Raw genomic sequence first — 240,256 nt, forward strand, 5'->3', positions numbered from 1 at the left:
GCTGGTAACTGTGCAGGGGCGGGTCTAGCAAAGTGTTGCCAGGGGTCCATGTAGGGCATTAAAAGGGAAAGGGGGGGACAAGGAAATACTTTCTTATTCTCATTTAAAATGTCTCACTTTTAAAAAAGATTGATACATATATACCATCAGAACAGTGTACATCACTGTCACAACAGTGTTTGTTTTCATTCAAAGGCTTTATGATTTTTCCTATAATGGTGGGCCGGTCTCTAGTCAAAATGCCCGGGCCAATTTTTTGTCCCAGTCCAGCTCTGTATGCAGCTCATCTGCAGTCTGGTGTTACCTACATCTTCCTATTCAGAAGGCAGAATTTCCAAGTTCTGAGTACAATCGAAAGCACCACGACTGCAGTTTTTGTGTTGGATGTAAAAAGCAGGCTAGGATAGAATCAGGTGTGGGATTTCTCTCGTGGAAATGTGCACATTATTTTTTCCTTTCTATTGGTAGGTGGCACAGTGCACTTGTGGCAAGTAAGCAAGCTAGAAGACTGGCAATCTTGCTGGGTATCCAGTTACGGAAGCAACACATTAACAAGAGAATTCTGAGTAAAACCAAAGTTACTTTCCCTAGTAACTAGTTACTCTGAAAGTAACGAGTAACTTGAAGTAACTGAGTTACTTTTGATAGAAGTAACTAGTAATGTAACTAAGTTACTAATTTAAAGTAACTTACCCAACACTGCAAACAAGGATGCAGTGGACTCAAGAGCAGACTCAATTGCTCGAACTATGTACAATTTATTGAAAGGAAAAAGAACTTAAACAAGACTAGGTCTAACAGAAATCATTCGCAGGAGCTGAGGGAGGCCCGAGGGCAGAGAAACAGACGTTGAACACAAGGAGAACACGGGCGGGAACTTCTGCAAACACAGGAGAAGGGTTTAACTGAATGGGAAACAATTAAAGGGCAGAGGTGAGTGGTACTAGTGGAGAGTCTTGTGCTTACTTGAAAACACGGGCTAAGGGGTTGCCGTGGGAGCGTCCCAGGGATGGTTGAGAGTGTGGGGAAGCTGGTCCAGGTTCCAAGGTGTCCAGGGAAGTTGTAGTACGGGCTGGAGGGCAGGCTGAGGAGAAGGTGAGTGGGTGGTCCTAGGGTTCTAGGCAGACTGGAGAACAGGATGGAAACAGAACCAGCGCTGCTGATAACGGGTGATGAACGGGTGGTAGCAGGACGAACTGGCGAGGAGTGGCAGGCAGTGCCGGCTTAAAAACCCTCTAGATGGAGCCCCGGAAATTGGAAGCAGGTGATGAGCTGTCCAACTCCACCCCAGGGGACGGACAACAGGAACCTGGACCACACCCGACCAGACACTCCCACAGCATATGACACTCTCTAGCTCTGCTTTAAACAGTGTAATGTGTCTGTGCAAATGTAAGTCCAAAATTCCCTTTTCATTATCTTGGTTTAGTTCTCCATCATGCCCTTAAAGGCAAATGGAATAAAATCATCATTTTACTGAGCTCCCCCTTAAGGTGGTCTTCTTTAGCAGCACTGCAACGTTTCCAGTCATTGTTATTTATATGTGATTCATGAAAGTCCAGTTCTGACCACTTGCATTTGGGAGTCCATGATCCATGCCGGACCCCCTCTGCTGTGACAAACAGACAATGCCACCCTTCAAATCGCTGGGGTGAGCAAAGATTGTATTTGTGCGGCTTTTCAGCGTCAGCTTTTTTTTCTCTAAATGTACTTCGTCAGAAGCCTCATGGGGGAGATTTTGTGCAAACCACACTGTCACAGGCATTCATGTGCTTACACTAATGACCCAGTGCAATTTAACACTGCTGTTTGATCCATGGGTTGAAGCTACAGTTATGTTCCCCTAATGAAAGTTGGGTGAGTTTTATATTTGCTTGCTTTACTTATTCTCTGAGGAAGTTTGAGGTCCGTGCAAATGGTCAAAAAAGGAGTTTCAGTGACCCTGCTGGCCATCACAATATGCCTGATAGGCTGAGTCTTTATTGTTTCTGTTGTATCTGCTCCCTCTTCAGCACATTTTGAGCATTTTAAGGACATTTCCTATCACTGTTACACAGATGACATTCAGTTGTTTATCTCTTTTAAGTCCCAAGAGGTCACACATCCATGCATACTGTAGGTGCTTAGACTCAGTTAAAAAGTGGATGGCTGATAATATTCTCCAGTTTAATGAAAAGAAAAGAAAAGTCCTTGTTTGTGTCTCCAAAAGATTTCTGTCTGAGATCATAGAAAATCAAGGTCCCCTTGTCATGTTTTGGTAAATCTTCCATCAGCAACCTTGGAGTGACTCTTGATGCTGCTCTCACTTTAGATGCTCACATTAAACCTCTGGTTCACTCTTACTTTTATCACATAAGAAATATTGCCAAGTTGAGTTCCTCTGTGTCACACACCGACTTGGAGATTGTTATTCATGCCCCATCATGTCTGGATTACTGTAATTCATTGTTCACTTGTCTTAACAAAACCCCACTGGAATGTCTGCAGGTTGTTCAGAACTTCAATAATTCAGCGAGTAAATGGTAAAAAGGTAAATGGCCTGTATTTGTATAGCGCTTTACTTAGTCCCTAAGGACCCCAACGCGCTTTACACTACATTCAGTCATCCACCCATTCACACACACATTCACACACTGGTGATGGCAAGCTACATTGTAGCCACAGCTGCTAATCCAGCAGTAGCTAATCCAGTTTCACCGGCTCCCCATCAAGATCACTTTAAGATTCTGGTTTTGACTTTGAGAGCTCTGCATGGACAAGCACCAGCATACATCAGTGATCTTTTACATCCATACAGCCTGAGCAGGACCCTGAGGTCACATGATCAAGGCCTGCTGGCTGTGCATCATTCAAGGCTGAAAACTAAAGGACACTGAGCTTTAAAACTGGAAGAGTTCCAGGATTTCACAGGAGCATTACCCTGATGTGGGCATCAGCAAAATTCAAATCAGGTATGTTTCTTTTGATTTTTTTTAATGGAGAAGATGAGGAACTTAATGATTGAACCTTTTATATTTACTCCACTACAGTATGCTGACTAGCCATTTGCTGACTTTGTTTGTATTTGTTGTTGTTGTAAAGATTGTGTGAAGCAGATCAGAGCTTTTGTTCCCCAAACAGGTGAAAGTGATGCTGAACACAAACAGGAAAACTTGCAGACCATTAAACCAAAACAATGAGGCGAACGATACTAAAACAGAGGTAAAATGCAGTGTTAGGTACTATTTCTCTAATTAGATATATTACGCATAACATAACTCGGACTTTAACGTAGTATGATGTGTCTCTACATAGAAAGGACCCACATGGCTTGTAGTATAAAGTGTTTTCAGTGACACTAGTGCCACCCTGCATCTCAGTGTGGGCAGAGGTTGGTGTAAAGACATAAAAATGTTGGTATCTCTGATATAGTTTTGATTCTTGATTGCAATGGGTGACCAAACCCTAGAGGAACAACTGACACATGCTGACCCAAACAGATCTCAAACCTAGGAATGGTTTTAGCTCACTGAGTCCACCTGAAAGGGGCAATGCTCGTTTGACCCACTTGTAACAGAAAGGAAACACTGACAGATGCAGATTTAAAGCGAGAGAGTTAATGCACTGGGAAAACCAGCTGACATCTTCTCAGGTGACGGCTACAAGAAATGTGAATCAGCCTCAGCCACCTGATTTCTAAGAAAATTTAGCTTTGCCAGTGTTTCTTATTAATGTTATCCATCTCCAGTATTTAGGTTGTCACATTAACACATCATACATATTGACTTGTCACAGCAACAAAAGCAGAGCAGGTGGCCTGAGGAAAGGTGACACCAACATTAGCTGCTATTAGTGGTCACACCAGATCTAGTGAAAAAAACTGCATTAAAAAAAAGCAGAAAATGCCTTGTTAATTATCTTCTGGTGCATTATCCTTTCTTTTTAGAGAGGTTTATATGAAAATTATATAAGAAAAATTTGCAAAAATTAAAAACCATGAATTGCTTTATTTTCGATTTTTTTTTAACTGTACACAGGTGTGGAACCACTAAGTGGATTTACCTGACCAAGGATCTGCTTTATTGCCTAGATAAAGTTTCCATTTGCAGTGAAAAACATTAATTTTTTTAAAAAGTTGAGGGGAAAAAACCCAAAATGACCAAATTTACATTAGCATGCCACATTACTGTTCATTATTTATTTGTAAACTTAATGAAACATGAAAGTTTCTTAATCCTGAAGCACATTCACACCAGCGTTCCTGCTGGCTGCATTCAGCATTGATAATCCTGGCACTCCCTGCAGGTCCGTGTATTAAAATGCACCGCTGATGTTTGCCTTTGTGGAAAGGCCTTTATTATTAAAGTGCCCTCACCTGCTAACACATTACAGCCCGTAAACAACATGAATGATGTGCTGAGCACTGCAGCCTAACACACATTTATTAAATTACACTTTTCAGCCACACATCAGCTTTCTCCTTTGATTCATTTCCATTAATGAGTTTGCTGATGTAGACTGGCATGCTGTAATGAAAAGGTAAAGACAAGCAAGCAGGAGAGCCATAAATAAGTCTCAGAGCATGAGGAATAATGACAGGAGTTTAATGTCCAATTAGATTAAAAGGCTCTCTGACACAAAAGCGGGATGCTGAGTGCACTGCTCAATGAGCCTGTGAGCGACATTGATTAACGCTAAACGGATCTATTACTCTCATCCATGGACCTGATCAACAGCTCTACCTGGCACTTCTCTAACACTATAAATGTGTGTACAGTTGTACCTGCAGCTTCGTCTTCTGCTACCTCTTCTTCCTTTGGCTGCTTCCTTTAGGGGTCGCCACAGTAGACTGTCTGCCTCCATACGGGCCTTGTATGGATTATCCTGATCCACGTGTTTGATTTAGTAAATATTTTATTCGAGATACACTTAGTGAGACAATTCTCCTTATTTATCCTGTTTCAGGACAACCAAGATGACAAGCTTCCTGTAATCTTGTAGCTGGGTTGTATACTTGTACCCATATATTTCTGCAGGAAAAGTTTTCTACCTATCAGTTGGGCAGATGAACTGGCAACTAATATAAAAAGAATTGTTTGTGCATTTTTCCAAAGACATGCGGGGGATTTTTTTCCCTTAATAATTCTGATGCTTGCAAAAGCAAGGTGGTTTTGGCGTCTATTTCTGCAGATATAAGAGGCAAGAGAGTTTTCTTCTTGTGAAGCCGAGCAGAGGCCTGATAACATTCCACTTTATTCTAGCTGAAAAAACATGATAGTCTGTCTATCATCATATTTGTTTTCAGACACTTGTCAGTCTCAGCTTGCATCTTCTGTTTGAGCTGAACATGAGAGAGAGGGTTGCAGAGGTGTTAAATCTGCTTTGCTGCAGGGGAAGAAAACTACCTTGTAGTTGTGGCTCCTCATTATTCTGCCAGCAGAGCTTTGCTCTGTTGAGGAGAGATAGATGGAAAGATGACAGATGCCCTCCTGTGGAGGAGTATGTCAGCACCTTTGACATAAAACACAGTCTGCATTAACATACACAGTTACCATTGTGTGATGTGCACTGCACCACGGAGATCAAAAAGGCAATATTATATAACAAAAGGCATTGTACGCGTCTAACGTTTGAGGTTTCTCTCTAGGATCTCTACAGTATTTATTATAGGTCAGAAACCATGTGTGAGTCATTAATAATATACTTGAGAGAATGTTAGATGCCTGCTGCCTGACTTTACTTTTTTATTACAATGCAAATGCGCTCTAAATCTTTTTAGAATGACATAATCATCATTGTTCTAAGGTTGATTTTCTAATAAATACAACATGTGTCATGTCCCATTTCCACAATTCATGCATTGTGGGATTATTTTTCCCCCTGCCTACTGTTACACTAAACAGCAAGGAAGAAAAATTGCACTATGCTTGTGCCAAATTCAAAAAAACGAGGACTCGAAATAGAGAAGCAAAGTGATTCACAATGGGACGAACCACGCTGTGATGATAGAAAATTACAAGGAATAATATGAAGTCACTACAATGCAGACTTGCTGTTAGAGATTTTTCAGGCAACAAAACAAAACCATTTTATAAAATCACTGATTATAATTTCTAGCTCCTTGTTTTGTGTTTTGTTGGCTCGCAGCATCATTTGCAAGACTGTATTAACATTGCAATTTACAATATCATTTGTAACCATCAAATGTTTGGCATTCTGAGATGTTTTTTTCCAGTAATTGGTGGTCATATGTAAAAGGAAATATCTTCCTATTCAAATCAACATCATTAAGTGTGTTGCAGCACAGTGACAAAAAATGGTTGTTATCCGTGGAGGTTGGGAGACACTGACCCTAGTCTTCTCGGCAAGCATCTCATCAGTGATATTCCAGGTAAGTCAGAAATTCTTGTTACGTGGTTTGTAACTGTGAAAATCCATTTCACATTAAAAATGTATACAGAGTAGGCACGAACAAACCACCTCTCCGAGATAATTTATAATAAACACAGCCTGTATTCAAATTCAGATCATGTGCACTCATTTGCATATGTTATTGGTTAATTACAACATGCCAGTCACATAATGTTTTCATTACATATTTGTATCTGAAATTGCTGCTGCCACATTTTAGACTCAGAAGCCTGAAGTCATATTTGCATCAAACAGCACTGAAGAAACTTTTGTTTGGGGACAAAAATGCATTTTGTCTGGTGGTCCGTAGCACAGATAGTCTATCACACCTTTCTCCATTATTTGTGAACCAATCTAATGTCTTCATTTTTTTTTTAAATGCCCCAAGAATGTGTCTAAATAATTTTTCCTTTATAATGGCCAGCTTTGTCTTATTCCATTACACACTGCACAGCAGATAGGATTATGTCTCAGCCCAAAAGGATCCCTGTGCCTCCCCACCTCTGCCTGCAATATATTTAAGCACAGTAACATCCATTAGATTGCCGGGACCCTGAGTTTTCTAGCTGAACATTGTAGTGTAATCACATGGTCTCGTGACTCATTTCACCAGTGGTATTAATGTTGTGCCCCGTCGCTCTAGTTGCTGCAATAACTAGGGCAACTGAGACAAAGTAATCCATTTGTAACTAACAGCTACACAGTCCTAAAATATAAAAGTCTTATAAATAGCTTTGTCTAGTAAATACCTGGGTTATATTTTCACCTCCATCAGTTCTTCAGAAGGGACAATTTAGAGCTGGGAGACACAATCTCTCATCCTGGTCTACCCCGGGGTCTCATCTCAGTAGGACATGCCCTAGAAATCTCACCAAGGAGGTTTTCTAGAGGCGTCCAAGTCAAATGCCCTAACTACATCAAATGGCTCCTTTTGATGGAGAGGAGCTGTGACTTCTCCTCCTCACCCTATTTCTAAGTCTGAGCTCAGACACCTTTTGGAGGAAGTTCATTTCTGTCACTTGTATCTATAATGTTGTTCTTTTAGTCATTAGCCACAGTTCCTGGCCATAGGTAAGGGTGGGAACATAAATAAATCACTGCCTTCGCCTTAACACTCTGCTTCTTCTCCAGCACAGCAGATGGCCCAGCATCCATATCACTGCACATCCTGCACCAACTTGTCTGTCAATCTTTTGCTCCACTTTCCCCCCCACATGTGAACAAGGCCTGAAGATATTGAAACTCCTCCACCCACCTGGAGTAGGTGGGTGGAGGATACACGGTATCAGTTGTTTTGGGGTTTTTGTTACTTTCTCAGTGTCCTCTTTCCTGGTAATGGGACAAGTCATCCCCCTCCTCCCCAGACTCTGTGGAGATCATAAATGTATTCCCTCCAACCCCTGACTATATCCCCAGCTGAGGTCAGCAACACTTCATTGTCACTGCATATACTATTCGGCAGAACACTGCTTCCCCCTCCTGAGTCATCAGACACTTTGCCAGAGTCATTTCAATGCCAGTAGAAAGTCTTTCTCCATGGTCTAGTGTTTTTGCATCAGCCATTGCCAAAGCCACACTCCACTTGGCCCGACTCTGTCAACTGTCTCCACAGTCTCACAAGCTAACCAAGTTTGAATTAATATTCGACCTCAGGCTCCCTTCACCTCTGGTGTCCACTCTGTGGTTCAGGGCGTGCTGACCATCTGCAGATCTGCGCAGCAACCCCAGCAGTACATCTGCAAAACTCAACGAACCAAATTTCACTCAAAATGCTTTTGAAATGATAGTAGTTGAAGATTTTTCAGACCACATTACACCCAAGCCCTAGGGCCCTTTCCATAGGTTGAACACAGACCCGTGTAGTGCTGTCCTTAGGGGATAAGACCAGCAAATAATCAACCATGAGCCCCTCCAGGCTTTGCTCTCAGCCTCTCATGGGCAAGGTGATGTGCTCTGTTAATTTTCTCTTTATAGGGGTCTCGTGGCCCCGCACCTAGAAGTAATTTGCCTTGGAAGACCCTACCAGGGGGGAACTGCCCCTAACGTCATAGTCACTGGGATCACTTGGACACAGAAACCCTTCAACCACAGTAACATGGTAATTGGTGGAGGAGCACAGAGGGGTTTTTCAGGTCTTATTCTGAACATTCCTGATTTCTGTAGCCCCAAAAAACAGGTTGATAAATTCAGTAAAAGCTATTTATTAATGAGGAGAAAAAACAAGCTAAAATATTCCTGGCTTCAGAGGTTTGTGATAATTATACATCTTCTTGTATGTCTTACCTGGACATCAAATGTTGGAATGTCTTTAAAAAATGCCAAAAAAAAAAATCATGAAATTTTAATGAATATAATTTGTGTTCTTCCTTATCCTATTAGTTTTGTTCATCTGAGAAAGCAACAAAACACTGCGGTTTAATGAGTTCTTAATACTTTGAAAACATTTTGCAAGGCCATGCTTTTCACCTTCTGAAGACTAAATATTGAGCTTTTTTTTTTTTTTTTTTAAATCCCTTCCCTACCGTCTGCTCAAGGGGTGCAGAAAATAGTGCACTATTAGCACTGGTGGAGCAGAAAACCATTCAGCTGCACTTTTTCCACATAGGTTTGAATCAATTTGTTTTCTCACTCTTCATAAGTGCCTCACCTAGCCAATGTTATTGCTTAATTTATTTCTTGGCAGTGGATAAAGTCACATACACACCCACACGTTTCTATATCTGGAGCTTCCTTTCCACCTCTTCATAGCATTCAAACTTCATATCACCAAGACAACGCCACTGCATAGTTGTGTGTATCTAGTTATGTGCACATAGTGTACTCAGAGAAGTTTCTTTCACTTTCTTCAGTTTTTCTTCTGCTTTTGTTTTTGCAAGAATGTAAATCTCTGACTTAAGAAATATACAACTGAAGTAAGAGTTATATCTTGCACGTTATTGGCGTGTATCGAGTCACAACACAATGTTTTTGCTGGTGGTATATTCCACTTAGAGCATCGTTGCAGAGAAGACGTAACATCCATCAAGTCTTACCTCAGCAGCGGAAGAGAAGTGGCTTTGTGAAGCAGTAAAATTACAAGTTACATTGTTCTAATATCAGAAAAACTTAATTAACTAGGTGAGCCTTAGGGGATCATTCAAAATGCCTCCCCAAGCAACAGCAGAGAGCACGAATGACCCCAAGCTACGACAGACCTGCTTACTGATACAGAAAATGTGATTGCTTTTCATATTCGAGTGAATTTTCAACATTTCCCATTTTACCTCGGGATACTCAGACTCCAAACGCATCAGAATAGGTACGGTGCAGCACGAAGGGGCCGCACGCATGGGCGTTATTAGCTAAATGAATTTTAATAAATAACACCCGAGACATAATGAAACATAAGACAATATGAAAGATGAGATTAAATGCTTGTTGAAATATGTGAGACAGATAATGGGATACGGCGGTGAAACAGATGAGTTTAAGGAGGTGCGTAATACTGCGTGTTCAATTTATATGTAAATCAAACCTCCTAATAGAATGACCTCAACCAGGTGCCAGAGGATAGGAAAACGATCCCACCCAAAAGCATTTCTGAATTTTGAAATCTCGTGAGCTTCCACTGGAACACGGTGTCAACCTGGTGCTACAATAACCCATTAGAGAGTAGGCTGATTAGATGATTTATTTTTGTTACCACACCGCACCTACAACAATCTGCACGACACATATCAGTGACAGTCTCTGCTGGGTGTACGTGTACAGGTACTTTCAGCGGGAAGCAGGTTGCTCTCTACACCTATATATGTGTATGTGTAAGGTGAATGGATATGTGACAGACATACCACCACTCTCTCCAAGTGATCTCTGTCACCTTTTTGTCCTGTGCTCATCTCAAACACAGATCATATATGTCTGTCATACCGACCCTCTTTGTTAAGGAGACGGGAGAGGATAATCAGGAGAGGACAAATGATGTGCTGCAAATCCCCTGCTGCGTGACATTTGACCGTGCATGCACTGTAGACAAGCTAGCCTGTCCTCAGACGCTGCATAGCTACAGCCTAAAATGAAAATTAGATCTGAAATTATCAGAAAAAATAGTATGCATATCTCAGCAATTTATTTAAATTAAGAGTTCTTTTAAATTATTTTATTGTGGGTGTTTTCTGTGAAGTCATTATAGTATCTCTGTCTATCAGTCACTAATGGCATGGAGCAGTGGGAGGCCAGGACACCTGCGTCTGCTGCCTGATAATGAATATGATGAAGATGGATAATACTTTACCCTGTCTGAAACCACGCTCTCAGCTAGGGAGTGATTACTCTAGTAATTGGGATCCGTGGTGGCTGCCACTGGAGATGCTTGTGATGAGGCTGTCTCAACTGCAATGTAGATAACATTTACATTATTAAAACCCAGAGACACAACACCACAAATCAGCGCTAACAACCTCAAAATCAGATTTGTGAACTTTCAATGTAGATTTATATGTATAGTATAAGAAATTCTTCCTAGAGTGAGCTTTCGGGGACTCGGTTAAGATATGTTCACATCAGGTTCAAAAAGCTTCAGAATTGATGGGCTCAGTGAAGCAAAAGAACCTAACTGATTCTGACATGCTTCACCTGGGATTTCTCTAAACTTCTCACACAGGAATCCTCTGCCACACCTGTCTGGACACAAGTGCATGCTAAAAACAACACTGATATGCTAGTCATATAAAACAGACTGGAACAAAACAAAATACTTTTTTGGCCATTTGTATTAGTTGTGCTAGTCAGACAGATTGTACACGATAAACAGATATAGCCTCAATTTGATCAATTATGGGTTTGTGAAGTCTCATTTTGAGGCTCAAATCATTAGCTAATGCATCGTCAGCTAATGCTAGCAAGCCTGTTTAGCAAGCTATACACTACTAACTGGTGCAAAGTAACCTTTGAGTAAAATACAGTATTACACTCTAACAAACTAGTATAGATCTAATGGGCAGGCCCTTTTCTGTGACTCAAATTAACCGTGGTGAGCCTTTGCAGACATATAACAGTTACAGCCACCTTTGACAGCACACCTGTCACTCACAGTGGCAATACTACTAATAATGCAAAACTTTAACTCCTGATCAAATTTGAATGGGTGAAAATCACCCCCTGTACAAATTTCATGTAGGGAGGAGTTACAGATGCTAGACTCAAAGTATGTTTATTTCTGCATTGCATTTTATATTTTAAAATGTACCTTGTGAATAAGGGAGTCGTCGAAATTAGCTTTTTTTTTTTTAACTGCAGCTTTGGCTAACTTTTGGGGTTAGCCTCAGGTAGCCATTTGAGGAACTGCTATTAGTGCACTGCGTCATTGGCTTCATTTTATTCTTTGTTGTCTCAGAGTATGAGCTTCTAGTTCATCTAAGAAACCCAGAGACACAACAACACAAATCAGTGTTGACCAGTTTGTGACCTTTCATTGTGTATTTGTGTGACCGCTCCACCTTAGTTTACCACAGTGAACATTCAGCTACATTAGAGCTCCATGGGTATTCTGTTATTTCTGGGGTAAAAAAAGAGAGAGAGAGATTTATGAAGATCCCAGAGTGGTCATTACCAACTGGCACCACTTTTTTTTCCATTCTAGTGCAGTTTCCCATAATTCCCAAGAGACACTGGGTGCCCTCTAGGAAGTGTCCAAGTGCATAGTGGGTGCCGAGACTAAAGAGGGGGGTGCTGTTAATGACCATCTGCTCAGAGAGCAACCTTTTTAATGAAGACGGATGTTGGGAGGATCTGACCAGGGGGCTACAGGCAGGGGTCTAATGACACATCCTTCTATGTCTGGACCTTCTAGGTTGTCTTACATGACCTGACAGCCCTCACAATCGCACTTGTACCAAAGACTTCAAACAAGCTTCCTGAAACTGCAAGTACTCACACACACTTACAAGCTTGCACTGTGTCACTTAATGGTGAATGGTGAGGACACACATCTTAAGCAGTTTAAAACTATAGTAAACTTAGACCCTATAAAGCATACATGATGAAAAAAACAACTGCTATTCAAAGCTTTTCAAAAGTAAAATGTGAGTAGAAATGCATGCTTGTATCTTGTTGTATGCTTAATTTTCATGCTGAGAAGATCAGAGGGGTCACTACAAATGTGCCCACATGAAGAGGCTCTAGGTCTGGTGCACAAAAGTATTACAAGTAAAAAGAAAGCATTAGGCTTTGTGAATGAGCCACATCATGTAATGGTTGACTAACACAGATTTAATTGGATTTCTGTTACTTAAATTAAATTCCTTTTCGCTTTTGATCCACATCTTCTGTTGCCTGATCTTCTTTTCACTCTTTGTGTTTGTATTGAAGCCTTGGGAAATGTTTCTGTTGATTGGGCAGTGTCAGAGTGAACCCTGTGATTGTGCTCGAAAGCTCAGGCCTCTTCGTCCTAGATGTGATTCCAGAGCTTCGGTGGTAATAACATCCAAAAAGGAAGGAGAGAGCTTATAGCACCAACACCCTTAGGCTTCACCCTGAATGTACGCTCAAATTAAAAACAAGCCCATGGCCTTAACAGCACTTCTAAACATGGGGGCTGATGTGTCAGCAGTCTTTTATTAGAGTCATCCTGTTCAGAAACACAGCAGGGAGGGAGGGAAAAAGATGGAGCCCGGCGGAGAAAACATGGAGGCCTACATTCCCTGCTGTCCTTTATTTTATTTCATCAGTCATCACTTTTCTGTAAAGATTATTAGACTAGTCAACTAAGATTGATGGATGGAGATGAAAGATGCTCAGAAGCCCATCTCTTTCACACTCATCTTCATCTGGGTGCTGGTTCTGACAGCAGAGGAGCAGAGGAGGAGATGGATGGATGGGTCTTATCTTCCTACTGTACTTCATGTGCAGCAAAAGGTGCTGCTGCTCTTAAGAGCACACTATTAATAGTTCTTTTTGTTGTTTAGACATCTAACAAAACATTAATTTAACACTTTTGGCTATATAACAACATAAATAATGCAAATTTTTATGGGAAACTTTTAACGCAGTCTCGGTTATGAATACTGTACTCAAGATTTAATATCCTGAGAGAAAGCATGTGAGGTGCCGCAGGCTAATAGGAGCCGTTATAATGAGGGATGATACCAATAAATTGATATCTCCTACACTCGCTACTGTACACCCTTCTGCTGCAGTTAAAAGGATTGACTCAGTCTTCACTAACCTTGTATTTGACTTGAACTGTCATTAGCGAATCAAAAGTAGATTAATTAATCGCGGGTCCACTGGGGTGTACATTACCTTAAGTGACTATTGTAATATAACTTAAAGAGAAATCACCCATGATTTCTCATCTTGACACCAGAATGAATGCTTTGCTACTTCCAGGAGTGCTGATGCTGTCATCAAGAGGCAGAAAATGGATTCTGTAAGTGGTGGAGAGTCTATTACTGCATTAATTCTGCAACAAATGGGAGCTCTTCAGAAATGGTCAACACTTAAATCTCATCAGACCTTTTTTTCATTGTATTGCATTAAGTCCCCTTTCCTTATTCTCCTCCTAACACTTTCTTAAAACCTCCAGAAAATGTCATGTTTGACACAAGGTGCTCTAACCTGTAAATATCATCCATTATGTGCATATGTCAGAGCACTTGTTGACTGCTCCAAGTGGCAGCATTTGGTGCTGAAAAGAACAGTAAGTGCATATCTCTGTTGTTTCTCTGCCTCTGGCTCAGGTGTTTTGCCATCCTGTTACACAATGACTTTTTGTAAACACACTGTGACTTGCTCACTCGAGAGAAGAATAAGCCAAATCGGTGCTCAAAGCAAACAAGATCCCTGAAAGACGGGTATATTTGATATAATTATGCAAAGAAGCAGCAGTCTCTTTCTTTGTGACCTTCGTAAACATCATTCTTTGTCCTTTGTTGCATGCCCTTTTTTCCCCCATATTCTTCTTACTGCATCTGAGAATCTGTGGAGCTATCATCACAACAAGATTTGATCCACTCATTAGTGTACTAACAGTATCCCCTGCTGGCAAAAGAGGGAACACATACACAGCGACCTGTTCTGCACTCACTGTTGTTATTGAAAAGATGGAAATAAAATGTTTGTGAAGGCATCGTGATGTGAAAAATATGTAAAGTGGTCGAGTAAAAGGCAACACTGTGATGAATACATGCAGGGCCTAGTTTGCTTTTACAGATTGAAGTGCAGCAATTAGATATTTTCCCTTTAGAGACCCTGAAGTTAGGCAGGCTACTCGAGTGATCAGCCTCATTCATCAACATCATCAACCAGTTCATAATCAGCTGCTTTCCTGGTGCAAACTTAAAAGTTTTGATGCATGCAGTTTAATTAAAATGAAAAAACTAAGAACAAAACAAAGACCAAGCAACATAGCCGCCTAATTGCTTTATTTGGATAATACAGTGAAAAGCTGATAAGACATAAGGAATTAATGGCTCTTATACAACCCACCATTCTGATCGATGGATTCACAGCAGTGATTATGAGTGACTGTCGACTCCAACTATTCAAGCAGCACTCAGTCTGTGTGCTGTATTTGCTCTTGCATTTTCAGTAAGTCCATGCTGTCTGTCTGACAATAAGTTCATCATTACTACAGATTGCGAATCAGACACCCCCCCCCCCCCCCCCCACCTCTTAATTTATCTTCCCCTAAAGGGGGGGGGGGGGGGGGGGCAGCCACCTGCCCTCCTTCTATAAACATTCTGGTTTCCATGACAGCCTGGAGCAGGATCCACAGAGCAAACACTGCAGCAGCCAGCAGAAAAGAGCCCAACAATGTGGAGGACTGGAGAAGGAGAAGGAAGAGAAGGAAAGCGTAAGAGGGCGGGTGGGTGTGTGTTTGTGGGGGGGGCAAGCAGGTACAGCAGGTCCATGCAACACAAAGCAACGTACAAATTATGACTTGTGCTGAATGGCAACCAAGCAAAGGATTTGTAGAGTCAAACTTATAATTAAATCAATATAATTAAATTAATTAAATCTGGAGAGGTCCGTCAGGAGAAACGAACGAATTTCTGCAATTTGGATTGAGCAAAGTATGAGTTGCAGTAATTGCACTGGAAAAGATTTTTGATTGAATTTTCCTCCTTCCCGGAGCAAACTTAAAAGATTTTTTCAGATCCTCGGCGTAAGCGTGCAATAAAAACATAAATAAATCACCTTTAAAAAGAAAAAAAGTAGGCCACTGAGCTGGCTCACACTCTTTCCCTTACTCACAGCTGATGATTTACCTCAAAGTCTTTCACATGACACCAAAGATTACCTGAAGCCATATTAAAATGTGAAATCGGTGCGCGAGGTGGATGTTTAAAAATCTTTCTGCGCTGAAAAAAAATTGAAACGACTTTAGAAAAATAAATACACAGTTGAGAGTTTTTCTGTAACAAGTACATATTTAAATATATATGTGATAAAGAATATGTGTTAAAAATTTATCACGGTGGCGCGTGCGCTCACCTGAACGCGTTGCCTCGCGTGCACGCTCACAAGCACATTAAGGGCTACAAAAAAAATTTAATTATTGACTCTTAAGGTGCACTCAGTCTGAAATGACGTCGCTGATATAATGCCGTGTCAAGGGCAAAAGAGTAATCGGGAAAGTTCCTGGAAACGGAGTGAGCTGGGACGCCGCGGATTCCGCAGAGGGTTCGCTGCCCTGCTCCGCGCACACCGAGAGAAACGCGACAGTTGATCACCCGGTAGTTACCCGGATTACAGTCACAGCGGAGGACTGGAGGAGCCATTCATCCTGACATGAAACTTGAGGGGAAAGTATTTGCGACAACAACAACAGCAGCAGCCGCAGGTAAATTCATGCGTCATGAATTATAGCGAACCCAAAACTTCACTGCAGAGGTCATAGTTTTAACCAGTTTGAGCACTTTCTTAGATGAGTAGATGCTTTCAGTATAGAAAAGTGAAAACACTATAGGCTTACGTTACGTGTAAGAAAGTTCCTGTTTATGTTCCTGAATACATTAACACTTACTGATCATGTTTTTATTTGAATTCTAGGATAGCTTTGCTTGATGATCAATATGCTTTTAGGTTTTCAAGAGGAAACATTGTAATCTTATTACAAATATACAGAGCTAGTTATGGTTGAGTGGTTCTGTGCCAAAGTACACAGACTATACATTGTTGGTTTACTTTTAAAATGCTTTATTTAGATATGTTATTGCACACATACAGTATGTTTTATGTTTTGTTGTGCTTGGGTTATTTCCTAGGTGTGAGCCTTGGTTTACCGGTTTCTGTATAAAGCAAACACAACTACTTGAATCAGCTTCCTTCTGCACTCCAGACTTTTGGGAAATCTGTCATAGCCATGAGCGGGAAAGGGTGTCAGCTCCTGGTGTCACCTTGTAGTGTGTCCCCATCGCTAAGTGTGATCAGAGGACACCAGTCCCAGTCCATCAGGATGCCTGTATCTTCCTCTCAGCAGAGCAACCTTAGTTCCTCTTCTGGGAGAATGCAGAAAGTGAAAAGAGGGACGGTTCATTCCTTTGCCTCTGAAGAACAGGGTGAAACTCATGTTATGCTGCCAAGCCTGAGTCTTCGCAGACAGGTGTTGACCAATGGAAAACATCTCAACATGCCGAGTAGATCCCCACACCAGCAACCACCTACTCAACATCCTATAAACACAAAAGGGGCAACTGCCATACAGACAAGACTCTCTGACAGCTTTAAAGGTAAAAAAAAAAAAAAGTCTACCCAACTGTAACTAACCCACTTGTGTGAGGAAAATGTAAATGAGACTTTCTAGCTTTAAAACAGTGCAATACTCTGAAAGCCCAGCTCAGCACACAATCTGTCTCAATTTTAACTGAGAAATCAGGGTGCACATATCCCATAAAAAAATAAAAAATAAAACAATAGCAATAATGTTTTCAAACTTCTTCCCTTCCCTGGAGCCAAAGGTGTACTTTTCCTCTGCATTCTTGACATCTTCTGTATTTTTTTTCCTTTTGTTAGACATCTTGTTCTCATATTTACTAACAATTTACCAAGCACAGGGCCTAAAAGTGCAGTTTTCCACAGAAAAGTGCAAGCAGATGAAGAGCTCATTAGTGATTAACAGAGCAGATAGTGTCTCTGTCCTGGTTGGTGAGGGAAATAATCTGCTCTATAATATTAGTTAAAGAACAGCCCACTTAATGTGCGGTATTTCAGTTTGAATTATTGTTTTCAGTGGCTTTTCCTGACAGTGGCGTAATGTTATTGCAAAGCTTTAAACTGATTTGTGAACATTTGTTTTTGCTTAGCTTGCATATCCCTTGTGGATATTTTGCTTATTTAATTCTGGGCTTGTGTCCAGCAGATTGCTCTCTGTCTGGGCCTACCATGGATGTATTTGGTCAAGCAGCTGCTGTTAATGTAACAGTGACCAGCAGTCCCATGGCTCTTGTCAAAGGCCAGCCATATACTGCAGGACCCGCAGTGCCTCACCCTCCTCTGCAGTCTCACAGTGTGCCGGTTCCCTACTCTGACACCAGGTGAGTGATATCAGTAAATGTTATGTGCCGATAAAAGAGTTAAGAGTGTTGCTCAAGTGAATCACAACCGTTTTTTTCAGGTCCTTACTGTCCAGAGAATCCTTGGCATCCACCACCCTCAGTCTGTTTGAAACACAGTCAATGTTTAGTGGCAGACATGACTGGCCATATGGTTACCGTGTGCTTCCTCCTCTGGGATTACCTCAGTGCTCTGCCCAAGCCAGCGAGGGCGGCGAGCAGCTCAGCCTTTCTCCTGGCACAGCCATGTCGGGCACGACCATATCCGGTGGCACAAGCACTTCTGCCTCCTTGCCTTCATACCTCTTTGCAGGTGAGGCCGGAAGCCCCAGACAGACACGCGCTAAGAAGAGAGCACTCTCCATGTCGCCTTTGTCAGATGTCATGGGTATAGATTTTAACTCCATTATACGCACATCACCTACCTCACTTGTAGCATATATCAACGGTTATACCTCTCCAGCCTCCCACCCCACACTCTCACCTGTTCAGTCCGAGAGTTACGGTCACTTCCTGGGCGTGAGAGGCCGCTGCATCCCACAGAGCCATCTGTACAGCATGACAGGCTCTTCACAAGCTCTGGCCCCGCAGTCGACATGTGGAAATATGCAGATGCTTGAGGAGGGAATGGGCCTGGAAAGCCAGATGGCTAACATGGTGGTGGAACAGCAGTGCCTCCCAGATGAAGAAGGGGTGCTGGAGAAGACCTCAGACAGCTGCAGCCCAGCCGCCAATAAAATGCTGCTACCTCTACAGTTAGACCCATCGCTGTTGACTCCTGTCTCAGAATCCACTCCTCCACATGGGCCTCCACCACCCTACTACTCACACCAGCACATTCACCTCTCCAGACATCAGTGCAAAAAAAAGCCCCTTACTCAGGAGCCTGTCACAAAGGGTGCCATTCCCCCAGTCCATCCCAGGCACGGGGTCAGTTTTTTACCCCAGATTCCAATGCTGGAGGAAGAAGAAGGAGAACTGGAGGAGTATGGGGCTCACTGCTGCAGGTGGTTGGACTGCAATGCAGTTTATGACCAAAAGGAGGAGTTGGTAAGGCACATAGAAAAGCTGCATGTGGACCAGCGGAAGGCTGAGGATTTCACATGTTACTGGGCAGCCTGTCCACGCAACTTCAAGCCATTCAATGCACGATACAAGCTTCTTATCCACATGAGGGTCCATTCAGGAGAAAAACCCAACAAATGCTCGGTATATCTTGCAGACATTTCTATATTCATTCAAGTTTTCATGCAACTAAATTCAATATTTTACTTTTTTTTTCATTGCCTTTTGAAAAAACAAAAATGCTGCACGCTATCTCACTTGAAACAACACGCAGATAGCAAAGCTTGCTTTTAATCAGATGAATATTTATTTTACTCAACTGGTGAAAAAAACTGAGTAAATACAGTCAAAGCAAGTAGACAATGAATGTCAAGGCTCGCTGCTTTCAGTTCGGATTGTTGCTTCAAAGCCACCGTGCCTAGTTTCCAGCAAATTCCTTCATGTGCTCTGAGTTTATAGCCAGTGTTTAGATCAGAAATATAGGGTCCCTCTCTTCTTCTAACTTAAGCCATGGAATAATTAGCACAGCTCTGTGATAATTGACATGGGAGTTAACTCCATTATATCCGTATTATATCAGCACAAAGGAGGCACAGAACAGAACTTTAGATCTGGCATGGCACCACAGCCCTCTCGTAGCGACTCTGCCTGTCAGCTGCCAGGAGTTTGCCAGGTCACCATCTGACAAACTTGGCGGTGGTTCTGGGGAAGTTGATGCCCTGTAGTCAGGAGCTGTTTGGCTAGTGAGACAGACTTTATCCATCCATGATTATTGATTGAAGATTTGTGTCTCCGAGATAAGTGATGTAATTCTCTTAGATCTGTTGCGGTTTAATAATCTATTTACTGGTTGTTTTTTTCCATCCTAGAGTCAAAATCCAATGTAAAAACAAGTCTATGAGTCCATATTCACATTGTTGCACCAAATTCCTTCTAGAAGTAAGTCACAAAACTTGGCAGCCATCATTTACCAGTAAAAAATTATACTTCTACCACCATCTTTGCCATTGTTGTATTCACTCAGAGATTTCAATTCAGGCTGTGCTTTGAGCTAAATGATAACATGTAAATATTAAGCAGATATTATCTTTTCATAAGCTTTTAACAGAAAAATTGTAATACAAAAATTTGTGATAACATCTTCTAGTTTCTTCTAAATTGGCCTGTTGGGATAATGGTAGTTACAAGTCATCCTCATAAGACCACAAAACCCTCTGAAAATATTATAATAAGGTTAGGTCTAAAGATACTTTAAAATTTTTAATGCCTGGCAGTACAGGAGAAAAAGGTTGATGATCAATAACAATAGCCAATATGTCTAGTTATATCAAGTTTTATGTTGCCTTTTCAGTGGACAATTTCCTGTAGTAAACAGCTTGAGTCACCCTGCATTTCTTTATATTTTGCTTGGAAAATTGGAAACAGGCGCAGTGACTAATTTAAACATGCTCAGACATACATGGAAAATTAGTTCATGAGGCAAAAAGACAGTTTATACAATTCTGATGAGCTTGAAAATCAATATTTGGTATGATCGCTGTTATTCACCTTTATTCTTCATAATGGATTGAACTCTCTTAGGCAGCTTTCATGTGATTTATTTAAGTAGTCTTTGTAATAGTTCTACAGAGTTCTTGGAGGACGTTCAATGCGTTTTACTTTTTGTTCTGTTCACTTTCACAATGATCCCAAAGTGCTTCAATAATGTCGAGCTCCGGGCACTGTGGAGGCCAATCCATGACTGATAGTTTGGGCATGCATTCATTGAACTGGCAGTGTGTTTGCCATCAGAGTCATGCTGGAATATGAAGCCACTGGCAGTCAGTTCCTTTCCATATAGCACTGCATGGTGGATTAAAATCTGGTACTTGGTGATAGTATTTTTTGTGTTGACACTGTGACCATCACCAACACCATAACAGAGACAGATGACTATAGGCACTAACTGTTGTACCTGTCTCCTGACATTTTTCATATTGGTGAGGAAAATAATTTAATTTAAAGTATGGAGCAATTTCTTCACAAGACTTGTTGCTACTGATTTTCAGGCCAGTTCTTGTGTAATTTGGCATACTTCACCCTTTTCTCCCTTCCTTAAGAATTTCTGATCAGGCTTCAATGAACAGTAGATGGACCAACTGAAGGGCCAGATGGCTCTCTTAGGTCCTATGCCCGGTTTTTGCTGGAAATTTTTTCTGTTTTTTAAGGACGTGACTTTTAGATACTGTTCTGCTTTAGAGTTTGGCCTTTTTTTTTTAAGTTTGCAACTTTTTCTTTTGTCCTTCACATCAGAAAAAAAATACAATTTTATTTTTTGGCATTTTCCATGGACTTATCTTTTTCAGTTATTCAGTTTTACTAAAGAAATGGGAACAAATTACATGTTTTTGTGACAGGCTGCTAGTAAAGAAGTTCACAAAGATACAATTTAAAATTTGTTCTTTGTTGAGTACAACCTGTTCATCCCTTGAGTAAGGTCGCTATTTAGTCTTGTATGATTCATAAATCGATGTCAAGTGGCTTAAGAAACAGGTACAAGGATTAAAACTGAAAATGAGTTTTTAAAAAAGCAATTAATGTCCAAAGAAAACTTTGAAAGCCTGGAGAACTATTACTCAAGACCACTTTAAAAAAAAATTACAACAAAGTCTGGCAAAATATAAAGAAATGAGGGTTGGTTCAAGGGGATCGCTGAAGTAGTGAGGACTCATTGCCTGGATAATGTGGCTCTCTTCAGCCACTATTTGTTGAGATGTTTTATGAAAAGACATAAATGTCAAACTACTAAAATCAGTAGAATATGTTACCTCGGACCATTAAATGTCTGGACCCAACACGTTTGGTAATTGTTGAAATATTAAATTTTAAACCAAAGTAATAAAAAGGTTGATACTATCAACACTTCTTCACTTTTACTTATAGTCAGGCAGGTAAAATAAAATGTTTGAATTGTATTATCTGCTTTGCTTTGTCATCACTCTCGCTGTGAAAATACCAAAGTAAGTTGATTAATTAACAAACCACCGGCCAAACATGCTTCATGTCGCTGCTTTCATCAAGTTAATTTTTAACAGCGTGCATGCCTGCTGTCGACCTTTTGATCCAAAATACTCACTTATTAGTTGAAACCAGGTCTGTTGCCATGGGGCTGCAATCATTGGATGGGTTTGCATTCCCTGTAATCATTCAATAATGATTCAATCCAGTGGGTACAGCCTACTTCCTAAAAGCAGAACTGATACGACGTCTGCAACAGAATAATTCTAAGAATATGGAGAAAACACATTTAAACGTATTGCGCATGTGCCTTAATAAGATATTTTTATTTAAGGTCATGGCTAAACATTATTGCTGTAATTCATTCTTTTTTTTCTCTGCTTATATGAACATATTCATTAACCAGAAAACAATTCAAAGGTTATTAATAAGGTTTTTGCTAGATATTAGAACAAAGTGAGAAAAGTTAGGAGAGCAACTGATACATTTATATTTAGAGAAACTGACATCCAGGATGTAGAGCCTTGCTTTTCTCAGGGAATTACTGGCAGGTAAAAAAAATGCTTTATAGGTTTATGAAATGTTCAAGCCCGCACCACAACAAAGAGGTAGCTCTTGTTACACAGTAAAGATAGGGCAGGCCCAGACTTGCACCTGATATCTGACAGTCTGTTTAATGATGATTGATGAGTTTGTTAATGTATGCCTGGGTTTTATTTATTTGTTTTTTTATATATATTCTGTGCTGTTTGCACAGATTGCATGGCTCCTCAGGTGGTAGAGACATGCCTCGTTCTCTGGTATGAGTCGCTTGTACATTGTGGAAGCAGTGTTTTCTAATATCACCACAACTCTGAACGTAATAATTTAAAAAATATATCCATCTTACTTACCTTACCTAATTTTCATTAATCAGAATTTGAAATATGACAGATTGATAATAGTGTATATCAAGTAAAAAAAAGAATTACTTTTTCTTGCTTTTCCTTCAATATCAGCCAGTGTCTTTTTTCGATGTATGATGATGAAATTGGAGTTTCTTCACTTTAAATGTCCTTACATGAGCCACTTGTAACCTGATCACTTGCCAATGCCACTAAAGGCATGCCTGATGAGATTTCAGGTCTGGCAACATTTTAAGAGCCATTTTTACAATAGTTCAGAGTGATCTAACTCAGTCATCACTTCACAATAATTCATATTATTTTTGTTTGTTTGTGTTTTTCTGAGAGGCTGCAGAGTCTCACTTAAAATGTTAAATTCCATGTGAAATTTAGAAGTAAGTGACGGCAGAGAGAGAAAAAACAATAGTAGTCAATACGATCAAGAAAGGAGCAGAAATATCACTTGTGAAACAGCGAAGAGTGGGTTCCAGAGTGAATTGACCTCAGAGTAACACTGGGCACCGGGCAGAGTCTGCTGGCACAGACTGGAGCTGTCATTGTTCAGCCAGGGCATTAGTACCTGCCAGGGCCTGTCAGAAGCTGGCTGTAACACTCATCAACACTGAGGAGCCATACTGCTTTCTTTTCAGGCCAAATGTCCCTTGTTACAGACTAAAAAGCCCCCTATGCTTTATGAGAGCTTCGTGAGACAGACAGAAAGAAAGAGAGTTACACAGTTACCTTCCCTTCAGATAGTCCTGGAGTCCTGGCAGGGATTCAGCTGCATGCTGGTTCTCACTTGTCTGTCCACTGTGGCTCTGAGAGACTATTTATCTCTGTCTGTGCTGTTTTTTTTTCTAGAGGCAATTTGGTTTGGGGGTATTTTGTTAATTCTTTTCTTTACCGTGTATTTAGGATTGGTCTATTTTGCCAATGCAACCCTTTGTAAGGGAACAATCAGAATTGGAAAGAGTGCTCCATTATTCTCATGCACTGAAAGAGGTTATGTAAAGCATTTGATTGGTTGTTCCATTGTACCGTTTTGTTACGTTTTTAATGCAGTGAATTTGCCTGAAGAAATTATTACGAATTCTTTGTATCCGGTCTTCGGCAGCCTGGACCAAATGCGTTTTCCAGCTTCCGTGCAACGTGCAAAAAATGATCGGCATAACAGCGAGTTGGAACAGTAGTTTTGCTGGAAACATTTAGCAAACTGTGATGTGAAAAATATGTTGTTGTGAGGTTAATTGCAAACAGTATGTGCTCGTTAGTGTTCTAGAGAATAGATGTTGATAATAATTAGCAGTCGTGATGAAAAAAGATTAGCAATTAATTTAGCCTCGGCAGTGATGACTGAGAGGTATCAGTATGTGAGGAATTCAGTGTTGGAGGAAAAATAACAATATCAGACATGGTCTATGTGTTTTGTCCATGAGGCTTACTAAAGACATTCCAAACCCCCCTGTGAGCAGGAAGAAGGAGAGTAAGGTCCTGGCCTTACCAAAGACAAGCTTTGATGAGTCACATATTTCCACAATGAAGTCAGTGTGGTCACATTATACTGCAGAAGTAGTTGTTTTCTTCGTTGGAATTACCAGGGCATTAGTATTTTCCAGAAACTCCAGCCACTGAGCATGTGGGAGGTCATGTGTATGATGCTGTTGCAGTGTATTTCTTTAATTTTTAGTCATCAGATTTACAGTAAATCTATCAAGTCTACTAAAAAGTCAACTTTTTTCTTTTACTTTTTTCTTTTTTTTTTTTGTTGCAACCAACTGCTGTCAAGGTGATACAAGGCAGAAGATTGAAAACACACAAGAACAAAAACAATAGATGTATGAGTGTAGAAACACTGACCCCTGCTGGTGTTGCTACCAGCATCAAAGGTATTAATTTACCTCAAATTTTGTATTTGTGAGAAATGTAAACCGGGGGGGGGGGGGGGACTATGATGCAGAGCTTCAGAGGAGAAGGGTTTATTTAAAAAAAAAAAAAAAAAAAGTTTATTTTAACAAAGAATGATCTTTTCAAGAGCTTTTACTGTTTCCCAAGGTTGAGCATAGAGAGCGAGGGCTTGTTGAATGGATTACCATTCTGTTATTATTATTAATTATATTTTTATATATAATTATATATAATTATTCCTCTTAATTTCTAGTACTTTTGCAAATTTGTCACACCTAAATATTTCAGATTATCTTAATATTAGGAAAGATTACCTGAGTAAATACAAAATGCTATATAAATCATGCTTTTATGATTTATTTTGTTAAGGAAAAAAGCTATCCAGGGCTACCAGGTCCTATATATGTGAAAAAGGTCACTATACTCAGCTTTCCCCCCAAAAAAATGTGGTTAAGCAGTTAACTCGGAGGGGAGGGGCAGTTACTTTTTCACACAGGGCCAGGTAGGTTTGGATAGTTTTTTTTCCCTTAATAACCAAAATCATTATTTAAAACCATTTTTATTCACTTGGGTTATATTTGTCTAATATTAAAATTTGTTTGATTATCTGAAACACTCAAGAGTGACAAATGTGCAAAAACTAAGAAATGAAAAAGGGATCAAATACTTTTTCAGTGGACTGTAGTTGTATGTGCCTTTTTTCCAACAAAAATAAATCCTAACGCTTTCCAAACACTCAAGACCATTTTTCAAAACATTTGATTTATATGTACAATTCCACACAATGATTACAACCTTTGTACGTAGATGACAGTGTTCTTGCATGATATTAAAAACTGAACTTGCTGTTCACTACAGCAAGTTCTAATTCTGATTACATAACAAACTTGCTGTAAAATCACCTCAGTCTCCCCCAAGTATTTGTCCATTCTGAGGTGTTACTGATTCAGAGCTCATCTCCAGTCATCCATGAAACTAGCAGTGAACAGTAAGGCTTACTTGAATGTCAGCTAAAAATAATGGACAGTAAATTTTCTGTTCAGTATTTCTTCGCTCTCTTAGGTCAGCTGCCTTTTGTCAGACACTGATATGCCAAACACATACTCAACAACACATTGGACTATTTTTTTTTAAAGTGCTATTTAAAATGCTGCTAATCTGTGAAAACACTTTTACTGTATTTTCAGTTCGAAGGTTGCAACAAGGCTTTCTCTCGGCTCGAAAATCTAAAGATCCACCTGCGTAGCCACACGGGGGAAAAACCTTACCTTTGTCAGCACCCAGGCTGCCACAAGGCTTTCAGCAACTCGAGTGACAGAGCTAAGCACCAGCGTACACACCTGGACACAGTGAGTGGCAACCCAGCAACAACATATGTACAATTATGCATGGTATTTCAGTAATTTGCATCATCGCGGGCTTACGTGTGTGTTTATACGTGCTTGTGCAGAAGCCATATGCATGCCAGGTGCCTGGCTGTGCAAAGCGTTACACTGATCCCAGCTCCTTGAGGAAACATATGAAATCCCACTCAACAAAAGAACGACACTTACGAAAGAAGGCAAGTACCATGTCTCCATAACACTGCAAAGAGAGTTGTTCTTGCCAATACATTACCTACAATGCAGAGTATTAATACCCAGAAACATCACACTGAGTGAACAACGTACCGATCACTGACTGAAAAATTAAACTGGATTAATAAAAGACCTTATGTGAACCTCAGTGAGTGAGGACTACCACACTTTTTTTCAATTGTTAAATTATGAAGAGAGAAGAGACCACGTTAATGAGAGAGCTACACGTTTCATTTCATTGTGCTTTCTTTTATCTTAATTAACTCAATGTGAAGTGCCTTCCATCCCACTCTGTTTACTCTGCAACTTAAACGTACGCAGAAAAATGTACTTCACTTCAACTTGACTTTTATTAACTTACATGTAGGTGTGCAAGCTGTTAAATAAAAATAACTAGCAATATACTTATGTTAACATTGGCATAATGTGCACAAAAGCTACATGCAGTTTTGTAGTTTGTTCTATTTCGCAGCCTTTATTTTACACTTAAGGCCACTCCATTATATAGTTTCTCTTTAGAGCCCACAAGTGTTGCAGTTTGGATTTTGCCACGAATGGGAGCGATGCTCTTTAGCACTCAAAGTTTCTGTCACCATAGATACGGACAAAAGAAGATAAGTTGTTACTAAAAAAAGGTGACACTTTATAAAAGTCTTGCATCTTCTCAACTTTTTTCATTTAGAAGTTAAATAACGAATCTTTGTTGTACATGTGATTTTCAAGAACAGCTGGATTTTATATTTGTTTGAGATTAACGACACGTGCAGAATCTTTGCCATATACAATATAGCAACACTCACGAGGATCTTATAGCCTTTTTTTTCTCCGTCTTTGTGAATTTATGAAGGCCGTAAATGGGCTTGAGTCCAAAGTACAATTAAAAGGGCTTTCTCAGATACTGAAGTGATGAAACTAGGTCCAGAATGGTTTGGCATGCGTCATATCTTGGCCGGATTCCCACTGAAGATGCTTTGAATTAACCTTAATATAGCTTTTGTTTATTTTCATAGAAAATAATAGCTAAACTTCACTCTGTATGACTGACTTTCCATGTTAGCATTTAAACATTCAAAAAATAACAAGTGCTCAATGTGACCTGTCACATCAGGCATGAAAATAATGTCAAATATGAGAGACTTGAAGGTGTTTTACTCACACATAAAAAGAAAACTAAAGCTCATCACACATTATTTCATAACATTTCAAAACTATTCATTATAAATGTTTAATAGCTGTAGAACTAGACACTAACTATTACAACAATGCCAATACTGAACTGTTATCATCACTCCTTATGTTGTTTGTGTTTACTTTTTATTTGTATAGATAAAATCCACTGCTGATGTGACCCAGGACACCCTGACAGACTGTTTAACCATCCACCCTCTGCAGCCAAGCCTCTCTCCTCTCGCAAAGCTAGACAACAACTTGAGCCTATCGCCTGGTGCCTCCCATGAGTCATACTCCGGTATGTGTAAGCTGTAGCTCTTTGCATTAATGCAAAGTTATATATATATATATCTCTATCTTTGCATTAAAGGGGGGGGGGGGGGTGTAAAGTAAGCATATGTCCCTGCAACCATGTGCACATAATAGGTTTATCCATTAGATTTAGGCTGTGGTGGACAGCCCTGAAGTGTCTGTCATCCCTGTTCCTCAGCTGCTCCACAGGGAGAAGACTCCTGCAGCAATCCTCACCTGGGTCTGTTGATCTCCTCCTCCTTGCAAGATAATTATAGGTACTGCTCCATCTAGATTTTGTTTAATGTCATTATAATCATCTCACTGTTATAGGAATAGCTTCATTTTCATGTTTTATATTTAATACTGTGAAATTAAAACACATTAGCTTCAGTATTGGTGTCGTCTTTTCATTTTGTATTCCCACTGGCACAGTTAGAAGTCTAACCATGACTGATTTAAATTCTTCACAAACCTTTCTCTCTCTCTGTTTCTCTCTCTTGATTAACTGAAACAGTCGACTTAAACATTGGTTGTCATGGATTCAAGACTCTAAGCTCATAATCAGAATAAGTTTAAAAGAAACCACCCTGATGAAGGAGTCCAAAGGCTAGTTGTTTTTTGTTCTTGTTGTTGCCGTTCTTTTTTTATTTGGTGTGTGGGTGGATCATATGGCAGAGGAGAGGCTTCTTTCTTTTTTTTCTTTTTTTTCTTTTTTTTTTGGGGGGGGATGACCAGCAACTCATTTTACTTGTGGACCCATAGGAAAACATCCCTTCATCTATACACTTCAATGCATGTGATAAAGGATTTCTGTCGTCCCGAGCAGCCAGATGCTCACGACTCCTTGCTGGCATTTATTGTCCTAATATCAGCGGTAGGCCGAAGCATTCACTGCAGGACGCGGTGTGGACATTCAGCATGTGAAAGAAAACCTTACTTTGCCTCATTGGTCTCAACTGCTAGCATTAATGGATGCTATAGCCACCGACAAGAGTAGCTGAGGAATTCAATAAGTGAATCATAAAATCCCCAAAAATACAATTTAAGGTTGAATGGGAGGAGAGGGTGCTGTAATTACCTTTTAGACGTTAAATCAATTGTAAAATCCTGGTTGCCATTTTTGTACACTTTTCTGTGTTTCCTTTCAGTTTCCACTCAGTCTGTGGATTGTCTGCAAGCTTTGGCCTGTTTATACTTGATAAACTTGATAGACACAAGCAGACATGCTAATGTGTTACTTGGCCCAAATAAAAGCAGAGGAGTAGACTGCAGTGGGCCTTGGATGATATTTAAATGTACTCTTTCTGCAATTACAAAAAACCCTGTATATTTATAAAAGTAATGTTGATGACTATTTCTGACTGGTAGAAAGTAATATATGAAGATTAAAAGAAAATGCACGTTGCCTGGAGTAAAGCAGGCAGACTGTTTTGCTTACACTGTGATGGTTGATAATAGCATGAATGAGCTTGTGCTGCACAGATTGCAGTGTGTAGATGGCATGGTGTAATACATCATTAGGTACCGACAGAGTACATATGTTATGCTTAGACGAACTACCAATCACAGCGAATGAATCTGCATGAACTCTGTAACTTAAAAACCTGAGATTAGCAGCATTGCACATGCTTTTCCATTCAGAGCAGAAAATAAAGAGCGCACGTGTCTTCACTGGCGAACAAAAGTTATGTTAGGCAGAGAATTAAAAAGAGAAAAAGGTGAAGCCAGCTGCATGGGAAGTCGTGCCACATATGAAGTGAAAGCTGTAATTCTTCATTCATTACATGAATGTAGCAAAGATTGAGTTTGAGATGACAGCAGGAGATGTTCTCCATTCTTTTAAGTGGTTTGTAAAATACAAGCAATATATAAAAAAATAAAAAATAAAAAATAAAAAGCTAAGCTAAGCTAATTTATATAAAATGATCTTAATTCTACAAACAAGAGTATTCATTTTACTGTGAAATATTTCAGGTTTGTTGATCCTTCCCCTTGCCAGCTCTTCCCTGGGGACCAGTGCAGACCTTGTTCTTCCACCTGCCTCCCGCATCCTCCCTGTGGGACATCCCTGCAGAACAGCTGTGATTTGAAGCAGGTTAGCCAGCCTCCTGACATGGCAAATCGCAGCCCAGGTTTGAAATCACATTATTCTTCAAGTTTGTCAAAATACTCATGTAAACGCAGTTACGCCCGAAGGGAGGTTTTTTTTTGTTGTTGTTGTTTTTTCTGAGAATGTGAAGAGCCTATTAGCAAATGTGTGGGCGGTTTGACAGTCTGTTTAAATGGATTTTCTCACATGCACAATAATCGTGCAGTTTATCTTTATTTTTATGATGTGTAGCAGGTGGCTGGTGATTTTTCTAGTTAGACATAATCAGGCAGCTTCACTTTGTGTACCTTTAAATAGATATCACCTTACCTCTCCCCCCCTCCCAGTCTTAACAACGACGGTGTTGTTTACAAGGTGTTCAGAAACTGTTTTTTAGGTTTAATGCTGCTTTTCTATTGGATTATAGCATTATAGTATCTAAAAACTACATTCTTAAATTGTGCTCTTTGTCATAGTAAGAATGAAAGGGTGATGTGGCTTGTTCTCTAATGGAATATTTGCTTATGACCGTATGCACATTCATACCTTTAATGACGGCCTCTCTTCAGCTCGTAATCATCCTAACAATGTGAATCAAGCAAATCTTTAAATAACCTCTACATAAATGCATGTATTTTTATATTTCCGTGTGTGTGTGTGTGTGTGCAGGATTTGGTGTCCACTATCAAGCAGAAACTTTAGCTGCTAATCAAGAATTACATGGAGGGGATTTCTTCAGTGTGATGGACCAGGACACAAGTCACATCTCCTGCATCTATACAGAGGGATGATCTGGCTCACGTGTGGGTTCCTTTCCTTTTGAACCGCTCTGTGTTTAATGAGAAGAAGACATACGTGACACTGGAACCTGGAGGAAGCTTCTTTTACAAAAGAACATTGGATCATAAAACAGCTCCCCTAGTTAAGTCAAAATTGAGGAATTGACTCTTACACCCAACTGCGACTAAATTCCTGTAAATGTACCGTACTGTCTGACTCAACACCTAGGCTCCTATTCTCAGTAATCAATGTAAATTAATGTCTGTGCCTCGAAGATTTTTATGTTTAGAGTAATTTAGGTTATTTCCTCACTTGTGTGCAACAAGTAGTGAGCACTTTGAGTAGTTTATGTTGGCATTTTGCATAATATTGAACACTGCGATCAAAGTATGCAAGGAACCGTTTATTAAGGTTTTTTCTTAGAATCATGGCTGTGTAACTACGTAGCAAGAATGCCTTTGACTATGATGTTCATGAGCTGTTGTTTGAGCTGTGAGTGAACAATGATTTTAAATGTTTTTAAATATTTTTTATTAAGCTTTTTCCTTACTACAGTTTGTGTCCACACAGCAAGAAAATGACATTGTGGAACCCACAACTGGTAAATGAGCCTGTGTGCCAGAATTTGTGAAAATGATGACCTTACTATTTGTGATAAACCATGTGGATCACTTCAGAAGATTCTTTGGTGTGTATCAAACACTAACACCTTCATCTGCACCACTGATTTTAAATGGACATCTAAAAACATGTTGTTGGGGGTTTTTTTTTTGGGGGGGGGGGGGGGGGGGGGTTGCTTTGGGTTGAGCTGGTAGTGGAAGGGTTTTTAAGTTTTATTACCACGCAAACAAGCAAGCACAAAAATATATTGTATTCGCAATTGACATAAAGGTACTTTTTAAATCTGCAGCAACCCATATGATTTCAAAATCAGTTAACATCTTGCATGCAAAACCACCGACATGGTGTTTATGTGTTTTGTTGTTTGGAGGATTGCTTGTTTTAGGAACAGTGGAGAGTAATTAACACGAGTGCTTGGGTCAAATGTGTAAATGATTTGAATGAACAGGCTAATTTTCATCTGCAGTCTAAGGTAGGTTTATGGCATGTATATACATTAAAAGAAAACTCAAAAACAAATGCATGCGAGCACAGATCAAACCTATAAGCATTTATATTATAGAACATGAAAGTGGCACACCAATGGAGAATTTAAAACATTGGTGGTTATGATAACTTACAAAAGCAATGGCACATAAATGCAATCATTACACTGGGAGCAGTTTGTGAAAGAGAAGGTAAATCAAACGTTCTCTTGCTAGGCAGCTCTCAAACACTGTGTGAGTCAGTTCATTCAAGTTTCTGACTGACTTTTTTTTTTTTTTTGAAAACTTACCACACTGATCATTTACAAGGACACACGCTTGCTTTTACATATTCAATATCACAGTACTCATATAATACAAAATTAAAGGTACGAGTTGTTGAGTTTTTGTGGCTCACGAAACCATGTGAAAAAGTACGAATAGTGAATTTATAAAACTGCTTTAAATAACAGCGATGAATCTTATTCAAAGGAAAACTCATGTAACAGTTCTTATGTGTTTGACTCTGTTAGATTATTAACTATACCTAGATTCATTTGCATTATGCAAAACAAGACAAAGTTAAAAGGAACAAGAGATCGACTCCTTTGTGATAAGTATTACAAGGAAATTATGAAGGCAATAAGCTAATGTAAATTACAAAAATAATTAACTGCCAACTGCCGTGCTTCAGTATAAAAAGCGTGCAAGGGTCCATTTGGCTACAGTCTTCACAGCAGTGCTTTCTTCTTGTTTGAAATTGAAAGAACAAACTGTTTTACTTGAAAATAATTTTTAGCAAGAGAGTCATGCTTCAGATGGGGGTTTCAGTAGTTGCTTAGCAACAACAACAACAGCTTTTCTAAAAAGCATCTGTTTAGTACTGTAAATCAAAAAAAAAAAAAGCAGTGCAGTGTGCAGTGGGCACAGGTGGTTGGTTAAGCTTTCTACACTGTAGGAAGCCTCTTAACAATGCTGTCTTTTGTTTGTTCACTTGTCCCAGTTTTAAAGTTGTGCAGGTATTACCAAAATGCTCCTCGTAAAATTAAGGGAGCAATTAAATCAGAACACTTGAATCAAACATCTGATCTTAGTGAATAACATGTTTCAAGTTGAAAATTTTTACTAGCATAGGCCCTGTGATTTGTTGACGATAAAATAAAAAACAGCCTATGGCCTTTTAACTAAAACAACCAATTGTTTTGCAGCATGTCAGAAAGGTCATAACCAAAGACCACGAGGTAGCACAGTAACAATATGCATCACTACAACATATCTGTTCACAAAGTGAGATGCAATGGATAGTAAGAATTTTGGCAGAAATGCTAAATTGTGGTCAGTAAATAGTAAGGAGAACAGTGGAGAATGGCTGTCAAGTAGTGAGTAAGACACACAAAGCATCGACTGTGGACAATTATGAATACAAATCTGCACCCATTGCAGTTTATTAACAGGTTAATAAATTGAGTGATTCACTCAGTTTTAATTTTACAAAAAATCCCCCATTATATCCCAGCACTTGATTATCCTAACAAACACGTTTTATTATATTTTGTTAGTTTTGTTTTTGTTTTTGTTGTTTTGTCAGTATAAATGGTCCCATAAGGATCATGGCCTGTTCTAAACATAAAACAGTGACAAGCATTTCTTCTCTAAATTCTGAGTCTGATTAAACACAATAGCAAAAGGAAAAACATGTATCTGTAGAAAACTAAACACATTCAATGAGAGAGAAAAGGACTCGAGCCCTTACGAGAGAACTTTGATTCTTGCTGTAACAAATAATAGTTACTGGGATTATTAAAATTTACAATTAACCATATATTAATCTATCTCTATCTTTGATCACAATGCAAATAATAACAATAATATCTTGCAAATTGCAAAATTGCTTACAACAGAATTACACGCTGGAATCACCATCAGCATATGGCCAGATCATAATTATGATAGTACAGAAACGAAGTAATGAAGTCACACTATTAGCGTTATTATGGAGGTCCTAAATCGTGGTTGGATATCCTCATAAAATTTGCCTGAGAGAAACAAAAATCTTAGTTAAAGACTTATATTAAAAGAATACAACATCGTCTTTGCACCTGAAACTAATTGTTAGTAATCTCTTGGTTTCTTTTTTTTATTTAACATCCTTATATATAATATGAAGAAATAAATGATTAGATGGTTTTGTGTTTAATTAAGTTTTAGGTGCGCTATAATCTCCTCCCACCTGCCTGTAATGTTGCGCGCTGCAGTTTTATAGCAACTGTTGCCCAGTGAGGCAGCGCCATAGTCACCGTAGTCCTGGCGACTGTAACCCACCAACAACAACCTCTCTCTCCATCATTACCACCTCCTCCACCATCCTCATCTTCATCAACTAGTCCACAGCTCAGGTTTGCTTAAACTCTTTACTATTTTTAGCCAACGCACAGTTCTCTTCTGGCGTCACGTTGTAGTTTGTTTGGTTCTTTTGAAGAAAATATTATCGCTCGGGTTTATGTTTGTCTGCTGATGAATGAAGGCTCGATGAATCGCTGGGGTAGTTTGCTAGCGAGGGTGTTTCTTTGTAACGTGTTAGCCTGCTTGCTAACGTTGCCTGTAATGCCCACTGCTGTGAGAGGTCCTGTTCGCTACCGTTAGCTAGCTACGGCCTCTTACTGCGTTGTGTGAGGCTAAAACTGGCCGAAACGCGTCCAGCTGGACTGGAAATTGTGTTTTCTGCGTAACTTATTTGTTTAAACTTGTCATGCTGAATGGTAGCGTAGGTCTTGGCTAGTCAGTGATGCTAACTGGTCAGCTGGAGCAGGAGCAGGTGTCTGTTGCTAACGCCACCGATGCCTTCTGACAATGCCTGTTGGTATCTCTCTCTTTTTTTTTTCTTTTTTTTTGGGGGGGGGGGGGAGAGGGTAACGTTATGGGGATATTGCAAGTTTGTGTTTCGGGTGGTTCAGCTGTTTGCTCATACAAGATCAGTGCGTCGATTAGCAATGGAAAGTGCTGTGAGCTAGCCTTCCACACACACACTTACTGCTATTGACAATAGCTAAGCCATTACTTTCCCTTTTGTCTTAGGGAGCAAGATAGCTTCGCTAGCTCTCCATCTGCCCTCTTTGTGGCATCAGATGGCAATGATAAGCTGACTGATAACGCAAGGCTAAGTTTTGCAGTGGGCAGCTTTGAGGAAAACAACACTTAACGGATTATCCTTTAAACAGCGTGATGTTTTCTTGACTCGTTTTGTTAATCTGTATTATTGATTCAGCAAATGGACCGGTAACAGTTAATACACCCCATCCTCACAATAAGAATAATGCAGAATTATTGATTCCGTGTTAAAGACAGAAATTCATTTTTGTATTTCTATAATTCATCTTTTTGTACCCTGAGTATCAAAGAATTGAAGGAGGGTTAAGTGTGTTGTTTTTATTATGGCACTCAACAGAAAGGAGGTTGTTTGGGGGTTTGTTTGTTTGTGGGCATTCCAGGCTGCTTTTGAGTTGAGTAAAACTATTCTGTTTTTGTATTTCATTCACGTTTTGAACATTCCTTAATCTGATTGCAGATTTTTCTTATAAAAAAGTAGGTTTCTTAACGTTGCATCACAATTACTCTCGAGTCCACCTGTTCACCTGCAACCTCTGATTTCCCTTAGGCAAGAGAACAGGTGTGTGTGTGTGTGTGTGTGTGTGTGTGCGCGCGTGCTGAGAAGGGAAAGATGGGCACATCTGCAGCATTGTGGGGACTCTTTACCATCTTCATTTATTTGTATGCATCCGTCATAGAGAAGGCATCCAGAAACAATACACAACAACTGTTGGTCATCTTTGGCTTTTTCACTGCGATTGCTTATGTATTTTGTACGAGAAACGCCTGTCTCTCACCTGCAGCTGGACCTCACTGCACCAGAGTAATTCATACCACCTGTAAAATAAAAGCTAAAGCTCAAAATAATGTTAATGTATTAATCTGTTTGCATATACAACCCAAAATAGGTCATCCCTCCCACCAAATGCACACACACATAAACAGGATGTTGGAGACTGCTAGTTATAAGATCATGTTACCACTTACCTGTAGTCCACTAGGGCAGAAATAGTACCATGCCACCTGCTGCCTGGATCCTGTTGCATTTCCAATCACTTAAAGAGGGGCTGATTAATTCAATTATTCAGTCAGCCATTTTCATCGCTCGGCAGCACGTTTGTTTTCTTATTTGCCACAGCTTTTCAATAGTAATGTAAAAAGGGGGACACGTAAAGATTATAAAGGATGCATTTAGATTTTAGATGACCATAGTTATCAGCACTTAATTTTCCAGCTATGCGTTTTTGGGCATATCAGTGTTTTAATGTTTAATGCTTGCCTTTTATTTATGCAGGTTTTTCACATCAAAATCAGAATCGGCAGTCCTTACAAACAACTCCTGCTTTACAATCTTAGAACACAGCTCCTAAACAAACGTGGTACTTTGCATACCCCCTACCCCCTCCCTTTTCAGCTCCCAATTACATCTCACAGGTGCTGTATGAGCGGTGATCGTGGTGCTGTGTTTGTGTGAGAAAGAGAAAGAGCGATAGAAAGCGAGACTTTGAGTGTGGTGTACTTTTCAAGCTTGTTCACCTGTTCTTATGTCTTGGCTTAATGCATAAGAACTCCAACTTTGTCATACATAATCATTAGAGAGGCAAATTATAGTTCTTTGTATTTTCTGGTAGCTGTGACTGTGAACCTTTCCTGCTTTACTATTTGTTGCCTGTGGCATTAGCGGGAGAAACTGAGGAGGGGAAAAAAACTCTGAGCAAAATGTTGCACTCCTTGGTGGCTTTTGTTCCTCTGAGTCTTTGTAGGGCTTGCACTTGCTCAGTGGAGCACAGCATTTAAGTGGGCCACAAGGGAGTGACTGAATGGTGTGGCAGGAGGTGTGTGTGTGTGTGTGTGTGTGTGTGTGTGTGTGTGTGTGTCTGTGTCTGTCTCTTTATGGAGGGGGCTGAGGTGAGGCAGCAAGAGTGTGCTGCGGTGCAGGGTCTATTTTCCTACGATTAGGTGGGATCAGTTGTACTTGAGATTTCCACCTGCATTGTGGAATATAACCCTACGTCCTCTCTCAAAGTAGTTCCTTTCTCAGCATTCATATGCAGATGGTTGACAGATTAAAGGAAAAACCTAAACCCTTGACCCTTGTTATGCTGTGGGGGACATTCTGCTGATGCGGTTTGGGTCCGCTTGCCCCCTTAGATGGAAAGGTCACTACAAATCAATACAAAGTTATTCCAAGTGGTCACCTTTATCTTATGATGAAACATTTCTATTTTGAAGGGAGTGGTGTTTTCTAATATCAGACTCCCCTTTGCACAAGGGCAAACAAGTTTACCAAATAGATCAGCGGGTATGAAAACAATGTGAATTATTAACTGCGGCTTGCCATAACCAGATCATTTGAACATCTATTGTAGATTTCTGATGGACAGTGTTAGACAGTCTGTGCCACCATGACCAAAACAGCAAATGAGGGAAGAATGCCAGTCCTAGAGATACAGAGTCTTGCAGGAATAAAATCAAGACACAATGAAGCCGTGTGAGGAAATGGTGGCTAAACACCTGTGATAGACACCATCATGGTTTTTCCTATGAACTCAAAGCTGAAGTTTGTGAGGTGTGGCCCTTTAATAGGGTTGGTAGCTTGGATTCACCGGCTTTTAAACCAAGTTACTGGTTTGTTGTAGCATGCATGTAAAGGTTTAATCCTGTTGTTAGAATGTCAGCGTATTGTCCTAACTTTCAGTGTCTTAAGGAGATTTTCCTTTTGCCCTGCTATTTCTTTCATTTTCATTGCACCTACTACTGTTGACTCTACCCGGTTGTTTTCATTTGAGGTTGGTCACCTCAACAAGAATCAAGTGATAATTTTTGTCTAAAGAGAGGAGCCAGTGTCAGGTGAAGGGACAGATCGAGCTGTCCCTGCAGAGATTTGAAGCTGTTGGGAGACCCAGCTTAATTAACCAAGAGAGGCTTGTTCATGGAAACTGTGGTGGGAAGGAGGTGGCCTTTCCCTAGAAAGGAAAGGAATGGAGCCGAGCGTAGCCATACTATTATTAACTCACAAACACAGGTTCACCATCGGGTTTGTTCTCCCTATTGTCCTTAATTTCACAAAGTCTGTCTTAGTAGGTATATAAATGCAGTCTTAAATTTAAGATGTAGAATATAGATGTAGAATATAGGTCTCTGGTTAGTACTAAACCCATCTGGTAAAGATCTGTAATGAGGTATTTTGTTCTTGGCAGTTTTTTTGTTTTGTTTTGGGGGTTTTTGTTAATACTATTTCATGCAAGTCTTAAGTAACATAAACCTGTAAAAGTAGTGCCGGTTAGAGAAATGAGAAGCAGCATCTGTTTGGAGTTTGTTAAATATTAACTTGGTTTATGGCTGTGAACATGGAGACAGGATCATGCGTCACTGAAGCATGAGGCTCTCGGCACACTGAGTACCAGAGGGCAGAAACAGGTGTTTCCGTAGGATTGGTCTAGAGCTGTTTTATTAGCATTGATTTCAGTAGAACATACAAGGCTCTGTGATGGTACCTAAGGTTTCCTACATTTTATGTCGTGGCCTAACCAAATCATGTGGATTGGGTGGTGCATCAAAAGTATTTGCCTATTAGAACTGGTGTTCATTGATCTTTGATTGCACACTAGTATTAGCTGTGTGCTACACTGATAATTACAAGTAATATAAACCCCCTATTTAGCTGTGAATAGAGTATTACATTTTTTGTTTTTTCGGGGTGGGCAGAAGCATGATGAACACTAAGGTACAGTACCTTTTCTTTTAACAACAATCTATACATGTTGACTGAAAAGTCAGTCGTTAAATTTGAGGAGCAAGCAAAACAGGTATTCCATTCTTGATGTAGGCCTTTTTTTAGCTACTCAAACAGTTTGGGGCCTTATTTGTCATATTTTGCTTTCGTAATGGTCCAGATGATCGAGTCACCAGGTCCAGACTACAGACAGGCCAGTTTAGCAGATTTGAACTCATAACCATGCTATTATGATGCACAATGTGGTTAGGCAGGAAATAAACCCTTTTCTGTAAAAAGATTCCCCAAATCGCAACATATTTTCCCCTCAAAGTTATATATATCACTCAGCATTAATGTGTATTCCATAGATGTGCATTACACTGCCATATTGGCATGCTTGGCTTTTGAAGTGTTTGCATTTAAAAAGCTGAATGGTCTGTTTCTTTTTTTCACTCCAGAGGTGTTTGCGGTTTCCAAAAATCATTTTCCCTGGTCAAACCTCTTTCCACTTTACCTCAATCCGTCCTCCCATACAGAAAACACTATGATTATACAGGGTCTCTTGTTTGTTTTGTTCTTTTTTTATTTGTGTTTTTTTCTTTTTTAAATACATCAACAAACTGTGTTCAAGGACATTAAGTTTTCATGAGTCCATGATTTCATTTTCTCAACTGAGCTGTCCCTGTCCTCAATGCAGTACTTCACAAGGCCTTGAAGGTCTTGTCTGTTCAGCCTTATATCACAGATGATGAAACTCCCCCCAGTTTCCTTGTACTTTTACATTGATGAGCTTTAACCTGTACCTATTTGTCCATAAAAGTCTTTCACGCTCAAGGATTCCTCTATGCTGCTGGTGAAGTGACACAATTCACCAGGTTTTATCTTTACATAACTTACCAAGTCTCTTGTTGCTCTGGTCGCAACTTTTTCTAAATGTGTTGCTGGTGCCAAATTCAAAATTTGCACACATTTTTGAGCATAGCTTTTCTTATATTCAGCACTATATTAGATTAAATACATTGTAATTAACAAAACGTTGTCCTGTGTTAATTTTAAACTTCTGTAAAAAGCTGCTTTACAGGTTAGACCATCTGGTCTACAATGATTTAGTGTTTTCCCTTTCTTATTTAGGCGCCATGCAGACCCCTGAAGCAGGCGCTGACTCCACCTCCACTGTCCCTCTTCAGACCACTGTGCCTGTCCAGCCTACTGGCTCCACCCAGCAGGTCCCCGTCCAGCAGCAGGTATGTCCAGCCTGCCTGGTGCCAGTGCACATGAAATGGATGTTTGTATTACTTAGTTCAATATAGAAGTGTAGTAAACAAGTTGATTAATTAATAACCTTTGCGATTTATCTTTCCAGGCCCAGACTGTTCAACAGGTTCAGCATGTTTACCCAGCACAGGTGCAGTATGTCGAGGAAAACAGTGGCGTCTTCACCAATGGCACCATGTGAGTCACTTAGCCAGACTTCTCATACACCACTCCACAGATATTAACGTAAAATCTCTGAAGCCTGTTCTTTCTCCTCCCTGGTCTCTTCACACCATCATTCATGTCACAAGCACATGATGTTGGTGGGAGTGCATGGTTGTTTTTGTGTTAGATTTCTTTTCTTTGTGGTGTGGAGACCTGTGTTTGATGGTGCTTAGTCACCTGAAAATGACCTGAAGTAGTCTTTTCTTTTAAATTGTGAGGCTTTCCAAGAGTCTCTTGAGTCTAGGGAATAGAGTTAGATCCACACTCAATAACAAGCCCAAGCCGATATGTGACGCAAACAAAATGCAGAAGTACGGCTATGCCGTGTTATATCAGCTGCGATAATACAGGATATAAAAGTGTCTTATCATGACATCGTCGCTGTAGCAACTACATGCTTTAATGTTCCCTAGCATGTACAGCAGTGACACAAGCACAGTCATGTCATTGCGTGAGGCCCATCTCAGCGTCCGATGTCGATTTATCTCTAACACAATACTTTGCAAAATATGCAAAAAAAACCTTTTCCACTCAAAGTTTAAACAACAAACATGATTCACCGTTTGACGGAAAAACATACTGTTGAGCACAACCAGGCTGTTCCAGAGGATGTTAGCAGCTGGTCATGTGCAACCCAAAAGTAAACAAATGACTCAAGAAAGCATCAGTATCTGCACTCTTTAGTTGCACTACATGGAACAGGAAGAACAAAGTGTGGATGGACATTATTGATTCGGTTTCATGGTAGAAAAGCATGACTTTAAGCGGCTGGTTAAAAAGCTCAACCCAAGATAGAACATCCCAAATAGAAAATATTTTTCAGTATATAATGTGACAATCAGTGTTGAGCCTTTTTTTCCTATTTTACTTCTAATGTCCAGGGAAAATCTTGCTTAGTCTACTTTTGTGCTTACTTGACTTATGCTATGTCACTGTATACAGTGGGGCAAAAAAGTATTTAGTCAGCCACCGATTGTGCAAGTTCCCCCACCTAAAATGATGACAGAGGTCAGTAATTTGCACCAGAGCTACACTTCAACTGTGAGAGACAGAATGTGAAAAACAAATCCATGAATCCACATGGTAGGATTTGTAAAGAATTTATTCGTAAATCAGGGTGGAAAATAAGTATTTGGTCAATAACAAAAATACAACTCAATACTTTGTAACATAACCTTTGTTGGCAATAACAGAGGTCAAACGTTTACTATAGGTCTTTACCAGGTTTGCACACACAGTAGCTGGTATTTTGGCCCATTCCTCCATGCAGATCTTCTCGAGAGCAGTGATGTTTTGGGGCTGTCGCCGAGCAACACGGACTTTCAACTCCCGCCACAGATTTTCTATGGGGTTGAGGTCTGGAGACTGGCTAGGCCACTCCAGGACTTTCAAATGCTTCTTACGGAGCCACTCCTTTGTTGCCCGGGCGGTGTGTTTTGGATCATTGTCATGTTGGAAGACCCAGCCTCGTTTCATCTTCAAAGTTCTCACTGATGGAAGGAGGTTTTGGCTCAAAATCTCACGATACATGGCCCCATTCATTCTGTCCTTAACACGGATCAGGCGTCCTGTCCCCTTGGCAGAAAAACAGCCCCATAGCATGATGTTTCCACCCCCATGCTTCACAGTAGGTATGGTGTTCTTGGGATGCAACTCAGTATTCTTCTTCCTCCAAACACGACGAGTTGAGTTTATACCAAAAAGTTCTACTTTGGTTTCATCTGACCACATGACATTCTCCCAATCCTCTGCTGTATCATCCATGTGCTCTCTGGCAAACTTCAGACGGGCCTGGACATGCACTGGCTTCAGCAGCGGAACACGTCTGGCACTGCGGGATTTGATTCCCTGCCGTTGTAGTGTGTTACTGATGGTGACCTTTGTTACTTTGGTCCCAGCTCTCTGCAGGTCATTCACCAGGTCCCCCCGTGTGGTTCTGGGATCTTTGCTCACCGTTCTCATGATCATTTTGACCCCACGGGATGAGATCTTGCGTGGAGCCCCAGATCGAGGGAGATTATCAGTGGTCTTGTATGTCTTCCATTTTCTGATGATTGCTCCCACAGTTGATTTTTTCACACCAAGCTGCTTGCCTATTGTAGATTCACTCTTCCCAGTCTGGTGCAGGTCTACAATACTTTTCCTGGTGTCCTTCGAAAGCTCTTTGGTCTTGGCCATGGCGGAGTTTGGAGTCTGACTGTTTGAGGCTGTGGACAGGTGTCTTTTATACAGATGATGAGTTCAAACAGGTGCCATTCATACAGGTAACGAGTGGGGGACAGAAAAGCTTCTTACAGAAGACATTACAGGTCTGTGAGAGCCAGAGATTTTCCTTGTCTGAGGTGACCAAATACTTATTTTCCACCCTGATTTACGAATAAATTCTTTACAAATCCTACCATGTGAATTCATGGATTTTTTTTTCACATTCTGTCTCTCACAGTTGAAGTGTACCTCTGGTGCAAATTACTGACCTCTGTCATCATTTTAAGTGGGGGAACTTGCACAATCGGTGGCTGACTAAATACTTTTTTGCCCCACTGTATCATGCTGGTGGTTGATGTTTCAATAGAGTCACATTTCAAATTAGGTAGTGTGTAGTGCTAACCAGTGCACCACTGTCGCACTTAATTATCTTAAAAGCACAAAATCCACAATAACACCTATTTTTAAATTGTCTGTTAAATAAATTTACCATGTATAAACGTTTGTAGTTTTTATATACTTACTTTGGGCACACTGGCTGATTGTTGTCATCTCTTCTAAACAGAAGAACCTACTCCTACTCAGAGCCAGCGCTATACAGCCAGAACAGTGGAGGGAACTACTTTGACACACAGGGCAGCTCAGCACAGGTGTCCACTGTGGTGACGTCACATGGCATGACCAACAATGGAGGAGGGGGCACTGGAGGAATGAGCATGGGTCTGGCGGGGGGTCAGGTAATCAGCAGCAGTTCTGGGGCTTACCTCATGGACAGTGCTGGACCCCACCCTGCAACCCAGACCGCACGAGCTTCACCAGCTACTGTAAGTTGCATAGCATCGACTGTGTGGGTCCTCGGTCTACCTTTCCCTCTTTGCATTTGTGTGTTTGTTTCTTGATCTGAGTAGTGTTATGTAGTTTGTTGTGATTTGGTAACTTATAAATTTTGCCTGGTAAGATCCAGGCCAGTAATAGTTTGCTTGGAATCTCCCTATTAGCATAAATGCTGTTTCTGTCATGCTTCATCTATCTATGCACGAGTTTGATCCGAAATGTGGATCGGCCATTTCTTAATTAGAGTTCCAAATTTAAACTTTGAAGTTATGTCATGTGTGCAAAATTTTCATGTGTGCACATATTGTACCATATCATACATAGACAATTTTAGCGTGCTACTTTTCCTTCATTGTGTGGCGTGTGCTTTATCTCTGGTCATTATGTGGTGCTAATGTATGAAATGCACTGTGTAGGCTGGGAGTTTCTGGAGTGATGTAACTTCTACCGGCAGTGTTCACTATCATCTTTAATGTTATTTGAGCAATATAGGTGTTTGTTTTTATCCCTTATTTTATATGTCTACTATTCCCAATCTTTGAGGAAGAAGACAGGGAAGTGATAAGAGCTAAGAGACAGGTGCAGTAAGGAGGGGAAATTAGGGCATGCTTATGGAAAATCGTAGCCTTTTTATTTTGCTATGATGATCTGAATTCACTGTAAGAAAATATTTTGCATTTTAGAAAATATCTACTCATAAAACAACATGTGCAGTCAGGTTTCACAGGACTATGCAAGTCTATGAAGACCTGCGTGCACCCTTATTGCTTTGCATAGGAATTAAGAGGCTAAGTAGCAGCCAGGTGCCGCTAATTATACGTTATTAATTGATCATCAGCAAGTGTGAGCACCTCTATAAAAGCAGAAGTTTGCTGGTTTGGAGCATTCAGGTGTGGGTTAACACAATGTCACAATCTTTCCAGCAATTTACCCCAAGACTGTGCAATAATTGGAGAAATTGCAAAAAAGAAGAAGAAAATTCATTACCACACAATTAGAAAAAGATTGAAGAAGTATGGTTTGTTGGGAAGGGTCGCCAGGAGAAAGCCTCTTCTCTTTAAAAAGAAGAACATGGTGGCTAGTTTTCAGTTTGCAAAGTTGTATCCGAACAAACCAGAAGACTTCTTCATCACTATCTTTTGGATGGACGATACCAGAGTGGAGATGTTTGACCATATAGCACAGCCCCACATCTGGCAAAAGCCAAACACAGCATATCAGCACAATCACCTCATACCAGCTGTTAGGCACGGTGGTGGAGGGCTGAGAATTCGGGCTTGTTTTGCAGTTTGTAGTGATCGACTTCACCATGAACTCCTCTGTAGACCAAAATACTCTAGAATCAAGTGTCAGGCCATCTGTCCAACAGCTAAAGCTTGCCCAAACTGAGTCATGCAACACAATGATGAGCCCAAGCCCAGCACCAGATCTATAACAGAATGGCTGAAAAAGAAAAGAATGGAGGTGTTACAGTGGCCTAGTCAAAGTCCAGCCCTCAGTCTAAATGAGATCTGGACTTTTATGCAAGAGAGCTGTGCATAACTAAATATCTGCAAACCAGAAAGAACTAAACCAACTCTGTACAGAAGAGTGTGCCAAAATTTTTCCATAACATTGAGAGACACTGATAGTCATACTGAAAAGCTGTTGCTGCTAAAAATGTTTCTACAAGGTGTTGAATCACTGGGTCTATTTACTTTTTTTCCTGGACTGTTATGTACACTTCATCTAAATTATTAGCTTTCAAACAGTCTTTTAAGAGTCATATTTCCAACTACTGCATATCTCACTTTGGAAGTAAATGTTCTTGCACTACAATGACCTGCTGAGAACTAAGAGCCAGGCGTACATACTATGCAATCACCCTCACTTGAGCTAAGTGTTTGGTTTTTACTTTAATTTATACTATTGGAATCACGCTGAGACACAGCACATATTTACCAGAAGAGCACTAAATAGTTTTGAACTGAGAATGGTTAACTTTATGCCTCGTGTTCATGCCTCCCCTCTCTGTAAAATAAGAGCCAGTCTGGTATTACAGAGTCATTGTCATCTCGAAAGGTTTTCCTGAATGACAGGTTGTCCTGCTCTGCTTGGGTTTAGCGGTGCTTGCTTTGGAGTCTTTTCTAGATTGCATTTTTTTTTTTTCGCTTGTGGCCTATTCATGTGTGTACATCAACTCTTTATTTTTCTTGCTTTTGTTTTCATTTTCCCCTCTTACATTTTGTTGTCCTGTGCTTCGTGGTTTATCAGATTGAAATGGCGATTGAGACTCTCCAAAAATCTGAGGGTTTATCCAGTCAGAGAAGCTCGCTGCTCAACAGCCATGTAAGTTGCTTTTATGAACGCTCGCCCACGTCTAACCTTAACTTTTGCTAAACTCGCTCTCTTGCTGCCTCCCTCCAGTCTCTGTACATTTAAGTTCAGTGTGGTGCCTGCTATTTTCGTTGCTGGTTTTAATTATTACCGCTTTAAATTTTCTGGCTGCTATAGAAGCTTTTGCAGAGCAGTGATGGAGCAGTATTATATTTACTAACTGTTGGCCTAAGGTTTTTGTAAGGACCAACATGGAAGTCTGTTAAGTTAAAAAGGAAGATAAAAAAAAAAAAATGTCATGAAAAACAATTCTTTCTTGCTGTTGTAGCTCCAGTGGCTGTTGGACAACTACGAGACAGCAGAGGGAGTAAGTCTGCCACGATCTACTCTCTACAATCATTATCTGCGCCATTGCCAGGAGCAGAAATTGGACCCTGTAAATGCAGCTTCTTTTGGCAAACTCATCCGCTCCATCTTCATGGGTCTCCGTACAAGACGCCTCGGGACAAGGTTAGCGCCTTTTATCTTCTTAAGTAAAGAAAAGCTGTTACATTAGGGATTTGACATTTTAATCTATTAGAAATATGCCCGCCTCCTCACTGTGAGTCTATCAGTGTGTTTTAACTTTGGGGTTTGTGTTGCAGAGGGAACTCCAAATATCATTACTATGGTATACGTGTGAAACCAGATTCCCCACTCAACAGACTCCAAGAAGACATGCAGTACATGGCACTCAGACAGCAGCCTGTTCAGCAGAAACAGAGGTAGAGCACACACAGCCTGGACTGAAATATTAGCAAGTTGTAGTTTTAGTAGGTAGGAAGCAATGTGATTTTGGTATTGGGGGGTTTTTGTTATTGTTTTGTTTTTGTTTTGTTTTTTTAAGGTTCAAGCCAGTGCAGAAGTTTGATGGTGGCTCTGGGGAGAATTACTCAGGTGGAGGGCAGCACCATCCTGGTGCTGCAGAGCAGACAGTTATAGCACAGAGCCAGCACCACCAGCAGTTCCTAGGTCAGCGGCTTTTCTTTTTATCCAAAAGTCTGAACTGACATATACTGGCTATTATGTCTTTTAGATGATTCTGTTGTGTTCACTTCCAACAGATGCGTCGCGGGCACTCCCCGACTTTGTAGAGCTGGACCTTGGACAGAGCAATACAGAGAACATCAGCCTAGATGATGTGAAAGCTCTCCAGTCCCTTTACAGAGAGCACTGTGAGGTTAGACAAAGTGCTTTTTATATTCAATGCAGTGTCTCACACACACACGGCACACTGGGCACTTAAGTTGATGTCACAAAGGAAACGGGTCAGGATCCTCTTTCATGCTAAAAGATGGCTGAGTAATCCCTTTCAATGTTATCGCCTTCATTGATGCGTCATCGTGTGTGTGTGTGTGTGTGTGTGTGTGTGTGTGTGTGTGTGTGTGTGTGTGTGTGTGTGTGTGTGAGTGAGACTATTAACCTGGGCTTAACTTAATTTCTGCAGGGCCCATATTATGTTTTCCACTTATTTTCTAATAAGACTGTTTTTCTCTGTCAAAGTAAGGTCAGTTTTGTTCTCTTTATCAATCATAACACCATCTTTTTTTCTTAATCAAGAACTACAGTAAATGGGCTCTTACTTACATGGTGCTTTTCTACTCACTTTGAGCAGCTAAAGCACTTTCTCACTACAAGTCTCATTCACCCAATCTCAGACACAATCATACAGTGCTTTTTTTTTTCTTCTTCTTCTTTCTTTCTTTCGATCTGTGTGTAAGCACTTTTTGAAATGTTTTTTTTTTTAAATCTGACATTCGCACTTACGCTCTGATGGATGTATCATGCCCAAGGATACTTCGACACACAGATTAGAGTAGCCAGGGATCGATCCACCAACCTTCAAATGTGTATACCTGCTCTCCCATCTGAGCCACGGCCGCCCCACAAAAAGCTGCTAATACTAAAAATACAGTAAAGTACAGTTTTGCTTAATTTAAAGAAGTCTGTGAATTTAAAGTTTTGTTGGGTTTTTTTGGATTGAGAGTGGGGGAACTTTCGAAAAGATCAGGTGTGACAGATCTGTAAATGCCAGCAGCTGACATTTTGAAACAGAACATTCTCCTCAACTCTGATAATGACCCAGAAATTAGGGATCAAATCATCCACAAGTGTTGACCACAGCTCTAACTTTTCATTTTATCCAAATTAAAAAAGTTAAACAAAAAAAAAAAATGTCCTTACAAACCCATAGTAGTGTGTAACCTTGCAGATAGTTTGGTATTTTAATGTCCGTGTTAAAGGTTTCCGCTTGTTAATACAAAAGGAATGGAATTTCATTTTAGCACTAAGTGCAATGGAAAAAAAACTGTCAATATAACAGAATTGACTAGCAATAGTTTTTAGAAGTCATTATTTTCAAAAGAACAAAGAAAGCAGTATCAGTCATGAATGTTCTCTTTTCATTTCAGGCTATCCTGGATGTGGTTGTCAACCTCCAGTTCAGTCTGATTGAGAAGCTGTGGCAGACATTCTGGCGTTATTCTCCCCCGGACACTGTAGAGGGTGCTACTGTCACAGAAAACAGGTGAGGTCAAGTAAATGATATACATGCAGTATGTTGTGTCTGAAGGATAAATATTAAAATATTTAATGTCAGAAATTTGAAAAAAAAAAAACAAACAAAAAAAAAGGTTAATCTGGGGTTTTTTTTTTTTTGTTTTGTTGTGTTTTGTTTTTCATTTTGTAGCAGCATAAGTGAGATTGAAGCGCGGCTCCCCAAATCACAGCTATTGGTGCTGTGCAGAAACGAAACTGTACTCAAGTGGATGAGCACCTGCGACCATTTAATGTACCAGGCCCTTGTGGAGATCCTTATTCCTGATGTCCTGAGACCCATTCCCAGTGAGCCACAGTCACACATGACTCATGCTTTATTTGTTTGTTTGTGTTAATGTTGATGACAGCTCAATCATTAATGCAGTGTTGTCAGATTTGCCTTTCTGTATCATTTGTCAGGTGCCTTGACTCAAGCCATTCGCAATTTTGCCAAAAGCCTGGAAAGTTGGCTCACTAATGCCATGAATGCCATTCCACAGAGAATGATCCAGACCAAGGTATGTTATTGCAGATGTTTGTATTTGGCTGTATGGCTTTCAGATCACATACTTAGAAAGCATGAGTGTGTTCCTCACCCTTAAGTATGCATACATCGAAACCTAAAGACTGAGATCAACAGCAAGGAGATGGTTTGTAAAGTGGCTTGCAGATGTATAGCAATTGTGTGCAGGCTAACTAAGGTGAAGTAGTTCTAACAAAGTAAGATTTGCAGTAGGATGCATTAAAGCTTATCAGGTACATAAATAAAACTTAATTGAATTATGGTGGCTGGCACTGAGCGTAACTTCAAGGCCTGGCTGTAATAACACTACGGTTTAATAATAGATAACATGAATACCTAGAGCAGACTAATGTGTTTACGATACGTATGCATGTGTACTTAAAAAAGATAACATCTGGGCTCTTGTTTCTTTTAACAGATTGCCGCTGTTAGTGCCTTTGCGCAAACATTGCGCAGATATACATCTCTGAACCACCTGGCTCAGGCGGCACGTGCTGTGTTGCAAAACACATCACAGATCAACCAGATGCTCAGCGATCTCAATCGTGTTGACTTTGCCAATGTACAGGTAAGAACTAAAGATCTTAACTACTGTGTCAAAGAATAGACACTTATTCATTTTTTTGTCAATTGTTTTCTGAAAATGTCCAAATACAACCCCTGTGTGACTGTTGCATAGGAGCAGGCATCGTGGGTGTGCCAGTGTGAGGAAGGAATGGTTCAGCACTTGGAGCAGGACTTCAAGGCCACATTACAGCAGCAAAGCTCTCTGGAGCAATGGGCAGCGTGGCTAGACAATGTGGTCACTCAGGTCCTCAAGCCCTACGAGCACCGGCCCAGCTTCCCCAGGGCAGCTCGACAGTTCCTGCTAAAATGGTCCTTCTACAGGTCTGTGGTAGAGGGTGGGAAATAAGTGTATTCTGAGACACACATGAGAGTGTGCAGCATTGTTTTGAAAAGACAAAAACACTTTGGTGTTTTATATTTCTGCAGCTCGATGGTGATCAGGGACCTGACCCTACGCAGTGCTGCCAGCTTTGGTTCCTTCCACCTGATTCGACTGCTGTATGACGAATACATGTTTTACCTGGTGGAACATCGTGTGGCTCAAGCTACTGGAGAGACACCTATTGGTGTCATGGGGGAGGTAAAGATGTTGCATATCTTGTTTTCTCTTTACTCTCTCTGACTTTTTAAAATGATGTTTCATAGTTAGTGCCGTTGTCATACACTATATTAAATAACAACCTGTAAAATCATAGAAAACAACTAAACAGAAAATTCTTTATGATAATTGTTTGTCTTTGCAGTTTGACAGTCTCAACACCTTATCCCTTACTAACATTGACAAAGGTATGTAAAATGATAATATTTGCTACAAATATTGTGAGATTTTTTTATGTCATTGAATTGTGATGATTTCTGCATCTTCAGTCGTCTCTAAAGCTTCCTTTTAATGCTTGTTTGCTGTTTTCTCCTGTCTAGATGAAACAAGTGGGATGGACAGTGACTTAGAAGAGGACACGGAGGAGTCCGGGGAGCCTCTTGCCAAGCGGGAGAAGTCGGAGCACGAGGTAATCCAGGTGATCCAGGTCGGGGCACTAGAAGATGGGTCCCACCCTGTGGTGGGTGTTGTCCAGCCTGGTGTACTTCACTCTTTGCCGCAGCCCCCACAGGACCACACTGAGCACATCCTTACCCCCTCTGTTGGTACTCCGACCATCCGCCACTGCAGCACCACGGGCAACACCTATGCCTCTGTTTGAGGGTCTGGGGGCACAGCTGACCTTGTCTGGCCTCTTTTTGCCCTGTTACTCTTCACATATCTTTCTCTTTGTAAGTCTTGGTGTTTGTGTCCTTTTTCACACATTGTCTCTGTTTGCACCGGTGTGGATGTGCTCTCCTCTTCCAGCCGGGTCAGTGGAGGAGCAATGAAGTGCTGATACACCGGCCACGCTGTTCTGTCCTTGTCTTACTGCTTAGATTCTGGATGTGCTCGTTAAGTCTGTGCTCGGCAGCTGATGGAAGGGACCTGAAGGAAAAGGACTAATTCGACCCGTTAAATGTTTCCCGTTTCTGCCTCTGTCTGTGTATGCAGATGGGTTTTATCCCGAAGACAAATTACTACTGATAACTACTGATGTCTCAGAGCTCAAATCCATGTCACTAGTCCCAGTGGAGCAAAGGCATTGATTGACTCAAGACCTTACCTATTGTACATAATAGTTTTGCTATAATTTCAATTAATATTACATAAAAAAGAAATCATGGTGCTATCATTGTGTTTTGGGTTTTTGTTTAGTTTTTCCTTAATTTTCTAGTTAATCCTCCTAATTTTAGTATGATTTCATGTTGTCACACATTCCAACTGCTGATACACTTTTGGTTGAACAAAAATGTTTCTGTATGTAGCTAACAAAACTTTATATATGATTTTAAATTAAGGATCATGGGGCAGTTTTTTTTCCGTTCCCTTTGAAAATGATTTAGTAGCCACTCAACGATAGACACTTATAGCTTTTAGCCACATAAAAACTAAGGAAAAAAACCCTAAAGAGATGTCACTGCTGCTACTCTTGTATATAGGAAATTGAGAAGAAAGGCTGTTAAAAAGGAAAAAAAAAGTCTCTAATGCTAGCTTTTCTATGCACTCTGTGCATAACGCTTGCCTTCGTTAATTTTAGATGCTCTGTAATTCTGTTTATGTGACAAGCTGTAATCTTGAAAACAACTCACCCGACACGTTCCCCTGTTTTTGCAATTTCTGTCTTAATGAAATTCCTTAAGTTTGCAGTGGACCAAAAACTAACGCAAGGAAACTGAAGAGTGAGCCAACTGGGGCCGCACAGAAGTTGTTTCCTGTCCAACAGTGCCATGTTGCAGAGCAGAAGGAATGTCAGGGATTTAATGTACCTCGGCTTTATCATAGTGCCTTATCTTTAAATGCAGCTGCCCGTGTAGTCCTGACTGTGTGCTGTAGAGAGCCTACAGCCCTTCTGCATTGTCCAAGCCACAGATTTGGCTTTTCTGGTGACTCGTGGCTGGATTTGGGCTGGCTCATCAGTGTTGAGACCAAGGGATGCAGGCGCAGACACGCCCGTTGTTTCCTCCAGCTCAGCTCTACTTAGCCCGCTACTTATCTGAATCGTGGTCTGTAGCCTCTCCCCTGCCCTCACTCTGCCCTCTCAAGGCCTATTCTTGCATTATTAGCCTTCGTTTTTGTGTGAAGTGTGTGAACGTGCGTGTTTGTGAACATGGATGCTTATGTGTGCGCTGCGTTTTTATGTACGCATGTGTGTGTTTATGCCTGTGCGTCTGTGTGCTTGTGTGTATTTGTTGGAACACATCCATCAGTCACCCTACCTCAAACCAGTGGTGCCAGCCCTTTGACGCGTGCAGCACAGTCACCTAACCTTATTGCACACACACCACTGTACTGCACAAATCTCAACGCGATAGAGAAAGTCTGCATTGCTTTTCTCTCACCTCTGACACACGTTCCTTTCAATTTTTAGCCCGTGACATGCTTCATTCTTTGTTCCCTGTTTAAAGATCATCTTTGTACAGTGGACCAAAAGTAGATATTTTCTGATATTCAAAGAGATATAGAGAGATATATATGTATAGTATATATAATGATGATACACTACATATATTTGTTGTTGGAGTTTTTTTTGTTTTGTTTTGTTTTTTTAACGTGGTTGATCTGATTGTTTCTATGTGAATGTTTCTTATGGTAGCTCATCTGTAATTAGTTCATAGACTGTGAAATGGGAAAGGCATGGTGACTAACTTCTGATTCCTTAGACTACTTCTATACTTGAACTGTTATAGCCTTCTATGTTGTGGAGAATATTGAGATTAATCCTCTAAATAGGAACATTTTGTTACTAAAATAAATCTGTTCTTATTTTTTCATGCTTGTTGAAATGCTCTGTACAATTTCTCTGCAAAAATGTTTATTTATTGATATTTATTGTGATTTTTTTTTCTTTTTGTTAAATTGCTTATGCATATGTTATAATGGGTACTAATGATAACTCTTGATTATTCCGCTGAAAAAAGAGCAGACCTGTACAGAAAGGCTGGATTTTCTTTTCTTTTCTATTTTTTTTTTTTCTTTTTTTGTCATTTATGTTGATTTAAGGGTAAAGAAAAAAAAATGCTGTTATCACAGCCCTTCAGCGGCTATCTTTAGATGCTAGCAGTACACTGGTACTTTTTGTTTTTAGCCTTGCTTGTGTGCCTGTGTAGAAAACATGCTTAACATTAGGGAAGTGTGGGAAAGTGCAAATGTCTTTTCAGCTATTGGGTCAGTGGACTCTACTTGATGTTCAGCCTTTTGGGGATGAGGATATCTGAAAAGTAAATTCTGACATTTCCAAACCTAGCTTCCTCACCAATTAAACCTATGCTACATCTGTAACACTAGCCCTGCTTGCCCTGCCAACGTGTAACACTAGCCGCACTTGTCCTGCTGGCTTAAGAAAAAAAAAGTCACTGATCGTATTGTAGAACTAGGCTCACATAAATCCAAGATTTTAACTGTATTGAATAGGAACAGCTTGAAAAGTCTCCAAAAAGAGCCAAGCAAACGGAGCGTCGGACGAGACACTGACGCCCTGGCTCTCAATATTAAACTGAGTGCAACTTAAGAGAACAGAGAAAGTAATGAAAAATGTCCAATAAATGGAGAATTTATTAATCTCTTTTATATTGCGGAAATCCTTATATAAATATGTGTTCACGTAATTGAAAAAATGAAATGCACCATTCCCACAGGCTCCTTTCATGGGGTTGTGTCTATAAAATGTCCAAATTTGTTGTAAATCTGGGTGTACTGTTAGGAATAAAGGTTTTGCAGAATACTTTTCTTCTTTGCTTGGCAATGGCATTTTTACCTTTCTCCAGCTGGATTATGTTATCACTCAGAGATGAAAAGTTATTTTGTGCATTCGAAGTGAAAATGGCTTAAAATGAATTTACTGGTTTTCCTTTAGGATCAAAAGTGCTTTCTGGTCTTGCACACTCTGCCATGTGCTGCTAGAAGCTTCTTATTTTTGTATCTCTCTCACTAAGTTTAGCTCTTTACCCAGTTTACTTTTACCAGATTGTGCCAGATGCTGATTTGGCTTTCTCAATCTCAAAGCCTGCCTCTTTCCCAAAAGCTGGACCAATGTTAATGCAGCCAACACTATTATACTTTATTTCTGAGTGTCTTTGAGATTGATGAAGATTGTTTTTGTAACCACTGTTTGCAAATTTCCAAATAAGACCCTGGTGAAAGCTGAGAATTGCCTCTTCAGCTGAACAATATGGCAGCTTCACTGACCCATAGCGGACTCCAGTGCCTTTAATTTCACCCTGGCCAGAGCAGTGGGCCTTGGTGACTATTGGGTCTCTGGTGGGCTACAGATAGAGGCTACAGAGCAGACATTTCCTTGCACAGGTGCTGCCACTAAGAATGCTGAGGAAGCATAAAGACGTCCTCAGACTGGACTCCTGATTATTTACTGGATTTGACACACACACACACACGCGCGCTCATGTTGCTCATGGTAGATTGCCTGCATTTTATTGTACAGAACTGGTTAATGAACCATGATAAAAACTGTAAGTAAAATGCTCTCTCATTAATTTTTTTTTTTCTCATGATCGTGATTTGTTTTGAATATTTTCTGAATGCTGTGACCCGTTTTGAGATTTGTAATTTTCTTCTTTTTTTTTTTCTTTCTAAGTGCCATTTGACAGTCTAGTGAGTCGTGGCCATCTGTAGCACCCTCTAATGCAAGCACAAGCATTTGGGAGTGGCGTTTAGGGAAGGTTTCTATTTGGCTTCACCCTAGACAAAAGTGTGTATATATCAAAAACAGAAAAGGTATATTTATTTGTGTCTTAACTATTTCATTTGTTCTTTTGGTGAACATTTTATCTGATATGTTGGCTCAAAGTGCTTTTGTGATTACTTTTCCCCCTTCTTTTTTTGGATAATGTATAGTATCTGATATAATATATACACACAAACTTCATGTGACTTTCCTTTTGTGTGCTGTTAAGTTTTCTTCATATAATGTATATTTTTCAAAATTGGCAAAGCAAACCAACATGTGTAGGATGATTTGTATCGTGTATTTTGCATTAAAAAAAAAAAAAAGCAAAAAAAAAAAAAAGGATGATTCGGGGGCTTTTATATTTACGACATTATCATTTAGTGTGTCGTATTGATGATCATAGAAACTATTAAAGACACATGTAGTTTGTTTTTCTGAATATTTCAGATCTCAGCTCAGGCTAGCTTTAGTGTTGTTTTTCTTAAAATTTGTGACTTGTCTTTGCAGTAATAAACGTTTTCTTGTTCAAAGCCGGCGTCCTTTTTAACAAGCTTGATCCACTCACCGAGCGATGCCCATTAAATTTTATTCAACCATATGCATACATATAAACATCAATAGCATTCGAACTCTGTATGTATTCAGATTGTATGGCAGAATTGTAAAGAAAAGCATGAAGTTGCATTTCTTGAAAATTGTACAGCATTTTTTTTTTTTTTTTTTTTTTTTTAGAACGGGTGGTTCATCACTGTAAAAGTAGCAAAAAGAGTATAAAATACTGCAACAGCTGTAGGTAAACAGAGCTCCAGATAAAAATATTGTTTGATCAATAATGCTGAACAAAACTAGACTGGTTCTGATAATTTACACCGAGCTTGTACAAGCGACATAATACTGAAATGACTACGGTCCAATAACCTTTTCGCTTTTTGGCATCAATATGGCTTACACTTCCTCTCACAGTTCACCCCTCAGTTACTCAGCTAGAATACGTTAAAATAAAAATGGGTAATTGTGAGCCATCTTAAAGAAATACTCCACCTAAAGTGTCTCTAAAGTATTGAAGTCAGCCAAATACACCAGTCAAACCTGCTGCGGGTGAGTGTTTGAAAGTAAAAACAGATTTTGGGCAGATAGCACATAAACCGCAAGTAGTTTGAAATGAAAACCCTTCAGCTATGCTAACATTATATGATTACGACAAGTAACCACAAATGAGACTATGAAAAAGACAAATTAATTACAAATTAATAAAAGTGCTAAAAGACACTAAGCTAGTAAAAGAAATACAGTAACATATCAACACCGGCGTGAGATTTTTATTTTTACTATTTCCTAATTTCAATGAAAATTTGGCTTTTTCAGTCCAAGCCATTACTTTCTCAGGGTTAGAACAGCCTTGACTGGTTGTTAAAAAAAGGAAAGTTTTATGGCGTTGAAAGAGAAACAGAGTTCATCTAAGATGGGCTTTTCAAAATGCTCTGTTATTACAAAAAAAAAAAAAATTCAAAAGGAGAATATAAATCATAGCACATCAAACAAGGACTGCCAGCACTGGAAAAATAAGCAAGATTACAGTTTACGAGAGCATGGGTAATGTAGAACATAATTTTACATTAATGTCCAGATCTGTGAGGGGGAAATAACTCCAGGTACATGAAGCCGTATAAGAGAGCCATAAGAGGAGGACTGGACCGGCCGTATACTCCAGCTGAAATCACATTTAGGATGAGTTGGGATCAAACACCTAAATTGTTTGAGAGCCGAATATTTCACTAAATAATTTACGCAAGAAAATGGATGGATTGGCTTCGCACAGCATCAACACTAAAGCTGCACTAATATTCTCAGTGAAAATATTTTCTTTAATTCTTATCATTGTACCTTGAGTGTTTTTGTAACCTCAGCCTTGAGGTTAGAGAGGCACAGGCCGTGTTCGTTTGATGTTAAGCAGCCTCACTTAGTAAACAATCAGCCTCCTTTTTCATGGCCGTCGTCTTCCACTGCGCTGCGAGTCCTCCCAGTGTGACTCACATGTTCCTCCAGCTGTTTGGAAGTCACTGAAACTGCAAACCTGGAGTCTCTCAGAATTCTGGAAACTGCTTGCAGTGCTGGATTTTAAAGAAGTGTGTTTTGGAGTATACTGCTGGCCTTCATGTCCTCCTTCCTACTCCTAGAAACTATTAACCATCCCCGTGTTTGCAGTCCTCCTTTGGCACTCCAGGCTTATAGTTGGAGTTTTTCTCTTAAGAGTAGAGTCAGATTTTTTTTTGTTCTGTTTTTAACTGTTATTTTTCATTTATTTATTTTTTTAGTTTTTTCCTAATACAGTTCTTATGCTTTAACTCAGTCAAGAGGTTGAGGGTCAGCTATGGGCATGGTGTGCAGAACTTCATCCAGTAGTTGCAGGGCTCGGTGTAAATGGATCTCAATCCAACAGGGTGTCTCTTTAATGCTTTGCCGTGGGTAGTCCGGCCCCCAGCCCTTCACGAAGCTCATCCGGAGGATGCACAGCCTGCGCAGGTCATCGACCCCAATGCCTGCAGCAGCTGACAGACCTGCAGGGGAAATTACAAGCGGCAATTTTTAGATCGACGTGGCACTACAGGCCAAACCAAAGCAGAGAAACGTGAGGCAACTGAATCCGTGTGTCTGTGTGGAACATACTAAGTAGGTACAGTTACCACACAGAGACTATTACTAATATACTCGTTCGTCCCACTCACATCAGGTTGCATATTGTACTGCATTTCCACTAAATTTAATTTAGCCTTCTAGCCTTACTGACTACTCAAAGCACTGCAGACTAAAGGTCATCCATTCATACAGTGCTTTACTCTACACCCTTCAAGCACTTTTTCTACCTTTCATCCATGCACAATTGAGCTAAATTTGCATGTAGCCAGATGAAGCCCACACAGGCACAGGAAGAACATGCAAGACGCACACAGAAAAGACTCAGTCTACCCACTGCACCACCGGTCAGCTATAAAGACGTTTCTTTCATTATCATCATTATCATTGACAGTTAAAGAAAATGAAGTTGTTTTTAAAAAGTCTCACAAAACAGTCTGACAAAACCAACAAATAAAGGAAGGAAAACATTGTTTGCTTTAATGCATAAAAAGACGAACTGTGCATAACAGGTTATGAATAAATACATTTTAGCTCAAAAGTGCTTTGGTCAGAGTTTCTTATCTGATATTTAACATTTACCAAACAAAAACAGAGCTTGTCATAAAAACACAAGTAATCATAACAATATACTTGTTCAAGGCTAAGAGTGGTAGTAAGAAGACTCACTGATTGCAGGGGCGATGCCTCCCACGGAGCCTGGACCTGGAATATTCCCAGCGACTGCAGCTGCTTGCGCTGCAGCTGCTGCCTGAGCCGTCGCTGCCTGCTGCTGCATCTGCCTGTGGCACTGACGCAAGTCAAACACCTGGCAGGGGACAAGGCAAATGCTAAAAATCTGTCTACAAATATTGAGAGACTCCGTGTATATATGGTTAAAATTCTCTACCAGTACAACGAAAAAGGGACACTTCACATAATCTACTGAGATTATCATTAGTCCAAATCTCATAATTATGCTATTCGCACCTTAATGTAAGCACTGGGGTAGATCTTGTGAACTGCGTCGCCAGGTGCACGTCCAGCCTCTCGGTCCAGATAATAGCTCTGCACAAACACTGCGTGATCACTCAGACAGCGCACCCAGACATCTCCTTCACCTTTGCACTCCAGCTGCACGCCTTTGCCGATGTGGAGCCTAACGACATGAAGGACAGGAAGTAAATAGTAACCATATTTGACATGAATTTCTTCACTAAACAATATCATGATATATTTTAAAGTGTGTGACATAGTACCTGGCTCTCTCTATGTTCTCCGTCCTGTGGACATTGCTCAGTTGACCCAAGCAGAAGCGATCCCCTCCTGATGGATCGACATAGCCATCCACAGTCACTATTGGACATGTGGATGGAACTTTAAACGTCTCCCCAACTTGGACATCCATCTCAAAGTATGCAATCGAACACCAGTATTCTGGAGCTGAAACAACCAGCAAGCAACCAGAGGTCAATCAAGTTCACTCATAGCACAATTAGGGATAAAAAAAAATTTAAAAAGCAAACTGTCTTTGATCTTCTTCTTAGTACTTACCAGGGTGGTTGGATATGGGTGGCTGGAATGCAATTTCATTGGTAACAGGCCCTGTAAATCATGTTGAAAATAATTACACGTGTATTTAAACAGAGACATTTTATTTAGAAATGAGTATTGAACACATAGCAGCTAGAAATGACCAAAAGAGGCTAACCCATAAACATAATGCACTGACCAGACATCGATGGTGAAGACTATTTTACTAATTTTCAAATCAACTTTTAAATTTGATAAGCTTAACTCCACTCACACAGAAGTATTATCTCTAATATCTTCAATAACTCATAAATAAACCATCACCTATTTGGCTTCACGTCTCTGTAGAATACTAATGTGTTCTGCTACAGCAGCCAGTCTTTAACTAAACTACTTAACAGGGTTAATTAGCCTAAAAGCACATTTGTCTCCACTGGCTTGAACGCAGAAAATTACAAATGAATTTATCAGATTTGACTTGTCCAAGCTGTGCAGAACTTGTGCATGTTTTATATTCACTCACAGTAATGCCCTGTGTGAGGCATGGGCGGATGATGCTGTAGGTGCCCATTCTGGTGCTGAGGCCCCGCTGGGGTGAAGCTGGGGTTTCTGTTCCAGTTCGGGGTAGGATCTGTAAGCATACATTTAAAACAGCTCCATTAATAAATAGCTTAAAACAAAAGACTAAATAAAAGTAACTTTGGCTAAATAAGTAATCAAATTAATTCATTTCCTTAAAAAATGCTTATTTAAATCTAACAAACCCCAAGTGTAAAACAGCAACATTTAGATTCACAGTGTTTTTAAAGTAGCTGCATTATTTTAATTTTGCAGAAGGTGCTGACACTGTTTCGTGACTTACTTGAGGGTCCGGCACTAATGGTCGAGAAAGCAGAAGTAGAAGCTGAACTGCTGCCCTCTGATGGGGGAAGTAGAGCAGGGCTGTTGAATGTTTCCTGTGGGCCCGGCCTCGACGGTGGATGCTGGATCGTCGGCAGGTGATTTTCAGAGCTGGAGTGAGATGGCTGGTTATCGTAGTCATACTCATCCTTTACTAAGAGTGGACCTAGCAGAACAGGACATGGTTAGAACTGAAGAACATTCACAGAAATCTATGTTGAGCAAACAGAAAATGCTCACCCTACCTGAACTTGAGAGGGTCAGTCCTGATAAGTCTGCAAACACATTTAACAGCGAGACATTTTAATCAGCATCACTCTAAGTGTGGCTTAATAATCAAGAGTAAAAATTAGGCAAGAAACTTGGATATTTTAACTAAATATTATGTATAAATATGAGATATGACATCAAAGAAAATGATCACGTTGAATAAACCGTAACATTCTTATATAAGCCCTTTATTAGTACTCTATATATATATTAATAACTCAAAAATTAAAATCTACTCACCAATTCCAGGAGAGACAACCCTCTCGTAGTGGTATGGGTTGACACAAACATTGTCACACTTCAGGTCAAACGCATACTGGCAATATTTCACGTGTTTTAACTCATTCTTGTGTAGATCAGGCCATCGCCATAATCTGGCATAGACAACGTGGGGAAACCCTTTCCGCCCTGCCACCTAGAGCAAAGAGGTGCATCACATTAGACAGGTCCTTAAGTTTTCCAATTTACAATCACAGGGTGTAACACCAACAAACACAGAAGTATGAATTTGCTACTTTACCTGTAGGCGTCCATCCAGAGTCCGCTGTATGGTGACACACTTGCTAGGATGAGCTCCATTTGTAGTGATGGCTGTAATAAGGGAATCCAGCTCATCTTTCTTCTCCTTGAGCTTCTTGACGAGGCTCTCGATAGCTCGCTTAGCGAAGCTTTCGCTCTCTCCTCCCTGACGGTGGCACATGAGGCTGTGCACAATGCTCAAGCAGGCATCATTACTCGTGGGGGTGCTTGTGATTGACATCTTGCTCCTTAGGTTTCAACCTTGGGGAGGCTTTCCAGCTGTATCCTCTTTACCTTTACCAGAAGAAATGAGAAGGTAAAATTACCGTCGAGTCACTGTTGCCCAAATTTAGCAACCTAAAGCAGGAGGAGAACTGTCTTCAGTGAGAGTTGAGATGATAATCAGGATTTCACACCACAATTCATAAAGTAAAAATCAATCTGTGAATCACCTCAGGTGGGGAAGAAAACTAACTGACATAATACTCAATGTACTGGCCACAGAAAGAAGAGTTTTTCTGGCAACTTTTCCAAAGAAGACTGCTCAAGGTTGTCTCTGTATCTTTGATTCAAAACTTTATGCACATATGAACAGGTGCTGATAACAATGTTGTCATTCTGACATCTGAGTTGTAAGGCACATAATTAATTTGTAACCATTGCTTCAAAGTTCCCATTCATCCATTAGCAACACTGCATTGACAAATACAGTGTGTTGTACGGGGAGCAAAATAACTTCAATTTCTGAAAAAATAAATTGATACTCAGTTAAAGTTTTACTTATTACTACAGTCTCACAAAAAAAATGTAACTAGCCTTTGTCCTAATAAAGTCATTCCATCTTAAATCAGTGTAAACATTCTGATTGACCACTTTGTAAAATTTGAACTTAAATGTTTATATATGTTTTTCTTTGAACTCTGGGGCCATGCTCGAGATACGAGCATGAAATTTTCTTACCATAAAAGCCAATCAGAGTCTGCAATTTGGGACTAAGATAAAAGAAAAGTTCACATTTCTAATTGTCTGTTTTTGGTATCGGTCACAAATTACAACCCCTAGTTCCCTATAACGCTAAAAGAGGCTAGTGATAATTTCAGGCTTTTATCTTTAATAGTTTTTGAGATATTCGTGTTCAAACAAGGCCTCAAATTTCAAAGTGGGGAAAACGTGCTGAAAGTTGACAGATTTTTGAAAAATATGTGTCTTTAAAAGTATTACACATATTTAGCTAAAACTTCACACCCACAATTATACCTGTACAAACTATGGATCATTACATTTTTAGGCATATCGGAGAGGAATGAGCAAAAAAATGTTTTGTTTTGTTGTTGTTTTTAAAACTGGTGATTTAAGATGAAATCACCATATAGCTAATGGAAGCGGGTAACTTTATATTTCCTCTATCCCTTATACCCCAGTATGATGCAGCCCAGCCTGGTCGGTACTACACTGCTCGTGATCATGAATAACTGTGTATTCATATTAATGCACGTTTAGCAAATGAACAATTAATGAACAGAATAAGGAGAGCCAGCAATTTCCAGTTCATCCTCTGTTAGCATTAGCTAACACTGGGTTACTCGTCAACTAATTCTATATATAAATCACAACACAAATCAAAGAGGAAATGTTGCGCACTTACAGTGATACCACCGAGCTGTAGCCTTGTTCCTGGATGCAGGAGATAATATATGGTTTACTTTATCTACGAAGTGGCAGCGTTAACTAGCTCGCCTTAGCGTTATTTCGGCTAGCTTGCTAGCACACGCTAACATTCATCAACTTCACGCCTAGCTCGCGAGGGTCTCCTGTGATGGACCCAAACCTAAAAACCTCGTCAAACGTTTCAGTGTAATACTCGCTAAACTCGCACTCGTTTATATGTTCGACTTCTTATACTTCACTGATAATGTGAGGGGGAATATATATGCTAACAACAACGCGTTTTACTAGCTAGTTAGCCACGAAAATAAACAAAAAAAAATCTCCACCCACCACGCTCCATCTGCGCATGCCCACGCAGGAGATGACAGGCGTGCCGCTGCGGTGCTGTTTGTTTATTTTACAGTAAAGACAGTGAAAATCGCCGCGCTGCTGTGAGCTTAAAGCTCATATCTGAGAGCGAAAAGTGACTAAATTGTCACAGCGAACCTATTCATTTTTCAAGTATCAAAGTCTCAGTGAGTTCTAGGATATTCTACGTGTACACTGCACCAAATATTTAAAAAAAATTTTAAAAAGAGATGTGTTCCTCTGTACTTGATCAGATATTATTTATGTTATTCATACCATGACTTCCTGTCATAAGGCTTTCTTTTGTTACCCCTAGCAAACCAATGTTTTGAACAGCATGGCTTTGTGATCAAAGCCACAATTAACTGTTCCTGAGCAGTGGCGTGTCTAGAAAATTTTTGTTGGGGGGGCCAGGTAGGGGCACAGATTTGGAGAAGGGTGGCAGATTTAATTGGCAGATAATGTTTAAAAAAAAAATTCTACCAACCCTTAACCATAATTCAATAATCCTATAAACCTAATAACCAAATGCACTTTTAACTCTTCTTAGAATGAGATTTTAACCACTACGGTGCAAAGTTTTTAGATACTGCGTTGATAAAGTACAAGAGATACAATCAGTGCTTTGTCAGTGTTTACTCAGCATTCAAGGACATCAATATTTGCATAGTATTTTTACTGACATATAGTGCACATATGTTTTGGGCAAAAACATTTTTGAAAATTAAAATACGAACATTTGTAACAAACAATTGACAAATTAGCCAATGCCAATGCAAAACTTTATCTGCCTGTTAAAAAAAGAAGATAATCTTCTCACAAACTGGTGTTTGATTTTGAAACAGGAAAAAAGTGGAGAAACAAATGAAAAGACTAACATTTGAATAAAACCTGAAAGCAAGTAAATACTTTCTATGCTGCCTTATCGTAAACTTTGGTAATATTGATAAAGAACAACACTGGCTGATGATGAAATACAGTCAGCTGGCATGGTGACACTGCCAGTATTAACCTGCAGGGCTGGACTGGGACAGAAAATCGGGCATTTTTACTACAGACCGGCCCACCAGGTATTAAAGCCATAAAGACTTTGACTGAAAACAAACCCTGTTGTGACAGTGATGTACAGTCTTGTTGGTATATGTATGATTTCTATACATTTTACGTCAGATAAAAACTTTGGTTGTAAGATTTAGATAATTATTTAATAAAAGCTAGATATTTTAAATGAGAATAAGAAAGAAAAGTATTTCTTTGTTCCCCACCTTTCCCTGTTAATGCCCTACCTGGCCCCCTGGAAACACTTTGCTAGATCCACCCCTGCACAGTTACCAGCTGTCAGCTACTTAGAAAAGGATGCTGGTATTATTTGTCTCTCAGAAACAGTTCATAACTTCCCTTCAACTCATTCATGTCACCTAAAAGGTAAACCTGTTTCTCCATCACCTGTTCAGCTCTGATGGTTCAGTAAGGTCATCTCCTGGTTTCATCTTCATGTTTCCCTCTCACCACATATCCAAACCGACATCATGACCAGCAGCTTTACAGCTGTGGCTCCAGCAAACATCAGCTGATACTAGAAATTAATATTAAATACATTCTAACAACAGCTGATCAAGCTTAAACGTGCTGCTGTTGTTTAGCGCGACATCCGCTGGTTTCCTCTTTCTGGCGCAAAGTGGGCGATAAATAAACAAGAGAGAAAAGCCGATCAGCTGATCATTGATCAGTTTCATGATTGAAGTAGCAACAGGAGAGGCAGGGGAGAGAATGAGAGAAGAAGAGGCAGCTGTGCAGCATAACGACAGAATAAATCCAGCTTTGTGCCTTTTTTCCCATTCTAGCTAAAGTCCGGGACAAACCGCGTCTCTTCTCAGCTCAATATGAAACGCGTAATATTTTCTCTGAATGAGGGACCATTCCATTTTTTTAAGGAGCCGTTGGCAACTCTACTAACTAACCTTATGAATAAAATAAAGTTCACTATCAGTAACATCATAGCACCCACCCAGCTGTATAAAAACTCCGTCAAACTGGCTAGAACGCAGTATGAGTTATTGCAACTGACAGTAAAAAGTCAGCAACATGAAAATAAACTCCACCTAAACTTGGTTTATATCTGACCCAGATAGACTGCAGCTCATAACTTCTTACCTGAAGTTCAGTTCACCTGACACTCGGACTGGCGGCTGCTTCGGGGCTCTCCTCCTGCCTCCCCTTCCCTCATCCACCTGTTGCCTCTGTGGAAGCCCCGTCATAGCCACCACCAAACAACGGAGTTATTTCTACACATCGACCTGCATCTGGCCAATCCACCACCTCTCATTGTTCATGCCATTACAAAAAAAATAAAAAATAAGTCACGGGGCATGTGCACGGTATGCCCGATGGCCAGTCCAGCTATGTTAACCTGCAACCAAATCTGCAGCTCCATACAGCAATGTTACGACTTAGATTATATCTTATAACTCATAACTCTTATGTTAGCTGCCCTCAGTAGCATACTGTCTGAAATATTCCGCGGCTGCAATAATTCTTTAAGTGTTATTTTTTTCCTTGGTATTCTAATTTCACCGAAGTTTACTAAACTCAACAAACTTAATATTACTTACCGGGACTTTTATTCTGTCCTCATTTTCTTTCACCGAAAAATTGTTTCCTGCAGTGCCGTCTTTCGGCTTGGCTCTCCTACCTTTGCTAACGTGATGCGCATAGCGCAGAAGCGATGCTGCATTCACTTACACTCGGATATCTGAGCGTCACCGTGAAAACATAATCGGATATTTGATTGAATTTTATTGTTTTGCCTTTGGGGTGGCACCTGGGGTGGCCAGTCTGGTTTGGGGGGTGGCCTGTGCCCCCCCAGGCCACCCCGCTGGACACGCCATTGTTCCTGAGAGATGCATAGAATACATATAAGCATAGAAAAAAACATTAGTCTTGGGGTTTATTTGTATGCTACATATGCTGGCTTTATTTTGTGAAATTGCTTTATGTTTAACATTAATATCTGTCGTTGCTACATATATAAGTTTAAGTATTTAACATTTTTTCAGATGCAGAGTTAAACTGGAGACAATGAGTCATGTCTCAATCTGGGACTGTGAAAAATGACCTTTGGTTGGGGGTAAATTAAATGGGCTACACAGAGAGATCATTTAATTGTATCTACTCACATTTACTTTATGTCTCCAGCTATTTTCAGTTATGGTGGATCAAACTATAATCATTAAACAAAAGCTATGATTTCAAATAATTGATTAAAAATAACTGGGACACTTAAACACTAGTTTTTCCAGGAAGATCTTTTCTGGTTCTGCATACAAATAAACATTTATTTCCTGTTGCATGCCACTAGGTTCTACCTTGCAGAGGCGACCGTGGCTCAGGGGGTTGGGAATCGCATCTGTAACCGGAAGGTCGCCGGTTCGATCCCTGGGCTCTCTGTCCTGGTCGTTGTGTCCTTGGGCAAGACCCTTTACCCTACTTGCCTACTAGAGGGGCCGATGGCGAGATATGGCAGCCTCGCTTCTGTCAGTCTGCCCCAGGGCAGCTGTGGCTACAACTGTAGCTACCTCCACCAGTGTGTGAATGAATAGTGGCATTGTAAAGCGCTTTGGGTGCCTTGAAAAGCGCTATATAAATCCAATCCACTATTATTGTAAATGCATGACCAATCATGTCCCAGTCAGCTTTAACATGAAGCTAATTCCCACTATTAACAGAGCAGTGTTTTAGTGATGTTTTTCTCAGTTGTTTTGATTCATATGAATAGTTTTACCCTCCCAAATTAGACATCATCAATTGTGTAAGTCAGGTGATCTAAATGACAAAAATCAATCAATATGCTAACAACTCAAATGTGTATTGTAAAACATTTTACAGTAGTAACAATATACTTTTCCTAAAACAGCTCATACATGCAGCATAGCACTATGTATATATAAACTGCAAAAGACCATAACTCATCTCAAATCTGTGATTCATGTGTCAAAATCAAGATTTTTGCATGAGCGTATAAGTCTGTGCAGCCAAAATAAAAAATTCCTTTGGCACAGTGCAAACCAGGGGGGTGGGAACGGTTAGCTATTTTGTCACAATGACTCTTGAAGTGTGTTACTCATTGTCTAATTTCCTAAGAGTTTTGTTCTGCAACGCTTCACTGACATTGAACTCCTGCTGTGCCACACTATTAATTTTCTGAGTATAACAGACTGACATTTTGTAGTAGTTATGAAATGTTGCATTCAAAAGCAAGGTTGGAAAGGAAAAAAAAAATTAGCTTTCATGTCAAAAAGAACGTTTTCACAGGACTCAATGCAATTCTGTGAATAACTAAGGAGATTTTTATTGCTTCTTTTAGTGCTGCTAATCAAATACAAATACTGTACACTCTATGATCATCAGAAAGTGTGAGCATCTTTATAAAAGAAGAAGTTTGAGCACATTCAGCTGTGTGCTAACCCAAAGCCAAGGAGGAAAGAGATCAACAATGACCTTGGAGAAGCAGGAAGGGTTATTTATTATTATTATTATTATCATTATTATTATTATTATTATTATTATTATTATTATTATTATTAACCTTTATTTAACCGGGGGAAAAAACTCTTGAGACTAAAAATGTCCTGGCCAAGCAGGACAGCAGTGCCATCACAGTTTCCATAAATTAATAGCACATACACAAACAAATCCATACACCAGCTAAGTGTGTATGGATACATGATCCTAAACACACCAACAAATCTAACAAAGAAATCTGAAAAAGAAACAAATCAAGATGTCCCAGACAAGTCCTCAACCTGGCTGAAGTCCTGTGGCACAACCTTAAAGGAGCTGAGCATAAACAGTTGCCAAGAAAATCTTAATGAACTGAAGCAATATTAAAAATGATGTGGGCCAGAATTCCTCCATAACAGTGTGAAAATTGATACAGTCATACAGAAAACAATCATCTCGAGTTATTAATACTAAAGGTGGTTTTACAATAACAGGCCATACTTAGCTTTTCATAGAAATCCTGGTAAAACCTTTTTACATGGATGGAAACGACAGACACAGTAAGAAAAAGACAGAAATTGTACAGAGCACAGAACAAAATCCTAATGATCTGCAACATGTAAGGCATGGCTGTCGACACAAAGCCTACTGTGTACAATAGTACGTTATAGTAACAACTGGAAATTGAGGGTGATCCTGACGCTTGCCTGGGCAGCAGATTTTCATCCACGATCTTTTCTCCTACATCTTCCTTTATACTGTTGTGCTCTGTTTTTACTTTCCTTTACATTGCTATATCATCACATATCCTTATTCTTATGGGCAGGCTGTTGCCTGCATTAAATGTTTATCTTAGCAGCTCCTCCAACACCACAAATTACTGTAACTCTGCTGCGCTCAAGCTCTATAAAAATGCTTTACAGTCTTCATACTCATGACTTCTAATGTGCGTGTTTGGCAGATTTTGACAAATAAACAGGCTATTCTGAATATGATGACTCACACAATGCGATAGTGCTGCATTAATTTGGACGATTAAAGTATTGAACTGATATAAATGTCTGTTTCGCTCACAGAGACATAAGCAGGCTGTAACTCTTCACACTGTAAACAATTGCACTTAGTCATTTGCCTTATTATTTATTATGAGCACATGTTTAGGGGGATTTTACATATTTTGAAAACTTCAGCAGAAATATTCGAAAGCAACTCGATCAAAAGAATATATAGAAACTTGCAGATGATGTTTGAAGCACACAGTGCTGTTAGGCCAGCATTACACTGAACGAGAGAACGATGTGTCCTTTACATTATATGCAAATATAATGGCAGAATAAAGCAGAATGCAGAACCACGTGTTCTTGAAGAGTATTTCTTTGAGTACAATACAATAAAAAACACAACAGCAGTCAGCTATCATCACAACATTAATAGTCTGTAATAGCAGCTACTCAGTGTCAGTCAACATATGCAGCACACAATTATTATGGAATTAGAAGGTGAAGAATACACCTACACAGTCCACTATTGTTCTGAAAGAATATGCATTTTTACAACCCTGGTTTTATACAGCATCAAAGTAATTCTGTGACTGAGCGGGTAAAATTTCACTTTGACAGTTAAAACATTTTGGAGGTTAATAGTGTTTTGTTTCATGAATGAACTGTTGTGGAAAGTGCATGTTCAGTACTGAGAAATCTAAAAAGGGGGCCAAGAAACGTGCCAAAGCAGCTGAGAGCAAACATAAAAGAAATGGTCTAACATGAACAGAAAGCTTTTCAAATGTCACGTTCTGTACCTTTAATCTGCAACTGCTGTAACAGCGAGCTTGACCTTTTATGGGTTTCGCTGCCTTGGAAGAAAGGAAAGCCTATTTAATGAATGTTTCGTAGATATTTTAGGCTGAGTAGAAAGTGTTTACATGTAAAATGTTTAACCTTAATGAGATTATGTTTATAATTTAAAAAAAAACACTTTGCAGAAATGAAAGTTCTTAATGATAAGAAAAACAAACAGTAAGACTTTTTCTTGTCATGAATTTTCATTGAAGCTCTCCTGTTGGCTTCATTCTTGGTATATATTTGTGGCTCATGCTTTATGCTTACAGTTTTTCTCAGTCACTTTGGTGCTTTTCTCAGATCAAAATGAAAATTCTCAAAACTATTAATGCAACCTCCGCAACTTTTAGTCATTTGTGCAATTTCTCCTTCCTCTGAACAAATTGCAAATGCTCTTGGACATGTATCAGGTGCTTTCATACAATTCTCTGCCATCGACAACATTATCATTTGCTTATGTCATGTCAGTCAAAATGAACTATACTTTTGGATGCTAAATAGTAGTTTCCAATAAAACTAATAGTCTTTATTTCATTGCTTGAGTCATTACATATAAAATTGGTGAATTCGTTTTCAAATGCTGTCAAGCAAATGCTATACCTTTTTTTCATTATTTTTTCCTGTCCTTGAAATTGAACAATTTCTCTCATGCCATACTCCCTGAGAATGAGAGGGGTGGATGTCAACTCAACAAGTATTTTGTTGTGTGGGATAATGTCCCTTTTCACTACTCACATCTGGTCAGACAGTGGTTTGCAGCACATGACAGAATACCTGTTGAATATCTCCCTCCCTACTCCCCATTCCTTAATCCGACGGAGGAGTTTTTGTCTGCCTGGAGGTGGAAGGTTTATGACCGGCACTCACATGCACAAATGGCCATGGATGCAGCATGTGACGACATCACAGCAGAGTCATGCAGAGGGTGGATTCACCACTCCAGGAGATACTTTCCTCGCTGCATTGCAAGGGATGATATGCGTTGTGATGTAGATGAGAATATGTGGCCAGACAGACAGGAACGTCTGAATGTGCCAGAATGATTTACGTATGTTCAGTTACAATATGTACTGTTATATTGTTCACATTTGTGCACAGCTCTACCAAAAGGGTGTTTCTCACGTTTTTTCTAAATACGTGACTGTAGAGTATTTTTCTTTTGCACAATGTTGTAGAATTACAAAAATCCTACACAGTAAAAATGTGAAACATACGTATTCAGTGTCTTGTACTCACTTACTTCCATAACTACAGGAATGTCTAACTTTACTGTATATTTTACTGTACATGGCTGTGCAAAAAATGTATAGTGCTCTCTTGAGCATTTTTAGGTAGTGTCACCGAGTTCTGACCTTTTTTTGCATTGGAAGACACTGAGAGACTACTGTACACTGTCCTAATGAAAACATGACAAAGCCATTTGATTATCTTGTTCATCAAGATGGTGTCAAGACTTCTCATTTTGATGACACTGACAGTTTCATTGACATGAATACTTGCTTTTGAGGAATGGATCATCGATTTTGAGCAAGTGACCTGCTTTTGCAGGTTATCCACTAGGTTTTGCAGTTTGCACTAATTGTTTTGAGAACTACACTAACTGCTGTGCAAATGTTAATAGTGATGTGAGAAAAGCACCAAAGCGACTGAGAAAAACTGTAAAATAAAATATTTCTCACATCCATTTTAAATACTGTAAGTTCCACAATGATAAATTAATCCATTCACTGCCGGTCCGTATCTCTGCCCTGCACACTTGGCCCATGTAAATCTGTTCATTGCGTGAGGATCCTATTAAGTTCCACAGTGTTATTCCATTATTGTTATCTACTTCCGACTGTTAACAGCAAAAGCTAGGTGATGATGTGACATGTATTTTTTCCATTTGTACCGTTGCCTTGGCCTTGATAAGAGTGTAAGCATGCCAGTGTCAAAAAAAGGGAAGTGGGAGGGTTCAGAGGGCAGCAGGGAACCTGATGGCAGAATTGTCATTAGGACAAGCTGGCGCTCGAGACCAGGAATCTGACACCACCTTCTCACAAATGCTACCACTTGGAGTGGCGTCTCATCCTGAGTGATGGCCTACAAGACTCCAGGCTCTGACACCTCTTTATCACTCTGGTATGGAAGCAGGCAGAGTGAGGCCCGCCAGGCATGTGGCGCTAGAGGGACGGGGATTACGGCTGACTGATGGGGAGTGCGGTGATTACCTGACAATGAAATATGTTGCACAAGCTCAAAAACTGCTCAGTGAACATATTTGTTTTCAGATATTTTATTTATTTTTTCCCAACCGTATTAGCATTTATGTCGAAAGCCAAAAAGCAAGATATGAATGGTTGGTATAAAGCATGATTTCACAGCAGTCGACTGCAAGAGAAATAACATTTTTCAGACAAGAAGCCCCCGAAGAGCTCCAACATACCGTAAAGTCCTCTCCTGGTCAAAAGCCATCGAAAATACATTTTCTGCAAGTATGGCAAGCAAATAGGAGAAAAAATGTCAGTCTTTAAATCATCTGGCTGGCTCCAACATGCCACAGGGCAAAGAAGTAAATTATGTCATTTAGAAATTTGTGGCTGAATATCTCAATATAAAGCATTTCAGCAGGATTGCTATTCAAATAACACATAAGGCTTTTCATAATTTAAAAAAATACGCATTACAGTATGTAGTGCATAAAATATGTATAAATTATTGAAATAAATATAGATATTGAAGAAAATGTGGAGACTTACAAAGGAAGTTTTTTGTTTAATTTCTCTAAGAATCCCAAAATATTCAGAAGGTTATTGCTGTTGTCTGCATTATTTAGCTTTTTGGCTCACTCCTCATGATGTGGCATGAGACGGGAACAACATTTATACTTTGATTTTCAGATATTTGCTGTCAGACAATCATTTCCTCTCTCTTGTTTTGACTAATAGATGTTTGTGGTTAATGATTTGCAGCATTATATCGAAAGGCTTATAGTCTACATTAATATAAGGATTATTGATTTATCTTTATACAATTGCAAATTTACATCATGTGTTCATTTCTAATTTACAACTAAGTCCTGACCTGTGCTTTTTACACACCAATGCATAAGATCTTAGATAGATAGATAGATAGATAGATAGATAGATAGATAGATAGATAGATAGATAGATAGATAGATAGATAGATAGATAGATAGATAGATAGATAGATAGATAGATAGATAGATAGATAGATAGATAGATAGATAGATAGATAGATAGATAGATAGATAGATAGATAGATAGAGATGTTTCTAAGATGATGACTTTTAGATCCATCACAACACAGTCTTAGTAATAAGTAATACTCTGAGGACTATCTGCAGCCACACTCTGCCACCACCATTCCTTCATACTTGTGGTTGAAAGTAATCGCACCATTATCGTGATAAAGTAGTGAGATTGGCTCCAACTTTGTGGGTACACAGCAGGCACGCGGTGCTCTATCTGGATTCTTTATACTCAGCAGCGTCTGCACTATGGCATGTTTGGTGGGGGAGACCTCAGAAGTCATAGGCGGGTTGCATACGCCATTGCACTTGTACGCTTCGTAGCCCAGAGGTTGGATGATCCATGAATCCCAGCCAATGTCTTTAAAATCCACAAAGAGAGGTGTTCTTTTGCATGACTCGCTCTTAACATTGCGACGGATTCGAGGAGGTGCGTAATAGATAAGGTTGGACCGCGGTCGCATGAGAGACTGCTGGTTTAGCTCGTCCTGTTTAGCATGGCTGTTCTTGTGATTAACATGCTCCCAGAAGGGTTCTTGGCCCCTGCCCATGTTCTCAGGAAGGTCATTCTCGTGGTTAATCATTTGGATGAGCTCTTGTTTGTCCTGTTTGCGGTCTCTGCTCTGATCATCTGAGAACACAATCATTATTGTATTTTGTTTCCCGTCCAAGCTCCTGTCAATGTCCACCAAGGTTTCTGCCTCCTCTGTGGCCTCTTGTGTGGCCCCTTCATCCTCTGACCCCATACATGCAAGATGAACCTCGAGTCTGTGAGTTGCACACCCTGACTTCCGCCAGAGTGTAACCACATGCGTCAGTTCAAATGACACCCAGCTATTATCTTTTGCATGGATATGCTTTGTCACCAGTTCCTCCAGATCCTTCATCTCCAACACCTCCTCTTTACCCCTCCTTCTTCCTTCTTTCCCCACCTCTTTAGTCCAAACAACTCCCTCATGTATTTTGTAAATTGTCACCTTGCAATCAAAGCCAGCAGATGGTCTTTGGGCCTTCCAGACCAAAGTGAAAAGTCGAAGTTCAGCTAATGTTATTCGTTCGTGGTGAGGCAAGGAGATATTAAACAGCAAGGGATATATCCTTATACCCCTGGGTGTTATACCGTAGGGGGATGAATCTGAAATTAAAGGATGAAAAAGCGTGCTTCAAACTTTTTGTATGAATGTGCGTGATCAGACTTAAGGCACTCTCACTCATAAACTGTCAGGATGAAATAAAACAATGATAATTAGCATTTACAGTACATCACTTTCTCCTCCATAAGTCAAACTGTTGAATAATTTAAATTCCTGAACACAACATTAAACGTGACAAGAGTGTGCAGAAAGAAAAAATGTAAGTGGTAATATTTAGAAGCTTGTACCTTCATTATTGAAGCTGCGCACAATGTTGGCTGATGGCACAGCAGTCCGGTCATTAGCAAATCGGTTGTACAGCTCAAGCATGTACTCTGGCGGCTCTTTGTGAGCAGCAATTTGCCGGGTCTGGGGCCTCAGCTTTGTGAGGTTCAGCGTAGACAGAAACTGGCTTAGAAAGTCCCGTGCATCAACCAGTGGATTATCAACCACAACACTACCAAGTGATGCCCTGTGATGGTTCTCAGCGGGGTTGATAGGACTGCTCAAGCTCAGATGAATGATCACCAGAAGCAAGTAGATAAACCCAAGGTTGGAGAAAAGTGAAGTGATCATGGCTGAATGGAGGAAATGCTTAATTCCAAAGAGTAGACATCAGAAAGGAAGATGAGAGCCTTTGGAGAAAACACCTTGTTCCAGAGGTTTCTCTGTTAAAGGCCAACAGGTTGCAGTTGGGGACAAAGGGAAAACAGCTTTGCCCTTGTTGAGCTGGTGGTTAGGTTCTGAGGGCAGGGCTGTGCTGACCAATGTGCTGTGCATGTTTGGAGATCGCTAAAGCATGGGCTGCCCTCTCTCTCTGCACAAGGATCTTATGACATTTAGTCCACTGATATTCTCATTTACATGCAGTGAATTTAGGCCAAAAAAAGTTGTAAAATCAGAGCAGAATGTTCCATTTTGAAATCAAATAATCTTCCGTGTGATTTGGGTGGTTTTGCATATTTTTTAACCACAAATTGAATTTTACATATAGCACATAGGCTTTCATATAACTGACGCAACCCATATTTATACTTGATACTTATTATAATCTCATAGATGTCTTGTATTTATTTATTCAAGCTTTACCCCCTGGGTTGCGTGAAACATTTCAATTCGTTGTACATTCTGTACGTATTGCAGAAGTAAGAGAAAAGTGGAATTTGACTTTGACTGCACTTGCAAAACGAATTAAAAATAAAATATACTGGAAATGACTTCAGTTTTTGCCTTTGAGAGTTTTTATCCCCACTTCCTGCCTGATGTTGAGACTGATCTCAACATGACTGTGACCTACTAAATGCAGGTAATAGATTACAAATTGACTGATGTATTGACAGTTATTTTTATTGTGTCTTCCTACTGTTATTTTATCTGTGCTGTGATTTTGTTCTTGAAGTCCTTGTAAGGTGTCCTTGAGTGTGGTGAAAGGCACCTATATATAAATTCGATTATTGTTATTAATATTAAATAAAAAGTATCAGCATTTTATGGTTTGCAATCTTCACAAAATGTCTCAATTTTGATTTGCCCTTTTAAATAAGATTAAACATTTTTACAAGGGTGATGAAATCATAATCCTTTTTGTGCATGGTTTTATTTGATTTTTGTATCCACAGCGGAGTAGTTTTGTGAATTAGCCCTGCTCCGGAACACATGTGAAAAAATTCAAAATACTGTTTGTATGTAGGCTGGTTTATGAGATATTTTAAAGACTAATGTCTATATTATATATTACTTTCATCTGTTACCTGTCTAATACAGCTATTAATGGGCTTGTTTAAATAATCTTTGATGTCTTTGACACTATCTTTGAAACTATAGGCACTCTTTTTTTGCTTAAATTATTCTCCTAGCTTTCCTCAAGGAAAACCAAAGCCAAATGTCATTCCCATCATATGTAATGATATCTTGAGGCAGATTATAAGCGTCGCCTGGAGTGCTGCTGTGTTCAAAGTTCTGTAGAAAAGAGTGTCGCAAAATTGCAAACTGAGTGCAAAGCAGACAATGAGCATTCAGTTTCGGCATGCTTGGTAAACAAATTAGTGTCATAGTGTGAATGCTTTCAGAAAGACGGCTTCAATAATCACTGTTTAAGCATTCGGGAAAAAAATCCGTCTGACTAGTGGGAGGTGTTTAATCTAACAGGTGCACACTGATAAAACCGAACACAGCATAAACTTCAGTCTGGAAAATAAAAAGAAAAGCAGAAATGAGAAATTATGCACATAATTTATTTTCATTTTCATTCAACATCGCAATGCAAAAAGGAACACTGCTAAGCAGAGTTGTATTGAATGTAGGATCGCTTACTGGTCTTTGCTAATACACATAAATAACTTTTAATTAATAACATGAGTATTACAATAAACATTACAATATAAATGCCTAAATTTAGAATATTAACAGTCCTTTGTTACACATGTACAATCCCATTTTTCCTCTCATGAAACAAATGGAATAGAGACACAGAGATTGGCAAATAGCCATACAGTTTACTCAGATTAATCGAGAAAAACAAAATTCCAAGTATATTTTTGATGGTTAGGTCAGTGATAGCCTTAATCCTCCTACATGTCTCAAACACTTAACAAAAATAGTTCGGAAATGAACTTAGATCAGAATCTATTGTAACCCCAAAACCTACTGATGTGAACAACATCAAATCCACATTATTTTAGAATTGAATAGCTTGAGAAACAAGAAGTATACTGTAGCTAAGGAGTAAAATACAAATTGCACATGTCATATTCTTTGGAGTTATGATTCACCGCAGTTTGCATATTTGGGCTATTTCATATGTCATACTTAATCCCTCGTAAATTTCAGGAATCCAGTACACCTATAGCATCCCAAAAAGCCATAAAATCTATCAGCAAATAAACAAGGATACATGTAGGCGTTTGGCACATCTTATTATTATTATGTAAACAAAGGAAATCATTTTTAAGTGGATCTGTTTGTTTCTCTGTACAAGAATGTTCAGGTGGCACGAGTCCAGGTATCCTCAGTGGAAAATGTCTCTGCAGGATTTGACTGGTTTGATTGGCCGTGCTGTTACGTTTACACCCAGGAGTCCAGTGGTGGAGGTTTGTTATCCATGAGGCCCACAGCAGGCCTGCCAGCTCTGATGAAGTGCTTTCTTTCACTTATCGCCTAGGCCGATTTGCATGAGAAAAACAAGCCACAAGAAAGAAATCCTTCAAAACAAAATTCTGTAACCAAGTTTCAATCTGCTAATCCTACATGCTGTAGCAGTTACTCTGTTAAATTACAGTAAAATGGCAGATATATTTGTCAGTTTTCAGCTGCAACCGTTTGTTTTGTTTTTTTCAGTTGTGTTTTTTTCACACAAGTAGCCCAGCCCACAGCCCAGAAGGCTTCCAGGCATCACATGACAGAAAGTGCACACGAGAATGCAAATGTCTGGTGCTGAGATCTCAAACATTAGCACGTCTTTAACCTGTCAGCTACCTAATAATAAAAAATAATGTGATATTGGAGTGTGCCAATGTGCAATTACTGCAGACATATTTTATATTGTCACGTGGTCAGCCTCCTGAATGGTCTATGCAAACGGCCGATTGAGCACAAACAGCATTTCAAGGAGTATGAATGTCCATGAAGCTGTGTGTTACATGTGAGAAAGGACAACTATATAAACTATCCTGATGAGATTCTTCCTAAAATGTCCAAAGTGCATTTGTGAAAGTTTCTTACTGTAAAAGAAAAATGACTGCACTGTGCTCTGTTGAATACAAGATTTACTGTAAGGTGCTGTAAACTGGTTGGTTGTCATATATTGTTCCTACTGTAATCTCCATAAACAGTTTATCACAATAAAACTGACTGTGTGCACCTGACTCGAGTAACCTGAATTTATTTTCGTGTCTTTTTTCAAACTATGATGATATATCCTTCTCTTTTTCGCTTTATTAAACATTTCATCAGCTACCCTGAGAATGAGAGCAGGGCTCAAAGACATAACATTCGCATAACTGATTTAATAACTGATTAGTAACTACAGGACTCACATAGTTCTCAAAAAATGGAAAAACCGAACCTGCATCCAGAGCAAGGTTTTAATAATGCTTTTTTCTTTAAAGCATCAGAAAAGCATTAAATGAAAGCATTAAAATGAGTAGAACTTAAACATTTAGGCTTTGTGCACTGTTATCCTGTAAAGATGCACAGCCCAGTATCATTTAAAGCTCTTCTTCGGATGTTAGCTGCCTTTTGTTCTGTTCTCTGTCAGATAGATCAAACTTCAATAACGTTGATGTCGGGGCTCTGGGGTGGCCAATCCACGACTGATAGGGTGTCACTGTTGTTGTTTTTCTATGCACGTATGTGTTTTTACTGCGTTGCGAGTGTGTTGGCTAGATGAAACCGAAATTTCCAATTCAGAGTTGAGACTCCATAACTTCTGTTTCCACTGACTTTCAGGCAACTGTTTCTGTTTCCCCAACTACTTTTCTGTAGTTGGGAAATACTTCATTGTTTCCCTTCCTTAAGAAAAGCATCCTGACAGTTATCCTTCCATAGAGACCATTTCTGATGAAGGGCCAAATAAAAACCTTGTGAAAATGGTCAGGTACAAGGACTGGACTAGAAACGAGTGAGAAAGCAGCCAATGTCCAAAGAAAAACTATGAAGGCCCTTCGGAAAGCCCAGAGAACTATTGCTCAAGACCCCTGTGGCTCTTTGGAAGCAAAATATAATGAAATTAACAGGTTACTCAAGACTTCTGCACAATACTACATCTATTTAGCACCAGAAGGGTCCAAGCAAAGTCAGTGTTAAATGTTAAAAAGCCGGATTACCTGAAGAGTGTCTCTTTCCACAACAATGGGCGCCTTTCCATCTCCAATTCTATCATTTGGCTCCAAGCTTGAATAAACATCTGCAAGAGAAAAATCCTATTATATCAATAGTATCATTTCTTGAAACTGATACTGATCAGCTTCGTTTTGCATCTCCAGTGACAGCTGTAATCATTATGGTGCTGTGAGCATTACAATAACACCATCTATCCATTTTATTCCACTCCAGGGTCTGAGGGGCTCGAGCCTCTCCCAGTAGTAACAAGGACAAGGCTATTACACAAACACTAGAATTTAACCTCACCTTAGACATTTTGGGGGCCACTAAAGTGAAGATAATTGCACACTTAGACATGATGATGTGATAATAAGAGTTTATGAGTAGCCTAAAAATCTATAACCATTAATCAGACACGTTTTCAGTCAGTGTGTGGCAGTCTTAATCTAAAAAATCCCATCTTAAATGCATAAATCTTCACTCAACAGGATTTTTTTACTAATAAGCAATTAAGATAAACTATATTCATGTCAATTTCTATGCATGTTATTCATTTATTTAGTATGTGTTTAGGGGGGGGGGGGCACATACACGCTAAAAGGTGTGTAACTTTTACCTTACAAATTTGCTTTGTGCCATTTAAAACCAAAAAGCTCAGAGAAAAACATTTAAATGCAATCATTCACTGAGAAGACAGCCCTGAGAGAGAAGAGAGTAAACCTGTTTAAGGGGAAGCTAGAGGTCGCTCTTGACGTGGGAAAGTGGGTGTCCTTCTGAAATCAAATGTGACTGGTGATGCATGAGCCTGTCCTGCCTCCAGGAGAGACTGTTCAGGCTAATAAGCCGAGTCTGTGCACTGATAACCTTGGCGGCACATCACTGGTTTGGGGGCAGTGTTTAAGAAGAATGTAGTCCAGGACTGCGAATGTTATGTCTTTGTCCGTGACATGAGAAGAACCTCAGTGTGTTTGACAGCTTTTTTACTCCCAGAGCTAGAGGACACTTTTCTCATTTAGATGATGATTTAATAAAAATTCACTGAAGGAATGCACGCTGCAATTTTCTGACCTTGAGTTTTGTCCATGAGAGGCAAAGTGATGTCATCACTTCCTTGCTTTCCGCTCTTGGGTTTTTTTGGCACTCCGGTAGTTGTGGGCTTTGAAAGACGACAAACGTAACATTACTGGATGACAGATGGTTTGCTTTTTGTGATGTTCTAATTTTATAAAGTGGCACGACACTGAAATCCTCTGCTAAGTGGCTTAAAGCTTACTATAAACACTGCTTTTCTGCATATAAATCAAGGCCAAAAATACACTCTCAACCTTTCTTTCTTTACTTTTTTTCCACACAGATCTTCTTGTTTCTTCCTTATAACTATTTGGCAGCATGCATTGCCATGTGTAAAAAGGTCTGAATGATCATGCTTGTGTTAAAATCAATCTTTTCTTGAAGTTTTAAATTGGCACAAAATCAACACAGATACCTTAAAGTGGCTCTTGTTCCAGCCGGCTTTGTTCAGAGTGTTTCTCAAGTCCTTGTAGGCCCATATTGTCTGAAGCACATGGGAGGCTGCCTTTGTCTCCCGCGCTGATTGGCTGACAACGGATCATATTAGATATTGTATAAAAAAAGCAGAGGAAATCTCTAAGACAGTAACGTCTGAATGATTAAACTCTAAATGCACTGGAACACGGCGAGACGATGCACTGAGGCAGAAGTCTAAGAAGATATTACGGCCAATAAAACTACGATGATGCTATCTTTTTTCTGTTTTATCTATAAAAATGTTAGTTGATCAGCCTTTTTTTATTATTTAAGCTTATATATTTAAAAATGTGTAGATGTATAAGATTCGGTTTTTAACCTTGACTTATTGATGGCCACCAGCTTCTGCACAGCATGACCCTGAATGAGCAGCCGCGCGTTCTCTGGGTTATCTGTGATGATCTCGTGAATCGTGTTCAGTATGGACACCACCGTATCCCCCTCGAGATTCTTCGCTGGATGCTGCTGCCCACACGGCAGATTACCGACGAGGTCCCTCAGAGCATAGTTCCCTGCAACCAGAGACAGACAAAGATGAAAATGTTAGCTCGGCTATGCGAATAGAGCCAAACGTATACAGGCGTTAGAAACCTGTACCTATTAAATCTTTGTTTCTTCTGTCCATAGCCAGGTTGCGAAGAGCAATGGCCACAGCTCGCACAGCTTTGTCCACGTCTGAGCGCAGGAGCTCGACCAGAATAGGCAGACCTTTCTCTTTTCTCACTGTCGCCCGGATATAGCTGGACCACTTCAGATGGAAACACAGAAATAAAAAATAGCAGAGGGAAGACGTCGTGGTTTTTGATTGTTTGGTCAGTCTTAATTCTTAGCCCTCATAAACATGAAGCAATATTTTCCAGTGAAATTCCACTGAAATATAAAAAATAAATGTTTGTTTATTCAAATAATGACTGAATAAGGAAAATATGCTTGGTATAAACTGAATGGGTTTAACCAGATTTTTAAGTGTATAAATTTTGAAACTGTAAGGTAGAATACAGCTTTGGCTGCTCCCTTCACAAGGGGGTCACCACAGCGGGTAGCTCCACATACATGATTTGGCAAATGTTTTACACTGGATGCCTTTCCTGAAGGGATTTGCATCTCCAGCTGGGATCAACATGGTTAGGCGAATGTGCCAACCACTACACTGGTAAAATCTAAAAATAAATACATAAATGAATAAGAAATCCAATTATGCACTTTTATCTGCTCTCTTTTGACATGATTAGCTGTAAAAAAAAAAAAAAAAAAAAAGTCATTTTATTTTTGGAGCGGCCTTCTTCTTAAATGGTAGTGACATTCATGGTGCACTATATGTTACAAAGCACATTAGTTAGAAGACCTATGGACCCACTTGGGGGGGGGGGGACACAGCGGCAAAAGCTATTTTGGATGCCGATGACACGGTCAGACTAGAGAGTAAGCTGCGTAATGATGTCGCCTGAAAAAACAAAGCCAACCAGTCAAGAAAAGAAAGCTTCGCATATCCCCAAGGAAGGACTTGAAGAGGTTGTCTCTTTTGATTGTGATTGCTGCAGTGATTGGAATAGAGGGTAAATCGATCGCTCCAGTTTAATTCACTTACGGTATTTCTTTAGGATAGAACTTTATTTTAAGCATCTTCTTCTCTTCTCCTAATACACGTGCATTTATTTAGTGACTTTGTAATCTTACTGACCACTCAAAGCATTTCAGACAGCAAGTCACGTTTGAAGCATTACAGTCACGCAGTACTTCATCTAACCCAGATCCACAGCACACAAATCAACCTAACATGCATGTCTTTGGAGCATGCACAATGGAGAGCAAACTCCACACAGAAAGGTTCCAGCTGGGATATGAACCAAGAGCTGTCTTGCTGCGAAGCGACAGTGCCAACCTCTTCAACACCCCTTTTTAAGGCTCTTCTTTAGCTATATTCTTTATAGCTTCTCTATAACAATAGAGAGTATAATCAAAGCAAGTGTCACATTAAAACTGCATTCATTTAAAGTTTAAACACTTCACAACAGCAACCCAGGTAGTTGTGCGTATAAGAGATAACTCTTCTATCTACTCACAGCCCAGTGTCCCGCAGCGAGGTTCTGCAGCGCTCCTGCAGCTGCCTCCAGGGTGTTGTGGTTGTGACTGCAGGTGAGAAGAGAGAGGTAAAGCCTCACCACCTCCGGCTGGTACAGCAGCTCCAACCCTTGAACACAAAGTCAGAGAAATATTACTCTAAAAAACAAAAAGAAGAAGAAGATCCCAAACCAGTTTGCAAATATATGTTTGTGTTCAAGACGTTTGTCTATGTAGGTCAGTTCAGGTCAGCAGGTTGGTAGGTCAGGGGCTAAATATATATTGTTTAATGGAAGAGTGTGGTAGAAAATTACTACTCCAGCTGACTCCCTACTGCAGAGACTTTTTTTTCTGTACTAAGCCAGGGGAGCGGAGGCTGCTGGATGCCTGACAAGTATAATAAAGCTGACCCTGAACCATAACATGCTTGTCATTCTGATTTGCATTCACAGACTGCAGCGTGGGAGGCATAAGCTGTTCTCTGATCTCTTTCCTAATGACAGCCAGATCCACATATACAGTATTCAAGCATACGGTACAATAGCGATTTCTGTTCTTTTCTCTTTTTTTTATCTTATACAATACCACATAAAGACATGTGGGTCATCCAGTGTTTTGAGCAAACGCCAGATAAAACGTTCAGTCTTTGAGTTGATGGGCTATTTTGTTTTAGTAATGAAATTTTCTACAAGTGGCACGGGTGCTGATGTGTGGCTTTGCATTTCAATGAATTCTCTTTGAGGCCATGCCAAAATCATGCTCGCACAGCAAATAATGTAACGCAGAAAGCAGGTACTGATGACTGATAATAATGATAGACAGTGGAAGTCCTTCTCAATACAGTTACCTTTCAGCTATTTACAGTAAGCCTGATGCAAAGGTACTCTACTTTTGTTGTATTTAAAGTGCAGTGTGAGGCTTATTACTGTATTATTGGATACCTTTCATTAGCTCTGTACATTTTGGCAAATCCAATGTACTGTATTTTCTGTCCATAAATCCATTTTTCCAACCTGCACATCACAGATACACACATGCACACAAACACCGGTTTTTAGTCAGAGATAATGTCAACAAATTGATCATGGTATCACAACATCACCGCTACGGAAAGATTCTGGAGGAATAAGCAGACTGACCTTGATTGAACCACTCTTCTGATTAATGTGATTTGAAGGGAAAGAAGAAAGAACAATGTCAGAACAATGTAATTATGCCGCAAAAACGGACACATCAGCAGAAAACACATGGCTCCTCCGTGTAGCGAGACACTGAGCAACTCATCAGGCTAATGTTTTGCTCACAGGGGTCTTTGTCAGCTTTAGCATTGCTGAGAACCATAAAACTTTAAATCACTGTTAACTCAAACCCTAATGGTTCCCCATTAAGTTGTTTCCTTCTCCACAGAGTGCTGCAGCCTATTAATTCTCAGCAACATGTCTAATTTTTATTTAGGTATATAATGTTAAAAATAATGGTCCAGCCTTTGCTGTCCTTATTGTTGCATCAGTGGCATGGTGCAAAAATTGCATAACTGATGTAACAAAACATATCTAGGCGTTTTCCAATTTCTGAACCTTGCATTCCAGCCAAAAAGTAAAATCTATTATCAGCTCCTCTGTCTGCAGGAATATGAAATATTCAGACTCTGAGAGGCATAAAGGGATAATAAAGAAATGTGAGGCCTAACAGCAAAAAAGGCAAAACGAACGATCTGGTCAGAGATTACAGCTGTAAAGTGTAAACAAACAAAATGTATCCCGCTGAATATTAGTACAGAAAATGTGTGCCAAGCACTGAAAAGGGAGGAAGAAGAGAATAAACATTTTGATAGTAAACTGTCCATCCCTCATAAAATTACTGCGGATATGTTTTAGACATTTTCACCTTGTATACAGCATATAGAGTCCTAGTTTTGAGTCACACATGCTATGATGTATCTTACCAACCTTTGGGTCTTTTTCCTGAAAAACAGTCCGTTTCATTTTTCTTTGGATGCCCGATGGATCTCATGAGATGATTTCCGTGGGGCTCCTGAAATCGCTCCGCTCCGGGTATTTCTTTGTGAACGTGATAGGACAGGTTCCGAAGGATGCAGACGCAGTTCTCCACCGACTACGTGAAGAGCAGTGATGAAAGATTGCAGTTTAAAAAAGGATGTATAGAAAAATAATTCTTTAAATACCACATCAGAGACATTAGATTAGAGTCTCCTTATAAAAAGGAGAATTTTGAGAAAATCTCAAGAGCTTTGAAGAACCTCATCCATACCTAGATTTGATGACGTTTAATAACCGTCTGAATCTGGTGCTGTTTCCAATATTAACTTAAATTTGAGACTAAAGCAACTTGACTTTCAGTGGATTTTCTATTTCAAGTACTTTATAGTTAAAGTACTTCAATAAATATACTCACAAACCATCCCTAAACTCTAAAAGACAGAACATTTAAAAAAAATAAAATAAAAGCAGAACTTCCACTTAAACAGTAAGAGAGACTAAACACGGGTTTAATTAGAAAGACAGACACTAATAAAGCATTTTTTACCCCTAAACAATGAGCTCAAGTAATAAGCCAACATGACCGGGGTTTAAAGATTTTATGCTCCGGTCTCCCAATAGCAGGATCAGAGAAAAAAAAATCTGTGGCCCGGAGCAATACATCCCGATATACCCCATCCATCACCTGTCCACTGACACTGAAACGAACAAACTGAGAGCAACACAAACAGTTTTCCCTAAGTGGAATTTCTACAAACTGTTGTTTAGAGCAGCACTTGAAATCCCCCTTGTTAAGTTTTATGGGCATTTCATAAAGAGGGGTATTTATACCCATGGTGTACTTGTTGTGCTGTGCAGGTTCAAAATAACTCAAAATACTTTACTAACTGTAATAGTCAAGTAGTAGATAAATATTTTATAAATGAACACTATAGATAGCTATGTTTATTCTACTGCTAAAAGTCATGAAAAGTCGTTTTAAAAGGAAAAGGGCATAGAATTTAAAAGTCAAAATTATGCGGCTAAAACTGTACAAAGATTGGGAGAGCTGTGGAAAAAATAGTTCAATATTTAGTTACATTTCTTGGGTACATGGCTGAGACGTTTAGGTTCTGTGTCCAAATGGTGGAGTAAATGTGAAGTTTACCAAACTGGCCCAAGCACTGACAGGTCAGCTGGGTAAAATGAATTGCAACAATACTAAAGGCCATTTTAAATAAGTTTGGAGCATGACTCGTAGTGTTGAAGAGTTACTGAAGTTCATCTGTCGGGCACGTTTGTTGGGCATGTCCAGTACATCTTTTCATCCCAAGAGCGATACAAGCAATTAATCATTCCATCAAGTGACTCCCACAGACCTGTTTGGATTCACAATTATAAGTACCTCACTACTTTGTTAAAGGGTTGATAAACAGTGGTTGATAAAAATGTATATGACTGTATAGTAGAGGTGTAAGTAGCTATAGGGGTTATTAAGGTAAAAAACTATATGGTGTATAAACATGCAGTCAGTGATAATGTCACAAATATGCAGCTACACTGTTGTATATTAGGAGTCACCAGCATCACCAGTTATGATGTCACAATTTTAAGCATGGTTACATTTCTCTGCAGCTTTGAGAAATAATTGCCATCATTAGAAGCTACATTTAGATTTTTATTTATTCTTAAACTTGAAATAAGAGTAGTGACTGCAGCGACCTTATTGTCTGTGTCCTTGTTGACAACAGCTGACTGAAGGGCATGAAGGAGCGCAGCCACCAACCCCTCACACTCTCTCAGTCTCTGTCGAGCCTCGGCCCCATCTGAGCTGACGTTCCTGCAGAAACAACTTTGTTTGCAAAGCTGCACAAACTCCATCACAAGTGAGCTTTTACCGGCTGTTTGTCATATGTTCCACAACGGCCGGCAGGGTTACCTCAGACACCCAGAGGTGTTCTTGAAGACTGTGGTCCACTCGGCGCTCTGCAGTTTCGAGGGGTCTACTAAGTCTCTCTTCCAGCCTGAGTGTGGGATGATGATTTCATCAGTCAGTGTTTGAAGTCCGTGGTTGATTACCATCATCTTTAGTGGCTCGTGTGATGAGAGGTTCCACAGGGTGCCTGCAGTGATAGAATACAATTATGAATAAAGAATAAAGTTGAAGAAGTAGCTTTAAAAAAAATCAGCAATACCTGTCACTAACTCTTTGACCTCCATGCTGCTGGTCTTCCTCAACAGCCTAACTAAAGCTGGGATTCCATCACAGTTCTTGATGGCCATCTTATTATTGTGGTCTTTCCCGAAAGATATGTTGCGCAGTGCACCGCAGGCCTTGCGGTGGACTTCTGCCTTAGGATGGTCTAATAGTCCCACCAGAATTGGCACTCCATTCAGGTGGCGGACCTCTTGCTTTATTCGGTCATTCTCATAACACAGGTGCTGCAGATAGGCTGCTGCGTTGGACTTGACCGGGTCCATTGGGTGGCTGAGCATGGAGATCACCTCATGCAGGTTGGGATCTCTCCAACGCGGGTCTCTTCGGATACTGTCCAGGCTGACCATGCTGCTTCGTTTGTGGGGTAACTGCAGGGTCTGCGCTCGACACATGGCCTGAAAGAAAGGATTCAGGTTCCCCTCCAGCTGTGCCATGAAGGCGTCGTCGTAGCCACTTCTATAGAGACAGATTTACACACACACATTCATGTGTGTATCAGGATTGATAAAAAATACATCTCATTTATCAAGTCATCTGGAACATGTGTTTACTTCCTTGCTAAAAGTGGAGATTATTAATAAGCGTTTTTTTAGCTAGTACCAGTACCAAAATTAGCCAGTAGCTGCTTACCTCTTCCTCTGTAGCTTAATAAACAATGTGCCTAAATTTGCTTGTGCCTTTTGATTGTGTAGTGGTCACAAATTTAAAACTTTAGCTTTTTTTTTTTCACCTTTGAACAAAAGCCAGGTTATCTCTTTGCTCCTGCATACAGAATTTATGCTTAGCTATGCTAACAATCACATAGCTTCAGACTCATAGTACTGTATGTGAGGTGCCATCTTTCGTCTGCATATTCTCAACAAGAAAGTGAACCATTTCCCAAAAACTATCATATTCTTTAAAATTCAACAGCCTTAATTAAGCAGATTCACATTACAATCACTGTGTCTAATAGATTGAGCTTCAGTAAATTTACAAGTGTTGTATCTTTGGTAAACAGTTCTGTCTGTCTGCGCGAGCGAAGGAAAAGCTTCTGGCAGCCAATAACAGGTGAAACCTCCTTATTTATCAACTTTGCAGCAGGCTGCCATCACCGATTGATACCAGCTGCTACTTAACTGCTGTCCATCTGTCTTTCTATTATCCAGGCTGACTCGAGACTGGAGCAAAGACAGAATCTGGATGTTTGTGCAGGTAAATAATTTAGTATATAGTATTATCATTGATAAAAGATTAGATGTACATATTTAAAATGTTAGGTTGTGAGATTTATAATATTTTTTTCGGAAATTGTCAGGAATTTTTCTAGAAAACGTGTCAATAACCTTTTGCTTTAATCATGCTAGAAAAACTAATCAGTTGTAGTGTGGATATATGCTTGCTATGAATGTCAAAGGTCAACTGGCTTTTCAGATTAGCTTCAGTTTGTAGAGGCCATTTGTAAAAGGTGAACTCTTTACCAGAGACCTTCTTGATATTTCAATAAACCAAACTGCTCCTTCACCTCCGACTAGCCCCTCCTCAAAACACACACATAAATTGCCCTAAATAAACTCACTCCACACCAAACCCGCTCAACTGCTTCACTTAAGAATGTCCTGTTAAATCTTCACCTCTATAGTGTAGAGACTGACTGACAAACCAACACGAACATATTACAAATTACAAATTCTCCCCTCAAATTATCTACATAAGGACTGATCTGTATTTGTCCCCATCTGTAGGCCACAATGCAAAAATAGAAACACACTGTGGGATCCGTAACATGTCATCTAATGTATCATTACCTACCTGGTTCTCGAGGGCTCCCTGAGAAGCTCCATGGTGGTGATTGGCCTAAACTGGTGGATTCCCCCCAGTGTTGGGTAATTTAGAGGTGGGTGGTTGGTCTTCATATCCACAGGGTTTTCTCCCCGTTCACTGTGGCCGTCCTGTTCTGGCTGGCTGCTCAGGCCTGCAGAGGCGTAGCTGTCTCTGAGGAAGGGTAAGGTGTAGTGAGCCCCTGACTGGAAGTTTTTGGCGGACCAGTAGCCATGGAGGTTAATTCGGGACAGGCTTCCATATCCTGCACATAAGTCACCACCGATACCTCTGTAGGCATCAGGTAGGGCGTACACTGCGCTCTGACTGTCTGGGTTAGCTGACTGAGGCTCAGAAGGCTGCACTATCAGCTGGGGTTGTGGGGGTGCCATGGTAGTGCTGATGGTTGTTGTGGTTGGTGTAACAGCCTCAGAGGGCTGAGTGCTTGTTTCAGGAGTAGGTTGTTCAGTGGTAGCGTCATCTCGAACCACTGATGGTGATGTGAGATCAGGTGAGGCTGATGTCTGCAGGTTCTCCTGCTGTATCTCTGTAGATTCTTGGGTCTCACTCGTGGCCTTTTCACCCTCTTGTTCCACAGCCTTGGACTCCTACAAAGATAGACGCGGCTGTTATCCCAGTCTTTTCAGAATCTGTGTTAATCTTCCCACTTTTCTCTCTTTCCTTTTAATCCCAGAAAACTGATGTTTACAGTGACATCGGGAGGTATTTGGTCTGGATGTACTGCAGTTGCACAAAATTGTTTCTGTTACCTGCAGTGTGTTAATCATTTTGTTTTTAACTCTACGGCATATCCCATTTCTTATAGTGATGATCAATCATCATCTTTTTAGCACATCCCTGGCTTAGTGAGCCTACAGTAAATAATGACTTCTTTGTTTCTGCCAAAGGATAATGAATTCCCCTTATTTAAAAATGAGTTCAGATTGGAATCCAGCAAAAGAAGTTGAGGCCCAGCCACTGTTTGGAAGCAGAGTCAATTGCTGGAAATTTAATTGTCTGGTGTAGTAAATTGATTTTTACTTTAACTCTTGGATTGTACAGTGTACGATAACTTATTGTCAAATTAAACTAACCATATTCAATTCAATGACCAATGATTAATACACCTTTTAAGTCTGTGGACTTGCCAATCAATCAAAATCTACATTAACAAGGTGCATTAAGTTACCAGGTGGTGGCAAAGTGTGACCTTAAAGTCATTAACCTCAGTGTCTGTCTGCTGTGGGGTGTCGGTTTCTGTGGAGCTTTCATTGGTCGAGGTCATCACAGAGGCAATGGAAGTGGGCGTGTCCAGTTCGTCACTGGCTGATGGGTTATCCAGAGCTCCTTCTTTGGCTTCCTGGGACAAAGACAATGGAGGAGGCCCCTCTGCACTCTGCTCCTAAATAATTTAAAAAAAAGAACCACGTAAAGCTTTGTCAGTGATCACATTAATGGTGTGTATTGTGTACAACCCGACCCAATCAATTAGTCAGCGTTACTAGGAAATGCATTGATTAATATGAAAAATGGGGGAAAAATACATAACATTATTCAGAAAAAGTAATTTAGAATAGGTTTTGTGAAACAGTTTGTCCAGCAGCACATGCAGCAGTGTATCAACACAGCTGAGCAGATGATGGTGGGGAGCCAGGCAGTGGCTGTTTTATCTAACTATAGCGCATTCTATCTTTATATATAGTTGTGGTCAAAAGCTTAAATACACTCATCATAGACAAATGTCATGCTAAAAAAACAAGAATTAAGTGCAGAAGTTTCTGTGGAATCCATAAAGGTTAAAATCATACATACTTGCCAATCAATCAAAAGTATGTACTACAGTGCAACTGTAGTACATCCAGACCAAATTGTCCTTAATAAGTTGCACTTCAACCAGATGCTTTTGGCAGCTAACGACAAGCTTCTGGGATCGTTCTAGGTGGATATTTGATCACTCTCTTCTTGGCAGAATTGTGTTAGAATTCATTTACAGTGGGGCAAAAAAGTATTTAGTCAGCCACCGATTGTGCAAGTTCCCCCACTTAAAATGATGACAGAGGTCAGTAATTTGCACCAGAGGTACACTTCAACTGTGAGAGACAGAATGTGAAAAAAAAATCCATGAATCCACATGGTAGGATTTGTAAAGAATTTATTCGTAAATTAGGGTGGAAAATAAGTATTTGGTCACCTCAAACAAGGAAAATCTCTGGCTCTCAGAGACCTGTAACGTCTTCTGTAAGAAGCTTTTCTGTCCCCCACTCGTTACCTGTATGAATGGCACCTGTTTGAACTCATCATCTGTATAAAAGACACCTGTCCACAGCCTCAAACAGTCAGACTCCAAACTCTGCCATGGCCAAGACCAAAGAGCTTTCGAAGGACACCAGGAAAAGTATTGTAGACCTGCACCAGACTGGGAAGAGTGAATCTACAATAGGCAAGCAGCTTGGTGTGAAAAAATCAACTGTGGGAGCAATCATCAGAAAATGGAAGACATACAAGACCACTGATAATCTCCCTCGATCTGGGGCTCCACGCAAGATCTCATCCCGTGGGGTCAAAATGATCATGAGAACGGTGAGCAAAGATCCCAGAACCACACGGGGGGACCTGGTGAATGACCTGCAGAGAGCTGGGACCAAAGTAACAAAGGTCACCATCAGTAACACACGACAATGGCAGGGAATCAAATCCCGCAGTGCCAGACGTGTTCCGCTGCTGAAGCCAGTGCATGTCCAGGCCCGTCTGAAGTTTGCCAGAGAGCACATGGATGATACAGCAGAGGATTGGGAGAATGTCATGTGGTCAGATGAAACCAAAGTAGAACTTTTTGGTATAAACTCAACTCGTCGTGTTTGGAGGAAGAAGAATACTGAGTTGCATCCCAAGAACACCATACCTACTGTGAAGCATGGGGGTGGAAACATCATGCTATGGGGCTGTTTTTCTGCCAAGGGGACAGGACGACTGATCCGTGTTAAGGACAGAATGAATGGGGCCATGTATCGTGAGATTTTGAGCCAAAACCTCCTTCCATCAGTGAGAACTTTGAAGATGAAACGAAGCTGGGTCTTCCAACATGACAATGATCCAAAACACACCGCCCGGGCAACAAAGGAGTGGCTCCGTAAGAAGCATTTGAAAGTCCTGGAGTGGCCTAGCCAGTCTCCAGACCTCAACCCCATAGAAAATCTGTGGCGGGAGTTGAAAGTCCGTGTTGCTCGGCGACAGCCCCAAAACATCACTGCTCTCGAGAAGATCTGCATGGAGGAATGGGCCAAAATACCAGCTACTGTGTGTGCAAACCTGGTAAAGACCTATAGTAAACGTTTGACCTCTGTTATTGCCAACAAAGGTTATGTTACAAAGTATTGAGTTGTATTTTTGTTATTGACCAAATACTTATTTTCCACCCTAATTTACGAATAAATTCTTTACAAATCCTACCATGTGGATTCATGGATTTTTTTTTCACATTCTGTCTCTCACAGTTGAAGTGTACCTCTGGTGCAAATTACTGACCTCTGTCATCATTTTAGGTGGGGGAACTTGCACAATCGGTGGCTGACTAAATACTTTTTTGCCCCACTGTAAATTGTTTGGTCCAGCTTTCAAGCGTAGTCCATACATTTTTGTAGTTTCAAGTTAGGGTTTGAGTTTGTAATTCTTGGTCCTTTTTTAAGAATTTCCATATTTATGATTTGCTATGTTCTTGTAATGTTGTTTTGGATTATGTGCTGGAGTTTATAGTTTGTTTGTTTTTTTGGAAGGTTATATTTTGGTTCTTGAGTTCTAATTATCATGTCTTTCCTATGTCTTTTTGTCAGCTCTCCATCTTTAATCACTTGGTGTTTAGTACTTACTGTGGTTGGGTCCCTGGGCCTAGGACCCAGTGTTTTCAATGTTATCTTGTTTGTGCATTTCCTGTCTTATCTTTATATTGCTGTACCACCTGATTCTGTTCACCTGTGTCTTCTTTTTCTCATCTGTGTCTTCTCTCCCTAATTACCTTGTGTGTGTATATAAGCCCTCAGTTTTCCTTAGTTCCTTGTCGTGTCATACTGTTGTGTGTCCTCCACATCATTATTCCAATATCTGGACTCTAGCCATGTGAATTTCCTGCCTCAGCCCCAATAAAAGCTCCACTTTGTTTTAGTTAAGTCCTCGAAGTCTGCTTTCTCCACCTTCACACTCCTTATGACAGGTTGAGGTCAAGACTTTGACAAGGCTATTCCAGAGCTTTATGCTAACCTGCTCTATCTATTCCAAAGCCTGTTTTTTGGGAGGATCGTTTCCTGCTGAAACACCAAACTAAAGTGCGATTAGCTATCTAGCTGTTGGTTTAAGGTGAAGTTGAAGAATTTGGAGATAGTCCTAGTCCACTGGGATCAAAACTGTCCAACAGTATAAGGCTCTCACCACCATGTTTGTCAGCTAGTATCGTGTTTTTAGGTTTGAAAGCTTCATCTGTACTCCTCCAAATATACGTCTTGTCAAATAGCTCATCCATTGTCTCTTGACCATAAAACTTCACTTGAGTCTTGGCTATTCCTGAACATCTAACCAATTTCCTTAGATGGGTCTTCTTCCAGACCTTGGGAAAGTGGTGACACATCCAAATGTTTTAAGTACAATTGTCTGCACTAACGATCTTGGAATAAGCAGTTTTTTAGAAATGGCTCCTTCCTAACTTGCATAAATCTCCAGTTTTTCATCTTAGATCTTCACTGAGTTCCTTGGGATTTCTCATTGTTCTGATTATTGGTCAGTCCAGTGAGAGCTATCAAACAAATCATTTTTATGCTGGCAAAGAGAAACTCACTCATGAAAATCATGATCACTAATGAGAATTTAATAAGCCCTGGCCTTGTCCATTTAAAAGACTTAGAACCTTGTGCACTTGTGCAGCCTATTCTTGTATTGTAAAGTGATTAAAGATATGTGCTGTCATTCCACCCTGGAAAAGGAACAACTTGAAGATATCATTTAACACCCCAAATTATCATGACACTCATGCCCATGACGACAGTGTGTAGACGTCTGACCAAAATTCAACCGTATGCATAAGAATATATAGGATATATTTACATATACATATTTGATAGTATATAATTAAATCCAACTGCCTAAAATTGAGAAATATATTGCTGTCCATGCTCTAATGTACATAATTCTTACAATACATTAAAAGGGACATTGCAATTTAGTAAACAACATTATGATAGCATACTGTGTCATTAAAGCAATTGCACATAATAAGGAAGCTGCACTTAATGTTGAGTTGTGAGCAGAGTCAGTGCTGAGAGCTCATCTCCTTTCAATTATCATGTAATTTATGTAATTCAAAACACAAACTGTGAATTCCTGATGAAAAATATACTCACTTTTTAAATTAGACTAATATAAATAATAATAATATAAGTCTGGAGGAAAAAAAACACAACAATCTCTCTGTGTATGAGCTTTTTTGTGAACTGTAATCTAATTGGGCAAAATGTCCACTGGAAAAACAATGACTCAAGCTGGTTCAGGGCAGTTCTGTCCATGATCATGCCCATCATGCACAAAAGAGAGAGAGAGAGAAAGTAAAAGAAACGTAGCGACATAATAAGGAACCCTAAAAGGAAGCCTTATATGCATACTAGAGTGCACAATACAGAATCAGTTGGCTTGTTTCTGCCATCTTGTAATCTAATCAAAAATATCTAGAATCCCTGGATATATGCATAATTGCTTTCTTACTTATGTGCACTGGAGTGTGCTTCCATTTGTTTTAGCCGTAATAGGCGATTCCTGAACTTTCACACTCAATTCCCGTTAAAATTGAGAAACTACTCCCCTTATTTAAACTGATAAAGTTATCAGCCAACTTTCTCAGCACTTGTGAAAACTTAAAACATTATGACTTCAGGGAGCTAAATTATCTTTCAATATTAAAAAAATATATATTTGACAGTCATTTTACAAGGAAGCTTTCAAAGACTAAGCAAAGATAGAGTGCTGTGAAAAAGTATTTGCCCTTGATTTCTTAGTTTTTCGCATACTAGTCACACTCAAATGTTTCAGATCATCAGACTATTTTTATTATTAGACAAAGATAACCTGGGGAAACACAATCTAAAGAAACCAAAGAGCCGCTAGGAAACAAAGTCGTGACATCTATCAGTCTAGAAAGCGTTGCAAAGCCATTTCTAAGGCTTTGGGACTTCCCGAACCACCTAATCAAAGCCGTAATCAAAAAAATGGAAAAAACAAGTTATGAACTTTTCTAGGAGTGGCCAGCCTACCAAAATGACTCCAGGACAGCTCATCCAGGAGGTCACAGAAGAACCCAGAATAACATCTAGGCCTCGCTCACATTGGCTAAGTTCAGCGTTAACGATTCAGCAATAAGAAAGAGACTGAGGAAAAGTGGGATCCATGGAAGAGTTTCAAGGAGAAACCACTGCTGACCAAAAAGATCACAAAGGTTTGTCCCAAATTTTCCAAAAAACATCTTGATGATCCCCAAGACTGATTTGAAAATATTAAAAATAATATACAGTGATGGTCTAGGGCTGTGTTGGTGCTTCAGGATCTGGATAATATGCTATAATTGATGGACCCATGAATTTTTCTCTCTACCAGGAAATCCTGAAGGAGAATCACCAGCCATCAGTTCAAGAGCTTACTAAAGTTATTTTAGTCTAATGTTAATTAGACTAAATGTATTCTTAACTATTTTTTCTATGATATTCTGAATCTTGAAAGTGTGAGAAATATGCAGCAAATAAATAAATCAGAAAATGAGGAAGGGGGCAAAAAGCTTTTTTACAGCACTGTATATTTATTACTGCCCCATCTTCGGTGCTTGCAAACTGAAGTGGATGGGATAATGCTGAGTTCCCCAGAATTAAGTATGCATCAGATCAGCTCCACTGGCTGAAACATCATGCAGGTAATACTGGTTCCTCTGTGTTGTTAAAAACTGTATCTACCTTATTCACAATGTGTTAAGTAAGAATTTCTTGAAATGGCCCATTAGCAAAACTCTGAGCAGAGCGACACTGTAATGGCACTGTACGAGTCTCAGACAGTTAATTACTTAAAACAAATCGGTGAAACGTGGTTTAGCATCTCTGAGCCCTGAGCTGTGCTACTGCTCTGGTACAAAATGTGGATATTTCCATAATTTAATCTTGTTTATTTCAGGCAGAAGTTAAATTTCCTCTCCAATTTAACAAAACTGGTTTCATTAAGCAGAGTGGATTAATTATTGAACATCTTGGTCTGAGAAATAACTGGAGGAACTTTTTGACTGTAAACACATTTTCAGCTGACTTTAAACTTCACATTTATTTCAGTATGTGTCTGCAGAAATTTGATTAACGGCTCTGCTCATTGTAATAAATGGCTAATGTACATCCTTGAGTCTTCAAGACCCTCTGAGTGAAGAGTTAAAATTATACAGGCAATAATGAAAGCGCCCAATCAAAACAGTAGAGTACAATTAAAATCTTTTATAATGAAGAAAATCATTCAACTGCATCATCAGTGAACCATCCTCAACAAGTCCTCCGACTAATCGAAATCAATTTTCCCCGTGATCACTCAACGGCACATGCACAATATACTGAGGTAAAACAAAATAAACTGTTAAATCTCCCCAAGCTTTCCTCTTTCTGAGGCTGCGGCATTAAACTGAACAAGAGGCGAGAACTAAAACCCACTGCATTAAATCAGGCTGCAGTGAGCAGCTAACTGAATGTGTGGAGAGGGCGAAAGAGAGCCTGATTCGCTTTCAAACACCTCACCTCACAAGAGCCCCTCATATCCATGTGCAAAATGTGTCAGTGGGGAGTGGAGATGAAAGGGTCACCCAGGAGAAACTGGCAGCGAGGGGATGATCCTAGCCTGAACACCTCTGGGGGAGGCTGATTGGATATTGTTAGGCAGCATTAAATGAAGGCCTGGCCAAAAGACAGAAGGGGTACTACTGTCCTCTACAGAAGGCTTGATTAAGGATTTGCAGGATGTTAATAGGCTGGACAGTGGCCTGTGTGCTGTCTCTGTCTGATTCAAGCTCCAGGGAAGGCCAGGCCCCTGTGAGTCAAAGCTCATTTAAATAACTCACTGCACCATCACTAAGTATGCTCGCAGAGCCAAATAGGTCAAGATGATGATTCTGAATCCGACTGAGATTTAAAGGGGGAAAAAACGAGTTATAGTATATAGATGTTAGGTGCAGTGGTGCAGGGACAGAATGACATGATTAGAATCTTGTTCCCATCAACTCTCAGAATCGAGGCCAGCAGCAGCAGCACTCAGGGTTTTATTTTGGGAGGAAGAGGCTGATCTAATGCTGACTAAGTTCAGATTTTGGTGACCAGCTCAAGGGCATGACAGACACAAGCCATGATTCAATCTGGTCTCAGGTCTATTTCAAAAAAAGAACAACAGGCATTCTTGATTGCATTTACATGTGAGGGTCAAAGTCATTTAGGAGTGATCAAACTGAGGTATAAATTTGCTTAAACAGACAGCTTGTCTTTATCCGAACGGAGGATTGAAACAGTAATGCTGCCACGGGATAATAAAACATGACATCAGCCTGCTGATGTCAGAAGACATTAGTCACAACTTTGTCACAACTCATCTGCCCTCTACTATCTGTTGAATCAGTGATGCTTAAGCGCAAATGTGCAGAATAATTGCACTGAAATGGCAGACGCTTTAATAAACTCCTCTTATTTGTGGCCAGTTTCCTGCAGAAGGGCCATTATGCAATGCATCATGTTTAAGCTTGATGTAGCCACGCTTCTCTGTTTGGAAGAAATACTGATTCAAAATGACAATCCAGAGTGAAAAAAATGGGGAGAGGAAATTCTTCCTCAACATTTCCATCAGAAGCCAGATTTCACTCCTGATCACAGGCTGATCCTCAAATAGTTAAATGCTGCATGGTCAGATTTAATGTCTCACTGATACAGTACATCATGGCAATGCACTTAGCAGAGTGTGTGCAGCATCACTCCCCCCCCCGCCACCCCCCACACCCCTCAAGAGGAACAACCTTTCCTCTTAATGCAATCAGATATGATCCTCCTCATGATATTGCCTACAACAACAAAAAAAAGCATGCATGTTCACACGAGCACACTCACAAACATGCGCACACTTGATGAAGACCTTAGCGTCATGTCCCCATGCACGCAAGGAGACCGCACCGACCAGCAGCGAGAGGTAAGGAGGTGAAGCTACTGATGCCTCTTTCATTCATCATGACAGAGGCAGAATGCAAAGCTGTGGATTGCTACAGTTTTCTCTCTGCAGGAAGAAAAAAAACTGATGGGCAAAAAAAAAAAAAGAGGGAGGGTACAGAGCAAATAGAGCCATTCCACCACACACACTTACCTCTTTCACTTCAGCAGGCATTGCCAAACCTTTTCTGCTTCCCCACAAATGATGAACAAGATGCGTCCCCCAGTGAGACTTCTGTTTCTCTGCCTCTGCTGAATATTGCCTTGACTCTCTTTCAGCATCTGAGGCAGTTCAGACATGAGCAGCCATCCTTCCTCCCTGCTTGCACTAACACACGTCCGCGCGCTCTCTCTCTCTCTCTCCCTCTCTCCCTCCCGCTCTCCCTCTCTCTGCCTCTATTACTCTTTCTCTCACAAACACACACTAGACGCACCATGCACACATTTGCTCAACACAGACGTTCCCTCGCATGCGCTCTCTCTCTCACACACACACACACAAATGCACGCACACATGCTCTGAGCGAGAATGAACGCGGGGCTCTCTCTCTCATTACTGCACTCCTCTGATCTGTACTGCAGTTAATGTGTGTGCTATTAGCGAGGTGCTGAATCAACTGTGTGATGCCGAGCTTAGGTAAGTGCAGAGCCCCGCAATCCCTGTGCTCTCCCCAATATTTTCTGCCAGCTCTGGTCCAAGGAAACACGTGTACACACATGCACTCACACTTACAAGTGTGTATTATGCACACACATGCAGCTACACACCATTCCCTGTGGGCTCACAAGCTGATGCAGCTGGAGCAGAGCAGCCCGCACTAGTTCAGTACTATGTCACCCATGTGCAGCATAACAAGGAACAAGGGGGATTTGAGCAGTGGAGGGATGGTAGCATGGCTAAACACTGCATGCAGCACTGGACAGAGGAACAGGCTCCGTGATTAGTGAACTAAAAGATTAGCTCAGAAAAGTGAAACAAACAAATCAAGCCCCTTTTCACAGCCTATCACTGTCTGCCAGCAAAGCCACCCCATTCTTTACCTGCTCAATTCATTATCATTTAGTTTATATGCCCCCCCCCCCTCCCCCCACAAAAAAAAAGAAAAAGCACACTAAAACAGCAGGTGAGGTAAATGCTGCACCTTTTTTAGGTGTCATCGCCATAAAATTTTGAGTTACTCATTGCAGATGTCCTTTGTGAATATCACAGCTGATCTGAGGCATAATCCACCACTCGACTAGATCATGATAAAGTCCTCTGTCTTACTTACTTTCTCAGATGAAAAAAAAAAAAAGCAGTCCAGGACATCTTCCAATTTTCCACCAGACCACTTGTACTGAGACAGCAGTAATTCACATAAAAAATGATTTGCTATCATCCACAGACCAGTGCTCTCCAGCTGTCTGTCTTATTGATTTAAGAGAACCCCTCGCTATCATTGATCTTTCATATTGCATAGTCTTTCACAGTCTACAGCTTGTCCTTCTCTAATCTAACACATCTGCATCTTTGAAGTGTGTTTCTTTTAACAGTAAGGCAATCATCCTTGCCTCGTTGTCATTTCACGTAATCCTTTGTTAGTGAAAAACCTGTCGTGTGCAATTTCATTTAAAATATACTCATCAGTGGAGTATCTACTGAAATCACTCATGTGGCTCTTCCAGAGGAGCCTTCGTTTTTATGTCTCAGAGATCAACAGATTATGCTTAATACAACATTTTCATGAAATTTAAAAAAAAAAAAAGCAAAAGAAAATCAAAGCAACATCCATATATATATATATATATATATATATATATATATATATATATATATATATACATACACGTACATACATATATCCCTCTCATTTTTGTAAATATTTTGTTATATCTTTTAATGGGACAATATTGAATATATGACACTTTGATACAATGTAAAGCAGTCAGTGTGCAGCTTGTTTAACAGTGTAAATTTGGTGTCCCCTCTAAATAACTCAACACACAGCCATTACTGCCTAAACCGCTGTCAACAAAAGTGAGTACACACCTTAGTGAAAATGCCCAAATTGTGCCCAATTAGCCATTTTCCCTCCTTCGTGTCATGTGACAAGTTAGTTTTACAAGGTCTCAGGTGTAAATGGGGAACAGGTGTGTTGAATTTGGTGTTATTGCTCTCACACACTCTCATACTGGTCTCTGGAAGTCTAACATGGCACATCATGGCAAAGAATTCTCAGAGGATCTGAAAAAAACAGAATTGTTACTCTACATAAAGATGGCCTAGGCTATAAGAAGTTTGCCAACACCCTGAAACTGAGCTGCAGCACGGTGGTCGAGACCATACAGCAGTTTAACAGGACAGGTTCCACTCAGAATAAACCTCGCCATGATCGACCAAAGAAGTTGAGTGCACGTGCTCAGTGTCATATCCAGAGGTTGTGTTTTGAAAATAGATGTATGAGTGCTGCCAGCATTGCTGCAGAGGTTGAAGATGTGGAGGGTCAGCCTGTCAGTGCTCAGACCGTACGCCACTCACTGCATCACATGGCTGTCCTCCAAGAAGGAAGCCTCTTCTAAAGATAATGCATAAGAAAGCCTGCAAACAGTTTGCTGAAGACAAGCAGACTAAGGACATGGATTACCTGTGGTCTGATGAGACCAAGACAAACCTATTTGGTTCAGATGGGTCAGGGGTGTGTGGCAGCAACCAGGTGAGGAGTACAAAGACAAGTGTGTCTTGCCTACAGTCAAGCACGGTGGTAGGATGTCATTGTTTGGGCTGCATGAGTGCTGCTGGCACTGGGGAGCTACAGTAAATTGAGGGAATGGATTTGTGGATGGCAACATGTACTGTGACATATTGAAGCAGAGCATGATCCCCTCCCTTCAGAAACCTGGCCACAGGACAGTATTCCAACATGATAACGACCCGAAACACGCCTCCATAAAGACCAGTGTCTTGCTAAATAAACTGAGGGTAAAGGTACTTGACTGCCCAAGCATGTCTCCAGACTTAAACCCTATTGAGCATCTGTGGGGCATCCTCAAATGGAAAGTGGGGGAGCGCAAGGTCTCTAACATCCACCAGCTCGATGATGTCATCAGGGAGGAGTGGAAGAGGATTCCAGTGGCACCCTGTGAAACTCTAGTGAACTCCATGCCCTTGTTGCCAATTTTTTTCCCCCTAAAATAATCTTCACTATCACTATCCACTGTAGATATGAAAACTATTACAGCTGTTGAGTCTGGATAGGAGTGCAAAGAGGCAGACTGATATAAACGTACAAGTCAATCAATGTGGATTTTGCAAAATCCATGAACAAAACTAATGAAGTCCTACACACAGTTTAATAAAGTAAAGAACATAAAACCAAGTAAGCAAACAGAATGGTAACCATATGACAAGACAAATTCTCGGGGGAAGGACTATTTATACACATGAGATAATCAAGGAATTGAAATACTAAGGAATGAATGAGAATCAGAATCAAAATATTAAACAAAACTAAGAACCAAATAGTAAACAAAAATTCAAGCCATAAAAACACAAGATCCTGGTACCACGTCAGGGATCATGACAAAGAAAAGTATGGTGCAGGGTTTCAGAGAGGGTTTGGTCACAAATCCAAACATGATTATTAGTCAGTTAGCAGATGGCGCAAAACTTTGTGAATGGGACGGAGATGGATTTTTTTAAAAGCTCACAAACCTAGAGAGTGCTCTTTAAACCAAACACCTATTAAATCTTAATCTTACATCTTGACCAAACCTTGTCTCAATTTGTTCCAGTTTGTTTAAAAAAAAACATGAATATATGCAGGCCTATTTCAAGTTATAAGTGACCAGATTTAATATTTGATACTGACAGATGAATTTGAGTTAGTGTGAGAGAATGACGCTGCTGAGCTCTTTAAATGTGAATTATGATGGATGAGGCCTTTTAATGTTTAAAATGAATTTGATGACATTTATTGACATTTACAAGGTTGTGAATTTTGGGAAATTACTTTGACTTTACTACACTTAAGGGTACAGAATGCCAGCTGTATTAATCTGTGAGCCAAGACTAATCTGTCTTTTTCTGTGGGCTTCTTTCCATATTTCAGATCTTAAACTTGCAACAGATTGCACATAAGCATTAAATAAGTCTAAACCGCAAATTTCACTCAAGGAGTTTTTTCTGTATTTTGTCTACAGGCTGAATAGAGAAATTGCTTCACTGCTGAATGACAGTAAGAGCTGCTGTGGCACAAAGAGTCTGTACCCACCTGATATACACACATCTTTTCAGTGTGACAGCATGTGTTGCCTGCAGGCTCCTTCATTTTTACTGAACTGCTTTTAACTTCCAGCCGTTAACTTCAGCCTGAATTAACCCTCCTACAGTGAACTCATTACTCAGTCCGTCCACTTAAGTGGCCTTTCTGGATTCAAACCCCAAGTGACCATTTACCCTCTCTCACCCATTTGAGCCTCAGCACACCAACTACCATAGACATTTTCAGTGTTTGGAGACCTTCCTCCGCTGGGTTTGCCACATGTTTAATCATCAGGTGTCATTCATCTACCATGACATTCATTTGAAAATAAGCACCAAATAAATATCCAGTACTACAGCAAAACATAATGACAGTAGCAGCAAAAGAAAAAAAAAGAGGATGAGGATGTAATAAATAAGCCACATCAGCTAAATAAATTAGTTTTCTCTGCTTTGACCCAGACAGCAAAGTCCAGCTCAAACATGTGCAGACGTCAATACTTCAGCAGCTGTTGATAAAACAGCACGTGGGGGTGTGAAATGGTGTTGCTGAAAGATTTCATGTGTAGGAAATAAATCACCTACTTAAGAATAACATCAAAATAAAAGTATTTCCTGTAGTCCAGGTACACTGAAAAGGGACATGAATTTATTGATTCTAAAAGAAATATTACCAAATTCCTCGATAACATCAGCAAAGTCTTGATGCTGCTCTGCATTTTTATTTGTTTAATCAATTAGTGAACAGATCATAAACGCTGTAGAGTGCCATTAAATATTAGAGAGTGCGGGGGTGTGGGGACATTAACATTCAGGAATTTTCCATGATGTTGCTGCTGTAATCACTGCAAAATGCGTGCAACACACCTAAGACTGCTTGCAGATTTTTGAAGAAAATACTTTCAATTTGTCAGTTTTTAAAGAAATTTTATATTAATATTATGTTTTTTCTTGGGTACTTTTATTCAAGACTTTTATTTGTGACAAGAAAAAAAGAAATCAAGGTCTGATCAACAGGGGAACAGGTGCATGAAGATGGGGTGTGACACCATCAAAGGAGACTGTACTGTCAAAAATGACATCAAGACTTACAATTTGCTTGAAAACAGCTGGTAGAGAGAGGAGAGCAGCATTTGGCTTTAAATGGATATAAACCTGGGTGTCATCAGCATAGCAGAGCTGCCCCTAATTAGTGCCTCACTCTGGCCAGCTTGGACTGATCATTTTTTGCTTAAATAAACATTTTTCATTTAATCAGAGAGGACGTGAACCAGTTAAGCACAACCTGAATCAACAGCTTACTAGTGTTGTTTCCATTCCTGTTACTTATTTGGTATTATTTTTGAAAAGCATTAATAATATACAATCCTGCATCTCATGATTTGAGTGATGATTCATTGTTTTACTTATTATTCAATAGATATACAGTACCATCAAGGGTTTTAAACACACCCATCAATGGGTGGGTTTGTTTTGTGTTGTGTGGTAAAACCACCGCCTGGATTTAACTAAGTAACTGAAAGTATACCACTGAATAATGACTGGAGTTATTAATATACATTGCTGACAACAGATTATTTAATTATGTTTGAATGCATACCTGGTGGGTTGAAAAAGATTTTACTCGATTTCAGGAGGGCCACATTATTAGCCTGCATCAAGTAAATGGAAAATCGAAGGAGGGTGCTGAACTAAATATTGGATTAAGAGCTTATCAGTGCATTATTAAAACTTGGAAGAATCATTTTGAACTGGCAGATTCAAAGAAGAGATGTGCTCTGGAAAAAAATCTTGAAATTGTAAAAAGTCAACTGTAAAAATCACAGCGAAGTCACAGCCAAGCGAAGAGACTCAGAGGATTGGAAATTTGAGAATATCTGGGATGTGCTGGAGAAGACTTTACACAGCGGCCCAATTCTCCAATCGCGATGGCAGATCTTGGTGAAACAAGCTTGTGACATTGCATCAGCTAATTGAAACGATGCCACAGCGAATGTGTGCCACCATGAAAGCTAAAGTCTGTCTAATGAAATATTCAAGTGTACAACTTTTATTGACAGGTCAGTGTATTTATATTAGATATTATGCAAATAAAAAGTCAAAAAAGGAGGGAAAAGTAGGTTATTGTGCCATGCTAAAATAAAATTATAAGTATAATCCCCCATTTTCCATAGACTTCCATAAACATTGCATATGCCTTACACAAGTATATATTTATTAGGGGTGCAACGATACACAAAATTCACGGTTCGGTTCGATACTTTGGTGTCACGGTTCGATATTTTTTCGATACAAAAAAAATGTTCATGCATTTTTTATTTGTCATTTATTAAAATTATAAATATATATTTTAACTCAAAAGTACAGTTTTTAAATTTAACCCTAACCCTTGTGCGTGTTTTTTATTTTGACAGCGAATGCGCTCCTGCGGACCACTTATGTGCAGCCCTGGTTATATAGTTCGTCATATTGCAGCCACAGAAATTCTTTTGTCCATGAAACCATAAAGCTGCACTTTCTTTTTGCCTTATAGTCTGATTTGTCATAACTTCTCCGTTTTGTGGTAAGCTTTTCTTTGGCTGTCACTTCTTCACCCTGACCTGTCTTATTTGGCTCAGCAGAACTGAAATGCTTTTACACGCGCACTCACATAAGCTCAGCTGCGGGAGATTTCACTTGTCATGTTTGCATAGTAAGCTAACGATTAATAAGACGATGTCAGAGGAATTGGTGCACAAATTATCATCACTCACAGATCAGTGCTGTCGCTCTCTATACACAGTTCGCAGGATTGCAAAGTGAAAGCAAAAAAACAAGCGCAAATTCAAACGCGATTTCAATATGTCACATATTGACAGTGGCTCACCGATGCCAATGACATAATTACCCAGCTACATTTCTGAAAGAATGCAAAAGCATTGACCTTTATTTTTCCTACAATAGCCCGACCGGCAGGGAAGAGATTTTGGTAGCCCGACTGAAAAAATCGCTAGCTCCTGGACGTTGGGCTAGCGATATTGCGAGCCCTGTATCTGATTGAGGAATCACTCATCTTTGGAAAAGAGAGTTTATTACAGAGAAATGGCTCTTTCCAAAATAAAAGCTATACTATCCACTTCTTCTGGGCTATATTCTCAGCAGCATAAGGAGAATCATGTGCTAACAGCTGTCTAAATGACTCGGCTAAAGTTAGTAGCATGCTTGTTGTTTTTGTCTTTGCACTAGGATGATGTCGGCGTAAATGTGCAGTCATATTCGTTGTGTTCCCACTAGTGCTTTCAGGTTAATCTCGTTGAAATGACCTTAAGGCCACAACACGGCAAATCTCCGTTAACGAGCTACCGCCGATCGCTCCGTGCATGGGGCTAGACGGCCAACACTTAAGAGCTAACTGCACTAACACACTAGTTCACACCAATGTAATTGAGCATTGCATGGCACATCCAACATACTGTTTTACTTTAGTCCATGACTCGCTTACCTTCAGGGTCATACGTCACATGAAAACCAAAATAATTCCAAACGCCAGATCTGAATGAGGTTCAATTTGCCTGTTACAAGGAGAGCTTAACTTCTGTCTCGCTAGCTTGCCCTGCGCTCTTCCTTCTGACTATGCTGTCTGTGTTGAGCGCCAGTGCAGCCTAGGCGGAGTAGTCGAATGCAGATTCACTGAGCGCTCAACACAGACAGCTTCGTCAGAAGGAAAATTGATAAAATAAATTACAAATGTTGTATTGCTCGATACATATGCGTACCGAACCGAAAGCACTGTATCGAACGGTTCAATATCGATACAAATATCGTTGCACCCCTAATATTTATATACATAAAAATTGAATACTGTGTTAGTCCATGGACTAGATATAAATTTTCACTGTCCTCCCTCGCCATATTTATTCATGTGTCTTTGGTACTTTGCAAACGCTTTTTGCATTTTTTCCCATGTTTTATGTTTATACTTCTTTATTCAGTGACCCTGATTAATGCAATAACAGCCGCATTATTTTAACGTTCATCAACCTGTCTCGCAGTATCCCCTCAGGGTCTGTGGATCATGGTGGAAAACTGCACCATGCATCTAGACAAGAATTCAGCTATCAGTGTGGTTTTGTATTCAGTGACTCTACTTTAGTTTCCAAGGGATACACTGCTCTTAAACCTGAAGCACATCTCAGATCATAATAGCAAGACTACAGTACATTTATGAGAGTTTAAATAATCCATCATTTTGCTGTGTTGTTTAGAAATACGAGAACTGACTTTCTGAGATAAATAGGAGATTTCTCTCTTCTTTTTTTCCATGGTCTCCAATATTTCTTTATTCAATGAGTGCAATTGGGAACAGAATGTAAAACTGGACTCTATCGTTGCTAAAAATACAACAGCCAGCACTATATGCAGAAATTTGTATCCAGTTTGCACATCTATCAGACAAAGACAAATCACTGAAAACTGGGGCAATCTGTGTTTATAGGTAAATGCGTTATTTTACATACTCGGGTCAGATAAATAGATGTTTCTACTGAGCTGCATTGTTTTATAACACTACCACTGCACTATGACAAATCAGAAACCTTTTTAATTCTACCCGTTGCAGCTTTGTGCACAAACAGGCCATTCAAACAAGTCCCTCTTTGAGAATCGCAACATGAAAGGGTTAAAACTTTCCACAGATTCAAGGTTTAACGATTTTTTTTCACGCCTTTTATGATAGTTTAATAGTCTAACAAGTGCAATTTATTCTTTTGTCACAAAATGATGAATTACAAGACTTTCCTTGAAACTCAGAAAGCCGGGACCCTTTGTGGCGAATACAAAGTATCAGTTAAGGTCATTGTTGAGTGCTTAGAATCTATTTAATATATGAGCATTTGCCAAGACTCTGACCAACTGTTATACCAGGAAATATCTTCATCTCATAGATTTTCTCACATCTTTTATTAATTTCCCACACCTTTACACAAATATGCACATGAAACTATGTTTTCTAAAGTAAAGAGTGAATAGTAACCCTGTTCTGCACTGTTTATTACTGCGGTCACACACACCACCTTTAAGTGCATGTGATGAAGGCTACTAAATTGCTTCTACAGTATGGCAGAGATGAATGTAATTATTGCTGCCCATAATCTATACACACAAACACACTGAGGCTGAGCAGTACAGTGCAGCAAGAAGGGTCTGCTGACAAACACCCACAGAGAAGAAAACATATTACATTACATTGTGTATTGTGATACATTAATTGCAATGAAATGCCCACACAGTCTTTGGTGCTCAGCGGGGCATTTCACAACCTTTTCCTGCAGCCGCACAGAGGCACACGTTCAACGCAGACTTCTGTCCTAATTAAACCCCCGCACTACCCACCTCTGCTCTGTTCAGCTGGCATGTGCAGCTGAGGCTAATTCATTTCAATACCGAGACAAAACATCTATAAGAGTTTACAAAAAAGAAAAAAAAAAGCACAGGAAATTGGTGCCAGCAGTGTTGAATGCTGCTCATATTTCAGATGGTGGTGCCACCCAGAGCGCATAATAACGCTGGAAATACCAGAAAAGGTCACCGATTCGGCTCCAGGAGAGAAAGGTCAGCTTTCATATTCAAATATTTAAAGATGATCTACACATTTATTTTCAGCGAGTGAAACTTAAGAAGAAGAAAAAATCTGTGCAAATCCTGCTGCTTCTAGAGGGGCTCCTGTCAGACTGAGAGTCTGTCTTCAGACTATAGATGGCAAAGCTTTACCTTGTGTCCTGACTTTTCACTTTGACTAAATGCTGCGCCCCGTTGGCAGCCTGTAGAAACAGCAATAGCTGCCTCCCAGCATCACCTGCACGGAGAGCAACTTTGCTTCAAGCGGTGCTACGTGGCATCCCCTTCCCAGTGACTTTATAAATAATGTAAATATTATAAAATGTGCCCCCGTCTGACAAAGAAAAAGAGCAAGTGCTGCTATTAATCCAAATCCTCCTTGTCGAGTGTCACTGCAGCGACTTCTTAATCACACCAACAGAGAGCCCGGGGAGGGAAATGAAATGCATCAGTGCCACTGCAGCTGAAAATGACAATCAGCTAGTTCAGCGATGCCTCTGATCATCAGGCATATCAATGAGGTGGAAAGAAATAGAGAGAGAGGGAGGAAGATACCGCTCCACAGTCATTGGCACGAATGTAGGTCAGTCAGCTGCAATTGAAGAAGTTTCATCAAAGATTTAGGCGACTTCCGGATTGATTGGGATCAAATCAGATCATGTAAAGAGGTTAGCACGAGTCCCCATAACATGTATGTGAGAAGACCAGCAGCACTGCAGAAAAGAAGCATTTATCCAGAGGCACAAAGCATATATTACAGAGTACAGCTCAATAGTTTAAGTACTGAATATTAATTGTTATATAATTAGGGTTTTTCTTTTGATTAACACAGAAGCGGTGCTCGGGACACTAAAAAGTGAAGCTACTGCTGCTTTGACTGACACAAAAATAAGACCGAAACATTTCTGATAAGAAAGCCGAGGAAGCACAAAGGAGAAAAAGCCTGCGCTCAAAAACCCGGCGTGGTGGGTTGTGCGTCTCTTCACTCTACAGGGGAAACAATTACAGAAACAAATAACTCTTTCAACGCGCACACAAACCCTTTAATGACTGTTTAAAGTTGGATGTGTCATTTAAATCCACCAGCATGCATATTTGGGGTTTATGTTTTTATTTTTTTGCACAGCAACCAAGCTGCAATAGTTTCGCACTTTGAGATTAAAGCTGAGACAATGTAGATTAGACAGACATGTTTGTAATGGACGGTAAAAATAGCATGATGTAAGATGGAGGGCTTTCCAGACAACACAGCCTGCACAGAATACTTTTGATCCCTTTCCTCTAACTCAACAACCTGCAATCCCGTCTTTGCACAGCATCCCTGTCATTACCGTCATTATCACTTTACCCCCGGCTAGAAAAAAAAAGGAGGCTGGAGATGGGGAGACGGGGGAGGAGGGCGAGACAGCAAGAAAACAACAGAGCGAAGGAGGAAAAAACATCACATCATGGCATCCAAATGCATTTCATTAAAGTGAGTGATTTCTACAGCACACGCATGAGTAAGATTTGAAGTCGAAAGGGTGAAAAGTGGAAAATATGAAAACCACAAGAATGATGTATGCTTCTGGATATGTAGCCTCAAATGAAATGCATAGCACATGCATGTGATGTGATGTGTGGGTTTCTGCTACTGTGTTGTGTGCTCATCTGTCACAATGGGATTGTGATGCTTCATTCTGTCCCTGATGTACATTTGAACAAGTACAAGGCATTAGCGCTTTAAATTAAACCACCCTTAAGAAGAAAACCTGACCAAGTGTGAAAATCGTCGCCGAGATTTGTTCGTGTGTTGATTGATGCCATTGTTTTAAGTTTCAATGGAGCAGAAACAGAAACGTTTTCTCCCTTTTAAGCCCGTGGCATCCGTCTCAGCGCTGAGCTGTCTTATTTTTTAAAAACATGTGATGTTTGCCCACGCTGTTTCCCAGACATTTTCATAACGACATCTGTCCAGAGTGGAAAGAAAAATCTCAATTCAGCCACAAAAATTTTATTTGTTTTCTTTTTCATCTTCTTTGCATTTGGCAAACAAAACTATGCATCACAGCCTACATCTGCCGAGTGGAACAGACAAGGCAGCAACTCAATTACTGTCATTTTAAAAATCTTGACATTATCCAATTAAAGTCTACACTCACTGGCCACTTTATTAGGTACAACTTGTACCTTACTTTTTGGCTAATTTTTCATGGGACCGATTCAACAAGGTGCTAAAAACATTCCTCAACCAACTGTTGTCATAAAAGGATGGACGTGGTCAGCAACAACACTCAGGTAGGCTGTGCATGGCATTAAAACGAGGCTCAGTTGGGCCCAAAGTGTTACAAGAAACTATCCTCCGTACCATTACGCCACCAGCAACCTGAAATTTGTGTGGTTGATACAAGGCAGGATGGATCCATGCTTTGATGTTGTTTACACCAGATTCTGGCCCTATGATCCAAATATCACAGCAGAAACCAAGTCTTAGCTGAACAATTGTCCAATTTTGGTGAACCGGCGCAAATTGTAGCCTCTGTTTCCTGTTCTTAGCTGACATCAGTGGGATCTGTGTGGTCTTTGCTTGCTGTAGCCTTCAAGATGCTTCAAGAGATGCTCTTCTGCATGCTGTGATTGTAACACGTGGTTACCTGATTTACTGCTCCCTTCCTTACGCTCAAAGCAGTCTGATCGTTTTCCTCTGCTATCAGCAAGACATTTTCACCCAGAGGACTGCTGCTCGCTGGATATTTTCTCTTTTTCAGATCATTCTCTGTAAACCCTAGAGGTGGTTGTGTGGTGAAAATCTGAAACACTCACACCAGCCCGTCTGACATCAACAACTATGCTATGTTCAAAATCACTTAAACCATATTTCTTCCCCATTCTGATGCTCTGTTTGAACTTCAGCAGGTCGTCTTGATCATGTCTGCATCTTTAACTGCTTTGAGGTGCTGCCAAGGAAGCTCTTTTTTTCCTACTGCTACACATCCAACCAGTCCTCACTGGGTTGTTTTACTTTACGTACTCTGAAGCTTCACCTTTTTAAACTTTAGCCAGCTCAGTGTTTACATATTAAAAGAGCGCTGCCTACTAGCTCTTACGTTAGTAGCCAAGGAAACAGCAAGTATAAACCCGAATCAGAGCTTTAGAGAAGAAATGTGCCTGTTATCTTAAAAAAGTGATATTTAATAACCCGATCCTTTTACATTTAAGCTGAAAAGGCTTTTAAAGAGGAATTGGAAATGCCTCGTCACGATTGACCTGATTGAGTCTTTTATGGCTTTTTACGACTGTAGTGTTGGGCTTTGCAACGTTTCACTGCTGCACATTTGTTGCTACTGCAAATAAATAAAAGCGCACTTCTAAAAAAGTGGCATGGAGCACTGGTTCGCAGCTCCTTGACAAGAATATGTCAGTGACTCGTATAATTTGCAGCTTATTCATATTCCTCCTGGATTCTCGCATTGCTTTTAAGGTCCCGACATTGTCTGTCATCCTCCCCCCTCTGAGTTTCTCACTGTCATCTTCACAGTCTTCACAGAAAAGGCTGTGTAATGCAATCTGTAAACGTGTTAGACATTTTTGCCAATAACAAGCACTCTGATGACTGCCTAACAATGTTGTTTACATTTTAATTGTTGCACTCTGGCACCGTAATGGAGAGGCTTCCTTTTTGTGTGTGTATGTGTCATGTTTCACGTCTTTTGTTGTCAGGTCTTTAACTAAGCTGCGAAGCGTGAGCTTTTTTGAATTTACCACACTGGTGAGAGATCTGTCAGCAGTGCTGGAAGTTCCTGCCAGCACTTTAAATCATTCAAGCCTTTCAAGACTTTCTGTCATCTTTGCACCCTGAGGTCAAACGCAACAATAACTCACCTGCAAACTTGGCCTCAGAGCGTTGAATCTTGTCATTTATTGCCTAAACAAAGACAGTCTATCCGGGCTCGACGTAGTAAAAGTTCCTGTTATCAGAAATATTTCTGCCAGAAACACTGAGTTAGTCATAAGTTTGCTCTGGCGCTGAAGGTCGACCAGAAGAACGGACCCGTTTAAGCTGTCGGAAGCAGAAAAAAATAGAAAAATCTGTCACTTGATTCTTCATCTGATGCTTGTGAAGCATTAACACCACCTCTTGTAGATGAATGAAGTCTTGGTGACATTTCTTTTTTCTTTCTAATTAACTTAATGTGACCCACTCGTACTATGTAATAAAACTGCATTTGAGCTAGAGCCTCCTATGGTCTTTTCCATTACTCGTAGCCCCTGACATAGACATCATCATGCTGTTTTCTGGCATTTTACCCAAAACTGCATCATCTGCTGGATCATGCTGCTCTAGCTGAACATTATGCCTCCTTCTGAAATTGTTCACTAGAGGGTGCCGTGCACAAATTTGGTGCAGAGAGTGGCAGTATGGAGCCACTACCCTAATATACCTATCGCACTCCTTACGGACTCATGATATAAATATTTTTATCCACTTGTATTATCATCATTGCTAAACAAATATGTGTTCTAGCAATTTCTATTAAAGCCTGAGGTTTTTTATTATTATTATCTTTATTTATTTTGCCTTTTTCAGTTTTATTACACACTCTGCAGGCTTTCATTTATAGCAGGTGTGGTTAAACTTTACATAGAAGGGAAGTAAAGCACTTTATTCTCACGTCCTGCTGGAAATACTGTTATTTTGCTTGTGACGTGATGTGTCGCAGTCATATCAGAGTTTCGATTGGCCCAAACATGGCTGGCAGTAGAGACACAACTGCTCATTTTATAGGTTCCTATGAGTATATCCACAGTTTGTTTGTTTTTTGGTATTATAGAAGAATTTTATAATTTATAGCGAAATATTATTGTGAGACCCTTTATACTGAATGAACTGCTGGAACCCTGGATGGTGTTTTAGTGGCAATTCACATCACAAATAAATAACATAAGTGGAAATTACAAAATAGGTTTATTCATATAAACAGCTACAAAATTCTACTAAACAGGGAGTTTTCTTTTTTGTTGTTCAGGAGGAGGCAAAGTGTATTGTTACACTGTTTCACAAAAGTATTATCAAATGACATACAAACAAATAAGTTAATCTGTATTCTTCACAAAGCTCTTCTGAGTTTATAGAGCTCCCTCTGTCTGTAAGAGGAGGCACAGCTATCCTGAGATTCACAGGGTTGTTTTTTTTTTTTATTTGTTCAAACTTACATGACCTTCCAAGAATATAGTTTCTATGTGTATCCATCATTGTGTATTTATTTGTCCCACACCCTCCTACAAAGGGAAGTCCCAAATGGCTTCTTATTTACACGCTGCGGAGCTGTGAAGACTGAGACTAACGCTGCATAGATGAGTCATTCACACCACCAGAAACATGACTCTTTTCTTCTTTTCTTTTTTCATTTCAGGGCTCCCAAAGTGACAGAGTCTTTCCCCTCGCCGGAGTATGGGAGAGAGGAACGTTTCGTGTTGGCATAGGAGGCGTACAGGGGGGCAGAGGAGGTTGAGGAAGAGGAAAAGCGGGGCAGGGTGGACGTAGAGGAAGGGAAGCCTGGGGCCGGCCTCTCGGGAGGGTAACAGGCCGGAGAGGAAGACCTGCCCCTGCTTTGTAGGCTGCTGCTGCTATTCTGCAGAGGAGAGCTGGAGGTTTTTGGACCATGTGTGAGAGAAGATGTTGACGAGCTGGAGAGAGGTGAGGTCCTGATGTTGTAACCTAGGACGCCCGTACTCATGAGAAACTCCCTGGAGCCGTAGGCTGGCGGAGTTGGTCCCCGGGAGCCCAGAGGTCGAATGTTGTCCGGTGGTAAACTTCTCCTGCTTGGGATGTCATAGATCCCCATATCAGGGCTGAAGAGCGCCTGGGTCCTCACCTGGCGACGGAGCATCCTCTCCCGCTCCTCCAGCTCCCGTCTCTCATGAATAGAAGCCATGATGGCTTTTGAAAAGTTATCATAGCGCGCAGCAGCAGACAGCGGAGGTGTCATGTCTGGAGGAATGAGATCCCGAAGACTACCTCGAGGACTCTGAGAAGCAGCATCTCGCATCGCCAAACCCAAAGGTGGGACATCTCGCGACATTACGCTTTGGGATGCAAGGTCTCTTGGCAACAGCCCTTGGAAAGCAGGAGAAGGGACTCTTTGAATAAAACCTTGGAAAGAAGGCGAGGCATCCCTGGAGGTTAGACCCTGCAAAGAAGGTGAGGGATCTCGAGGCTGAGGAGACTGTCTGCTGATGCCCATAAACACGGGACTGTATGTGCGAGGATGCGACCGCTGCAGGTTCCCGTCTGTGCCCAGGGTCATAAAGTGATGGGGGTAGCTGACTGGAGGGGCCCCTCTCTGAGCCATGGCCTGAGGGTCTGTAGGAATGACATTATCATAGGAGATGCTGCTGCTGCTGGTGTTGTGGTTGGCCAGCAGGCTGGAAGAGGACAGGATGCCAGGCCGGGGACTGGATTCCAAATTGTCAGCATGCATGGCTGGCAGCTGGGATTTGCTGCCACTGCGACTGGTGTGTTTCAGGGTGAGAGAACGGGAGTTCAGCGGCAGAGAGTTGAGCTGCAGCGAGCTGGAGACAGCGCTGGTCTGGAGGGAAGGCTGGACAGGCAGGCTGGCCTGTTGGCTGCATCTCACAGGGCTTCCTTTAGACTCAGAGTGGAGGTCAGGACCTTTGTTGCTCCCTTGCTGATCTGACGTCTTCAGCAACTTAAGCACAACAATACAAAACAGACAGCAGAGTCTTTCAGACACAAATCAAAACCAAAACTTATATACTGAGGAATAAACTCTGAAAGTCACCTGTTCTGGAGGAACAGGCGATGATCCTCTGGATATAGCCTCAAGGACAGGTCGTAGCTGTGGCACGGTGGGAATAGATGCAGGAAGGACGGTTTTATTATGATGCCCCGGATCTAAAAAAGAAGTCAGCTTCAGATTAATGGCATGCAACAGCAAACGTATGGAATAAAACCGCCAATGCATCTGAGCAAAGATGGCTTAAAGGAGTTCTTGGTTTTTCATCATCAACAAATCCCATGGAAAAAAATAAAAAACAAACCAACAGTGCATTAGTTTGTCTCTAAATACTTTCCATAATCTCTCTAAAGCACACACGCCAAAAGCCCTCTGATAGATAATATAGATGTAAACCTATGAAAAGTGGGTCACAAGTTTCCATTTTACCGATTTCGAAAACCAAAAGTACTTCCAATAACAGAAGATGTATCTTTTTAAAAAAGACTTGATAAAAAAAAAACCTTTTAAGATGTAATTATTGCACATTTGGTGCAGTAATCATTGCAGTTTGCACAGGAAGAAGAGTATGAGCCCACAATCCAACAGTACATGTTTATTTATCAAATTATAATTAAGTCCTCAAAGTGTCCCTCTTTTCTCTTACTTAATTAAAAAAAATGTTACAAAAAATGTGGCCGCTTCACTTTACAGATGCATGCTTATCACAGGATATAAGCATATGTGTCATTTTAAATTACCATCCATGGCAGCTACTTGGCTCTTCAACAGACCGTGGTCTGGTTTCGGAGGCAGCGGCGGTGGAGTTTTCGGTTGTTTGATGTCTGACAGCTTGACAGCTCCGGTTGAGGTTTGCTGGCAGAAGAAAAAAAAAGCCAGAGACATGAGAGATATAGCTCATACATCATATATCACTTGATAAGTGTGTGAAAATATTAAGCTCTTCGTGCTTACCTTATTCTGGAGACTCTGTATCCCGTTGCCTCTGACTTTCACTGGCATCTGCCTTTCAATTTCTGGCCTCAAAAACGGAGGCTGAATGTGGATGACTGCTTTCCTACAGGGCCTTGCTGTGTACCTGGTGTCCCAGGACAAAGACAGACAGCAAAACAAAGTTAGTTTAAAGGTTTAAATTAAGCAGAAGATGTAGGAGGAGAACGTTTCTTACTTTGGAGAAATGGGACTGCAAACTAGATGCTCCAAGTTGTTACAGCAGCCACGTGTAAAAGGGTTTACTCCTCCCTGAAACTTTCCAGTTACCTGTGAAAATATGAGGAAGTATATTAGAGTTTTTACGTGTATACATACAGTACTGTGCAAAAGTCATACATTTTGCTATGAAAATGGGAAATAGCTGCAGTGATTTATTGAAATGTGCAAACCTACATGGAAGCACAGTCTTCAGTAATAGTTCCCCAGGACTCTGAAGGACATCAAAGCTTTTGTTCTGCTCTCTGTCAACATGATCCCGCACTGCTTCAGTAATGTTGAGGTCCACTGAAGAGGCCGATCCATAACTGATAGCGTTCAGTTGTGTGCTTTTATATCAAGCTATACTTTTATAGTAATAGCAGTGTGTTTTTGTCATGCTGAACAGTAAAGATTATTCCCAACACCAGCAACTGAAATACAGCCCAAACAGTGACAGAGCCTCCACCGTGTTTTGCAGACAGCTGTAGACACTCAGTCTTGTTCCTCTCTCCTGACCTCCACACATATTGACAATTTAAACAACTTCTCATGTGGATTCATCACTCCATCAGCCACTGATTTCTAGTCTAGTTCTTGTGTAATTTGGCATACCTCAGCCTTTTCACCTTGTTTCTCTTCCTTAAGAATGGCTTCTTGAAAGCCAGCCTTGCACTGAGACCATTTCTGATGAGGCTTCAGTGAACAGCAAATGGATCAGCTGAAGGGTCAGATGCATCTCTCAGGTCCTGTGTCAGTGCTTTGCTATATTTTCACCTATTTCATACGGACCTGACTTTATGATACTTAATACTCCATCTGCTGTAAGTAGTTTTTAGACTTGCCTCTTCTGTACTTCTATACTATTTTATGCTTGTCAAACTGTGTTATCTTTGGCATTTTTCATAGACTCGGCTAAAGAAATGGGAACAAATGATGTGCATTTGCCACAAGCTGCTAGTAACAAAGCACAGATACAGTTTAAAACTGATTCTTTGCCAAGTTGTCTGTCTTATGTAGATAGTTAGGTGCTTTTTTACACTTGGACAATTTATAGGTCATTGTTCAGTGGCTTAACAATATTTTTTAAAAGAAACATTCCTCTGGAAATAGTCAGTTAAAAGCCCTGGACTGAAAATAATTGAAGACAATCAGCCCTTGTCCAAAGGGAAAGTTTGAAAGACCCTCAGAAAACATGGAGAACTATTGCTTCAAGACAACTTTAAAAATTAAAATTCTGGCTCCTTGGAAGTAAATGACTTTTGCACAGAATTGTACAATACAACATCATTAAGTCCTTCAGTTTCATTCATATGCTTCTATGTTCCCAACAGTAATGTACATGTATGGAAAAAACTGACTTGTTCATTGGTGGTTCGTCCTCTGGATACCAGATACAAGTGGAATCCAGTGAGACCGAGGACAGGGATCAGAAACAGCCCCGATATACTGATCACTACCAAACTGGGAAAAGCAATGATAAGGAAAACTACTTCTAGTTAGAATCAGTTAGACAAAATAGTCAAAATATGCAAGCAAAGATAGCTGCACACATATATTGAGTGTGCATAAGGATACGTGACAGTGCAGTGCAGCTTCCATAATTCATCCATGTGGTGCAGCACGTATATGAGGCCAAAAGTGAAGACACCAATCATGTGAAAAGTCAGTGACAAGAGAAACAGAAAGAAGTAGCGGTAGTTTCGCCTCCCGATGCAGTTGTTCACCCAGGGACAGTGATGATCAAAGTCCTGAAAGATTGAGAAAGGGGGAAAAATACTAAAAATCAGTTTTTCGCTGGTATGGTGTAGAACAGTTTGTATGTATGTAGCATGAAACAGTATCCCGTACTGCAGCATTTATGGCTTAAGCTAATTTGCGATGCTGATTCAAAACAGGGCCTTTAAAATGCAAAAAGCACACAAGTACACCGAAAATTCTATAAAACACGAGCTACACAACAGAAATATAAAGACACAAAGCTCACAGCACAATAAAAACACAGAAAATGAGAGAAAAAATAAAAAAGGCAGCTATAGAACAGTAATACCTGCTGTGCTTTGTAAACACATACTTTTCAGTAGATGCTGTCTGAGCCCGTTTTTCAAATTGTATTTCTACTGAGTCCACAAAGGATCTGAGGAAAGGATTAACCTGATTAATGAGATCTCTCCCTCTCTCTCTCCAACACCCTCTGGCCATCATTCACCCTGCAGAAATCCCCCTTATTGACTTTCCTCCCGACACACTGCTACACTCACTCAGAAGCAACAACTCATTTTCCCTCTTGATCTGTCCCTCCGTGCCTTCCACACCCTTATCACACAATTCCTCCATTTCAATTTCCCACCGCATTTGTTTTTGTGTTTTTTGGTTTTTTACCCTCTCAATCATCTAGTTTTTCTTCCGCTCACCTCCACACAGTGATCACAGATGCTGCAGTGGGAGCAGCGTGGAGGTCTGTAGAAATGGCAGGACGCGCACCACTTCATCCGCACCTGGACGCCCTTCACGTTCACGTTCTTGTACAGCGGAGCGCGGAACTCATCATCCTTGTCTTCATCCTCGCTGGCTGGGAAACAAGATGTGAAGTTGCTAAAATAAAACTCCCAAATAAACTAGTGATCTAGTCTGCTGTAAACATAATAAACATGACCCCTTCGCTTTGATTACTAACCCACTGGGAGCACGCCGGCATCCATAAAGGTTGCCATGGTAAAGTTGGCCAGCACGAAAAGGAAAAGGACGGCACAGCATGGCGGCACCGCAGGGCAGATGGTCAGAGCCAGCCACGGGCACCTGAACACAAACACACACATGAGAATATTCATAAACACAATTTCCTGCAGTTGCACTTATGCAAATCCAAATTCCAGCTGTAATAACTGGATGGGTGTTTTTGAGCCCTGCAAGCATGCAACACTTAGAGGTTAATTTTAACGCAGCTATCAAAATTTAAAAAAAAAGAAAACGATTGTAAGGGATCATCTTCATCCCATTTATTGTGATGAGAGCTGTGGATTCCAAAAGTAATTGTTTACAGTGACAGATAAGCATGTATTAGCGTGTGCTCAGCAGTGCCCACAACAGGAGATTAAACGATGGAGGTCTCTCCTTGCACAGAATCCTTCTGCACCTTGTGCCTCGTTACACAGCAGGGTTTGAACGATAGATAACTTTCATTACCGAATAATCTGTCGATGACTTTTGAATCGTTTACTCTTTAAAAAGTCAGAAAATAGAACGACAGCCACCGCGACATCCCTGATCCCAGCACAATGATGTGAAAGTTAGTGTCTATGTGATGAGGCAAAACAAAAAAAGCTGCAGATAATTACCCTACTAACTCATTAAATGTTCAGCCCTCTAACAACAGCCTGCACACTGCTACTAGACAGAGAACTACAATAAAGGGTGGCTCATATGGATATAACTATTAATATTATAACTATAATAAGCAATTAAATGGACAGAAAAAATGTCAAAAGAAGATTTGGCGGATTTAACGTTAAGTTGGATTTTGATCTGTTTAATTGCATAAAATGTTGCAAACTATGAGCGCTACTAACTAATTAAAACCGTTGTGAATGATTCTACTCTACTGCATGAGATTAGAGTGAGAGAGAGACTAATATCCACTGGATTATGTTAGCAGTGTTTGATTGAACATCAGTTGATTGGACTATCTACTCTATGAGTCTTTTGCTTATGGATTTATCAGTATGGGTTCAGATCAATAATAAAATACTATAACATGATGTATCTTTTAGGACTGAAAGGGAAAACGTGTCAAAACAGGTTACGTGATTTATTTATTTATTTCGAACATGACTTCATGGAACATAGTTGATTAAAAACGAAGTCTGATTTAAAGTGAAAACGCCACAAAATTAAGAGTCCTCCAATCCCCAAACCCCCCTCTCAAACCTACCCACCAAACCCACACCCAGGCTGGTTTTAGGGCAGGGGTGGGGGAGGGGTCTCGCCCCGCAGGAGGAATGCCTGCTGATGCCATGCCAGCTGCAAACACAGTAATCCCTGGATTATGAACTCTGGATTACAGACAATTTCTGTCAGTCCAGTTCATTGTGGATTCCTCACATCAGATGCTTAACACACAGAATACGCAGTCAAAGCGACCATATATCACACAACATGATACTATATATTCTATAACATGGCATAAAGCCACTACATTTATTGTTGTGAGGGAACTTCTCACAAAACTTGCAATCCTTGTTCAGCGCTTTCAGAGCAAAACACGTCTTTTGAGATATGAAAAAATGCCGCACAATGAAAAGATTTGAATCTTAAAATATAAAAATATGTGAGAAAAACATTAAGGAGCAGAATACGAGCCTCCAGCCCACATAGTTTTTTAGGGATTTGTGTCCAAGTTCTTCTCACATAGTGTGGTCATGTTTCACGTCCTTAAACTGTCATAGTTTATTGGTTACGTTAAGCAGAGTAACACTGCTCATTGTCATTTGCAGTTATCTCTTAAATTACAAGCACAAACCACGTTTTAACCGAAGAGAAGCTAGATATGGACCAGACTGTAATGTGGATGCATCCACCAATTGATCTGAGACCATCTGGACCGCAGGGAGGGACAGTTCATTACGCCGCAGGCCCTACCTAATGAAACAGTCTGGGCAGGGGCGCTATTAAATCACGCAGAACAGTAAGCTGCTCTGCAATCTGCACACTGCGCTCATCCCTGCAGTGGGTCAGAGGCACGGCAGACACCACTCAGTCGGTCAAGCTACAATTTCACTACTGCCAGTAGCCAGGGCTCCTTTTGTGAGCGCTGCAGTTACATAAATGACATCATAATCTGTCAGATTTCTAGAGACAATAGCCGTGCAGAAAATGCCGCTCGTGAATACATTCTCCACACGCAGTGTGAATGCATTTTTGCACCTTTAGCTTGGTGTTTTGAATTTCAGTGAAAAACTTAAAATAGCAATTTATCAATAAAATGTCAGATTAATGGGATCAGTACACTCAAAGGTTTTGGTAGTGCAGCATAAACTTGGTCTAGTATGACCGTGAGAGGCTGAAGGTGATCAGCCAACTTTGAAAAGTCTTTACTGTGTAAGTTATTTAAGCGTTAAGCATATTATAACTGTCTTCGTTTGACTATTGTGAAATAGTCAACTGCTGCTAATAAGCAGATCACATGCAAGATCTTGAGAAATTTAAAACCAGGATTTTTGGAGTTAGGGGCCCATTTAAGCAACTGTAGCTTTTTTAAATGTCAGTATTTGTCAATGCAAAAATGCTTGCATCCTAGCAGACTGGAACACAGCACAAGGGGGATTTCTGCTGCTCTTTCTCATTTCTGCTCTTTGTTGGTGGTCTGGCAGTGTTCAACAATGCACCACACCTTAAACACTGACCCAAACAAAAGTTCACGGTCAGAGGAACAAAAGCAGGAAACCGGTTAACTGGTGAATTTTATCAGGCAAAGGAAGACAAAGGAGCCGCCACGGATATAAAGGTCGTCCTCTGACACTCCCAAAGCCCGACTGGAAACAGAAATGAATGTATGCATGCTGGTACTGCTAATGCTCATAGAGAGCTGCTGACGCTGATAATTGCATGAATATTAGCAGATGAAAGGAGATGTGGCTGCAGGGTAACTGCGATTTCTGGAGAGGAATTTTCATGTCACCTTGCTCTGGTTTAAAAGCTAAAAACACTTTAAAAACATGAACAATGATACTGTGAATGTGCACGTGAGCACACACAAAGGACATAACTTCAAGGGTGCAAGGCCGTCCTGGCTGGTATTCTCTAACTACTGTGTGTTTCCATGATTCACAGGAACCAAAACGATGATGTTATGGCAGATGACAACGATGTCCCTTTGATTCAGTGTTACAGGGGACGGGCTGAACAGAGTGCAGCACCTGTCCATCTCTGCTTTTCGAGGAAAAAATATATGATAAACAAGCTATTTAACCGGCAGTCCACAAAACTCAGTGTCTGCTGTTTATTCCTCAAACAAGATGTTTCTGCTTAAGGCAGTTGTGAGTGACCTTTAAGTCTGCTTTAGCTGCATGCAGTATGTACGACTGCACAGCTAGAAGAGCATTTTAGACACTTACATTAAATTGCACAAATAATAACAAAATGTTATACTGTTGGTCGGTAAGACAGACATATTGTTTTGTTGTTTATCTAAAGATTGGGATACAGTCTGTGGGATTCAGAGGTCCTGTGGTCAGAATATGTCGATCTCTGTTCTGCAGAAATGTGATAATTAATTAAAAGTGTATGTTATAAGGTCGCTTCAGCTGACTTGCACTCACTTTCAATCACTTGCAGTGTCCTAGTTTTGCTGGTTTGGCATTGCAGTCCCAATTAAGCAGTCTCTTTTCAATCTATCATGTCAGGAGTTCATCGACTTCTTTTTTCTCTCATAGGATATAGATGGTCTGCAGGGATGCTCAAGAGTTTCTGGCCTATGAGCTCTATGTCTCTATACGTCTCAGGCCTGAAGAGTTTTCCCCGTTTGCAACATCTCTGTATTCTAACATTTAAAAACTTCTGAATAAAGGAAATCATTCCACATTAAAACACTCCATAATAAGAATGCAATACAGAGACAATGATCAGCCCCAGCATCAAAAAACACTGAGCATTGCAGTTGATTTTACTTTGATATGCAGCACCCACTTAAACACTGTTGCACCCCACCCACCAATGGGAATGATGCTCCAACAGCACCAACCTCACACAGCTGTACAATGTGACCATAGACTGTATATAAAAGAAGGACATGGCTTCCGTGTGTGAGAGGTGAAGCCAATGCATTTCCCACATCCCATGATGCACTGAATGTTTCTTCTTCACTCAGCTCTTTTCACTGTGTGTGTGTTAATAAAAAACTTTGCATTTAATCATTAGTTATTATTAATCTCTGACTCTCTTCCACAGTGTGTCTTTTGTCCTGTTTTCCTCCCCTCACCCCCAGATGGGAGAGTTGAGGCTGAAATTTATGGTTTTCGGGGGGGTTTTATGGTTAACTCAGTCTTTTCCCGTGTTGTAGTTGTGTGTCTTATTTTGAAAGAAATATTTACGCGTTACCATAGCGACCAGAGAGCATTAAGGGGCAGAGAGGAGGATGTTACTCTCAATGTTGTTGGCGCATTTCAGGAGGACGCTGCTAATAAAGTTACACAATTACACAGTGAATTTGCATTTACTATTATATTTACAAAATACCACAGTGTTTGTCTAGGTCGTATCATTTTATTTAGTTCTATTTATCCGCGACACCTTAATCACCAGTCCGTGAAAATTTTGTCGGACATTAAACCACTCCACGGTGCAAAAAAGGTTGGGGACCGCTGCTTTAAAGAGGGCCTAACTTGTGGGTGACATGGTGCCACTGTATGCCCCTTGTTTTTTAAGTTAGATCTGAGCTAACACACCAAGGCCAAAATGCTCGGCTTGAGGCTTAAAAGCTGGACTTCACAAACCAGTGGGTGGCCTAATGGCAGCTGTGTCTATGTATGTGTATAGACAAATCTCAAAAATTACTCAAGAGCAGAGCCCAGTCTCCTCAACCTCCAACAATCCCAAATCCAATCCAACTGACCATCCACAAGGTGTACCAAAACAAACCAGAGACTCCACTCCTCAACACACATGACCCAAAGGTTCAGCTGTCAATGTTCTGGTGCCAGCACCACAGGATACCCCTAAAGGTCACTTATTCATGCCCTAAATAATTAGATCTCCTTCAGAAGTACAGGAAGAACTGAAAATATTAGGCAGATGGTTTTAATGTTGTGGCTGATCCACCCACACGGATTTCTACAGCTACATCTCTGCAGATTAACCAGATTAAAGGTGCATAGTTTTAAACAGGAGAGCAAGAATTTAATTTTCACATTCTTCTAAAGCAGGAATATTTAAAACATTTCAGTCACATACACAGGAAAAATATTGCAGGAAACTATCAAAGAAAAAGGAATTGCAAAACTATCCCTTCGCATTTACAGTAAACATTTTCACTTATTCGGACTCTTATCTCCAAATAACCTATTGTGAACTCAAAGATTGCAGACTTGGTTTTCCCAGATGGGGGATGACATGACATCAACCAGAGGAATCTAATCCCATACCCCCAATCTGGTGTCAGATTCCAGTGGAAACAGTGCACAGCCTGAGAATAGAGAGAAAAACTAGGGCAGATATGGCTACAGAGATTGAGGGGTCAGAAGGCTGACATATAGCCTATGATGTGGGAGCCTGCAGAAAGTCAATGATGAATATGGAAAAGCTTTATTATTTAGTGCATTAGTATTACTTTGTAGTTCTCTGTGTAGCTTTGAAATGTTTGGACAAATTACACAAATTTATAGTCATCGTTTAAATTGGATTCTCAGGGTATTATAGAATATTATATTCAAATTTGGCTTGGGTGGAGTCTTTTCAGTCTTGGACATAACCTCAATTTCCTCACAAATAGGTCAAAGCCAGTATGACTGAAACATCATCTCTAACATCTCTATTGCATATTTAAAACTATATTTTCTTTAGTTTGTCACATATTGCGAGAAACCTTGCAGTGAATTTCCAGGGCTTTTGCAAGAGGGGTAGCCTCTTTTGATTTCCTTTAGCTAAATTTATGACACATATGGGTCACGGTGACACACTGAGACATGCTGATTGTGGGTGGCTTATCCCGTAAAGTAACTGTGCTCACACTTGGGTCCTTAGGGTGCACCGGGCAGGCGCCCAGACCCAAGTCCAAACTGCCAGCTAACCAGGTCAGATGTTAGCAGCCCCGGCGGGTCTGCCAGCAGAGTGAAGACAGTGCAAAGGAGAGGAAATTTTGCTCTTTTTTTAACAGCTTCTTGGATTTTCAAAATAAAATGTTAATTTAAAAACGGGAGAATAAAAGTGGAGTAAATTGCATTCAGTTTAATCATCTTTAGCTGTGCCAGAGAGGACACTGGGGGTATGTGTGATATTTTTCTAACGCTTAAACAGATCTATTTGATATTTAGTAGCTGTGGATGACAGGTGTCTGAATGCATGGCTCAGCTGAATGATCCGTGCAGTAAAACACCAGTTTCCCGTGACTCTTTCGTACTTACGTGAAGACGAAGAACAGGGAGGAAGAGCCGACCAGGAGGCAGGCGGCCGTGCACACCGGGATGAAGGCGCTGGGTTTCAGCGAGTCGGCGCCGCTGGCGGGCATCCTGTCCTCTCCACGCTCATCAGTGTCTCATACCGACGAAACGCACGGCGAATACACCGCAAAAGTCCCTGCTGGTTTGTTTGCAAAGCCCTTCATAAATCGCAAAACGCCGAGAAACGACAATCATAGTTAAGGGGTGAGGAAGAAGAAAAAAAGCCCGAAAGCTCAAAAAAACAAAATACAAATAAAAGCCCGCAGAGCCGCTCCTCACTCCTGCGTCCCGGTTGGTCTGTCCCGGCCGCCAGCAGCGCACAGATGCCGCCTCTCGTCTGTCCCAAAGGTGGTGCTTTTACTCATCAATGACGTGAAGCACTACTACACTTGGCCGACTGAGACCCCCTGCTGTGATCTCATGAACTACTTCTTTTCCTCCAGTTCTCCCACCATTGTTGCACATGACCACTGCTGCTCATACCAGTGCTTAATAACACCACTGAAATAAGATCGGTGAAGGGTTTGCAGTGATGAAGTTAGTAAGTTATTTACTGGTGCGTGTAAGAAATTCGTTCATTTTCACTTAAAAAATTCACTAAAAAATTCTTTGCCTTGTCTTGAAGGCTTTTCAGGGGTGTTTCCACTAGGCAGGAGAGGGCGTGAGGGAGGGGGTCCCGGAAATCGCAATAATCAGAAATTAATTGTGCCCTGTGTCCTTTTACAGATTTATTACGTTAAAGTGGCAATCATTTTGTATTGATTTGTAAAGTGAAAAAAAACAGCATTTAGTCGTTATATCTACGATAAAAATTTGTTTAAAGGACCACATGCGCAAAAGTGTCATTCCACATAATGAGTATGTGTAGGGGCAATTTTCAAAATCGTGCACACTGTATTATTTTAGCTTTGTAACCAATTATCTTAGTTTCTTGCTGAGTAATTTGAGCTATAATAATGCAATTTATCAGCAGATTAATAAAAAAAATACATCTTTAAAAACTGGGGGGAGGGGCTGGTGCCACCTCTACCCCACCAGACACGCCCCTGCTGTGGTTTAACCAGGAAGACCAAGGGATTAGAAGATTTAAGGATGCACAACAGTTATATTTTCAAGATTTAGCAGGCAGAGGCAGAAACTTTGTAAAATTAAAAGGACAATGTTCCTTCTCTAATCGTTAAAAAAAATCATGGAGAAAATCACAAAGTCTAGCTACAGTACAAAAGATGATAATTAGGACACTTTTGTCATGATTTCCTACGCACCAAAGATTAGTGCCGATAAACTCTCAACTGCTGGCAGGAATTCGTTCGGTCAGAGCTCCATTCACATGTCTTTGAACAAGCTTTACTTGGATTGTTGGGAAATTATGCATTTGGTGCCCGGGGATGACTGAGTGTTTCTGTTCTTTGTCTCCATATGATGTCAATTATCAGAGGACTCACAGCTTTGGCTGCTGGCCCTTTAATCTCACTGTTTGTTCACTGAACTTTCAGATTTGGCTTTGGATTTACCTCTTTCTGTGTTTTACTCAGATGGCAGTTTCTATAATCTACCAGGGGAAGTTTCCTGGGAAGGCATGACATGAGAAACACACGTCCATCTCAGTGGGACTGCACAATGAAAGCTCCATGGGGTTGGGCCATTTCTCCCCTCCTCTATAAATGTCTAAAGCTAACAGCATCCTCCTCAGATTATATAAAGGTTGTGAAGCTCCCACACTGATCTAAAGGCTGACAAGTTGTTGCCTGATCTTGTGAAACAATGGAAGAGTTGATTGAAGCCATCATCAGAGCACTCATGTTTATTGCAGGGATCCTGGGAAACAACTGGCTGGCTATATGCTCCCTGCCCAGGCACAAATCCAGCATCCGCACAAACGAGGTCCTTTTCATCAATCTGGCCATCTCCAACCTCATCACCAACTACCTGGTGGACCTGCCTGACACCATGGCAGATTTTGCTGGGCGGTGGTTCCTGGGGAAGACCTACTGTGGAGTGTTTTGCTTCTGTGCTGGCCTCTCTGAAACCAGCAGCATCTTTACAACCTTCTTCATCAGTGTTTTCTGGCACCAGAAGCTGGTCGGCTCCCTGAAACGAGGCGGCGCACCGGTGCAGATGGACAGCCTGTGTCTCGTGGGCTGTCTGCTTGCTGGGAGCTGGACGGTGGCTGTGGTCTTCAGCGTCCCACACTTCTTCTTCTTCACACTGGAGGTGGCAAATGACAGCCACGAAGATTGCATAGAGATCTTCCCTAATCCAAATGCTAGGCAAATATATGAAGCAATTTATTTAACCCTGGCTAACGCTTTACCTATGGCTGGGATTGTATTCGCCAGTGCCCAGATTGTCATCACTCTGCTTCAAAACCACCAACGTATAAGGAGTCATAACTCTGATCAAACCAAGGAGATGGTTAAAGAGGAACGAAAGAGATTTGAGAGCAAACGCAACAAGGCATCGGTCAGCATCATCTCTGGTCCAACCACCTCAAAAGATCTCAGAGATTCTACATCTACAAACCACATTTATACAGGTGTGCCTGCTCCTTCCTCTCCAAACCGACAGCCATCGGGCCATAGTCTCCACAATGCTCCCCAGAACTGCAGCGTTGGAGCTCAGCCAAATCTCTCGAGGCCCTCTCAGATACCATCTAAACCCCATCCGAACTCAAGCACTCAGGTGAGAGCGGCCAAGAGCGTGGTGGCTGTAGCCAGCGTGGTGCTGGTATGCTGGCTGACTCATTTGCTTCTGCACATTACTAACAACATCCACACTTCATCAATAGTAGTGGAGGTGTCCAGCTACATCGCAGCCTCCTACACGTGCATCATTCCCTACATCTTCCTGCACGGAGTGAAAAAACTCACTTGCTCATCCAAAAGATAAAAAGACACCCAGCTCTTTCTCTTGAGCCTCAGTGTACTCTCTTTTTACTCAGCTGTCCAACACATTATATCAAACCGCTTCACTGTTTATTCATCTGCATTTATTTATACATTTTATTTCTCCTGCACTATAAAAGGCTAGACCCAAATCGGTCAGCACACCGTTTTACAAAGAGGACAGAGGAGTCAGAACTCAGACCTATTTTAAGCAAATTTTTCGAAGGCTTTGCAATGCCCACAGTTGCCTCTAAACCTCTGAGAGAAGCACGATATCTTCAAGACCTCCTGACTATCATTTAAAGAGCAGAAAATTCAATATGACAAGTGGCCCTCACCTACTTAGAACAAGCTCTCTGGTCATTTCAGAGTGACAGAGTGTGAATAGTTTCACTGTGACTGGTTGTACGCTTAACAGAAGGTACTGTCATCTTTATTGTATCTGAGATTACATCGTCACAAATAAAAGATGGCTTTTTGCTTGTACCAACAGTTTGCCATATGTTCAGTTTGCTACTTTTCAGCTATAAAAACACATATCTGACAATCATGGGTCTAAAACAATCAAATGGAAAATGTTTACACATACTCCAGGAAAACCCTGTATTTGTTCTGGCTTAGGTTTCTACAAAAACATTCAAGCATTAGGAAAACAGATGCAAACCTTCAGACATTTTCCCTCACAGACATTATGCATGGCTTACTATACTGGAGCGTGTGCAAGTATACCAACAAAAATAAACCCAACATCAGGTCAAAATCTGTTTATTTCTCATGAGGCTAAGAATCAAAACACAATTGTGTACTCCAACACACAGCTAATTGTAATTTAGCAATTACTGCCTTGTAGGGTTGATGTTTCTAAGAAAGCATGAGTGAGGGAGTCAATTAAAGATAATTATGTAAACAGTGTCACATCCACCCAAAGCAATTAAATGCCCCTTTCTGCTGATCATTTGTAGAGTTTCACACAGATATATCTCAACCAAGAACACGTGTGTGTCTAGTTCACAGACAACACCTAGTTTCTGTGTAGTGTTTTGAAAACATCCTCAAAAGTTCTGTTTTATTTCATTAAAAATGAGTTTTATTTATTTTTCTTCCAAGTGGGCCAAAGTTTGCAGAGTTAAAAAATCGTTCTGCTTTCAAAACAATCACAAAAAAAGCACTCACACACAATGGCACCGTTAAATCTAACGCCCAAGCAGACAAAACATTCATTGTAAATAATAAAATGAAATGTGTAAATGACTCGTGGCAGAAACGACGGCATTATGGCCAAGTTATGTACATAATTACAACATATAAAACTAAACTGTTTGCAGACAGGCAATAGAACAATCAAAATCATTCCCCTGTGAAGAAATGGCTTCAGTTGGGGACATTTTACCAGAAAAATCAACCATCACATAACTGCATTTCCACTATAACCAATAAGCTGTAAAATTTAAAGGGATTTCATATTTGTGATGAAAAAAGTGTCTTCTCATCTTTAGATATATGACTGTTATTTGCACACAATGCAAATAACAGTCATTCTTTCCAAGGTTGTATTTCTGCATAATGTTTAAACTAACAAAATGTATCAAATAAGTTATAAAAACCTGTCTCTCCAAGCTGCAAAACAAACTGGAGGGGAAAAAAGAGCCAAACTCTACTTTGTAATACAAACGTCATCATCACATTGTCCTTTGCTGACAATGTAAACACACTTTAAATCAGCAGTTTTCACTTAAGGCCAACAGGGCAACACCCACAAGTCACCCGTCTCTTGACCACAGTTACATCAGTGGAGTTTCTCCAGCTTTGCCTGCAGGGACTTGAAGTTGCCGATGGTTTGTTGAAGGACAGAGTTTGGGCTCAGGGACTGCAGCTCCACGAGGTAACCGCAGATGTTGTCAAGACACACGTTAGTGAAGCGACGTCTGCAAAAAACAAAACAAAAACAACTTTGCAATGTTTGGAAATGGGATGCTTCATATAGTCTTAGTGAACTCTGACCTGAATAAATCACAGAGAAATGATCAAAGTGCAAACTAAACATCACATGTGGCCAAACGAGGTGAGGTTTTACATGTTTGTCCACGGTATCTGACTGCCTGCTGGGAGCTGGCATGATGGGCATGATCTGTTGCTTAGAAACAGCAAAAATGCATCACACTGAAGGGGGGGGGGGGGGGTACAAAAAACACTAGTGTGATCAAGATAAGACCTGTATTTAAAGCGTGATCATTTTGCTCCTTTTATGGAACATTTAATACATTTTCTATTTTTGGTGTAAAATTAGAAAATGTATTCACTTACTTAAAAAAAAATGTTCAGCGTCATTACTCTCTGTTACGCTTTTTAAGTACTTTCTTCCTGTGCTCACAGCATTTAAAATTTAGCTTAAGATTTTATCTAAAGTCTTGAAAATAAACCAAGATCATACTTTCCGGTGTAAATGTCTCGCCAGACTCGTCCCTGGAGAATTTATATTTTAACGTACCAACTACACATGTGCATAGCCAGCAGACTACCAGAAGGAAGACTACAGGAATGCCTGCTCGTGCATTGGATCTGCAGCTGTCCTTGTCCAAAATGGAGAATAATCTGGGCCTGAGAGGTTCTCAGTTCTGATCTTCACCCCCAATGAGTAAACAAAAGCATGCCTCTTATGACTTCTTTGTATGTAATCTCGGTTAAAGTTTCACAGGTTCATCTGTAGTACAAGAGAGATTAAGGGATTGTGTTTTAACTGCCTCTGCGCAAACTTAAACTCCCTATTCCAGTACTATTTAATATTAGTGGTTTTTATTGTATATGGTTCATTTTCATGGACTTTTAAATGGCTTTAAACAGTGTGCTCTTTTTCCTTTCAACATCTGTCCAGGGGACAAAAGTTCAACAGAGATTTAACCAACACTGGCACATGTACAGTAATGTTGATGAATGTGTATCGTCTCTAAAAGAAATAAAATAATCAGCTTACACACTGACTGATGGCAACAGTTGTGATAGTAATGCTCACTGGGGACCTTAGGTTAATGCTGTGAACACTACCGCAGCCACTACAGGCCAGGAGCTGAACAGACCGTAATTACCTGTCATAAGTTGGTACCCTGCTGGGGTCTTCTACATATCCTGAGAGAAGTACATGGATACACTCCACTAAATGAAGCGGTTTCCTCAGACGTTGCCAGCAAGGATCCTATGAAAAATTTAGAAACAAACAAACAAAGGGTTGGTTTTTTTGATTCATTGAGATAGGTGGATCATTACTGAACAGACTAAAAGAAAGTTCAGCTTAAAAAGTCACAGGGTACTGCATGTACCCGAGTTTTGAAGAGCTGGTCATAGACTTCCAACAGACGTGGCAACTGCACTCCAATCTCCTGCATAGTGGATGTAACGAATCCCACATCCCAGTTGAGCCGGCAAACCTCCTGCTCCAGGAACTTTACTAGAAACTCTGCAATCACAGGACACATCAGCTCCTTAGCATCGCATACTCAGCAATATGTTCACTCCCGGGTACGTAATTGATTATGTGCATGCATGCAAGTACCGATGATTTATATAAAATTAATAAATGCCTCCATAGGCATGACAAGCTTGAACATGCTGGTTATAAAAAGGAGGATAATTAAACAATTGCCTTAATCACCAACATGACCCTACAGACCTGCACACCAGAGACATGCTGACATAAATGATGCTAAAGGGAACTCCAATTATATTACTGTTGACAAAATTTTAAAGTGCAAGCTGGCAAATTTTAATCAGACTAAAACTCAATGTAATTACAGCTTACCCAAAGGGAAATATCTCGGTGTTCCAGCATAAATCTTTCCAAGCGATACCAGCTTCAGATTAAGAGACCTCATTCTATCTACTGGACTCATGGCCACAGTATCTTCCAGTTCTGAAAGAGAGAAGAGGCATAAGTGAGATATAAAGCATGCAAAAAAATACATAAATATAAAGCAGAAAGGGTGTGTGTGGGTGTGAGAGAGGGGGGGGGGGGGGGGGGGTGTCCCAGGTTGCATTTTTGCAGGATCTTGACATTTCGCTCACCTTTCTCCAAAATCTCCTGCCACAGCGAGTGCACCAGGATCGGGTCAGAGTGTCCAGCGCAGTGAATGATGGCCAGTTTGCATTCAGACAATTTGAAATGATCGGCAAACTCTCCATAGAGCTATGCAACAAAAACAGTTCCACAAACAAATTTCTATTCACTGTAAAAACAAAACTCTTTATCCATCACCTTTAAATTAGGGCTAGCGTGTTAAAATACTCCTAAAAACACTCTTCTCTGTTCCACAGTTGCACGTTACCTTTGTGATGTCCATTAGTTCCGAGTCCAACTGAGAGATGACATTTTTCACAGAGGGATGATGGGAGTACTGTCTGATCAAGGTTTCCTGTATCTGTACTTGGATACGCACAAGCTATGGCAGACAGGAAGTAGACAGAGCGTGAGCAGAATGTGCTGAATTTCAGGCTAGGATTTCTTTCACTGTAAGCGTTACAACGTGAGGGTTACCTCCATCTTCTCCTCCAGCTCATGGAGGAACTCTCCGTCAGATGCCTGAGCTGAGATAGAGGATGAACTCTTCGCAGACAGGATGGCTCGAGCGATGTACTCCAAACGCTGCTTCAGTGAGATCTCCGTGCTACATGATCAGAGTGCAAACATCAAGGTACTTTTTCTAAATTGTTTTTTAATAAGTTGAATATAACGTATACACTTGCTGAAGGAGTCAGTGTTGGAGGTGGCCAATTTTCCATGTAAATGTGTTGCATGTTGTGGCGTTGGCATTGTACTGCTGTGTCCGAACCTGTGCATGTCGGCGAGGCGGGCCAGTACGCGGGCAGCTTTGCCAAAGTTACGATTCTTCTCGTAGTAGCGCCACAGGAGGTCCATATTATGAACTTTACTCTGGTCCTGCTTGATCATATGCAGCAGATGTTCTTCCAAGTATGGAGAATTCACCTGGACCGCAGAGCACAGGGACAAACACGGGTATCATATACTGGTGTGCAATCACCATGACAATGCCAAAAGGCATCTTCAATTTGTTCATACACAAATGTGTGGAGGTGTAAAAAATAAAACTGCAAGAATCAGAGTAAAACAACACTGAATATGCAGTAAAATGTTAGATTTAAACATTTTTCTATTCATTTTTTTATTATTTTAGGGGAGTTTTTACGTCAAGTGAAAGACATTTTAGGAATCAAACATTTTTTATTTTTTTTTAAAAAATGTAGTTTCAACTTGCCTTGATAAGTATTTAAATCGGTTTTAATTCTCCTAGTTTTTTTACACACCAGTTGATTTTTATACATCTTCATTTATATATTTTTTTCATAAAACAATTTCTTTGAATGAAATTGAGGTGCAAAAGCTTTGGATGAATCAATAAAAAGGAGATGTGAAACATTCATGAATAAATAGAAAGGTCATTTGGGAAAGCAAATAAATGAGGAGCTTTATTTAAAAATCTAAATAATAATCTACAAACAAATTAAAACTAGAAATTAATTCATTACTTGATTAATTTGAATTTAAAGAAACTATTTTTTCCTTTCATTTGTTCTCTTATAAATTTCAGATTTTCTCAGCACCTGTCTTCCATGTATATTAGCTGTTATGTTTGGGGCAATAAAATCTGGTTGAAAATAGAATCTAAACCATGGGTGGGCAACTCCAGGCCTCGAGGGCCGGTGTCCCAGCAGGTTTTAGATGTGTCCTTGAACCAACACAGCTGATTTAAATGGCTAAATTAGCTCCTGAGGTTCTCCAGAGGCCTGGTAATGAACTAATCATGTGATTCAGGTGTGTTGACCCAAGGTGAGATCTAAAACCTGCAGGACACCGGCCCTCGAGGCCTGGAATTGCCCACCCCTGATCTAAACTGATGTAAGAACCGATGTCTGCCAACTAAAAAGAGAAAGAAAAATGAAAAGGTAAAACAAGCTTTACTGAAACAAAACATTTACGAGCAAGCAGACAGTACCTCGAGCAGCTTGTCAGTCAGGTCGGCCTGAATCAGCCAGTTGTAGAGCGCGATGTGAAACAGCTCGTCCTGAGACCTCTGGGCCAAACCCAGCATCTGCTCAAACTACACAGGAACAGATTTTTATTAGAAATGAAGATGATACACAGTGCAGCAGAAAGAAATGAGAGAAACTCCTACTCACATGAGCTGTCGCTTCCTCATTGCTGAGCATGTTGGGGTCAGAGGTCATGACAGGAGGACCGGGCTGTTTAGGGACACTGGGGGACTGTGGGGCAGCTTTGCTCTGGTTCACCAGCTCCTGCATGGTGTCTGTGATGCACTTATAACATGAAAGTCTGGAGGTTTAAAAAGCAAAGATAAAGAACGGTGATGACTACATCTCTGATGTGGGTGATTTGTTTAAGGCTTCTTCTACCTTTCCTGGAAGGCCTGCTGTCCCACTCTGTCCTGCTCAGGTTCTCCATTCTTGTAGAAATGAGGCCCTAGCCTCTGTGGATCCTTCTTCTCTGCCGCAGTGAGACACAACTCCAGGATTCCCTCGTAGAAACGCACTGAGAAGATAAGCAGCGTTAGAAAATAAATCTCACGAACAGTAATATATATATATATATAAAAATAAACAGAGATAGTGGAGATGTCTTGCATCTCCTTACCCTGTCTGTACTGGGAGCAAACAAGTGGGAGGTCTGTGTGCTGGCTGATCTGTTGGTAGAGCCGTAAAGACTCTCTCAGTGTTCTCTCTTTATCTGCTTTATTCTGGATCTGCTTGGAGCTCTGCAGCAACTCATTAGCCTGAGTGGGGGACAAGAGCAAATTCAGTGCTGAGACACATGAATCGATGTGGATAAATCAATAACCTCTTAGTACAAGACCTCATTGCCTTAAAAAATACCATGATTATAAGAAATGTGAAAACAAGACGCACACATCAATAAAGTAAGAATGTGATACCCCTGAAGCAGCAATAATTGTAACTATACTTAACACAGAGGTGGAAAAAAAAGGTGTGTGTACGAACCTTGGAGCAAACGCTGTCATCGCTGCTGTACAGCAGTGGACAGATGTCACGCAGGTGATTGCTGATAGCATCCACGGAGGCGTTATCTTTGATATAGACATTAATGAGTCCTGTGATGAGCGCTCCAGATAACTCCTTGCCCCTTATCACAACATCTTTAAAACTTGCTCCCTTCATCTGCTCTTGAAACTCCTGCAAATAACAAGAAATGGCAGAATGACAAAGGAGCACTCCAAAAACAACGGGGAGCTTCAATTGAATACCAGGTTTTACTGCAGGGGTATGAGCATCTGTTTGCAGTGCACATATGCACCTTTGGCAGCTCAGACATAATGAGGCTGAACTGATGATCACAGAGAAGCTTCCAGAGGGCCAGAGTCTGATATGAGCGATGCACTAACTGCTGGATGGCCTGCAGGGACACTTTCTCATAGACTTGAGCCTTGGCTGGAAACAGAAATGACAAAGGAAAAAAAAAAAAAACTTACACTGTGTTTCCTTTCCCACATTTATATATAGTGTAATAAAAAAAATATTCAGGGGAAAAAATGAAGCCTGTATTCATGACTCACTGTGATATTTCCTCTGGAGTTCCTGCTGAACCTGCTGAGAGCTGGCTCCATCAGGACGCATGAATCCCAGCAGCCTTTGCTGCAGGTTGGCAGGGGAGCTGAAGATAAGAGGAAACAACACAGATGTTATACAAGAGAGATAGGAAACAAGAGTCTGTTGAAGTATATTTTTATCTTTTTAGCATCTACAGATCCTGTTTTGTGCATTAACATCAAAAAGGAAAGTGTTTTGGTTTTTTGAGGGTTTTGAACAGAAGCTAGTTTGAGGGGACGTCTCATCTAAACAGAACTTCATTTGATACCTTTTTCAGTCCTTAATCACCTGAGCTGAACTGTTCTCCGCAGACTAAAACATTCAGCAAAGTTAAACCATCTGTTCATATCCCAGCTGGTGTTACATCATGTATTCTGCTCACTGAACTGAAGGAAATCTTTAATTCTTTTTACATTTATATTATTCTACTCCTTTAATTTGAAGGCAATGTTGCAAAAGATCTAACAACTTTCTGAGGTATCAATACAGCTATTAACTCAAAATAAGAATAAACAAATCTGTAAGGAGCTTCACCTTGCAGCACCGAGAGAGGAGGGACTGAACTGAGAGTTTTTATCCAGAAACTCCTGCAAGCCGCAGAGCTCGTGAAGGACTGACTCCACATCAAATGAATTAACACTGCTTTCCAACTGTGGGGGTAAAGGATGAAAGCTAGTGTTAATTATTAACAACATGTAAGAGATAGGAATAGTTTTATTTACTTAGCGCCATTCAAAATAAAAATCACAAGGAGCTTCACATCAAATAAAAACCACAAAAGAAGGACAATAAGGACAAATAAAATGCTAAATGAATCCACTGAGCTCACAGATTGAATTCTAAACTTGATTGGGAGCAATGAGATCAGTAGAGGTATGACATGGGAACGTTTGGGAGGATCTTCTGTAGATCATCCAAACTGCAGACGATCTACCTGCCTCAGTAAAAGCTCGTTAAAGAGTGAATTACAGGACAGATTTAGAAATAAAACTAATATTTCTCAGCTGACGAAAGCAAGAACAAACCAGGTCCTTAACATGCAAATCCAGTGGCAAGCACCAATCAAGTGTCAAAGACAAGATCTCTAATAAAAGGAAAGCTAATCCAGATTTCGAATGAACCAGGGGGACGGGCTGACAGGGGCACAAATTTTATTTCCATTCAACCGGAGAAAATTATCTTGACATCCAAGATTTTTTTTACAATCCAAACAATTCTGCTGTGAGTAAATGTAACTGTAATGTTACTTACAATACTGACAGTCTGATTCCCTTTGCTGATAGTTTTCTCGACAGCAAGGCTGCCATCCCAAATATTTCTGTTCAGAGTCAGCAGGAAAACAGGAGAGGAAGACATGTGACTCAGCAGTTTAAGGACAACATCAACACACATCAGCAACCAAAGCTTTGAATCAGAGGCTGAGTATTTAAGCTGTGACCCAGAAAAATGTGACAAATGATGACAGGCTTTACTAACCCGAGAATGCGTGCAAAGTAGATGCAAATGCCGTTGTGCTTCCCGGAGAAAATCACCTCAGGGCCAGCTGACATAGGTGTGATGGGGGCAGAGCCAGACTGCATTGATGCAAAGGGTGTGGCCAGTGCTGGGGGTATAATACCTGAAGGGGGCATTAATAATGCACGATGGTAAATATTATAGTTAGCGATTAAAATGATTGTTTTCTTCACGTACAGATCTTGTTTTGCATGATTTGGTCACATCCCACCAGCCAGGTGGACACAGCAAAATGTTTGTTCATTTACCCGGTGCTGGAGAGCTCATCACAGGCCCAACAGTACTGGGTGACGCCAAGGCTGCAGGAAATCTCATCTGTGCTTCTCCTCCATATCTGATCAAAATAGTAAAAAACAGCACTGACTTTAGTTTGTGCACACTGTGAACGACTGGAAATATTTACATATATCAAACCATTAACTGACCTGAAGAAGGCTCTGGTAGCCCATTGTGAAACCTCTCTGTCGCAAGCAGCACTGGAGCAAGCGAGGATTAAGGCTGTGGCACAAGCCTGCTCCTCCTGTACAGAAAACAGTAATGATTCAAAAATATGTTGCATGTGATGAAGGTGTCTGTGTGTCACAAAGGCTGCTAGCTAGTCACATGCATAGGCTTACTGCTACATGGTATGATAAGGGGATTATAAAACATTACACAGTGATTGTCATTGTGATTTTACCCGGTGGAGCTTGAAGAAGCGTTCAATTTCTTCACTTTCCCCTCCAGCACAGCTCACCAGGAGGTGACGGAGCTGATCTACTGGTCTCAGCTTTTGAAAAATATGACTCCCCTGAAGGAGATTTGACACTTTTAGTTGTACAGTTATGATAATGTCTTGTCACACTGTAACAAGATTAAGTTTACGTATGCAACATGAAGCATCATGACAACAATTTTAACCTTTGCAGAGAGGAGGACAAACTTCTGTGGAGGGATGTTGTGCTGCTGGACCACCACAGGAGAACTGGTGATGGGGATATGGTCCTTGTTCAGCGGAGTAAAAAAATTGGCCGGTCGCTCCTCATTAATGGCACAAAGAGCCCAAGAGTGTCCATCTACATTAGACATCATCTGCAATGCAACATGTGCAGCGAACATGACAGATAAACTGATCAGTATCTAACAAAGTGCCAAAGAAAGGGAAAACATACATTTAATTTATTCATTGCATGACTTTTTTTGTGCTAACCTGCGTCTCCATTAAGGGCTTCTTGAATGGAAAGGAGTCGTGATTGATGCACCACAGAATGTCACTGTCCTCTGTCTCAGAAGCAGCCATAAGAAGAACACCTGATAGATTTCAAATGTATTAAAGACAGATGTGGTTCCTTGCCAACGAAGCCCCGGTACGTTACTGAACGAACAAATAAATGATTCAGGATCTGAGTGCCATTTGCTTATTACCTTTGCTGTGTAGTGCCTTATGTACTTTGGAGGGTTTCTGGAGGGTAGAGGAGGCAGAAAAACCTGGAGGAAGGCGAACGTGTACCATAGCTAGTAGGCTAGGTCGCACTGCAACGTTCTTCTGGTGCGGAGGTGCAAAAGGTGTAGTGCTGAAGTAGAGACGCACACCTGCAGAAACACAGTATCAGTACAGACCGATACATAATGCACGTATTCTAGTATTTCATCTCATACTGATTAATATTTCATAACATACCTGCGTGGGTGACGGCAAGAAGATGGCAATCTGAGGACTCTGATCTGTCAATCACAGAGATCTGTACGATGGGTTTGAAGACCGAACGATCTATTGTCCTGAAAATGGAAAAACTGAATTTTTCAAATAGGCAGAGAAAAAAAAGAAATACTCTCCTCTGAGCGGATAACAACACAAAAAGAAGCTTGATTGATGTCTATTAAACTAAAACATGCCTCGCAATGTTTCCAGCAGCCGCAACAATTGAACTCTGTGACATTGTTGCCACGCGACTCATTCCTTGCCCGTCAGCACCCAGGTCATACACCTGAAAAATATGAAAGTATTTCATTATTTAAAACGACAGGTGATTACTGCACATTTATTGCTTTCCGGGCCGATCAGAAAGATATGTACGCACAAAATGTGCCTCATACCTGAAGGACACCTTTTTCTGAGCGTGTGAAAAGTGTGTTACGAGAGTTATCTATTGCAATCTGCACAATGGGATCTGTGGAGAGAAGCAACAAAATGTTCCAGTCAGCTTTAATCAGGCAGATATATTTCACTCCACCTGAAAACGTGAACCTGCTCCTTACCATCTTCAGAGAAGGAGAACTGAAGAACAGAAGGGATTAGGAAGGACAGAGAGCTCTTAGAGTGGTTGATTTTTCTGCAGCGTTGGCTCAGCCAGCCTGCCTCAGCCTGGTAAGCGATCTCATAGAGGCAGCCGTCCTTCCCCGCCATAAAGATGCGTCCCAGATCTGTGGAGGTGATGGATAGGATGTAGGTGTTGTCTGTGGGGATTGAGAACAGAGGGTCTGGTAGCAGCTGCATCCCACCAGACATGCTGTCATTCAACCCTGAAACAAGAGAGAGACACAAATATGACCCAGATAAACCAGCGTAAGCACATCATGATATCATAGGCACTACTCCCATTACCCAACTCTGACATCCATACAAATATCCTCACACCGATTCTTAAAAGTGTGCTTGTCTGGCATTTGTTGTTATATAGCTGACAATGTAAATGGTAACAAACTGAATACATGCCTTTAAAACAGCTGGATATAATTTAATGTACTGCTGCTTAATACCAGGGTTGCTGCAGGATTTGAGATGGAATGTGTAACTATTAATGTTAAAAGGAAAACCTTTTCTTTTACCTACAAAATATTACAAAAATTCTGATGAGGAATCACTTACCAGCTTGACCTTTGGGGAAACTGAGCCCAAGGATGACCACGTCCACAGAAGTGGCCAATACTAAGAGGTAGTGAATGTGTGGCTGTAAAATCCCTGAGAAAAGAAAAACAGAACCCATAAGAATTACTCAAACAAAAGATGACAAATGCTTTGCGAGTGCCTAGGCGTACCTTGTTTTGGTTTTACTAGGCCGACTGCCAAAATAGTTTCAATCAGGCCATCAAAATAGGCCACGTCTCCTCTGCAAGGAATAAAAAAAGAGAAAAAAAAATGCCTCAACTCCTGGTTTTATCATCAATAAAGACTCTCAACAAAAATATTATTACTAATAATATTAGCAGAGTTTGTGCACTCGACTTGGTTTGTAAAAGTCAGTCAGTCCTGTTTTATCCAAGAGGTACGCACCCATCTTCGTAATTCCACAAAAAGATGTCATTGTCGATTGTAAGCCACGCTCGAGAAATTTCAGGGAAAACTCCCATCATGCAGTTGAACTGCATGTCTACAAGTTGGTTAAGCTGAAACTCGTATTACTTGTGGAACAAACACAAGTGCAATGAACATATTTTCTACTCGATATGTCAGATGAAAATCATTGCATTTGTTTTTCCTGAATGAACGAAAGGATACGGCTGAATTGCTCCACGAGCTCAGGTGGCAGAGGGACTCGGCGGACTGCACTGAGCTCTGGCAGGTTAGGCACACTGAGTAAACCAGGCCCCTGGAGTGGGTAGTCCATATCTGACACCCCAGAGAGGGACGGCATATCTGTGAAGAACAACAGGAAGTCTGTTTATAGTATTAAGTTTTTCTCCATCACTGTAAAATAAGGTAAGCAATATAGTTGTTGAAATATATAAAGATGTTACACTGAAAGGTGTTAAGACAATGGTTCATTCTATATCAACTGACCAAATGCATCAAGCTTGGCCGTCTCTGGTTTTCCTGAAGAAAATTCCAGGACTACACTTCCAAATAAGGAAGCTGACAGGCTTTAGCTTTTAGCCTAGTGCATGACACTCACATTGTGAAATTTAAGCTCTCTTAAATACCATCTGTAAAAATATATATTTTTTAAAAGTCATGCTGAGAAAGTGAGGCTGAAGTTATAAACAAAGACACCAAATCTTTGCAAAAAAAAGAAAAAAGAAGAAGAAGTAACAATTACGTTGTTACGGTGATGTTTTGGCGGGTTTTCTGGGGGGGCGGGTCTGGAATATCAACGAACCATTCATCTGATATGAGTAATTTGGTAGTACAGAAAACACCTCATATACGGAAATCTGTGTTCCAAAAACTATTAAAATTTTCATCAAAATTCACGCTGTCAGAAATATATGTTGAACTTCAGCTACACTTTTGAAATTCCATATTCCTTCAGTCACATCAGCAGATATTTGGCCTAAAATATTTGAACGACTACTTAGCTACTAGGAGAACTACCTACAATATATGAAAATGGCTCCACAGAAAATGGTGTCTTAAAAATGCCCCCTAAACACAAAAACAAACTGATAATAAGGAGCGCAGTTAGCACTGTTGTCTCACAGCAAGAAGGCACCGGGTTCAAATCCAGTGTGGCGTTTGCATGTTCTCCCAGTGTCCCCTGGTACTCCAGCTTCCTCCCACAGTCCAAAGACATGCATGGGGTTAGGTTAATAGGTGATTGCCTAAACTTCTAAAGGTGTAAATGTGAGAGTTAATGGTTGCCTGTCACTATCTGCTAGCCCTTCAACAGACTGGAAACATGTCAAAGGTGTACCCTGGCTTTCGAATTTTTGTCAGGAAAATCAGAGATGGTTAGGCTGAGAATTTTATCCAAAACTTGGTCAAGTGATATGAAATAATTCCAATGTGAACTTTGCATTTCCCTTATCTATCTTTTTAACTACTGAGCAACAGAATAATTTAGCCCCTTAAAATAAAATACCATGATGCAAGCGTAACATAGAGATGCTTCATTTGCTTATAAATCTGTGGAGCAGATTTCGCTTTCCTCCTTTTACAGTTAAATAAAATAATAATAATAACCAAACAAAAAAAGAATCACATATGGAGAATACATTCTTACAATGAGATGATCTACGGGAGTTTAACCAAATATTTTGATAAAGCTTTTTGCCTTAAATCATTTAATTAAAAAAAAAAACCCTAAGTGCTAAACCTTCACATTTTCATGCTTTTCAACACATCACCCTGAACTTTTTAAACTGTCTCTCTTCACCCAAACACATCCATATTTCCCACAGTCACTCCTGAAATCTGTATTTTACACACACATGAGCAACAACTGCTGCTCAGATCCTCTGTAGGAAAGTTTTGTCCAAAACCTCCTGCAACATTTGCTTTCACCGACATTATCCATCCCAGTTTTTCCTCTACCCTTAGTGTTGCATGAGCTGTAAACAAACAGCTATCATTAGGTCTTTCCTTCGCCTTAGCTTACTGTGTGAGGGGACTCCGAGCAGTTCTGACAGGTCGGGAAAGCATCGGTCATCCTGCAGGTGTCTGTCGATGAGCCGTGAGGAGTTCTCCAGGGCTTCAGCGAGCGCAGCGGCGGGGCTGCTGGGTCCAGCGGGGGACGGCATGGCTGGGCAACCACCGCTCACCTATCCTATCTGCACAAAAAGCAGTTCACAATTAATCGACTGCACAATTTGGCCAGATGCCCTCCGTAAATACCCGAGAGAAATAATCAAGCGATACACCAAAAACTTTAACTTTTTTTTTCCAGTTGCTGCTAGCTAATGTTAGCTAGTTGACAGAACACCGGTTAGCTTTCTGCTGCCACTAAGAACCTATTATTTAGCATACAGCTAACTGCCAGCTAAGAGTGAAATAAAGCATTTAAAAGTGCGGTCATTGCTTTACCCAAATGAAACGATTCCGCGTGTTTCTGGTGTGTTAGGTCAACGAGTTGAGTTGATCAGTTGAGCAGCAAAATTCAAAGAATTACCCCCAATACACATATACAGCTAGCAGCCCGCCAACCTCATGCACAGGAGTAGAGAAAAGGTTATTTCCGGTGTAACTTCTTCTTCGTCTCCTTCAGAGTGTGTTGTACTGCCATCCACCAAAGATACACAAGAAGAGCTGTAAAATATTCCGCAAAATAACCACTTAAACCATTGAAAGACGTGCTGTATTCTGTTTCATCTGCAGTGCTGTTTCAAATAACGATGTTTTCAAATCTACGTATTCAATTGTTCTTGTAAATTTGATTTTTTTTTAAACGTGAGACGCTCATTCTACAAAGGTCAGCAGTTTTAGTTTCTCAAGCAGAAACGCAACTTTTATGTTTTATTATGCATTCAAAAAAGGTTTGCAATCAAAAATTAAACCTTCGAGTGTAACATAATGTTTTATTGCAAAAAATAGTGATTAATTATGAATATGTGTAATGTGTGCTGAATCTCATGATACAACGATAAACTAATGACAGATACTAAGTATGGTTTTATTTCAAACAGATCAACATCACTGGCATTATTAAACTAAACACGTCACAAACTCCCTAGACAAAACAAACAAACAAAAAAAACCCCAGTGTGTTTGGGCTATCAAGAAAGGCGTTTTATACAATAGATCATGATATTTTAATAACAAATAATTGATTCAGTGGCATTACGGTGTAGTTTTAAATTTGGTTGGGAGTTAGTTAAGAAACAAACAATAGTTTGTGAAGTTAAATGATTGTTACTCCGTATGTATGGACATTGCTTGTGGCCTCCCCCAGGGGTCAGTGTTGGGCCCCAATTGTTGTTCAAAAGTTACACAGTACATCAATGTGAGGTGTCCACCGTGTTAAAAATGCTAGTTTTTGTTGATGACACTAATATGTTCTTCTCTTGTATTGATTTGTAATATGTACTGGATGAGATGATGATAAATATTTGATCTGAAGATCTGGCTTGATAAAAACAAATTATCATTCAATTTGATCAAAACTAAATTAATGTGATTTGGAAATAGTAGATTCAATACAAATGTAAAGATTCAGAAAAATTGGGCTGATTGTAAGAGTCAAAAACAGATTGCTTGGGATAACAATGTTATTGTACAGTACGATCTACTGTACAATATAAAGCGCCTTGAGGCGACTGCTGTTGTGATTTGGCGCTATATAAATAAAATTGAATTGAATTGAATTGACACATGGCATGTATCTCATGCATGGATTTTGTGGGATTTTCCCACACAACCATCTCTAGGGTTTACAGAGAATGGTCCAAAAAAGACAAAAAAAATCCAGCAAGCGGCAGTTCTCGGGGCAAAAATGCCTTGTTGATCCCAGAGGTCAGATGACAGGCTAGACTGCTTTGAGTCGAAAACAAGGCAACAGTCACCGTAATAGCAACTCCTTACAACCAAGCTGTGCAGAAGAAGATCTCTGAATTCACTGAAATCTGAAGCAGATGAACAGTGGCAGAAGATCACACCAGGTGCCACTCCTGCCAGCTAAACACAGAAAACTGATACTACACTTCACCACAACTCGACAAAAGAAGACTGAAAACATGTTACCTGGTCTGATTAGTTTCAATTTCTTATGGTAAGAATTTAGGGTAAACAACATAAATAAACACCCATCCTGCACTGTATCAACAGTTCAGCCTGCTGGTGCTGTAATGGTGTGAGGGATATTTTCTTGGTACACTTTAGGTCCCTTAGTATCAACTGAGCATAATTTAAGCACCACAGCCTACCTGATTATTGTTGCTGACCATCTATCTCTTTATTATCACAGTGTACCCATCTTTTGATGGCTGCTTTCGCCAGAATAACACAACAGGCCACAAAGCTCAAATAATCTCAAACTGGTTTCTTGAACATGACAGTGAGTTTACTGTACTAAAACGGCCTTCACAGTCACCAGATCTCAATCCAATAGGGCACCTTTGGGATGCAGTGCCAAGAAATCTTCAGCAACTGTGTGACACTGTCAATACGGATCAAAATATCTGAGGAATGTTTCCAGCTCCTTGTTGAATCTTTGCCCCCCCCCAAATTAAAGCACTTCTGAAGGCAAAAAGGGGGTAAACTCAGTGGTAGAAAGGTGTACGTAAAAAAACTGCATATACCTATTAGTATGATTATATTTACACTAATACTTATAAAACACACAAGCTCGTTAGACAGGAACAAAGTGCCCACAGCAGATTAAAAATTCGTACCTTTTATGACAAATTTTGCTCAATAAATTGAACGTGGTAACATATTATGAATCATTGACAGATGAGTTTAATCTTTCTGTCACATGGGCTTATGTGCCTTTTTGAAATTAACTTCATAGAATCACTTCTATTTATCTGTGTCAAACACACGGTGGGAAAATAAAAACCAAGCACATTACACGGTCTGATGCCTGCAGGAGAAAAAAACGCAAACAAGGAACAAAGATGTAAGAAAAATTTATTGCAGTATTTATTCCATCAGAAGAGCAGGCGCTCACTCTTTTTTGTTCCTCTGTGCTCTATAACATCAAAAATCTATATTAAAAACAATAATGGCACAGATACTGCACTTGTCTGAACATAAATAAATTATATCAAAGATAGTCCATTATAGAATGAAGGTAATAAACAAAAATGTCTAAACAGGAGAAAAACGAAAGTTAGAAGTTGTGGAAGTTCAGGTCAAGTGAATAAATCCATCTGGTGCTAGTTTAAATTCAAAAACCACTTTATTAAGAACATCATCAATACACTAATTTCCAACATTCACTTTGTTTTTTGTTTTTTACAGAATTATGTTCAGATATAAACACGTTTTTTTAGTTCATCTATAATACAGTGGGAGTAAAAATCAAACAACCAAGTTGCTGCACAACAGCGAAGGAACTCCCACACAATGTTTTCCTAAACATTTCCTTCTTGTCTTTTTCTTGCCTTTGAACACGTGTGTATTTAGACAGACGTGTTTACAACACTCTTCCACCACCAGGACGTTAATCTAACTTCTGTGTATGTAACATATTGGATCCATAGTGTTGAGCTGTGCAAGATGTTTCACTAATCTCTTTGATTAACTCTTAGTCCCCTCCTTGGCAGCATACAGCGCCCGTAACGTCTGTGCCACTTTGTTCGTGAGCTTCTGTCCGCTTGTCAAAGAGATTTTCTTGCAAATAATGTCCGACTCCTTGATATTGTCAACCCAAGGCACCTTTTTGCGGCCGTCCCGTTTCTTTGCGACAGCCCAGGATCCAGAGTAAGATCCAGTCATCCAGTGTATACTGTAGCCATTTCTGGTCTTCTGGACGACCCTGGCAATCTGCGGTCTGTCTTTGTATTTGCGACAGTAGATGGCTACGATGTCCATTACCTCTACTGTCTCGTTCATGTTACCTGAATCCTCTGCACAGTCTCCACCTTTCCTTGGCTTTCGCTGTGAATGACAGGCAGTGTCAGAAACTCTTATTTATGTGGGGATAATACGTTAATGGATATGCTGTAGATACAATGCACTGTTAAACACTGAAAATCATTCTTCACGTCTGTTGTTTGTAAACATTAATATAAATGTACAGTACAACTTTGTAATATTGGCGGTGTTGAAGTAATCTACTGTAATTTATTTGGTTATGCTTTGCAGGGTTTAAGTACAGTGATCTGCCCTGTGGCTAAGTTCCTGCTGTATAAGTATGCTGCTAATCGAATGCACTTTAAAGCTGATCGTCAGCAAATTTGAGCACCTTTGTAAAAGCAGAGGTTTTAGCTGTTTTCTGCTCTAGAACATTCAGATGTGTGTTAACATAGCGTCACATAGTGCCATGGACATTCCAGCAAAATCACCCCAAGGTCAGATTGTGCAATCCTTAAGAGAAACTGCAAAAAAATCCAAAAGCTACATCTCAGACTCTACAGGCCAGTAGAAAGTTAAATGTTAAAGTTCATTAGCCAAAAGACTAAACAAGTACTGCTTGTTTAGAAGGGTTCCCAGAAGAAAGCCTCATCTCTCTAAAAAGAACACGGCCGCAGGGCTTAGATTTGCAAAACTGCATCTGAACAAACCACAAGACTCCTGGAACAATGTCCTTTGGACAGATGATGCCAAAGTGGAGATATATGTTCATAATGCACAGCACCATGTTTGATGAAAACTAAGTGAGGATTTAGGTTTTGCAGCTACAGGATCTGGACACCTTGCCGTCGACAATGAACTCTTCTTTATAACAAAGTATTCTAGAGTCAAATGTGAGGTTGTCTGTCTGGCAGCTGACAGCAGCTTGGCTCAAACTGGGCCATACAACAGGGCGATGATCCTGAGCACGTTAGTAGAAAAAGAATGAAAAAGAAAAGAATCGCGGTGCTGTAACGGTCCAGTCAAATTGCAGACCTCAGCCTGACTGAAATGCTGTGCCGGGACCTTAAAAGAGCTGCGTCTAAATGAATGCCTGCAAACCTCAATGAACTGAAGTAATGTTTGGGCCAAAACTCTTCCATAAAAATGTAAGAGGCTGATAAAATCACACAGAGTTATTGCTGTGTTATTGCTAAGTTATTGCTGCTAAAGGTGGTTCTACAAGGTGTTGAATCATGGGGTGTTTTTCACAGGACTCCAGTCTGCTGAAAGCCGTCTTTTACACATGATTTTTATATCTATAATATTTGTCTGACCTCTGTAGAAGTGCTCAAATCATAACACTGTACATACTAACATTACCATAAGCCCCTCTCTACAGAGGAAAATCCAATAAATGTTCAATGGTGTGGGCGTCTTTATGTGTATGCATGCAATAAAAGTCAGTTTGCTTCAATCTGTCATTTTCTGGCACTTTTAACCCAGCATAACAAACACCACCACATATTTCCAGCATTGTAGCAGATACCATGAGGAAAACAAATAAAGTTCTTACAGCAGGGGGATCTTCATCCTCGCTCTCCTCATCATCTGTCTCCACTGGAGCTGCATGATTACTGTGGTTGTGGTTTCGGGGTTTTGGACCCCTCAGCAGTGAAGTAATGGCTTTGTTTCTGGCATTGGCATTTGCTTCACCGTCCTCGTCCTCTTCATCCCGATCCAAATGATCCATTAGAACCTTGAACTAAGAAATTGAAGGCAGAAAAAATGTAATAATGATCATTTCTACCCTGCACGTGTTTTACAAACAAGGACAAACAGTTTCTCGGACAGAAAACCAATAAGACTTCCCGTCATTATTACATGCAGACTAACGGACACAGCTACTGCTTATGTTTCCAAACGGAGACACGAGTATATTGAAAGCTTACATCCAAATACTGTTTTGCAATGTTCTTCTTGGCCTCGTAGCTGAGATCTGTGTTGGCCAGATCACTCCTTAGGTAATCCAGTGTCTGACTAGGGTTGAAGTGCACCTTAGATTTCCTGTTCACTGTCTTGTCATATACTTTGGCAGACTCTGTCGGTGAATACTTCTGGATTTTGCTGTAACACAAACAAAATTGCTCAGTAAAGTGATTTGCATTGCTCACAAAGAGATAATAAAAGATTAACATTTTCTCCGAGGCCCACCTGTCCGAGAAGCCGTACAGATTCTTCAAATGCTGTTTGAGCACCAGCAGCAGCAAAATGCCCTGTGACGCACTAGCAAACTCCAGCAGAGGTTTGGTGTTTTCAGGCAGACGGTCCATCACTGCGTCCTCATCGTCCAGGTCAGAGTCGGAATCGGAACCCTTTTTCCTCTGCACTACATCTTCCTCCTCGTCACTGCTGCTGGATGTGCTGCTGCTTTCATCATCCTTTTCATCATCGTCGTCGTCATCAGAGCTGTAGCTCTTCCTGCGAGAATGCTTCTTCTTTTTCTTTTTCTTATTCATCTTCATCTTCTTTTCATGCCTTATAGGCTCTTTCTGTAAACACTGCACAAATGACAAAAGAAAGGTCAGATATGCATCTTCTCTTGAGCACAGCGACCAAGTATAACAACTGATAAACAAAACTAGACAAAGCTTTGCACCTCTTTAAATGACTGGAGCAAGTTGCTACCAGAGACAGACAGGGTAATGTCTATATGATGCATGATGAAAAGAGGTTCCTCCTGGGTCTGATAAGGGAAGCAGGCCAAGTTATCTGCTATGAACAGCAGCATGTTCACCTCTGTTTTCTGCAGGAGACAAAGTCAAAAACGCACATTTTTAAATAACAAACAGGTGTAATTGCTCTTCTGAGGGCAAATACAGCAACCTAAATATCTCCTGACAAAGGCCAATCGTGCCAAAGTAAAGAGATGAACTTACAGAGCTGTCGTCAAACAGGTTGAGCAGGGAAATTAGAAAAGCCCGTCTATGTTGGCGGTTCCCACGGACCATGGTGTAGAGATGAGAGCAGAGAGCCGAGTCGGAGTCGTCGTGACGGAAACCACGAATGACAGCGTGTTTGGATCCATTTATGGCCTGTTGCACCTGATAAGACATCTTCAGCCCTGCGACAGCCTTCATCTGCAAACCCCCCCCCAAAAAACAGTGAGATAACTCATTAGGTGGGCACGTTAAATGATGACATTTGAAATACAATTTATTTTTAAAGCCTGAGTTTTTTAAGTAAGGTGTGAGTTAAAAAAACAAAAACAAATTGCAGAATGTAATAATAATATAAAAGTATTAGATGTAAATACATTTATTACACAGAAAGTTCTATTTTCCCACCTTTTTTTACACTTTCACATTTTTCCAGTTGTCAAAAACCACAAGCCAACTCACATGAATAAAGCCTGAGTATTTTTTGTCGATCTCCACCAGCTGCTGATCGGCCTTGTTCTTCATTGTTGGCTCCGGGTCTGTTCCCATAGCGATCAAGTAGGGCACACACTGAAACAACAATTTACAATTTACGAGTATGCAAACTGCAAAACATAAAAAATTAATTTCAAAAACCCACCTAAAAAAATATTCAGAAAATGTAAATAAACCTTATCAGGCTATACTGATGTAAGACTGTGAACACACCTGTACAGGGTGAATGAGGCCCTGACTAAGAGTCAGGGTGATGACACTCAAGGCAAAGTGCCGAACTGTGGACTGCGAGTGGAAGAAGGACTCCAGAACCTGCTTTAAATAAATCTGCATTATGGAGCTGCTCATGCCTGATGAGATGTCCCCCATTTCCTTGAGATCCTCTTGCTTGGCTTTATTCTTCCCTGAAGAAGCAAAAACATCAGCCTGGTGAGTGCGCAGGTGTCACGTTAAGTGGCTGCCATGTTTCACTGCATGTGCATGGATAACAATGGACGTGAGCTGGAACTGTTAAACTCACATTCACGGTCAGCCTCCTGCATTCGAGAGTCCTCCTCCTGCAGGTATGTCTGCAGGTTTTTGAGGACCTGGATCTTCAAATTGACTGAACTGTTCTCGTCCGACAGGATGCTGTTATAAAGAACCTTCAACTCCTGCACAAACATGAGCTCTGGGTGCATGATGAACTGAAACCCTTGGAAGAGAGGAATTGATTTAAAATACAGATTTACAAAGAAAACAAAAGTCAAAGTTAAAAGAAAGCTGTAAACATTAAGTGACACTATAAACACATCTATACGAGCCTTTTCTGAGGTGTAGGATATATACCTAAACCTATGATTGCCTTGATCTGGACCTCCTCCTCTTCGTGAGTAGTGAAATACAGCAGAAGCTCCAACACTTTGTCCTTGATGACAATCTAAGAAACAAAGAGACCCAGCAATCAAAATAGCTCTTGCAGTCTTCATTCACATTCATTCATGCTGGGTACCCTTCATGCTGAAACTCTGCCTCCCAGTCTCAAAACAGGTCGATCTTTCATGAGTTAAGAGAATTTCTTAACAACAACTCCATGGAGCCACTACAACATTCAAGCGAAGGGCCAGGGTTTACCTTGTTAGCACCTTTGAACTCTTCTTGATCGAAATCAAAGTGTCGACACAGAGCCCCCACAGTGAAGAGCGAGCGCAGAAGAGTGGGTTTGTTAGCAGCCAGGGTGGAGCTGGTGGGATCCTCTTGGTGCTGTGTCTTGAGTTTTGCTAACGCTCCTATAAGATAACACAAACAGTCAAGTGAGCTTTAATGTGAAGTAATAAGTCGAACGACTGCATTTCCTTATATAGTTTAGGTTTTCACAGAGCTTTTCATTTCAGGAGAATTTTTATTATCCACCAATTTGTACCTTTTCTGCTTTATTTCACAGTAGAAATGCCTTTGAAACAAAAAACTCAAGCATTAAGTGACAGTTCAGCATAAAGTGGAACACATCACGGTGAGGTTCTCAGAGACAAAAACAAAGACATGAAACAAGTAGGCAACGATTCCTTAGTAACAGTTCACAGACTAGCAACAACCCTTTTAAACCTGTAAAAAGGAGCTCACAACTAACTAGCTTTTGAGAGGAGAAAAAAAATCATAATATCAGCCATCATCCTTTTTCTTTCTGGCTGCTTATGGATCCACAGCGACAGAGGAAAGGCTGTGATCTACTGACTGAAATCATAACATTGTGTTTTGTGCATCAGCTTGGCACAAACTCATAACTGGCTTAAAGTACTGGCTCTATTAATACCTGATATTGATAATTTGTCGATATTTTGTTACTAACATTTATAACAGCCGATGACTGACAATTTAAAAGCAAGCAGGAGAGAGAACAAACACATTTTAACCATGTTGATGTTGGATAGTTTGCCCACCAGAGGGCACTCTGCAACTTCCCTATTGGCAAAGGTTTTCTGAGTCACAAAGAAAACAACCAGCTCGTCTGAGAGTGTGTGTTTGTTTTTAAACTCCACTGTCATATTAGATTAGTAAGGACTCTTAAATAACTAAACACAACAAATGTTTGGGAAATGTGGTTGTGTTTTGTCTTAAAAAAAGAAAAAATCCTTACCATAGTACCGATTAAAACAAGCCCAAACAAACTTGTAGTTGTGTGTGACCTTGTTCACGATAGCACCAAGACAGCTCACACAGTGTTGCACAACCTGGGGAGCACAAAAGGATGTATCAGAACAACTGTCTCACACGCTGTTTGTGGTTTTTAAAGCTACCTCTGAAAGCAGCGAGCTGCAAACGAGACCTACCGTCATGCCGTATTTGATGATAAGCTTCATTAGGTCTTCTTCGATGGTAGTGAGGAAAGTCGCACTCGGGTGTTCCATCAGAGGCACGACCAGCTCCAGGATCTTAGCCACGTTGCATATCACCATGAAGTCGTTCTGACTCTGACAGATGACAGCACAAAAACACATGGCAGCTTCACTGTCCAGGTCCATGTTTAGCTTGCCTGTGAGTATCTCAAACATTCGAAAAATAAAAAAAAACTATCACAGTACTTACATTGCACTTGGTGGTCAGGTAGGGCTGCATAGTCATGGCATGCTTAACCATTAACTCTGCCCTGATTTTACTAAACAGGTAGAGAGTGGTGATGCACGCTACCAGACGACCTGAGCTGACCCCTTTGTCCTCACAATCTGAGACACAAACACAACAGGGTTATTATCTGTAATAAGACTTTTAGAAGCAAATACACACCTATGTTTGTTCTTTTTTTAGCAAAATACATTTACCCGCAAGAGACTCCTCATATTTTAGTATATGTTCCACTAGATTGTCCACTAGCTGAACACAAGCCTTCCCTGCAGGTTTGTACGAAGCATCCTCCTCTGATTTCAGCAGCTAAAAAGAAAAAAAAGAAAAGAAAAATGACCCAACACAGTAATTAAAAAGAGTGCCAAATGAAAAAATGCAGACAAGCAGCTTCTGAGACAGCAACAAAGTCAACTAACATTTTGGAGAAGCTGCTCAAACCAGTCGTAGCCTGAGTCTTTACATGCCAACACCTGGAATAAAAAAAAAACAAACAAAAAAAAACAAACACACAAGTTAGTTCATTTTACTTATTTAAATAAGATCACTTTTTGTTTTTTTGTTTCTCCCTTTTGTCCTGATAATACACACCACGTCTGTGATGTTCAGGATCTTTCTGGTCATGGCTTCTTTGTCGTGGCTCGGCGTCGGGGAGAACCAGAGTTTCTGGAATGTCTCATTCACCAGTTTCTGCAGAGGAAAAGATGTTTAGTTAGACACACTGTATATGAACGCTACTTCCAACAGTCGACTGTAAAAATGTACATTAAACAAAAACAACAACAAAAACACCAGCCTTGATCCCTTCCTCATCGTTGACCCTCCGGATCATCTTCACGCACATCTCGGTGATCTTGTGGAAGTCTGGCTGCTCTAGACAAATATCCCTCATGATCTTAATGACTCTTTTTCTCACACTGATGCCTGTGTCCTGACAAAAACGAAGGAACAACTGAACATTAGTTTCCTTTTGTTGTGACTTATGGAGTAAATCCAAAAGTATTACTTAACCAGTGTGTGTGTGTGTGTGTGTGTGTGTGTGTGTGTGTGTGTGTGTGTGTGTGTGTGTGTGTGTGTATATATATATATATATATATATATATATATATATATATATATATATATATATATAAAAAAACACTGAAGATGATAGATAAATATAATGGCAAACAGGAAGAATAAGAGAAAATAATAACAGAAATATATTCCTGCAGTTCTTCACTTGATCTTTAGGTGGCACTGTAGGAAAAAAATGTTTTAAACTCTTATGAACTTTTGTATTTTGAATTAAACTTTCCAGGACAAATTTCTCTTTACAAACCCATAAAAGAACACATGTTGTGATTAAAGTAAATCTAGACTTTAGCACATCAATAGGTTAACACTCATGTAGTTAAAGGACTGGAGGAAAGAAGAAGAAGTTACCAGTATCCTTTCAATGAGCATGTCATAGTACTGCTCAATGAGCTCAGGTCGACTTAGCACAAAACGGCCGAGGAGCTCCACAGCAGCCTCTCGCACACTGGTGGAGTTGTCCATGAGGCGACAATGAACCCCACGTTGCATGTCCAGCTTAAAAAAATAAAGAAGGAAAATTAGTTTAGGACAGTGACAGGACAGAACTATAGCTATCAATCTCTGTGGCATCGAGCCATGAGCAGCACGTTAGCAAGGCAGCATTTACAGCTCTGGTGCTCAGTTGCGGACAAATCTGCACAGTCACAACAGCTGAAACACGTTCTGTGTCAGACAAGCTGCAAGAGCCAAGTAGCAGTCGATACTGAATGACCTACCCGTGCCAGGATACTTGGATCTACAGCCACTACTTCAGAGAGACACTTCATAGCTTTAGTTCTGACTGCAATAGCACTCTCTCCCAGCACTCTCAGGATCTAGTTTGAAGCCATAGAGAGAAAAAAATTAATGACAGCTGACACAATATAAACAGTCACTGGTGTTTAAGCTAATTCAAGCTAATGATCATCTTACCTGTGATAAATAAATATCAAAGCTTTGTGCAAACGGCCTCATGGAGGCCAGATATCTAACAATCAGACAGGAGTCGTTGTAGTTTATTGTGTCAGAGTTCATCCTGAAAGAAAAGTCGAGAGGATCGTTTACTATAAGGATGAGAGGACAAACGAGCAATGTGGCGAAGTAGTGTCGTGAGTGAAGCACTATTTACCTCAGGGAACTGAAATGCGATGTTGACGTCTTGACGGCCTTGCGGAGGAATTTCTTCCTTGCCTCCGCCTTCTGCATGATCTCGGCGGTCGAGTCAACATCCCTGGAATGATGGTGACCTTTCAAGTCCTCGTCGTCCTCACTTTGAGACTTCATTGCCTTTTCTGCCTCACTTGTAATGTCCCTGAACCACTGGGCAATATAAAACTTCCTAGCAAACTGGATGAAACAAACACATAAATATATAAGGGCAGAGTATAATACATCTTTTTAAAACACGAAAGCAGTTCCGTAGATTTTAGTTCATGAAAAATCAAGTTAAAAACACACCACCAATGATGGATCCGTCTCAATGTTCTCATCTAGGTAGCCGAGCAAAGCCTTCTGTAGTTTTGGTATCTCGTTGCTGCCTTCAGTCTGTGAAAAAATGCCAAAAGCATTTTAAAAGCAGATCGACATCTTGGTTGGTTTTTTATCTGTTAAACAAATTCTGTTAGTCTACCTCTCTGAGGATGCGGTCAATAGCCTTTTGGTCCATCTTGCTAGTGACAGCATCTTTACGCAGACGGGAAGCGACAGTGCCAAGGTAGTCCAGCGATGCCACCCTAAGTGCCATTTCTGTCTGCTTGTTACTGAACTGGTGCACCTGGAACACAAGACAAGGAGGAGAAATGTCATAAGAAAACCAAACATCTGCAACTTTTTCCTAGTGGGCAGATGACGAGTGGTGACACTCACCAGCAACCGGCCCAGTAAACTCAGGAGCAGCTCAGCAGCAGGCCACTCAGGCTTGTTAACTGTAGACAGCAGGTCATGAACAAAGTTCTCAAACAGCGGCCTGTAATCCTCCTCTCCCTGTTTACTGCCACACCTGAAACATGCAGAGTACTTACAGAATAGCAACACATGCAGTGCAGCTTATTCCACAGAAAAAGATACAACATATAAGGAGTCACAGTCACACAGACATGACAGGTTATAGCAAGAGTAGGAACAATGACTTACTTCTTGAGGAACACAGATAAGAAGTTCTGAGCTGTCCTCATGGCAGTTTCATAAGAGTTTGTAATAAGAACATCTTTATCCACCTAGACAATAAATACCCAATAAAAAACAGTTTTAGCATTTCTTAAAATACATGTTTTGGGTATTTATTGAAGGCAAATATGGTTTTAAAAAATCTATTAAAACCTTAATGTCACCTTCTTATTGTGCTCATCCTCTGTCTCTTTCTCAGAGGGAAGGTGGACCACACACTGGATGAGCTGAAGAACAAGGGCTGTGACCATCTGGATATACAAAGGTTCTCCATCTGAGTCACTGCTGTTCAGCCTGGGGAGTATGAGACATCAGTGTCCTTATGTTACACTGGGGGCCTCAATAAACATCTGATATTGAGCAAATATTTACTCTGGTTGTAGTTACCTGAAATTCCTCAGGCTGCGTTTACTAGTCGGCAGTCTGGCCAGGGAGGTGAAAATCTCTTCAAGAATGAGCTGCCTGTGCTTCTTGTAATGAGAAAACACCTACACGAGAGTCAAACAAGAAACAACCGCATCAAAATACACCAGTCCAGACGTCACACTGAAGCATCCCATCAAAAACTTAATCCAAATCAATTTCAGAAGCACCTATAGTAATACTCACCGCAGTCACTAGTGTGATGGCACATAACTGCAGTTCACTAACATTCTCCACAAAAAATGGTGTAATGCCAAGGGTGGACACCTAAAAGATGGGCACAAAAGCAGTGAGATATGAGTTAACTCAACAGCCAAGGTGACATGAGGACACAAATCTGAGTGATGTGAAGGCAGATTCAAAACTGCACCTGCAGAATTGTGGTGTCAGTAAGCAGCTGGATTTCAAGGAGCTCAGAGATGCTGCTGATGATATCGCACACTTTGTTGTAGAGCAGGACTACCACCTTCTGTTTGTGGGTAGAACATTTGGCTCTCTTGGACTTTGAAGTATGCATGCCACCTGGGTGAGGAAGATCCGATAAATAAACAAGAATAAATTATTTAAACAAAAAACCCCAGAAGTAATATGTTAGAATTTCTCAGATATTCTGACACAATCTTTAGATTCAAATCCAGGGTCTTAACATCAGCTGATAAGAAATACTTGATGTTACAGCCCACAATGTACCGTATGTTACATGGGAGGAACTTTGGTAAAGGTAAATGCATTAGTTTTAGATTTAAAATGATTTGTGGCCAAAAGGAGGACAAGAGAATTTGAAATGTATAAAAAAACTTCTATTAGTCACACCAAAAGTCACTGGCTTTATTATCAAGCACTACCAAAATACCGTAAGAAATTCAAGTAAGTAAAGTTTTAAAAACTCCTAAATGCTAAAATACACACATTTTTTTAATCTCTTGGAAATCATGATTATTGCTGTACGTGTTAAAACAGCTAAAAAGAACGGAATAAAACTGTGGCTGACCTCCGTGGGGATCCACTCTGTAGACTGGGTCATACTGAGGGTACAAAGAGTTTTGCAGATGGAACTTGGTGTACTGCAGCACCCTCTCAATCACATCTTCTATATAAACAGCCTTTGGCATGTGCGGAGACGTCATTATGTTGAGTGCAGTCAAACAAGCATCGGCCGACTTGGTCACTCGCTCCATGATGAGGTTGCGCCACAACCGCTCCTCATCCATGGAGTCATTACCCTATGATTCAGTTTTTTAAAAAAGGAAATAAATTTCACATTTTGTGCCTGAACAGCATAACTAAGATCAGGCTGAGAACTTACATGGTTCATTAGTGTAGAAAGTTTGACGCTGTCCTGAATGTTCCTCTCCAAAATATTCAAAAACTTCACCAGTTTACTAGAAGAAAACTGCAGAAAAAAATAATTGGTTACTTTAACCGTACAGTAGGTGTCATTTAAGGTTGTTTACAATGACAAAATGCTGTCACCATGAGTGTAACAATTTAACACTGCAAGAACATGTCCTTCTCACCTTGTTAGAGATGCCCATAGCTTTAATCTTAGCAGAATCGCTGCCCAGCTCACTCAGCTGCTGCTTTCCAAGTAAGAGCTCTTGAGGTATTTCATCATCATCTGGCACAGAGTTACAATGTCACTATTTTTTAATGTGACACTCGATAAATGTCAAAGAGTCTGAAAACAGCAGAGTAAATCATAACTACCTGCGGCAGTGAGGTCCACGTCTTCGAGATTCTCAAGAACGCTGTCAATATTCGATGCAAATCTCTTAAATGTGGAGGAGTCCATCATCTCTGTTAGATTAACGTCATTGAGAACTGATTAATACAAATACATTATGTTTTAATAAAATTAATTATGAATTAATTATAAAAGAATTCAAAGTGCCAGGTCAATACCCTCTGGTGTCAACTTGGAATCATAAATCTTCCTGTTTTTCAGTTTATCCTTTTTCTTCTGCTTTCTGGCAACTAAACACACACACACACAATAGTACCCAAATCAGCAGCAGCAACAACCAACCCTCAAGCCATCAACAGAGAAACAAATTGATGTTGTATTCTACACACCCCAGGAACTGGAATGACCAATTATTTTAAATAACGATAATCTGAATGACAGGACAGCTGTAATCTAATCAAAAAGTGAAAGCACGGGCTTCACTGGCCACCACATTATTTGATTATCCACTTATCCACTGGTAAGCGTATGCAAAAAAAATAAAAATAAAAATCTGACCATCACTCAGGCTCGGTGGGAGAGAGCCTTCATCTGAATCTTCATCTCTCCAGTCGCGCTGACGGCTACCAGACCCTCGGCGAGCGTTATGAAAACCTCCACTTCGACGGTGTTCTCCAGAACCTCTTCTCTCTTCATGCTTCCACGTCTTATCGTGGTCTTTCTTTTTCTTTTTCCTTGCATCTAAAAAAACAACAACAGAGAAGAGTACACGTTGAGACAGCATCTGCATTGTAAAGTTACTGCTTTACATGCAATTAGGGCTATAATTTATAATTAGGTCTAATTTTTAGGAAAAAGTTACATTTTTGTAATTTTGCTTTTGCACACCAACACTGGTGACTTTAACTCAAACAGTCAAGGTGTGACTGAAGTGCACACTTTGAGCTGTAATCCAAGAGGTTTTGTAAAAGTACTGCATTAACTCCATTGTTAGAGGGTCAAAAGTTATTGGACAAACTAATACAAATGTAAAAATAAGGATTGTTTTTAATACTTGAAAAGACTCTGCAGTCTAAAGGTTTTATTGTCATTCTGACAGGTTTTGTTTTGTTTTTCCCGCCTAATGATGGCGTCTTTCTCTCATTACTCTTTGGACCTCATCCTAAATTCCAATTAAAAGCTACCAAATTCAAGTTAAGTACTTGGGAGTTAGACATTTTATCTGATTCATCTGTCATTAAATAACAAGGGAACTGGCTTCTTCTGGCCACGAACCTGCTTTTATTTCAACTGTCCACTTGCTTTTGAGCCTCTGAAAATAGAGGACTATGTATAAAAATGGCCATAATTCCTAAAAAATTCATGTAATACTTTTGTTAAATACTGGTTTGACTTAAAATGCACAATAGTGGTGCACAAAGAAAACAAAAAAAATGCATCACTGTCAAAATACTGTAAATAAATAAAAGGAAATTCCATCAGAAGTAGAGACAGTAAAGCACTTTGGTAGATTTTACAGAATTCCCATGTGCTCTTCTAAAAACTTGCAATTTTTAAGGCCTAACATTATCACTAATTTAACTGTAATTGAGATTAAACATGCTTCAATAGTGGCCTGGACAAGTGGGCAGCAGACACTTTAACAATATTAAACAAAAACAGATAGAAAAGCAAGTGTAACACACTACAAAAGGATGAACACAATTGCCAGAACACATGCAATGCTCAAGGTCAAAACAGGAACAATTTCAATTAAATTTCTGTGCAACTTTAAGAGGAAGCACATCCACCAGGAGTAATATTTTCTCTTGAACTGAACCATAGCAACAGGTACTGACTATTTCAGGTCCTTATGCAGATCGTGGAAAAAATGAGCAGCATTTTTAGAAGCTACTGTGGGAGCAGAGGCGATACATGATTTCAGTTTTTACACGACTGAGAACATGAGATTATAAAAGGCAGCGATACTCACGCTCATTGTCAGAGTCTTCATCGTCATCCTTGTCTTGGTCATCATCCGAGGCCAACTCAGCATATTTGGATCTCTTGCTAATCATACTGTGGCTTCGCTTGTTTGTCCTCTCACAAAATGACCAGTTCCTGGATCTGGAGCCGTGCGCGTTCCTGCTTTCCTTAATGATCTTTTTCACCTCATCAACGCTGAGTTTTTTAACCACGACAACGGGTTTAGCTCCTTTGTTTAAGTTATCTACCAATGAGACTCTCTCCAGCCTTACTCGCGGTTCGCTCCAGCCTTCTACTAGTTTATTTGGGGGATCTTTATCTTTTCCATCTCGTTTCAATTTAGGAATCACAAAGTTCTTCAGGGTCCCTGACTTGCCACCCAGCAGGTACGAGGGGAATTCGCTCGGTTTGGCCTCAAAGGACTGACGTTTGTCTCCAGCTTGGCACTTAATGTTGCCGTCCTCGCTTGTCTTTTGGTCCTTATTTTGGGGATTTTTAAGGCTGGAATTGCCTGTCCTCTGTCGACTATTGGGGTCAGCTGATTTTTTGCTTCCATCGTGCTTTAGTCTGGTGCTGTCAGGTTTAGTATGCGGGTCAGCTAAGTTTCGACTGCAGTTTTCTCTTAACATCTTCTGTTTCCTGTCCCTGTCCTTGGCTTTGTCTCTCTCTTTCTCTTTTTCTATGTGTCTGTCTTTGTCCCTGTCTCTCTCTTTTTCTATGTTTTTTTCTTTGTCCCTGTCTCTCTCTTTCTCTTTGTGTCTGTCTTTGTCCCTGTCTCTCTCCTTCTCTTTTTCTATGTTTCTCTCTTTGTCCCTGTCTCTTGCTCTATCTCTATCCTTGTGTCTTTCTCTGTCCTTATCCCTGTCTCTATCCCTGCCTTTGTCTTCTCCATGTCTCGAGCGCTCTGTCTTGCTCGTGTTTTTTGGGGTGTCAGGTCGGTTTTCAAGCATTCGGTGGCTGTTGTGATTCTTTTCCTCTTTGTGGCGTGACTTTGAATGCTTGTCAAGTTTCTGCCGTGAGGGGTCTGGCCTTCTGTCATCTGACGGTCCCTTGCTGCTGTCACTTTTGTCGTCATGTCTGTGTTTTGATTCACGCTGGCTTTCCTGCTTCTGTTTATACATTTCCGGTTGTCCATCTGAGCCAGACTTCTGGAGAGTGTCAGCATGCTGCTTGATGATCCCAGGTCTGTCATCACCAACCCTTTTGACCTTTCCATCGGGGTTTGACTTCAGACGACGTAGGTGATCCTCACACAGCGGCTGTGATTCCAAGACCACTACAGGCTGTCCTATTACTCTGCCAGCTTGCTGTAGATCGATACTGACCATCAAAGCAGGCCGACTGGCACCATTACTTGCAGCATTCGTCTTCTTGGGTGTCATCTTGCTGACACTGTTGCCCCCATGAATGGCAGCCCCATCATTTGACTCTGTCCCGGGTTCCTGCGGATAGGAGTCTTGTTTCCGTTTCTTCAGCGGCTTGTCTGAAAGAAAGAACACTACAACTTAGCACCTCTACACAAACAACCTAACAGATGAGAAAAACATGCTAAGAAGCACAGGGGAAAAACAAACACAGATTTTCACCTTTGTCCTGAACTTCTTTAGACCATCGTTCTCGGTCACTGGCTGACTCGCGTTCTATCCTCTCAATCTCTGCAAGTGTGTCTATCTCTGTATCATCAAAGGAAACTCTGCCAGTGACACCAGTTTCAATGGTATTTGACCGCACAGCAGCCTGTTGACAGTTTGCTTGATCGTCAGCTCCTAACTTGTTTGGAACTTCCTGGGCAGGTTTTGATAACTGGTTATTATTATTATTATTGATCATAACTGTTTCATGGTCCAATTCCATATGTGCCTCAGGGGGAAGCTCCTCAGATTGATCCATGTCTTGAACCTTTACTCTGGACAGTTTTAAGGTCAGCTTGGTCGAGTCTTTTGGTGAACTAACTATATCGTACAAGGCATTTTTTTCCATCGGATCACTTTCTTCTTTACTCCTCTCCTTATGTTTCTTCTTGCGATCAGACGAGGTGAGGATTTGGTCAGGCGGTGCACCTTGTGGCACATCAGCTGGAGGCGACTGCATTATGAGGGAAGGCCTAGACCCTGCAGAAACACAAAGTATTTGATGGAATTGTGAAGACCACAGATTTAAGCCAAACGTGATTTCTGTAGCAGTGTATTAGGTTTTTTTGCGAAGACACAAAAATGAAGAATTAACTTGTTGCTAAGGCAGCATACTTTGTACAGTCTCTTCACTCCCAGCTGGAGAACATGCCGACTGTGGGGATCTCACTGAAAATGCAGCAGCCTTCATTGGAGAATCATGCTCCTATTGAAACACAAGACATTTCTTATTATTTTAACAGTCAGCTAGATGTAAGAGTCACCAGACACGATACAGTATTTTTCTGATTTTTTATATTTTGGGATATCCCGAGTATTGCAATAACACATATTGTGATTTATCACCTTTTTCAACTGCAAATTACATCCTCAAAGTTAACCTTTGTCAATATCTGCTTTATCCAATAATTTACCTTACTTTAGTTGTGACAAAATTAGATTGTTAAGCACACACTGCTATAAATGTTGCCATAAGATGGGCTCAGTCTGCTTTCAGTCTGTGACTGAATGGGATCAAGTTAACTGTCCTGTTTTTACTCATTAGTTGACCCATTAGCTTGCTCTGAATTAGTCGGTAGCGTTGTCAAGCTAAATGTGTCTAGTGCTGGGTAGTTTTTTGGTTGAGCTGATTTAATCGAAGTTTGCTCAGCTAGCATCATCTCATCTGCATGAGACGAACCATTTTGTTTATAGTATTTCCAGAGTATTTTAATTTATTAAGTCAAATATCAATATTTGGTCTCCCTGTATTGATGCAATAATGCCATGTAAAATATCCCAACACTGTGCTCTATTTATTTTTTCACCCACGCCTAGTTTGAGCTGAGGTCCAGTTCATGATATCTTGAATTTCCACATTACCTCATTTCCCAGTCTGTGAGCCACGTTCATGTAGTCTTCATCTGAGCCCAGTCTTGCATTGTGATTCGATAAATCAGTTGATAGATGTCCAGAGACTTTGCTGTCATGGATATTTCTCAAGCCACTCGTAACTGAAACGAAAATGAAATTAAAATTCTAGTTAGATATTTGCTCATTTTCTCACCACTTAACGGTGTATATAAGTTAATAATGTTATTAGGGATCAGTTAAGTAATTTGCATACAACCAGCTAGGTCTATCCAAGTCACCATGTGCACTGTTACTGGTTGCTGAAGTACACAAATGCACATAAAACTTCAGTTTGCTATTTTCTGTCGTTACTAAAAGCAATTCGACATGCAGCTTATGTGATACTTTTCTCTTGACCAAACATTACACTCACCTTGCTGAGCGTGTTGGTGTTGGGAATAACTGGGTGGATTGTACTGCATGTAGTCCGCGGGACTCTGGGGTGTGTAGGGACTAGGTATAGGGCTGTTCTGCTGGGGTACAAAGCGTGGCCCTGAACCAGACTGCGGTGATGTAAAGCATCTGCAGATGAGGAAAGCAAAGGAAAAGAAGCCTTAGCTGAGGAATACATGCCTCTGATTTTCATCATCAGACAATACGGTGGCACTGCTTTACCCAGAGGGGCTCTGAGGGACAGTGGTTTGCTGATAGTTTGAGGCTGGACTCCCATGGACCTGATTCTGAGTAATCTTATACTGCTGCACTATTGGCTGCAGCATTACACCTATGAGATAAAGACAACAACAAAAATTAGACACATATCAAACAAGAAGCTCAGCATGTGCATTTCTCCAGCTAAACCAAGCCTGCCTACTGAGTAGGAATACTGGGTTCACTATATTATAATATAAAGCAGGTTATTTTTCTCATTCCAGGATATTAAGTCTATAATAAGTCTTAGCAAATAAGTATTTTATAAATTATCCTGATCCTGTTTAAACATAATAATATATATTTTCTCTACCACTGAGGCATGAGGAAGAAAGTTGCAACATTAAATATGCAGGATGAAAAACTGTGTTAAAGACAACATTTCAGATGCAAAATAAAGTGAACACTTAATACAACAGGTCTGCTACAATCTTGCCCATCCTTTTCCATTAACCATGCAGGAAAGGTGTCCATTCCAGTCTGCGATCATTTTGAGGGCATGTTTAGTGATGGTGGTTGCATTACACAAAACATGGTTTCACAGTCCTAACAGTGGGGTGATCGTCTCATAATGCAAGTTTGTTTGCAATGTCAGAGCGTTTGGTACTAAACTGCAGGAGCAGCATTATATTTTCAAGTAATGAAAATAAAATCTGACAAAGTGAATTTCAGAGTGACGAAGAAAGAGGTTAGTATGGCGAGAATAAACCAAAGCGGGAGGCTATGTACATTATCATCCATTAGCATTAAATGATGCTTGACTCCACATTTTTACGGGCTGTGAGTGTGGTCATTACCACAAACACTTGTTTACTTTTTCTTGTTTTCATTTTGCATTTGCCACTGTCCTCAATAATGATGCCTAAATGTTTGCTTTAATATTATTATAATATTATTAATAATTGCTACAATTACCACCTGTGACTGTGAGATATTGCGGCTGTTCCTATAATAATAAAACTTTCCCAAGCTAAAGCCAAAGCCAAATATGAAAATGTCTATGGCAATGAGCAATCTAGCCGATGACAACAAAACAAACAGAGCTAGGCTGTTTCTCTCTCTGGCTGTAAATTTTTTTGACAGATCCTATTTATTATTAATTCCAGAGACCCGAATTATATTAGGGTGAATAAACATCAACAGGTATTTTTTAACCTAATGAAGACATCAAAAAATAGTGTTCTGTTTTTGTTTGTTTTTTTAATTATCTGAGTTTATAACCAATATGAAGATAGATTTAAAGGGCTTTTTCACACAAGTCCCAACGAAGAGCTTAACCTCTAATGGGAAGCCAGATTTTGAGACATTTGTCTACCAGATTTATACAGCTACTGCAATCCACTAGAAACAAATGAAAAGATAAAAATTCCCTACTTTAAATAATCAACAGACCTGGATAGAAGAAACAGTCTCTGTAAAAAAAAAAAAAAACTAATTAAAGGATGTGCTAAACAATAAAATTGTATAAAAGATATTTCTTTGGTCCTATAGCTTAGACCTTTAATGTAGTTTCACTTGACAAGCTAAAGATTCCTGGTTTGACCCCAGAAGGAGACACAAAACCCTTTGAGGTTTGCATCTGGCAAATAAAAACAATCAAAAAATTCTGCCAAATTAAACATCCGGAGCTACCCACTGTGGTGAGCCCTTGCAAATAAGGGAACATAGCTTCATTTAAAGACTAGGACTTTAAAGACTAAACTCTTTAAAGACTTTAAAGACTAGGAGATAAAAGAGCCAGGATCTGTCCAAACAACTAGGTGAAGATGCCTTGTGACTGCCGAAACTGATTTAAGACAATTATTTTATGCACGCTGTAGGCAATTGACTAGAAAGCTGGTCACCAAAACAAAGAATAGCCCTGTTTTTGTTGTTAGTTACGAGACAGCGCAAACCTGGCCATCCCATGACAAACACAAAACTTACTGGACCATTACTGTTGTTGATCAAGTGATTAAGATAACTTCTTCAAATTCCATACAGGGGCTGTTTTTCACTTTCTACAGGCTGATCTATCGGTGCAAAGGGCAAATACACAAGTATCTGTAGTTAACATTAGCATTTGTCCTCACCTTTTGTGCTGAAACAATGTAACCGCCAATGCTCACCCATTAAAACTAAACCTGCATTTATACAAAAACTCGGCAACACACTTGCCAGTGGTTTCCATATTTGTCTTGCCACTCCCTAGTATGTCTTACAAGGGGGGAAAAAACAAAACAAAAAACATCAATGACAGCTCAGTTCTTGTAATCAGCGCGATGCAATCCAGCAGTAACAGTGTGAATAGTTGCACTTTCCTGTAACAGGCTAAAATGCTTATTCTGTGTGGTGTGGTGATTCCAGAGTTTCCTCCTGTGGTGACAATGACTGCAGTGTGGGAATCACACAAGATGAAACAAGGCCTAAGTAGCACATCCAGCAAAAGATATGCTCAGGTGAATAATTAAGCTAAACTAAGGTACCCGCAGAGAGAAAGCATGCAGCAAGATCAACTGCAGAGTCAACAGCAATGTCTCAGTGTCTCCTCCTTACCACCCAGAACCTTGTGCTGGGTTTGCATACTTTTGTCCCTGAAGATTTTGGGATTCCTGGACAGCAAAGTTTGTAGGAGCATTGGCATGTCGCCCTCGGGTTCATCGTTGCCCAAGTTGTCCTTCAACTCTCTGGAAAATAAACATAAGAACAATCTATGTTACAGGTAAGAGCCACCTATTCCCAAAAGCCAGCTACTGTAATGTGCTCACTGGCATTAAATTGGCAATACCCGACTATAGTACTGAGCTAAACAGTCATTACTCTGAAATAACACACTGTCAGGGCAATAGTTTATGTGCAATTCAAAAATAATTTAAGAGTTAAAAAAACAAAAAAACAAAACAGTACTGCAGCGAGGTATGAAAGATCAGCGAGTGAAACTTACATGTGTTCGGTGGAAACCTGGTTAAGGCTATGCGCCAGCTGAGTCACTAGACTCTCGTCTCGACACACCAGCAGGCTGCTGACCTCTTCTGAGATCCTTCCATTGTAGAGGAGGCTCTTAGCAGTGGTGGCAGGTAGGGGAGAAGGCAAAGGAAGCTGGTTCAACACTGAAAGGACAGTTAAAAGAAAATCATGGCATAAAACTGTACAGGGAAACGCCTGTAAGGACGCCCAACTTACATGCACTATGTAGAAGTAATGTAAAAGTAACACTTTGTTTGGCAATGCACTATTTAAATTTGCAGCAACATTCTAATCTGGATAAACAATCCAAAGGTTTCAGAATGTGTATTAAATGCAATGATGCACACAATATATTTTACATATGTTTCTTTTTTTCATTTCTGAAACTGATATAGGGCACATAAATCTATAACCTCTGAATTGACAATAACTAGTATTCAGGCGTTCTTATAACTACATGCCCAGTTAATTTCGGCCTGCTTGGCATTCAAGTAATCACTAGTCTTGCCTCATTTTAGTCTGAATTCTAGTGTTTAAGCTGTGATGATGTTGCACTTACAGTCTGTTAGGCTAGCAATTCCAGCAAGAGTAGTGATGGGAACATGAGGCATGTCACCATTCATGCTGAAGATGAGGTCAAGAGGTCGTGTCAATGCACAGGTTGGTCAATATCACCAATCGTCCTATATGTCACATCGCCAAAGTGCTGCAAAAGACAGAAAAAAAAGTGGCAACAAGACTGAATTAAGAAATGGCCCATTATTTTTACAGACAGCTATAGTGTACTTGCTCTGGGATGGGGATTAGAAATGGTATGAGTTCACGAGTGGGCATTATTACAGTGCCAGCATAACTGAATCTCTGAGGTACACGAGTCACACAGGCCCCACAACAAGCCTGGGCATGGCTTTATCAGTTATTGATTTAAGGCTCTGTTGGAAATGCTACCTTGCTCCCCGGTACAATTTCCCCTTATATATATACACAACTTGAGGATATGCAATCCAGTTGCGAAATTTCAACCTGCTCTAAATCGAAAATACAGTGAGAGCGGAAACACACCGGCAATCAACTACATTAGATCTCAAACGCACGTCGTGCACTGGCAAGTAGACTCGAGTGGTGACAGCTCTCATTTAATCACTCATTTAAAAAAAAACCACAATAAAGTGACACCGATTGTGTTTCTGTGTGTTGTTTTTGTGTCTCTGGCATCTTGAGCTTGCTTGTCCGTGTTTATACTTTCAGTTTCGCCGACGGAACATACAAAACAAAATCCAAAGGCGATTTAAAAAGAAAAAGCCACTGTTAGCTAATTATGTCTCAAAATTCTTCTTTTGTTTCAGAGCCAGTTAAGATTCCCGGGACTGCCCGGAAACAAAACAGAGACATTAGCTCGTCTTGACAACACTTATAACTACATTAATACTCTGTTGTTATTATTTTTGTTGTTTCATACCCTTGCTATGAGGAAGAGCGGAGCGACGACGTCTGTGAAAGTGACAAAAATGAACTCGCGGTTAGCCGGCTAGCAACAACTGAAGATGTAGCTAATGTATGCTAACTGGCTAGGTGTAGCCTTATCTGTAACTTGCATTAGCTAGCATCACCGGGAGTGCATCAAACCCGGTTAGCCGTGTGCTGCTTATTCGATATCGCTCTTTTTACTGCACGGGTCGCGTATCGCTTTAGATTAGCACTTCGCACTTGCTGTGGCCTTCATCGTCGCATCTCCAGCTATGAAAGTGGACCTCGGACTTGCCTAAGGAAGCGTAACCCCGACCCGACGCCAAGGAGGCAGGGGTACAAAGCACAGACCCCCCATCACAAATCAGAATTACCCCCTCGGCTGATTTCTGTAACGGCTCCCGGTGGCTGTCTGACGGCGGAAAACGCGCAGGGAGGTAAACAATCTGCCCGAAAAGAGGCTGTAACAGTTGAACCTAGCTTATTTACCTCTGGATGTGATGAGAAAGAGAAGTGGTTCTGGTGGAGAGAGGAGGAGGAGGAGGAGGGGGAGGAGCAGGAGTAGGATGGCAGCTGGAGCAGGAGAAGAGTCTCTAGCTCCCTCTCCGTCCCACTGTTCAAACAGCTCCCTCGGAACTGACACATAATCCCTGGCTGGCTTTTCTTTTTTTTTTACCCCTTCTTTCTCACGGCGGACATATCTGCCGTGAGGGGAGAGGAGCTTGGTTAGAGGCGATGCTAACGAGTATCAGGTCATTTTTCAGGACAAAAAATAAAAAAGGCTGATGGAGGGGAAATCAACAATTTACCCCCTACAGAGTGACCCTTAAGAAAAAGCCTTGAACTAACGCACTGTGTAACCTGTGTTTCATTATTGCTATCACAGAGCTTGTTATAATAATAATAATGTCTAGAGTTTTTTTTAAGCTTTCCCCATTATGCTGCACTTGTTTAAATAAAATGATGTGCTTTTCTGATGACTTTTTATTTTATTTTATATATATATATATATATATATATATATATATATATATATATATATATATATATATATATATATATATATATATTAGGGGTGCAACGATATTCGTATCGATATTGAACCGTTCGATACAGTGCTTTCGGTTCGGTACGCATATGTATCGAACAATACAACATTTGTAATTTATTTTATCAACTTTCCTTCCGACGATGCTGTCTGTGTTGAGCGCTCAGTGAATCTGCGTTCGACTACTCCGCCTAGGCTGCACTGTCGAGCGCAGATCCACTGAGCGCTCAACACAGACAGCATAGTCAGAAGGAAGAGCGCAGGGCAAGCTAGCAAGACACATGGACCTCCCCCACCCTCATTCAGATCTGGCGTTTGGAATTATTTTGGTTTTCATGTGACGTATGACCCTGAAGGTAAGCGAGTCATGGACTAAAGTAAAACAGTATGTTGGATGTGCCATGCAATGCTCAATTACATGGGTGGGAGCTAGTGTGTTAGCGCAGTTAGCTCGTTAACGTGTTGGCTGTCTAGCCCCACACACGGGGCGATCGGCGGTAGCTCGTTAATGGAGATTTGCTGTGTTGTGGCGTTAAGGTCATTTCAACGAGATTAACCTGAAAGCACTAGTGGGAACACAACGAATATGACTGCACATTTACACCGACATCATCCTAGTGCAAAAACAAAAACAACAAGCATGCTACTAACTTTAGCGAGTCATTTAGACAGCTGTTAGCACATGATTCTCCTTATGCTGCTGAGAATATAGCCCAGAAGAAGCAGATAGTATAGCTTTTATTTTGGAAAGAGACATTTCTCTGTAATAAACTCTCTTTTCCAAAGATGAGTGATTCCTCAATCAGATACAGGGCTTGCAATATCGCTAGCCCGACGTCCCGGAGCTAGCGATTTTTTTCAGTCGGGCTACCAAAATCTATCTCTGCCCTGCCCGTCGGGCTATTGTAGGAAGGAAAAATATATGTCAATGCTTTTGCATTCTTTCAGAAATGTAGCTGGGTAATTATGTCATTGGCATCGGTGAGCCACTGTCAATATGTGACATATTGAAATCGCGTTTGAATTTGCGCTTGTTTTTTTGCTTTCACTTTGCAATCGTGCGAACTGTGTATAGAGAGCGACAGCACTGATCTGTGAGTGATGATAATTTGCGCACCAATTCCTCTGACATCGTCTTATTAATCGTTAGCTTACTATGCAAACATGACAAGTGAAATCTCCCGCAGCAAGCTTAAACATGTGAGAGGTTGATTGCGCAGAGAATCGCTGAGCTTATGTGAGTGCGTGTGTAAAAGCAGCAGGATATATATATTTTAGTTCTGCTGAGCCAAATAAGACAGGTCAGGGTGAAGAAGTGACAGCCAAAGAAAAGCTTACCACAAAACGGAGAAGTTATGACAAATCAGACTATAAGGCAAAAAGAAAGTGCAGCTTTATGGTTTCATGGACAAAATAATTTCTGTGGCTGCAATATGACGAACTATATAACCAGGGCTGCACATAAGTGGTCCGCAGGTGCGCATTCGCTGTCAAAATAAAAAACACGCACAAGGGTTAGGGTTAAATTTAAAAACTGTACTTTTGAGTTAAAATATAAATTTATAATTTTAATAAATGAAAAATTAAAAAGGCATGAACATTTTTTTTGTATCGAAAAAATATCGAACCGTGACACCAAAGTATCGAACCGAACCGAACTGTGAATTTTGTGTATCGTTGCACCCCTAATAAATATATATATATATATATATATATATATATATATATATATATATATATATATATATCAGTCAATCAACTGACTGCCTCCCACTAAAAATTTAACCACAGCTTGCCCAGAGCTACAAAACTCACCGCCCCCTCTTTAAAATGTTCTCACATGACCCAAACTAATTAGGACTGTAGCGGTTTGGGGACACGTGAGTATATTAAAACATTTATTCACACTACATTACAACGCTACATAATAGGCCAGCAGTAAACCATTTAGCTTCGGTTTGAGACACATTAAGATTTTGTTTCATAAACAGGATTTGGTCTCCCTCTTGTGGAGGAAAAGTCAAGTTATCCCAGATTAAAACAAACAGCCTCCCCTGTGTCACTCCCCACAACCTCTCTGTCTCTCTCTAAAACTATCAAAGTTTCTGTTTTCATTTAGTGAGACAAAAAAAAAGATCCCTCCAGCAGCAGTTTGACTTATGAAAACAAACCCAAAACAGTAACAACTACTGTATAATTGAGAATGGGCCAGTGGAATGAGTCCTCTTTTATTTTCCATCTTCTTTTCTGTAAAAACAATAAGAAAAAAAAGAAGTTTTAAAATACATTTTATCATAATTACAAAGCAGGAAGAACATATTTACTATCCATCCATCTATTTATTCCACTCCAGGGACAAGTGTGCCAGTCAGACAACCATTCACACTCACATTTGCACCCATATGAGCAATTTAGGATCACCATTTAGCCTAACCCCACTTTGGACTGTGGGAGGAAGCCAGAATACCCAGAGAGAACTCACACAGACACAGAAAGAACGTAGAAAACACAGAAAGCGTTTAGCTCACATTTTACCTTTAATTATATATCTTTAAAAAAATTACTTTTTAGATTTAAACTGTGAAGGGGTTTTTTTTAGCCAACCATCATTTCTTTATATTTTGTTAGGAAAATTTGATATATTTTCACCAGTTTATTGAAATATGCTAACATATATTAGGCAAAATTAATTCACCACTGGCCAAAATGCAGACCTAAACCATGACAGAACATCCACTGTGTTTTACAGATGGCTGCAAACACTCACTATTGTACCTCTCTTCTAACCTTACATATTGATGACTATTTGAAACAAAGGTTTCACATTTGGATTCATCACTCCATGAGACCTGCTGTCACTGATTTTTCAGTCCTGTTCTTGTGTAATTTGGCATACTTCAGCCTTTTCTCCCTAGCTCACTTCTTGAATGCCTTCTTGACAGCCACCCTTCACCTGAGACCATTTCTGATGAGGTTTCAGTGAACAGTAGATGGGTCAACTGAAGGACCAGATGCATCATCAGGTCCTGTCTCAAGTCTTTGCTGGATTTTTCCCATTTCTCAAGGACATACCTTTCAAATACTGCTCATCTGCTGTAGATAGCTTTTCAGGCCGATCAATTCTTCATTTGTCCTGCACACCACACTGAGATGTGCCAAGCTTTTAGCTAAGAGCTCTTTGGGAGTCCCCTTTTTAATGCAAAAATGCTGTTTTGCGGCTGTCACACTGTGTTATCTTTGGTGTTTGTTTGGGGGGGGTTTTTTAGATTCATTTGTTTTTAGAAATGAGAACAAGTTATGTGCTTTTGTGACAAGCTGCAAGTAAAAAAGTGCACAAAAAGGTACAATTTAAAATTGGTTGTCTGTAACATGTCCACACAAAATTGGTTCATTGGCGTAGGTGCCTTTTTTACACTTGATGATTTGTAGGTTAAAGAAAAAAACATTCCTATTTAAATTGTTATGTACAAAGACTAAACTAAAAATAAGTCAAAACACCTTCAGAAAACTGGAGAACTATTCTTTAAGAGTACTTCTTTGAAAATCGCAAGAAAGTCTGGAAGCAAAACATTAAAAAGAAAAAGAAAAGAGTAATAGCTCAAGACTTTTGCATAATATTGTATCTTTGCACTACAGCAGATGAAGAAATTACTTGAGCAGAAGTTTTGTTTTGTTTAGGAGCTGAGATAATCCAGGCAAATACTCCTCACAAATCTAAAACAGTGATACTGGGATCAGAAATGTTTCCTTTTGTTGTTTGTTTGTTTGTTAGACTTTATGACTGAAATTACTGTTTAGGTTTATAGTATTTATGAAATTCTTATATTACATTGTGGTAGTTTGAAGGTATTTTATCTTTTATGATAAAGGCGTGATATCATTGAGATACTTAGCCTGGTATTGTATTGAATTTTTGTATTCCTTTCCTTATATCTATATAATTTCATTAGGATATTTATCAATAATAATGAAGTTGGTATACACACACAAACACACACACAGTCATATGAAAGGCCAGCAGCTGACGCCTGTAGTTTCACGAGTGGATAATAATGTTGCCGTAGGGTTTCACGGTAATTACTCCGCTTCAATGGGTTTAACCATGAGTCTCTAACCCGTGACGGTCATGAGGGGTTTTTGCCCCTCTCTGCTCTCCAGCACACTGAGTTAAGATATTTGAGGAGTGAAGAAACACAGCGCTCTGTGGACCCAATCTTTCTGAGAAGCCAAACTGACCAGAAGAGCTGCTTTCTGAATCCTTTCTCTCAAACTCGGTAAGGTAGCTGGTTTTTCTGTTTGTCTTACTTTTCTATAAAAAGAAGGCTTGTTAAAGGCATGTGGGGCATTGCGCTTTTATGAAAGGCTCAATTTGACATGACATTAATGTGAATTAAGGAAATGCTAATTAGGGTCTTCTTGATAAGGTTCATTTCACTGCACAGATGTAGGATGCTCAAAGACAACCTTAGTAGCAGTCGATTTCCATTGTATCTACATAATATATATGTGATTTGTATTGATGTGCACTTGAAGTCTGTAAGATAGCATCAGTCAACACAAAGACAGAGAGAATAGACAGATAGAAGAGATGCAGCTAAGTCCGGTGTATACACTGGACAGACACAGAGTGGAAAAAGTAAGTGGTCCAAAGCTTGGAACCCCTACACAGTTACACTTTTGTGTTATTTTAAAAGTTTTAATAATTGTATCAAGACATACTGGCTTTACATTACAGGCTATTAAAGAGTGAGGACTATCTGAACTTAATTTTACCTTATCAAGATTAGGTACAATATAATATTTTCACTTAAAAAATTTGCATGCGGGTAGATAATAATGATTTCACAGTGCAGAGCTAAGCTTTATGGCATTTAATTGTGTCCAGACTATTTGTTTGGCAGTTTATGGACCTCCCTCTGGGATAATATTAGACTACTGCAATTCATTGTATTATGGTCTAGATCAGGCCACCATCCATCGTCTTCAGATGGTTCAAACTGCAGCTGCTCGCCTGCTAACTGGTACCAAACGGAGAGAGCATATAACCCCAGTTTTAGCTTCTTTACACTGGCTTCCTGTCTCCTACAGGATCCAATTTAAACTTTTACTTTTTGTTTTTAAGTCACTTCATGCCCGAGCCCCTCCTTACCTGTCTGAGCTCCTCTCTGCCTATGCTCCAGGAAAAACCACGAGGTCTAGCTCAAAACTAATGTTGGCCATCCCACGGACTAATCTCAAATCCCGTGGTAATAGATCCTTCTCTGTGGCAGGTCCCAGACTTTGGAATAGTCTCCCCTTAAATATTAGATCTGCACAAACACTTGAGCAATTTAAATCATTACTAAAGACACATTTCTATGCCCTGGCTTTTAACACACTATGACCCAAGCATTTTGGTCTTATTTGAATTAGTTTAGTTATTGTTTTAATTCTTTTATTGTCCTATTATTGTTTTTTATTGTTATTATTGTATTACATTGTTGCTTTTTAATGCCATTTTTATATTGTTAAGCACTTTGTGCAGCATCGGCTGTTTGAAACGTGCTATATAAATAAATTTGACCTTGACCTTGACCTTAATATCAAAGCAGTACCTCACATCATAGTCCATTTTCAATTATTATATGGCTATATAGGCTACAATGGGTTTAAATAGTTAGTCATGTGAGCGTATTGTCTATTTGTTCCTCATAAAATTATCCCTTGTTGACTTTCAGCTTGATGTTGTGTAATCGTACACACGGCATGCCTCGTGGGGACTTCAACGTTTATTTTGCCAGCAGCAGGCGAGGAAACGTCAGAGCTGAGGAGTATGTGTCTATTGTCATCTTAAAATCATTGCTATTAAGCTACTGCTGTGCCCAAATTTGTATTGTTGTGAACACTTTAAAACCCATGTGCAAAGAAAAGTTTTTCTCAATTTGAATTGTGTTGTGGACCACAGGGCAGTGGGCATAGCTCTGCTGGTTGTCATCCTTGCAGCACTTCTCATCCTGGGCTGCTGGTACTTCAAGAAAAGGAGTGGCTACAAACTTATCAGAGTGAGACCATCACACTTTATAACTGATTTATGTTATTCTGATTTGTTGTTGGTGAACATCTGTAAAATGTCAAAATGAAAATTCAGTTCACCCTATTTCAAAGAGCATCATGTGTTCAGTTTGTACCCATCTTTTCCCAGCCTGTATCACTATGTTCTCATTTTGTTTCATCACAAACCCTCGTACACATTTCTGTAACTTGCAGAGCCCCAGATCAGGATCATCAGGTTATACAGGAAGCCAGTACTCGGAGGCAGGATCTCCAGCAGAAAACAAGATGGCTCTTACTGATTTTGGCAGCTTCCGATCTGTGGTGAGACAATTACTTCAGGAATAATAGCCACATATACAGGATATAGTAATGCCCCGCCCCAAAAAAAAATCACAAATCAGTAGGTATTTCATTTAAATTTTGTGCAACCTGATATTCCACACAGAGCCTCAGAGCTTTGAAACATGATGTAGAGCACGTGAAAGCAAAAGCTGTGGATGCCTGAAGCAAGGATTATGTCACCAGACTGGAGGGAGGTATAAAAATGTTTAGTTCCCAGAGATGATGTGTGTATGGTGGAAAAGTGAAAGGAGGATCAGAGCAGCAGTCTTTCAAATATCATGTGGAATCCCGTGTGTGAAAAATTGACATTTTGCATTTGTTGTTATGACACGTCCCTAGGGAAATAAACTTTGGCTTCACTTTTCAACGCTGCATAAACATGTTATTCACATATAACTGAACTGTAGCTTTCATTTTTGTTGTTGTTCCACTTCTCTACAGGTTCCTAATGCACCTCCAGCCTATGAGAAGATTTCCTCTGGGCCTTTGCCACCTCCGTATTCCCCCTGAAGCACTGTGGCTGAAGATGGAAGAGGCAAAGAAAGACAATGAAGAAGGAACTCCAAGCTCACCTTGCTGTTTGAAAATATATAATCTTATGTCCCTAGCAATATAGTGCATTGTAGCCAAATATAGGTGAAACTACTGTATCTCCCACTTTGTAAAATTAAAAACGACAAAAATGAACACAGCTTTAATACTATAGCTTGTTTCAATAAACAGTAAAACACTATTATTGCACATTTCTGAGGATAAGAAAGCAGACACGCTTGTTTGGGACAGTTGCATTGTTTATTTCCATGCAGTATTGTCCAGAATTGTTCCATGAAAATGTACCTAGTAATTTTTTTTATTTTTTGGGGGGGAAAAAAATCTATATGGTAAAAATAAATAAATGTGACTTTAAAACATTTATATTGGCTCAAATATGTAGTACAAATTTCTCTAGTAGTTTATTTCTAAAAAGTAAAATGCCTCTTTCAAATAGTTACTAGTTGAAAATAAGGACATGACAGACTGGATGCTGATGGATTTTTCCTTTCTTTTCTTTCCAACCTGACAGACAAAAGTAGAGCAAGTTGTAATGATAAATCGTAAACAATACTGGGACTGAAATGCTAAACTGCTAAAGCTCAACTTGAAATCTATTTCATCTACCTTCCTGTTGTATCAATTGGTTATAACACTTGCAATTACTCAAGGAAGGGTCTACACATTTGAAATCAGGGCAACCTTAGTAGTGTCCCCCTCCAGAAACTCTTCACAGTATACATTTTTCACCATGTCTGACTGAGCAGGTTTACATGTAAGACAATTAAATCAGAGGATGAAACCTAATGTAGCATAAGTTTAAGTTAGGAGTCAAACTAAAGCTGAAAATGTAGTTCTTTAACCAGGATTAAAACAAGCAAAAATATGTGAACCCTGCTAAAACTAAGCAGCTGAAAAGTGGTGTCTGAGCTTTCACACTCCACTTTAATTGGTTCACTTTGTGTCTGCCGTTGAAGGCTGTAAAGAGGAATCATGTGTTTGTAGTGCTCCAGTGGAACTGTTGGTACAAATCACCAGTGCATCCCGAGGTTCAGTCAGCTCTGCTGAACTGACCGGCCGCTGAACAGTGCTCAAAACAGCCCCATCGGGACTAATGAGCATCTTGGAAGCTACACTTGTATGCAGACCCAGGGCTGAGGTCTCCACAGAGTGTTTTCCAAGTGTCTGATTGGTCAGTACAACAGGTGGATGGATGGTGGTGTTCGTTTTACTCGATGGGATTGTTTGACCTGGAGTGATTATTACAGTTGTGCTGGATGAAGATGTGGTCTCCACAGTTGCTGTTTCAAATGTGTTGACAGTGCTTCCGATGGGTGGAACAGTAGCAACAGGCAGTGCCTGCATTCTAGAGACTCCACTGATGATTGGTGGAACAGCCACAGTTGGCAAAACCTGTGTCCGTGTGCCAGCAGGCACTGTTTGCACGAGTGGGGTCTGTTTTTTGATTGATGTGTTGCTCAGCCCTGAATGCATTAAAACCTGTGGTTGAGCGGTGGTCGGTGCTGCAAATCGGACAGCTGTCTGCTGAGGCTGTATGCCTAGGGTTGTCACTGCAATCACATGCTGGGTAGGAAGAGAACCATGCAAAGCTGGTGTGTCTGCTATTACTGGTGCTACTGGCGAAGAGAGGGGTGCAGGAACTGGTATAACAGGGCTGGGTAGGGTAACAGCTGATGGCCTGGGTACTACAGGCAATGACAGAGGTCCCGACAATCTGGCCAAGGGGGGTGCTACTACAGGTGAAATGGTTGATAAACATTTTGCTTGTGTAGTGGCAGCTAGTCTGACTGTGCCCTGTGCTGATCCAAGACAAGGGGCACTTGTTAACACTGGTACAGTTGGTACACTGTCTAACCTTGCTGTAGGGGAGACCAGAGTGGATGTACCTACTGGAGGTAACGCAAAGTTACCCACGTGTGCAGTTGGCAACCTAGGAAGTGCCGATACTACATTTGTTTTACTGGGTAACAAATTTGAGCCCAGGCCAGGTGTTCCTGTTAGTTTTAGTGACAAGACATTAGGAGTGGTTGCCAGCAACGGTGGAACGACAGCAGGGGTGCTTGCCACAAAGGGAGAACTTACAGCTGTGACACCAGGCAGCCTGGCTGGGGGTTGGGGTAAAACTGGCGCCCTGGGGGCTACCATGGCATGGCTTGCACCTTGAGAAGGTACTGATGGTCCAGTGCTTGTAGGACTGGCAGGAGGCACTTGTTGTGCAGGGCTAGAGATGATAAGGACGTGGCTGCCTGGAGCCAAACCCTGGGGAGGGACTACAAAGCGTGCATTGTTGAGGAGAATTTGTGTGCCAGCAGCAAGTGGCGTAGAGGTGTTAATGACTATTCTCTGCTGGATTGTGCTGGTTGCAGAGGTGGTGAATGGGGTACAGGTGGTTGTTGCAGAGGAGAGAGGGAGTTGGGTTTTATTGCGAGCAAACTGAGATGAAGAGAAGGAGGAGGAGGAAGTGGTTTCTTCACCGATACTCCTCTGACAATCAAGAGTGAGTGTGGAAGTTCGGTCTGGCCTACTCTCCACAGTAGTAGCTGTCTGAACAGGAGTGGTGATGGACACTACGCTTCCTGGGATATTAACATCATTCTTTATCATGTTTCCCTTTGGCTGAGCAGCAGCAGTGTTTATGGATGTATAACAGCCTGTTTGTGACATCAAGGAGGATGCTGGGATTCCCTGGAGGTGAGAGCTGGTGCTGACTGATCCATGAGAGACAAGCTGGGAAGAACTAGTGATGGCATTTAAACTTGTTGCTGGGACCAGTCCAGTGGTAGTGGTGAAGGTTGTTGGACCACATGCATTTGAAACAGACCCTGGTGTGAACTTGGAAGCAGACTGTGACAGGGCATAAGTAGTCTGTCCAGTAGTTGCTTTCCCTGGTAACTGGATTTGAACACCTGGTGAAACATAAAGAGGAGAAAAATATTTATTAAATTTGTGGTGGAAAAGGTTTCTTTGATTCCAGCAAATCAAGCACTACAGCGAAGTAGTCAACAATGCGAGTCCAACACATCAGTCTTTTTTCCAAGCCAAACCAACTGTGAAGATGACATCATCATATAGCCATGCTGTCTCTCTCTCTCTCTCTCTCACTCACTCACTCACTCTGAGTAAGAAGGCAGCATGACCAAGACGTGTTGTCCCCAGTTGTTCTGCAAGATAATGCTTTCTACAGAAGACAAGAGCAGCACACATTCCTGTAATCACTATCAAAATCACAGGTAAGTCATTTATCAAACCATCTTCTCTTCTTCTTTTGCCTGCATCCTTTTAAGGCTGCCATAACGAATTATCTTCTTCCCATTCTTTCAAATCAACCCTCTCCGTGCCCTTCTTCACTGCATACATGAACCTTCTCTGTGGTCTTCCTTGTTTTCTCCTGTCCACATGGCAACTCAATCTTGAACATCCTTCGTCCAGTAAATCCACTATCCCTCCTTTGCACATGTCCAAACCATGACCTCAAGTTAATCTGTCTATCACCACTGCAACCAAGAAGGGGTTCAGAGCAGATCCCTGCTCACCAACTTCACTGCTTAAAAAGCTTCACCTGCTCTGCTACATTCGATTTACTTATATGCCAACATTGGATAGTGTGGCATTTCTCCCACTATGAGATACATGTTATACACATAAACTTTACAAAGTTTTCAAAATTGAGCCAACCCAAGACAAACAACAAATAATAATAATAATAATAAAAAAACAAAAACTCACCTTGGGGCAGGGTGATGTTTTTGCCCTTGGACAATGGCTCCAAGCTGATACTTCTAGCAGGTTTTCCTGGTTTTAATCCCACCTTCAGAGTCTGACTTGATAATGAAGTGGTTGCTCCCTGTCCACTTGCACACGTTGCCATCGCCGGTGCTGAAAGGCTTCCAATGACGGTGGCTGATGATGTCAATGCGGGCTGAGTGACAAACATGAGTCTTGAACTAGGACCTGGCTTCGGGGAGGAGGGTGTCCCTTTGGATGCAGCTACATTTGAGGATGAGGATGAAGATGGAGTAACCAGGATGAATTTGGTAACTTGGGATCCTTCATCTGTAGTGGTGCGTTTCATACCAGTCTTGCTGGTGGCTGCTTGGGAAAACCCTGAGCCACTTTGTAGTGGCACGGCAACACTGCTATTAGCTACTGAAGCTTGAAAATGAGAACCAGCAGCAGGTGTGTGGACTGGCTGAGAAATGTTTGTCACAACTGTAGAACCAGTTGAGCTACTGAGGCCCTGACTTACAGCAACAGCACTGGCTGTAGTTTGACTTTTTGGGCATGTTATACCACTACCAGTGGTTGCAGTGAGCATGGTATTTTTGAGAGAGGAAGGGTTTTTTAACACAGGATGGATCTGCTGCTGGGGTTGGGAAATTGTCATTGCTTGGACAACAGAAGGTGCGGTCTGAGTGGGAGCAGAAGTAGACTGTGTGGCCTTGGACAGAAGGAAGGCTTTAAACTGAGGCGAGATAGTGATGACTGGACTGGTATGTACAGAGCCAAGTGTGTTTTGGTCCGAGGATGTCTGGACCTTGACAATGCCCGTGTTGCCACATCTAGTTGTTACCAGGATTGACTGTGAGTCACGGATGCACACAGTCTTCAGCTCCTGTTTCGGGTCTGTAGGTTTCTCAGGCTCAGTACAAACTGCATTTGAAACTGCTGTGATGGAGGTTGTGTTTGGTGTGGTATCGTGTGAAGCACTAGCTTGGACACTGCATAACTGTGTCTCTTTAGATCCTGCTCTGTTTAGAGCCCCGTGTTGAAGACGAGGTGAAACCGAAGGAGAAGGGGTCTTCACTGTCCTGGCATCTTTTAGGGGCGCCACTTGTTGAACAGGAATTCTGTTTTCAGGAATCCTGAACCCAGGCACATCGGTAGACATACAAAAAGAGCTGGCCACTTTGGAAACTATTGCCTGAAAGCCTTTAGTCTGTTGTTGAGCTAAAGAGCAAGACTTTGCTTCAGTTTTATGAACGAGAAGGTTAGAAGGCAGAATCACTACTTGCTGGACAGTCTTTTCTCCAGTGTCTTGGCCCAGGACGGGCTGAACTGAGATCTTTATTGGGCTATTGTTGTCTTTCCTTACAATGTGACCCAGTCCCTCAGGCACCTTGTACACCACTTGGACTGGATTTTTAAGTGCAGTCTGTGTTGGTTTGCCTTGTGGAGATTTAGGAAGAACTGCTGCCACAGTGGCCACTTCTGACTGCTCAGGGGCTTTTGTCTGCTGTGGTCCTCGTACCTCAATCTGTTGCTTGTTCTGTTGGGAACTGGATGGAGAACTTTGTGCTTTTGAAAGTTTGGTGTTAGCTACTGCAGTTGTAGGCAGCGAGACCAAAGACCTCTTGCTCGGTTCATCTTCACTGTTAACACCTGGGCAATCAGCAGGTCGATTCATTAAGGTCACTTTGTTTCCCACACTCTTAGCCAGCAGGGTGGGGATGGGCGTGTAGCCCTTAGGTAGTCCAATGGTTGGGTGAAGGATGGGGGATCTGGGAGGCGCTGAAGCATGGGCTGTTACCCTTTCTGCCCATGCTGAATCCCTGGATTTATTTGCTGGGTTCAGGTCAGATCTCGACTGTGACCTGGAGTCGGCATAAGCAATTATGCTGCTTACAGTCTGATCTTTTTGCCACAGACCAATTCCTTTCTCTGTACTGGCTTGAGGGTGTTTTAGGTGGTTTGGAGGTACACATGTCACCGTGTTTTCTCCAGTAGACTCAGCCTTAATGTCTCTAGTGCTTTCTGAGAAGAAAATAGAAAAGTCTATTAGAGATATATTGATTTATAAGCTTTACAATTGCCTATGAAGGTTCAATAGGCAGTGACTTTCATGTAGTACAGTCAAATAAGCTAAGAACAGTGTAAACTGACTGCACTACTGCCTACAGAATGAGGAAAATCTTACATTTCAGTAAACAAAACAACAACGTTAGATTCAAGCGCAATTACCTCCACTCCAGAGACCTCTGGGAACTCTGTTTTCCATGTCTTCCTCTTCTGATCTCCCATAATGATCTGACAGTGAAGGAACCTCCTTCCCTAAATCCCTTTCTTCATCATCATCAGATGATGATGATGATAAATTGCTCTCTTCGCGCTCAAAGTTACTGTACTCTGGGTGCTTCTTGAAATCATCAAATTCCTTCTTCAAACGAAGCCTGACAATAGAAAAACAATGAAAAAAATCAAGACTTCAGTAATGATGCTATATTACAATGAGCTGTTTAAATAAAGTTGTCATCACTATACTTTGTTCTGGACAGACGACCACCAAATGAGCAAACATACCATTAAGACCAGCAATACAAATTAAACAGAAGACAACACCAACAAAACTCAATCATGGTAAACCTTAAATTCAATTTGAATGTATTTGAATAAACACTCACTGGCCAATTTATTAATTGCAGTAGGTTAACTGCTTGTCATCATAAATGGCTAACAAGCCTATCACATGCTTCCAACTCAAAGCATTTAGGCACGTAGACTGAGACAAGATGACCTCTTGAAGTTCAAAAGGAGCATCAGCATAAAGATAAGTCAGGTAAGATTTTTCAACACAACTAGGGCTTACAAAGAACAGACTAAAAAAGACAAGAGAAAATATCCAGTGAGCAGCAGCTTTCTGATTAATAATGCCTTGTTAATACCAGAAGTCAGAAAACAATTTCCAGATTACTTCAAGATGATAGAAAGGCAACAGTACCTCAAATGGCCATGCCTTACAGCCGAAGTATGAAAAAAAGCATATCTGACTGTAGGGTTTTGCGATATGACGAAATATATTCGACGACGAAATTAAAACATTTATCGTTTCATATTATACCCTACTGTTTGTTTCATGGTGTCGCAAAATACACTGTTTACAGCAATCTGTTTTCATCGTTTGGATGGTCACCGTGTGGATGCAGGCACAGAGAATACCAGCATGGCCAGTCAAGATGGGGCAGAACCAGGCAGCTCCAAACAGAAGGACCTCTGTAGCATGGACATGGTTTGGTTATGAAAAGTCTGACACGGACCAGAAAACTGTACTATTCAAATTATGCCCCACCACAGGCTCAAACACGACAAACCTCTTCTACCACCTACGCAAGAATCATGTGAAAGAGTACGGAGAGAGTTTACGGATGAGAAGCCTACAAATGATACAGGCTCACCAAAATCGACAATAGGTGATTGGAAAAACATTGCCTGATCTGACAATTATTGATTTCTGCTATAAAATATATTATTTCTTATATTATTTTCCTGACACACTTTGAGCCCCTCAGTATCAGTTGAGCATCATTTTAACACCACAGCCCACCTGAATATTATTGCAAACCATCCTTGTATGACCACGGTGATGGTTGACAACTGCTTTCAGAAGAATAACACACCAACTACAGAATTCAAATGATCTAACACTGGTTTCCTGAACATGACAGTGAGTTCTCTCTGTACTCAAATGCTTCCACAGTCACCAGATCTCAATCCAACAGAGCACCTGTGGGATGTGGCGGAAAGCGAGATTCACACCATGGACGTGCAACCAACAAGTGTGCAGCAACCGTGTGATGCTATTTCGTCATAACGCCCAAAATCTCTGAGCAATGTTTATAGCACCTTGTTGCCTTGTTGAAGCTGTGCGATGAAGAATTAAGGAAGCTCTAAAGACAAAAGGGGGTCAAACCTACCTACTGTTGTACCTAATAAAGTGTCCAGTGAGCTTGCATAAATATGAATGAAGAATAAATCCAATTATTGTGTAAGCGTCAAACCTGTTCCTTTGGTGTGCTTTGACAAGCTTGGGTTCCCAGGGTGAGAGCTCATTCAGTAGTCTGATTAGTGTGCTATGGAGGTCTTTCACTGCTTCTCTCCTATAGTACCACCGACCCTGCGAGTTCAAACGTGTAAAGGAAAACTTAAGTGAGTGGGCAACACTGAAATGTGAGGAAACAAACTTTTTTCCCTCTGCTTAATAAAAATGACTGTAACCTACCAATCTCTTTTTAGTGCTCTCCAGGTCATCAAGCTCATCTTCAGTCTTACCGATCAGCTCGCGTAATTCCTCGAGACTGGTGCAGACCAACTATACAAGAGGAAAAAAAGGGCACAGAAAACTGTCAAGGACTAAATCAGGTTTAAAATTAAAATAGGAAAAAACAGACTAACAAAGGAACAAGATCAGAGTGTACAGTGAATCTGACTACCTTGAATGAGGGCTCAGCTGAAAGTTCCTCTTTGATTTTCTTTGAACATTCAGGTTTTTTACCTGTCAGAAATAATTAATACACAAATGATTTTGATGTAATACTGACGGAAGCCACAGGAGCGACATCATTACCAATCTTTTTTCCCCTCACCTGTTTTATGTTTCTTTTTCTTGTCTTTTCTCTTGATTGTTGTGCCAACTTTCCGCAGTGTAGACTTGGCAGCCTCAGCTGGGGACAGCCTCATCCTGTCCACATGCGGTAGCTGCTTGTGCTCTCCTTTTACCCTCAGCAGCTGTTCCCTCCCTCGCTTTTTCTTCCGCTTTTTTTTTTTAGTCCATATTTTGTCATTCGCCCTCTCTTCAGTCGAGTTTTGAGTGCTCTCAGAAGACAGCTGTGTGGCCAGCTCTGATGGACCACAACAGAAGCCACACTCCTCAGATTTAACACTGCTAGTTTTCTTTTTACAACATTCAAAACACGAAGATCTTTGGTGTCCCTGAGTGGGACTTCCTCCCTCCATTTTGACTCCCAACGGTTTAGTTGGAGAGGCCAGATTCACAGATCGAGCTGGAGACCTGCCTGTGTAGCTGTGCTCCCCTACATTCAGACAAGGCTCTTGTGTTTCTGCTTTAATAGTGCGAACCGCACCCAGTGTCAAGCCCGGCTCCTGTTTTATTGTGATTCTCTTTGCTTGTTGCTCCACATCTAAAGTCTCTTGCTTTAAATGAATTCTTACACTACCTCCTTCACTGGGACTGATGTGTGTGTGGCGCAGTGAGTTTGTGTGTATTTTTAAGTCCAGTTTAGAGTCTTCACAAGAGTCTCCATCAGAGGACGCTAATTCAGAAATCTGCTCCAGCGACCACAACTTTAACTTTTTTTGATCTTCTTCTTTCTCGTTTTCCTTTTTGAAAACACTAAATGTCTCTCTTTTCCGTTTTCCCAAATTACCGGTCTCTACAGTGTCCATGGAGACTCCAAAACACCCCCTATCACTTTTATTGCCCTCATCCCGCATGCCATCTGACTCATCCTCCGTACCTGGCTTAAAATCAACTTTTTTCACCCATACCGAAGGAAATGGGAATGCTGGGGGTGTGCTGGGGCTCTGGCGATAGATCCTCAGGTCTGCGCCACAGAAATGTGGGAAATGTATATAGGTATTCTCCTTGCTGTCATAGCCCAAGATAGACTCCCTACATTCGTGGATGGGCTGGGCGAGCACAGCATCCTGTACATCCTTCTGTGTTTCATACACATGATCACATAGCCCCTTCAGAAGCCATACTCGCTGATAGAAGGGCAACAAGTGGAAGGGTTTCTCTTCTAAAGGGCTAACCTCCCCTAGGGTGCTAAAAAACTGGTGGCAAAGTCCCAGCTGTTCAGCGCGACCTGGCTGATCACGGGAGGCACCAATGGTTCGATACCAGCCTAAAACACGCTGCCTTAGCTCCGACTCCCATCGCCTGTAAGGCAACGTAGGCCGGCGGTGCAGTGTGGCCCTCCTCTGTGGAGGCGAGAGCAGGGAAGACATTATTTTGGAGAGGAGCAGGCTGCAACGGGGCATCAGCAAACAACGTTCCAGCTCAAAAAATATGATCTCAGGGAGGTTGAGGGCAGTCTGAGCTAGGCAGAGAAAGTGTCCTATAGCAGGGAGTTCCCAGAGGGTCTGCACAGTGTGGGGAAAAGCCAGTGAAAGCAAGCTCTGCTCCCACTCTTCCACCTCCTTAGCTGACATTTCTTCAGCCTCTTTCTTCTCAAGCTCACGTTGCCTGCAAATGCAAAGGTATAGTTGTGGTTTTAAACTCTGCTTTACTTTTGCACTAAATCATCACAAAACTCAACACGCAACGGAGACTTTTAGTCTTTCCTTTCAGCAATTCACTCACCTCTTCTCCTCCTTGGCCCTCTGTTGCTCCTCTAGCCGCAGGGTCTGCACCATGATCGACTCGTGCCCACCGACAGTGATCGTAGCAAGGCTACGAGGTGTGGATCGCCGCCGCGTGGAGGTGCCCCCCGTGCCCCGTTCCTCGTCTGCCCCAAAACGTCCTTTAGAAGTAACTGCCAAAGTTGTTTTCTCTCGCAGCGTTCTAGTTTGACAAATGGAGAAAGAAAAAAGGAAAACAAAAAGCCGGGTACACCAAAACGAATAAAGTTACTTTGTAAAACCAAATGAACATGGAGTATAATGACACTACTAATGTGATCAAACAGACAAATAATTATTTAAAATGGGATAACTGTAACATGCAAGTACATTTTGTTATTAATAAGCAAATAAATACTAAATAAGATGGTTGAGACATAATTTGCTGTCTCGTTACTTTATAAACATTACTTTTTATTATTATTATTAATTTTAGTTTAGTTTAGTTTAAAATAATATAAACATTACTATTATTATAAATTACTGACTGGAAACTTGTGAAACACCAACTTGTTGAGAATCCAAGTGACAGAAAACACCTTTGGTATGATCATGATTGCAACTTTACAATACTTTGGACATTTCTCTCCGCAGCAATCTGTTCAAGAGTGTAGTTTCATTATCTTTACCTGGACAGCAGCGTCAGCTTCTGCTCCAGCATAATTTCCAGCTTTTGTGCCTGTTTGGAGATCCAGTGGTCCACACCATGGTAGCGATAACAGTTCTCCAACATCAGTCTGAAGTCCGCAACAAACTCTGTTATGGTCTCGTATTCCTGGCTGACAAACTTCTCCTCCATCCTCCGCAAGCACATCGACTGCCTGAGCTGTGACTGCACCCGACCCTTGACCCCTCCGATACCATGCTGGGCCTCCTGGTGGCCAATGGGATAGAGGAATGGGCTGGTGATCCCTTTGTGCTTATCCAAAAGAAAGCCAGTAAATATCCTATAAGCTTGCTGGACCTCATAGTTCATGTCCTCTTCGAAGGTATTGCTGTTGGTGGAAATGCAGACTTCAGGCAGTGAGAGGTCACTGTTGGAAAACTCTGACATACCATCATTGCTCAGAGCCAGGTGGTCACCTTCTGCAGTGAGATCTCCACTGTCACCAGGGCAGCACAACGCCACCACTGTATCAACGTCACAGGTGCCATTACTGAGCCCCGCTTCTGTTATAACCAAGCCGGTGTTTTCAGCGTTGCTGCGCACCCATTTTTGACTTTGTGAAGACATGACGATGTCAGAGGCGAGCTGCTGAGGTGCGGAGTCTCGGTCAGTCACATCTGCTGTGATTTCCTCGGTCATGTCCTCCTGATCCATAGCACTGACGCCTGAAGAGGGTGACAGGTGTCACCTATGGCGACTTCTTATTTTACAAATAACACTCAGTGATGAAAGAATAGACTTGGTCAAATATACAATGCATTTATACAGCCCCCAAAAACCGCAAAAAGGGAAAACTGTAAATTAATTTGATGCCCAACATCGCTGAGCTAAGTTTGCTTTCATTTTAAGCGATGTCATGAACAGTGAACACATTATCAGAGACACATGATAAAACGCGGGGGTGTTTACCTCGTAGAATTAGCGGGGTGACTTATCTTACCCTAAATGCCCCATCTTTCAAAACTTTCCCTGCATCAGTGTCTAGCTAACTCGAAGTTAGCTGTTCACACGCTAGCGCAAAATCAAGTCAGAATAACGGTAAGCAAACAAAAGTTTGCTCTGCCTGTTCTTCAACAAAAACTAAAGGGCACCCCCTTATCGCTCCTCGCATCCTGACCACGTGCAAAATAACAACAAAACGAAGTGACCACAGACAGAATTTGGTTGGTTCAACGACATACCTCGCCGTTTTCAGCTCGGCTCCTCAGACGCACCAGGCAGGGCAAGCTTAGCAGCCACGAAGGCTTGCTAGTTCTGCTAGCTTTGCTATTGTTTCCAGCCTAGGGCCTGCAATTGCTGCGTTTGCTCTCCATGGTGAAAATGTTGCAGCGGTTACATGTCCAGGTAAAAAAGTTAAGCGGGCGTATCATGTCGCCATCGCACGGAATGATGTCAGTGACAACTGGACGGCTAACGGAGCATTAGCCGATTGTTTCAAAACGCATAACAGTTCATTGTCACTAGCTACCCAGCTAACCAGCTAGGTTTTCAACTTGACAGCTACTTTATGGCGGGTAAAAATGTACACATTCACTTCAGAGTCAAATATACACCGTGTGGCAGGTATACTATGAACGCTGAGCGCTTACAAAAAGCTAGTAACTGACTCCTCTGGGTTGTTTGAAGACAACTGAAGTGTCCAGTTCGCTTCCACCCTGCGTGCCCTCGATGCAAATGTGCGCAGCTTGACGCAGCTAGCATGTTCCGTGTCACGCCGAACCGTTGTTTTGTTTTGTTTATTTCTTACGAGGGGGGGGAAGGCGGGCACACACATACATTACACACACTCGATGCTGTATCATTGAGCTTTTTAAAAGTATGTCTCTTATCGTCGTGCAAAATGCGAACGCGCTGAGACACTTATCATTACACAAATTAATACACGCGTAAAAATCCACCAACTGATAAAGCCACAATGCACAGAATGACACTGTTTAAAGTTCATTTACACTTAAGGGCTTAAGCGCCTTAAAATAAGTTAGATGAGATATAAAAGAATGTTCGTGTACGACGTAAAGTTCTGCAACGCACACGTCTCACGTTTGGCCGGTAGATGTCGCTAGAGATCAATGTACGGCAGATGAGCGTCACACGCCTGTGATTAGAGTAAATTTCCCTTCTTTTAATCTCTCAGGTCGTCCCTTAACCTCTTTATTAATTACCCCAAATCACATTGTGGCTATACTTGTAATTAGAGTGTGATTTAGCACAACATGTAATACAACTCATAGGTTTACATTAACAAAGCACGTGACATGGAGCCGCAGTAAAATGAGCAACTCTGACAACGAGGAGGTCTCCTGCTGGGACAACTGTTAATTAAGCAATTATGCCACCAGGGAACCGTGCTGCACAGAGACTTCAGCGCAGCTAAAAGGTGGGTTTTCAGTCCAGTATGGGCCCTCATTTTGGCGCAAAATAATGGATGATTATGAGTTATATGACACTTAAGAAATACATTAAGAAAATCCGACTAATATATAAAGCACAAAATACGAAAATATGTGTACTTTCTCCAGTAAATCGTAAAAGGGATATCCAGAAGGTTGGAAATACTGAAGATGGTCAAGAAATTGCTTCCATATGTCTGCAGCATAGTTGCGATACTATGACTGCATTTTAAGTGCCCCGCATGCTTTTGTAGAACATAATGCATGTATTTGATCCCATGTGTCATTAAGTGAAAATATAAATGAAAAAAGAAGAGCAATTGGTTTCCTTGCTGGAGCAAGAGCAGCATCTTTCTCAAAGTGATGCAGCTGTAGGCCTTCTTGTGAGAAGGTGGAAGGTTTGACTAAAATTCAATACTGTGAAAAACTCTTGAGTCACCCTTATTTCTTTATATTTTTAAGATGAAACTTAGAATAGGTGCCAAAGTTAACTGATACATATGCAAACATTAATGGAAATTCAGTATGCAAGACAAAAACAGTTGATACAATTCTAAAGAGCTTGAAAGTCAGTATTTTCGTATGACCACCTTTGTTCTTCAGCACAGCAAGAAGCTTTCTTGTCATTTCTTTAAATATTCTTCAGGAATAGTTCTCTAGATTTTTTGAAGACATCTAAAACTCTGTTCTGTCAAGATGGTCCCACTGCTTCAATAATGTTAAAGTCTGGCCTCTGGGGAGGCCAATCTATGACTGATATCGTACCACTGTTTGTTTTTCCAAATATGCTTTTACTGCATTGCTAGTCTGTTTGAGATCATTGTTATGCTCTTGTCAGTCAGTCTTTCTAGACAATATTGTATTGTGGATCAAAATCTGATGGTACTTTTCTGGCTTAATAAATCCATATTAACAAGATCCCCCAAGACCACTGACTGAACTGTGGGCCCAAACACGATAGAACCTCTGCTGTGTTTTAGGTCTTTCCTAATATTGACAACAATTTAAACCACAAATGTCAAATTTGGATTCATCACTCCATGAAACCTGTTGCCACTGACTTTCAGTGCAGTTATTGTGTAATTTGGCATACCTCATCCTTTTCTCCCTGTTTTCCTTATGTAAGAATCATTTCTTGACAGCCACCCTTCCACTGAAATAATTTCTGATGAAACTTTGGCAAACATGGATCAATTGAAGAGCAAAATGTATACTGCACTGCACAAAGTCTGTGCAGGCCAGTCAAGTTCTTCCAGAACTCGCTCATCTCTGTCTTTATGGACCTTGCTTTGTGTGCAACACGAAGAGGCCATCTTCAAACTGTTCTGTCAGCATTGTTTTGGCACAATGCAGAGAGACAAGTACCGCTCTCCTGGCAACTGCCAAACCCAGACTTTTCCATCGGCATGCCAGATGAAGAACCAGGATTTGTCACCCCAGAACATACTGAACAAAAAGAACACACTGTTCTTGAGCCAATCTGAAGGCCATGTGAAGTTTGGAGCTCTGACTCTGCAGAAAGTTGTTGACCTCTGTGCACTATATGCCTCAACATGCACTGACCCCGCTCTGTGATTTTTCATGGCCTACCACGTCATGACTCAGTTGCTGTAGTTCCCAATTGCTTCCGCTTTGTTACATTACCACTAACAGTTGTCTGTGAAATATTCAGATAGAGGAAATTTCATGACTGGACTTGTTGCACAGGTGGCGTCCTATCACAGTGCCATGCTGGAATTCACTGAGCTCTTGAGAGCGACCCATTCTTTCACAAGAAACAGTAGAAGCAGTCTGCATGCCTACGTGCTTCATTATATACACCCGTGACCGTGGAAGTGATTGGAACACCTGAACTCAATGATTTGGATGAGTGAATACTTTTGGGAATTGAATGTATCTCTCAGGTCCTGTGTCAGGTCTTTGCTGGATTTTTTCCCGTTTTTATGGACATGACTTTCATATACTGCTTACCCGCTTTAGATAGTTTCTCACACCTGCTACATCTTCTTTTGTCCTGCACACCATGCTGAGATATGTCAAATTTTCAGCTAATAGCACTCTGGCAAACCCCTTGTTGGTGCAAAAATATAAATTTATGTCTGTCAAGCTGTGCTGTCTTTAGTATTTGTTAATACTTACTAAAAAAGTACAAACAAATGGTGTGTTTTTGTGATAGTCTCCTAGTAACAAAGTGCCTAAAAATTTAAAAAGGGTTCTTTGGTAAGTTGTCTGTTATGTGTAGACACAACACTGGTTCAGCCCTTAAACTAGGCTCAGTATATATAGGGCCTTGGTGGTCGGCACACTGAACGGCATCCAGAGGACGGTCTGTTTATTCAGCCTCACCTCTGGTGCCGGTGCCCACTTCTCAATTTTAAATCGCACATAGACATTGAGGGTTCCTGGGAGGGGCCGAGCTCAATGGCGTGTCCAGCGGGGTGGCCTGGGGGGGCACAGGCCACCCCCCCAACCAGACTGGCCACCCCAGGTGCCACCCCAAAGGCAAAACAATAAAATTCAATCAAATATCAAATGTCCGATTATGTTTTCACGGTGAAGCTCAGATATCCGAGTGTAAGTGAATGCAGCATCGGCTTCTGCGCTATGTGCATCAAGTTAGCAAAGGTAGGAGAGCCAAGCACGAAAGATGGCACTGCAGGAAACAATTTTTCGGTGAAAGAAAATGAGGACAGAATAAATGTCCCGGTAAGTAATATTAAGTTTGTTGAGTTTAGTAAACTTCGGTGAAATTAGAATACCAAGGAAAAAAATAACACTTAAAGAATTATTGCAGCCCTCGAATATTTCTGACAGTATGCTACAGAGGGCAGCTAACATAAGAGTTATGAGTTATAAGATATAATCTAAGTCGTAACATTGCTGTATGGAGCTGCAGATTTGGTTGCAGGTTAACATAGCTGGACTGGCCATCGGGCTTATTTGACTTATTTTTTATTTTTTTTGTAAGGGCATGAACAATGAGAGGTGGTGGATTGGCCAGATGCAGGTCGATGTGTAGAAATAACTCCGTTGTTTGGTGGTGGCTATGGCGGGGCTTCCACAGAGGCAACAGGTGGATGAGGGAAGGGGAGGCAGGAGGAGAGCCCCGAGGCAGCCGCCAGTCCGAGTGTCAGGTGAACTGAACTTCAGGTAAGAAGTTATGAGCTGCAGTCTGTCTGGGTCAGATATAAACTAAGTTTAGGTGCAGTTTATTTTCATTGTGCTGACTTTTTACTGTCAGTTGCAATAACTCGTACTGCGTTCTAGCCAGCTTGATGGAGTTTTTAGGTGGGTGGGTGCTATCATGTTACTGATAGTGAACTTTATTTTATTCATAAGGTTAGTTAGTAGAGTTGCCAATGGCTCCTTAAAAAAATGGAATGGTCCCTCATTCAGAGAAAATATTACACGTTTCGTATTGAGCTGAGAAGAGACGCAGTTTGTCCCGGACTTTAGCTAGAATGGAAAAAGACACAAAGCTGGAGTTATTCTGTGTTTACGCTGCACAGCTGCCTCTTCTTCTCTCATTCTCTCCCCCTCCCTCTCCTGTTGCTACTTCAATCATGAAACTGATCAATGATCAGCTGATCGTCTCTCTTGTTTATTTATCACCCACTTTGCACCAGAAACAGGAAACCAGCAGATGTTGCGCTAAACAACAGCAGCACGTTTAAGCTTGATCAGCTGTTGTTAGAATGTATTTAATATTAATTTCTAGTATCAGCTGATGTTTGCTGGAGCCACAGCTGTAAAGCTGCTGCTCATGATGTCGGTTTGGATATGTGGTGAGAGGGAAACATGAAACCAGGAGATGTCCTTACTGAATCATCAGAGCTGAACAGGTGATGGAGAAACAGGTTTACCTTTTAGGTGACATGAATGAGTTGAAGGGAAGTTATGAACTGTTTCTGAGAGACAAATAACACCAGGATCCTTTTTTATGTAGCTGACAGCTGGTAACTGTGCAGGGGCGGGTCTAGCAAAGTTTTGCCAGGGGGCCAGGTAGGGCATTAACAGGGAGAGGTGGGCACAAGGAAATACTTTTCTTTCTTATTCTCATTTAAAATATCTAGCTTTTATTAAATAATTATCTAAATCTTACAACCAAAGTTTTTATCTGACGTAAAATGTATAGAAATCATACATATACCAACAAGACTGTACATCACTGTCACAACAGCATTTGTTTTCAGTCAAAGTCTTTATGGCTTTACTACCTGGTGGGCCGGTCTGTAGTGAAAATGCCCAATTTTTTTGTCCCAGTCCAGCCCTGCAGGTTAATACTGGCAGTGTCACCATGCCAGCTGACTGTATTTCATCATCAGCCAGTGCTGTTCTTTATCAATATTACCAAAGTTTACCATAAGGCAGCATAGAAAGTATTTACTTGCTTTCAGGTTTTATTCAAATGTTAGTCTTTTCAGTTGTTTCTCCACTTTTTTCCTGTTTCAAAATCAAACACCAGTTTGTGAGAAGATTATCTTCTTTTTTTAAATAGGCAGATAAAATTTTACATTGGAACTGGCTAATTTGTCAATTGTTTGCTACAAATGTTCGTATTTTAATATTCAAAAATGTTTTTGCCCAAAACATATGTGCACTATATGTCAGTAAAACTACTATGCAAATATTGATGTCCTTGAATGCTGAGTAAACACTGACAAAGCACTGATTGTATCTCTTGTACTTTATCAATGCAGTATCTAAAAACTTTGCACCGTAGTGGTTAAAATCTCATTCTAATAAGAGTTAAAAGCGCATTTGGTTATTAGGTTTATAGGGTTATTGAATTATGGTTAAGGGTTGGTAGAATTTTTTTTTTTAAACATTATCTGCCAATTACATCTGCCACCCTTCTCCAAATCTGTGCCCCTACCTGGCCCCCCCAACAAAAATTTTCTAGACACGCCACTGGCCGAGCTGTCACCAGCTGAAATCAAGAGAGGGTTGTTGGGACCGTGCCTCTCTTTTAAATGCACTCAAGAACAGCACCCATCAAGACCACACATGAGCGGAGTGAGGCATGGAGTCTTCTCACACCCACTTCTCTGTTTGCCGTCTGGGGCAGGGGGCTGGGAAGAGGAACTGGCCGTCTGGTTGGGGTCTGGGCTTCAGGTCTCTGGGCCTGGGTCTGCTCTGGCTTAGCCAGCTGCTGATGGAACCTGTGGGCTCATCACCGGCTGCTGAGTGACCCCCGTTCCAGGGCTCTCCTCACCTTTTTTCTAGGCGTTTGCCCCTGCAGTGGTCCTGCAGACACACGCAGGTGCACACACAATATTGTATGCTGCTCAATAAAATTTAATATTTCTTATTTACTGTTAGCAATGCATATGTTGGTTGTTGCTGTGGTTTCCAAACTGTGTTTTTGCTTGTTTTTTTCAGCAGGTGGTGAAGCAGATTTTCAGTGTTTTTTCTCTCTCTATCCCTCTTCTTCTCTATTTTCTCTCCCTTTCCTCTGTTAACTTTCTCCCCCCCACTTCTCTTTCTTCTTCTTTTTCTTTTCTGTCCCCCGGTCTTGTCTGGTCTGATTGTAAAAACTCAAAATAAAAACAAACAAACAATATATTTATTAAGCTTTATATTACAGAACAAGCAAACGATAATCGTACAGTTAACATAAGATTTACATTAAACAACATAGTCCCCAAAATAAACAAATATAGATAAAAATAAAATAAAATAAAACCAAATCAAGCATGGGTAAAACAAACAAAACAAGAGCAAATAATAAATACAAAAAAAATACAAAACAACTCAGCACCAAGTATCATTTTCTAAGTTAATTCCCTTCATAATGTCTCAGAAACTCAATTAAAGGTAACCATATTTCTTCAAATATACTCCCTTTGCTCTGACAATATGAGTAAGTCGTTCCAAATCAACACTTGATGCCATCTCCTTCACCCAATCTAATAAAAATCTAATAAAATATGACTATCAAATGGACCAGTATAGCAAAAGCTATAATGGTCCACTTGGAAATATAAATATGTTGGACATCAGTTGTGACTGCTAAAAAAGAAAGAAAAAGAAAACAAAATTAGGCTAAGTTTTTAATTTTTAGATTGGTGTTAAGTGGTTTACTGGGTCATTATAGTTAAATAAAAAAAAAAAGAGAGGTAATATGCTAAAATTCTATTACAGCCTGCCCGATGTGGTATTGATGAGCATACTTCTTGAGACTTTGGCTGTCTAAAAATCTTTGAGTAAACTGTTTTCAAAAAGTTCAGTGTTTTTATGGTAATATCTGCACTGATTTGCCCAAATCTTTTCTCTGATATATGCCCTCCATACACCAAAAAAGATGAAAACAAACTATGAAACTAACTAAAACAAAACCTTTTGAATAAAAACTAAACTGAATTTAAAAAAAAAAAAAAGTCAAAACAACCTACAAACACATCCCTATGAAAATAGTCAGGTACAAGGAGTGGACTGAAAATGAGTGGAAAAAGCACCGAGTGGCCTCAAGAAAGACCTCTAGACAGCCTGAAGAACTCTTTGCAGTATGGCTCATTGAAGTCTTCAGCGCTGTAGACTTCTTTATAGGACCCTGGTTTAGGCCGAGGAGCATACGTCACACATAGTAACATATAGCCCCCACGTGTTGTTGCTAAACATACCATAAGCTTGTTCGGTGGTCTGTACTTGTGTTATACTGCAAAGGGCCTTTTATGTCACTCCTAAGTCCCTGCTGCGTTATTACGTATTTAAGCCTTTCACGCAAACCCCGCAGTATTATTGTAAGACAGCCAACTTGACCTCGTAAGTACACAATAAGAAGTCAAATTCAAATGGTCCCCCCATTATTTTTAGACTAAAAGGGGGAGCTGTGCCTTTAAAACTGCACACTGTGCTTAACGTTACTTCGCGAGATTTGCTTGGCGCCGCGACCTCATGTGAGGCACCTCCTGCGCGAGCCAGTCAGACGTTACCTCTGCAGAGGAAAACGCAATGAAGCCCTAAAAAACACTGACCATTTAAAAAAAAATCTTTAACCCTGGGGCGGGGGAAAACAATTTGTTGCCCCGAATTACCGTTGTAACTTGTTTATCTGAGGCGTAAGACGGCGGCGCAACGATGTGGATCCAGGTTCGTACTATAGACGGGAAGGAGACACGAACCGTTGATGATCTTTCTAGATTGACAAAAATTGAGTCCTTACGCCTGAAAATACAAGACATCTTCAATGTAAGCCCGCAACAGCAGCGCCTCTTCTACCGAGGGAAACAGGTAAAGCCGTGTTTTTGTTTCACCCCGTCACGCAACAGTCAGTTTTTTGACGCTTGGCGAGAGGGTTACGGGTTGCTCGTTGGAGAGTGAGCGGTCCTCCTCTGAGTGTTGTAGCCGTTTCGGACCCTTGCGAGCTTCCTGTTTTGATAGGAATTCGCCAATAGTTCTTGCGCAAGAGAACCGGGGGTACACCGTGTGCAGCAGTCCTCTGGGACGGCACGGATGCGTGTGCCTCCCCATTTTTGTCCCCCCTCCCCACATTGTTTAGGTTGGTGCTGTGGAGAGCTGCATGCAACAAATGTCCCACCACAGTAGACATGTTTGTTTACATTGCCGCGCGAGAGAATAGGGAAGCTCGCGCTCTGTATCCACATGTAGAACGAAAGTAGTGCTGTGCAAACAAAACAGCCCACATCCCTCACAGATGTGCACCCCATTAACAGTTTTTTTCTTCTTTCTTTCTTTTTTGTACATTTAAGTATCCTGAAAACACGCTCACGTATATCTGCACTGTATTTCTAACTTGGGTGAGTCGTTTTTTCAAGCTTTTATTGATCCTGTGTTGTGTTTGCGCTCGTGGTGGGTTTTAAGGAAGTACAACACGTGCCCTGACATCTAAAAGCAAGTGTAGTGTTTACAATGTGGCGTCACCACGGTACTCTCACTGTACAGTTAGGACAGTGAGGGCTGTCTACTGTAAACATGCCTGCCTGCCTGCCCTGTCTGCCTTGCCTGACACTGTTGTGCACACACTGCGCTCTGTAACATCCAGATTCACACGGAATACAGGCATGTTTTGCATTAGACACAGAACTGGGGTCCAGACTCTGAGCCTGTCCTCAATGCCATATGATTCTGCTTTGCAAGGCATTGATCCAGTATTTATTTAGCCGCTATAAAAGTCTAATACTTATATTATAAATGCACAGTTAATATGGTATATATAGAAATCTGTGTTGGAGTTCATATTAAACAAAGTCTCTTTTATGTGCCCCTTATTACTTCAGCAGTCCAGGCTCTAGAACAAGAGTTTATACCTAAGCTACTAAAATGTTATCTTTTATTATAATTGCACCATTACTTATTTATTACATTAAGACTTTGCTAAATGAATGATAGTAACTGTTTTCTGTTGCGCATGATATGTCAAATGTTAAAGAAAAGCATTAATGTGTATTCTTAAATATTCTCAGGTAAATAAATATGACTTTAACCTTTTAGTGTGTGCTTTTAAATACTATTACAAGTATTATGTAAACAATCTAACATTTACATTGTATGTAATTTAATCTGCCCGCATAGACCACTTTGGCTTTTTATATTGCTTTCATAAAAAAAGGCAAAATGTAACATTTTTTGAGATATAAGTGGAAGCATGGTAATGTAGTATGTCACACCTGATAGCAGCAGTGTTCAAGGGGAAGTGTTACAAAAATAAAGAGCTCAAGACTAATTTGAGATTAAGACAATATCTGATTGGTTTTCAGGCTAGAATATGGCAAGAATATGTGGTAATTGGCTTCGGCTTGCAAGATTTTAGTGCACAATTTATCTATCTTTCATATTAATGAAAAAAAAAGCTCCTCATCATCATCACTAGCTTTCCATGAAGACGATCGTGAAAGCTGTAATCAGCTTCCATGAGACAGGCGTGCACATTTGTGTGTGTCATGGCGGACGGTCGCATGCAGCTAGCAGCCTCACAGCCTCACAGCCTGTGCTTATTTCTTTATTTTAATGCATGCTGGCGCATTTTACGATCTACCACACACGCATGCATGCAGACTTTTTGTAGCTGTTGAAGGAGTCTATGCAAAAAGCATTAGGAAAATCTATGACTATCACCTGCGTTTCAAGTCCTGCACGTTTGAGTTCAGGGTCTTAATTATTCTGTCTTGCTTCAAATATATGTGCATAAGACATGAAAGAATCCAAATATAACAGCGTGACCTGCGATATCTGAAGGTGTGTAATGCGTGAAAGATCACTGGCTGTAACTATCAGTAATAAGCAGAGGATGCTTGCTGCTGGCAGGACACTGGTGCCTTGATTTATACTGAGTTTTAGCATAACATTACAAAGCTGATATTAACACAGTGTGAGTCAGCCAGCCGAAAAAGCCCCGAGGAAGCAGGCAGCCTACATGATATGTTGATCTCACTTTGTTTACATTCGTTTTTGCTTCCTTCTTCACATGTGTCAGGCTGTATTATAGGCCGAGGCATTCCTCTGCAAAATGGTCCTCTGTAGTTTCAAGCGGGCCTAACTTTCTTCTTCTTTGTCTAATTAAATGATAACAGGCGCTCGATTCTGACTCATGCGTGTCACAATGGGTTGATTTTATTGTGTCTTTTTTTTGTTGCCGCATATACTGCACGACAGAGTGAAAGGAAACTTCGAGAACTGTAGGCAGATTTTTACAGCCTAGCTCGCCGTTGCGCACTCATTACGGCAGATCAAAGAAGAACAAACTGTTGTGATGGAAAGCGATGGTTGAGTAGTTGCTTTTACACCTCTGCGCCTCTCTGGCTAGTAAACTAATTTCAGTGCTCTTAGCACCTTTTTTCTTTATAAAATCCATAATAGCTACCAAGCACAAAGCAAACTGCTCCTCTTTAAACTGTTTGTGATTTAATCAGGGGTAGTAGATAAAGTATAGTAGTGCTATTTGCTCGATGAACAATTAATGAGCTGTTACATTGCAGTTGTTATGTACTGTCGTAGCTGTGGCTGCAAAAGCTAGGCCTGTGTATTAAATCTGATGCTATGCTTCCTTTATTTCACTGGAAAATAAGTGGAGAGCGTTGATTGGGGGATTTCCATGTGTTAAGTAATGCATGGAATGAGCCAGTGACACGCAACATGCACTGGCTAGTGCCCTTACACGCACAGTGGTGCCTGCGCTCTGTGTTAGGATTTAGACTTGTAGCAGAGCAACTCGGTCTAATTCTCTTTTCAAAATGGCGTCTTGTTTTTCCCTCCAGCTCAGTGCTCACGCTGCCTCACCAGTTCAGACTCAAGCTTGCCCTTGAGTCGGAAGGGTCTCAAGCCAGAAGCTGTGCAACTTTGCCACGGTGTTTTGATGTTTCTTTGTTTGTTTGCATTTTCGCCGAGCGGTCCTAGTGTCTCTGTTTCACTTTGAACGTCTCTAGTCAGTCACATTCGCGAGCAGGCTCACACACACCTTCCACTGGCCGTGCGGCCTTTCTGCTCAGCGCCTACACTCATTTTGCAGCAGGCTTCACATTTACTTAGAGGTTTGACTTTTTCCTCAAGTGGTTTCAAGCTCAGCTTGCATTGCACTTATTTGATTTAAGTATGAAGCTTGTTTTATTTTTTTTTTTAATTTAATACCAAAGCAGCAACATGTTTTATGCGCAAAGAGTCGGGATGTCTTCCACTGTTGCTCTTGCCCTGTTGTCGGGCTATGGTTATTGGCTTGCTCCCATTCACACAGGCGCTCGCCGTGACCTAGATATGGTTACTCTTTGATTACACATGGATTGATGTTTTGCCTGCTCACTTGATGGGTTTTCTTTTGTTATTATTAAGTTGTAGATTTCATAGAAAATTTCAAGGGAAGCTGAGTTTTCTGCAGCCTTGAGTGCACACAGTCACACCCTTCTCCAACTGATAGACTGGACAAAGGGCAAATACAAAGGGAGCCATTAAACTACAACCATAGGCTTTCATGTTTTCACAGCTCTACATCTCCACCTCATGGCACTAAAAAAAGCCTACCTGTTTAACGCTGCAATGCAAGCTCTGTTACTTTCAAATAGAGTAATAAGTTATTTGAATATGTAGACTAATTTAAAGGCCATTAAACTCTTAACTATGCACAGATGCTTTCTGATAACCACAAAAGATTGTTTTAAAAATGTTTGAAAACACAGAAAAGGCAAAAAACCCCAACAACTTTTGAATTGTAATCAAAGGAGCAACAAGCAAAGAGATTTTCATGTTTATGCAAACTTGTTTAATTTGAATGAATGTGGCCAAAGAGGACTGGTCCTCTTTATAATTTAATGATTAAGTAATTGACCTGCTTTATATAAACGATGCAAAACAGCACAGTGTGACATCTGTTACCTTGCCGGCACACTTCTCGTTAAAACCCGCCGTGCGAGCAGTCACCAGGTTATGAAAAGAGCTGCAAGTGGAAGTTACCTTTCTAGGTAATTTGTGCTGGCGAGCAGGGGATTTTTGGTAAATAGATTGGATGACTGTGGGCGGGTTGAAGAATATAAAAGAGCCAAGATGGAAGCCTTTATGTTGCAGGGAAGCAGACACACCCCGTGTCATTGTTTTTGGTAATTTGACCTATTTTGCTCAACTCCTTGCCATCATGGGGCGTGGGTTGTGCCGGAGCAGGGTGGTCTGCCCGAGCAAGGAGGCTATTTTCTGCCTCATTCTCACCGTCACTTCAGACCTTCTGGTGCTGGTATTAAATGCGCTGCGTTGCTTTCTTGGTCTGTTTATTTGATTCCACCTTTTCATCGTTACACTAAGCAGGTTGCCTAGTTACTTTAATGGCAGAGTGATTCGTGTATTAAAAGCCTTTAAAGTCATACATTGTGATACTGTGTGACAGTACGCTGGTAGAAAAGCGAACGATGGAGTTACCAAATCACTCTCCACCACCACCCCCACACACACCCCGGTTTTTGCTCTTTTATAGGTATTATTGGGTGTATATTCAAAACAATATAAACAGATTAGTTTCACAATGGGAGGTCTGAAACAGAAAAGGGATTGTGGTTTAATATCTCAAGAGTAATGTGAAGAGTGTAGATGTTCAGCATGTTTTTACAGCAGCTACAGGTCTTTGTCTTATCTCGGTTTGATTTTTTCTTTCTTTCTGACATTATACTTTGTGTTTTCTTTGGTATGATAAGCCATTAGTCTTTTAAAGGGCTGTTGAAATTCAGCAGAGAATTTAGCCTTGTTCGTTCGTAGCTGTTAATTTTATTCCATTCGACATTGTGATACACTCACAGGCGAGGGCGCGCGCACGTACACACACACTCTCGTGCAACATCGCCATGCCAAGGATATTTATTATTTTCGACTCTTCGAGCCTTTTGAGAAATCTTCAAGTCAAATGTTTCGGGTTAATCTAAAGCTTTGCCGTGATGTGCGGTCGTGACTAAAGTCAGTCTCCCCCTGGAACAGTAAATGACATTTCAGTGAGTCACACAATGAAGATATCAGAAGCAAGTGTTTTTAAATACTGCCGCGGTTATTGTGGGGAATAAAATGTCATGTCCTTAGTCAACGTTAACGGCATGCTGTCAAATACATCTCGTCCTCCTTGAATGTATAAAGCCCTTTTTCTTTCACCCCCAACATTTGCTGGGTTAGTTGCTTGTTCTTTGTTTTGGGGATTATTCATGTGAGTATGACTGAAGTCAGGACTGTAACATCTCGCAGCGAGAGGCTGATCACACTAATAGTAATGAAGCCGCTGTGGAAAGCAGGTAGAAGCAGCCCAGATATCATTTGTGCGTTTGGTGCAGTGCAATTCTGCTGTATGTTGTTCTCCTTCTCTGTCTGTCTGTCTGTCTGGGTGATTTTCCATCTCTCTGCCCCGCACTTCTCAGCAGTGAGGCTGCCTCTTTGCAGGTTCTGCCTGCAGTCCTAATGCATATTTTTTGGGGGGAGGTTTTTCTGTTTGTTTTGTGTACTTTTCTTGGTTTAATGCAGTATCAAGTCGCAAAAGATGGACAGACAGACAGACAAGGCAGCGGACGATAGGCAATTACTGAGGCTAAATCGAAGACCGAGCTTAGGCAGGGAGACAGAGAAAATGCTGATATAGACTACCACAGAAAGATAGACAGGTAAGCATAACAACCACTGTATGGCTGTATTTGCACCACTGCTTCTCTGATCTAAATTTCATGAGACTATTAAAAAAAAACCACACAAAAAAAAAAAGCATGCACGGATGGGGAAATTGTGATTGCTCCCTCTACTGCTCGGCTGCTACACGTCCAAGCGTTCTCCACCTCATTGTCAAATAACGAAAACGAGAGAGCAAAGGAGAGAGAGAGTGGCGGCCATGCTTGTCTCCCCGGCACAATGGGCTTGTGGGGTTGAGCGCTGAAATGAATAGCTGATGTCTGCAATGAGTTGGCGTGTCCACCATAAGCTTCACTCCTAAGGCAGTGGCTGCACTGTATGCTTAACAGTAGATCGTATGTGGTAGAAGAGTGTATTTGGATTTGTAATGGGCCCTCATGTGTTTTTTTTTGTTACTTGTGTTTTTTTGTTACTTGTCCCCCCTCCCAGAGGGGAGGGAAAAACATTTGCTGAAGCTCATATGCCACATTGCCTGTTAGGGCCATGCTGGTGATGATGATGATGATGATGGTGGTGGCGCTAGTTGTAGGTTGGTTGACAGTGATTTTATATATGATTCAGAGTCATCGGGGTGGGGTGGGGTAGGGGGTGCTCTCTTTCGGTTGTCATGGCAACCCAGTCATTTCTTTCCCCCCAGCTACATCTGCTATCACTTTAATTCATGCACCCAGATCTCTTATTTATTTTTTCTTGAGAAAAACCGCTGCGGATGCTAGAGAGCGGCGCCCGCATTTCAGCACATATCCCATTGTCATCGTCAGCAGCGATAGGTGCTAATTGTTACAAATGTTTGTTTTTTTTCCTTTTCCTCTACGCTCAGAACAATCAGTGAAACACTTAACTTGTACGTGTAGCTAATTGCATTCAATCAGTAGCAGAAAATTGCCCAATTTAAGAACAGAGAGTAAATGTTGTTGCTGCGTCTTTGAGCACCGCGTGCTTTTTGAATTTAAAAGCACGTGAACGTATCGGAAGTGCCGCGTGTGTTTTAATTTCCTCTCTCGAGTGCCGTAACAGTGTGTGTTCTACTCACTGTGCTCAGTGTTGTATTCTGGTGTTGTTTGTCCTTGACAAGCAGCCTCTTGTATTTGTCTGAGGGCACTCTGCAGTGCAGCGGTGGTTATTTCATTTTACACAGATGTCCATTTAGAAAGAAATGTAGAACAAAAGTAAAAAAGTGATGGTTTGTTATGGATTTAAAATGAGCTACAGTATTGCTAATGCACAGTTTAGTAGTGGTTGGAATAATCCTATTTATAAAAGTTAAAATATGTTGGTAAACTATTATTATTTCAAATGTATTATTGTCTTAGCAACATTTTAATAGCTTGTGTTTATTTATAGACAGTGAAAATGATTGATTGCAGTGTTGTATACAGCAGTGGTTTTCTGCGTCTGTACATCTTTGCCTGTTAATGTTAAAGAGTGAGATTTTCATTTGTATTCATTTAGATGGAGGATGGCCAGACACTGTTTGACTACAACGTGGGTCTCAATGACATTGTTCAGCTGCTGATTCGCTCACAGACCGACCATCCAGACAGCCCTGCCACCAAGGACTCCTCGGGTGTTGGATGTAGTTCCATTTCTCCCCCCGATTCTAAGTGTGAAAGCCACAACTCCTCGGCTCTCGTCTCCCCCGCTGCTATGGAAACCACCAGTATAGACAATGACAGCAGCTTCAGTACCAGCACTGTTAATGAAACCAAGCCAGACGCCAGCATTACCAGTAACGCAACCAAAAATGGGTTCAAGTCCTGCAGCCCTGCGCAGGACACTCAGTCACCCACGTCCAGCAGGAACACACTAGTCGATCCAGGAATTGGCATGTACAAGGTGAGGATGACGGATGTAAATATTTTGGAAATGTTTGCATGGTTTTGTATTTGAGTGGCTGTTCTGGCTCTAGGCCAGCTTACAGAGAGTTTAGTGCCCTATAAGCTAACTCACTGCCAGAGACACTTGGGCAGGTTCTCCTATTTATGTGGTTGTCAAATCAAATTAGAGACTAAATGTGTCTCTGCTCTTTCACTGCTGCTGAAAACGTCAGATTGCATGGCAATGATGACGTCAGTGTCATTTTGAGCATTAAATGTTGGCCGGTTGCAGTCATGTAATTAAGCCTGCCTGATGAAAGTAACCTGAAGAAAAATGGGTAGAAACATTTGATTTAAGCACTCCTTTTTTCTTACCAGTCATCTTTTACATTCCCTATTGTCTTATGTATTAGCACATCTGCTTAGATATAATATTCCAGCCACAAATTACCCTAAACTTTCTCATATGTAACCATATTCTGGTGTGTTGACACTTAGTTTTTTCCTCGCTCTTCAAGTGTTTGTAGGTCTGATACCCTAATTGCTTTGGGTATAAGCTTCACGTCGCTTACCTTGTCAGGATAGCAACCACACATAAGAAACAGGTTTATACAACTGGGTCACTAACCAGCTTAAAAATTATAAATAGAAAGTCAAAGCCCATACTGGGTATGGATGAGTCTGGCTGAGAATTATATCTGTGGGACTGGACTCAGTTTGATGCGTACAGTCCCGTCCAGCATGCAGGAAAATCAATAATCAAGTAGATGAGCTGCAAATTGTGCTACTGACTTGACTGGATTTTAAGGCCACGTGCATTCACAGTCTCTAAGCATTCAGCACAGACATGGTGTTGACAAATAAACACGAGTAGAATAAATTAATGAATACTTGTGAAATATTTCTGCACAAAAGCATTAAAAATAAACAAAATTAGCACGAACGTGACACACAGGTATAAGTGGTTTGCATGTTTAAACTCATTCAATATGGAAAATTTCAAATCTTTTGTCTTCTTGGACTGTTGTGCAATTTTAAGGTTTAATATGTGACATTTCCAGATTAAGATATCAAGTAATTACTAGACCAGAGTTTTTTCAATTCAACATAGTCAGGTTTTCTTTGTGTTAGCTGGCTTGACAGACCCTAAAACCCCAGTTTAATGGGTATCACAATGATAGTTATCAACTTTCTTTGTTAAACCAGGCTTTCTGCTTCAAGCTCCCATTTTTTTCAGTGTATTTGGATCAACTAAGCACTGCCTAGTCCAATCACAGATGTCATCAGAGGAATAGGTGATAGAGATCTATGAAGAATATAAAAAATATGACAGTAAAATGCAAGATTGGTGCTGTAACTGAGGCATGATGGTAGGCCTAATACTGCAGAAAATTGTTTATTTGATCATTACAAGCTTACATAGTGGTGAAATAAATATATTAATATATTCATTTTTCCACTCATGGAACTCATGAGTGCTGTTTATTTCTAACGTGACAGCTGCACATTAAACTGCAAACTAAGGTTGGGCGATTGGACGAATATATTGAATATCGATCGTTTTTACAAGCGCGGTTTATTTATTTATTTATCCATGGGTAAGTTTGCTAATGATGTCGGTTGAAGCTAACAGAAGCATTCAACAGAAATAATGTTTTAATGGCACCCTCCTTCAGCTGCGAGCAGATGCACACCTCAGAGTGCACCCAAATGCAGCAGCGATTCGTTTACTCAAACTCATAAGAAAAAGAAAGCACGGCAGTAGCCCATGTTCAGAAAAAAGAAAAGCATTTTATTTAAATAGAAAAACAGATTGGTGGGGAGAGAAACAAAGAGAAAATGGCTTCTTTTTTCCACTATAACCGTGTTTACAGGCTGTTCCAGTGTTTATCTGTCTTACATACTTGACCAAACAACATATAAGTTAAAAATCAAAATGTCTCTTCCAGTGAACAAAAAAACCCCTCAGACGTAAAGTTAAGTCTTTTGTGCGATTTGACGCATCTCAAATAAATAAATAAATACATGAATAATCTAAAAAGTAGCTATATTAATACTGAAATAAACAAGAAAAGAAGGTAAAATATTCCCTCCAAACAAAACTTATAAATTCTTTGACAGGAAAACAAGCATGTTTACTTTATCAGGTTTTAGCAGCGGTTAACAATATTACCAGCAGTGTTGAAGACAGTGCTTGTGGCTGGTATACACAGATATTTCCGTGTCATGTGTGATATCAATGGGAAACGTATTTCATGCATTTTCCACCAAGCCAGTGGATCGTCTTCGACTTCCTCGCTGAGGTAACAGTCCGTTATCTGCGCCTTCTCCTCCAGTGTGCAATTTGGCAATTAGCTTGTCCATGTTTGGACTTCTTCTGTGTTCTAAACGCGCAAATCAAAAAGTCTGCACATGCGCGAATATATCACCTATCGTTGGTTATTGAACTGACGATTGTTGGTTGGAAAATTTGTACATATCGTCCAACCTTACTGCTTACAATTAATAGTTACGTAGCGTAATGAAAAGGAGACATGGGAATTGCTTCATTTTTTCCTAGATAAAATAAATTTTATTTGACTGAAAGGCCACCAGTCAAATAAAATTGGAGATAAATAGCCTAAAAATATAATTAATCAACTCCAGTAGTGTTCTAAAAAAGCCAGACACAGTTTGTACCACTCTTAACTTTACTGCTGGACGTTATTCCATGGTGCTAAATGTGTGATACAGCCACTAGGAAAAATGTATATTCCCCCAACTGGTTGGTGAATGGTTGTTAGCGGTTGCTGGCTGTCGCCACACGAAATTCGTTGCAGAGGTTGCTGCATAAACAGCCTTCATCTGACTGCTTTAACTGCTTTGGCACTGTGAGGGACCAAGCAGCCAAGGCATAGAGGACACAGGCAAAAAATATCTTCAAAAAGGGTTTTCTTTAATTTAACCTAGAGCTGGGCGATATGAGATTTTTTCATATCACGATATGTTTTTTTCATTTCAGGCGATAACGATATCTATCACGATATAAGCCAAATAACTATATTTGTAAGATTTAAATGTGCCGTTGCTCACAAGTAAAATGTGAAATAATCAGCAGCTTGTTTTTAAATATTTATTTCCCATAATAAGTTCAACAGGGTAGATGTACTTAAGGAACATGAGACTTTTTCAGATAAATAAAGGCAAATATTGCAAACTACACAAAAGGCAGCCGCTAAAGCGTTTAAGTTTCAAAATAGAACAAATGAAACAGACTAAATTGTCAATTCCACTTAGAAACAAAATATTAATTCTAAAAATAAATCTTAGTTTGTTTTACAGAAGAACAGACAAAACTGACTAACTTTTGTCAATATCAAATAAACTGAGAACTAAAAGGAAATTCTCAATCTCTCCTTGTTGTATAGCTTAGCTTTTCAAACAGTTTTAACAGTTACTTTAGTCTGACAAAAGCTGAATGACGAATTAGCGCTTCCAGTCAGAGACTGAGGCTACGTCCACACGTACACGGGTATTTTTGAAAACGGAGATTTTCCGTTTTCGTTTTAAAAAATAATCCCGTTCACACATAAAGGCAGAAATGAAGGAAAACGCTGCTATGAACATGCCAAAGCAGCAGGTGGCGCTAGATTCCTAACCGTGCAGAAATGTTGGCCAATCAGAAGTCTAGAAGCCTCGGTGGGAAAAAGTAAACAAAGCTGCGGCATAGAAGCAGAACCGAGTCGTATGTGTGGAGGGACAGTAACTGTGTGTATATGTAAGCATTTAAACACTGCAGAGAGTAGAATTAACAGTAACAGTATTGTAGAAATTCATTTCACCGAAACAATAACGCGGCGCACAGTGTGACGCATGCACCAGTTTATTGTATTTCCAGACTTGCTTTCAGCACAATTTACAGTGCACGCTACTCTGTTTTTTGTCAGACTTGAAATAGCCGAAATACCTTCACACTACGGAACTTCTATGGCTCTTCCGTTCGACAATCTCTCCAGCATTGGAACCATCATCGGTTTTCTCTTCGGTCACGCTCGGTTGATTTTTCTAGTCGGCACACTCATTTCCTCCATTATGCGCTGGCTCCATTACCCGCTGGCTGCTTCCCAAACAAACACACGTGCAGCTTGGCACTTGTTCTGTACTTAGCAAGTCACGCGACGTGACTGCGGCTGTGATTGGTTCAGCTCTGCGCTACTGAATTTGGATCGGCTGACCTTTTTTTTTCTTTTTTCTTTTTTTTTAAGAGGACAAGAGCGGCGAGGTCTATCGCGATAGCTTAATTTCTCTATCGAGTAAAAGTTATATCGCGATACATATCGTTATCGTTCTATCGCCCAGCTCTAATTTAACCCTCAAAAAAGTTAAAAAATGACAAAATTCAAAAACATAATTAGCAGGCCCATAAAAGAGGTCAACTAAATATAACTCCACGAAAAGTAATTTCCAGAAACTTAAACAAACAAAGTGAGACACAACTTAACTCGCAAACTGACCTAATTACAAAGACACATGAGGGTAGCTTTTATAATGGTTTGGCAAAACCATTTACACATAGTAGGGAGAAACAAAAACACACACTAATATTAACTAAGCACAGAATAACCTAACTAAACCTAAAACACCCCTACTCCTGGTAAGCCCATGGTTGGTCCTGCTGAGCAGGCATTTTGTTCCCGGAGTCCTCAGCCACGCCTTTTGCCCAGACAGGAAACAGCCACTGCCCAAACCCAGGGAACTCAAAGAAAGAGAAACATAATTAATATAACAAAACATTTTAGAAAAACCACACAATGCTACTATGTGCGCGCCTCGTAATATCAGTGTTAGGTTTAACCAAATGATTAATGAATTATATTAATGAAAAAAACTGCAAAGCAAACTAATAAAGTGAACAAATGGACTAATTTACCCCTGTGTGGCTGATGCCATCACAGGCACACAAGTAAACATCACATGGTAAGCAGCCAAGTGTCTGCATATCTCAATTGTAAGGTAAAGATCCCTACAATCTTAGAAGAACAACCCCACAGACTTGGCGACAGTGGGCAGGAAAAACTCCCTTTTATAGCTGGAAGAGATCGGAACTAGGCAGCAATCTGCCTCAGACAGTTGGGGAGTGAGGGGAAAGAGAAGAGAAAAAAGTGAGCTTAGAGATATATGACAAAAAAGAGACGTTGAAACAATCATGCAATCATTCAGTGTGGTTATACTTGTTTTAATGTAAATGTTTTGACAGCAAAGCTAGGCTAATCCAGAGTTGGATTTGCAATGAAGGAGTGGTTGAGTCTTATTACGTTTCATTTTCAGTTAATTAGCTTGGCATATATTAGCATTATGCTGTTTCTGGCTATTCTTTTAGCCTAAAAACTGTAAAAACATTTAAATTCAGCCCATGAAAACCTCAAAATACATTAGCAAACATGCATGTGCTTTTACAGAGGATATCCCAAAAGAGTCATCACTTTTGAAATATTTTTTTTCTTTCACTAAAAGCTACTTTCAACTGCTTCTTTATTCATAAGGGATTTCCACAGTGGGTAGCTCCGTATGTTTGATTTGGCAGATTTTATTTATTTATTTATTTTTTACGCTGGATGCTCTTCCTGATGCAACCCCAAAAGGATTTGTGTCTTTTTTTGTCTTTCAATATATAATGTTATTCTTTCCAATCAAAGGTTTTGTTTTTTATCCGTTCCACTGAATAACATTCACTCTGTGATGGTTTGTTTTTTGTATTTACTAAGTGAAAAAGATAATAACAGGGTTATTGCTGTTTTAGAATTTTGACTCTGGCATGTGCTGTATTAGTCTTTGACACTGGATGTTATAATCCCCCTACACATCAGCTCCTCAAAAAAAAAAGACGATATTTGTGTGCGGGGTTCGAACAGGACCGGGTGTTAATTTAGTCATTTTCTCTCCTCAGATTAACGAGCTGGTGGACTGCAGAGACGTCAGCATCGGTGCCTGGTTTGAGGCCTGCATTGAAAATGTGACACGCGCTCCCAAAGGACAGATAACGCCCACAAAGGGCAAGGTGGGCCGGCCCCCAAAAAGGACTAATGGAAAACTGGAGGCCGAGCAGGGACAGGCCCACGGCCACGGTCAAAACACGGACAGTAACAGGACTAATGTTGTGTTAAACTCTGAGAGTAACGGAGCCTCCACCTCTCAGACAGACTCTACAGCAGCGTCGGAGAGCAAGGAGAGAGAAGAGGACGTAATTTACCACATTAAATATGAAGAGTAAGTAGTGGCCCATTCTACTGATGCAGCCTAGCAGTGATAACAAACGCGGCACATCGGTGCGGCGGCATTTTGTTCTGGTGAAAGAAAATCATTCTAGACGCTCAAATCCTGCCCGATCGAAATTTTTTAGCGCCAATGCAAAATGTTTGCCTTCCTCACAGCAGAAAGTACGGTTTCATATCCCAGGTATTAAAAACATTTTTGTTCATGCAGCCAGTGCGTTCACCACTAAACATAAATGTGCTGTGTGCTTGTTTATGGTACTGCTGGCTGCAAGCATCACTAACCGCTGGGAATAGCAGCCTGTTTTCTCCTGGCAGTCCGGGGGATGGAGAAAGGGGGTTTGTGTAGTTGATACTACAATTTGGACTCTATCTCGCGCATACCCCTTTTCCAGCAAATTCATTCAAAAGCCGATGTTTCCATGGCAACTCATGAGTTCTCAGGAGCATTACCTCTTTGCTTGCCTTCTTCAGCTTTGTCTGTAATTGCTGTGAACATGCCACCGGTGAGACATAGCCTCCTCGCCGTGTCTATCGTAGTGTGCATGTGTTTCTGTCAAGGGCTGCTGCGCCAGAGAAATGGTATCGGGGGTTTGTTGAGCAGTCATTGCGTTTTCTTTTATGTGGGCTTCATTCCCATTTGGCATCTCCCAGTTTCCCAAATCTCCAGTATTCAGCTTTGATTCAGTTTTGTATCATTTGCAGCGGGATAAGAATGCTCCTGTAAGGGGAATTAACAAATCTACATCGTTTTTTCCCCCCTTTTCATTAAAACATATAAAATATCATTCTTATGAATCACATATGCTTCTGTTTATTTAGTTTGCTTTAGTCTCAGGTTCCTTATTTGGATTATTCCATTGTTGAAAGTCAGGAGAGACAGAAAAGGGAGAGAAAGGGAGAAACCAGTTAGAACAGCTTTAAACGCAGGATGTTACCATAATATTTGATTTGCATCTTTACCAGCCAAGAATATGATCGCAGTTAATGTTCTTCCCACTATCCGCAATTATTAGCTTTCGTTTTCAGTACGAGCTTATCCAGTATATTCTTTTGCCTCCTACTAAGTGCATATTTACCTCTCTGTCCTGAGCACCATTCCAGGTTTTTTCCATCATTTTGTTTGCCAGAGAAAATTCGAGGGTGGTTAAGATTCCTCTTCCTTCCCACGCACACGCACTCCCCCTCAAACACCTGCCTGTACAGTCTGAGAAAGACAACCAGCCCTACGAAATGAACCGCCATGTTTTTGCATGCAATGTTTGGGGCAGTATTGCGACAGAACATAATGAGCCGCAAAAATGGAAACGGGGCTAAATGTTGGGACAATCTCCTCTTGGCTGCTCTGAGGAACTGAGCGTGTGCGCTAGACTGTTACATTTTTGCTGAACCCGACATAAGTGTAAGATTCTCGTAATCATTAAGGACATCACAGGCAAATCTAAATTACAGTTGGAGGTTTTCTGCATTGACTACCCCCTAAATTTTGGGCTGATATTTATCTAAACTACAATTAGGCTATTCATAGGCAATTCATAGTAAGTGAACTTCTCCAAAACATGCCTGGAGAATTTAACCAATAAAAATCACTTATATAGTTTATTCAATCCTCTTCTTAAGAAGGATTGGATCTTCTTAAGAAGTGTGGACCACTTGAATTGAGCTTTGAATATAAATTAAACTTTTAATTCATCTTTCCTTTGACCTTAGAAGAAGCTGTATAGTTACGTGTTACATTAAAGACCCAGATGTTATTCAGTCCATTGTAAGATAAAGTTAATACAAATAGAGAAAAATTCAGGGGTCTTCCGAGGAGTAAGAGAATTCCCTACAAGTTGATAAAATCTTTGTTAGATGTCTAAAAGACTATAAGAAAAAATAAACATGAAAACTGAAGATTTATTTATAAGAATAGGAAAGCCACTTTCAAAAGATTTCAAAGCGACCAGTTAGGCTACGTCTACACTTAGCTGGATAAATTTGAAAACGGCGTTTTCGTCTAAAAACGCTCCGCGTCCACACTATTGTTTTCAAACTGTACGTTTCTGTACTGCACATGCATGAAATGTAAGACGATTCGACATGCGTCATTCCCATCTGCCGTTTATTTACTTTCCGGCTCTTTGAAACGTTGCAGCAAAGCGTCGACTTTTACAAGTTTTATCTGGAGCTATCTGGAGCACGTACAAACTGATATTAATCTTTAATAGGGCTGTCAAAATTGAGAGCAAACAAAACAACTGCTGGACAACGCCGTCCGCCATCTTAGTTGAATTGGCCACATGACTGCATAATATGACTAAAATGCGTTTTCGAAAGCCAGCGTTTTCACAGTCCACACTGTGACGCGAAAACGGCATTTTCCATTTTATCCACTTTGGAGAGCGTTTTCAAAAAGCTCAGTTTTCCTTGACCATAAGCGCCGTCTCAGTGTGGATGGAAGGCCAAAACGGAGAGAAAAAGATGTGTCTTCAAACCAAAATGTATTAGTGTGGACATGGCCTTAGATACTTGACAAAAGCCCAAAATAAAACCCTGCATACCAACATCCAGACCTCATGTGTAAAGCATGGTGGAGGTGGCATCATGATTTCAAGTTGCTTTGCTACACTATGGTCAGGTCATCCTAAATAACCCTGTAGAAAAGAACAAATTCAAAATTAGGGCTGTGCGATATGACCAAAATCTCATATCCCGCTATGAGACATTTATCGTCCTGACAACGATATATATCACAAAAATCTTCTGTAAATTCTGTGAATCTCGGGCATTTTTCAGGGCAGCCATTTTTTTGTGAGTATTTATTACACGACGTGCTGCGGGGAAAAGCCTGTTCTAACGTTTGAGTCTAAGGTTTGTTTTGAGCACCTGACGGCTCTTCTTTTGCTTCTCGTCCCCAAACTCTCTCCATACTCTTTCATGTGATTCTTGCATAGGTGGTAGAAGAGGTTTGCCATGTTTGAGTCTGTGGTGGGGTTATTTTAAATATAAGAGAAAGAGAGAACTTTAAGAAATGAATAAACAGTTTATTTTGTAAAACCACGAAAACAAACGATAGCGTAATATGAAACGATAGACGTTTTCATATCGTCGTCCGATATATATTGTTATATCGAACAGCCCTATTCAAAATTGTGTAAGGAAACATTATAGGGGAATTTTGGGGCAGCAGTCCATGATCTGAACCTTGGGTCATGTAACAAGACAATGACACAAAATCCACAAATTGAAAACAGGTTTTAGGATGACCTGGACATAACTTGAAGTGGGGTGGTATGACATTTAAAGTGCTTTTCAGTCAGTATATCGACGTGTTATTAATGATTAATTATTATTCTTTGGTCTTTTAAGTGCCACAAGAAGCTACAGAAAATAGCTTAAGGAAATTTTGTTTAAAGAATAGCGATATATAACGATATTACAAGGAAATGTGGAATGGAGGCAACAGCATTCAATGCAAACAAAATCAAAGGCATTTTCCAGCCTTCTATTTCAATCAGCTACTCTCATTGGTGACACATACCTCATTCAAAGTGTGAATCAGTTGCCATAATGTGCCAGGAGTAATATTGTAGTGGAATAGTAGTGACACAGTGTAAGTAAAACATGAGCACAAAAGTAGCACAAATGTTGTTTTCTGCCCTGAAAGGCAATGGCTGTACTAAAACTATGATGTTTTATGATGTTTTTATTACAATGTGATGAGGTCAGCCTGTTAGGACGTCATTGTGACGTCATAGGGTGTCATATCGAAAAAAAATCCCAACATGTTTTTTCATATGATGATTACTTGATGTGGTTTCTTGACATTTTTTTCAACATCAACTTAATCAAAATTAAATCAGCTCGAGTTGTTTGTGCTATCTACTAGGGCTGCCACAAACGATTATTTTGATAGTCGACTAGTCACCGATTATTTTTGCGATTAGTTGACTAATCAGATCATCATCCATTGGACGTAAAACGTACAGCTTATTGCACCAGCATGAATCTGCTCTTATATAACTATCATTAGCTTACAGCTTTAAGTGTTTAAAGTATGTGCTAACTAAAAATAAAGACTAGATGGTAGTTTATTAAATTTTAATGAAATTTGCAGATTGTTTCGGTGAAGTTTAATAAACTCCTTGCTATCTAAAATATAACAGGACACGGGAGTATATTCTCCAGCATCTCACACTTCTGATGATCAGTTGTCTGCTTGACGTTTATTCAGCTGTGTAAAAACTATAACTTTAATCTCAGCCAAACCGATTTACTCAGGAACAAATAAAATACTAAAAAAGCCAAACAATAACATTTTTAAGTTATCTAAGTGACTTATATATGTTTAACCTGAGTAGTGAAAGACAGCGGTGGGTTTGAAAACGATTTGCCGGGAGTCTGGGATTCTCACGGGCTCTAGTTAGCTTTGCCCCCGGCTAACTATCGAGCTAGTGGGGAACAGATATCGGAGCGCTTTTCAAAATATGTGGTGTCTTGATAAACTAAGCAGATATTTGAGGTTTACACATTCTCGCCTGAAAATATGTTAAACATTTATTTTGTGACCCAGAAAGAATAATAAGAGTAATATTAAAACTAACTAGCTGCCGCCATTGTTGGAAACTGAGCAGGGCTGTGCTATGAATTCTGGGACAAAGCTACTTCTTCGTCTTCGGGGTTTAACGGCAGCTGGCATCCTTGTACATGCAGTGCTGCCATCTTCTGTTTCAGTCCGTTATTACACTCTTAAATCCTACTACTTATTCTTGCGTCTTTTGTGATCTTACAAAGCTTCAAACGACGCATCGACTATTAAATCAGTCGTCGACGTAATCGTGACTAGTCGACGTAATCGTGACTAGGCGACTAATCGTGGCAGCCCTACTATCTATCATCAGGCAAAATTTGAAAAATATTTTGAAAACTGGCTGCTAGTCTGGTAACAAACAAACAGAACCAGTTACATACTCCCTCCCTTTGAAGGAGAGATATTTAATACTTTAGTTGAATAAAAAAGTAATTAAAGTAAATTGTAACTCTTCAGGAGCCTGCACACATAATAAAATAGGACTTGAAAAATATTTCCTGCCTGAGATGTTATGAGATGCTAGCTAACACTTGCATTTTTTGCAAAGTATTGTGCTTTTCTGGAGATCTGGCGTTTAGTAGGCAAGCCACTTCTTGCTATTGAATTATCTCCCTCTTTAGGTGTTAAATTGTCATCTGAGACTGACACGCTGCTTTCGCTTTCAGACATGCTTGGGCTTCTGTCATTATTATGCGAGCTGGGGAACATATACCTACGGTGTCACTGTGTCATTGATATTGTGAGAGAATACTTTTTATGATATGGCATAGGAGCTCAAAGAAGTGTTTTAATTTTAGTATCCTGTTATTTAGCATCCTGGCTCTCTTTTTTGTATTCTTTACTGGGGCACTTATTTATCATTGCAGATACTTTACCTGCAATGAGAAGTCAAAACTTCTGTTGTAAAAAGTTTCTGCTACTATCAGGAGTTCTGCACCTCATGTGAGGAACTGAGATGTGTTTTTAATCCCACTCGATATTTACGTTTTTAAGCTAAAAGGGGTGTTTTTTTGGTCAGTTTAACTCAAAGTGAAGCTTTAGTGGGTCTCGTCTTCTAATTAACGTAGATCCATGTATGCTGAAGAGAAGGGCTTATTAATATCTAAAGTGCTGGCGGTTAGCCTGCCATTATCTGAGCACGAGAGTATCGCTAAGGAAGTTTTATCTCCTTTCATTCCTAGTTTAGTAAGTGCCAAGGAAATAAGGATGAAACAAAGTTTAGTTTCAGTTCTCTTTCTCACTCTTCACCCACTCTGTTTCCTTTTCTGCAACAGAGCCGTTATTGTTTAACTTTTGAGTTGCAGCACCATATTACTACATGGCTTTTATTGGCTTTGTACAGTTGTAGTGAGAATATCCACCGGCATTATGTAGCTTACTAAATTTAAGATCATGTTTAGTATGACCATGAGCTCTGACAGGCTGGTTTATGGCCTCTTTTCCTATTTTATATTACACACATATAAATTATAATCTAATTCAGTTTAGCTATGTCAGTTGTAGTGCCTGCATGCATGCTGTGGCTGTCCCATGGCTTAGTGGGATACCAGAGTAGGTCAAAACCATTACCATTACCATGTCTGTACCTTAGCATGCTACTCATTTGGTCAAATTATTCAATCACTGTAGTCACTATTTCAGTGTTTTTCTTTTAGAAGTTAAACAGTGTTGCTTTAACATTTTATAGTTGTCCAGACATTTGTGAGCCATGCAGGTAAAATGGGAGCATTAGAGTGGCTGCAAGACAGTACTCTGTTGGATTGTACTTAAAAGCAGAATCTAAAGAGAATAGCCTCCACCCATTAACCATGCCTGTTGTATGGAGTACTGATGTCTTTGCTGAATAGCTGCCAAAAAGTCTGGCAGCTGTTGTCGGTGCTTAAACGGTCCAACAAAACAATGCCTACGATTTTCTGTTCTTTGGGTCATTGTTCTGTATCCCCAAACAAAAATGATTGCTGTAAGTTTTAAGAGGTATTAGAAGATGTTTTGTTTGCAGCTGTAGCGGTGCAGTTTTAAAGAGTTTGTAATTGTACAGTGTGCACCAGTAATGGCAGCAGAACCTATGATTTCTGCAGCTGTGAGGGTCAGTGTGACCCCCGTGCAGACGTCTGAGCAGCCTGAAATATGTAACTATGCGGTTACATCACAAATCACTCTGAGACCAAACTGAACAGAATCACACAAAAAATGAATTCATATATCTAAAAAAAATGCATCTGCTGTCCATATACAAATCTGGAGCTGTCTGCATTTGTGCACCATCTTCAGTCTGTGTGAATAAACTTAATAACCAATCCTGTCTGACCCCAGAAATAGAAAAAAAACCAAACAAACAAAAATAATAGCAAAGTCTTTCTGAAGCTTTTAACACAATGGAATGCAGAGACAGTGGCCTTGTTTTAATTCATCTGAGGCAGCGTGCAGTCATGTTTCCCATTAAATTAATTGTAGTGCACCCATGATGTAATTCTGCTACCGTTTACAAGCGTATGAAAATAACTGAATCGTATTAGACTGTTGACGTCACTGTTAATCAGATTGTCTGTCCTCAAAAGTTGTTGTTGTTTATATTTACATGCAGAGGACTGAGTTACAATTTATGGTACTTCTGCCTCTGCTTCCTGTTTAAACCCCATTGAGAGCCAAAGACGATATTCCTCTCTCACATGTGTGTTTGTAACGCATGTGCATGTTGATGTTTGTCTGGGGGTGGGTGTTATTGCTTGTATTCACCCCACTCTTTCTAAAACCACAGTAATCCCCTGGGCCTAAAAGAGGAAATCCCATAAATGAGCCTCAGCCTCCACTTCCTGGGAGCACACTAGCTGTGCCACAGCTTACATTTTGGTCTCTGTGGGCTCTCTCCAGTCAGTTTAAAATGCCTTCAAATAGGCCCCAAAGGCTTATCAATAGACAGTAAAGCAAGAAGTAAGTAAAGCAGCATAAAATCTTCCACAATAAATTTGTAATATGTTGGGTGTTCTTGGCATTTTTAGCTGAGCACAACGGGGCATTGTTGATTTCTGAGTCAGTGGTCAGTTTTAGGCTCAGCTTTCCAGAGAAACACACGCATGCACTGCTCGTTCATGCACACAATTCTCTACTTCTTCCAACATGAGCCCCCCCACACACACACAGTTTGTGAACGGACCGAGTCTGTGGGCCATTATGCCGTTAAACACATTGTTCATCTGTACGCATAATCCCAGCTATTGGCAAGCAAGCAAACAAGCTGTCAGTTTATCCTGAGTTAGGTCTGATCCTTACAGCTTGATGATGATTGGCATGCAGAGAACCTGCACAATTAACCTCCCTATAGTCACCGGGAGTTTGCTAGACAAGAAGCCATTTCTCACTTGTTTAAATCGCCATTTGGCAACAGAGGTAGATTTAAAATTATACAGGATGTGCTAATGTTTTTCCTCTTGGCCAAAAATGGTTTTCACCACAAGCACATCTGGAAAGAAATATATATATAATAAATATAAAACTGTTGTATTCGACTTAAGCGTTTTTTGTGTTCAGTCGTCCATTTTGAGGATTTTAAATGAACATTTAAACACAACCCTAAAGAAAATATTTGATTAAGTTAATTTTAAATACTTTGTAAAGACTACTTTGCAGACAATGACCGTCTAAAATTCAAAGACGTCCATATTAAGTTAAATAATTAATCCAAGTATACAGCGAATAAAGCACTGATTACCTTAGCTTTCAAACTGTAAGGTGCACTTAAAATCTTTTAATTTTCTCAAAATCGACAGTGCGCCTTATGTATCAATTCTGGTTGTGCTTACTGATCTCGAACCGATTTCATGTGGTACACGGCGCTCAAAAATTTGTCAAAATGTTTTTGCGCGACTTTGGTAAGCTACGAACCCGCGCCGCTTGATGGATTGTTGGAGCATTACGGCTACCGTAGCCATAATGCCGTTCAGGAGCCTCGCGGAGTAACACGTACTGTGATTCAACATAAAGGTGTGTGGACCCCAAAATGGCACGTGTTAAGAGATATGCTTACGAAGCGAGTTTAAAACTCAAGGCTATCAGTCGCGCAATTCAACTTGGGAATAGAGCAGCTTCAAGAGAATTCCGAATTAATGAATCAATGGTACGGAAATGGAGGAAGCAAGAAGATGAACTGCGCCAAGTAGAGGAGACCAGACAGAGTTTCCGAGGGAACAAAGAGAGATGGCCACAATTAGAGGACACGATTGAACAGTGGGTTATTGAACAGAGAACAGCAGGTAGACACGTCTCTACAGCCTCTATTCGACAAAAGGCAACAGCAATAGCACGAGACATGAAGCTCGACGACTTTCAAGGAGGTCCTTCTTGGTGCTTCCGTTTTATGAAAAGGCGTAATTTCTCCATCTCCACAAATACTACTATCTCGCAGCAACTGCCAGAGGATCACGACGAACAGCGGGTCATTTCTCGCGTCTGCTGCAAGAATAAGATCACTGAAAAGAAGATCCAGAAGAATTTGGATTCGCGGAAGAGGAATGAACGGGAAAAGTGAGTGCATTGTTCTGTATTTTATGTGTTACAACTTTTGAGAGTTATTGTGAATGGGTTGAATAAAGTTTGACTTATCTATTTTGTTTCGCTTAATGCCCCTTCTAATCCGGTGCGCTTTATGTATAAAAATATACCCGTTCATTGAAAAATACAGAACGTATTAACTGGCCACTTCATTAGTACACATGTTCAGGGCAAATCTGGCAGCAAATTAGTGAATGTAGGTATGATCAAGGCAAATTGCTTGAGATCAAAATAAACATACACTGGGACTATGTGCACGTTAGCATATGCTACTTCCGGTGCGGGAACTCCTGTGGGGAGCTTTGTTTCCGGTGTCCTATTCGCGCCTTGTTTACGGTCCAAAACAAGTTAAGCAAATGAATGAATCAAGCAGCGATTTACATTTCTATAGATGTCTTGGGCATTTACCCAATATATCTGTAAATGATGTTCATCGACTTTTCGATATTTTTCCCCCGCCTCAGAGCAAAGGAGAAAAGGGATTCAAATGTTATAGTTCTCAGTATCTGTAAACAGTGGTCCCTCGTTTATCGCGGGTGTTATGTTCTAAAAATAACCAGCGATAGGTGAAATCAAGTAGCCAATTTTATTTTTTGACGGTGCAAAAGTTTCGTGGACATCATGGACATACAGTACTGCTCGTCAGAGTCACACTGCTAGCATCGATGCAGCGATTCCGTACTGTACAGGAGAGACGTCAGGGAGGAGATCGTCTGCAGCGATCAGGACGCAGGACACAATGTGACGTAAAAATAAGCATGCAAACTTGCACTACAAAATCCGCGAAAAAGCGAGGTGAAAGGTGAACCGCGTTATAGCGAGGGACCACTGTAATTTTGAAGGTAAGTCACAACATACCCTTCGTAAATACTAATGTATAGAAACCCTTATCAGCAATCATTAATTTTTTCTGTGGCTTTTTCCAGAGGTGGGACCAAGTCATTGTTTTGCAAGTCTCAAGTAAGTCTCAAGTCTTTATCCTCAAGTCTCAAGTCAAGTCCCAAGTAATGTCAGGCAAGTCAGAGTCGAGTCTCAAGTCACTGGTGTAAAAGTCCGAGTCAAGTCACAAGTCTGAAACTTTGAATTTCAAGTCCTTTCGAATCTTTAAAAAAAATATGAAAAAAGCATGTTGCAGTTATGCTAAATGTAAATATTAGACCATGTAATTTTAAAATCTGTTTTTCTCAACACGTGACAAAATAGTGAACTTAGAAAATATACACAAATTGTGAAATTGCACCTCTTTAAAATGCAGCTCAATTAAACCTATCTCCAAGAATAGTTTTCACCGACAGTTCTGAGATAAGCTGCATGTTATTCTTGGATGCGGTTGTAGGACCGGCTTTAAAATCGCATGACAAAAATATCATACACATTAAAAAAAACTGTATCACCAACGTAGCCTGGAAAACATTTGCTAGTTAGATGAAGTCAGGTATCTCATCGTAGCATATTTATATGCATATTTATAATTATACGGTTCTTGGAGTGAGTGCATACACTCATGAAGTTTAGTAACTTCAGGTCACTGCAACAAGCCCAGGTACAGTTTACCGCCGGATGGGTGCAGGACCTTGAAATGTACCGTGTAGAACGAAAGACCATCGTACCTATCATAAGTTTACCAGTCTCACAAATCGTCTTCATAAATACACATTCCTTAACCGTTTATTAATAGGACCTTTGAGCTCAACGGTAATTAATTAGTAGTGGAAATAATTTCTGGTACGCGTTACAGAAATGTAGCAGTGACAACAATATTGTATGCTGTAATCGTACTGGGCAATTAGTGATACAAAAAACCTGTTTTATCCTGTGATTAAAAGTATATGTTTTTGTCAATGTACCATAATAACAGAAGCGAAACGCAATATTGTGTCAGGACAATTCACTATTTATGCATAATAAATAAAGGAGCATAGTGCAACAATTTCTGTTCAGCGCCAGACTTGCTTGTAACCTATATCACCAATTATGTTATGAAAATGACGTATTAACTACTAAAAAACACTGACCTTCGTGTAAATGCTTGGAGCAGACTAACCTGTGAGCTGGAGTGTTCTGGGACGTTATATTTGATCTTTGAATGGCTGCAATCCAGGCCACCCGTCGCCTCTTTGTTACTTCGGAAACATGGCTCGAACAATTTCTCTTCAATGACGTAATCCGATAACAACCGATCTCTTTACCTGTCGGCTTCCCGTGGCTGTCATGCGACCGGCTATTGCAGTTAATAATACAACAGCTTCTTGACATTTTTGTGTTTCTTTTTATCGCTGTGTGACTGATTTCAATTGAAAGCCTGCTTGCGCTAGTACCTCTTGCCACGAGTTCCCAGAATCCTTTGCGGTTTACCCCTGAATGACGTCACATTTTCAATCTCTATATAATATGCATGTTAAATTTTATATTTGGGGTAAAATATCAAGTCTTTTCAAGTAAACCGGTTCAAGTCCAATTCAAGTCCCAGGTCATTGGTGTAAAAGTCCAAGTCAAGTCACAAGTCTTAGAACATTTTTTCAAGTCAAGTCTAAAGTCATAAAATTAATGACTCGAGTCTGACTCGAGTCCAAGTCATGTGACTCGAGTCCACACCTCTGGCTTTTTCTCACGGTTTGTTAACATGCTGTGCGGGTCTGCACTTGACTAGCTGATATCGAGATAACGGGAAACATCTAGTTTGACTATTCTTCACCTGTAGTTTGAATGCTGAACATTTGCCTGTTTAAATCATAAGACCAGTTACTATACAGAGATGTGCTTCTGAATGTGGACAATGTGTCTTCTGCATGCAGTAATGCAGTTCTGCTTGTGTTGAGTGATGAAAAAAACTGATCAATCTAAACTCTTTAAACGTCAAAATTGATCATTAGATTTTTTTTATGACACAACAGTGGTGAGTGTTTCCACCTTCTGCTCTTCTGCTCTCGGTCTGATTGACCGCAAAGTAAAGCTACCGGAAATGTACAACCCCACATCCGGTCTCAAACCAGGAAGTTAGCATTTTCTCGTGCATGAGGTCTATTAGCTCAAGAGTAGTGTTTAGAGAGCTTCATGGAATGGTTTCAGTGGCTGAGCACTTGCGTTACCTTACATCCCCAAATGAGATGCAGTGGTTTAAAGTGTGCCGCCACTGGACTGCTGATTTGTCACTCTCTAGAGTGATGTATCACACTTCTCCAGCTGGCTAGCTGATGGACAGATTTGGTTTGGTAGTTGCCAGGTGAACGGTACTTGTCTGACTGCATTTCAGACAAGTGTAGTTTGGTGGAGGGGGAATATGGTGTAGGTTTCTTCTTCAAGAGTTGGCGTTTGAAGCAGGAACTCTCAATGTTTCAGCATACCGAGCAATTTTGGACAATTTCATTCTCCCAACTTTGTGGCAAGAGTTTGGGAATGGTGTCTTCCTGTTCCAACATGACTGCATACCAGTTTACAAACCAAGGTCCAAAATACATGGATGAGTAAGTTTTGTGTGGAAGAACTTGACTGGCCTGCACAGGGTCCTGAACTCAACGCGATAGAAGACCTTTGGGATGAATTAGAGCGGAGATTACGAGCCAGGCCTTCCCGCCCAACATCATTGTCTGACCTCACAATTGCGCTTCTGGAAGAATGGTCAAAAATCCCCATAAACACACTCCTACACCTTTGTACCAACTTGGATTGGTTGTGGTTGAGGCACCACAGCCTACAGGAGTATCAATGCTGACCATCCCTTTATGACCACAGTATATCCGTCATCCTCCACCAATATAGCGCGCCATGTCATAAAATTCACATCATTTTAAACTGGTTTATTGATCATGACCATGAGTTTACAGTTGAAGTTGGCTGCATAAAATATTGCAGGGAAGTCAACCATCACGGTCCTGACGGACATGGGCATTCAAGGCAAGCTCAGTGGCAAGTTCTTAAAGCTCTGACTAGCACTGCAGAACAGGCTAGTCGTTGACTTTGAATCAACATTAGAGACACTATTTTAACTCTAAAGTAAAAGCGGTAACTGCAGCAATAAGGTAAATTAAGGGAGGTAATGCAGAGGGACACACACCCGAGATGGCAGATGTTGCTGGTAACACTTAGCTCCACATTCATACCATGAATGTGGCTAACAAATCTGCAGCATCTGTGTGACGCTATCATGTCAATACGGACCAAAATCTCTGAGGAATGTTTCCAGCCGCTTGTTGAAACTGTGCCATGAAGAATTAAAACAGTTCTGAAGGCAAAAGCAGTTCTAATCCAGCACAACTGAGATTTATCTAATGAAGTGGCTGATGAGAGTATGTCAAAGGGTAAAATCTGCAAAGTGCTTTGAGTGGTGAGTAGCAAAAGAAAAGTGCTATATAAATGCCAGTCTATTCCATCTCATGAATCAGTGTGTGCTTGTGTCTATTCCAAAAATGTGGTCCTGGAAACTTCTCGTACCTGGAACTAACACAAAGACGGGTTTAAGAATTTTGGTAGATGTTTATCACCTTGTGAGGTAGCTGGATTCTCCTCAGAATCGTGATAATGAGCAAACCTTTTTTGCCAAATTTCCAGCTTTGCGCTTGTAGCCCAACCACAGTTGGCTTGAAAAGGTCAGTGTCTTGCGAGGATCTATTGGACGTGTTTAAGATGCGACAAAGTGTTTATATTGCTTGGTAAAATAAATGTAGTTTAATAAAGTATTCTGATTCTGATTGATTCTGTTTTATTTAGCCTAATCCTGCCATAACTATGAATTTTGCTTTTGTCTGCTGTTGCTGACTGTAGCAAAAGGTGGAGTGCTTCCCAGAAACTGTGCTGTGTTGATAGATGACTAAAGCTCAGTCCAACCACACTAGTTTTCTTGTTTTGTTAAGTGTATGACTTGGTTAAATGAGCCCAGAGAATATAATAAAGCTGCTGTAGAGAGTAATGGACATTTTCTTTTCTGAAAACAACACGTCAAGTGGAGGTCTTCTGAAAATATCTGAAAAGTATAATGTGTAATTTGTCAGTCACACATGAGCTCTTGGAAATAAAACAGTCCAGTTGTTAAGTGGTAAGAGGTTATTCCAATTGCAGTTCCAAGGTTGCTGAATTGAATTGATTTTCTGTGCAGATGTGCCACGAGATCATGGTGGTAAGAATCTATTATGATCCTTCTCTCAAATCACCAGTCAGAAAGATGTTGTGGGCAAATGTCTCCTATAGAAATGCTTCTCTGAAAAGCTACAATATATGAATAGATTTGATTTTAAATTAGTAGACCTGTGGTGTCACAAGGACATCATAAATTACAAAAACTGCACAATTTGTGACTACTGTATTTTCTCCCTGGACACAAAGACGGTTAAATTCACATGTAAAGAAAAAAGTAGAATTAAGATTTTCTGCAACAAAAAAGAATGTGAATTGTGCAGTATTATCTGTATTTGACTTTCAGTATTCGGAGGTTCATGTAGACTTGAGATCTGCGCGTTCTTTCATAGGAATAGTTTTATTTGTTATCAGTGGAGCAGTCTGTGACTTAACCCATTGTGCTTTGAAATACTTGGAGTGCTTGTCCATCAGCTTGTACCAAAAACATGGCTGCATATTCCATCTTTTCTTTCCTCTGGGGATTCTACGTTTTTCTCAAAGGTACATCACAACTGTGATTATTTTAAGTTTAAGATTTCAAGTGAAGACCTTTTCTGTTTGTATAGAGAAGTTTCCCATTTTAATTTAACCTATGGGTTTATATTGTAGTTGTACGTTAACTGCTCACTTCACAAGCACTATATTCAGTATTTGTAGTAGCTTACATACAGCATTGAGACAAATTGGGTTATATAACTGTTACAAAGATTCCATGCTCTTAATCTGTCTCTCCTCAGCTACCCAGAGAATGGTGTGGTGGAAATGCGACCGGTGGATGTGCGACCACGTGCCAGGACACTGCTGCGGTGGGACCAGCTTGAGGTGGGCATGCATGTGATGGTCAACTACAACATGGAGACACCAGATGAAAGGGGCTTCTGGTTCGACGCAGAGATTGTGTCCCTCAAGCAAACCTCCCGCACTAATAAAGAGCTCAGAGTCAATATCCTCCTCGGGTGAGCATCTTCCTTCAAGATTTCAGGGTGATGCTTTCAGGTGTGAAGGCATTAGTGCTAGTTTTATTTTCTTTATCAGAATATCAGTTTGGAAAATCTTGTGTTTTTTCTCTCTCTCTCTCTTTTTTTTTTTTTTTTCCTTTCCATGTCACATGCTCTCCATTTAGGGGTCCTGGAGATGTGATTGGGGATTGTAAAATTCACTTTCTGGATGAAATCTACCAAGTGGAGAAACCAGGAGCTCGTGCACTATCGGCTGCAGACGGACAGTTTAAACGTATGAACGAGCTCAATCCTGAGCACTGAAAATAATACCAAACTTGCCGTTAATAGTTTGCGCACCAGTATTCAGAAGGCATACATTTGTTCCCAAAGTTAACAAATTAAAAAAAGCTGAGGAATTAGTTAGAAAAAAGAAGAAATAAAAACATTTTCTATAGTGGGTCTTTATTCTTAGTCAACATGTTTTGTTTTTTTTTCCTCACAACATGAAAAATGTTTGTAGAGCCACTGTATCACCAACAGTTATTAGTGTCAGTCAGAAGAAAAAAAGGAAGACTGATGTTAAATTATTGTTATTTTGCTAAAAAGCCTGAAAACCAACCAAGTTGTCAGCCACTTTTTTTTGAGTTTAGATGTGCTGTTGCTAGTTTCCTCAGGTCTAGAGATTGCCTAGCAACCACCAGTCACCATGGAAGAGTATCCCCCAACTGGTTGCAAGTGGTTGTTAGGTGAAATCGGTCACAAAGAAGATTACAGTATGTCAATGAAAACATCTTTGCCATCGCTTTGATTGCCAGCAGTTTGCCACGGTTGCCTGTAATTTGTCTGGAATGCGCCAACTTGTCTGCAGACATTTGCCAACTACTCTGTAAGCAGTAGTGAAACTTTGAAGAGTGCAACACAGCTCAAAGTAAAAGTTGTGCCTTTTAGAACTCGGTTTCAGTGGTAATGAGCCATTTTTTACCTTGAACGGGAACATTCTGTGTTCCTGGTTTGTTGCACTTTTTTTTCAGGTTTCACGCACAGTGGTCAGTTAGCAAGTGTTTGCAGACAGCCTCTGTGCAGAAGCCTCTTTGTGACCGATTTCACCCACCGACAGTTAGTAAACTCTTACCAGCCAGCCAAGGAATACATACATATTTTTCGACCAGAGGTTGCCAGGTGGTTGCTGACTGTGTGATTGATGCCCAACTCGTCTTATAACAGTGCAGCCCATCCTTCTTGTTTTCAGTCTGCTTCAATAGCACAGTTGGCATAAAAAAACGTCCCAGAAAACAAATTCTCGTTTGGGAAATGAGCAGATATCAAGCTGAAACACTAATAGCTGTTATTCAAAATAAATGAATGTATTATTGATTTGAACATGTGACAAATACACATTATAGATAGGTTACTTGAACAAAATGAAGTCTGACAACTTAAGACTGAAGAGTAAATTATGTCTGTGTGTGGATTGACCTAGCATTTGTAATATTAAATAAAAACAGTTGGGAATAAGTTGCCCTAATAACCATAATGCAGAAAATCATGTGTCTCATGCTTAACATGTCCCCTTGCAGTGCTCCTACAAAACCTACGCCTGCCAATCCTTTGTCGTTATGTAGTGCAGGAATACCATGATATTATCATTCTGTTCATACATGTGTTTGCATTTATGAATGCTGCAGGAAAGAGTGGTCCGGAGTGTAAGCACTGCAAGGCCGACCCTGACGCAGAGTGCCGTTTCTGCTCCTGCTGCGTGTGCGGGGGGAAGCAGGACGCTCACATGCAGCTGCTGTGTGATGAGTGCAACATGGCGTTCCACATCTACTGCCTCAACCCACCGCTGGCCACCATCCCAGATGACGAGGACTGGTGAGAGAGAGCGCCACTCGACATTTTGCTGCGAGATTTTGAGCCTCGCAGTCATTTAACCAGGAAAAAAGGCTGATGAGTGCTGTTTAAATGTGGGCTGAAATGTATTAGTGTAGTAATTAAGCGGTGATTGAGGGTAAAATCAATATATAGTAATGAAACCATGCGCTCACAGGTGGGAGTTAATCTAATCTTTGAAAGACTTTCTGCCAAACAGATCTCCACGCCTTCTTGGCATCATTTTCTAAAACGGCGCAAAGCTTCATTATCTTGCGTTCTGGGTTCTGTCTGTTTCTGAGAGATTATTGGAAAAACAGTTCAGGTACTGATTGTATCTGGTGCGGAGAGAAGATAATACTAATGGCTTTGAAAATAAACATTTTTAATTTTTTGTCAGTGTGGGAATTTAGAAAAAAGCTTAAGAAAGATTAAATCATGGAAATTCTTAATAATTAAGGTTTACAAAGAGCTCTGGTAAGGCATGCTTTGAGAACAGCTCGGCCTGCTTTTCTGTTGTTCTTTGTATAAGTAAACGACAATAAAACAAGACCCCTTCATCTATCGTTTTTAACTTTTTGATGCATTTTCGTAACGTCCACAAAAATTTCATTCTTTTACGTTATGTTTCCTAAACCTAAAAAAAACTTGTAGCTCAGGGATGTCAAACGCATTTTACATTATGGGCCACATACAGTTCACTTGGATGTTTGTAGGTCAGATCAGTGATTAGATCAGATCCCTGAGATACCACAATATAAGAAAGAAAAGTGCAATTTCAACAATATATCTGTTTTTATACATGATAAAGAAATGCTGCTTTAGTTAATGAAAGAAATGTCAGTACGACTCTTGTGCTTAAATTTTAAGAAATAAAATATGTAAATAATTTTATAACTGGAAAAAGATCTGGTAACCATTGCTTATTGACCGTCCTGTAGTTATGAAACATGAACTTTGTGTTAAATAACAGAAAATGTCCCCTTTTTTGTGTGTGTGGACCCATTGTTTAAAAACACAACAAAACAAAAAAATCAGAATTTTTTTCATTATTAGCACCTTTTTTTTTTTTTTAAAATTTTACATGACTGTCAAATTCTGTTCATATAATTCAGGGCTCTCTCTCTCATTTTAGATCCCGGGGAGCATAAAGGCTAATTTGATCTTAAATTGGCTGGGCCACTAAATCTATGGGATTAAAGTCCTAAAAAAAACCCACCCCAATATTGTTGCTTTTTCTTTTAGTGTAAAACTGTTCAAGGAAATTTTGTTCGCATATCACGAACTACTTATGTCTGTTTTTTTTCTTCTCTACATTACAAAGCAGTGCTGCTGTTGTAAATCAAAGAAACCCATTAGTACTGCTTCTTGGGCTCACACTTTGAGAAATTAAGTGCTGGCAGCTCATTATCCAGACATTTTCTTATAATTAGAAAACAGAAATTATGTTGTTTTTATTTTTTCTGTAGGAGGAAGACATACTAACAGTACATTAAAAAAAAACACCTTGTTTTAAGTCAGATAATCAGCCAATAGTAGCTATTTGTGGATATATTGGTATTAATATTTACAGCAGCTGATCAATTATAATTTTATAAGTAAAGAAGAGGCGGGACAGATATTCTTTAACTGTGTTGTAAGTGTTGATGATGCATACTTTCCTCATCAGAGGGCACAGTTTCCATGTTGGCAACACTTGTTGAAGCTGATCAAAGCAGAGTTGGGCAGAACGTGAATGTGTAAGCCACGCATATATCATAAAATAATATCAATGACAAATGTTATGAAAATCTAATTAAGTTTTGCGTGTCTGAAAGACAAAAATATCGGCGGATATATCACAATTTTAAAATCCCCAAATATTGGTGTTGCTATCAGTCTTAAAAATCCCATATATGTTAAGTTGTAACATTGTTGCTGCAGTTTTTTGATTTTACAAAGCCAGAGTAGAGGCATTTGTAGGCTGGCCTAAAATTTTAGGAAGCACTGACGGAAATTGTTTCCTTCTTATTTTGCCAGGTACTGTCCAACCTGTAAGAATGACACCAGTGAGGTTGTCAAGGCAGGCGAGAAGCTTAAAGCCAGCAAGAAGAAAGCCAAAATGCCTTCTGCAACCACCGAGAGTCAAAGAGACTGGGGAAAGGTGAGACCCAAGGGCACCCTAAAGCACACATACAGCAAAGGTGGACTGACAGCTGCTCTGTAAGAATGAAAGTGAATTTCAATAGAAAGCTGGAGGGAAGAGTTCATATTGTCCTGAAGAAGCAAAGGCCATGTAGACAAATACAAATAAAACAATAACAAAGCAGGGGGTTTTTTTCTCGAAGGGCTTTTCTCTGTTTTATTATCAAAACACTAAAAAGTGCTTCACTCCATCATATTGGCTATGAGAGACAGAAGAGGCGTTTTACATCTCAAAACCTGAATAACCAGATCACTGAAGGAACTAACTGTAGAGGCTAAGCCTACGCTTGAAGCCACTGAGGTGGTCGTTAACGGGGGTGACGCGATGTCACTGGTATGCATGAATTAAGTTCACAGTCCAATAAATCCAGCAGTATGTATCTTGTCCTTTTTGGTCTTTATTCTGTATCGACTTAGCATAACAGCGCAACGATCACAAACTGTTTGCCTTCTCAATGACACACCTGACGCCGATTACGTGCGTCTACCTTAAATACCTTTATATTACATAATCAAAACAGAAAAAGGTGACCTCTAGTGACCACATAAGGTATTAACCCAAGAATGGCTCCTACACTAACGGTGAACATTTATGCTTCCAGTGTAGTACATTTTATAATGGAAACAGTATATTTACATAGAAATGTTCATAATGTTTTAACATGACTTACTTTACTTTAATGTTTGTTTCCTTACAGTTCATTTCTGTTGTGAGTTTGATAGTTTGTTTAGTCTTTGAAGTCTGAAAAAAAATTAGTTTTAGTTTAGTAGCTTCGGTGTTAGCTTAAATTTTTTATTCATTATTATAATAGCTGTGATCTTTGTCATAAGTGAGATAGAAGAAATTAACAAAGCAAAACACTTTAGACACTCTGAGTTTCTGTAAGCATGTGCATGAAAGTCTCACCAGACAGGCCATGAGGTCTGCAGCGCTCCAGACTAAAATTAAATATATTTACAGTATAGTTTTATGTTGTTTTACGTAGTTTTGTGCAGTAGCTTTCACGTTTTTAAGGTGAAGGTTTTATTTTTGTTTTAGTGAGACACAATTGTTTTTTTTCTTCACACCGTTTCAGTTTACTCAATGACCTTACGACAAACTGCTATAAGAAGAAAGCTAAGGCCATGCAAGCAAACATCGTTGTATTTCATTCACTTAATCCAAGCTGCCTTTTCTTCAGTTTACTTTTTACATGTTTGCTGTCAGTTATTGTCTGTTGTGTATGTTGCATTATGTTTGATCAGAGACAAAGTAGCTTGTTTCAAATTAAGTTTTCACGTAACAGACATACTCCATTTATAAGGTTTTATTGAACGTCTCATACATGTGGCTCCATAGTGTTGTGGTTAACACAATCACCTTACACACCAAAGATTCCTGGTTTGAGACACACACATAGCCTCAGTGGGGCTCACAAGCTAGCTTACACAGTGCTGTTCCTACGCCCGGATAAATGGGAGCATTTCATCGGGAAGAACATCCGGTGTAAAACCTGTGCTAAATCAAACATGCAGATCCATCTGCTGGGGGAGACCCCTTGGGATAAAAGGGAGCAGCCAAAAGTAGCCTTTTAATAAGCAGTAGATATAATGTATTATAAGTTAAGCATTTATTAAGCTTTATGCCGCCATCCCAAAGTGACTTTATAAATTCAGTCTTTCAGTCACAATATACTGATTTTGTCTCTAATATTGAATTTAAAATTTATTGTCATGTCAAAAACAGGCAGATGATAATACTGTAAATGGCCAAGCGGTCTAAACAGACATGATTGGTTTCACTTGAAAGTTTATCACAGCTTTTTCACTATTAGCAACAACTACACTGCAGCGTGGTTACACACTTTACAGCTGAGAAAATAAAGGTTACTGCTGCTAAAGGCATTAATTTTTATGCTACTGTGGTTACTCCTCTCGTACACCAAAAGACTCGCATTCCACACCAAACCCGCTGAGTTGGGGTGAGTCACTGATGCAACAATAGTCACACTCTTCAAAGATGGGGACCGGGTCTGCCACCACTCACGGACGGTCAGCTACCGTCTTCAAAGCAACTTCGGTGCAAAGCAGCAATGAAACGACAATAACATGGTGTCAGGCAATTTTGAATGGGGTTAAATTGCACGCAATCTGTTTGTGGTAATGTGATTAGTAACTGAGAGAAACTGGTGAAAATTTCAAGTCTGTTACTGTCAACATACACAGAACTGTGCATTAAGCAGAAATTCACATTCATTATTTACAATCTGAGACTCTCTCAGACTGTGTGTTGGCTAGGGCTGAACGATTATGGAAAATAATCTAATTGCGATTTTTTGCCCCAATATTGCGATTGCGATGCGATATGCGATTATTTTTTAAGGTCTTTGTCTTCTGTATTATTAAACAAAGACAAGCAATACATCATATAGTATGGCCAATACTATATTACATTAATTTTAAACTGTTCTTTCCTGGAAGACAGACCTCTGTTATGATGACATGAGGTGATGCATGAATTGATGACTGACATTTTTATTTAACTTCTTCAATCACAACAGTATATTTGAACATACACAATAGTTTATTTTTAGCTTACAAACATCTGAGCATAAAGTGCTGACAAGGAACCCTGGTGTAAACATTAAAATGAAAGTCAGTACAATGTGCAGATTGCAGAAATATACATAAACAAAATCAGTGGCTTTACCACACTCAGTTTTTCGACATCTGTGAACTACTAGACAGTCATTCAATTAAAAAATAATATTAAATAAATAAAACTAATAAATAAAAAATACACACATCTTACTGATCTCTGCAGTCAGTAACATTACACATAAAGTTCAAACATAATAGCAATTGTATAAACACACACACAAACACGCCTTTAAAGTTTAAAGGCGTGAAATTGGACGGTCTAGTTCTGATTAGCGTCACCGCTGTCTCGGTGGAGTTTAATAAACTCGGCCGTCTGCTTCTTGCTATCTAAAATATAACCAGACACTGGTGTAAATTCTCGACTGTCTCATACTTCTGTTTAATAAGTTTTCTGTTTGACGTTTAGTCAGCTGTGTGAAAACCAAGGAGGAACCCACCCGGGGGATTAATAGTTTTATTTTATCTAATCTAATAACTTTAATCTCAGCCAAACCGATTTACTCACGAACAAACAAAACACTGAAAAAAGCCCAACAATAACATTTTTAGGTTGTCTAAGTGACTTATATATTACGTTTAACCCGAGCAGCGAAACTCCGCGGTGATCTGAAAATGATGTGCCGGGAGTTGTGCCGTTCTCGGCCGCATCAGTAACCCTCGAGCTCCCGGCTAGCTGTCGAGCTGGTGGGTAGCAGACGCCTCTGAAAACGTCGAAGCACTTTTGCAAATATGGGATATCTTGATAAACCGAGCAGATATTTGATGTTTACACAACTACTTTCTCGCCTGAAAATATGTTAAAAGTTTATTTTGTGACCCAGAAAGATTAGTATGAGTAATTTTAAAACTTAGTAGCGGCCGCCATTGCTGGAAACTGGAGTTTGGCTGGGCCGCGCTATGAATTCTGGGATATGGTAGTAATTTGGACAGCCTTCGGCGCGTCGCTGTGACGTAATCGGTCTACAAATGCGGCCTCAGGAGGATGCAGCCCATGAATTTGGACATGTCCAGAGTATAATCGCAGCCTTTGCGGTTAGAAAATTGCACTTGATCATGTCGCGATATTATCGCAAATGCGATATATCGTTCAGCCCTAGTGTTGGCAGTCTGTCTTTGTGTAGAAATGACAATTACTTGTAAACCTTCGCAGATCTGTGTGAGAGTGATTTTAGTCAATCCAACAGAATAGAAATTCAATCCAATCACAGAGCAGTCACTGACTTTTTAGTAGTGGCAAGGAGGTCTTATTTCTACTCTGGTGTGACGGAGCACAGGTGCAGATACGCTGTGGTTACCTTACAGACGGTGAACTGTTGAACGTTTAATCCTCAATCCTAATCAACGATCTGTTTGTTTTTTGCCGCTGCTCCTCCACACTCTGTGATTTACCGGCGCTCTGAGCTAACGCTAGCTGTTGTTTGGCTGGTCTGATGAGTCACTGCAGTTTGGTGCACTGCATATATCAGCGACATTTGTTCATGTTTTTGTCTTTTTTTTAAATATTTGCCTATTAGTCAGTTGTTATTAGTCAATTATTAGTATTTTTGGATGCCTTAATGTCCTGGTTTATAATGCCACTTTGTCAAAGGTGTTGATTCACAAAACACTTCAATAAATAAAGTGAAGGATCTTTTTTTTTTTTTTTTTTTACAATATGGCCAATTGAGTTGTGTATATAGTCAACTTGCACATTAGTATATATGCACAAATTTGGCTTCATAGTCAGAAAATAATAATCTGCTTTACTATATTTTTGCTTTTTTTTTTTTTAGTGCAGTAAATTTGTATATGCAACCAGAACTACATATATAATATCTAAAATATATTAATTTATCATATGTCAGCTAAAACTAGCATTTTGATTAAAAGGTTTGCACATTCTGGTGCATTAACCATTACAGAAACATTAAAAAGAAATTTTTTTTGGTAATTACCAGTAGGCCTACTGTTAAATTTAAGGCAGCTGTGGCACAAACCTTACACTATGTGAAGGTCTAATAAATTTGTTAAGTGCTGTGGATATATAAATATGTATGAGTAGAATATGTAATTATATATTCTGAGCAGCGTTTGGTAGCTGCGGCTCAAGTGAAAGACAAAAAGTTAGCAGTGATGCTCTGTGCTATAGATTTATTTTCCAAATCACACCGCTTTGCTTCACAATTTAATCTAAAACAACAGAAAAAAATGGCACCATTGTGTAAATGAGAGGTAAAAAAAAAAAGTGAATGAAGTGTCAGACATCATTTTCTCATCACAGGCTAGACGATCGCCTATTGATGTGTTATTGATTATGAAGGGTTTTGATTATTATAATGAGTGTGAACTTGCTCCATTCACTTTTTCAAGGCGTTAGAAGGTCGCATTTAAACTTCCTACTTGGCAAAGCAACAACTGCATCCTTGTATCTGCTGAAACAGAAAATGAGACAGGGAGACTTCTCCCGCTCACTTAGTTGCTTATTTAATTTGAATCTGATCTAAGCATGCTGTTAAATATTTTCCTCAAAATCCCTTCAGATTCTTCTCATGGCCTGTTTCCATCCTGGCCTTGCTGTCTCTCTGACGCTCTGCTCCGCGGTGTGTGTAATGTGAACAATGCCATTAAGCATGACTTAGCCACTTTCCTGGAACTGCCAGTGGAAAATAACTCCTTTCTTTACCAGAATGCTCCCTTTCTCGGTGGACTAATTGAAAACAGCCTGGCTTGTGTGTTTGGGCACATTTATGCGCCCTGAGTCATGCAGCATTTATACTTGACTTTTCTTATTAACACGATTTTAGAACCCTTAAAATAAAACGCTTTTCCTCGCAAAAGCTGTCTTGCATTCTGACTTTCAAGAACCATATATGCCACCTAAATGGGATGCTGATCGCTGTTAAAATATAACTGCTGATTAAGCTACTGTACATTTGATATTTGCATGACCGCTGTGCTAAACGAATGCAATATAAAGGCATTTGTGCTCATTTTGGTATTTTTTTGTGCACATCTTTGTTCTTTCTTCATATAATTGCAGGGTATGGCCTGTGTGGGGCGTACTAAAGAATGCACTATTGTTCCTTCAAACCACTATGGACCCATTCCTGGTGTTCCTGTTGGTACCACTTGGAAGTTTAGAGTTCAGGTTAGCTGGCGTTATTGTTTTTTTAACATTGCATGATAATCAGATATATTTTGAACATTTAAAGAAAAATCATGCCTCACTCTGCACTTCTGTTTCTCCTTCCGTGTATCCCCCTCAGGTGAGCGAGGCAGGGGTTCACAGGCCACATGTCGGCGGCATCCACGGGCGCAGTAACGATGGCTCCTATTCGCTGGTGCTGGCTGGAGGCTTTGAAGATGAAGTGGTGGGTCCTATAATGTTTCTCTCCCCGTGCTAGTTTATTGTGAATCTTGCACGTTTGCCTGCTGTTCGTGATGTTATGGTCACTGTGATCTGTGGTAGGACCGGGGAGACGAGTTCACCTACACGGGCAGCGGGGGTCGTGACCTCTCAGGAAACAAACGGATCGGAGAGCACTCTTTTGACCAGACGCTGACTCACATGAACAGGTGGGGCACTTGGTTGTTTCTGATGTCCATGCTTCTTAATATGAAAGCTGCCTCGCTTCAGGTTTATTTGCTTTAATCTCTTGATTTAAATAACAACATGAAGTGTAGCCTTCACATTCATTGTCTCGATTTTTAATTAGTAAATAAATCCTTATTTCTGTACTGAAATAAGGATTTCTCAACCATTAAGCCATCATTTCTTGTAATTCTCACATGTAATAAAGATAATTCTGTTTTGCCCGACCCCTTCAGGGCACTGGCCTTAAACTGCGATGCACCTCTGAATGACAAAGACGGAGCAGAGTCCAGGAACTGGCGAGCAGGAAAACCTGTACGAGTGGTCCGCAGCTCCAAAGGTCGCCGCATTAGCAAGTATGCTCCCGAAGAAGGAAACCGCTACGATGGCATTTACAAGGTATCGCCAAATCTTGTCCACCAGAAATACATCTGCTTACTGCAAGCAGCACTGCATAAAATAGTGTCGATATAGAGTGCAGGTTGTGTACAAACTTACAGAATGATTGAAGTTTTAAAAGCTGCCTTTCAAGCTATATGGGATCCTATTACAGCCGTGTTTCTATAACTAACACTGCGCTTCTAAATCTTCATCTTCTTCTGTCTTAGAAACCGTTTGTCACCAGTCTTAAGTCAGAGCTGCTTCAAAACTTCAGTTCACTTTTTTTTTTGAATGAAATTTGCTGTGGTTGATGGCGGCTCGTAGGTGGTAAAGTACTGGCCAGAGATCGGGAAGTGCGGTTACTTGGTGTGGAGGTACCTGCTGAGACGAGATGATCAGGAGCCAGCGCCTTGGACCCCTGAAGGTGTGGAGAGGATCAAGAAACTGGGCCTTGCTGTTCAGGTTAGATATGTGTCTTAAATCAGGCACGTGTGCCTTTGTTGGTGCACTTCATTTCTACTTTTCAAAATTAGGTTCAATCTTCTTTGTCTCTCCTTGTGCGTCTGCAGTACCCCCCAGGCTACTTGGCGGCCATGGCCAACAAATCAAAGAAGGAGGCTTGTGCTCGACCCGGTCGGGGCGGCCGCAGTAAGCACTATCCCGGGAGGGGGCGGCCACGGAGGCAACGCAAGATTAAGGAGAAAGAGGAGAGCGATGACAAGGAGGAGGAGGACGAGCATCCAGTGGCCAATGTGGAAGAGGAGTCTCCACAAAGTAATGGAGTGCAGAAGACAACAAGAGATAGTGGTGGGTGCTTTTAGAAGCTCAAAGCAGGTCAGACAAGGTATTGTGAGACGAGGACAGGTGAGACCAGTGTGATCACTGAAACAGTTTTGAAGATGGGAAATGAATATTTAAAAGCACAAACTCCACTAGGATATTTTTTTTACCTAGCCATACACCACTGTAAATATATATATATATTTTTTTAGTCTCCGAGGATAGATCCTTCTGTTTCTGAAGTCTTAGTTTGTTTTCTCAGCAGAGTCAAAACCGGTGGAAGAGCCTCCTTCTAAACGGGTGAAGATAGAGGAAACCTTCCAGCTGTCAGAGCAGCAGCAGCAGTTGATCCAAGAGGACACAGCCAACAAGAAACTCTGGGATGAAGCCATGGAGCACCTTAAAGAGGGACCGGTATAAAATTTAGTATACCACAATACACATCTCTGGTTTATGTTTATAAAAATGTTAAGTATCTCACAGCAACTCGCTCCATGTGCTCTAAATAATAAATCTTCTCGATGTAAGAAGATTTACTGACTGAGATTTACAGCCTGTCTGTTGCTGTTGATTTATAAGTAAAGCAGGTTTAAAAGGCAGCAACATCGCCATAATTCAAAATTGCTACAACTTTAGTGTGTTTGTTTCTTTCCCACCTTCATTCCTTTGATGTTTCTTTTTGAAGAATTTCCTTCGCAAGATGGAGCAGATCTTCATGTGTGTGTGCTGCCAGGAGTTGGCCTTCCAGCCCATCACCACTGTCTGCTCACACAATGTTTGCAAGGTATAGGATTTGTTTTCTAACTATTATGTGGACATGCTGCGGTTATTGTTTGTTGATTATTATTTCATTTTGACTTTTTGTTTCACTAGGTTTCCACATTAGGTGTGCTTGTTTCAGTTTAGCTTTTTATTGTTTGAAATGTTTAGTTTGTTTAAGTCTCAGTGTTTTAATCTTTTTAAGTATTATGCCAGAGGGAATGATTTTAGCAAGTACGTCAGTACAAGTATAAACATGTTGATCAAAGCTTCATCGGACTTCAAGTATTAAACAAATACTTAAAATAAGAAAATGTTACCTGTATTTTATATTGTATATTTTAGTTTTTTGTCCACATTCACAAAATCACATATTACTTTTAATATTTTTCAAGAATCTAGTTTATTACTTTATTATTTTTGTTAAAAAATTGTTTGGTTTTTTTTCACATTTTGTTTCAGTTTTTTGTTTGTGATGCCCATTATATGGTGTTTTAGGGTGTGTGAAAGCAAAAAAAAAAAAGTTAGTTTTAGCCTGTTGTTAGGTGGTTGCCAGGCAACTTGACAGCATAATATGTCACGCACAATTGAAGTCTTGCGAATATAAATTAGATTTTATTTTTGAGAAATAAAAATGTTTGATGCAGTGTTATAGGTGCATAATTTTAAAAAACAGTTTATTTAAGCCTGTTGCTCTGTGGTTGCTTGGCAACATGATCACATCAGAATATATGATGAGGATGAGAACCTTCAGGGGCTCAGGTGTACATGTGTACCAAGTTTGCTTAGTCAGCTCCTGATTGTGTAGGGGGAGAACAAACACACAGTCTTCATGTATTACAGTAACGTTCACCCTTCTCTTCACAGACCTGTCTCCAACGGTCGTTTCGGGCAAAGGTGTACACCTGCCCCGCCTGCCGCCACGACTTGGGCAAGGACTACGTTATGACCCAAAACAAGACGCTTCAGATGCTGCTCGACCAGTTCTTTCCCGGCTACAGCAAGGGCCGATGAGGTCGAAATCACGTTTATAAGTAGGATACACGCACATAAGCACCCATTCTGTGCACCCTCGTATACTGTCAAGTACCTAGAGCTCCACTTTAAAATGCATTGCACACTCATAATGTACTTACCCACGGGCTAATGTATATTGCATATACAGCCATTTATGTATACAATCATTCATACACAAACAACCTCAGTAGGGACTGACCTCATCTGTTGAACTTGGACTGTCTCCATCAGCATCACCAGCCTGAAAAATCAACCGAGGACATTTTTTAAAACTTCCTGCCACACGAACGCACACGAAAACCAATGCACAAAAAAAAAAAAAAAGAGTCCCCAAACTCACGCTCACACTAGCCATCTCAACAGTTTTTCCCTTTCCACCGTGTTGTCCACCGGTTCAATTAATTGCGTTATGCCGTCAGAGTGCAAATTCTCCCCCGGCAACATCACAAGCGCAGCAGTTAAGAGTTTAGTTTCCTGCCACCCTGTTTGCATTTTGTGTACCATGCATGCAGCTTTACACCAAAGCACTGAGCCAATCGGAGCCGTTTCTGAGCTGGCTAATAAAAAGTGGCCGGTGCTAGGAGGCGGCGGAGGTGAGTAGGTCGTTTGACTGAGAGGGTGCCCACAGAGTTGATCTGTTGTTAACGTGCATTTATAATGAAGCACACTATGTCTTATTCCCATGAAGCACTTTATTACCGACATGTGGAGCAGGCTTGTTTTGTAGGTTAATCAGGAGCAAGTGCTAACATCCTGCTCCTCATGTCACTTGGAATAATGCCATTGCTTTGCCTTGAGCTAACGGGAATAGCAGATGTCTCACCAGGGGTAACTTTCCTTGTATTGGCAGGGAACACAAATTGGCAACTGCATCCAGTTTGTTTAGAGTGCTGGAAAATTTATGGTTCCAACAAAGCTGCAAATTTTACATACTGATGAGACGCACCAGTGAGTCCCCTCTTTACGTTTTACGTCGAGTCAGAAAAGCCATTTGCTTTAATAAAGACACAAGGCCACAGGGCCGATTATGGGCAAAGATTGCAGGAGTCTGCTTCTAAAAAGTAACCTCGGCTGGTGATTTGTGCCTGAACACGAGATAGAACAAACACACTGTTGAAACTTCTTCAGAAGCACCAAAAAGTCCAGCAGTGTCAGAAATGTGTTAAACGTCACACACGGAGGATTATAAATATAGTTCTGGTTCACGGTTGTACTTATTAAGTCAGATGACATCGACAAAACTGTCCTGGTATGTCAGGTCCATATGTTCTGGTGTTTTTCAACGAATGCTTTGATGTTACAGGAATAAAAGACTAAAGAGTTTTTAGATGCACTTCTGTTTCAGTGACTGGTGTCCCTGCACTCAAGAAGGCCTTCACATAAAGCTGGCTGGTCTTTATTGTTCATCTGCTGCTGTTCTACCTGTTAGTTAATGGTCGGTGGAGAGCTCTGGAGGTGTCCAGCATGATGTTATTCTCCTCTATTTTGGAAAACTACTTTTTTAAAATGCTTTTTTTAAATAAAAAAAAAAAAGTTTTTTTTTTTTTTTAATATATATTTAGCGACCCATCCCTGATGTTAAACTAGACTACTAAAAGCACTTGGAGTGCACTGCATAAATCATTAGCTTCTTTGAGTTTGAGACACTATAACAATACCTAGTCCAGGATACTACTGACACTCAAAAATATTCTTACTTATAAGTTGTTTGGGTTTTTTTCTTTCTTTCAATGTTTGACCATAAATCACATTAATCCCCAATTGTTATTGAACTTCTTGTTCTTTATTTGTATGTTTGGCTGCATAGTAACACGTGGTAACAGTCCTGTCATCACCTGTTGGACCCAAAAACAGCACATCCTCACCCCCATGTTCACTTACCTTGTGTTATTTTTTTCTGCTGTTGCCTTTCATCAGATATTTTGTTGACATTGAATTCAGAAGCCTCTGTGCCCTCTGACAGTATCATACTTTAAAAAGGTGTTGCTTTAATTGTGAGCGCAGGAGGCAGATTCGCACCTCTTTCCAGTGCTGATATGGTACTTTAAAATGTCCAGGGTTGGCAGGTCTGATAGCAGCTTTAACAAACGCCTCACGGAGAGCAGCAGCGGCGCAGTCTCGGACAGAGGTCACCTGGAGCGCTGACGTTCGGTTCGTGCATCCGAGTCGGCTTTGTGGGAAAAATGTAGCCCTTAAGGTGCAAAGGCCTTCGAGGCACAGACGTGTTTTGCGTAAAGCTGAGACGAGGGCAGCCTCAGCTTTTTTCTTTTTTTAAAACTCTGCTGACATTCAGATCAGAGGTGAACGCTGTCTTCTTGTCTGACCCCTCCCCCTCGAACCCCCCCTTCATTGGCAGGCTGTTTGTATGTGGTGATGTCCTTGTTTCTGCTCAATCATTCAGGATTTTCTTTTTTTGTTGGGTTTTTTTTTTGTTTATTTTTTTCTCTTTTTTATTAACATGCAAGTACAGATGCTACTATGGTCTTTAAAGCTAACTGTGATGTGCATTACTTCCACTGTTGCTTAATATTGTTCAGATTTATTTCTTCTTGCATTGACTGGCAAGCTGATACCCCTCCTTTCTTTCTCTGCCGTGACCTTTGCTTCCTCCTCCTCTCACTCCACTGTCTCCTGCCCTCCGTGAACCTACAGTACTAACAACTTTTAGACGTCTTGTGGACGCTTGGCTTCAGTGCTGTGTTTTTTTTTTTTTGTTTCGTTTCTTTATTGCACTCTGTTGAAGAGAAAAAAAGTTTAAGAAGTCACATTTGATTTTCCTAGAATGCTTACTATTATCTGTGTCTGCACACCTTTTTTTTTTTTTTTTTTTACTCAGCCATTTTAGTTGCTTCTGTTTTAATCATTAGTCATTTTTTTTATGTTGGCGACTTCAAACATTTGCAGCAAACGCCAGTCTGAGGAGTTTTATTGCTTCATATTGTGATCTGAAATTTTATACATGTCATGATATTACTTGATATGTACCTATTAAATATTTGGATTCAAGAAAGCAATGCTTTGTAATAGTATTTTTTTTTTTTTTTTGTATTAACGAGGTAGGATAAACACAGTGTAAACTTCATCCTATTCTTCTTCAAGCTCTGCTTTTTACTGCTTATAATGTATTTTGTTATTATAGTTAGATTTATATATTCAAAATAAAACAGTCAGTAAATCCATCTGACTGTTTTGCAGGTCAAACAAATATCCAATCAGTCTCCTTGTTGAGGTCAGAGGAAAATGGCCAGATTGCTTTGAGCTGAAGGCTCGAAGCTCAACAGTAACTCAAATAATTAGTCATTACAACCAAGGTAAGGAGACCAGCATCTCTGAATGCATGTCAAACCTTGAAGCAGATGAGCTACAGCAGCAGAAAAGTCACAGCAGGTGCCGTTCCTGTCAGGTAAGAACAGGAAACTGAGGGTACAGTTCACACATGCTCACCAAAATTGGAAAAATGTTGCAGGTCTGATGATTTTCTATCTCT

At 40.4% G+C, this 240,256-nt stretch overlaps 12 protein-coding genes across 26 annotated transcripts; 5 read left to right on the plus strand and 7 right to left on the minus strand.

Moving 5' to 3' along the window:
- The first annotated feature begins 16,735 nt into the window (after nucleotides 1–16,735).
- glis3 (GLIS family zinc finger 3) lies at nucleotides 16,736–31,076 on the plus strand. Its single transcript, XM_085281238.1, has 9 exons — nucleotides 16,736–17,102; nucleotides 17,729–17,906; nucleotides 17,987–19,133; nucleotides 25,963–26,124; nucleotides 26,226–26,336; nucleotides 27,679–27,820; nucleotides 28,013–28,091; nucleotides 29,791–29,948; nucleotides 30,575–31,076. Exons 1-9 carry the CDS (start codon nucleotides 16,736–16,738, stop codon nucleotides 30,694–30,696), a joined length of 2,466 nt encoding a protein of 821 aa, XP_085137364.1. The 3' UTR covers nucleotides 30,697–31,076.
- Nucleotides 31,077–34,028: 2,952 nt separating this feature from the next.
- On the plus strand, nucleotides 34,029–54,870 carry rfx3 (regulatory factor X, 3 (influences HLA class II expression)). Of its 4 annotated transcripts, XR_014893033.1 has the most exons (18): nucleotides 34,554–34,626; nucleotides 39,707–39,819; nucleotides 39,939–40,027; nucleotides 42,825–43,083; nucleotides 45,347–45,421; nucleotides 45,738–45,919; nucleotides 46,054–46,173; nucleotides 46,296–46,420; nucleotides 46,513–46,628; nucleotides 47,860–47,975; nucleotides 48,138–48,292; nucleotides 48,407–48,504; nucleotides 48,928–49,077; nucleotides 49,189–49,397; nucleotides 49,503–49,656; nucleotides 49,820–49,862; nucleotides 49,995–50,345; nucleotides 50,493–54,870. XR_014893033.1 is itself a non-coding variant. In XM_085279621.1 (17 exons), the coding sequence occupies exons 2-17, from the start codon at nucleotides 39,712–39,714 to the stop codon at nucleotides 50,273–50,275; spliced, it is 2,280 nt and encodes a 759-aa protein (XP_085135747.1). In that variant the 5' UTR covers nucleotides 34,029–34,166; nucleotides 39,707–39,711; the 3' UTR covers nucleotides 50,276–54,870. The 4 variants fall into 4 exon arrangements, 3 of the variants coding, with proteins under 3 accessions (XP_085135747.1, XP_085135746.1, XP_085135745.1); XM_085279621.1 differs by lacking the exon at nucleotides 34,554–34,626 and adding an exon at nucleotides 34,029–34,166 and having other exon boundaries at nucleotides 49,995–54,870; XM_085279620.1 differs by having other exon boundaries at nucleotides 34,552–34,626; nucleotides 48,141–48,292; nucleotides 49,995–54,870.
- Nucleotides 54,871–54,908: 38 nt separating this feature from the next.
- Nucleotides 54,909–62,262, minus strand: smad4a (SMAD family member 4a). 2 transcript variants are annotated; one of them, XM_085279623.1, is made up of 11 exons: nucleotides 62,174–62,262; nucleotides 60,177–60,469; nucleotides 59,897–60,071; nucleotides 59,632–59,661; nucleotides 59,349–59,552; nucleotides 59,010–59,117; nucleotides 58,508–58,558; nucleotides 58,213–58,396; nucleotides 57,944–58,112; nucleotides 57,644–57,782; nucleotides 54,909–56,898 (listed from the first exon to the last, which is right to left on the minus strand). In XM_085279623.1, exons 2-11 carry the CDS (start codon nucleotides 60,414–60,416, stop codon nucleotides 56,687–56,689), a joined length of 1,512 nt encoding a protein of 503 aa, XP_085135749.1. In that variant the 5' UTR covers nucleotides 60,417–60,469; nucleotides 62,174–62,262; the 3' UTR covers nucleotides 54,909–56,686. The 2 variants fall into 2 exon arrangements, with proteins under 2 accessions (XP_085135749.1, XP_085135748.1); XM_085279622.1 differs by lacking the exon at nucleotides 62,174–62,262 and adding an exon at nucleotides 61,821–62,166.
- Nucleotides 62,263–70,788: 8,526 nt separating this feature from the next.
- LOC146570863 (bone morphogenetic protein 10-like) lies at nucleotides 70,789–73,673 on the minus strand. The gene is made up of 2 exons (XM_085279625.1): nucleotides 73,161–73,673; nucleotides 70,789–72,914 (listed from the first exon to the last, which is right to left on the minus strand). Exons 1-2 carry the CDS (start codon nucleotides 73,486–73,488, stop codon nucleotides 71,866–71,868), a joined length of 1,377 nt encoding a protein of 458 aa, XP_085135751.1. The 5' UTR covers nucleotides 73,489–73,673; the 3' UTR covers nucleotides 70,789–71,865.
- Nucleotides 73,674–75,125: 1,452 nt separating this feature from the next.
- Nucleotides 75,126–104,415, minus strand: arvcfa (ARVCF delta catenin family member a). Of its 5 annotated transcripts, none has more exons than XM_085279630.1 (16): nucleotides 104,303–104,415; nucleotides 88,565–88,741; nucleotides 87,331–87,947; nucleotides 85,517–85,995; nucleotides 85,261–85,444; nucleotides 85,044–85,161; nucleotides 83,292–83,457; nucleotides 82,482–82,499; nucleotides 82,284–82,355; nucleotides 81,345–81,472; nucleotides 79,879–80,029; nucleotides 79,601–79,793; nucleotides 79,220–79,331; nucleotides 78,802–78,889; nucleotides 77,736–77,815; nucleotides 75,126–76,068 (listed from the first exon to the last, which is right to left on the minus strand). In XM_085279630.1, the coding sequence occupies exons 1-16, from the start codon at nucleotides 104,312–104,314 to the stop codon at nucleotides 75,976–75,978; spliced, it is 2,688 nt and encodes an 895-aa protein (XP_085135756.1). In that variant the 5' UTR covers nucleotides 104,315–104,415; the 3' UTR covers nucleotides 75,126–75,975. The 5 variants fall into 5 exon arrangements, with proteins under 5 accessions (XP_085135756.1, XP_085135754.1, XP_085135752.1 ...); XM_085279628.1 differs by lacking the exon at nucleotides 104,303–104,415 and adding an exon at nucleotides 96,736–97,066; XM_085279626.1 differs by lacking the exon at nucleotides 104,303–104,415 and adding an exon at nucleotides 96,511–96,723.
- Nucleotides 104,416–111,336: 6,921 nt separating this feature from the next.
- Nucleotides 111,337–124,119, minus strand: zdhhc8a (zDHHC palmitoyltransferase 8a). The gene is made up of 10 exons (XM_085279631.1): nucleotides 123,458–124,119; nucleotides 117,019–117,140; nucleotides 116,756–116,913; nucleotides 115,920–116,092; nucleotides 115,703–115,805; nucleotides 114,322–114,413; nucleotides 114,108–114,231; nucleotides 113,894–114,008; nucleotides 113,199–113,311; nucleotides 111,337–113,105 (listed from the first exon to the last, which is right to left on the minus strand). The coding sequence occupies exons 1-10, from the start codon at nucleotides 123,559–123,561 to the stop codon at nucleotides 111,801–111,803; spliced, it is 2,409 nt and encodes an 802-aa protein (XP_085135757.1). The 5' UTR covers nucleotides 123,562–124,119; the 3' UTR covers nucleotides 111,337–111,800.
- Nucleotides 124,120–125,257: 1,138 nt separating this feature from the next.
- On the plus strand, nucleotides 125,258–126,382 carry ora5 (olfactory receptor class A related 5). Its single transcript, XM_085281239.1, has one exon. It carries the CDS (start codon nucleotides 125,258–125,260, stop codon nucleotides 126,380–126,382), a length of 1,125 nt encoding a protein of 374 aa, XP_085137365.1.
- A 745-nt stretch (nucleotides 126,383–127,127) lies between these two features.
- nup155 (nucleoporin 155) lies at nucleotides 127,128–141,405 on the minus strand. Its single transcript, XM_085279632.1, has 34 exons — nucleotides 141,242–141,405; nucleotides 140,817–140,988; nucleotides 139,001–139,138; nucleotides 138,776–138,872; nucleotides 138,541–138,611; nucleotides 138,371–138,463; nucleotides 137,761–138,024; nucleotides 137,599–137,672; nucleotides 137,398–137,489; nucleotides 137,183–137,280; nucleotides 136,927–137,094; nucleotides 136,712–136,812; nucleotides 136,423–136,593; nucleotides 136,202–136,312; nucleotides 135,948–136,042; nucleotides 135,771–135,856; nucleotides 135,484–135,625; nucleotides 135,259–135,325; nucleotides 134,542–134,657; nucleotides 133,974–134,071; nucleotides 133,715–133,848; nucleotides 133,402–133,593; nucleotides 133,037–133,175; nucleotides 132,799–132,934; nucleotides 132,565–132,718; nucleotides 132,381–132,485; nucleotides 131,199–131,353; nucleotides 130,904–131,033; nucleotides 130,695–130,808; nucleotides 130,435–130,555; nucleotides 130,172–130,282; nucleotides 129,693–129,829; nucleotides 129,462–129,568; nucleotides 127,128–128,303 (listed from the first exon to the last, which is right to left on the minus strand). The coding sequence occupies exons 2-34, from the start codon at nucleotides 140,956–140,958 to the stop codon at nucleotides 128,165–128,167; spliced, it is 4,098 nt and encodes a 1,365-aa protein (XP_085135758.1). The 5' UTR covers nucleotides 140,959–140,988; nucleotides 141,242–141,405; the 3' UTR covers nucleotides 127,128–128,164.
- A 2,360-nt stretch (nucleotides 141,406–143,765) lies between these two features.
- Nucleotides 143,766–166,687, minus strand: LOC146570868 (nipped-B-like protein B). 4 transcript variants are annotated; one of them, XM_085279634.1, is made up of 46 exons: nucleotides 166,552–166,687; nucleotides 165,155–165,301; nucleotides 164,573–164,738; nucleotides 164,185–164,315; nucleotides 161,614–161,722; nucleotides 161,372–161,520; nucleotides 160,969–161,099; nucleotides 160,222–160,312; nucleotides 159,562–160,086; nucleotides 157,983–159,458; nucleotides 156,569–156,751; nucleotides 156,229–156,300; nucleotides 156,034–156,123; nucleotides 155,844–155,944; nucleotides 155,633–155,719; nucleotides 155,318–155,549; nucleotides 154,697–154,848; nucleotides 154,513–154,593; nucleotides 154,291–154,391; nucleotides 154,068–154,197; nucleotides 153,871–153,953; nucleotides 153,604–153,736; nucleotides 153,368–153,511; nucleotides 153,196–153,282; nucleotides 152,867–153,084; nucleotides 152,671–152,773; nucleotides 152,475–152,573; nucleotides 152,107–152,253; nucleotides 151,478–151,612; nucleotides 151,273–151,371; nucleotides 151,101–151,154; nucleotides 150,882–150,990; nucleotides 150,649–150,785; nucleotides 150,393–150,533; nucleotides 150,200–150,293; nucleotides 149,197–149,351; nucleotides 148,912–149,002; nucleotides 148,604–148,777; nucleotides 148,297–148,487; nucleotides 148,051–148,158; nucleotides 147,589–147,789; nucleotides 147,309–147,455; nucleotides 146,864–147,210; nucleotides 146,602–146,776; nucleotides 146,226–146,414; nucleotides 143,766–144,754 (listed from the first exon to the last, which is right to left on the minus strand). In XM_085279634.1, exons 2-46 carry the CDS (start codon nucleotides 165,216–165,218, stop codon nucleotides 144,395–144,397), a joined length of 7,992 nt encoding a protein of 2,663 aa, XP_085135760.1. In that variant the 5' UTR covers nucleotides 165,219–165,301; nucleotides 166,552–166,687; the 3' UTR covers nucleotides 143,766–144,394. The 4 variants fall into 4 exon arrangements, with proteins under 4 accessions (XP_085135760.1, XP_085135763.1, XP_085135759.1 ...); XM_085279637.1 differs by having other exon boundaries at nucleotides 164,215–164,315; nucleotides 166,437–166,558; XM_085279633.1 differs by having other exon boundaries at nucleotides 166,437–166,558.
- Nucleotides 166,688–171,204: 4,517 nt separating this feature from the next.
- mlana (melan-A) lies at nucleotides 171,205–174,398 on the plus strand. The gene is made up of 5 exons (XM_085279640.1): nucleotides 171,205–171,384; nucleotides 172,828–172,920; nucleotides 173,055–173,151; nucleotides 173,357–173,464; nucleotides 173,927–174,398. The coding sequence occupies exons 2-5, from the start codon at nucleotides 172,832–172,834 to the stop codon at nucleotides 173,993–173,995; spliced, it is 363 nt and encodes a 120-aa protein (XP_085135766.1). The 5' UTR covers nucleotides 171,205–171,384; nucleotides 172,828–172,831; the 3' UTR covers nucleotides 173,996–174,398.
- On the minus strand, nucleotides 174,256–186,523 carry brd10 (bromodomain containing 10). 2 transcript variants are annotated; one of them, XM_085279639.1, is made up of 10 exons: nucleotides 186,020–186,523; nucleotides 184,801–185,503; nucleotides 184,134–184,334; nucleotides 182,395–184,016; nucleotides 182,242–182,303; nucleotides 182,031–182,120; nucleotides 181,810–181,925; nucleotides 179,996–180,204; nucleotides 177,764–179,788; nucleotides 174,256–176,943 (listed from the first exon to the last, which is right to left on the minus strand). In XM_085279639.1, exons 2-10 carry the CDS (start codon nucleotides 185,490–185,492, stop codon nucleotides 174,971–174,973), a joined length of 6,990 nt encoding a protein of 2,329 aa, XP_085135765.1. In that variant the 5' UTR covers nucleotides 185,493–185,503; nucleotides 186,020–186,523; the 3' UTR covers nucleotides 174,256–174,970. The 2 variants fall into 2 exon arrangements, with proteins under 2 accessions (XP_085135765.1, XP_085135764.1); XM_085279638.1 differs by having other exon boundaries at nucleotides 186,428–186,512.
- Nucleotides 186,524–194,015: 7,492 nt separating this feature from the next.
- uhrf2 (ubiquitin like with PHD and ring finger domains 2) lies at nucleotides 194,016–239,779 on the plus strand. Of its 3 annotated transcripts, none has more exons than XM_085279643.1 (16): nucleotides 194,016–194,461; nucleotides 201,779–202,162; nucleotides 208,070–208,389; nucleotides 223,365–223,583; nucleotides 223,751–223,860; nucleotides 225,254–225,440; nucleotides 227,457–227,580; nucleotides 233,281–233,388; nucleotides 233,507–233,611; nucleotides 233,710–233,816; nucleotides 234,069–234,231; nucleotides 234,538–234,675; nucleotides 234,783–235,020; nucleotides 235,259–235,407; nucleotides 235,679–235,777; nucleotides 236,620–239,779. In XM_085279643.1, the coding sequence occupies exons 1-16, from the start codon at nucleotides 194,309–194,311 to the stop codon at nucleotides 236,764–236,766; spliced, it is 2,751 nt and encodes a 916-aa protein (XP_085135769.1). In that variant the 5' UTR covers nucleotides 194,016–194,308; the 3' UTR covers nucleotides 236,767–239,779. The 3 variants fall into 3 exon arrangements, with proteins under 3 accessions (XP_085135769.1, XP_085135767.1, XP_085135768.1); XM_085279641.1 differs by having other exon boundaries at nucleotides 194,017–194,461; nucleotides 235,256–235,407; XM_085279642.1 differs by lacking the exons at nucleotides 194,016–194,461; nucleotides 201,779–202,162; nucleotides 208,070–208,389 and adding an exon at nucleotides 216,993–217,488 and having other exon boundaries at nucleotides 235,256–235,407.
- Nucleotides 239,780–240,256: the final 477 nt, after the last annotated feature.

Source organism: Mchenga conophoros, linkage group LG7 (genome assembly GCF_057382185.1).
Source record: "Mchenga conophoros isolate Kocher_MC1m ecotype Shallow Benthic linkage group LG7, M_conophoros_male_GT1.1, whole genome shotgun sequence".
NCBI lineage: Eukaryota > Metazoa > Chordata > Actinopteri > Cichliformes > Cichlidae > Mchenga > Mchenga conophoros.

Bases quoted from the DNA above. Each gene is read 5' to 3' on its own strand.
- smad4a (XM_085279623.1), bottom strand. From the start codon at position 60,416: ATGTCAATCACAAGCACCCCCACGAGTAATGATGCCTGCTTGAGCATT. The intron at 58,397-58,507 runs GTAAGTACTAAG...TGGTTGTTTCAG, and splicing joins ACCCATATCCAACCACCCTG to CTCCAGAATACTGGTGTTCG. The intron at 58,113-58,212 runs GTACTATGTCAC...TCATGTCGTTAG, and splicing joins GAGAACATAGAGAGAGCCAG to GCTCCACATCGGCAAAGGCG.
- uhrf2 (XM_085279641.1), top strand. From the start codon at position 194,309: ATGTGGATCCAGGTTCGTACTATAGACGGGAAGGAGACACGAACCGTT. The intron at 223,584-223,750 runs GTGAGCATCTTC...CTCTCCATTTAG, and splicing joins AGAGTCAATATCCTCCTCGG to GGGTCCTGGAGATGTGATTG. The intron at 234,232-234,537 runs GTATCGCCAAAT...GGCGGCTCGTAG, and splicing joins GCTACGATGGCATTTACAAG to GTGGTAAAGTACTGGCCAGA.
- mlana (XM_085279640.1), top strand. From the start codon at position 172,832: ATGTTGTGTAATCGTACACACGGCATGCCTCGTGGGGACTTCAACGTT. The intron at 172,921-173,054 runs GTATGTGTCTAT...TGTGGACCACAG, and splicing joins GGAAACGTCAGAGCTGAGGA to GGCAGTGGGCATAGCTCTGC. The intron at 173,152-173,356 runs GTGAGACCATCA...TGTAACTTGCAG, and splicing joins GTGGCTACAAACTTATCAGA to AGCCCCAGATCAGGATCATC.
- nup155 (XM_085279632.1), bottom strand. From the start codon at position 140,958: ATGCCGTCCCCCGCTGGACCCAGCAGCCCCGCCGCTGCGCTCGCTGAA. The intron at 131,354-132,380 runs GTACTGTCTGCT...TCTGCGGTCCAG, and splicing joins TGACTGACAAGCTGCTCGAG to GTGAATTCTCCATACTTGGA. The intron at 130,283-130,434 runs GTGAGCGAAATG...TCTCTCTTTCAG, and splicing joins GCAGGAGATTTTGGAGAAAG to AACTGGAAGATACTGTGGCC.
- glis3 (XM_085281238.1), top strand. From the start codon at position 16,736: ATGAGCGGGAAAGGGTGTCAGCTCCTGGTGTCACCTTGTAGTGTGTCC. The intron at 26,337-27,678 runs GCAAGTACCATG...TTATTTGTATAG, and splicing joins AACGACACTTACGAAAGAAG to ATAAAATCCACTGCTGATGT. The intron at 28,092-29,790 runs GTACTGCTCCAT...GAAATATTTCAG, and splicing joins TCCTTGCAAGATAATTATAG to GTTTGTTGATCCTTCCCCTT.
- brd10 (XM_085279639.1), bottom strand. From the start codon at position 185,492: ATGGATCAGGAGGACATGACCGAGGAAATCACAGCAGATGTGACTGAC. The intron at 181,926-182,030 runs GTAGGTTACAGT...TTGAACTCGCAG, and splicing joins AGAGCACTAAAAAGAGATTG to GGTCGGTGGTACTATAGGAG. The intron at 179,789-179,995 runs GTAATTGCGCTT...TTTTCTTCTCAG, and splicing joins CAGAGGTCTCTGGAGTGGAG to AAAGCACTAGAGACATTAAG.
- LOC146570863 (XM_085279625.1), bottom strand. From the start codon at position 73,488: ATGATCACTTCACTTTTCTCCAACCTTGGGTTTATCTACTTGCTTCTG. The intron at 72,915-73,160 runs GTACAAGCTTCT...CTTTAATTTCAG, and splicing joins GCGCAGCTTCAATAATGAAG to ATTCATCCCCCTACGGTATA.
- LOC146570868 (XM_085279634.1), bottom strand. From the start codon at position 165,218: ATGAATGGTGACATGCCTCATGTTCCCATCACTACTCTTGCTGGAATT. The intron at 148,488-148,603 runs GTGAGTTTAACA...TTGCTTCTTCAG, and splicing joins GCAGGAGGCTGACCGTGAAT to GGAAGAATAAAGCCAAGCAA. The intron at 144,755-146,225 runs GTAAGAACTTTA...TGTCATTCACAG, and splicing joins AGGATGAAGATCCCCCTGCT to CGAAAGCCAAGGAAAGGTGG.
- zdhhc8a (XM_085279631.1), bottom strand. From the start codon at position 123,561: ATGCCCGCCAGCGGCGCCGACTCGCTGAAACCCAGCGCCTTCATCCCG. The intron at 115,806-115,919 runs GTATCCTTATGC...TGCTTTTCCCAG, and splicing joins AAGCTGCACTGCACTGTCAC to TTTGGTAGTGATCAGTATAT. The intron at 113,106-113,198 runs GTGACTTTCAGA...GTTGTGCTTAAG, and splicing joins CGCCTGTTCCTCCAGAACAG to TTGCTGAAGACGTCAGATCA.
- rfx3 (XM_085279619.1), top strand. The intron at 47,976-48,137 runs GTGAGGTCAAGT...TTCATTTTGTAG, and splicing joins GCTACTGTCACAGAAAACAG to CAGCATAAGTGAGATTGAAG. The intron at 48,505-48,927 runs GTATGTTATTGC...TTCTTTTAACAG, and splicing joins AGAGAATGATCCAGACCAAG to ATTGCCGCTGTTAGTGCCTT.
- arvcfa (XM_085279626.1), bottom strand. From the start codon at position 96,597: ATGAAAGAGGCATCAGTAGCTTCACCTCCTTACCTCTCGCTGCTGGTC. The intron at 87,948-88,564 runs GTTAATGACTTT...CTATCTTTGTAG, and splicing joins CACAGCAGACAGACACTGAG to GAGTCCAAGGCTGTGGAACA. The intron at 78,890-79,219 runs GTATCTGTGTTG...CGTCTTTCAAAG, and splicing joins GGAACAAGAGCCACTTTAAG to CCCACAACTACCGGAGTGCC.
- ora5 (XM_085281239.1), top strand. From the start codon at position 125,258: ATGGAAGAGTTGATTGAAGCCATCATCAGAGCACTCATGTTTATTGCA.